General features: G+C 43.8%; 3 protein-coding genes and 1 pseudogene across 9 annotated transcripts in view; 1 reads left to right on the top strand and 3 right to left on the bottom strand.

The window, feature by feature from the left end:
- The window catches only part of LOC106609646 (hepatocyte growth factor), a 40,445-nt gene extending 20,721 nt beyond the window's left edge, over window positions 1–19,724 (bottom strand). Inside the window, exons 1-9 of the mRNA XM_045722232.1 lie at window positions 19,435–19,724; window positions 15,357–15,510; window positions 14,900–15,012; window positions 14,175–14,289; window positions 9,097–9,239; window positions 8,333–8,453; window positions 7,613–7,731; window positions 2,859–3,024; window positions 2,563–2,696 (exon numbers count right to left, since the gene is read on the bottom strand). Of these exons, the coding sequence (XP_045578188.1) occupies window positions 2,563–2,696; window positions 2,859–3,024; window positions 7,613–7,731; window positions 8,333–8,453; window positions 9,097–9,239; window positions 14,175–14,289; window positions 14,900–15,012; window positions 15,357–15,510; window positions 19,435–19,495 (1,126 nt within the window). The 5' untranslated portion in view covers window positions 19,496–19,724. The remainder of the gene's footprint in view (window positions 1–2,562; window positions 2,697–2,858; window positions 3,025–7,612; window positions 7,732–8,332; window positions 8,454–9,096; window positions 9,240–14,174; window positions 14,290–14,899; window positions 15,013–15,356; window positions 15,511–19,434) is intronic.
- Window positions 19,725–44,654: 24,930 nt separating this feature from the next.
- On the bottom strand, window positions 44,655–220,750 carry LOC106595617 (voltage-dependent calcium channel subunit alpha-2/delta-1). Of its 3 annotated transcripts, XM_045722233.1 has the most exons (40): window positions 220,328–220,750; window positions 192,942–193,023; window positions 191,031–191,147; window positions 144,134–144,193; window positions 139,530–139,565; window positions 138,559–138,691; window positions 103,232–103,363; window positions 100,496–100,565; window positions 100,071–100,121; window positions 97,024–97,123; window positions 91,612–91,770; window positions 90,362–90,472; window positions 89,689–89,767; window positions 89,357–89,406; window positions 89,011–89,100; window positions 84,644–84,724; window positions 83,305–83,388; window positions 83,098–83,172; window positions 79,121–79,192; window positions 78,938–79,009; window positions 78,781–78,842; window positions 76,801–76,877; window positions 74,368–74,376; window positions 71,925–71,933; window positions 71,110–71,170; window positions 70,412–70,509; window positions 67,646–67,727; window positions 67,333–67,395; window positions 66,622–66,737; window positions 66,345–66,416; window positions 65,975–66,042; window positions 65,854–65,892; window positions 65,594–65,665; window positions 63,429–63,584; window positions 58,050–58,102; window positions 57,583–57,638; window positions 57,018–57,141; window positions 53,299–53,411; window positions 50,100–50,182; window positions 44,655–48,636 (listed from the first exon to the last, which is right to left on the bottom strand). In XM_045722233.1, exons 1-40 carry the CDS (start codon window positions 220,414–220,416, stop codon window positions 48,514–48,516), a joined length of 3,279 nt encoding a protein of 1,092 aa, XP_045578189.1. In that variant the 5' UTR covers window positions 220,417–220,750; the 3' UTR covers window positions 44,655–48,513. The 3 variants fall into 3 exon arrangements, with proteins under 3 accessions (XP_045578189.1, XP_045578190.1, XP_045578191.1); XM_045722234.1 differs by lacking the exon at window positions 71,925–71,933; XM_045722235.1 differs by lacking the exons at window positions 71,925–71,933; window positions 74,368–74,376.
- On the top strand, window positions 108,587–111,562 carry LOC123723812 (pyrin-like; annotated as a pseudogene).
- A 30,301-nt stretch (window positions 220,751–251,051) lies between the features above and the next one.
- The window catches only part of LOC106597326 (protein piccolo), a 74,318-nt gene continuing 37,011 nt past the window's right edge, over window positions 251,052–288,358 (bottom strand). For 2 of the 5 annotated variants that reach the window (XM_045722240.1, XM_045722236.1), the window contains exons 5-26: window positions 285,910–288,358; window positions 283,938–285,502; window positions 278,846–280,970; window positions 277,169–277,237; window positions 276,223–276,311; window positions 275,875–275,950; window positions 275,187–275,312; window positions 271,187–271,295; window positions 270,529–270,596; window positions 270,058–270,296; window positions 269,742–269,792; window positions 269,485–269,615; window positions 267,811–267,837; window positions 267,060–267,153; window positions 266,838–266,909; window positions 266,359–266,659; window positions 265,378–265,590; window positions 260,158–260,296; window positions 259,998–260,059; window positions 257,985–258,119; window positions 257,627–257,772; window positions 251,052–254,957 (exon numbers count right to left, since the gene is read on the bottom strand). The exon at window positions 285,910–288,358 is cut by the window's right edge and continues 1,731 nt beyond it. In XM_045722240.1, coding sequence (XP_045578196.1) covers window positions 254,814–254,957; window positions 257,627–257,772; window positions 257,985–258,119; window positions 259,998–260,059; window positions 260,158–260,296; window positions 265,378–265,590; window positions 266,359–266,659; window positions 266,838–266,909; window positions 267,060–267,153; window positions 267,811–267,837; window positions 269,485–269,615; window positions 269,742–269,792; window positions 270,058–270,296; window positions 270,529–270,596; window positions 271,187–271,295; window positions 275,187–275,312; window positions 275,875–275,950; window positions 276,223–276,311; window positions 277,169–277,237; window positions 278,846–280,970; window positions 283,938–285,502; window positions 285,910–288,358 — 8,430 coding nt within the window. In that variant the 3' untranslated portion in view covers window positions 251,052–254,813. The remainder of the gene's footprint in view (window positions 254,958–257,626; window positions 257,773–257,984; window positions 258,120–259,997; window positions 260,060–260,157; window positions 260,297–265,377; window positions 265,591–266,358; window positions 266,660–266,837; window positions 266,910–267,059; window positions 267,154–267,810; window positions 267,838–269,484; window positions 269,616–269,741; window positions 269,793–270,057; window positions 270,297–270,528; window positions 270,597–271,186; window positions 271,296–275,186; window positions 275,313–275,874; window positions 275,951–276,222; window positions 276,312–277,168; window positions 277,238–278,845; window positions 280,971–283,937; window positions 285,503–285,909) is intronic. The other 3 variants (XM_045722238.1, XM_045722237.1, XM_045722239.1) reach the window with 3 other exon arrangements.

The following is a 288,358-nucleotide window of genomic DNA, read 5'->3' on the forward strand; positions in this document are numbered from 1 at the left end:
CACAGCTATAGCCACAGTGTAGAACAAAATATGTTGATTCACCGTAAAATTGTTAGGCTATCAGCTGCAATAGCATTGTTAGTTTGTTCAACAGAAATGTTGTTGAGCAAAACTCACAATCCTATTACAGCTGGTTGCCTTACAATTGTACATTGAATCAACATGTTTGTGTGCGTAGGTCCACTGAGAGACAACATTCTGATATTGATGCCATCGTAAAAAAGGCACGTTGAAACTGGGCTCGATTTGTGGTTTGGATCAATTTAACATGTTGGGCCAATCTATAGTTGGTGGTTCCCAAATGGAATAAAAGAGCCAGGAAGATTTCTCCCCCATATCGGCTGTTGCTAAGCAGAACCAGAGGTACCTATAGTGACCAAAGCACTCTCTTCCTCCAGAAAGCTCTTTTGAAATGAAAAGCATAGACATGTATGAGTGAGAGAGAGAATTCCAGGAAACGTTGAATTGCTGTCTGACCATTTGTTGTTTCTTTTTGTAATTTGAGGAAAATGAATTTGTAGGGCAACCAAACCAAAACCAATCATGCCCAGAAGAATGCCAGTAGTCTGATTCAGTAAGCGACCACAGCTCATTCTCAATATATTGCAGCTGAAGTTTAGAGGTCAATTGCAAATACAGTACATAGCAAGCCATACACCCGATTACACCACATATGTAGTCATTCATATAGCATACAGTATATTGTTTAAACATCCGTACCATGCATATACAGTTGAAGTCAGAAGTTTACATACACTTAGGTTGGAGTCATTACAACTCGTTTTTCAACCACTCCACAAATTTCTTGTTAACAAACTATAGTTTTGGCAAGTCGGTTAGGACATCTACTTTGTGCATGACACAAGTACTTTTTCCAACAATTGTTTACAGACAGATTATTTCACTTATAATTCACTCTATCACAATTGTAGTGGGTCAGAAGTTTGACTGTGTCTAAACAGCTTGAAAAATTCCAGAAAATGATGTAATGGCTTTAGAAGCTTCTCATAGGCTAATTGACATCATTTGAGTCAATTGGAGGTGTACCTGTGGATGTATTTCAAGGCCTACCTTCAAACTCAGTGCCTCTTTGCTTGACATAATGGAAAATCAAAAGAAATCAGCCAAGACCTCAGAAAAAATTGTAGACCTCCTCAAGTCTGGTTCATCCTTGGAAGCAATTTCCAAACGCCTGAAGGTATCACGCTCCTAGAGATGAACGTTCTTTGGTGCGAAAAGTGCAAATCAATCCCTGAACAGCAGCAAAGGACCTTGTGAAGATGCTGGAGGAAACATAGGACTCGTTTTACTGTGGATATAGATACTTTTGTACCTATCGACATAACCTGAAAGGCCACTCAACAAGGAAGAAGCCACTGCTCCAAAACCGCCATAAAAAAGCCAGACTACGGTTTGCAACTGCACATGGGGACAAAAATCGTACTTTTTGGAGAAATGTCCTCTGGTCTGATGAAACAAAACTAGAACTGTTTGGCCATGATGACCATCGTTATGTTAGAGGAAAAAGGGGGAGGCTTGCAAGCCAAAGAACACCATCCCAACCGTGAAGCACGGGGGTGGCAGCATCATGTTGTGGGGGTGCTTTGCTGCAGGAGGGACTGATGCACTTCACAAAATAGATGTTATCATGAGGAAGGAAAATTAGGTGGATATATTGAAGCAACATCTCAAGACATCAGTCAGGAAGTTAAAGCTTGGTTGCAAATGGGTCTTCCAAATGGACAATGACCTCAAGCATACTTCCAAAGTTGTGGCAAAATGGCTTAAGGACAACAAAGTCAAGGTATTGGAGTGGCCATCACAAAGCCCTGACCTCAATCCCATAAAACATTTGTGGGCAGAACTGAAAAAGTGTGTGCGAGCAAGGAGGCCTACAAACCTGACTCAGTTACACCAGCCCTGTCAGGAGAAATGGGCCAAAATGCACCCAACTTATTGTGGGAAGCTTGTGGAAGGCTACCAGAAACGTTTGACCCAAGTTAAACAATTTAAAGGCAATGCTACCAAATACTAATTGAGTAGGTAAACTTCTGACCCACTGGGAATGTGATGAAAGAAATAAAGCTGAAATAAATCATTCTCTCTAATATTATTCTGACATTTCACATTCTTAAAATAAAGTGGTGATCCTAACTGACCTAAGACAGGGACATTTTACTAGGATTTTTACTAGGAGTTTAAATGTATTTGGGTAAGGTATATGTAAACTTCCGACTTCAAATGTATATATATATTTTGCTGATTAATGTGTACATATCGCATGTGGATTTTTGTAAATTCAATATTATTATTCATGTAAATGATGCTGTCTATTCAGTCTGTTTACTGTGGGAGAACCATAACACAACATGTAATTCTGGGTGTACTAAGTGAATAAAGGTGGTGGTGATTCTGATGTTTTGTATGGGGCTAGTGTGCTGTGTGCTGTTGTGTCTCAGTAGAATCAATAATTGGCATGCTCAACACAATAGTCCTTCCATCAAAGTCTTTGGGTGCAGAGTTGAAGGATCATGTCAACTGGAAAACAAAACTGTGTCTCACCTTCTGTGTCGATGTTCTCTGTCTCACACCGGGGTATATTGGTGCAGAAGGCTAGTCTCTGGTTAGGATCTGTAGTGAAGCACCATGGGATCTCTGCACCATCTGGGTTCCGACAGTAGTTCTCTCTCAGGTCTCTGTGATGTAAGAGAGAGATAAGTACACACCAGTTAAATAGGTGCTTCCCAAGTGGACATACGTAATAATATGACTGTATGTGTCCGTTTCCCTATATTTCTCGTACCAGTGACAGAAACAAAAGAAAACCCATGTGGGTAATGAATGACATCATCACTCACTTGCACTTGTAGTTCTGCGGGCTGTAGGTGTGGTTATGGGGGAACTGGGAGTCCCAGCGTTGACATGTGACGCCCGACGGGGTGACGCTCACAGTACCGTGGTAACTCTGTCCCTGCTCGCTGAAACACGACGATGTAGCGTCCACATCAGAGCCATTACCTGGGTCTGAGACAGAGAGGTTGAGAAGAAGAAGGAAGTTGAGAGAGAGAGGGATGAAAACATAGAGAGGGGGGTGGGTATAGGGACGAGAGAGAGAGAGAGAAAGAGGATTTAGGATGAGAGATGAGTGATAGATAAGATGAGGGGAGATGATAGACAGAAAGAAGAATGTAAAGAGGTTGACAGGGGAGAAACCAGACAGAGAAGGCAGGAGGGAGAGAGAGAAACCAGACAGAGAAGACAGGAGGGAGAGAGAGAAACCAGACAGAGAAGACAGGAGGGAGAGAGAGAGAAACCAGACAGAGAAGACAGGAGGGAGAGAGAGAGAGAAACCAGACAGAGAAGACAGGAGGGAGAGAGAGAGAGAAACCAGACAGAGAAGACAGGAGGGAGAGAGAGAGAGAAACCAGACAGAGAAGACAGGAGGGAGAGAGAGAAACCAGACAGAGAAGGCAGGAGGGAGAGATAGTGAGAAACCAGACAGAGAAGGCATGAGGGAGAGAGAGAAACCAGACAGAGAAGACAGGAGGGAGAGAGAGAAACCAGACAGAGAAGGCAGGAGGGAGAGAGAGAGAGAGAAACCAGACAGAGAAGACAGGAGGGAGAGAGAGAAACCAGACAGAGAAGGCAGGAGGGAGAGAGAGAGAGAGAAACCAGACAGAGAAGACAGGATGGAGAGAGAGAAACCAGACAGTGAGGGCAGGAGGGAGAGAGAGAAACCAGACAGAGAAGGCAGGAGGGAGAGAGAGAGAGAGAAACCAGACAGAGAAGACAGGAGGGAGAGAGAGAGAGAGAGAGAGAAACCAGACAGAGAAGACAGGAGAGAGAGAGAGAAACCAGACAGAGAAGGCATGAGGGAGAGAGAGAAACCAGACAGAGAAGACAGGAGGGAGAGAGAGAGAGAAACCAGACAGAGAAGGCAGGAGGGAGAGAGAGAAACCAGACAGAGAAGGCAGGAGGGAGAGAGAGAAACCAGACAGTGAGGGCAGGAGGGAGAGAGAGAGAGAAACCAGACAGTGAAGGCAGGAGGGAGAGAGAGAGAAACCAGACAGAGAAGACAGGAGGGAGAGAGAGAGAAACCAGACAGAGAAGACAGGAGGGAGAGAGAGAAACCAGACAGTGAAGGCAGGAGGGAGAGAGAGAGAAACCAGACAGAGAAGGCAGGAGGGAGAGATAGAGAGAAACCAGACAGAGAAGACAGGAGGGAGAGATAGAGAGAAACCAGACAGAGAAGACAGGAGGGAGAGAGAGAGAGAAACCAGACAGAGAAGACAGGAGGGAGAGAGAGAGAGAAACCAGACAGAGAAGACAGGAGGGAGAGAGAGAAACCAGACAGAGAAGGCAGGAGGGAGAGATAGTGAGAAACCAGACAGAGAAGGCATGAGGGAGAGAGAGAGAGAAACCAGACAGAGAAGACAGGAGGGAGAGAGAGAAACCAGACAGAGAAGGCATGAGGGAGAGAGAGAAACCAGACAGAGAAGGCATGAGGGAGAGAGATAGAGAAACCAGACAGAGAAGGCATGAGGGAGAGAGAGAGAGAAACCAGACAGAGAAGGCATGAGGGAGAGAGAGAGAGAAACCAGACAGAGAAGGCAGGAGGGAGAGAGAGAGAGAGAAACCAGACAGAGAAGGCATGAGGGAGAGAGAGAGAGAAACCAGACAGAGAAGGCATGAGGGAGAGAGAGAGAGAAACCAGACAGAGAAGGCAGGAGGGAGAGAGAGAGAGAAACCAGACAGAGAAGGCATGAGGGAGAGAGAGAGAGAAACCAGACAGAGAAGGCATGAGGGAGAGAGAGAGAGAAACCAGACAGAGAAGACCGGAGGGAGAGAGAGAATCCAGACAGAGAAGGCAGGAGGGAGAGAGAGAGAGAATCCAGACAGAGAAGGCAGGAGGGAGAGAGAGAGGCAGGAAGGAGGGAGAAAGAAAAGAGGGAGAGAGGGAAAAGAAAGATGAATCTCACAGAGAATGGGTCATGTTTAGCCTAGAGACAAATGATCCTAAACAGTCAGTACAGATGTAGGATCTTAATTTTACCAGCATTATCGAAGCAAAATAATCCTGTTCAGTCCATAATGTTGCTTGATCGGTGGTTAGGCTATTAGCTGGATAAAAGTTGGCTAGATGAAAAGTGCAATACTGTTAATATACCGTGTGTACGAGTTTTCATTGAACTTATGTAAATCACAAACCTCTGCATTTTCCACAGTGCAGGAAAATTCTCAGCAAAATAAGAGTGATCAAATTAACATCCTATATCTGTAGTACTGTATGGTCTATAATCTGTCTATTTATCCAAAACAGTGGTGCCCCACCACGAGACATACCGAAACCAACACTACAACAGACTTACATTATGAGACTAATGGGAATGGGCTGTAGCCAACTCTTCTATCTCTGTCATTCCATTCAATAAACGAACACAGAGAGTAGTAGGCTAATTGCACAAACAGACTGGACAGCCAGGGTAGGTTATAGGGTATTGGGTATCACATATCTGAGTGTCAGGACAAAGTGGGTATATAAACAGATGAAGAGTATCTGAAAATCTGAGTTTCTGATATCCAACAGATTTTTTGGGGAGTTTAGACAGGTTTAGTTTGGGTATCTGATATCTTTATCTGTTAAGTACTTTTCAAACATAGATCTCAAAGCTCTACAAAAGGCTACAAAATGGAATCTCTACTATCTAGCATCTGCGAATCCCCTCTATCCTATACTGGCCTCATTCATGGTGTACAGTGTACCATACCAGGTTTTGGCAGGAAGAACGTGCATGTGTGGGTTGAGCCTAGCTAGATCCCCATTGCTTGGGTAGCTACTATAACGAAGGCCTGATGGATGTGGTACTCACTGCCAAGCCAAACAACCCTGCATTCAGCCCGCTTAACAAGGCTTCCTGGCCCTCCGGCCTCCAAAAAACGATCCCGAAAAATCTCTGAACTCCGCTTTTTCATGTTACAGTGTACAGGGGCGGATTTGTTGGAATTTCTGCAACCCCTCCGGATTTGTGCTTCTATACTGTTTGATAAATGAGCCGCGGACAGAAAAAAAAGGAAGGGACTGTTTGGAGAGGAGGACAGAAGGAGGATGTTCTTTTGGCTTGATGTAATGCATGCCGGCATCTAACGTCGGGTCACCTTTGTTATCTACAGGTTAGGCAGTGCAGAATCCATCTGGACAAATTATTTTTTACTCCCCGGTTGTAAATCACTGTCCTCAGCCGGGCGGGGCCGTGGGCTCAAGGTCAGTGTTGAACATCCCTTTGGATGAAGAATATCAAACTGTCTAAAAATGGTTTCTATCCTCTTTTTCGTCTCACACACACACACACACACACACACACACACACACACACACACACACACACACACACACACACACACACACACACACACACACACACACACACACACACACACACACAGGATGTCATATCACGCGCATGCACGTATGCAGGCACACACACAAACAGCGAACCCCATGAATAAGGATAAGTTTACACAAGCAACCCAATTGTGATCTTTTGCCCAATTATTGGCAAAAGGAGCTGATCTGATTAGTGAAAATACCAATTAGTGGAAAAAGATCAGAATTAAGCTGCCTGTGTAAACCCAGCCTTAGTAAAAATTTGAAGTGGAAGTTAGGATTTGACCAATAATAAAAGTTTCATAGTGCTTTGTTGTGTTTGAGTGGTCTGAATTAAGTGTTTTAAACCATCAAACTCTCCCTCCCAAACAGCCTACTTGTCCTCACTGAGGTAAATAGCTTTCAGCTTAGAGCCACATGAAACACTAAATATCCCAAACGAAGCCTCTCCCTGTCTCCTTTGGAAGGCTCCAATACTTATCTCGTTATCCCCAAAACCACCATTGTGGCCCCTCAACCAAAAAACACTTTGGCACTCCCAAAACCACCACTTCAATCACAGTGGTTGCCCTCGCAAAATAGGTTTCTAACGTCAAGGCTGTTTCCTGGTTAAATAAAGTTAGAAAGCCCTGCTACAGACTCAGTGTGGTCCACTCTCTTCCCCTCTGATCACAGTAGAATCCCCATACCGATAAATACATTGAAATATTGAAGGGTTCTATTGAATTCTGTGGGAGTCTCGTATTCTATTCCGCTGCTATGGACTATTGGGGAGATTATGGTTTGTTTAGTGAAGTTGTATGGGCATATATAGTTTATTGAAAGGGAATAGGGAATGTGTGTGAGAGAATGGTAAAGTATTGGGAGGGACAGGGGGCCCCTCTCTCATAGAGGGAGCTGTGACATCGCATTAATGAGGATCCCGACGAGGTGTGTGTAGAAAAATGTGTACCATCCATTATTCTTCTTTACTATGTGAGTGCTTCCTGCTCCACCTCGACCCAACACAACAGAACACAGCACAACCCAACAGAACACAGCACAACACAGCACAACCCAACAGAACAGAACACAACCCAACAGAACAGAACACAACCCAACAGAACAGAACACTGAGAACACAGTGTCCTTCCACACTCTCAGCGTTGGTATGCCATACCAGTACCATTAGACAGTTTTCACTGTTTGGGATAAAGAGGAAGACCGTAGGAAAGTGCACACACTCACCACACACACTGATGTTGCAGTACTCCCAGGGTGTTTGTGGGTCCATGGTGTAACACCACGGACGCACACGGTTGTCTGGATTCCGACAGTAGTTGTCATTCAGCCCTTTATCAGGGTACCTGTGAAGAAAGACAGGAAAAAAGATGAAAAAGACAGACAGAGAGAGACAGAGAGAGAGAGAGAGAGAGAGTTATGCTACATGTGTTCATTTCCTGTGTATTAGGATAGAGGGAGTGTTTGTGCAGCTGTGTAGGCTGTGTAAGGTGTGTGTGTGTGTAGGGTGTGTGTGTGTGTAGGGTGTGTGTGTGTGTGTGTGTGTGTGTGTGTGTGTGTGTGTGTGTGTGTGTGTGTGTGTGTGTGTGTGTGTGTGTGTGTGTGTGTGTGTGTGTGTGTGTGTGTAGAACTTGATGAGGGACTGCAGTGTGGTTGGTCTGACTATACATATACACGTCAATGGGGGAGAGTCACTCATGCTTTCATCCACATTCACTGCATACAATAAGGTTTAACTAACAGCAGTGGTTTAACTAACAGCAGTGGTTTAACTAACAGCAGTGGTTTAACTAACAGCAGTGGTTTAACTAACAGCAGTGGGCTAATCCACAGATCACAAACAATTGACTTTGAAGTAATAAAAAGGAATAATTCATTTAAAAGTAAGTAACGTTAGCCATAACTTACTGTGCTATAAATACATAGGTTATGGGTTTCCTCACTCACTTTTTAGGTTGGTAGGGGTGTCTGTGGGGCTTGGATGAATCCCATCTCTGACACTCCTTCCCACTCTCTGTGTGATCCATCGGCCCTTTGTAGTCTTCCCCGTTACACCTCATACACTCCACTGCAAACGCAAAAACAACGTTAGCACAACCTTCCCACAATGGCATAGAACATATTTTCGACACTATATTAAAGAGGGAAACACGATTAAAGATGACTAAACAGTCTGACTTTTATCTTATTGTAAAGTTGATCACTTTAATAATGCTAGCAACATGCTTATCTCTCAATCTTTGTACAATATTCAATGAGAACTAAGATACTGGCATACTAAACATTTCTTGACACGGTAGTGAATTGGGATTCCCTGGTGCATCAAAAACAACATTCTTGTTCGGCTACAAGAGCACAAGATATGTTTTTCTAGGTTGTTATCGGGATAACAGAGGGTTGTTATCAGACTGTAGTGGTACACTATTAGCAAGCAGAGTTCAGTTGAAAAAAACTTCCAAAAACATGGCTGCTTTTTGCCAACAAATCAGCTTCACTCCAGTAAATGACATATCAATGTGGACCACCTCATACATTTCAAAGATGTCTATGTTGGGCAAACCAAAGGGCCAGTTTTCAGAGCACAGATTAAGCCTAGTCCTAGACTAAAAATAATCTCCATTGAAAGTGCTCTTAAATCCAGCACTAGGCTTAACCTGTGTCTGGGAAACTGGCCCCAACATGTAATTGGACTCTGCTGGTTGTGGTGTTACCTTGGGAGCACTGAGGCAGGCCACACTCTTGGTGCCTGACCTCTGGGTCTGTAGTGAAACACCAGGGCCCACTGCTCTCATTCTTGGGGTTACGGCAGAAGTTCCCGTTCAGGTCCTTCTTGCCTAGTCTCGCCGGCTGGAAGCTGAGGGAAAGTGTGGAGAAAAACACTACTAAGCATAATGTGGGAATGACCAAATGTGTGTGACAGGCACGATAGGAGTTGGTGTTTTAGGACTCATAAAGTTGTAGAACTTCATTTTGTTTAAGATGGGATTTCTGTAGGTTTCTCTTAGATATTGACGCGAATTGGGGGCCCTTAGCTCCGAAGGCTAGCACGCTAAAAATGTAGCCAAAAACAAAGACAGTTGGTAGAGTCGCAACATGCTAACTTAGCTACATCGCTACATTATCTTGGACCATGGTAATATAGACAAAGTGTAATAAAAATGTATGGAAAATAGAAAATATTACCTTCTAGTATATCATCCCTTCACATCTCACTATATTACCAGGGTTCCTTATTCCATTCATTCCATGCCCTCAGGCCAATCCACCAGTAAATGCTTCCAGTCTGACCTGTAAGTCAGCCAGTTACTGCTACACATGCACAGAGTCTCACAACAGGGATTTCACCACACAACTACGAATCAGAAACAGCAGCTCAAACATTTCTTGTTTTCGCCAACTTCACAAATTCAAACATAATCTATTTCTTCTGCTTTGTACATTAGTTCAGCGGAAGGGTCAGGGGAGACACACATGGACACACACACACACCTTTTGGGAGTAAAAGCACCATGTGAAGCATATAGCCTGTAACAATGGGGCCATGCCAGATAAATGTACACTAATATTCATCTACTGAAAAGCGTGGATGATGAAAAGCTGGCTTTTCAACACCTCCGTATTCAGCCCTACCACAGACCCTGTCTTCCCACCAACTGAGAGAGAGGGGGAAGGAGAGAGAGAGAGAGAGAGAGAGAGGGGGAAGGAGAGAGAGAGAGCGAGGGGGAAGGAGAGAGAGAGAGAGGGGGGGGAGAGAAAAAAATAGAGAGAAACAGAGGGATAATGGAGGGAGAGAAAGAGAGTGAAACAGATGATGGAGAAATAAAAATACCAAAAAAGAGATGCTGGAGACATGGAAAGAGAGCAACAGAAGAGATGCTGGAGACATGGAAAGAGAGTAACAGAGGAGATGCTGCAGACATGGAAAGAGAGCAACAGAAGAGATGCTGCAGACATGGAAAGAGAGTAACAGAAGAGATGCTGAGACATGGAAAGAGAGTAACAGAGGAGATGCTGCAGACATGGAAAGAGAGCAACAGAAGAGATGCTGAGACATGGAAAGAGAGTAACAGAGGAGATGCTGCAGACATGGATAGAGAGTAACAGAGGAGATGCTGCAGACATGGAAAGAGAGCAACAGAAGAGATGCTGAGACATGGAAAGAGAGCAACAGAAGAGATGCTGATACTTGGAAAGAGAGCAACAGAAGAGATGCTGAGACATGGAAAGAGAGCAACAGAAGAGATGCTGATACTTGGAAAGAGAGCAACAGAAGAGATGCTGAGAGATGGAGAATAAAAAAATGAAGAGAAAGAAAAACAGAGGGACCTTCCTATCAGCAGCTCGGCTCAGCCCTCAACCCCAACGGCAGGGCCCTTTCTTGGGGGAGAGCCGGCTCGGCACTCCCCCCTGTGCCCTTCGGTCTCCATAGAACTCCACTAATGCACAACATCACTCATTCCATTGCCAGAGGAATCGCAGAGATCTAACTTAGACCATGAGAGAGTCTTCAGCAAAATAGTGGGAGTCCAGTCTGCTATGAACCAAAACCCTTCCATCCATGTGGTAGTCCAATGCCCAGTCCAGAGACAACCACAAGCACCCTAGACACTAGTGTAGATCTGACCATATTACTTGCACCTATACCATTAAGTTGCAACTACATGTTGTACCAAGGAGCTAGGAGCTTATTTTGGACAGGGACAAACTTCGACTTGGACCTGACCGACTGCCTGCCTGCTTTCCAACAGCCAAACAAACCATGAGTTGAGTCCTACTCATTAACATATCGACACGTTCCTTTAACGTCATAAAAGTCTATCAGAATGTCATTTTAAAAAAATACAGGATTTCACTTTAAGGCTTTTTAAAGGCTTTATCTGGTGAGCTGCACCCCCAGCTCCACATGAGGAGAGATAGGAGCCAGTAAGAAGATTTATTGCCTGCCTGTCTGCCTGCCTGTCTGCCTGTCTGTATGTACAGTATAGAGGGGGAAAGAAAGTAATGATGTTGGGCTAACAGATGTTAGCCAACTATTCATCTCCTTGTCGAGGAGGGGTCCCTATGGTGTTGCAGGCAGACACTATGCACATAGGTCTGGCTCTCTCTTTGGACCTCTCCCTCTTTCATCACTGTGTCTCTCTCACTGTGTCTCTCTCACTGTGTCTCGCTATGTCTCTCTCACTGTGTGTCTCTCACTGTGTCTCGCTGTGTCTCTCTCTCTCTGTGTCTCGCTACGTCTCTCTCACTGTGTCTCTCGCACTGTGTCTCTCTCTCTCTCTGTGTCTCACTGTGTCTCTCTCACTGTGTCTCGCTATGTCTCTCTCACTGTGTGTCTCTCACTGTGTCTCGCTGTGTCTCTCTCTCTCTGTGTCTCGCTACGTCTCTCTCACTGTGTCTCTCGCACTGTGTCTCTCTCTCTCTCTGTGTCTCACTGTGTCTCTCTCTCTCTGTGTCTCGCTACGTCTCTCTCACTGTGTGTCTCTCACTGTGTCTCACTGTGTCTCTCTCACTGTGTCTCGCTGTGTCTCTCTCATTGTGTCTCTCTCTCTCTCTCTCTGTGTCTCGCTGTGTCTCTCTCACTCTGTCTCTCTCTCTCTGTGTCTCGCTACGTCTCTCTCACTGTGTCTCTCTCACTGTGTCTCACTGTGTCTCTCTCACTGTGTCTCTCTCTCTGTCTCGCTGTGTCTCTCTCTCTCTGTGTTTTGCTGTGTCCACCTCACTGTGTCTCTCTCACTGTGTCTTTCTCACTGTGTCTCGCTGTGTCTCTCTCTCTCTCTTTGTCTCTCTCTGTGTCTCTCTCTCATGTGTCTTTCTCTCTCTCGATGTCTCTCACTCTCTCTCTCTCTGTGTGTGCGTCTCTCTCTCTCTCTGTGTGTGTGTGTGTGTGTCTTTCTCTCCCCATCTCTCTCTGGACGAGGATAAACACACCAGCTTGTCTTTAGATTTAGCCCCAGTAAACTGGAAGACTGCATGCTGAAGTGACAGCATTATGATCCAGGAGGAAATGATACAACAAGTTCAAAATGTTACAATGAAGAACTCTACCAGAATATCAACATTGACCTCTACGTTACAGCAACCTGCATTGGGGATAAAAACTCAAACATCTTCAAAATACATCAGGAAACCTGGAACCAGATAAAAACACTAGAGCCCTCAAACTCAACTCTGGACCTCTTTTTTCCATTGTTCCCCTCTAATCAGGGACTGATTTATACCTGGGACACCAGGTGTGTGATTCCCCTCTAATCAGGGACTGATTTATACTTGGGACACCAGGGGTGTGCAATTAATGATCCGGTAGAAGAGAAAAGCAGCAGGCTCTGTGATCAGTGATCAGTCAAGCATTACAATAATAGTTACATGAAACCCAACTGATGCATGCTTCATTATGTGTAATCCTCACACATTGGGACAGTCTCACGCTAGCCAACTGCAACTCTCACCCCTTAAGGAGAGGGGAACAGACTTGTGTTGTGGTTAAACTGGAGGGTGCTACGATGAATTTGGTTACTCGTCAGAAAAGGTCGCTGAACTATGCTGTATATCAAATGCAGGAATATTTAGAGGTCTACAGTGGAAAGGGGGGGAATGCAATAGTGTGTGTGTGTGTGTGTGTGTGTGTCAGAGAGAGAGAGAAAGAGAGAGAGTGTAGATAGAGAGTGTAGATAGAGAGTGTAGATAGAGAGAGAGAAAGAGGGAGAGAGAGAGAGAGGTGTCTGTACATCTGTCCATTTGTGTGGGGGTCTGTATGCATATCCATCTCCCTATCTGTCTGTGCATATGTGATTCATTCAATCAGTCAGACAGTTCGCATGAATAATCTGCCGGCTGATCAAGGGGGGAGGGGAGGAGGGGGCGGAGGGGGAGAGTCAAGGTGTCCTGGGGGAAGTGAGAGTGGGCCCTGTATTTTCATCTGGGTCGGAGGCTCGCATTTTTCTCATGTCGGTGGCTTAGTGAGCTCAGCTGGAGAGCACATAGAACATGACCTCAGTCTATACATCTCTACTCTCTCTCTCTATCTCTCTGCACTCTCTTTCTTTACTCTCTCTCTACTCTCTATCTCTGCACTCTCTATCTCTACACTCTCTTTCTCTCTCTATATCTACTCTCTCTCTACTCTCTCTACTCTCTCTCCTTCCTTATGTTTCTTTCTTTTCCTCTCTCTATCCATCTCTCTCTCTATCTCCCCCTTTCCCTGCCTGCTTTCTCTCTTTCATTCACATCCCTCCCTCTTTCTCTCTCCACTCTTCTTTAATTTAATCTCCCTTATCTCCTCTCTCGGCCTCTCTCTCTCTTTCCTCTCCGACCCCAAACATTGCTGTTAAAATGTCTTGTGGCTAACGAGCAGTGCTAACAAGAACCTGGCTCCAAACCATCATTAGATATTCACTGGTCTCGCTTAGCTTAACCTGAGAGCTTTTCCTGCTGTACCTACTGTACTTGATGACCTTTCCTCTTTCCTTTCTGCCAGCCCTCCCTCCCTCTCTGACAATTTGGTCATTGTTTAACTAGAGCCATGTAAGACGGGATAGGTCCAGGGGGGTAGGATGTGGGTGGGTGTGTATGTGTGTCATAACGCTACAGTGTTAACGTGATGTATAAGTGTCTCAAAGAGTTTTACACAGACGTAGCTCAACTCATTAACCAGAGTATATCACCCAATAATCCCACTTTAGCCTAGAATGCCCAACTCTCTAACAAAACCATAGAAAAACCACAGACTGACAAATCTGTGAACCCCACAGAAAAATAACATTTAAAAATTAAGTAAAATAGAGAAAATTACGTGTGTTCGTGAGGGAAGGATTCAGTCCATGACTGACAAGGAATGTTGGCCTTGGTTACCGCCCTCCTGCCTTTGTAGTTCACCCCGGAACCGATGATACACTCCCTCACATAATCTAAAAATGCCAAGACGAGAGAGAAAGAGAGAGACACAAACATTCATGTCAGAGTTAGCAAAACACTGTCATTATTCGCATGGAAGATATAGCTCCCTAAAGTTAATTAAATGTCACTTTGGGGCGTTTCATCAATTCTCAAGCGCGAGACTCCACAGCTTAAACAATCCCTTGCGTCCAAACTGTAAACAGCGGCCATGTTGTTTATGCTCTGGTTGGTTCACCGCGTGTTTGTGTGCACATCTCTGTCCACTGGAGCTACATAACTAGAGCGGGAAGGCAGTTGTTGTGTCAACAGACATCGAGAGCTCTTAAACCTTAGAAAGTCAAGCTCGGAGGATCCGTCACACCACAAGAACCATCACTCTAAACAAACAACATATCTGCATTGCTATAAACTTCTATAAACTTTCCACTGACATTTCAGAACGTTTCGGAGAAAATAGAGAGAGTGTAAAATGCCATGTTTGAGGCAGATCTCGCTAAGTCAACATTAACGGTTATACAGCGTTTTTTCCCAAGACAACCTTTTATGAAGCTTTGGAGGGGGAAAAGTGACAGTGTAAGGCTAAAATGTAATGTTTGAGCTAAAGTCAACAGTTTAATTTACCTTTTTTCTCATAAAGGTCAAAGTTCACCCTGTGTTCCCTGTGAGCACCGTCCATGAAGCGGTCAAAGGGAAGCAAGTGGCATTTCCTGTTTTGATGGTCAAAGTAGAATGCCCTGTAAGAACAGACAGGAAGTAGTTGAGAGATAAGCACTGGGTGATAAGAAATATGAAGGGAGGAGGGGGAAAGAGGGAAAATGTAGGTCACTGGAGAGAGAAAGATGGAGAAACAGTGAGTGAGTGAGTGAGTGAGTGAGTGAGTGAGTGAGTGAGTGAGTGAGTGAGTGAGTGAGTGAGTGAGTGAGTGAGTGAGTGAGTGAGTGAGTGAGTGAGTGAGTGAGTGAGTGAGTGAGTGAGTGAGTGAGTGAGTGAGTGAGAGAAACGTGTGTGAAACAGTTGTGCATTTTGTTTTGCATGCATCTGTCTCTATGACCATATTCTTTGTTTGTGTGAGATGCACCTGCAGGTGAAGGTTTTCTTGTTCTTGCTGCACTTGCGAGCACAGTGCTCCAGCGAGCGGCTGTTCTTGACCATGGAGGGCTGGGGGCAGTCTGGACACAGCAGCCTGGTGTCCTCACTCTTCTGGTACTGCTGTAACGACTGCTTCCTGCACTCTGAAACAGAACAGAGACGGTACTGCTGTAACGACTGCTTCCTGCACTCTGAAACAGAACAGAGACGGTACTGCTGTAACGACTGCTTCCTGCACTCTGAAACAGAACAGAGACGGTACTGCTGTAACGACTGCTTCCTGCACTCTGAAACAGGACAGAGACTGTACTGCTGTAACGACTGCTTCCTGCACTCTGAAACAGGACAGAGACTGTACTGCTGTAACGACTGCTTCCTGCACTCTGAAACAGGACAGAGACTGTACTGCTGTAACGACTGCTTCCTGCACTCTGAAACAGGACAGAGATGGTACTGCTGTAACGACTGCTTCCTGCACTCTGAAACAGGACAGAGACGGTACTGCTGTAACGACTGCTTCCTGCACTCTGAAACAGGACAGAGACGGTACTGCTGTAACGACTGCTTCCTGCACTCTGAAACAGAACAGAGACGGTACTGCTGTAACGACTGCTTCCTGCACTCTGAAACAGAACAGAGACGGTACTGCTGTAACGACTGCTTCCTGCACTCTGAAACAGAACAGAGACGGTACTGCTGTAACGACTGCTTCCTGCACTCTGAAACAGGACAGAGACTGTACTGCTGTAACGACTGCTTCCTGCACTCTGAAACAGAACAGAGACGGTACTGCTGTAACGACTGCTTCCTGCACTCTGAAACAGAACAGAGACGGTACTGCTGTAACGACTGCTTCCTGCACTCTGAAACAGAACAGAGACGGTACTGCTGTAACGACTGCTTCCTGCACTCTGAAACAGAACAGAGACGGTACTGCTGTAACGACTGCTTCCTGCACTCTGAAACAGAACAGAGACGGTACTGCTGTAACGACTGCTTCCTGCACTCTGAAACAGAACAGAGACGGTACTGCTGTAACGACTGCTTCCTGCACTCTGAAACAGAACAGAGACGGTACTGCTGTAACGACTGCTTCCTGCACTCTGAAACAGAACAGAGACGGTACTGCTGTAACGACTGCTTCCTGCACTCTGAAACAGGACAGAGACGGTACTGCTGTAACGACTGCTTCCTGCACTCTGAAACAGGACAGAGACGGTACTGCTGTAACGACTGCTTCCTGCACTCTGAAACAGGACAGAGAACAGACCATGAAAGAGAGTAGACAGACAGACATGTACACACAGAATCTCGGCTATCAATCACACACACACACACACACACACACACACACACACACACACACACACACACACACACACACACACACACACACACACACACACACACACACACACACACACACACACACACACACACACACACACAACTAACTCCGCTTCCCTCAATCAATTTGTATGAAGCCGAGAGCTGCCCCATCATTTAACATTAAAGCAGTGAAGTCAGCAGGTTATAGGCAAGAACCAATGAACCATCATCCCTCCAATGTATTTGACTCCACTGCTGAGTTCACTAAGTTTTTTGGGATCATCGACCTTCTCAATGTCTCCTCAATTTCTCTCTCACACACACCCTCCAGGCGTCCGCACCCTGAGCTTTCTTATATCTCTTAGATGTATGGCAGACACTTCAAAACCTTATTCCCTATGATTTATTTTTGGACTGTTTGTTTTGCCATTTATGAATGTGTTATTCAATGTGTTTCTATGGGCTATAGTAGTAGAGGCCAAATTAAATATTTGAATATATGTTTTTGATACCTACAGGGGTCCTAAAATTGTAACTCAAATAGCTAAATGATCCATGGTATGACCATCTTAGAACAATTCCATATGTTAGCTTAGTAGACCTCCCCAACGGCTTAGACCTTTAAGGGTTGATAATGTCCCCTGGCAGATATGAAGTTACATATCAGAAAGCCACAGGGACCTCAACTGAACATGTGAGAAGTTACAACTAGACATACTTTTGGTGTGAATTGTTTTATAGGACTGACGATAATAAACTTGTTATCACATGGTCTCTCAGAGTTCTCATTATTGAGAATCCATAAATAAAGTATTTAAAGAGCATATACTTAAGTGATGTAGTCTTTCCTTCATCATTTGTGGCCAGAGTGAAATATTCTCAATTGAAAAGTGCTTAGGAGTTTTGAATTTAAGAAACCACATCAGAGACAATTCGTTGTGTCTGTACTCTGCAGCTCACTGTGCTGTCTGTGGGACTCCCCGCGGTCGGAATGGGTTCTGGGAGGACACAATGCCTGGGCAGCATTAGTACTAGATCTGGAACTCATCACGCTGTTGTTCTAACATGCATCCCTCCTCACGCCGCGCAATTACACTTCACTTAGACTCTTCCTCTCCCTCAGACAGAGAGAAAGAGACATTCCGTTATCTCACCGACGCAATATTAGATTGAGTCGTATTAGTTTTTTTAATTGACCAACGTTGGTCAGATATAGTACGAGTTTTCTTTTTGGAGTGATGCCAAAAGACAAACTTCGGGTTGGTATTATCGGATTAGGTTTTACTCCACTATCTTGGCATTAACGTTAAACATGTCAATGTCGGATGAGGGGTTCCGTTCCTTTTTCCAAAGTGGAGAGGACCTGTATCCAATAAAACGCACCTCCTCTTTAAACAGCAAAGGAACCGTTTAAAGGTGCGTCTCGGTATCGAATTTGCATACGCATTAAATCTGTGTAAGTGAAAATGTGCGAGGGTGTTAATGGAACTCGGCTCTGCGTCCAGATGTGGCTAGAGTGCAGCTCACCTCTGCGCGCACACGCGGGATTCCCAATCTTACTATTCGGGCATGCGCACAACATCCACTGGGTTTAACCAATGCAATTAAATGTATCTTGACTCAGCTCAGGAATTAAACTTAAGTTCATTTGTCATTTTCTCTGAGCAGTTAGTTAAAGGTCTATTTAGGTGTTTTCAGTCTAGCTTGATTAGATCAACATATCAGTTGCGTGGATAGCTGCACTAAATTATTTCAGTAGCTATGCAGTTATCGTTCCAGGGACAGTAAAGAGCCTATTACATAAATGACCATGACCTATGACAAAATGTTAATGACAAAGCAGTTATAGCGCCAGCAGACGCACTTCAAAAACGTGCCTGCAGCGCAGAGGGTCTAACTCTTTGATGTGTAGTATAGTTACCTTTACGCAGATGGCCGCGCATAACGCATGCATTAGACCTACATACATTAGGTATTTATGACAGTGAAAACATAAAGTCATTTCTCACTGATATGCACATTTTCTTACGAGTCAATTGAACCACTCGGCCCATTTCATTAATATAGCCTAACACTGATATAGGCAACGATCAATATAGGCCTCTTTTTTTTAAAGAAAATCTTTGAAACTGAGAATATCTGTTGCATTTTGACCAAAAATCAGTGTTGCACAAATGATCCTCTCTACTAAGCAGCATCATCGTGTTACCTTAGCCTACATGCCAAAGCGCAAGGCGCATTCCCTGCAGCACCAGCCAGCTAATGCACACATAGGGTCAAACCAAAGACATGGCCACCTCGACACATTCCAATTACTATATCATCCAGTATCAAATTCCTCCAAATAATTCAGACCGTTGATTACCACTGTGGATTTTGATAGATGTTGCAGCGTATCAATGTATCAACCACTAATTCAATAATGTTTTACGTTTAGGCTACCAGTACAAAATAAACATTTTAGTCTTCATGACATATGCAATATTTCTGCGCAAAAGTAAAAGTCTGCAGGCCAGTTAAACGTAGGTTATAAATGATTGGTCTGTGGAAGTGCTAGACTTCAATCCATTTCACTTACAAGTCTTCTGATCTGTGTGATATATTTAGAGAACTCGTTCCCTTTCATGCCTATGAAAATGATATAGCCTATATGCACAGCCGCTAAACCGAATATTAATGACGGCCTATGTAGGCTATACATAGTTTACCGTTAGGTCATATTGCCTAGTAAGATTTACCTGAATTCACAGCGAGCACAAAACACAAGAAAAGTTTGTAAATCCAGATATCTGCCTTCATCTTTGATGGAGTAAAGTGTATTATCCTAATCCAAGGTTTACGGCGGGGATTGATTGAACGTCCTCTCCGCGTTATACCTGTTTATATGGTCCGATCTGGGATTAACAGGAAGAGCCCACAGTGCAGCCAGCGATGCCCCCCTTTAATGGAAAGAAGCCGTCCTTGGTTCAACCCCCCAGTCCGCTTTATCAAACCGGTTCCCCTCCCCCAGCTGCGCGGCAATTAACCAGCACTTTAACCGCACTCTCGTCCCTTCTTCAGCCAGTTTCCACAGCCACACGCAAAGTGCGTTTGTCAACTTGTTTATCTTAAACAGCTGGAGGTGATACCAAACCGGATACATGTCATTTCCCTTGTAATAGACTGAGAGCTAATATGTAGAAGTTTATGCATTTTGGTTTCATATGGCACATTTGAATACAGCTGGACAGAATGCGTACGGGTCCAATGATTCAGCGGGACTGGGTTGATGATAAAATATGAAAAAATGTTTGAGAAGTAGGCTTGATCTCCCCCCACACACTTTTCCGATTTTTGGCTGAAGTTGCAGATTAAACTGGGATGATTTGCACATGCATGTATAAACTTTATGCAGCGCATTGATTAAGGCCCCTAATGACCTAAGTGCTGGCAAAATGCGCAAAAAAACGCCTTGCACCTAAACGCATGGGGATTAGTCTAGGTAACTCCTGTGACCCATAACAAAGACAGTGGATTTTTGTTTTTATTCCTGAACACATGGATTAAGTTATCTTCCCCAAAATGAAATAGAGAATTTGTGGAATGCAAGTTCCAAGTAGTTGGCTATAGTTTATGTTAAAATAACGTACCCAGTGAGCAAAACTGGTTGAAATATGTACTTTCAAAGTATTTTTAACGACGTAACCTATTTTCAACGTTTTTTAAAAAGTCTGTGCTCATAGGGTAGGCTCATGAGTGGTATAGATGAGTGATAATTCCAAAACGAGAGAAACAAAATATAGGCCTACTGGAGAATATTGCAGCGAATGCCGCAGATGCCACGAGACAAATGCATATATATTTTGTTTTTATATGTCCAAGCAAAAGCAATATTTTAGATAAAATATGATTGGGGTAAAATAATCATTTAGTTTATTTGCTTACATTCTAAATCGCAGCATGTACTAAGATAATCATCAGAAATGCCCCAAAATACGAAATAAACTGAACATAGTAAGGACTGAGAAGTTGAGAACGCAGGAATGTTGGAGGCAGGCCGCCTTTAACTTGGAACGCTGCCCCAAAGCAATGGCTTGCCATCAGATTTCTGGGACAGTAATAAAATGCCATGCCAGTAATTTCAGTCCCAGACCCACATCATAACGACGTATAAAGAGCTGATAGACAGTAGCTTCAGGCTGCCTTTCGGGTTTCATGGCGGCATCCCATCGGGAGCGCTTTTGGGTGACAGTGACAGTCCTACAGTATGGCGTTTTGCTCTTGGTGTGGCGAGTGAGCGGGAGGGGGACAAACACAGCTGGAAACCATCCCATTTTAGGTACCAGCCAGCCGGGCTTTTTGTTTAACCAGTATGTTTTCCTGCGTTTTGGACACGAAACAAACCCGTGGACACTTCAACCGTTAATGGGCAGCCGGTAAGAAAGAGCTCTAGAGAGAGAAAGAGCTCTAGAGAGAGAAGGAGAGAGGCAGTGGCAACCCCTCATTCAGGGCACCTGTTTTGAGCACCACCTGTTTAGCCCCGCCAGTTTAGCCTGTTATTTTGGCATTAATATGTGTCACGTATCAGTTTGCAAACAATGTAAAAAAAAATATATATATATATATATATATATATATATATATATATATATATATAAAATCATCATTGCATTAATAAAGCCACACACAAACTTTATCTATTTTTTTGCTTTCTTGAATAAGGCAGCTCCAAAATACAGGTGTTTCACCCTAGCTCAGTGCTTTCTGTGGTGGTGGGGCGGCTACTTCTTATGGCTTGAATCCCGTTAGTGGGATCGATATGACAACAGCCAGTGAAAGTGCAGGGTGCCAAATTCAAAACAACAAAAATCTCATAAATTCCTCAAACATACAAGTATTATACACCATTTTAAAGCTTTACTTCTTGTTAATCCAGCCACAGTGTCTGATTTCAAAAAGGCTTTACGGCGAAAGCAAACCATATGATTATGTTAGGTCAGCGCCTATAAACAAAAAAACACAGCCATTTTCCAGCCAAAGAGAGGAGTCACAATAAGCAGAAAAATAGATAAAATTAATCACTAACCTTTGATGATCTTCATCAGATGACACTCATAGGACTTCATGTTGCACAATACATGTATGTTTTGTTCGATAAAGTTCATATTTATATCCAAAAATCTCAGTTTACATTGGCGTGTTATGTTCAGTAATGTTTTGCCTCCAAAACACCCGGTGATTTTGCAGAGAGCCACATCAATTTACGGAAATACTCATCATAAATGTTCATGAAAATACAAGTGTTATACATGGAACTTTAGATAAACTTCTCCTTAATGCAACCGCTGTGTCAGATTTCAAAAAAGCTTTACCGAAAAAGCAATAATCTGAGTACGGCGCTCAGACACAAAAACATGCCACACAATATATCCGCCATGTTGGAGTCAACAATAGTCAGAAATAGCATTATAAATATTCACTTACCTTTGATGATCTTCATCAGAATGCACTCCCAGGAATCCCAGTTCAACAATAAATGTTTGTTTTGTTTGATAAAGTCCATCCTTTATGTCCAAATAGCTTCTTTTTGTACACGCCTTCAGTTCACAAATCCAAATTCATGATGCGCAGGTCAGACGAAAACTCAAAAAATCCCATTACAGTTCGTAGAAACATGTCAAACGATGTATAGAATCAATCTTTAGGATGTTTTTATCGTAAATATGCAATAAAGTTTCAACCGGAGAAATCCTTTGTCTTCAGAAATGCAATGGAACTGAGCTACCTCCCACGTGAGTGCGCATGGCTGAGCCTCATGCCCTACTGGCAGTCATCTGACTCCAGGAGATCTTATTCATCCTCACTTCACAGTAGAAGCCTCAAACAAGGTTCTAAAGACTGTTGACATCTAGTGGAAGCCTTAGGAAGTGCAAAATTACCCCACAGACACTGTAGTTTGGATTGGCAATCACTTGAAAAACTACAAACCACTTCCTGTTTGGATTTTTTCTCAGGTTTTTGCCTGCCATATGAGTTTTGTTATACTCACAGACATCATTCAAACAGTTTTAGAAACTTCAGAGTGTTTTCTATCCAAATCTACTAATAATATGCATATCTTCGTTTCTGGGAGTGAGTAGCAGGCAGTTTACTCTGGGCACGTCAGTCATCCAAGCTACTCAATACTGCCACCATCCATAAGAAGCTCTAGCAGAAAATATAGAGCATGGAGTTGGTAATGTTCTCTGGTTGCGCTGGGATTGTCTCAGTGTTCTGTCACCAATGGGATCACTATGTCACCACAAAACAACAAGGTGAGTCAAAAAATGTCTTGCATGCTGCTGCATAAATGATATGTATACGCCAGGTAATATGCCAGGGAGATATGTATACTTTAGCTAAGAAAGTAATACTAAGTGTATGTTGTGTAGTAAGCTGTTAGCTGTTGGTGGTGCACATGTAGCCTATAGCCTGTTTTCTAGAAGCTCTCAACCTGCTCCACTGCTTCCCCTGCAATGAGAATCGGGGCGTGCTCGGTCCTCTTTTTCCTGTAGTCCACAATCATCTCCTTTGTCTTGATCACGTTGAGGTAGTGGTTGTTGTCCTGGCACCACACGGTCTCTGACCTCCTCCCTATAGGCTGTCTCGTCATTGTCGGTGATCAGGCCTACCACTGTTGTGTCATCTGCAAACTTTTATTTTTATTTATCCTTTATTTAAGTAGGCAAGTCAGTTAAGAACACATTCTTATTTACAATGACTGCCTAGGAACAGTGGGTTAACTGCCTTGTTCAGGGGTAGAATGACAGATTTTTTTACCGGGGATTCGATCTAGAAACTTTTTGGTTACTGGCCCAACGCTCTAACCACTAAGCTACCTGCCGCCCCAACTTAATGATGGTGTTGGAGTCATGCCTGACCGTGCAGTCATGAGTGAACAGGGAGTACAGGAGGGGACTGAGCACACATCCCTGAGGGGCCCCTGTGTTGAGGATCAGCGTGGTGAATGTGTTGTTACCTACCCTTAACACCTGGGGGCGGCCCGTCAGGAAGTCCAGGATCCAGTTGCAGAGGGAGATGTTTAGTCCCAGGGTCCTTAGCTTAGTGATGAGATTTGAGGGCACTATGGTGCTGAACGCTGAGCTGTAGTCAATGAATAGCATTCTCACATAGGTGTTCCTTTTGTCCAGGTGGGAAAGGGCAGTGGGGAGTGCAACGGAGATTGCATCATCTGTGGATCTGTTGGGGCAGTATGCAAATTGGAGTGGGTCTAGGGTTTCTGGGATGATGGTGTTGATGTGAGCCATGACCAGCCTTTCAAAGGACTTCATGGCTACAAACATGAGTGCTACGGGTCGGTAGTCATTTAAGCAGGTTACCTTAGTGTTCATGGGCACAGGCACTATGGTGGTCTGCTTAAAACATGTTGGTATTACAGACCGGGACAGGGAGAGGTTGAAAATGTCAGTGAAGACACTTGCCAGTTGTCAGCAAAAGCATCTACCTCAGGCGAACAATTGCTTGAGACTTCCTTAGATATCGTGCACCAGCTGTTATTTACAAAAATACATAGTCTACCTCCCCTTGTCTTACCAGACACCGCTGTTCTATCCGGTACAGCGTATAACCAGCCAGCTGTATGTTGATAGTGTTGTCGTTCAGCCACGACTCCTTGAAGCATAAGATATTACAGTTTTGAATGTCCCGTTGGTAGTTTAATCTTGAGGTTAGGTCATCGATTTTATTCTCCAAAGATTGCACGTTTGCTAGCAGAACGGAAGGAAGTGGGGAGAGAGTGAGAGAGAGAAGGATTAAAGGGCTTAGGTAAAAGCCAGAAGCCTGGTCTGCTCCCATTAAGTCATGTGCAGGTTGATTATTTTTTGGGGTCCCATTTCTTGGGGCCTGTACACTTACTGTATGCGTTTGTTTAATGCAGCGCTGAAAAGCGCCAGCAGGTTTGTGTGTGTTTGTGTGTGTGCCTTAGCCAGGGGGATCTGGGGAGGCCAGGAGTGGAGGTGTGCCTTTAAGGGCACGTGTCACACTGGCAAGGTCAATCAATGTCAGAGAAAGGAGAAATCCAGATTCCTGACCTGCTCTGAAAACATGCCAGGGAGCAAATTACTGTAGGTTGGTACATTTGAAGCACTGGCAGCCTTGTCCCCAATGATTTCATACACTTTACCTCAAATTCGTTTTGACATTTCATTATGGGTGGAGGCAGGTGAGGTTGCAAGTCAAACTCTTCTTTCACTCAGCCTGCTCATTTTCCCAAAACACATTTTAAACACTTTAGGTCTATCATTACTATAGTATGTTCCAGTATCCACTTCTGTAGGCTATCTACTCCAGATAAATTGGAATAGGGCCGGGATTCGGAATCACATCAACGACTGAAAACAAAGCATCATTCCCCACCCTATTTCCATAAATTGGGATGACCTCACGGTTAGATGCGGCCTCCTGGCTATGAAACACTACGGTTCATTTGGCGGGAAGAGCTGGACCGGGACCATGTGTGTGATCTCCTTCCAGCTCGTGAGATGGGGTTCTGTTATATACCACCCCATTAAAACCCCATCAGTCAGTCCTTCACTCCCCTCCCATAGCTAACTCTCTCAGCCCCAGAGCCAAAGCTCTCCCTGCTATAGGCCCACTGTCACGTCCTGGCCAGTATATAAGGTTAATTGTTTTGTAGTTTGGTCAGGGCGTGGCAGGGGGTATTTGTTTTATGTGGTTCGGGGTGGTGTGTTTGTGTAAAGGGTGTTTGATTTAGTATTTCCGGGTTTTGGTTTATGTTTAGTTAATTCTATGGTTAGTCTAGGTTGTGTGTTTCTATGTTTGGTTGATTGGGGTTGGGACTCTCAGCTGAAGGCAGGTGTTGTCTATCTGCCTTTGATTGAGAGTCCCATATATTAGGGTGTGTTTGTATGTGTGATTTGTGGGTGATTATTCTGTGTATAGCCTTGTGCCTTACCAGACTGTTTATTTGTCGAGTGTTCGTTTTTCGTGTTTTGTTATTTTGTATGTTCATTTTTGAGAGTAATTAAAAATCAAGATGAGCATTCACGTACCTGCTGCGTTTTGGTCCTCATTCACCGACAACAACCGTGACACCCACCTACCACTGCCTAGGCTCACTCTCTCCTCATCAGGACATAGTCAGTGACAGTCCCTGTGTGTTCTAGGCCTCTCTAACAAAGAGAGGGAGGCTAAAAGCTCAAAACATTAAAATGCAATACAACATAATGAGTGGACCTGTCAAATGAGAAATGGAGACAGGACAGACTGTAGCCTTTTGGGGGCACTAAGAGAGATTTGTTTGAGGGCCCCCCCACCTCACAGAAAAACATTTTAGTGGCCGCCTCTTGATGGTGGAGAGAAAAATGTAAATTTGAAAGTGAATTTTCTGCAATTCTACAAATTTTGCCATGGGGCAATTTTTGTTTATTTTTGACCATTTGAATTGAAAACATTCTGTTACCCAGAAATGATTTGATATTAAGATAATTAAAAAAAACGGCTTCATTGATCCTTTAAAGCAAGTTTTCTGCAATTCTACACATTTTGGCATAGGGCGGAGAGAAAACTGCATTTTTATGGGGCAGAGATATTTTTTTGTTGTTGCAGTTTTACAGATAATTTCATGCCATTCTACACATTTTGTAGTAACTTATGCCATGAAATTATGATATCTGAGTGAGGAAGACTAATAAAATCAATGGGGCCCCCTGGAGGTCAGGGCCCCTGGGAACACGCTCTGCATGCCCAATCGGTATTCAGCCATGATTACTACGAGTATAGATAGTCTAGCCAGTTAACTACCAATCAAAACATTGTTAGCCGACATGGCTAATTGAGTGACTGTCATAGGAAAAACACTGTGGATGCAAATTGCATCTAGTGTATTCTACTATTCTTACTCTCAACACTAAGTTGAGACCATGACTGAGTTCCGAAAAATAATTATAACAATGTTTTCACCTAGACATTGAACTGACGTCTGTGCCCAGTGGGTTGTCTGGCTGGAAAACAACTTCTGTCAATATTTCTCTCATTCTACCCACATCTGCTCACCTTTCGCTCCGATTCTCTCCGATTCTCTCCACATCTTCCCCTTTCTCTCTCTCTCTCTCCCCCTCCATCTTCCCTTTCCACCTCCTTCCTTTCTCTTTCTGGCAACACTGTCTATATCCTTCCTGCTGCTCTCTCTTTCACTCCCTTTCTCTCTCTATTCTTCTCCCCCTCACTCTCTGACATGCACCAACACACACAGTGCCCATTGGACAGGACTGCTGAGCTAAGCAGAGAGGTGTGGACAGGAGAGGTGAGGAGAGGAGGAAGGGAGAGAGCCGGAGGGATGGGTGGTGTTCCTCACCAGGAGGATAAAAGGAGGGTGGACCTTGGACTCCACAAGGACAGACCTTGTCAGCACCAGCCAGACAAAGCCATTGATCACGTGACCCCATTCATTCCTATGTGATGACTCAATAGAGCATTGAAGCCAAATGGAGTTGGTTAAGATGGCGTCTCATGGAGACAACATGATCAATTTGAGCTATTCCAGGAAGTGATGTTGCAGGCTAGCTCAGTGCTGCCTCCTCTCATTGTGTAACTCAAGTTGAAGGCCGACCGGGGTACTGCAGGATGCCATGAGCAAATACAGTAAATTATCCTAATACCTAATCCTAACTTCTTCTTTGTCAGATTTTTTTAATAGTCGCTTCAAGGAGGTATATCTGGTGTATTAGAATAAATGATTGGTAAAAAGATTGCAATTTTTCCAGTCATTATAATGGGGATCCTGTTTTCTGCCTTGAACATCTGTGGCTTCAATACGAGGGAGCAGTCATTCTCCCCTGAAATGAACAAATACAGTACCAGTCAAAAGTTTGTACACACCTACTCATTCCAGGGTTCTTATTTATTTGTACTATTTCTACATTGTAGAATAATAGGGAAGACATCAAAACTATGAAATAACACATATGGAATCATGTAGTAACCAAAAAAAGTGTTAAACAATTTTAGATTCACAAAGTAGCCACCCTTTGTCTTTATGACAGCTTGGCATTCTCTCAATCAGCATCATGAGGAATACTTTTACAACAGTCTTTAAGGAGTTTCCCCATATGCTGAGCTCTTGTTGGCTTTTTTTCCTTCACTCTGCAGTCCAACTCATCCCAAACCATCTCAATTGGGTTGAGGTCGGGTGATTGTGGAGGCCAGGTTATCTGATGCAGTACCATCATTCTCCTTCTTGGTCAAATATCCCTTACACAGCCTGGAGGTGTGTTTTGGGTCATTGTCCTCTTGAAAAACAAATGATAGTCCCACTTAGGGCAAACCAGATGGGACGGCGTATCTCCATGATGGTTAATTGTGCCTTGAATTCTAAATAAATCACTGAGTGTCACCAGCAAAGCCCCCCCACACCATCAAATCTCCTCCATTGTTCACGGTGGGATCCACACATGCAGAGATCATCCGTTCACCTACTCTGCGTCTCACAAAGACATGGTGGTCGGAACCAAACATCTCATATTTGGACTCATTAGACCAAAGGACAGATTTCCACCGGTCTAATCTCCATTGCTCATGTTTATTGGCCCAATCAAGTCTCTTCTTCTTATTGGTGTCCTTTAGTAGTGGTTTCTTTGCAGCAATTCGACCATGAAGGCCTGATTCATGCAGTCTCCTCTGAACAGTTGATGTTGAGATGTGTCTGTTACTTGAACTCTGTGGAACATTTATTTGGGCTGCAATATGAGGTGCAGTTAACTCGAATGAACTTATCCTCTGCAGCAGAGGTAACTCTGGGTCTTCCGGTCCTGTGGCGGTCCTCATGAGACCCAGTTTCATCATAGAGCTTGACAGTTTTTGCGACTGCACTTGAAGAAACATTCAAAGGTCTTAACATTTTCCGGATTGACTGAACTTCATGTCTTAAAGTAATGAAGGACTGTCATTTCTCTTTGCTTATTTGAGCTGTTCTTACCATAATATGGACCTGGTCTTTTACCAAATAGGGATATCTTCTGTATACCACCCCTACCTTGTCACAACTCAATGGATTGGCTCAAATGCATTAAGAAGGAATGAAATACCACAAATGAACTTTTAAGAAGGCACACCTGATAATTGAAATGTATTCCAGGTGACTACCTCATGAAGCTGGTTGAGAGAATGCCAAGAGTGTACAAAGCTGTCATCAAGGCAAAGGGTGGCTATCTGAAGAATCTCAAATATAAAATATATTTTGATTTGTTTAACACTTTTTTGGTTACTACATGATTCCATATGTGTTATTTCATGGTTTTGATGTCTTCACTATTATTCTACAATGTAGAAAATAGTAAAAATAAAGAAAAACCCTGAAATGACTAGGTGTCCAAACTTTTGACTGGTACTGTACGTGCTTATGCATTTACTCACACACAGTCATATACAGTATATATGTTGTATGTGAACTTGTATGCGCCTATTGTACATAAATATGTTTGGAAATACACACATGAGCACACGCATGGGCAAACACACACACACACACACACACACACACACACACACACACACACACACACACACACACACACACACACACACACACACACACACACACACACACACACACACACACACACACACACACACACACACACACACACACACAACCAGCTAGGCCACCTGGGTAATATAGCCATACCCATCCCACCCCTTTACACCTCATTTACCCTCACCCTATCCCACTCCCCACCCCACCCCACCCCTCACCTAATCCCACTTCCCTCACCTCATCCCACCACCCTCACCCCATTCCTCCACTCACACCCCAGAGGGGGGCTAATTGGTCTGTGTGATCTCCTTTTTTTCACCTCTGACCCCCTGATGCTAGAATAACAATCCTCCTCCACCCCTAACAACCCCCTCCACCCCCAACGCTTCGCCCCAATTAGGTGGGTCCTGTTTCCCCTCTCCAGTTACAGATGAGAGGTCACGGGGGTTGGAGGACCCACATGTTAGTTTTCCCTCTCTGGGTCCAGTGAAGCATGGAAAGTAGCTGGACAACATAAACAGCTTTAGCGGTGAGGATATCACAGGTTAAACAGAAAGTAGTGTTAACTTAACAGAGAAAGTAGTGTTGACTTAACATAGAAAGTAGTATCGACTTAAAATAGAAAGTAGTGTTGACTTAACATAGAAAGTAGTATTGACTTTGAGGAAAATAGTGACAGGTGGAGAAGCAGGAAGGGGAGGGGAGAAAGAATACATTCCAGAGAGAGAGGTACAGAAATGTAGGGAAACAGCAAAAGGGCAAAAGGAATGATGAGAATGTGTTAGAGAACTAGAAAGGGAGAACAGTGAGGAAGAGAGAGAGAGAGAGAGAGAGAGAGAGAGAGAAAGAGAGAGAGAGAGAGAGAGAAAGAGAGGATGCAGCTTAAGCCCCACCCTCCTTAACAGATATATCAACAAATTGGCGAGGGCACTAGAACAGTCTGCAGCACCATACCTCACCCTACGAGAATCTGAATGTCAAATGTCTACTGTTTGCTGATGATCTGGTGCTTCTGTCACCAACCAAGGAGGGCCTACAGCAGCATCTAGATCTTCTGCACAGATTCTGTCAGACCTGGGCCCTGACAGTAAATCTCAGTAAAACAAAAATAATGGTGTTTCAAAAAAGGTCCAGTTGCCAGGATCACAAATACAAATTCCATCTAGACACCATTGCCCTAGAGCACACAAAAAACTATACATACCTCAGCCTAAACATCAGCGCCACTGGTAACTTCCACAACGTTGTGACCTATCTGAGACAAGGCAAGAAGTGCCTTCTATGCCATCAAAAGGAACATCAAATTTGACATAACAATTAGGATCTGTCTAAAAATACTTGAATCAGTTATAGAACCCATTGCCCTTTATGGTTGTGAGGTCTGGGGTCCGCTCACCAACCAATAATTCACAAAATGGGACAAAGAACAAATTGAGACTCTGCATACAGAATTCTGCAAAAATATCCCCCGTGTACAACATAAAACACCAAATAATGCATGCAGAGCAGAATTAGGCCGATACCCGCTAATTATCAAAATCCAGAAAGGAGCCGTTCAATTCTACAACGACCTAAAAGGAAGCGATTCCTAAACCTTCCATAACAAAGCCATCATCTACAGAGAGATGAACCTGGAGAAGAGTCCCCTAAGCAAGCTGGTCCTGGGGCTCTGTTCACAAACAGACCCAGCAGAGCCCCAGGACAGCAACACAATTAGACCCAACCAAATCATGAGAAAACAAAAAGACACATTGGAAAGAATTAACAAAAAAACTGAGCAAACTAGAATGCTTTTTGCCCCTAAACAGAGAGTACACAATGGCAGAATACCTGACCACCGTGACTGACCCAAATTTAAGGAAAACTTTGATTATGTACAGACTCAGTGAGCATAGTCTTGCTATTGAGAAGGCAGACCTGGCTCTCAAGAGAAGACAGGCTATGTGCACACTGCCCACAAAATGAGGTGGAAACTGAGCTGCACTTCCTAACCTCCTGCCCAATGTATGACCATATTAGAGCCAACTATTTCCCTCAGATTACACAGATCCACAAATAATTTGAAAACAAACCCAATTTTGATAAACTCCCATATTTACTGGGTGAAATATCACAGTGTGCCATCACAGCAGCAAGATTTGTGACCTGTTGCCACAAGAAAAGGTCAACCAGTGAAGAACAAACACCATTGTAAATACAACCCATATTTATGTTTATTTATTTCCCTTTTGTTCGTTAACTATTTGCACATCGTTACCACACTGTATATAGACATAATATGACTTTTGAAATGTCTTTATTCTTTTGGAACTTCTGTGAGTGTAATGTTTACTGTTCATTTTTATTGTTTATTTCACTTTTGTTTATGATGTTAACCCCCTATAATTGAATTGAATTGAGAGGGAGATAGACAAAGAGAGAGAGAGAGAGAGAGAGAGAGAGAGAGAGAGAGAGAGAAAGAGAAAGAGAGAGCGATATAGCTTTGTGCTCACTGAGTTGAAACCAATGGGACACACAGATGAAGAGTGACATGATGGAGAGTTTTAGAAGGAGGGACCACTGTTCATTTGGCACAGCTAGAGAGCACTAGACAGACAGGAGGAGAGCTTACAGACAGAAAACGATAAAGCTTTGCTCACTGAGATGAAACCAAGTCTTTCCCTAACCTCCCCATAATAAAATCACAATCTCAGTCTTAACCCAGTGAATCAAGGTGTTAGGGGCTCTCCTCTCCTTATGGTGGTGTGTTTCATCAACTAGCTAATGGAGAGCAGATGTGGAGGTATTTCACAAGTGCGGCTTCGGAAAACATTCCTGCACATAAATCCAATTAACTTGAAAACTGGACGCAGGCAGGCGACCGCCCGCTCCAAATCCAATTGACTTAGGTAATGTAGTTAGAAGGATGAACAACAGAGGATGGAGAGATATAGACAGTCTGCGTTGTGCCTACGTCAAGGCTAAAGGCTAATTGATTTAGCACGCTGAAGCTGAGGTAAGCTAAAGTAAACTGCCGTGGTTATTCACACGAGTCACTGTTTTGGTTTATCTGGAAGTTGTCAAAGCATGAGACAGACACATTTGTAGCTGGTGGTCACTTGAGTTGCAAAACCCAGGGTGTTAAACACATGCTGGCTGACTAAACGAGGGTGAGCGTCCTTTTCTCTGGGGGCAGCAGAAAGTCTGGGTGAGGATCCAATACTTTACCTCTAATCACAGATCTAGGATCAGATCACCCAAACCCTAACACCTATACTGAACACAAACATCTGACTCTGGACCAGTAGTTATGGGCAACTTCTACCAACAGTGCAACGGCTAAGCTGGGAGACCATCACGGGGATATAAAAGCTCTTAGTTGGTGTGGCCGCAGCTGCAAGTTTGTCTGGCACCTCATTCACTGCTAACTGGCTCCACGTGTGTAGGGGGACAAGCCTAAATAAATTAGCCTCCCCTTCCCCCCCTGCCACCATAGACCCCCATCCACGCCTGCCCTTGGCGCAAGGCCCTTTTAGTGGCACAGCGGGACTGCTGTGGTCTTGTGTGGCTTTATTAACTGGGTTGGGGCGTGGAGAGGTGAGATTGGGGGAGGGGGACAGGGAGGAGAGAGTCCCACCAGGTGCTAATAGATTTCCTGCAGTTTTGAAACGTTTGTTTGTGTGGGACCCCTGGAATGGCGTAGGGTTTCATCTGTGGCAAATTACCTGGACCGGGGTTTGACCTCCCTGCAACACTCCTGGCCCAGACACACACTCCTGGACAGATGTGAATACACACACCCAGAAATACGCGCCTACACACCTTTCCGTCATTCCTTAACTCCACCCACTCTCAGCCACCCACCCTCAAAGACATACACTAAAAAAATGCAACTCTCTTCACACGCATGTCTGTACACCTCCTGCTAACCAAACAAACACATTAACACCTGATGTGCAAACAGTCACATTTCAAAACTAGCCAACCTTTTGAGAGCTGCTGTGAGGGAGGCAGACTTGCATGTGTTTGTTTCCCTCCCCTCATGTGTGTGTGAGTCTGTGTCTGTAAGTCTTTGTGTGTGTCTGTGTGTGTGAGTCTATGGGGTTTATGGTTGTGTGAGTGGTCCAGGCAGGGGGGGGGGGTCTGGCATCGGGACTGTGTGTATGAGTCAGAGCAGTAAGTGACCTAAAGCAGGGGAGACAGTGTGTGTGTTGCATCTTCTCTCCAAAACAAGCAGCTGTGGGCCCTCTCTGGGAGTCACACACACAAACATGGTATACAGGGCTATCGTGTCAGAAGATGTTTATCTGAACGAGCAGGCAGCTCCCTGTGTGCCCCAGTCTCTGCCTCTTAATCACAGGCCCGTTATTACATTCTACGCCCCAGAACTGCTGCCTCTCAGCCCAAATCACAGTCACACACACCTGGCCCTCACAGCTGAGGAAATAACTCACTCTGCTTGATCACAAAGATGTCTGGATGTCTGCTTTTTGTCTGCATGTGTTATGTCAGTGTCTAAGTTCTAGATTCATTCAGATCAAGCGTTAACCTGCGATAGCCGGCACCTGGTGTTTTGGCGGTGTACAAGCTGTAACTGCGTTAGAACGGTCAAATCGGTGAGAAGCTGCTCTTGGGATTATTGTCAAGAAGCCACACCCGTCCCACTCGTGTTAGAAGATCAGAACCAGAAAGTGTAGGCTATATAGAAATAATGACACTCAAATTGAAAATCATTAAACAAAAAATGATTCTATCAGCCTAATGGAGCTGTAATCACATCTCACATTCCAGTGGTTCAACTTGTAAACAAGGCTGCATGGAAATTCTCTTAATGCGACTCTGTGCAGCCAATGGCTGTGTCCGTTTTAGGTATAATGCCAGGTATTATGTAATATATACTGTATATAATCTGTCTGTCTGTCTTTTTTATTATGCTCGTCAGTCCATCTGTCTTTTGTATTGGTCTTGTTTGTCTTCTGCCTGTATGATTGTCCATCCATCCTTCAATCCCTAAATCCACCCACCCACCCACCCACCCACCCACCCACCCACCCACCCACCCACCCACCCGTGGAGGCTGTTGAGGGGAGAACGTCTCATAATAATGGCCGGAACAGAGCAAATGGAACGGCATCAAACACATGGAAATCATGTGTTTGATGTATTGGATATCATTCCACTGATCCCGCTCCAGTCATTACCAACAGCCTGTTCTACCCAATGAAGGTTCCACCAACCTCCTGTGCCACCCACCCATCCATCTCTCTCTGTTAACCCATCCACATAGTAAAGACATATGATTGTGTCTTGCTGTTTATCAGTGGTTCAGCAGTTTAACACACATACCAGACTCTTTCACAACACAATGGGCATTTCCCTTTTCCTTTCCGTCTGTACACAAACCACTTCTTTCCTTGTCTCTATGACCGTCTGGCCTCCAGTCATTATTCCAGCTAAGAGAGTTGACGTGCGAGCGCCAGTCACGCAGGTGATTTTTGTCAGTGTAATGAGAACCACATCAAACTATCAGCACTGGTCATGCTGCTCAATGAGGCGGGACTCGGCCAGGCTGGACCACATCTGCCTGGGGGTACGATACATTAGGGAGGGCGATTCACTTTCACAACGGCCAGAACATGAAAGGAACATGAAAAGGGAGCGCTACCAGACTGCAGCAATTTACAGCCAAGAGTGTGCTGAAACAACCAGCAGACGAGTCACCCAGCGAGAGTTAGTGACAGCTGAAGGTAGAGCTACTTCAGTGCAGAGATTGGGGAGTGGTTGCATAGGTGGAGGGGAGTTTGGAATGGAAGTCATATTGGAGGGAAGGTGGGGGGCTGCACCAAGGGGGACGGGGGGCAAGTGGTTACCACCAAACACACACCGCACGCCATAAAACGTATAAATACTAACTAAAGCACATGGCCCTTGGCAGGTTACCTACTGTGGCAGGTGGCCCAAAATAAGGGGCTGCTACAAAGCATCTGTGCCCTATAGCTTAATACATGACTTGTAATTATTATAGGTAAATGTAACTGGTCTCCAAATCTGTGGATAACTCGAAGAGGCCCACTTCCATAAACAGAAGTATTCTGGCATGGATATGATCAAATCAAATCAAAGTTTATTTGTCACATGCGCTGAATACAACAGTGAAATGCTTACTTACAGGCTCTAACCAATAGTGCAAAAAAGGTATTAGGTGAACAATAGGTAGGTAAAGAAATAAACAACAGTACAAAGACAGGCTATATACAGTAGCGAGGCTATAAAAGTAGCAAGGCTATATACAGACACCGGTTAGTCAGGCTGATTGAGGTAGTATGTACATGTAGATATGGCTAAAGTGGCTATGCATATATGATGAACAGAGAGTAGCAGTAGCGTAAAAGAGGGGTTGGCTGGTGGTGGGTGGGACACAATGCAGATAACCCGGTTAGCCAATGTGCGGGAGCACTAGTTGGTCGGGCCAATTGAGGTAGTATGTACATAAATGTATAGTTAAAGTGACTATGCATATATGATAAACAGAGAGTATCAGCAGCGTAAAAAGAGGGGTTGGGGGGGGCACACAATGCAAATTGTCCGGGTAGCCATTTGATTACCTGTTCAGGAGTCTTATGGCTTGGGGGTAAAAACTGTTGAGAAGCCTTTTTGTCCTAGACTTGGCACTCCGGTACCGCTTGCCATGCGGTAGTAGAGAGAACAGTCTATGACAGGGGTGGCTGGGGTCTTTGACAATTTTTGGGCCTACCTCTGACACCGCCTGGTGTAGAGGTCCTCGATGGCAGGGAGCTTCGCCCAAGTGATGTACTGGGCCGTACGCATTACTCTCTGTAGTGCCTTGCGGTCGGAGTCCGAGCAGTTGCCATACCAGGCAGTGAGGCAACCAGTCAGGATGCTCTCAATATTGCAGCTGTGGAACCTTTTGAGTATCTGAGGACCCATGCCAAATATTTTTAGTTTCCTGAGGGGGAATAGGCTTTGTCGTGCTCTCATCACGGCTGTCTTGGTGTGTTTGGACCATGTTAGTTTGTTGGTGATGTGGACACCAATGAACTTGAAGCTCTCAACCTGCTCAACTACAGCCCCGACGATGAGAATGGGGGCGTGCTTGGTCCCCCTTTTTCTGTAGTCCACAATGATCTCCTTTGTCTTGGTTACGTTGAGGGAGAGGTTGTTATTCTGGCACCACCAGGCCAGGTCTTTGACCTCCTCCCTATAGGCTGTCGTCGTTGTCGGTGATCAGGCCTGCCACTGTTGGGTTGTCTGCAAACTTAATGATGGTGTTGGAGTCGTGCCTAGCCACGCAGTCGTGGGTGAACCCCTGAGGGGTTCCAGTGTTGAGGATCAGTGAGGCAGATGTGTTGCTACCTACCCTCACCACCTGGGGGCGGCCCATCAGGAAGTCCAGGATCCAGTTGCAGAGGGAGGTGTTTAGTCCCAGGATCCTTAGCTTAGTGATGAACTTTGAGGGCACTATGGTGTTGAATGCTGAGCTGTAGTCAATGAATAGCATTCACACGTAGGTGTTCCTTTTGTCCAGGTGGAAAGGGCAGTGTGGAGTGCAATAGAGATTGCATCATCTGTGGATCTGTTTGGGCGGTATGCAAATTGGAGTGGGTCTAGGGTTTCTGGGATAATGGTGTTGATGTGAGCCATTACCAGCCTTTCAAAGCACTTCATGGCTACGGACATGAGTGCTACGGGTCTGTAGTCATTTGGGAAGGTTGCCTTAATGATCTTGAGCACAGGGACTATGGTGGTCTGCTTGAAACATGTTAGTATTACAGACTCAGTCAGGGACATGTTGAAAATGTCCGTCTGGCCCCGTGGCCTTGTGAATGTTGACCTGTTTAAAGGTCTAACGTCGGCTACGGAGAGCATGATCACACAGTTGTCCAGAACAGCTGATGCTCTCATGCATGCCTCAGTGTTGCTTGCCTCGAAGCGAGCATAGAAGTGATTTAGCTAGTCTGGTAGGCTTGTGTCACTGGGCAGCTCGCGGCTTTGCTTCCCTTTGTAGTCTGTAATAGTTTGAAGCCCTGCCACATAAGACGAGCGTCGGAGCCGGTGTAGTATGATTCAATCTTAGCCCTGTATTGGTGCTTTGCCTGTTTGATGGTTCGTCGGAGGGCATAGCAGGATTTCTTATAAGCTTCCCGGTTAGAGTCTTGAAAGTGGCAGCTCTACCCGTTTAGCTCAGTGAGGATGCTGCCAGTAATCCATGGCTTTTGGTTGGGGTATGTACGTACAGTCACTGTGGGGACGATGCACTTATTGATAAAGCCAGTGACTGATGTGGTGTACTCCTCAGTGCAATTGGAAGAATCCAGGAACATGTTCCAGTCTGCGATAGCAAAACAGTCCTGTAGCTTAGCATCTGCTTTATTTGACCACTTTTTTATAGACCGAGTCACTGGTGCTTCCTGCTTTATTTTTTGCTTGTAAGCAGGAATCAGGAGGATTTACAGAATTTACCAAATGGAGGGCGAGGGAGAGCTTTGTACGCATCTCTGTGTGTGGAGTACAGGTGATCTAGAATTTTTTTCCCTCTGGTTGCGCATTTAACATGTTGATAGAGATTAGGTTAAACTGATTTAAGTTTCCCTGCATTAATTTTTGCGGCCACTAGGAGCGCCGCCTCTGGTTGAGCGGTTTCCTGTTTGCTTATTTCCTTATACAGTTGACTGAGTTCGGTCTTAGTGCCAGCATCTGTCTGGCACTAAGACTGTGGTGGTAAATAAACAGCCACGAAAAGTATAGATGAAAACATTCTTGGCAAAAAGTGTGGTCTACAGTTTATTATAAGATACTCAACTTCAGGTGAGAAAAATCTAGAGACTTCCTTAGATTTCGTCCACCACCTGTTGTTTACATATATGCATAGCCCGCCAAAAATCACAGACTGACAAAATTTCATGACCGCCACAGCCCTAGCTGGTATCTCTTTAAATCGGAGGACAGGCTCAATGGATGGAATGGAATAAATGGAATGGTATTAATACCATTTCAGCCATTCCATTCCAGTCATTTCTATGAGCCTTCCACCTCTTACCAGCCTCCACTGTATTCAGTAGGCAGTGCCTGTTTTAAAAAGGCTGCCTGGCCCCTGTATGCTATCCCGATGGGCCCCCTGACGCAGGAACCCTGTGTAAACGTTTACTGTAATCTTCTCTCTTTTACATGTCATCTAATCTCTAATGATGACTGGAAGAGTGAGCTGGGGACCTGCGAGCTGGGGACCAAGGACCTTGAGGTCATTGGCCAGCTATCGTACATGAGAGTGGTGCTGCACAAACAGACCTACGGAAAAGCAAACACAATCTAAATATAAACGTCTCAGTTGTCCTAAATTGGGGTCCCAATCCTATTCCCGTTCAAATCTCATAGGATTAAGATGTTGAACACCGTCAAAAGACCGTAATGGCCATCCCGACAAAGGCAAGTGAAACCTGCTTACGAGGCCTTTAGAAAAGGAAATTCAAAGCTATGTCAAACCAGGAGATCTGCAAACAAACACGGTTCTATAGAAACACAATGGACTTCAATTGGGATGTTGATAATGCCTTGAAGTTGCACTGAGAAGCCTGGAGACTCAGAGTTTTGAAACGGGCTCAACCAAAACCTCATCAAAGTCTAGGTGGTCTGATCTTCTCTGTCTTTTGTTGGTTGAGGTTTAGAATGTTGCTTTTTCTGCAGCTCTTAACAGCTTCCCACAAAGCTGTTCTCTCATCATCTATCCCCACAACTACTACACTGGACCACATGTATCTTTCGGTATCTCTGTCAGTTTTGGGGGGCTCAGTAGGATTTCACTGTGGGTACTTACGTCTTTGGATGTCTCCATTTCATCACCATCAACACATATAGTTTAACACATTTCTCAATTATAGACATATTTCAAATGACAGTCTTAAACGATTGACCATATCCCCATAAGCCAGTGTTACATTTGTTAAGAGTGAATGTTAAGGTGAATGCATTAGCTCATTCTAAAGGGATTACGTAACAGCCTATCAGCATGTAAATATTGTGCCAACATTCCTTCCCACCAGTGAAGTGCAAGTAATAGACTCCATTTAAACAGTGCATTAGGGTTAACTCACCTAAACCACCACCAATGTGCAGTTCCACCATCTCTGTGATGCTTGGCGCCCATTTTGCATCTGTATTTCTGTTCACTAGTAATGAAATACATTTCTTTATGCGAACATATCGTGGGGCATCCAGTGACTGCAGTTCCCATCAGATATGGATCAACACAAAGCTGAAACGCCGAAACTCAGATAACAATCAAAAACACAACATGACCGAGCCAGAACATAAACTGGAGGGGCCATCTTGGAAACCAGACACAGAAAGCAGAGCCTCTGGCACCGAGTACTTAGTGTCATGTCGAGGTGACCAGAGGTGTCATGGCCATATATTTTTGTTGTTGTTGTTGTTGTTTCCCTCTGATATTACTAGCCACATAGCAATTTTATGAAGTTTGCTTTAGTTACCCCATATAGGTACCCAATCTCCCAAACTCATAACTAGCTACCAAGATGCCATTTCAGGCTATCAATCAAGTTAGAGTAGCTAGCTTGTCTAACTACAGGTAACTGCCAAAATAAAAGAAACACCAACATAAAGTGTCTTAATAGGGCATTGGGCCACCATGAGCCAGAACAGCTTCAATGTGCCTTGGCATAGATTCTACTAGTGTCTGGAACTCTATTGGAGGGATGCGACACTATTCTTCAACGAGAAATTCCATTGTTTAGTGTTTTGTTGATTCGTTGTGGAAAACACTGTCTCAGGCACCGCTCCAGAATCTCCCATAAGTGTTCCATTGAGTTGAGCTCTGGTGACTGAGACGGCCATGGCATATGGTTTACATCGTTTTCATGCTCATCAAACCATTCAGTGACCACTCGTGCCCTGTGGATGGTAGCCAAAATGATGGCCTGCCCAGTATTTTTTATACATGACCGTATGCATAATGATTTGTTAATTGCTTAATTAACTTTCAATATACTTTGTATCCCACATTTACTCAAGCATTTCCATTATTTTGGTAGTTACCTGTATTTTAGCTGGCCTGCCTGCTGGCAAGGTTGGTAGACTTTATAAAAGCAAGCAAGGGTCTGCTTTCTGTGTCTGGTTTCCAAGATGGCCCCTCCAGTTTATGTTCTGGCTCGGTCATGTTGTGTTTTTGATTGTTATCTGAGTTTCGGCGTTTCAGCTTTGTGTTGATCCATATCTGATGGGAACTGGACCATGCCTCAGGACTACCTGGTATGATGACTCCTTGCTGTCCCCAGTCCACCTGGCCGTGCTGCTGCTCCAGTTTCAACTGTTCTGCCTGCGGCTATGGAACCCTGACCTGTTCACCGGACGTGCTTGTTGCACCCTCGACAACTACTATGATTATTATTATTTGACCATGCTGGTCATTTATGAACATTAACATTTTAACATTTTGACCATGTTCTGTTATAATATCCACCCTGCACAGCCAGAAGAGGACTGGCCACCCCTCATAGCCTGGTTCCTCTCTAGGTTTCTTCCTAGGTTTTTGGCCTTTCTAGGGAGTTTTTCCTAGGGAGTTTTTCCTAGCCACCGTGCTTCTTTCACATGCTTTGCTTGCTGTTTGGGGTTTTAGGCTGGGTTTCTGTACAGCACTTTGAGAATATCAGCTGATGTACGAAGGGCTATATAAAAATAAATTTGATTTGATTTGATTTTGATTCAATAACTAAATGTACTGAATAAGACTCACATTCCTTTCATACCCAGGTCTTAGCAGAGAAGCATTTTATTATGTTTCTTTAAAAAAAGAACCACCGGCAGGAGGATACAGACAGCTCAAGAGGTGTGATTAGATATGCAGAAACATTCATTTTTTACATAGAATTAAGTATACTGATTATGGCTCTTGATTGCATGAAAAAAGCTGTTTCAGGTGTTTGAAAAATCCCAAATTCTCCAACTACCGGACAGGGGGACTAGCCCCCCCTTCCACCCCTCAGCCATCCTCATGTACTTTGTGCCCCCTCAGATTTTTGTGGTGCATGATGCCCCCGGGGGTGGCCACTCATCCATATCTGGCATAAAAAAACACTTTCTGAAGAAACTCTACCCGTGAATTGGAGTCCAAATAGAAAACCCATGACATGCAGATGTAGCATACCCAGAAGCAAGTTTTGGTAACACTTACCCATCCAGATATACTGCTTTATAACTTTGTATAAGCACATGTGAACCTTGTCTTATAACAAGGCTTATAATATGTTAGGTCTCTCTATATCGGGAGTCGGTAATAGGCTGCCCGCAGGCCAAAACCGGCCAGCTGGGTTTAGTTTTGGGTCAAAAAAGACTAAAATCACCAGGAATTCAGCTAAACATTTGTTTAATTTAGATAATGTATTCGCATATATTCCCACTTAAGAGACATATGTGATCGTGTCTCAATGTAATCCAGGCATGAAATGATTGTTATTTTCAAATATAACCTTTTTTGGGGCTTAGTTGTGGTCAATTTGCAGTGTACAAATTAGTATAATTATGTTCTGACTCCCCGACCATCTGCTCTGACAAAAATGGGCTGGGTCTATATCTATTTGCCTACCCCTGCACTATACGTTACATTTTCAACGGACTTAAACTGACATTATAAAAGGGCTCATACATGCTCATGACAAGTCCTACAATGCATTATAACTGGATTATTTAGGTAAAGTGTTACCCATTTTTTTAGCAAGGTACACAAGCATCTATTTACTAAAACATATTCCAATGAAAGAGTAGAGGCTGCAGACTGAGCATGCAGTCTAGTTTGAAATATAGGTCAAGGGATTGGATGTGTCATGTGCCAAAAGGTCAGCCAAAATGTGAAGTGATATGTCCAATGAACGTTTGCCAACTAACGTTATGGGACTCTGCTCAGCTCTGCCATTTGCTGCTGAAAGCTATGGCATTTCACTGCTGAGTTTGACCTTCACTACGCCCTACTACAGACTCCATACAATGTTTATGGTTTATCTTTATAGTTTATGATATTATTACAACTTCTTACAAAGAGACAGTGAGGGAACGACTGAGCCGTTCCATAGTGCTTTGGTCGTAATTGTTATGGTCAATTTCCTGCTCGGGGTCTGTAAAATATGTAATTTCATATTATTGCTCTCTGCTTAGTCATTTCCACAGCTGTGCTACCAGTAATAAAGACTGTTTTATTAATCATAAATACTAAAGGCATTGTAATTGGACTCATTAAAATGTCCCTTAGCACCAGAGAGACTTATGCGTTCCTTCTTGGTGCCTGCAGTATATCATACAGTATACGGGACAATTTTAACGTTGATCATAAGGGGTAAAATGAGCATGTAGTCTGTCTTTGGGGGGCTGTGAGGGAGTATGTGGCTATGGAGGTAGACTTGACAGCAGTTGGTTTCAGGTTCAAGTCTGAGAAGGATCTCTGCTACCGACTAAGCCAATTTACATTTGATAAACATACTGTCGGAGAAGGGGGATTACACTGTACATGAAAAAGCTGGCGCTCTCAAATCTTCATACAGTTGAAGTCGGAAGTTTACATACACTTATGTTGGAGTCATTAAAACTCGCTTTCAACCAGTCCACACATTTCTTGTTAACAAACTACAGTTTTGGCAAGTCGATTAGGACATCTACTTTGTGCATGACACAAGTACTTTTTCCAAAAATTGTTTACAGATTATTTCACTTATAATTCACTGTATCACAATTCCAGTGGGTCAGAAGTTTACATGAACTAAGTTGACTGTGCATTTAAACAGCTTGGAAAATGACAGAAAATTATGTAATGGCTTTAGAAGCTTCTGATAGGCTAATTGACATAATTTGAGTCAATTGGAGGTGTACCTGTGGATGTATTTCAAGGCCTACCTTCAAAGTCAGTGCCTCTTTACTTGACATCATGGGAAAAATCTAAAGAAATCAGCCAAGACCTCAGAAAAATAATTGTAGACCTCCACAAGTCTGGTTCATCCTTGGGAGCAATTTCCAAATGCCTGAAGGTACCACGTTCATTTGTACAAACAATAGTACGCAAGTATAAACACCATGGGACCACGCAGCCGTCATACCGCTCAGGAAGGAGACGCATTCTGTCTCCTAGAGATGAACGTACTTTGGTGCGAAAAGTGCAAATCAATTCCAGAAAAACAGCAAAAGGACCTTGTGAAGATGCTGGAGGAAACGGGTACAAAAGTATCTATATCCACAGTAAAACGAGTCCTATATCGACATAACCTGAAAGGTCGCTCAGCAAGGAAGAAGCCACTGCTCCAAAACTGCCTTAAAAAAAACCAGAAAAAAGTTTGCAACTGCACATGGGGACAAAGATCGTACTTTTTGGAGAAATGTCCTCTGGTCTGATGAAACAAAAATAGAACTGTTTGGCCATAATGACCATCGTTATGTTTGGAGGAAAAAGGGGGAGGCTTGCAAGCCGAAGAACACTATCCCAACCGTGACGCACGGGGGTGGCAGCGTCATGTTGTGGTGTGCTTTTCTGCAGGAGGGACTGGTGCACTTCACAAAATAGATGTTATCATGAGGAAGGAAAATTATGTGGATATATTGAAGCAACATCTCAAGACATCAGTCAGGAAGTTAAAGTTTGGTAGCAAATGGGTCTTCCAAATGGACAGTGACCCCAAGCATACTTCCAAAGTTGTGGCAAAATGGCTTAAGGACAGTGGCCATCACAAAGCCCTGACCTCAATCCCATAGAGAATTTGTGGGCAGAACTGAAAAAACATGTGCGAGCAAGGAGGCCTACAAACCTGACTCAGTTACACCAGCTCTGTTCAAGAGGAAGGGGCCAAAATTCACGCAATTTATTGTGGAAACCTTGTGGAAGGTTTGACCCAAGTTAAACAATTTAAAGGCAATGCTACCAAATACTAATTCCGTGTATTGTAACCTTCTGACAAACTGGGAATGTGATGAATGAAATTAAAGCTGAAACAAAATCACTCTCTACTATTATTCTGACATTTCAGATTCTTAAAATGAAGTGGCGATCCTAACTGATCTAATTCAGGGAATTTTTACTAGGATTAAATGTCAGGAATTGTGAAAAACTGAATTTAAATGTGTTTGGCTGAGGTGTAAGTAAACTTCCAACTTCAACTGTAAATGTGTCCGCTAAGCAAATTCAATGTCATAACCACAGAGAGATATAGATATTCTTCACTTTCACTTCCTGGATGTTGTTGTTGGCCCGGCCTCAATTCTCATCCCTGATTGGCCGGTGGGAGTCCCTGGGGGACACTGGGATAGCAGACTGCAGCTTATTTCAGTATCTCACACACATTGTGGGGAAAACTGGGAAATATGTTTTGGCAACATTACAGTAACAGTAAGTCAATCTGGGTTGGGGAGGAAAGGGCCCAGAACTGCAAGAGGACGCCATTCAATAGCTAATGAGAAAGTTTTATTCTGAATATACTGTATTTGCACATGAATAAACATTTTCCAGGATTATAAACATTACTATTTTCTTTCTTTCGTCCGAGAATAATAACAGTATCGTACAAATTTATACATAACTGATTCAGGCGAATCAAGTTCCACAAAAGTGTAACATCTTAAAAGCACAATCAAGGGAGATTGACGGGGAGGCCCACCAATAGCCTGTCAAAAGGGAGGCTGACAAGGGGAGATTAGTGGATAGGTCCACCAATGGTCTGCCATGAAAACGCTGGCAGAGAAAGATTGGGGGGCGGTCCCACCAATAGCCTGACATAGTGTGGCAGGCATGGGACACTCCCCTTAAAACACACACTGAGCGTTCTTGAGAAGAAAAAAAAAAGAGTCCAGAAAAAGCATAACCCACACAATCCACACAGAGCACCACAGCATCGAAAAACACTTCCAATCACTCTGCTAATATGTTATTCCTGAGGTGACAGCATCTGATTTTAGCCCTTAGAGTGGCATGAAATAACCAGACACCATTTCCCAAGGGTCTCGTCTGGTCTTGAATGTGACAATCTGTGACAGAGGAAAAAATATGTATTGTCACATACACCGGAGAGGTGCAGTGAATTGTGTTGTTTTACAGGGTCAGCATAGTAGTACGGTGGACCTGGAGCAAATTAGGGTTAAGTGCCTTGCTCAAGGGCAAATTGAACGATTTTTCACCTTGTCGGCTCGTGCATTCGAACCAGTGACATCTCGGTTACTGGCCCAACGCTCTAACCGCTAGGCCACTGCGCTCACTCAGACCAGGGCGGTACCAAATGCTGTCTCCTCAAGAGAAAGGCAGTAGAAGCTGTATCGTTATCATATCATAAACAAACACCCAACAAACCCACGGTATTATGCTTCCCATCCCAACGTTACACACCAAAGCAGGAGAAGAAAGAGGATACTTTATCTCATTGCCTGCCACTGATACAGTATCATGGCATTATCATGCAACACAGGGAAAATAGATGAGATTTGCATTTATTCAATCCTAAACGTTGCATAAACGTTAGTAATAGGTTTCTCGGTAAACAGAGAAAGAGAGTCCTATGGCACTTGATATTCTTGAATGTTCTTAGATATTGAGGGTCTTAAATACCAGTATGTTAGTTAGTTTCCCCACAGAACATTGAAACAACCAATATGGGACCCTAAATGTCACCTCAGACCACTCGTATAGTTTTGGACATGACAGCAGTCCGCCTTTGGTGATGGTGCTCGAGTTTCACCACATAACATATTGGCAAATAATCATAGCTTAAGACTGGGATCATAACAAAAGTCCCCTTCCTCTTCAGTGTTTCAGAGAAATGGAAAAAGCCCAGATGGATTTTATTCTGGGTGACGTAAGAACGCTTTTGTAATTATAATTTAAGCAATGATAATGAGGTGAGGGAGAAGTATTTGAATGGCACTAGAGACCACACAGCGTAATCATGTAGTTTCCCAACTCTACACTGAATTGACTATGTGGTTTCCGGAGTCCATATGCCATATGTTTTCAAAGGAAACAATGCGTGAATGTTTCTGACATTACCCCAAGGTTCCTTTAAAGTCCCTGTTTTGGCAGTTGTTTGCATTTTCATTTACAGCAATTAATTCAATGAAGTATTACTAATACTAGTCTTAAGCAAGTTATCGGAAACTATGATTGTCAATTGTTATCGAATCGATTGTCTGAAATGATCTTTTTTAGTGCTTAAGAGGTCAATTCAGTGCCAGGAACTCCTCTATATTTGCTCTACAACAGATCAGTAACACTAATCGACCATCAGATCACGTCCCAGTCGAATTAGCTGAATTGCATCACAAAGAAAAAACATTTTTTTAAAGCACAGCATATCTACCATGTCCCTCTTTTGAACCATGTTCAAATATTAAACGAATACAATCAATTTAGAGGAATTGTTGATATTCTGACGTGATAATAAAACCGTTTTTTAATAAAAACGTTTTTCTACAACGTTGAATAAAGAAACTTAACCTTATGTCTCTTTCACTCAAAAGTTATTCCACTGCATAATCATTTGGCTAGACTGATTGACGGGTCCAGATTTGGTCCTGAATAAAATGAGGCACATTTCTGTTATTTCTTATGTAGTATTTTGGCAGCTGTTCTTGTGGAGAAATGAGTTAGCAGGTGTATACCATAGTATAGTACACTCAGAAAGACAGTATCCTATTGTCAATCTGTCTTGAATCTCTAATTCATAAAGTTAAAGTACCAGAACCACAAGGCACACAAAAACTAAGAAAGTACAACAGGACTGATATCCACACTGATATGAATGAATTTAGATTGTATTGTATCGATAGACATTCTCAAGAGGTCTTAAAGCAATTTCCGTTTTAAGGGGGATATTCACTTTGCAACGAGGTGCAATTGTTTTTGATTTGGGGAAATGTTCTCTTCAATAGCGGGCAGAACATTGTGAGAAAGACAGATTCTTGTAGTTGCAAGTCACATATTCAACTATACTCAAATCAAGAAGTGATACATAAGCAAGCACAAATAAACTGTCATGTACCAAAGTCTACATTTCATACATCCCTCCTACTCTCTCTTCATTTTATATCCATTGTATTGACGCATTGAAATCAATCAAAAAAGAATGGCATTAAAGCCAACATAACACAGTAGCATGCAGCTATGCCCTTCATCCTAATAAAAAACAAAAACAAACTTAAATATTCAAATGAATACCAAACACATCAAGTTTCCTTCAGGTCAGTAGCCACACAGTCAAATAAATAAAGCTAAAGGGTTTGTCTGACTAAGAATCAACATGGCACTAGAGATTAGACCAATGAGCGCACTAGAGGCCAGCCGGGGTGCCCTGATTGGTCAACTGCAATTTGGCAATGATGGTTAGTTCAAAGGGACCAGATACCAAGACGGTAGGACCTGACATTGACCATTTGTGGTCAGGGTTGAGGGAGAAGTGGTTGACCGCAAACAGAAAGAGATCCATCACTTCAAACAGGTGATAGTGAGTGGGGGCAAAAGGGTTCATATGTGACCACGTACTGTATATGAATGAATATGATGGTCGTACACCACATCTGTACAAGAGGACAACAGCGTGAATGTAAATGTGTTGCTACTTTTAAATGGCAGTTGAAACAAACAGAATAATGCCAAAAAATTTAAAATATAAAATACTGATTTCTGACTTTCTATTAAACAACTTATTGCAACTTCAACAAAACAAACAAACATTTCAATACTGAGTAACAAGCCACTGCAAAACGCTTTGAAGTAAATAAATAACTTTGTGACAAACACAACGGGATGGTTGCGAAGTGCAGCACTGTTTCTGGCAGTGTTGAATAAAAATCTACGGGGATCTCTTTTAGAACATCACAAAAACCTCAAAAACCTAAAAGGAACCCAAAAGGAAGAGGCAGTCCTTTCACTTTCCCCCTGGCACTGTAAGGCAGTCCAACCTGTAGCATTCGCAGGGTTGTCATCATCGAGCCAAACAAAGGTCAAAGTTCACCACTCAATCACCTCGATCTCCCTAAGCTCAGATGGCTGGAAGCTCAGACGGCTGGAGGGGAAAAGTCAGGGGTCAGGGATGAAAGTTCTCGCTTAGAATTTTTTTTACATCCCGCCAACGTTAACTTTCCTCCCTTTCTCCCACCCCTGGGTGAAGAAATGTAACGAAACCCTTGAAAAACACAAATATCCCAAAAGAAGATCTGTCAGGATGTGGTTTCAGATGTTTTTTTTGTTTTAGCGTTCGTCGTTTTGAGGCAGCGTTGCATGCCGGTTGCCGGGGGCAACCGGGGTCTTCAGAGGTCACGAGGGAATGGCGTGATGAGTTGAGCCGGCCAGAAGCCAGAGCAGGGCCAGCTGCAGCGCCACCATGGCCAACAGGGACGGGCTCAGAGCGGACGCCCCACCACAGTCAAAGTCCTCCTCCTGTGACCACGGCAACAAGGGGGGGAGGAGGAAGGTGGCAGGGGGACATGTTAGTGACAGACACAACCAAGTTGATGACCTTCTGATCCTGCTGACTAAAAGATAATGGGTTGAGTAGGGGTACAACAGCCCAGTATGTCTTACATATTCATAAAGCTATGTTTGATGACATAATAGCAAGGTATAATGGTACTAGACTGCATATCCACACTGAATAGAGAATGGGGTATGTATGGAATAATTGTAATCTGAGTATGGAATAATCCATGTCGGATAATCTGATGTCTGATAATCTGTACAGCTCTAGAGTGGAACGTAATAACAAAACATTTTCAGACATATATAATTTGCTACATGATAAAATAAATAATAATTTGTTAGAGTTAAATTAGGAAGCAAGGGCCTGCGTTAGCTAGCATCTAGATTAGTAAACACATGTCAGTAGACAAACAGACAGATAAAGAGAGATGGACAGAAATACATAGTATGATACTAAGAAAAAGGGATAGAGAGAGAAAGAAAGAAAGAAAGAAAGAAAGAAAGAAAGAAAGAAAGAAAGAAAGAAAGAGAGAGAGAGAGGGAAAGAGCTTGATGGGACTGACCCGAGACAGCACATGAACAGTGGCAGCAGTAACATGAGCAGAGAGGAGGCCAATGGAGAGCCTGCGCTCGTCGGGCACATGTGCTCATCCTAACCATCAACAGCCAATCAAAGAGCAGGAAAGAAACAGAGAGAAAGAGAAAGTCATGCAGCAAACATTCCACAGTTAGCAGTTAGAAAGTCCATGTGCAAAGTGAATGGGCAGAAGAACAGAGAAAACAAAACACTTTGTGGAAAGGAGAAGAGAGAGAAACAGAGAGAAGCATCTAAATAGAAGGAAGGTGTGTGTGTGTCTACGTCTGTGTGTGTCTACATATGTATGTGTGTGTGAGTGAGTGAGTGAGTGAGTGAGTGAGTGAGTGAGTGAGTGAGTGAGTGAGTGAGTGAGTGAGTGAGTGAGTGAGAGTGTGTAATTGAGTGTGTGTGTAAGAGAAAGAGTGCAAGCATAAGAAGTTAACTCCATCATGAAACTTTGAGAAACCAAAAGGTTCGCCACTGAGATAAGACCAGTCTGAAAAACAAACCAAAGCATTCAAGTGCAGAGATTTCACACAAAGGATTTTAGTCATATACACTAAATATTTGCTTACTCTTGAACCACAGTGCAGTATGTCAATAACTGCCAATAACTTGTATTTGTGTGGGAAATCTCTGCACATATAGTAATCCAAAGACAAGAGTAGAGAAAGAGGCAGCCATTTTGAGTAAAAGATGGAACATTAACGAGAGAATTATGCACAAAGAGAAAAGCACATGCATTGTGAAAACATATTAGTGTATTGTGAGTATTGACATTGTGACGTTAAATTTGACGGTTGCCATTTTTAAACACAGAGGATGACGAAATAATGACGTGACCTACCCTCTCGTTGTTGTCGAAACAGGCATCTGGACCTTTTCGGAACCTTGGTTTCTCAGCCATTTCACATGGGTCTGGTCCCTCAGCTACATCAAGCCATTTAGGAAATAAACCATTGGTTCTGGTAGCTCAATTGGCTAGAATATATCTACTGAACAAAAATAGACACGCAACATGTGAAAATTATTGGTCCCATGTTTCATGAGCTGAAATAAGTTATCCCAGAAATGTTCCATACATACAAAAAGCGTATTTCTCTCAAACTTTGTGCACAAATTTGTTTACACCCCTGTTAGTGAGCATTTCTCCTCTGCCAAGATAATCTATTAATCTGAAAGGTGTGCCATATCAAGAAGCTGACTAAACAGCATGATCATTACACAGGTGCACTTTGTGCGGGGGACAAGTTTTGAGGGAGAGTGCAACTGTCATGATGACTGCAGGAATGTCCACCAGAGCTGTTTTCAGAGAATTTAATGTTCATTAATCTACAATGAGCCGCCTCAAACTTCGTTTTAGAGAATTTGGCAGTACGTCCAACCGGCCTCACAATCGCAGACCACATGTAACCACCACGCCAAGCCTAGGACCTCCACATCCGGCTTCTTCCCCTGCGGGATCGTCTGAATTCAGCCACCCGGACAGCTGATGAAACTGTGGGTTTGCATAAGCGAAGAATTTCTGCACAAACTATCAGAAACCGTCTCAGGGAAGCTCATCTGCGTGCTTGGTCGTCCTCACCAGGGTCTTGACCTGACTACAGTTCAGCTTCATAACTGACTTCAGTGGGCAAATGCTCACCTTCGATGGTCACTGGCACGCTGGAGAAGTGTGCTCTTCACAGATGAATACCGGTTTCAACTGTACCGGACAGATAGCAGACTGATGTTTGATGATGTCAACGCTGTGAACAGAGTGCCCAATAGTGGAGGTGGGGTTATGGTATGGGCAGGCTCAAGCTATGGACAACGAGCACAATTGCATTTTATCGATGGCAATTTGAATACACAGAGATACCGTGACGAGATCCTGAAGCCCATTGTCGTGCCATTTATCACCCGCCATCACTTCATGTTACAGCATAATAATGCATGGCCCCATGTCACAAGGACCTGTACACAATTCCTGGAAGCTGAAAATGTCCAAGTTCTTCCATGGCCTGCATATTCACCCTACATGTCACCCATTGAGCATGTTTGGGATGCTCTGGATCAACGTGTACGACAGTGTGTTACAGTTTCTGCCAATATCCAGCAACTTTGCACAGTCATTGAAGAGGAGTGGGACAACATCCACTGGCCACAATCAACAGCCTGATCAACACTATGTGAAGGAGATGTGTGGTGCTGCATGAGGCAAACAGTGGTCACACCAGATACTGAGTGGTTTTCTGATCCCCGCCCCTACTTTTTTTTTTTTAAAGGTATCTGAGACCAACAGATGCATATCTGTATTCCCAGTCATGTGAAATCCATAGATTAAGGCCCTTATGAATTAATTTCAATTGACTGATTTCCTGATATGAACTAACTCAGTAAAATCTTTTAAATGTTTGCATGTTGCGTTTATATTTTTGTTCAGTGTAATTCTTGCATCAGATATTGTGGGCACAGAATTAAATGGAACACTATTACATTGTATCTCTATGGCTGTGTGTTTCCCACATTGTGGCCACACATACCCAATCGATATCACTATCCACTTTGGATAGACGTGGATGAAAGCAACTAGTAAATTACAATATCAAATTAAATATCAAGCCATAACATTAATCTAAATGTGAAAGAACAATCGGAACAGATGCTTTCAGAAAGACATGGAAAAACCACGTCATTTTTGGAGCAAATCAAATAGCCTCCTCTGAAACCCTTTTGGCTGCCATTTTGAATTTATGTGAATTTTCATTAGGCTCCTTGCATAATTGGCTACAGCCCTGGTGTGTTGGATATAATCGATTTGTTTGTAAGCCTTTCAGAGTGGATTAGCCTTCGCTATCATCTGCCACAGAGAGATAGAGGAGACAGTCAGTACAGGTCTGAGTTTGGTTCATCTGCCACACAGACAGACAGACAGACAGACAGACAGACAGACAGACAGACAGACAGACAGACAGACAGACAGACAGACAGACAGACAGACAGACAGACAGACAGACAGACAGACAGACAGACAGACAGACAGACAGACAGACAGACAGACAGACAGACAGACAGACAGACAGACAGACAGACAGACAGACAGACAGACAGACAGACAGACAGAGAGAGAGAGAGAGAGAGAGAGAGAGAGAGAGAGAGAACAGGTCTGGTTTGGTACATCAGCCACAGAAAGAGAGAGGAGACAGTCAGTACAGGTCTGGTTTGGTACATCAGCCACAGAAAGAGAGAGAGAGAGGAGACAGTCGGTACAGGTCTGGTTTGGTTCATCTGCCACAGAGAGAGAGAGAGAGAGAGAGAGAGAGAGAGAGAGAGAGAGAGAGAGAGAGAGAGAGAGAGAGAGAGAGAGGAGACAGTCAGTACAGGTCTGGTTTGGTACATCAGCCACAGAAAGAGAGAGAGAGAGGAGACAGTCAGTACAGGTCTGGTTTGGTACATCAGCCACAGAAAGAGAGAGAGAGAGGAGACAGTCAGTACAGGTCTGGTTTGGTACATCAGCCACAGAAAGAGAGAGAGAGAGGAGACAGTCAGTACAGGTCTGGTTTGGTACATCAGCCACAGAAAGAGAGAGAGAGAAGAGACAGTCAGTACAGGTCTGGTTTGGTACATCAGCCACAGAAAGAGAGAGAGAGAGGAGACAGTCAGTACAGGTCTGGTTTGGTACATCTGCAACAGAGAGCGAGAGAGAGAGAAGCCAGTCAGTACAGGTCTGAGTTTCACTTAGCCATAGAGGAAGTTCTGATCCATTGAGGAATATTAAACATATTGTACTCTGCTTGTAAAAGTAAAGAATATAGGGACCAGTAGGATAAAAGAAAAAACCTGTACAACTTACTTTTACAACTGTACACCATTTAATAATTAAACAAATAATAATCTAGTTATATGTGATTATTTTAAGAAGAGTCACTGTATATACAAAGACCAGTAAACTAGAACTAACAGACTGTAAGTAGTATAGATGAACTACACAACTACATTAGACATGAATATATTACTACTATATTAAACGTTAGTGCTCTATTGACTGTATGTTTAAAGGATACAAGGCTGCTCGGCCTGTATTAAGGGCTTGTGGTCACATGACATGCAGGTGAGCTTGGCGTCAGCGATGACGAACACCAGGTTGGTCTTCCACAGCTTTTCAGCATGGAACATCCTGGATCAAGACAGAAACGAGACAAAGAGGAGATGCCATGAGACAGTCATGTTTTCCAGAAATCCCGGTTGGAAGAATCCCGGAAACTAATTATATTTCATATTTCAAGTGAAATACCCTTATGTTCCAATGAAAACATAATTGGCTGAATGAGTTGAGTCTACCTACCAAACATAAGCTGCATCCAACCTTGAAGGGTCGGTGTGAGGGCAACACTGTCTGCTTATATATGGTCCAAGCCCTAGTCTTAAATTACACCGGCCTCAGACCATAGCAGACCATAGCGGAAACACGGGCCGGCAGTTTTGAGTTTAGACAAAAATTGACCTTCTTTATGGTGGTTGTTAACTGGCGACGTATGCGAAGCTAATGCACAGCAACACAGTGCGGCAGGCACCCCATTAGACAGCACGAGGGAGCCTTGAAACAGCAAACGCACCGCCAAGATTGTGGTCTGCCTTGCAGCATACTAAATCTACCTCACCTTTAAGGCATGTGGAGTTTACTACCTCCTCGGCCCAGGGAACTCCACTTTGTCATTAGAGTGTCGGGTTTATTCGGTTGAGTGCAATTCCACTGGCAGCACTAGCAGACTACTAGCAGCCCACTAGCAGCCCACTAGCAGAGTACTAGCAGCCCACTAGCAGCCCACTAGCAGAGCACTAGCAGCCCACTAGCAGCCCACTGGCAGTCCACTGGCAGACCACTAGCAGAGCACTGGCAGCCCACTAGTAGAGCACTGGCAGAGCACTAGCAGCCCACTAGCAGCCCACTAGCAGAGCACTAGCAGCCCACTAGCAGCCCACTGGCAGTCCACTGGCAGACCACTAGTAGAGCACTGGCAGCCCACTAGTAGAGCACTGGCAGCCCACTAGTAGAGCACTGGCAGCCCACTAGCAGAACACTGGCAGACCACAAGCAGAGCACTAGGACCACTAGCAGCCCACTGGCAGCCCACTAGTAGAGCACTGGCAGCCCACTAGTAGAGCACTGGCAGCCCACTAGCAGCCCACTGGCAGCCCACTAGTAGAGCACTGGCAGCCCACTAGCAGCCCACTAGCAGCCCACTGGCAGACCACTGGCAGACCACTAGCAGACCACTAGCAGCCCACTGGCAGCCCACTAGCAGAGCACTGGCAGCCCACTAGCAGCCCACTAGTAGAGCACTGGCAGCCCACTAGCAGCCCACTAGTAGAGCACTAGCAGACCACTAGCAGACCACTGGCAGACCACTGGCAGACCACTGGCAGAGCACTAGCAGAGCACTGGCAGAGCACTAGCAGAGCACTGGCAGACCACTGGCAGACCACTAGCAGAGCACTAGCAGAGCACTGGCAGAGCACTAGCAGAGCACTGGCAGAGCACTAGCAGCACTAGCAGAGCACTGGCAGAGCACTAGCAGAGCACTGGCAGACCACTAGCAGTACTAGCAGACCACTAGCAGACCACTGGCAGACTACTATCAGACCACTAGCAGACCACTAGCACTACTAGCAGACCACTGGCACTACTAGCAGACCACTAGCAGAGCACTAGCAGACCACTAGCGCAGCACTAGCAGACCACTAGCGCAGCACTAGAAGACCACTAGCAGAGCACTAGCAGCACTAGCAGAGCACTGGCAGAGCACTAGCAGAGCACTGGCAGACCACTAGCAGTACTAGCAGACCACTAGCAGACCACTGGCAGACTACTATCAGACCACTAGCAGACCACTGGCAGACTACTAGCAGAGCACTAGCACTACTAGCAGACCACTAGCAGAGCACTAGCACTACTAGCGCAGCACTAGCAGACCACTAGCGCAGCACTAGAAGACCACTAGCAGAGCACTAGCAGACCACTAGCAGACCACTAGCAGAGCACTAGCAGACCACTAGCAGACCACTAGCAGAGCACTAGCAGAGCACTAGCAGACCACTAACAGACCACTTGCAGAGCACTAGCAGACCACTAGCAGAGCGCTAGCAGAGCACTAGCAGACCACTAACAGACCACTAGCAGACCACTAGCAGACCACTAGCAGAGCACTAGCAGAGCACTAGCAGACCACTAGCAGAGCACACCAAGACTATATGACAAAAGTACTTTAGAATGAAATCGCACACAACCTGTGTGAAGAAGTTGTTTGTAGTCTCAGTGATTTAGCTATGTGGTGGGGTGGAGGGAATGAAGGTGCTTGTATTCAATTGAGAGGCTCCAATTCCCAAGATTCTTTGCGTCCAACATTCAACCCATTGTGCCTTCCAGCCTGGCCAAAAGTAGTGTACTACCACATTGCCATTTCAGATGTATCCACAGTCATTAGAACCAATTGTATGGCAGCACCATCTTTAGATAGGATCATGTGCCCTATTATTGGAACTAAACTGTCAGAGGTAATATGGGTCAAGCACATTCCACTGTCTTGAATCTGCACAGCTGGTTTAGAGCAGACCTGATCGCAATCAGCCAGTACCTTTTCCCCACTGAGCCACAAAAAATTATTCCTTCCATTGAGGTAGAGTTGTACTTGGCTCTTGGTGGGTTCATATATAATAAGTGTGATGAGCAATGATCCCTCTAATTTCTTTCGGCACTGAGCAAATTTCAGGTCTGCTGAGCGCAAACGTTCGGTGCAACTTCTGGTGTGTTTACTGTGAACACTGAGGCTGTACCTGCTTTAAGTTACAACAGTGGCCAACTAGGCTATTTTGGCTATTTGATCATAATGTAGGCCTATCAGAGTGGTCTACCATCAAAAACAATGGAGAAAATGAATCTCAAAACATTTGAACATGGAAATAGCTGTTCTATCATTCAGCCTACAGTAGCAGCCAATGTGTGGTCTTTATTTAGGCCTACATTCCATGAGACTTTTAGAAAAAAACATGCCGGACTTGACCTTAACCTGTTTATCCACTTGTCCTTCAGACAAGGTGACTGAAATGTGTTGTTTGATGCAAGAAACCACTTAACAAAATAAAATGCATTATTATTCCCATACCATTATTACACAGAATCAGACAAATGATGCTTTGATCTCAAAACAAGCGTATCTACTCCCAACCTCTCATGCTGTAAGCACAGTCCAGTTGAAAGTGAACGGCACAGATCCATATATGGCAATGGTCTATTTGCATATACGCCTACTGCAGTTCTGATTGGTTATGCCGCACCATAGAATAGAGTGTGGAGTATGGACCTGAGTCATGCCTGTCAATGCAATAGAATCCTACTCCAATGCGCTCCTCCTACAAGAAAATCTCTTGCATAGTTCTTTTTGTTTCAGTATGTTACATTGAAAGTGGCTAATATTGCATTGATGTGATCACAATTTCCACATTAAAGGGAAATGTTGATAGTATTAACTAAAGGAGAGAACTAGAATGTTGAGTGAAGTTCCATCTCGTGCTCTGCGTGGCAGTCCCAGAGGATTGTTGATGAGGTTTTACCAAGGTTATGTTCAGTTGGGTACGCCATACCAAAACGTTTTGCAATGGAAAATGGAATTCTATGTTGTTATTGGACAAGTTTAGGTAGTGCCTACCCATTTAAAAAAGAATCTCCCTACTGCGAAGGAACCTGGAGTGTGTAAAATAGGTTGCAGTGACTGACAGCTCTCACCTGGAGCAGTTTTCACAGTCTAGCGTTCCTCTGAAGGACTTTTCCTCGTTGTCATAGAAGTATTGAGTCTGCTCCGTGATACAGCTCTCCTTGGACATGTCAGGTATTTCGTCATCAGTGTCCGCTGTGGAACACACAGCACGCACACACAAATGCAGCACACACGCACGCGCACAACACACACGCACGCACACAAACAAACAAATTGTCAAGGATCCAGCAAAGTATGGGTTATGTACATAGAACACACCGTGTACATTCTCAAGTTCTGAGAAGACAAATTACTGTTCAGTTGCTCTGGTAGCCAAAACATACAGAAATCCATCTACTTTTGAACAATGTTATTTCTCAAATAATATTCCTGGCATAGCTCATCATTGCTTGATGAATAACTTGCCCTGCTCTGAGAATTCCGTCATTGCTTTCATAACAACAGCGTCAATATTTTTATTAAGGGCCCGTCATGCTAAATAGAAAAGGGCATTTTATTACAACGTCATTTTTAATGAGATCATACTTAACAACCTAATTTAAAAAAATGTTTTAGAAGAGTCGGAAATCTCACCTGCGTGCAAGAAATTAGGGAACGCTATGCTAACCAACAACTGCTGTAGTATCGACCTGTAGGGAATCAAAGTACACGAATGATTACCTCTTGATAGAACATCCAACAAATCTTCTGTCCATGACAGGATAAATACTCACATACTGTTTAATCACAACCCACATTTCTTACAGATTTTCATTCAGACGGCGAGTTTATTGGCTTTTAGCGAAGGAACCACAAATGTCATAATCAAAAAGCCTTTGTGTGGAAAAATATGACAATGTGTTAGCCTCCCTGTAAACAAATCTAATTTTATTAGACATATTGTAAGACACACAGCTAATGAAATCAGGACAGAATGCGAGCTAGTGTAAACAAAGTGCTCTGGGACCTGTCGAATGCTTACACAGATTGCCCACAGACTGCCTCTGTATCTTTACATCTGCACTGGGAACAGTGTTAAAGAATAAAGAGTTGGGTCTCACCAGGCTGCTGCTGATGCTAACCATCCAACGTTCAAAATGTCTGCTATGGTGGGCTGCAAGGGACAAAAAGGTTGGCTATTACAAAACACATTACAAAACATATTTTCACAAGCGTAACTTCAGGTAATCGAAACAACTCCCAATAACTAAACATTCCATGTAAAACAGCACATTTTAAACTTGGGCTTAAAACTTTTCTAAACATCCTGATTGTGCAGGCAAAGCGAGTCTCGAGCCGAGGCATTTGCCAAGTGTGCGGACACCAACTCAGACAAGCCAGACAAGATTTTGGAAGGGAATTAGCACAGAGCCCACCACAACAGATGCTAGTGTAAATCTACAAAGTGAAAAGGAACAACAAGTAGGTTCCTGTTTGCCTGAAAGAACAGCCATGTTGTTTTGATTATGATTAGCATGCAATGCTCTGATCTAGTGACTCAGGCCTGTGTCCTTTCTTTCCAGGTTGATAGAGTTTAGTCATCAAGGGGAGCTAACTAACCATGTTAAAAGTCATATCAAATTCCTAACAAAAGCTATTATCTACATCTTTGATCTAAATTTGTAGTCAAAATCTATTAGTGCGTAACGATGAAAATGTAGATCAAAGTCTACAAAGATTCTGTATGTTAATTGATACAAATGTATGATAAAAATCTAGAACCAACATTGTCCTGAATAATTCTGAAAATAACTTTAAATTAAAGTGATAGATCACTCCAAAAGTGTGTCAGAAGACTACAGACCACAAAAGTTGGTTGTGAAGATCCAACTTTAGATGTGCTATCTTAATTTGATCAATATTTTGTTGCAGAGAATTTTCCATTGCAGTAGGAAATTATGTAGGTTTAAAAAGGCTTCTAAAGTTTGTAATTTTAAAGTAGACTTGATTTGCCCTAACAAAAAATGTATCAACCACTACAAAAATGTCCATTAATTATAATCCACATTTCCTGTTTGTCACATCCTGACCAGTAAGGGGTCATTTTGTTATGATAGTTTGGTCAGGGCGTGGCAGGGGGTGTTGGTTTTGTGTGTTTTGGGTTTTTTGGGTTGATCTATGTTATTCTATTTCTATGTTTAAATATCTAGTTTTTCTGTTTCTATGTTGGAATTGTTTGGGGTTGGTCTCTAATTGGAGGCAGCTGAATCTCATTGCCTCTGATTAGAGACCATATTCATGTAGGGGTTTTCTCATTGTGTTTTGTGGGTGGTTAATTTCTGTTTTGTATTACTTACCTGACAGAACTGCTTGGCTGTCGTTTTTTGTTTCGTTGTTTCAGTGTTCAGATACATGATGAGCACTAACCACGCTGCGCCTTGGTCTACTCCATTTGACAGTCTTTACACTGTTGCTGCAGGATTAACAAATAAACTCTCCTTCCAGACTCACATTAAGCATCTCCAATCCAAAATTAAATCTAGAATCGGCTTCCTATTTCGCAACAAAGCATCCTTCACTCATGCTGCCAAACATACCCTCGTAAAACTGACCATCCTACCGATCCTCGACTTCGGCGATGTCATTTACAAAATAACCTCCAACACTCTACTCAACAAATTGGATGCAATCTATCACAGTGCCATCCGTTTTGTCACCAAAGTCCCATATACTACCCACCACTGCGACCTGTATGCTCTCGTTGGCTGGCCCTCGCTTCATACTCGTCGCCAAACCCACTGGCTCCAGGTCATCTACAAGTCTCTGCTAGCTAAAGCCCGCCTTATCTCAGCTCACTGGTCACCATGGCAGCACCTACCCATAGCACGCACTCCAGCAGGTATATCTCACTGGTCATCCCCAAAGCCAATTATTCCTTAGGCCACCTCTCCTTCCAGTTCTCTGCTGCCAATGACTGGAACAAACTGCAAAAATCACTGAAGCTGGAGACTCATATCTCCCTCACTAGCCTTAAGCACCAGCTGTCAGAGCAGCTCACAGATCACTGCACCTGTACATAGCCCATCTGTAAATAGCCCATCCAACTACCTCATCCCCATACTGTATTTATTTATTTATCTTGCTCCTTTGCACCCTAGTATCTCTACACTGCGTGCACAATTATTAGGCAAGTGAGTATTCTGATCTTATCATTGTTTCTATTCACATTTTCGAACTCCAAACCATAAAAACTTGAATGCTTATTGGATTTAACCATTTTCAGGTGATATGTATTTGTGTAATGAGGGAGGGTGTGGCGAAAGTGAATAACACCTTATATCAAGGTGTGCATAATTATTAGGCAGCCTCATTACCTCAGGTAAAATGGCCCCAAAAAGAAATTTAACTGACACTGAAAAAAAAAATTATGTAAAATGCCTTTCAGACGGATGCGACACTCTTTAAATAGCTAAACTATTGAGGTGTGACCACTTCACATTCAAACGTTTTGTTGTGAATAGTCAACTGGGACGCAAAAAACGCATGGGGAAGAAAAGGCGCAAATTAACTGCAAAAGACTTGAGAAAAATTAAACGTTAAACAACCAGGAACCCATTATCCTCCAGTGTCACCGTATTCCAGAACTGCAACCTACCTGGAGTGTTCAGAAGTACAAGGTGTCAAGTGCTCAGAGACATGGCCAAGGTCAAGAAGACTGAAACAAGACCACCACTGAATAAGATTCACAAGTTGAAGCGTCAAGATTGGGCAAAGAAATACCTGAAGACAGATTTTTCAAAGGTTTTATGGACAGATGAAATGAAAGTGACTCTTGATGGACCAAATGGATGGGCCCGTGGCTGGATCAGTAATGGACACAGGGCACCACTTTGAGTCAGGTGCCAGCAAAGTGAAGGAGGGGTACTGGTATGGGCTGCTATCATTGAGGATGAGGTAGTTGGACCTTTTCAGGTTGAAGATGGACTGAAACTCAACTCCCAAACCTACTGCCAGTTTCTGGAAGATTATTTCGTCAAACAGTGGAACAGGAAGAAGTCCTCAGCATTCTAGAAGGCCATGATCTTTATGCAGGACAATGCTCCATCACATGCATCCAAGTACTCCACTGCTTGGCTAGCCAGCAAGGGCCTCAAAGATGCCTGAATAATGACCTGGCCCCCTTCCTCACCTGACTTAAATCCTATTGAGAACTTGTGGGCCCTTCTCAAACGTGAGATTTACAGTGATGGAAGACAATACACCTTTTTGAACAGCATTTGGGAGGCAGTGGTTGCTGCTTCAGCGAAAGTTGATCGTGAACAGATCAAGAAGCTGACAGACACCATGGATGGAAGGCTCATGGCAGTTAATGGCTATATTGGTCACTGAATATTTTTGAAAGGCCAAAAATGTTATATAATTGTCATTTTTTGTTACTTATCTGCTACACTTACTCTAAAAATTGAGAATAAACAAGTGAGTTGAAAGAAATTATTTTTGTAATTTAGTTGCCTAATAATTGTGCACACTTATATATTTCCCTGAGAAAGACAAAACTCACTTTTCCTTTGTTAAACATTCAGGTTTGAGGTTCAATAACATTTTGGATGACTGAGAGCATTGTTTGTTCAACAGTAAAATGAATCCTGAGGAATACAATTTGGCTTATAATTGTGCACACAGTGTACTTGAACATTCATATTCTGCACATTTACCATTCCAGTGTTTAATTGTATTATTGTAATTACTTCGCCACCATGGCCTATCTATTGCCTTATCTCCCTTATCCTACCTCATTTGCACATACTGTATATATACTTTTCTACTGTATGTTTGTTTATTCCATGTGTAACTCTGTGTTGTTGCATGTGTCGAACTGCTTTGCTTTATCTTGGCCAGGTCGCAGTTGCAAATGAGAACTTGTTCTCAACTAGCCTACCTGGTTAAAAATAAAGGTGAAATATACAAAATACATGTTTTTTCCTGCTGCAAGAAACTGGCCAAATTAAGATAGTACATGTGTATATACCTTAAATTATATTGCCTCAAACGAATGGGAAAGACGTGCACAAATAGCCAGATCTACACAACAAATGGCTCGAGACATGGACTTATCACCTCATCAAAGAGCCAGATCTACACAACAAATGGCTTGAGACATGGACTTATCACCTTATCAAATAGCCAGATCTACACAACAAATGGCTCGAGACATGGACTTATCACCTCATCAAATAGCCAGATCTACACAACAAATGGCTTGAGACATGGACTTATCACCTTATCAAATAGCCAGATCTACACAACAAATGGCTTTAAACATGGACTTATCACCTTATCAAATAGCCAGATCTACACAACAAATGGCTTGAGACATGGACTTATCACCTTATCAAATAGCCAGATCTACACAACAAATGGCTCGAGACATGGACTTATCACCTCATCAAATAGTCTGATCTACACAACAAATGGCTTTGAACATAGACTTATCACCTCATCAAATAGTCTAATCTACATAACAAATGGCTTTAACATGGTCTTATCACCTTATCAAATAGTCTGATCTACACAACAAATGGCTTGAGACATGGACTTATCACCTCATCAAATAGCCAGATCTACACAACAAATGGCTTGAGACATGGACTTATCACCTTATCAAATAGCCAGATCTACACAACAAATGGCTCGAGACATGGACTTATCACCTCATCAAATAGTCTGATCTACACAACAAATGGCTTTAAACATAGACTTATCACCTCATCAAATAGTCTAATCTACATAACAAATGGCTTTAACATGGTCTTATCACCTTATCAAATAGTCTGATCTACACAACAAATGGCTTGAGACATGGACTTATCACCTCATCAAATAGTCTGATCTACACAACAAATGGCTTTAACATGGTCTTATCACCTTATCAAATAGTCTGATCTACACAACAAATGGCTTGAGACATGGACTTATCACCTCATCAAATAGTCTGATCTACACAACAAATGGCTTGAGACATGGACTTATCACCTCATCAAATAGTCTGATCTACACAACAAATGGCTTGAGACATGGACTTATCACCTCATCAAATAGTCTGATCTACACAACAAATGGCTTGAGACATATCACCTTGATCTTAGACTACGTTTGACATCTAAAAACATCTGACTTTAGAGTGAACCATCACTTTAAACTACAATTCTATGGCTTGTTATTGAAAATGTTCACTACCTCTTTAAGATCCCATATTACAACAGCTTCAAAATAGTCTTAGAGCAACCTAACACTCAGTCCACTCCAAGTGTTACCCAAAGACATTACTCTGACTAATCCATTCTTTTCAGGAGGCCTTTAACTGCTCAAACGGCTCTTACTCGTTACCCCGCATTTCCCCTGGTGTCCGTCTAATCTGTATTTATGGTTATTTATGGTCCTCTGGTGACGGTGTGTGTGTATGTGTGTATGTGTGTGTGTCTCTGGCTTATGTAACTCACCACGTAGACTGAGCGCAGGCCCGCCGCGGATCCCTTGCTCTCCCTCTTGGGGTCGCAGACCGACTGGTAGTCGTACGTCTTGTTGAGCGTGAACAGAGACATGTTAACCAGGTTGACCATGAGGATAGGGTCGATCATCCCGAAGAACTGGCCGATCTGTAGGGGGGGGGGGGGGGAGGAAGGAGATGTGCAAGCGCATTGCACATGTAAGTGCCCATGGACGCAGAACAGACACTTATACACATGAACACACACAGATTGACGCAGATACATTGGACGTACACACACACACACACACACACACACCACACATCTGCGACCACCTGTGACTTCCCAGTGCCCATATAAACATTTATGAAAATAAATACAAATAAAACAGATAGGTTCAGTGAATTGTGTTGTTCTAAAGGGTCGGCCATAGTAGTACGGCGCCCCTGGAGAAATTAGGGTTCAGTGCTTTGCTCAAGGGCACATCGACAGGTTTTTCACCTTATTGGTTCAGGTATTTCAACCAGCCACCTTTCGGTTACTGGCCCAAAGCTCTAACCACCAGGCTACCTGCCACTCTTTATAATTGACGGAGATACACTGAGTGTGCAAAACATTAAGAGCAACTTCCTAATATTGAATTGCATCTCCTTTTGCCCTCAGAACAGCCTCAATTCGTCGGGGCATGAACTATAAGGTGCCGAATGCGTTCCACAGGGATGCTGGCCCATGTTGACGCCAATGCTTCCCACAGTTGTGTCAAGTGGGCTGGATGTCCTTTGGGTGTTGCACCATCATTGTTGATACACACGGGACACTCAAATCGGTGCGTCTGGCACCTACTACCATACCCCATTCAAAGGCACTTAAATATTTTGACTTGCCCATTCAGCCTCTGAATGGCACACATTTAACCTGTCTCCTCCCCTTCATCTACACTGATTGAAGTGGATTTAACAGGTGACATCAATAAGGGATCATAGCTTTCACCTGGATTCACCTGGTCTCTCTATGTCATGGAAAGAGCAGGTCTTCCTAATGTTTTATACACTCAGAGTATAACCCAGGTGATTTGAGTAAAAATCCTGTCCAGGACTGACCAGTCCAGAAATGACCCCCTCTGATAGGCTAGTGTGGCTCACCATTTCAAAAAGGATTTCCTTAGCATTTTCTTGTTTTGTTGAGGAGATAAAAACCCAAAAGCTTTAATCTTGGTGAAGTCATCTCAGCTCTCATGAGCACTCGGACACACACACACATTTTTAAAACACACGCACACATGAATGTGCTCTCACACACACACACTCCCGCACATGTACTCCCGCGCACGCACACAATCACACACAGTCAGTAAATCCCCCCTGGCTCACCCAGCTGATATGTAGCAGTGGGATTCAGTTTAATCAAATTAACACAGTATACCAGGAAGCCTAAATGAACATGGAGGAAGTGGTCACGGCACGTCTAGACATCCCTTCGGTGTGTGTGTGCGCGTGTATATGTGCGTACGTCAGAGCAAGTGTACGTGATAGTGTGTGTGTGTGTGTGTGTGTGTGTACGCGAGAAGAAAAAAAACGCCCTCCTCTTCCGCTGGGGACCCTGCAACCCCAAGATTCTGAGAAACAGTTGGTTGTGGCTCACCACGTCTGTCATAAGGAAATATAAATCAATGCTTCTATAAAAACCTGTCTCCCCTTTCCCTGTGGAATAACACAAATAATGAATTAACAGTCACAGATCTGTCGGCTGGGACCCGCCAGGACCCCCTGGAGAGGGAGAGCCGTACCTCCTTTAGGAAACATGATTTAGGGTCGAGCGGCCTTCTCCAAACAAGGAACCCTAGTTTTTTAGTGCTCCTGCCAAACATCTGAAGGGGACTGATTTATCCAGCGCACACCCTGATTGGGGCCTGCAGCCTGAAAAACATTTATTCAAGTGGTAGGGTGAGGGGCCCACACTGGGTGTAGTGTGTGTGTGTGTGTGTGTGTGTGTGGGGGGGGGGTATGGTGAAGTTAGGTTCAGATAGGGTTTGAGTGGGTTGAAGTGCACATGGGGTTAGGGACATGTTGGGTAAACTTAGTCAGGATCAGGTTAATTTGAGCCAGTGTTGACTGTGGGTTGAGTAGGGCTGAACAAGGTAATATCAATGGAATAAGTGTTGGATGAGAGTGACTCACTTGACCGATGTATTCATCCCGATTGGCCATGACTAGGAATCCCCCATCATCCAGGATGACACAGTCCACATGCTGGAATCATATAGAGATAATGGGATAAACCATAATCATATAGGGGAGGTAGAATTGTATAATTCTCAATCATTATTTGCATGCTTAAACAAGTCATCTTAATTTAATAGTTGTATTTGTCTTAAAATTCTATCGCCAATCAAATAATCGTATTTAATATAATTGTATAATCAATCAAATTATCTTACCTCATCATTCCTCTGACAACCACAGATCTCGTCCTTACACTGTAGGAGACAGGAAACGGTTTTAATTTCAGACACAAAGAGTTCATTAAGAGTCATTATGAAATAATGTCAATCTACTTACGTTCATCTTCAGAGTAGCATTGATGAAGTTGGTCATCCAGGTACTGATGTCCAGTTTCACTCCCACAACTGCAATCAACCACCACAACCACACAACCAGCACAACATTACAGTTCCACTATGGTCTGAACTAAACAACCAGCACAACATTACAGTTCCCCTATAGTCTGAACTAAACAACCACCACAACATTACAGTTCCAATATAGTCTGAACTAAACAACCACCACAACCTTTTCTGCTCTGGACAGAAACAAGTCACTGAAGGGGGACTACATGGACATTATTTTGATGTTTTCTGTTGCAAATGTTTAAAAAAAATATACGGTTGTGTGCCCAATTAAACATGACCCTGGTGTGTAGAGTCCTTACCTGCTGGTTTGAGTCTGACTCCATCAATGTCCAGGTTCACTGCTCTGCTCACCAGGACTGAGTCCTCAGTCACTGAGACAAGAGAGGGAACAGAAGGGGTCAGTTCAGACAGACAGACAGACAGACAGACAGACAGACAGACAGACAGACAGACAGAGACACACACACACACACACACACACACACACACACACACACACACACACACACACACACACACACACACACACACACACACACACACACACACACACACACACACACACCATTGACTTACTGTTGGTGTCCTCCTGGTAGGGTGTTGGTGTGAAGATGTAGATGTCATTGTCCAGACTCCTCTTATAGAAGCTTGACTCGTACGTCTCTGGGTCCTCTGTCCAGTCTAGTCCAGCACTGAAAAACACACATACTCAGCTGCATCAACATTAATACTACAGATTTATCAAGTGAGAAAACATTCCTACAGAACATAACATACTGAATGTAAATTACTGATCAAGTTGAACTGCTCTACATGAAGCTTTATAGGTAGTTATCATCATTAGAACAATGGATAGAGAGAGAGAGAGAGCTGAGAGAGCTGAGAGAGAGAGAGAGCTGAGCGAGACAGAGCTAAGAGAGAGAGAGCACAGAGAGAGAGAGAGCTGAGAGAGACGAGAGAGAGAGCTAAGAGAGACAAGAAAGATACCTGAGAGAGACAGAGAAAGAGAGAGAGAGAGAGAGAGAGAGAGAGAGAGAGAGAGAGAGAGGAAGAGAGCTGAGAGAGAGAGAGGAAAGAGAGCTGAGGGAGAGAGAGAGAGAGAGAGAGGGAGAGAGAGAGAGGGAGAGGAAGAGAGCTGAGAGAGAGAGGAAAGAGAGCTGAGGGAGAGAGAGAGGAAAGAGAGCTGAGGGAGAGAGAGGGAGAGAGAGAGAGAGCGAGGGAGAGAGAGAGGGAGAGAGGGAGAGGGAGAAAAGGAGATAAAACATCACATATCAACTTGAGGAATACCTTTTGGGATAAATGCGAGTGATTCCTCCATCAGTGGCCACAAACCTGGCCAGGACTCCATTTCTGAAAGGAATAGGAACATTCAATGACAAAAGTATCCAGTCCTTCAGTGCATCATGTTACAACACAAAAATCTATGGTTAAATCATGCAAGCTGACAATGTGTATCTGTTTTTCCTTGTTTGTGTTCATAGCTAGGTGGAAAAAACTTTCACAAACCACAACCTTTTAGTTAAATCTACTTGATTAAAACAAGAATTATGCATTTGTGTGTGGATTGTGTGCTTTCGTGCGCATAGTTTGGTTGACTCACGGCATCTGATCTCTCCACTGCTTGACGAGGTCTGACGTGATGCCAGCGTCCAGCAACAATCTGTTCACCAGATCCACGTTGCCTGAAAGACAAGGAACCAACATCACTTGGGCTTGATTCAATAATAACAGAAGGCTGAAACCCATTGACCTGCCTGCTGAGTGATCAGTATCTGATCTTTGTCGGTATAGAGGATTTTCCTTCTTTTTCAATTCAATTTAGCTTTATTCTTTGACCTTCAGACAGTGGCCACGAAACTGAGTCATCTTAATAAGAGCAGTGTGTTTGGTCTGCAGGTTGGAATTTATTGTCATGAATCTTGACCTGGAGGCATCTCTGCAGAGTGGTCATTAGCTGTCACAGCCACAGAGTCAGCAAATCTGATTTTAAACCTAACCCTAACCACACTGCTAACCTTAATGCCTACTCCTAACCTTAAAGTTTTTTTAAAAAATCACACATTTTGACTTTGCAGCTGGCCCAGATAGTGGATATTGCTCAGTTCTGCCTTCAGGGCAAGACTCGTGACAATAAACGTCAACCTGCCTTTGGTTTTTGAGACGCTGACCAAGAGGCCTACCGTGAGTCAGAGAGCCACAGACACAAGCTGTGACTCAATCTATATAATAGTAGGAGGGGGATGGAAGGAAGAAAGAGGAAGGGACAGAGAGATAGAGAGGAGGAGTTGGAAGAGAGGGAGAGACCAAGAGAAAGAGAGAGAGCGAGGGAGGTAAAGATGAGAGAGAGGTAGAGCGAGATGGTGACAGAGAGAGTAATGTGAGAGAGAAAGAGAGAGAGAGGGATAAAATAAAGAGATGGATCAGACGATGTATCAGATGATGGATAGAAAGAGTAGAATGGGAAAACACATTCCCATCTTGTTTTCCAAGTTGTGTGTGAGGTCCTGCACTCCAATGCTGTTATCCAGTGCTGTCATGATAGCAGAACAAGCACAGTCTCTGCATCTTCTGTAATGTGAGCCTGTAACATGAGCCACCATATTATTATGAGGTAAAGTCATTAACTAGTACTTAATAAAGAAATGCACTTGGAGTGGTTTTGGGGGAATGTACCAAGTAATTTCAGAGACGTCCGACATGACCAATACTCAACTGAACACAGAATAGTACGCGATCAAAGGGGGACCGTTTTTTTTCTGTCACGAGTCGCACTTTGAACCCGTTGCCTTCGCTGCTCCAGTCCATTAACGTTGAGACTTGGTAACCCTCCATTTACAACACACCACACACACATCAGAGAAAACAGCTGGTGTAACACTTTATCCCCGTTCCCTCCACCTGCCCCAGTGGTTTTCATTAGGGGCCTCTGATTGAAGGCAGGCCAGGAATTCTAATGTACTTCACCGCCACTGCAGTGGCTTAAACAAGTAAACCATGTAATGTCCCACTCCCCACCCATGCCAAACATCCCACAAGGTCTGTATACACAGCAGTCTATAGTCCTGCAGAAAACGCCCATCAATCTCCCAAGCAGAAATGGACAATTAAGGAAACTAATATCCTAATTACGGGAACTAATATACCAATTGGGGGACTTGGTTAAAAAAAATGTATTACAGGGGTATTTCCAATTGATTGTTTCAAGTGACTTTTTCAAACCTAAAAATCTGACTAGACTACACATCAAGCATATAAACGTTACTTTTGAGAGACATCGCTGCATTTCTAGGACAAACTTGAAAGAGAAAAAAGGACTGAGTATCTTTCCAATTGAGATGGCTGAGTACTACTTTTCAAACCAACACATCAGACCAATAAACATGAGCTTTGAGTGACATTGCTACATTTCATAAAAACACTTGAGAGGGAAAAGAAAGGAATGAGGCGAGTAATTAACCTCTACTATTATATCAGAGAGTGATGTACTGCTAATGCATTGGTCAGATGTCGGAGACTCAGTCTCCATTGGTCTGAAAGCTCCGGCGCACAGGCCTGATTTGTCCCTTTTTATTGCTCCGCTCGCACTCTCACCTCGACGGGGTTCTGGTCTTTCTCACAAACACACAGTAATTGGACCAGTAGGTGGGGTATGTGGGGGTATATAACTTGGTGGAGTGTGTGTGTGTTTGTGTGTGTGTGTGTTGCGGCAAAGCCGAGGCATCTAACACATGTGCCCTGAGGCGTATGATGGTCAGACTTTTAGAGTTAGGATCAAACAGGCCAACACAAGGAGGGAGGGGTTCTACAGACAGAGAGACCTGACTGTCTTTCTTCTGTATACAGTATACTGCATAGCACCTAGCAGTCACTCCAGACATCCAGACCTATGGTTCACTATAGGCACCCCAGGGAACATGCTCAGTTGGCCCTCCTATGAAGACATCAATACTGTCCAAGACCCATGTTGTTCTAGTGCCCACTGAACAACGGTCTAACAACCAACATTTTTCACGTAACTTGTTGAGCCTAAATTATCATTATTAAAGGATCATTATAAAATGTATTCCAGAGTGCTTCATTACATGTAATGTATATGTTAAAAAATAATAATGTAAAAATGTAACTGATTTCTCAATCTATTCACCACCAGTTCTGAGCAGTGAGTGTTAAACCATGGATGGTGGTTGGTTAGTGGCTGGAAGAGGGAACATAGGAAAGGTTTCTGATTTTCCCTGGTATTAGCTACTCTTTGTTGGAAGGGTTAAACCCAGGGAAGGTGTCTGATTGTCCCTGGTCTTAGCTACTATTTGTTGGAAGGGAGAAACCCAGGGAAGGTGTTTGGTTGTCCCTGGTCTTAGCTACTCACACAGTGGGTTGTTGGGAGTCTTCCTGTCGATGTACTCGTTGAAGTCCATCAGGAACTCTGTGTTGTTTTTAGACGGCTTCAGATCCTTACAGTACTCCCTATGGGATGAAAAAAAAAAAAACTCAAATCCTATACATTTATATGTACAAGTAACTGCCAAAATAAAGGAAACACCAACATAGTGTCTTAATAGGGCATTGGGCCACCACAAGCCAGAACAGCTTCAATGCACCTTGGCATAGATTCTACAAGTGTCTGGAACTCTATTGGAGGGATGTGACACTATTCTTGCACAAGAAATTCCACCATTTGGTGTTTTGTTGATGGAGGTAAAAGCTGTCTCAGGCACCGCTCTAAAATCTCCCATGTGTTCAATTAGGTTGAGATCTGGTGACTGAGACAGCAATGGAATATGGTTTTCATGCTCAACAAACCATCCAGTGACCACTCGTGCCCTGTGGATGGGGACATTGTCATCCTATGTGGTGTAGCCATGGTAGCTAAAATAATGGCCTGCCCAGCATTTTTTATACATGACCCTAAGCATGATGGGATGTTAATTAACTCAGGAACCACACTTGTGTGGAAGAACCTGCTTTCAATATACTTTGTTATCCCTCATTTACTCAGGCGTTTCCTTTATTTTGTCAGTTACCTGTATATAAACCTTTCTAAAAAATAACAGTCAATCTTCTTACCTTGGTGCAATGAGAGTGTATCCATACTCCTCAAACTTGTCTTCCTGCAGGCTTTCAGAGACTGTAGAAGAGCAGAAAGCTGTGAGCCCTACAAACATCTCTGTGCCATTCATATACACAGACCTTGGAACCGGAAGAAGGGTATCACACATAACTCATGTCAAGTTAACATGATGACCATTGATTGATACAGATGCTGATGAGATTCATGGCTGATGGATCAAATGACTTCTGTTGACTGTAATAGTAGACTGTCAACTGATGGGCCATGGTGATTCAGACATCATGAAGACAATCCCCAGTCCTAGACGGTCCACAGTTTGTATAGACACATGACTCCACGTCTGATAGAGAGATACAGCTTTGATGAATGTAAGTTAAGTGTTGTCTGTCAACTCCTCATTTTAAAGCATGGTGGGGGTATACATTCCTCTGTCCATCGTCACAGGGTGACCGTACCACCCCCACCCAGGGAGCTTGGCTCTTAGAAGTTTGTATCTTAAAGGTGGTAAATACTATGGCAAAGATTAGGTTTGGTAGCATAGAAGACAATACAGGAAATACACTCTATGTAAAGGGTTTATACTTAGTTGACTGTGACTAGAACTAGGTCTAGAAAAATCTACGGATAGCAGTGCACAGCAGAGAAAAAGAAAGTATGAGACAATCTCTAATGAACAGATGTAAATCAGGTCGTGTGGGTGACATGGAACCTTGGCGTGGGAATGACTTCCCTATGCATGCTGGGAAAAACAGCAGACAGACACGACTCTTAGAACAGGAGGAGAGAGACAAGAGGAGAAAAAAATACTTGCCCTCATCCCCTGGAGAGGACAAAATCCCAGCAGAGAGAATATGTGAAAGCGAGATGCGTCCCCATGGGTGAACGAGGGAAGGAAGGAGGGAAGGAAAGTAGAAAAAAACAGGGTAAAACACAAGGGTCAAAAGTCAACAATATATTTTATTCACAGAGCGAGGCCTTGAATAAAAATATTGCACTCCCATCAAAAGGTTTCTTCTCAAAATGTAAATGTTGACTGATCAAGCAACAAGGGTCACACAACGAGAGGGTTTACAATGAGCATTCTAGCGATAACATTGCATTGCTTTCAATGCATTGATTTCAAGTACCATTATCATCATATTTTCTGTACTGTAATACAGTGGTAATGATGAATCCATGGGGTTACTAGTGTTGAGTAATGTCTTCATATGACAATGCCATGGAAAGGAATAGAAGAGACATTCATCATGGTAACATGGAACATAATCCTGTTGTATTGCTTGGATATTACTTTGATATTGTTTAAAATATGGTGCTTGTTATTATTATATTGTGGTGCGGTATTCGTCATGACCTCATGGGCTAGACTTCAGACTAGTACATGAGGTCTTTGGTAGTAATTGTTGGAAAATAATGATGTCCATGTGTAGATTCTTGGTACATCGTCAATACTTCAATTACATGAAGTCTAATTTAAAAGACATTAATGACAGCCCCATGTTTATTTTGTCCCTTTTTTTAAAATCATAGATTGCCTCCACCTACAGTGTCTTTAAGAATGTGAATGAATGTATACAAACACAAAAGACACACACAGATACACAGATTTTTGATGAACCAGAGACATGTTTTAGGGAACTCCACTGAAAGATGTGGATACCATGTTGAAAGCAAACATTCCATGGCAATCACATACACTTAGAATGTAAACATGCAACCTAGAGTGATATTCAATTGTACGGTATTTGTACAATTAGGGGTGAAAGGTGAAAGGTTGGAGAGTTTAGTTACAGGGCTGGGCAAGCCGATACCATTACAATACAGTCAAACCAGGAAGTGAATTGAAATCACAAATCGAATCAGCGTCATTATTGTCAATAAGGATTTTTCGATTCTTGAATTGGAATTTCAAATCACTTCCGGTTCTGGCTGAATTTAAATGGAACCTACCCCAACCAAATGTGTTTTGGATGGCCACTCTCTCAATAAAAGAAGACTGTTAGTCTGTTATGTGACTCAGCGACCACATGAGACACACACCCACACACTGGGGAGACAATAGCAAAGGATACTGGTGTACACAAAAGGAGAGAGAGACAGAGAGAGACAGAGAGAGACCGAGAGAGACAGAGAGAGAGAGACAGCGAGAGAGAGAGAGAGAGAGAGAGACAGCGAGAGAGACAGCGAGAGAGAGAGAGAGAGAGAGAGAGAGAGAGAGAGACAGCGAGAGAGAGAGAGAGAGAGAGAGAGAGAGAGGTGGTGCTCTGTGGGGACGAGGTGGTTTCTGTCTTTCATTAAGACTATTTTACGAGCTTGTAAACCTCTGAATGATTAAAAAAGAGAAACTAAAAAAGGGAGAAACCGTCCAGTCATGTTTTGGGCAAACACTCATCGCTTTCTCTTTTATGGGTTCACCTTAAAATAATGCAAACATCCTCCCCTCTGTCCTTCCTGTTAGCAGACTCTAGAGGGTTAGTGCCAAAGCCACATCTGAGTGCCATTGGGGCAGGTGGGATAAACAACATGCATACAGAGGCTTGTGAAAATACACACTCATACATACACTCACTATTGGGCAGCAGCATCGCATGCAAGGCTCTCCTTGTGTGTGGTCAGATTAGGGACTGAATCAGTGTGATCAAACACTATCTAAATCAGTTATAAGACCCCTATCTACATGACTCAGATTATTGTACGTCACAACATCATTACACTACTATGGACCTCTTTACACTACACTACTTTGATGACACAATCTAGATCCAGGAGAGATACTGAAGTGTAAAGAGACAGATCTAGATTTTCTCTTTAGGAGATGTCTCCCACACTGCCTCTGGAGGAAGTGAGGGAGGCAACTACATGACATACCCCCCTTCCACACCACATGTCCCTGCAAGAATTACTTTCATTACCCTAATACCAGCAGACAGCATTTTGTTTGCCTATATACTTCAGTACTTACGGTATGCTAATAGCTGCACTTACACAGGAAGCAGGAATGTGGCTTTGGCCACACCACATCAAGGTTAGTGTAAACAGAAAAGTTGCAAATCTAGTGTTGAAGAGAGATAGACAGTGTGGCTAGAGGAAGGGTGTTGTATTGGTAAGGAGATGGGACACAATTATGTTAGTTCCAGGAACGTCTTCACTAAGATAAAACAGAGCATTATGGGTACTGTTGTTCATCATGCTACAGGTGTGAGAGCAGGAGGACAGGGAAGGTGTGAGGTAAGGTACAGGAGGAGAATACTTGCCCAATTCCACTGAGGGGGTTCCAACACACGGAGAAGACAGGGGTGAGAAGGTCAGCAGGAGAGGAGAGGAAGGAGGGAAGGGGGAGCGGGAAAGAGAAGGGGACAGGAAAGAAGCAAACAGGGGTACACAATATTTTATTCCTCTTAGTGTTGAATAAAAACATTGCAGCTTGAACAGGATGTATGAGAAATGGGCTTCCCATTTTACTGCAGAAGACAGATGATCAACTCAGGGACCGTCCCAATCAGCTAAGGGACTGAGTGGTAGGAAAGTAAGACGGATTGTGTGTCTGTGTGTGTGTGTGTGTGTGCGCTTGGGGGACCGAACAGACCCACAGGAGGTACCCAGACAAACTGAACTTCCCAGGAAGACCTGTGTGTGTGTGTGTATATGTGCATGTATGTGTGTGTGTATGTGTATCCCAGTGGTAAGGGACAGTGGAGTGTGGAGAGGGGAATAAAACAGACCCACAGGCCCACAACCAGACCATGAAGACCGAAACACAGACCTTCCTATGGAAGACCCATCATCCTAACACAATGACTGACTAACAACACACAATGATTTGACTATTGGGAATCTCACAGCTTGACGGGGACATGAGAGGGGAGTTTGAACACATGTGGAAATAAGTGTAGTGTGAGAGAGAGCGAATGAGAGAGATGGAGTGTGTTTGTGTGTGCTCACAGACAAGCTGAAACCTGAGGCTTCCCTTAACCCCTATGTGGTATTCATTTAAATGCCATTGTCATCTGACAAATGTGTTTTGTCATTCTGTCTACAGTCGTGGCCAAAAGTTTTGAGAATGACACAAATATAAATTTTCGCAAAGTCTGCTGCCTCAGTGTCTTCAGATATTTTTGTCAGATGTTACTATGGAATACTGAAGTATAATTACAGGCATTTCATAAGTGTCAAAGGCTTTTATTGACAATTACATGAAGTTGATGCAAAGAGTCAATATTTGCCGTGTTGACCCTTCTTTTTCAAGACCTCTGCAATCCGCCCTGGCATGCCGTCAATTAACTTCTGGGCCACATCCTGACTGATGGCAGCCCATTCTTGCATAATCAATGCTTGGCGTTTGTCAGAATTTGTGGGTTTTTGTTTGTCCACCCGCCTCTTGAGGATTGACCACAAGTTCTCAATGGGATTAAGGTCTGGGGAGTTTCCTGGCCATGGACCCAAAGTATCAATGTTTTGTTCCCCGAGCCACTTAGTTATCCCTTTTGCCTCATGGCAAGGTGCTCCATCATGCTGGAAAAGGCATTGTTCATCACCAAACTGTTCCTGGATGTTTGGGAGAAGTTGCTCTCGGAGGATGTGTTGGTACCATTCTTTATTCCTGGCTGTGTTCTTAGGCAAAATTGTGAGTGAGCCCATTCCCTTGGCAGAGAAACAATCCCACACATGAATGGACTCAGGATGCTTTACTGTTGGCATGACACAAGACTGATGGTAGCGCTCACCTTGTCTTCTCCGGACAAGCTTTTTTACGGATGCCCCAAACAATCGGAAAGGGGATTCATCAGAGAAAATGACTTTACCCCAGTCCTCAGCAGTCCAATCCCTGTACCTTTGGCAGAATATCAGTCTGTCCCTGAAGTTTTTCCTGGAGAGAAGTGGCTTCTTTGCTGCTCTTCTTGACACCAGGCCATCCTCCAAAAGTCTTTGACCACACTGTGCGTGCAGATGCACTCACACCTGCCTGCTGCCATTCCTGAGCAAGCTCTGTACTGGTGGTGCCCCAATCCCACAGCTGAATCAACTTTAGGAGACGGTCCCGGCGCTTGCTGGACTTTCTTGGGCGCCCTGAAGCCTTCTTCACAACAATTGAACCGCTCTCCTTGAAGTTCTAGATGATCCGATAAATGGTTGATTTAGGTGCAATCTTACTGGCAGCAATACCCTTGCCTGTGAAGCCCTTTTTGTGCAAAGCAATGATGACGGCACGTGTTTCCTTGCAGGTAACCATGTTGACAGAGGAAGAACAATGATTCCAAGCACCACCCTCCTTTTGAAGCTTCCAGTCTGTTATTCAAACTCAATCAACATGACAGAGTGATCTCCAGCCTTGTCCTCGTCAACACTCACACCTGTGTTAACGAGAGAATCACTGACATGATGTCAGCTGGTCCTTTTGTGGCAGGGCTGAAATGCAGTGGAAATGTTTTGGGGGAATTCAGTTCATTTGCATGGCAAAGAGGGACTTTGCAATTAATTGCAATTCATCTGATCACTCTTCATAACATTCTGGAGTATATGCAAATTGCCATCATACAAACTGAGGCAGCAGACTTTGTGAAAAGTAATATTTGTGTCATTCTCAAAACTTTTGGCCACGACTGTATATGCAAAGGAAATGTTTACTGCGTAAAAGGTCATGCCTTGATATAGGTCAGGAGGTTAAAGTGATTTAGAATTCTACTTACATTTGGCCTGGGTGATGGTGTCTCCGATAGTAGTGTGGATGTAATGCAGGCTGTACACTGGAAGGACCAAGGCTAGACTGGGAACACACACACACACACACACACACACACACACACACACACACACACACACACACACACACACACACACACACACACACACACACAGATATGAATAGGTGCACACACACTTACATGCCACACACACACCACAACATTTTCATATTTTGCAGAGTTCTAACAAAGAACACATTTGCAAGAATCACAGATCAGATCACCACACAAACTTAAAAGTTGATCCACACATCAAAACAAAAATGTCTTAAAAACTTGTCATCACTGAAGCTAAAACTTTCACACAGACATATTCTGCTGAGCTTTGTAACTTATTTTTTACAAGTACATTTATCATTTGAACAGTAAAAGTCATCATTCCCCATTCAAATACAATATTTCTTATTTTGCTCCAGATATCTGCATGCTCCAGTTTAGTGCACACATTCAGGACAGTCTCAAAAGGGTTTGGACTATGTGGTACACAAACATTTAGGACAGTCTCAAGAGGGTTTTGACTAGGTGGTACACACATTTAGGACAGTCTCAAGAGGGTTTTGACTAGGTGGTACACACACATTTAGGACAGTCTCAAGAGGGTTTTGACTAGGTGGTACACACACATTTAGGACAGGCTCGAGAGGGTTTTGACTAGGTGGTACACAGCTACAACCAGTAGTGACTTTGTTTGTAGCAGGTTAGGAGAACTTACGCAGCAGGTTAGGAGAATTCACTTAACAGGTTAGGAGAATTGGGTTAAGGTTAGGATTAGTTAAAACGTTCTCCTAACTTGCTACGAAAAGTCAATTCCGGGCGTATCAGTACTCCGTCTAGTCACAACCATAGAGATAGATAGAGGACTCATCTTTGTATCTGTGCCATTATTGCGTCTGTTACAGCACGGACAGCGTCATTGAGGCAATCTCCATTTTGAAGTAGTACATTTTCTTCTTCACAATTGGCTGATTCCTCCTGATGACCCGGTTGGACATGACTCCAACAGGGTCACCAGGAAGGATCAGCCAATGAAGTTGGATGTCCACCCAGTTGACTACATTAAAATCTGAGATTTGCATAACTAATCCAAGATAGACCACAGACTGTCGTTTCCAATGGGAGCAAATTCATTATAGTGGGCAGAACAAGCAAGGAGGTGGACAGAGACAAGCACAAGCTAGCGAGATCCTATTGGCGTGTTCTAGCATGTATTTGCATATTTCCCTTAGGGAACGCATACTCTGAAGTGTGCATGTGCAATAGCTCAATTCGCCCTTGCACCCCTTCTAAACAACGAAACATTTTGAAACTTTGGCAAAGGGTAAAGTCTACAAAACATAGTCCACTCTGTAAAATATTCTAGTCTTGGGGACAGAAAACTGTATCAAATGCTTAAAAATCTATGAGAACTTAGCAGAATGTGGGCCAAAATCCATCCAGCTGCATCTTCTCCCACTTGCCTGCCACTGGGCTTCCTCTCATCACCATTTTTGGTGGCGAGTGGAAATGCCACCAGGAAGCTTGAAATGTACACTTCCGGTGAAACATCTGGTTCATTGTTCTATCTGCGATAAAATGTTGGAAGCCCTCAATGGCGCTACCTGTGCTAAAACTGCCTTTTGGCCACTAGAAGCCCCTATTATTCTCTATGGCCACGACCTTTCAAGCGGTTGCATTGATCAGGTGTCAGTGCACTACTAGTAGTCATAAGAGATGAAAACAGTGACCCCTATTGTTCTTCTAGATAGGGCCCTGAGTTTTTATGGAACCTAGTTATATGCCTTGACCAGGTAAAACTCCAGACTCTTGACCCATGAGAGTTTTCTTGGTCAAGTCACGTGGTCAGAATAAAAACTCAAGGCCCTAAAAAGGAATACTGTACATGGTATACTCAGGTAGGGGTACAAATACAGTACATGTAGCTGTTACCTGTAATCTGTACCCTTTACAGGGGCATATGTGTACGATCTTTCGCTTCGGTCTATGTACCGCTGTGGAGCAGAACACACATTTGTCATCAAAGGGACAGCTCACCCCGAAATAGTCTAAAAATGTGTTTTTGTTTTTCCATCATGTTTTACTTTACCTCATCCTGGGATTTCACTAGTGTGTGTACCGTGCGGTGGCCGGTTTCTCCATTAATCATGTTCGTTCTTATCTGAGGACAAAAAACACTTAGCTCTTAGGAGCAAGTTCAACCCACAACAGGATAGAATGTGGACACAAAGGTGGAAGTATAAAAGAAGACCGTCAGTGGTCTCCATCTTACCTCTACTTTAATCTCATCCTCCAGCTCAGCGTCCAGGAAGTCCAGAGTTACAGGCTCCTGAAATTTAGGATTCTAGAGTGCGAGACAGAGAGCGAGAGACAGAGAGCGAGAAAGAAAGTGCGAGAGAAAGTGCGAGCGAGAAAGTGCGAGACAGAGTGAGAGAGAGACAGAGAGTGCACGCATGCGCGAGAGAGAGATTTAATACAACATTTACTGTTTTATAGATTGAATCAACCCAGATAAGAGTTCACCCAGGAATTATTTAAGACAGTCTATGTGAAATTACCTTTAAGGGTGACATTCGTCATGCAAAAGAGAACAGACCTGTGAAAAAAAACAGCCTACCTGTCTATGTTAAATATTATCATTATTTTGCTTACTGCCAATTAGTCATGCAAAAATTACCCTATGTCCAGATTAAAATGATTTCCAGTCAGGATTTGTCTCAATCTTTGTCCATGAACCCTTCATCATGAGCCTAGACAGATACAGCACCAGAACTCCAAAACAAACTTTATGAAATAGGAGTTGAGATATTAACAGGAGCTAAACAAAACCATTTAAGACACATAAGGTACAAATACAAACATACAAAGATATGCTATGTGCCAACTTTACCTCTACCTACATTTACATATTACCTCAACTAAATTGTGCCACCACACATTGACTCTGTACCGGTACCCCTTGTATACATCCTCACTACTGTTATTTTATTGTTGCTCTTTATTTGTTATTTTTCTATTTTATTCTTTTTTCATTTTGTTTTTATACATTTTTTACTTCAGTTTATTTTAGTATACACTTTCTTAACACTTATTTTTCTTAAAACTGCATTGTTGGTTAAGGGCTTGTAAGTAAGCATTTCACTGTAAGGTCTGGCTCATGTTGTATTCGGTGCATGTGACAAATACAATTTGATATCTACCTCAGGTACCTTATTATTATCTATCCTGATGCCTAGTCACTTTACCCTGCCTTCATGTACATATCTACCTCAAATACCTTATTATTATCTATCCTGATGCCTAGTCACTTTACCCTGCCTTCATGTACATATCTACCTCAAGTACCTTATTATTATCTATCCTGATGCCTAGTCACTTTACCCTGGCTTCATGTACATATCTACCTCAAATACCTTATTATTATCTATCCTGATGCCAAGTCACTTTACCCTGCCTTCATGTACATATCTACCTCAAATACCTTATTATTATCTATCCTGATGCCTAGTCACTTTACCCTGCCTTCATGTACATATCTACCTTAAATACCTTATTATTATCTATCCTGATGCCTAGTCACTTTACCCTGCCTTCATGTACATATCTACCTCAGGTACCTTATTATTATCTATCCTGATGCCTAGTCACTTTACCCTGCCTTTATGTACATATCTACCTCAAATACCTTATTATTATCTATCCTGATGCCTAGTCATTTACCCTGCCTTCATGTACATATCTACCTTAAATACCTTATTATTATCTATCCTGATGCCTAGTCACTTTACCCTGCCTTCATGTACATATCTACCTCAAACACCTTATTATTATCTATCCTGATGCCTAGTCACTTTACCCTGAGTTCATGTACATATCTACCTCAGGTACCTTATTATTATCTATCCTGATGCCTAGTCACTTTACCCTGCCTTCATGTACATATCTACCTCAAGTACCTTATTATTATCTATCCTGATGCCTAGTCACTTTACCCTGCCTTCATGTACATATCTACCTCAAATACCTCGTACCTCTGCACATTGATCTGGTACTGGTACTCCCTGTATATAGCTCCACATTGATCTGGTACTGGTACTCCCTGTATATAGCTCCACATTGATCTGGTACTGGTACTCCCTGTATATAGCTCTACATTGATCTGGTACTGGTACTCCCTGTATATAGCTCCACATTGATCTGGTACTCCCTGTATATAGCTCCACATTGATCTGGTACTGGTACTCCCTGTATATAGCTCCACATTGATCTGGTACTGGTACTCCCTGTATATAGCTCCACATTGATCTGGTACTGGTACGTCCTGTATATAGCTCCACATTGATCTGGTACTGGTACTCCCTGTATATAGCTCCACATTGATCTGGTACTGGTACTCCCTGTATATAGCTCCACATTGATCTGGTACTGGTACGTCCTGTATATAGCTCCACATTGATCTGGTACTCCCTGTATATAGCTCCACATTGATCTGGTACTCCCTGTATATAGCTCCACATTGATCTGGTACTGGTCCTCCCTGTATATAGCTCCACATTGATCTGGTACTGGTACTCCCTGTATATAGCTCCACATTGATCTGGTACTGGTACTCCCTGTATATAGCTCCACATTGATCTGGTACTGGTACTCCCTGTATATAGCTCAACATTGATCTGGTACTGGTACTCCCTATATATAGGGTGGCAGGTAGCCTAGTGGTTAGAGTATTGGGCCAGTAACAGAAAGGTTGCTAGATCGAAACACAGAGCTGACAAGGTAAAAATCCGTTCTGCCCCTGAACAAGGCAGTTAACCCACTGTTCCTAAGCTGTCATTGTAAATAAGAATTTGATCTTAAAGTGACTTGGATTGGATTGAAAGATTGTTGGGAAAACCACAAGTTTTCACCTTCAAAAATCAAATCAAATTGTATTCATCACATGTGCCGAAAACAACTTGTGTAGACTTTACAGTGAAATGCTTGCTAACGAACATTTCTCAATGATGCAGAGTTAAAAAAATTGTAATATAAAATATTAACTAACACGAGGAATAAAACAAAATGCACAAGAATGGAGCTACATACAGGGAGTACCAGATCAATGTGGAGCTATATACAGGGAGTACCAGTACCAGATCAATGTGGAGCTATATACAGGGAGTACCAGTACCAGATCAATGTGGAGCTATATACAGGGAGTACCAGTACCAGATCAATGTAGAGCTATATACAGGGAGTACCAGTACCAGATCAATGTGGAGCTATATACAGGGAGTACCAGATCAATGTGGAGCTATATACAGGGAGTACCAGTACCAGATCAATGTGGAGCTATATACAGGGAGTACCAGTACCAGATCAATGTGGAGCTATATACAGGGAGTACCAGATCAATGTGGAGCTATATACAGGGAGTACCAGTACCAGATCAATGTGGAGCTATATACAGGGAGTACCAGTACCAGATCAATGTGGAGCTATATACAGGGAGTACCAGTCCAGATCAATGTGGAGCTATATACAGGGAGTACCAGTCCAGATCAATGTGGAGCTATATACAGGGAGTACCAGTACCAGATCAATGTGCAGCTATATACAGGGAGTACCAGTACCAGATCAATGTGCAGCTATATACAGGGAGTACCAGTACCAGATCAATGTAGAGCTATATACAGGGAGTGTATGTAGAGCTATATAATATCACCAAACCACAGCAATTATCTGAAGTCTTTACCCATACTTGTGTATTTATTTAATGCACAGTAATGATGTTTTGATACAAGAACACCAGTGACATATTTCCTCAGGGCAGTTTACGGGAAAGCTGTGAGGCGGACCTTAAACTAAAGACTGATGTGAAACACATGGCTACGTGGGCGTAAGCTCCATGTTCTCCCTGTGTTTGTTGTGTGGAAATCATGAAGTGTCCCTCGCAAACCTTCTCTACACAAACCCATATGGTGACCTTTTCCGAGATAGTACTAGGGGAAGCTAGCCAAACAAAGCTAAGTGTGGCTAGGCTACGCTAGGGTAATGCTAAGCTATGCTAGCCTAACGGTAGGCTAACGCCAGGCTGCTAAATCTCCCATGCCTTGCTAACAGGTATATTGGGGCTTTGCTTAACATGGTTGTGCAGCATACTGTGATTAAAGGAACAGATGAGTGTTGTAGTTTTGTGTGTGTGTGTGTGTGTGTGTGTGTGTGTGTGTGTGTGTGTGTGTGTGTGTGTGTGTGTGTGTGTTACTGTACCTTTGGGCAGAGGTTGGGATGCAGCAAGACATAACCGTTGGGGTCAATGGCAAAGTAATAGCCATTTGGTCCAAACTACAAGAGGTAGAAAGAGACGGGATAGTTAGTGTGTGTGTCGATGGTATTGATGGTGTTCTGGATGCTTAACATAGGCTATGTGGGTATGTGTTAGTGTGTGTGTGTAGCACACATGCGAGTGTGTCTTACTGTAAATCTTGGCGTTAGTCTTTTGATGTCGTCCAGAGACACATCGATAGCCATCACTCCCAGGATTAGCTGGTTTTGGGGCCTCTGGGAGAAAAAACAGTCAAGGAAAAGTGGAATGAGACCAAAACAAAGCATTATATAGTACCTCACTCAGAGGGACCCCTAGTGCTTCACACACACAGTAGTATATCACTCAGAGGGACCCCTAGTGCTTCACACACACAGGCATTCACAAAAACAATTTTACTCCGATGACTCAAGTCCCTTGGCGACTTTAAAAACATTTCCAAAGTAAAGAGCACCGTGGAGATAAAAAAATGTCCTTTAGAAATCCTTGTTGTTACTGTGACTCATTAACGAGTCATTCTCAGCCTGGCTTTAGTCATTACAGGTCCATCAAACACCATCCATGTATTGATACGTAGGCTGTGTGTGCTGTTTTTAAATGTATGTAGTTCTGTTCTTGAGCTGTTCTTGTCTACTAATTGTCTGTATGTTTTGTGTGGATCCCAGCAAGAGTAGCTGCGGCTTTCACAACAACTAATGAGGATCCTAATAAAATACCAAATTACCAAATAGCATCATCTTGAAGCAGTTAGCTACTGTTATCAGATGTCGTTGCTTCCTGTGGCACAGAGTGGGCAGGCTTTGAAGAGTGAAACTATATCAGCAAAATGGCTGACAAGTACCTCAACAAGGAGATAGTAGAGGAAGAAAGGACCCACATCGTAATCGACTGCCGAGCTGACAAGGTAAAAATCTGTCGTTCTGCCCCTGAGCAAGGCAGTTAACCCACTGTTCCCAGTCCTGTGGTGTGACCCAGTGTTCAGTTCTGGAGGTGAACCTGGCTGAGAGGTCATCAACTCCCTGCTTCTGGGACATACTGCTGTGCAAATCAAACACACTTCTGAAAGCTCATTGCGGGAATGCAAGTAAACGAGTAAGTAAGCAAGTAAGCAGTCAGCTAACCAGTCAGATAGCAGTCAGTCAACCAGCCAGCCAGCCAGTTAGTCAACCAGCCAGCCAGTCAGTCAACCAGCCAGCCAGTCAGTCAGTCAGTCAACCAGCCAGTCACCCAGCCAGTCAGTCAGTCATACAGCCAGTCAACCAGCCAGTCACCCAGCCAGTCAGTCAGTCAACCAGTCAGTCAGTCAGTCAGTCAGTCAACCAGCCAGCCAGCCAGCCAGCCAGTCAACCAGTCAACCAGCCAGCCAGTCAGTCAGTCAACCAGCCAGCCAGTCAATCAATCAGCCAGCCAGCCAGCCAGCCAGCCAGCCAATCAGTCAGTCAGTCTGCCTGCCTGCCTGCCAGCCAGCCAGCCAGCCAGTCAGCGCTGTACCTGTAGTCCCCTCTCTTTGTCAGCTTTGGTGTTGGTCTTGTTGAAGACTGGAAGTGTTCCTGTGATCACCAGACCCAGCTCCTGTAAACCAGATCACATGTATTTTCCTTTAGAACAGCACCCCTACTGGTCTTATCAGACTGATAACAACAGGTATAATATGCACCAGTTGAGGCTGGTGGGGGGGAGCTATAGGAGGATGGGCTCATTGTAATGGCTGGAATGGAACCAATGGAATGGAGACAAACATGTGGTTTCAATGTTTGATGTGTTTAATACCGTTCCATTGAATCCATTCCAGCCATTACAATGAGCCTGTCCTCCTATAGCTCCTCCCACCAGCCTCCTCTGCTATGCATTCTCTATGCACCTGTATACTGGTGTAGGTTGTGTCCATGTACTATAGTCTATAGGTAAGAATACTACTTGTAATGAAATAGTAGCCTGGTCCCATATCTGTTTGTGTTGTAAACTCAAGCACAAGCAGATATGGGAACAGGCTAATGTACTAGCCCTGTGGAGCAAGACAGATTATTAGTGAGAGTCCATCATAATAACTTTCCATTGGTGTCAGACAGGGCAATTAATGACGCAAATACACTTTCCAATACAAACACCAGCTATCTAGTTGTAAATAAAAACAGCAGAAATAATGGGAAGCTGTGCAGGGTAGTATTTACAGGGTGAATTTGGGGACAACAAGGCATACACAGGGTGTCAGGCTGTTGACTATGGTAAGTGTAGATACTGTATTATAAACTTGCTATGTGTGTCCGAGTGCAACTAGTGATGCAAACACCCTTCTAATACAAACACCAGCTGTCTAGTTCTAAAAGTAGCTCATATCAAGGTCAAGTTGCGTCCTGACTTAAACAGTGGATAAGGGATGAAAGTGCACCTGATAGAGAAAACGTCACGTTTCCATGTTCAATCACATAACATTGTTTACTATGGAACGATCCGGAAAAAAACTAGAAAGAAATCTGTCCCTAAATTAATGGACTCAAAATGACACGTCTTTGCAGGTAACCAGACACAGGGCCATGTGGTGTGTGTGTGTGTGTGTGTGTGTGTGTGTGTGTGTGTGTGTGTGTGTGTGTGTGTGTGTGTGTGTGTGTGTGTGTGTGTGTGTGTGTGTGTGTGTGTGTGTGTGTGTGTGTGTGTGCCGGTTTGCTTGTGTGTGTGTGTGAGAACACACAGTGGGCCGCTATTGTGACGTGTGGCTGGAGAAGCATCTGTTTCCAGTAATGAGGTGGACAGCCTCCATCACCACAACAGGGAAGACACCATCTCTCTAGTGCGTCTGGATGGTCTTCATGGTGTTGTGTGTGCTTACTGGAAATGTGCGATGACCTCTGAATCTGTCATGGTGCAATCTGTAATCAGATTTCCTTATTGCACTGAGACTGTGTCATGCCGTTAGATTTGACACTATACATCCATCTTGCTATGTCTCCAACTTCACGTTATATACAAAAAAATATAAACGCAACATGGAAGGTTTTGGTGTCATTTTTCACGAGCTGAAATAAAAGATCCCAGAAATTTTACATTGGCACAAAAAGCTTATTTCTCTCAGATTTTGTACACACATTTGTTTACATCCCTGTTACTGAGCGTTTCTCCTTTGCCATCCAGCTGACAGGTGTGGCATATCAAGAAGCTGATTAAACAGCATGATCATTACATGGGTGCACATTGCGCTGGAGACAATAAAAAGCCATTCTAAAATGTGCGGTTTTGTCACACAACACAATGCCACAGATGGCATGCTGACTGCAGGAATGTCCACCAGAGCTGTTGCCAGATAATTTGATGTTCATTTATCTACCATAAGCCGCCTCCAAAGTCATTTTAGAGAATGTCCAACCGGCCTCACAACCGCAGACCACGTGTATGGTGTTGTGTGGGCGAGCGGTTTGCTGATGTCAACGTTGTGTGAACAGAGTGCCCCATGGTGGCGGTGGGTTTACGGTATGACCAGGCATAAGCTACGGACTACAAACACAATTGCATTTTATCGATGGCAATTTGTATGCACAGAGATACCGTGACGAGATCCTAAGGCCCATTATCGTGCCATTCATCCGCCACCATCACCTCATGTTTCAGCATGATAATGCACAGCCCCATGTTGCAAAGATCTATGCACAATTCCTGGAAGCTGAACATTTCCCAGTTCTTCCATGGCCTGCATACTTACCATGTCTGGGATGCTCTGGATTGACGTGTACGATAACGTGTTCCAGTTCCCGCCAATATCCAGAAGCTTCGCACAGCCATTGAAGAGGAGTGGGACAACATTCCACAGCCCACAATCCACAGCCTGATCAACTCTATGTGAAGGAGATGTGTCACTCTGCATGAGGCAGATGGTGGTCACACCAGATACTGACTGGTTTCTGATCCACGCCCCTACCTTTTTTTAAGGTACAGTATCTGTGACCAACATATGCATATCTGTATTCCCAGTCATGTGAAATCCATAGACTAGGGCCGAGTCATTTTAAAAAATCGATTGATTTCCTTATATGAACTGTAACTTGTTGCATGTTGCGTTTATATTTTTGTTCAGTATAAATATTGTTCTGAAGCCAACGTCCCACTGTGTGTGCTGGGTTGTTTCTGACTTGGCTCCAATGCTGTTCAATAGAATATCAATACTGGTTGATTTATATTACACGTATATTTGGACAGCTTGTTTCAGTGCACTCGGTCCGGGCCTTATCCGCTGTTGAAGTTCATACACAACTTGAACTTGATATGAGCTATTTCTAGAACCAGAAAGTGTGTGTTCATGTAAAATATGAACTTGATACGTGATATTTTTAGAACTAGATAGCTGGTGTTTGTATTGGAAAATTGTATTTGCGTCACTAGTTGGACTCTCGGACACCCTTAGTAAGTTTATATACAGTATGTGCATTAACCTTAGTCAACAGTGTCTTGGCTGGTGGTACTGTAGTATTGGGAAGTACATTTGCTTCACTATTTGAAGCCTTTGACACCCAAGTTTGTATTAGTTCTACCCTCTAGGGTTGGGGTAAAGTTGTACAAATATTGAATTGCAATTAAATTCCAAAAGATTAAATGTTTTTACATTTCCAATTACAATCAAAAAGTAAAAATATCCTAATTCCAATTAAATAACAATTCCAAATTTATTTCAACATAAATTCTCCACGAGTGAATTCAAGAATTGAATTGGAATTTCAGTTTAAATTGAAAATGACCCCAATCCTGCTACAGTTTAATGTAAACTTGATCCCAACCCTGGTACACTTTAATGTAAACTTGACCCCAACCCTGGTACACTTTAATGTAAACTTGACCCCAACCCTGCTACACTTTAATGTAAACTTGACCCCAACCCTGCTACACTTTAATGTAAACTTGACCCCAACCCTGGTACACTTTAATGTAAACTTGACCCCAACCCTGCTACACTTTAATGTAAACTTGACCCCAACCCTGCTACACTTTAATGTAAACTTGATCCCAACCCTGGTACACTTTAATGTAAACTTGACCCCAACCCTGGTACACTTTAATGTAAACTGGATCCCAACCCTGGTACACTTTAATGTAAACTTGATCCCAACCCTGGTACACTTTAATGTAAACTGGACCCCAACCCTGGTACACTTTAATGTAAACTTGATCCCAACCCTGGTACACTTTAATGTAAACTTGATCCCAACCCTGGTACACTTTAATGTAAACTGGATCCCAACCCTGGTACACTTTAATGTAAACTTGATCCCAACCCTGGTACACTTTAATGTAAACTTGACCCCAACCCTGCTACACTTTAAAAACCCAATAATGTTGTGGGTCCATCAGACAAATGTTGTGGGTCCATCAATAACAAAAACATGAACACCACACAAGGGTTAATGGAATTATTAGTATAAAAGTGTACTGTAGGATTTGTTTTGAACCATTTCATCCTGTATTCCTATATTTCCTGTATAGCTAGGCTGTCTGAACAGTGACATGATCAGCCTGAAAGTCTGAGGGAATTGAATTCGAGTTGGAATTTGTGGAATTGTTGGGGATAATATTGAATTAGGGAATTGACTTCTTGGAATTTGGAATTGAGAGGAATTGAATTATCTCTGAATTCAAAGACTGACCTGTATTTTGAATTTAATTCAATGGAATTTATAGGGAGAGAGAGAATTGAACTAGAATTGCATTTATGGAATTATCTCCAACCCTGAAGTGTACACACTTCACCTATCCTCACTGTAACCATTCAGAATACAACTTCACACTATTTCTGATACTGTGCTGTAACTATATTCACACCACTGCTGTTCATATTTCATCCCCTGTTCAATATTGTGTCAGTTGGTGTAACGTACCAGTGCGTCCTGGTAAACGTTGGTCCATTGAACCTGCTTGGCCTTGTTGTTTGCTTTGACCATGGGCCTTCCCAGTACATCCAGGTACTCCTGTTGTGTGTGAGAGAGGAATCAGACCAAACCAATCAAACAATCACTACTGTACATTGAATAGCGTGACTATATAGAGAGGTGTATCATATGTCCACAAGAGGGCATCAGACACAAACTCTAAAGAACTGTAGAAACGCTGCACAGCATTATTACTACAGGCCAGATTTACTGACCATTTGCACCAAAGCAAGATCTGCATCTTATAGTTGAGTTTAGACTTCAGTGTTTTAAGATCTATTTGATCACTGTTTACCTGAGTGTTGATCCTGATAGCACCGATGGAGGGGATTTCATAATAGTACCCTGGAACACAAGTATTTCACCTTTACACGTCATCATCTACAATATAACATACCAGGACACAGCATGGTAGACTTTGGCTCTGATTGAATTCCATGACAATGCATCCTTCCTTGTTCTCTTCCTGGAAGTAGTCACTTATCTGACATGGTCTGGTCCTACTGTAAAAGCATTAGTGTGGACACATTGCTTTTCCTAATCTAATCATATCAAATAGGGAGGAAGGACGTAGTATTCAGGCAGGGCCATGACGTATGTGTGTTTGCGTGCGCGTGTGTTCTGTACCTTTGTTGGTGCAGGCCATCCACTGGATTGGTCCTTTGTCATAGTTGTGTTGGCCCACTGAGAACGTGAATATCCGCACCTAAAGGGTCAACATAGGGTTAAGGGTCAATAGATGTAACATGTATGTATCTGTGTACAGTATGTTTCAGTGTATGCATATGACTTGTATATCTCTACAGTATGTATATGTTGGTGTGTATTATCTAGCAAGAGATGGGAACACTAGTCCACCCGTTGCCCTGGGATTTCTACACTCTGCTTACCAAACACATTTACACAGTATACGGCCGATTATGAACAAATATACACACCTCAGGAGGCTGGTGAGGGGAGGACGGCTCATAACAATGACTGGAATGGAGTGACTGGAATGGTATCAGACACTAGGAAAATATGTATTTGATGTGTTCGAATACCATTCCATGGATTCTGTTGCAGCCATTACCATGAGTCCGTCCTCCCCAATTAAGGTGCAACCAGCCCCCTGTGATACACACATCTGTATCATTGAGTAATTGAAGCGCTTTGATTTATGCACAACAGAATGCATTCTGTAGCAGCAACTCCTCTGATGGAGATCTTCCCCAGGATCATGTAAACTACCCACAGAACCTCCTCTTCCTGAGGGTTCCTTATGTCTGTGTGTAGGAGACGTCTCTATCTCGCAACCAACCTTTTTGTCAGCGTTGTACTTCTGGAAGATCTCCTGGGCCCTCTCCTCTCCTCCGTCAGTGAACAGCATGATGATCTTGTTACACAACGCCCTGCCCTGGGTCACGTTCAACTAGAGAGATAGAGAGGGGAATGACGGAGGGGGGATAGAAAGAGTGGGGAGAGGAGGGGGGGAGTGGGGACACAGCACAGAGAGAGAACGAGAGAGGACGAGTAGGGACACAGAGACGAGGAGGGTTGGGGGGTGAGAGAAAACAACACAACATACATTTTATGTAATTTAAATGACTAAAGCACAGTGATTAGGTTTACGATGCACTGTGTATTTACAAACCATCAGAAAATAAATCAGTTATTGAAAGATCATTTTTTGCGTCTTCAACCAATATTTCCCCAGGTCTTGTATTTGTTGTACTCAAACTAAATGACTTTTAGGATGGGACAATGAAGATTTATTGAATTGAAGAGGTCAGACCTGGACAAAACACTGCCAATTAAATCCACTTATTTTCCTTTCAATAAACTTCATTCTAAGAGTGCTGACCTTCCTTTTTACAAACATTTAATTTCATTTATGAAAGTGGGCACCCCATCAAAATAAGGTTTGATGGAAAAAGGTTTAATGTTTCGCCATCAGGGTCCTATTTATTAGGAACCAAATGGAGGAAAACGGACTGAAACAGGGAGAGAGACTACCTGAATTTGTCCAATAACAAACGTTTTGCTACGGTGTGCCCAAATGAATTACGACCCAAGTGATTGAAACAAATAGAAGAGTGAAATGGCCAAAATCGCCAGCAGATGGCGATAAGTGACAACAATAACAGGTGGTCTCCTCTGGGGCGACTACTAGTACAATAGCTTGTTTCCATTGTTATTCTCATCATTCAAGCTAATCTAATGTCTCAGTTTCATCGAGTTACATCAACCACGTGGGCTAATGAAAAACAGGGAAAACCCAGGCGACACAAAGTCTGAAGAGTTGGAATGGAAAAATACAAGGGATATGTTTAATGTTTTGTAGACACACTGGTCATGCCTCTCTCCCTCCCTCTTCTCTCCCTCGCACTTTCTCGCTCACTCTCTTGAACGCACTCACACACGCCACACCACAGTCCCTCCTAACTGGCACTCACACACGCCACACCACAGTCCCTCCTAACTGGCACTCAACCTCATGCACACACGCATGTACGTGCATACATTCAAACAGTAAACTATAGCACGCACACACACTCTCTCATCCCCTACCGATGAGAGCTGCTCGAAGGCCAACTCGAAGCCGCCTTTGTAGTTGGTGATGCCCTTGGCTGAGATGTTCCGCACAGCATCCTTCAGGAACCTCTTGTTCCTCACGTTGGCCTGGACCAGGTTCTGAAAGCACGCCGCCTTCACCGCTTTATCATTGAACTGTAGCAGACAGATAGACAGAGGGAGGGGGAGGGAGAGAGAGAGGAGGGATGAGTTGTTAAATTATCATCGAACTGAATGAGAGACAGAAAGAGAAATAGAAAAGTCACCCGCTGAGACAGAGGATGAGCCATACACATACATTCCTACACACCCACACACATGACAGGGATTTTAAGGCTCTGTGTTTTAAGGCATTGATGTTTGGTACAGTCTGTGGTTAGAAATACTAATATTAGTCATTTGAAAGGAGCACTGATATCATTCTGTCCACATTTACATACACAAGAAAAGATCACTGCTACACACACTCCAGTTACAGAGATCACTGCTACACACACTCCAGTTACAGAGATCACTGCTACACACACTCCAGTTACAGAGATCACTGCTACAGACACTCCAGTTACAGAGATCACTGCTACAGACACTCCAGTTACAGAGATCACTGCTACAGACACTCCAGTTACAGAAATCACTGCTACAGACACTCCAGTTACAGAGATCACTGCTACAGACACTCCAATTACAGAGATCACTGCTACAGACACTCCAATTACAGAGATCACTGCTACAGACACTCCAATTACAGAGATCACTGCTACAGACACTCCAATTACAGAGATCACTGCTACAGACACTCCAATTACAGAGATCACTGCTACAGACACTCCAGTTACAGAAACCACTGCTACAGACACTCCAATTACAGAGATCACTGCTACAGACACTCCAGTTACAGAGATCACTGCTACAGACACTCCAGTTACAGAGATCACTGCTACAGACACTCCAGTTACAGAAATCACTGCTACAGACACTCCAATTACAGAAATCACTGCTACAGACACTCCAGTTACAGAGATCACTGCTACAGACACTCCAATTACAGAGATCACTGCTACAGACACTCCAGTTACAGAGATCACTGCTACACACACTCCAGATACAGAGATCACTGCTACAGACACTCCAGTTACAGAGATCACTGCTACACACACTCCAGTTACAGAGATCACTGCTACAGACACTCCAGTTACAGAGATCACTGCTACAGACACTCCAGTTACAGAGATCACTGCTACAGACACTCCAGTTACAGAGATCACTGCTACACACACTCCAGATACAGAGATCACTGCTACAGACACTCCAGTTACATAAATCACTGCTACACACACTCCAGTTACAGAGATCACTGCTACACACACTCCAGATACAGAGATCACTGCTACAGACACTCCAGATACGGAGATCACTGCTACAGACACTCCAGTTACAGAAATCACTGCTACACACACTCCAGATACAGAGATCACTGCTACAGACACTCCAGTTACAGAGATCACTACTACACACACCCCAGATACAGAAATCACTGCTACACACACTCCAGTTACAGAGATCACTGCTACAGACACTCCAGTTACAGAGATCACTGCTACAGACACTCCAGTTACAGAGATCACTGCTACAGACACTCCAGTAACAGAGATCACTGCTACAGACACTCCAGTTACAGAAATCACTGCTACAGACACTCCAGTTACAGAGATCACTGCTACACACACTCCAGTTACAGAGATGACTGCTACAGACACTCCAGTTACAGAGATCACTGCTACAGACACTCCAGTTACAGAGATCACTGCTACAGACACTCCAATTACAGAGATCACTGCTACAGACACTCCAATTACAGAGATCACTGCTACAGACACTCCAATTACAGAGATCACTGCTACAGACACTCCAATTACAGAGATAACTGCTACAGACACTCCAATTACTGAGATCACTGCTACAGACACTCCAATTACAGAGATCATAGCTACAGACACTCCAATTACAGAAATCACTGCTACAGACACTCCAATTACAGAGATCACTGCTACAGACACTGCAATTACAGAGATAACTGCTACAGACACTCCAATTACAGAGATCACTGCTACAGACACTCCAGATACAGAAATCACTGCTACAGACACTCCAATTACAGAAATCACTGCTACAGACACTCCAGTTACAGAGATCACTGCTACAGACACTCCAGTTAGAGATCACTGCTACAGACACTCCAGAAACAGAAATCACTGCTACAGACACTCCAGATACAGAAATCACTGCTACAGACACTCCAGTTACAGAGATCACTGCTACAGACACTCCAATTACAGAGATCACTGCTACAGACACTCCAATTACAGAGATCACTGCTACAGACACTCCAATTACAGAGACCACTGCTACATACACTCCAGTTACAGAGATCACTGCTACAGACACTCCAATTACAGAGATCACTGCTACAGACACTCCAATTACAGAGATCACTGCTACAGACACTCCAATTACAGAGATCACTGCTACAGACACTCCAATTACAGAGATCACTGCTACATACACTCCAGTTACAGAGATCACTGCTACATACACTCCAGTTACAGAGATCACTGCTACACACACTCCAGTTACAGAAATCACTGCTACAGACACTCCAGTTACAGAGATCACTGCTACACACACTCCAGTTACAGAGATCACTGCTACACACACTCCAGATACAGAGATCACTGCTACAGACACTCCAGTTACAGAGATCACTACTACACACACCCCAGATACAGAAATCACTGCTACACACACTCCAGTTACAGAGATCACTGCTACAGACACTCCAGTTACAGAGATCACTGCTACAGACACTCCAATCACAGAGATCACTGCTACAGACACTCCAGTTACAGAACTCACTGCTACAGACACTCCAGTTACAGAGATCACTGCTACAGACACTCCAGTTACAGAGATCACTGCTACACACACTCCAGTTACAGAGATCACTGCTACAGACACTCCAGTTACAGAGATCACTGCTACAGACACTCCAGTTACAGAGATCACTGCTACAGACACTCCAGTTACAGAGATCACTGCTACACACACTCCAGTTACAGAGATCACTGCTACACACACTCCAGTTACAGAGATCACTGCTACACACACTCCAATTACAGAGATCACTGCTACAGACACTCCAGTTACAGAGATCACTGCTACACACACTCCAGTTACAGAGATCACTGCTACAGACACTCCAGTTACAGAGATCACTGCTACACACACTCCAGTTACAGAGATCACTGCTACACACACTCCAGTTACAGAGATCACTGCTACACACACTCCAGTTACAGAGATCACTGCTACACACACTCCAGTTACAGAGATCACTGCTACAGACACTCCAATTACAGAGATCACTGCTACATACACTCCAGTTACAGAGATCACTGCTACAGACACTCCAGTTACAGAGATCACTGCTACACACACTCCAGATACAGAGATCACTGCTACACACACTCCAGTTACAGAGATCACTGCTACACACACTCCAATTACAGAGATCACTGCTACAGACACTCCAGATACAGAAATCACTGCTACACAGACTCCAGTTACAGAGATCACTGCTACACACACTCCAGTTACAGAGATCACTGCTACACACACTCCAGTTACAGAGATCACTGCTACAGACTCTCCAGTTACAGAGATCACTGCTACAGACACTACAGTTATAGAGATCAATGCTACACACACTCCAGATACAGAGATCACTACTACAGACATTCCAGTTACAGAGATCACTGCTACAAACACTCCAGTTACAGAGATCACTGCTACAGACACTCCAGTTACAGAGATCACTACTACACACACTCCAGATACAGAAATCACTGCTACACACACTCCAGTTACAGAGATCACTGCTACACACACTCCAGTTACAGAGATCACTGCTACACACACTCCAATTACAGAGATCACTGCTACAGACACTCCAGTTACAGAGATCACTGCTACACACACTCCAGTTACAGAGATCACTGCTACAGACACTCCAGTTACAGAGATCACTGCTACAGACACTCCAGTTACAGAGATCACTGCTACAGACACTCCAGATACAGAAATCACTGCTACAGACACTCCAGTTACAGAGATCACTGCTACAGACACTCCAGTTACAGAGATCACTGCTACAGACACTCCAGTTACAGAGATCACTGCTACACACTCCAATTACAGAGATCACTGCTACACACTCCTCAGTGCACAAATGTGTCTACTTCTCTGTGTGTGTGTGTGTGTGTGTGTGTGTGTGTGTGTGTGTGTGTGTGTGTGTGTGTGTGTGTGAGAGTGAGAGAGAGAGAGAGACTTACATTCTCACACACACACACACACACACACACACACAAACACTCTTCAGAAAACGTTCCCCTCCATAACCTAATGAGTTGGAAGGGTGTGGAGACATAAGAACTGGGGGGATTGATGGAACGTTGTCAGATATCACCACAGGGGGACTTGTGTTTCTGCAGATCCAAATAAAGACTAACATGCTGGGGCAGAAGCAGAGAAATATTGGTTTGTAAATAATTATGGATGGAGATGTCCCCCGTCCCCAGCCCCTTAACTCCCAGGAAATCCACTTTCTCACAGAATTACCAATCATTGCAGGGACTTCTCTATTCATCTCCTTCATTTTAAATTCGGGAACTGGATAGTCGCATCTGTATTTCATCATTCCTCACCATTCTCATATCGTCTTGTCTAGCTGGCGCTCACATGGGCTGCCGTTGAGTTGGTTACACATGCTCCGGATTTAAGCTCTGATACACTTGACTCTGCTGAACACAGATAATTGTATATGGGCACACTGAACACACAGAACTATAGGCGCACACACACACACACACACACACACACACACACACACACACACACACACACACACACACACACACACACACACACACACACACAGTACATTCATGTGTAGGAAAAACTCCCTAGAAAGGCAGGAACCTAGGAAGAAACCTAGAGAGGAAGCAGGCTCTGAGGGGTGGCCAGTCCTCTTCTGGCTGTGCCAGGTGGAGATTATAAGAGTACATGGCCATTAAGGCCAGATCGTTCTTCAAGATGATCAAACGTTCATAGATGACCAGCAGGGTCAAATAATAATCACAGTGGTTATAGAGGGTGCAACAGGTCAGCACCTCAAGAGTAAATGTCAGTTGGCTTTTCATTCCAAGAACCCATTCCTCAAACACAATAACGACTAGCACAAAGTCATTGCATTGGTCCTATAATTATAATGGGTAAAGACCACAGTCATTCCATTCGTCCTATAAATGGCCTGCGTGTAAAGACCATGTTCTGCCAACTGCCTTGGATACTCACATAGACCACATTGACGTAGTCATCGTCAGACAGCGTCTCCAGCATCTCGTTGACAGAGGTGTGGATGAGCTTCAGGGTGAGGCCAGAGACACTGCCGCTCCTACGGACAGACGTTATAACCTGTTATTACATATCTATGACAGGGTTATTACGTGCCTATTACTACAGTGTAATGGGAGAATAACCATGAAAAACAGTCATTGTCTGGTTTGGAGGAGTGGATCAGTTTGAGCGTTAACTCAGACACCTACAGGAAGGAGAGAAAGGGTATTAGATACCACAGGAACAGGTTATTACCAGATGTTACACATCTATGACTGTGTTCTCCAGACAAATATGTGCTTGTTTGATCTGGATTTAACTTGAACTGGATTGCTTCCTTCAGCCAAGAGCTAAAATAGTCTGTTGTTGTATTTCTCTTGTTTGTGTGGAGGAATTTCAATTGAATATCTCTTAGATGAACACATCTATATCCGCAGCAGAGTAATGAGCAAGGGGAATCAGACCACATAAACAACAAATGTATCTGACTCAACCAACACCACCATACTGTAATTCATATTTAGCACTAGGCCTAAGTGTGGTGCCGCCATTACATATGCAATAAGACCACTAACTAGCCTGTTAGCATTCAGGGGCCCAGAAAGACATTGCTCTTTAAATTTGCCACGGCTGAAGCTATAAAACTAATATTGAGTGTGATGAAGTGGGAGACATGGGTCGTGTGCTAAATGGCACCCAATTCCCTATACAGTGCACTACTTTTGACTAGCGCCTTATGGGACTCTGGTCAAAAGTAGTGCACTATAGGGAATAGGGTGCCATTTGGGACAGGCAGAGACAAAGAGGCATTAAAACAACCACAGGCCGCGTGACTACTAGGCTTTTAGCTAACACTAATAGGCTCTCTAGATATAGGCCTATCAGGATAAACATGTGAGGGGAAGTGGCTAGCGTCATTAGGCTAACCCAGCAGTGGACTTAAAGTGCTATCACCATGCCTCCTCTAGCCGACGCTAACGCTACATGAAAGGCTAACATTAGCATAGAGTGAGTCACTTTAACTCTGACATTTCATGTTGTCGTAGCGGCGCCGAGGATTGGACATTTAATGATATAGGCCTACTCTTGAACATAGCACCACTCAAGTTAAAATTGGATGTGAGAGAAGTTGAGAGCAGATGGTCTATATATAAATACATGCTTTAATTAGTTGCAGGTAAAGACAAAATGCACAGAACGGAAAAAGGAGGAGTGAAGGGTTGTTTCTTTTATATTCCTTCTGCTCGGGCATCACCACGACGGCAGCAGCACAGCTTTGATGTTGAAATAGCCTGTCAATTGAGCCCGCCAATTATCTACCTCGCGTCAAGAGCTAAGGGGGGCGAAATGGATTTTTCATATACATTTTTTATTGTTCTCATTTAGGTGCTGGCGCGGTGCCAGCCTTTCCATTCCAGGCACAGCCGATTAATCAGGGTGTGTCGCGGTGGCAAGGGCTTTACCCATCTAAGATAAACGATTTGTCTAAGTTCCATGACAACAAAAAAACTTCCTAGAGGAAATTCTCATTAGCACATAATAAGATGATAGTGTTATGTATGTTATGTACAGTATACAGCAGGGATTTGCTGATGGACTTGATATACATGACATTGATAGCCTAGTGTGTAGTTGATACAATAGCATATAGTGGTTTGATTAAAGATGCACTATGCAAAAATCGCTCCGCCCTTTCCTGGTTGTTAAAATTCTAATAGTTTGCCTAATTTCTATTTAGGTGACAAAACAAGCAAGTATAGTGTAGAGAATCATTGTACCATCTAAACCGCTGTGAAATATCTTTTACATAACCCAAAATATTGTATTTTCAGCTTTTTGAAGTTGGTGTACCACTTCTTAGACTTGCTTTCAATGAGAATGACAGATCAATAACTCTATGTGAATTTGGGTTGGGTCCCCCAAAAAAGTTACAGCTTGCAGCTTTAAGACAAAATAGTCTGGCTGTCTTGCTCTACTTTTCCAAGTTTCCAAGTGATTTCTGATGTACTTTACATGAAATAGCCATATACCCAGGGAGTATTGTGGGAGCTTGTTCCGATGTTGTTACATTTCTTTTAACATTTTTATTTAACCTTTATTTAACTAGGCAAGTCAGTTAAGAACAAATTCTTAGTTTTCAACGACGGCCTACCCCGGCCAAACCCGGATGATGCTGGGCCAATTGTGTGCTGCCCTATGGAACTCCCAATCACGGCTGGTTGTGATAAAGCCTGGAATCGAACCAGGGTCTGTAGTGATGCCTCTAGCACAGTGCCTTAGACCTTAGACCACTGTGCCACTCGGGAGCCCCTATGTGTAAGGTCTGTGTAATACTAACCACTCTCAGAACAAGAATAGACTGACGAGTTTCAGAAGAAAGTTCTATGTTTCTGGCCATTTTGAGCCTGTAAACAAACCCACAAATGCTGATGCTTCAGATACTCAACCTGTCTAAAGAAGGCCAGTTTTTTTGCATGTTTAATCAGCACAACAGTTTTCAGCTATACTAACATAATTGCAAAAGGGTTTTCTAATGATCATTTAGCCTTTTAAAATGATAAACTTGGATTAGCTAACACAACGTGCCGTTGGAACACAGTAGTGATGGTTGCTGATAATGGGCCTCTCTATGCCTATGTAGATATTCCATTTAAAAAAATCTAAACATTAAAAAAAAATTACAACATTAACAATGTCTACATTCCGTTTCTGATCAATTTGATGTTAATTTAATTGACCAAAAATTTTTTTTCTTTCAAAAACAAGGACATTTATAAGTGACCCCAAACGTTTGAACGGTAGTGTACACTCACAGCAAAACAAATTATGGTTTCGCTATAGTTCATGACGAATTCTATTTCCTCAGTCTCTCCAAGTCATGAGATGATGCAGCTCTAAGCTCAGCATTATAGGCTGGTGGTGGGGGGAAGTCAGACTTGTTTTTATGACTGGTCATGAAATGGATTCTGACTGTAAATATGAATCACAAAAAGAGAGTCACTCACGCATCCACTAGGATCAGCATGTCCTTAGGAGACGCTGCCCCCTGGATGTACCTGGTAAACAAACAAGCAAATAAATACAGCGGTGAAAAAACACTTGAAACTTTTACCTTATGTCTAATGATTCCAACAAATAGACCAACATAAAAAAACCATTGTCAAAAGCAGTCTGACTTTTAATTGTCAATTGTAAAGTAACAGGGTTATGCATCTTTGTGTGTGTGTGTGTGTGTGTGTGTGTGTGTGTGTGTGTGTGTGTGTGTGTGTGTGTGTGTGTGTGTGTATACACTGTGTGTGTGTTTCTCAAACAGTGTTTAATATGATGACCAAAAATCTAGGTTTAAGCAGGGCAGGCAATGTTCATTCTGAGAAACACTTGGAGAGATAGAGGACGAGGAGACAGGCGGTGACTCAATGTCTCCACTCACCACGGTCGCCGCCGGACGTCGTAGAGGTCAATCTTATTGGGCGTTTTTCGTGAGTCCATCCAAGGGGATGCTGGGTACAAAGACAATTTAAATCAAATCAAACTTTATTTAAAGTGCATTTGAAAAGACAACACACTTCACAGTAAAAGCATAATGCTTAATTTGAGTCCAGACAGAGACTACTAACCAGCTGAATGTTACATACATCATAACAGTTTGACTTTAAACACTGCATTTTAAATTCACCTTACCTTGATTCTAAATGTGGTTTTACAGTAGTGTTGAATATGTTTTATTTCCCTCATTAAAATGCAAATCAATTTATGACATTTTTGACATGCGTTTTTCTGGATTTTTGTTGTTGTTATTCTGTCTCTCACTGTTCAAATAGACCTACTATTAAAATGATAGACTGATCATTTCTTTGTCAGTGGTTAAACGTACAAAATCAGCAGGGGATCAAATACTTTTTTCCCTCACTGTATCTACACGTATGCTACGGTCACAAGACGCAGGCCTCCTAACTGTCCCTAGAATTTCTAAGCAAACAGCTGGAGGCAGGGCTTTCTCCTATAGAGCTCCATTTTTATGGAATGGTCTGCCTACCCATGTGAGAGACGCAGACTCGGTCTCAACCTTTAAGTCTTTATTGAAGACTCATCTCTTCAGTAGGTCCTATGATTGAGTGTAGTCTGGCCCAGGAGTGTGAAGGTGAACGAAAAGGCACTGGAGCAACGAACCGCCCTTGCTGTCTCTGCCTGGACGGTTCCCCTCTCTCCACTGGGATTCTCTGCCTCTAACCCTATTGCAGGGGCTGAGTCACTGGCTTACTGGTGCTCTTCCATGCCGTCCCTAGGAGGGGTGCCTCACTTGAGTGGGTTGAGTCTCTGACATGATCTTCCTGTCCTGGTTGGCGCGCCCCTTGGGTTCGAGCCATAGGGGAGAACTTCGTGGGCTATACTTGGCCTTGTCTCAGGATAGTAAGTTGATAGTAAGATATCCCTCTAGTGGTGTGGGGGGCTGTGCTTTGGCAAAGTGGGTGGGGCTATATCCTGCCAGGTTGGCCCTGTCCGGGGTATAGTCGGACGAGGCCACAGTGTATCCCGACCCCTCCTGTCTCAGCCTCCAGTAATTATGCTGCAATAGTTTATGTGTCGGGGGGGCTAGGGTCAGTCTTTTATATCTGGAGTATTTCTCCTGTCTTATCCGGTGTCCTGTGTGAATTTAAGTAAGCTCTCTCTCTCTCTCTCTCTCTCTCTCTCTCTCTCTCTCAGGACCATGCCTCGGGACTACCTGGCCTGATGATTGCTTGCTGTCCCCAATCCACCTGGTCGTGCTGACCTGTTGCACCCTCGACAACCACTGTGATTATTATTACTTGACCCTGCTGGTCATATATGAACGTTTGAACATCTTGGCTATGTACTGTTATAATCTCCACCCCGGCACAGCCAGAAGAGGACTGGCCACCCCTCAGAGCCTGGTTCCTCTCTAAGTTTCTTCCTAGATTCCTGCCTTTCTAGGGAGTTTTTCCTAGCCACCGTGCTTCTACATCTGCATTGCTTGCTGTTTGGGGTTTTAGGCTGGTTTCTGTATAGCACTTTGTGACACCAGCTGATGTAAAAATGGCTTTATAAATACATTTGATGGATTGATTGATCTCTGCATGTGTGGTTCCCACAGTGAAGCATAGAGGAGGAGGTGTGATGGTGCTTTGCTGGTGACACTGTCTGTGATTTATTTAGAATTCAAGGCACACTTAACCAGCATGGCTACAACAGTATTCTGCAGTGATATGCCATCCCATCTGGTTTGCGCTTAGTGGGACAATCATTTGTTTTTCAACAGGACAATGACCCAACACACCTCCAGGCTGTGTAAGGGCTATTTGACCAAGGAGAGTGATGTAGTGCTGCATCAAATTACCTGGCCTCCACAATCCCCCAACCTCAACCCAATTGAGAAGGTTTGGGATGAGTTGGACCACAGAGTGAAGGAAAAGCAGCCAACAAGTGCTCAGCATATGTGGGAACTCCTTCAAGATGGTTGGAAAAGCATTCCTTATGAAGCTGGTTGAGAGAATGCCAAGAGTGTGCAAAGCTGTCATCAAGGCAAAGACTGGCTTTTTTATTTTATTTGTTTAACACTTTTTTGGTTACGACATGATTCCATGTGTTATTTCATAGTTTTGATGTCTTCACTATTATTCTACAATGTAGAAAATAGTAAAAATAAAGAAAAACTCTTGAATGAGTAGGAGTCCAAACTTTTGACTGGTACTGTATATTTAAAAAAACCTTTCTACATCAACAAATTTCACAAAGTGCTTTTCAGGTCGGTCATGTCAGAGGTACGGCATAAGGAGGCAATTGATGGCTGTCCCTGTGTCCTTGTCCCCATCTCTGTCCCCGTCCCCGTCCCTGTGTGTGTGTCAACAAGCCCACAGCTACCCAGGCCTTGGTGACAAACACAGGGATTGCCATGACTCACTGTTTTCCCAACCTCCGCGTGTGTGTGAGAGAGAGCTCTAGTGTGTGTGTGTGTGTGTGTGTGTGTGAGAGAGAGCGAGAGAGAGAGAGAGTGATCTTTCTCTCTCTTTCTGTGTGTTTTTTCAGTGTGTGTGAGTGCTGAGTAAATACAACGTGACAAAGTGGCCCAGGGCATTACGTCTCCATTAATAGCCACTTTAAGGTCATGGGCTGAGGGCGTAAGCCGATTGGCTGGCTGGCTACTCACCTGGGAAGTAGCGAGCCAATCCAGTGGCACTGCCGAACACCTGCCACAGTAGAGTAGGATCCTCTTCCTTGTTCTTCCTAAACACGGCCTCTAATGCGTCTGTCCAGTTCAGCTCATTCAGCACAATGGTGGCTGTGGGATAGACAAACACATACGCATACACATACATTAGTATTCATATAACAGAGTTAAAGGCCCACTCTGTGATATTTACAACTGTTTATGATAATTTGAATTAAACAACTCCTTTTCTGAGGGGACTTCCTTTGAGGTGACGGATTGGTATACAAGACACATAACAACATGATATAACTCAAAAACATGTACAGAAATGCTATTGAAGCAATAGATGAGTATTCACAGAGAGAGAGAGCCGAAGTGAGAGGTTTCACTCCCGTCAAAATCTGTCCACGTGGGAAAACAGTGATTATGGCTTAACCCCCTAAGGTCAATGTCTGCGCCCCCACTGAAATCTAATTAGCATAATATAAAAATCTCCATTAAAATCTGTCAGTTTAAGCTAGAGATATCGGTTGTATTGCATTGGATGAGTCTCAATCCACTACATGTGGATGTCGCACTTCCGCATCTGCAGTGAAAGCTGACAGAGCTAGAGCGGTGTTTGTCAGATCATGAAACAACCTGAAAATCAGTCCAAAAATCGTTTTGGCCTACAAACTATTATGACCCCTCTGTGGAAAGGTTAGGCTCTTACCAACAAGTACATGTAAAGCTCCCCGAGTGGCGCAGCGGTCTAAGGCACTGCATTGCAGTCCTTGAGGTGTCACTACAGACCCGGGTTCCATCCCAGGCTGTGTCACAACCAGCCATGACCGGGTGTCCTATAGGGTGGTGCACAATTGACCCAGTGTCGTCCGGGTAAGGGGAGGGTTTGGCCAGGGGGGCTTTACTTGGCTTTAATTGCGCTCTAGCCACTCCTTGTGGCGGGCCGGGTGCCTGCACGTTGACTTCGGTTGGCAGTTGAACAGTGTTTCCTCTGACACATTGGTGCGGCTGGCTTCCGGGTTAACTTCTTATGGCTGGGTGGCAGTATTGAGTAGCTTGGATGAATAAGGTGCCCAGAGTAAACTGCCTGCTACTCAGGCCAAGAAGCTAAGATATGCATATTATTAGTAGATTTGGATGGACACTCTGAAGTAAACACTCTGAAGTTTCTAAAACTGTTTGAATGATGTCTGTGAGTATAACAGACCTCATATGGCTGGCAAAAACCTGAGAAAAAATCCAACCAGGAAGTGGGAAATCTGAGGTTTGTAGTTTTTCAAGTCTTGGCCTATCCAATATACAGTGTCTGTGGGGTCATATTGCACTTCCTAAGGCTTCCACTAGATGTCAACAGTCTTTAGAACCTTGTTTGAGGCTTCTACTGTGAAGTGGGAGAGAATAAGAGCTGATTGAGTGAGAGGTCTGCCAGAAGGGCATGAGCTTCAGTCATGCGCGCGCCCATGAGAGGTAGCCGAGTTCCATTGCATTTCTAAAGACAAAGGAATTCTACGGTTGAAACCTTATTGAAGATTTATGATAAAATCATCCTAAAGATTGATTCTATACATCGTTTGACATGTTTCTACGAACTGTAATGGAATTGTTTGAGTTTTTGTCTGGCCTGCGCGTCGTGAATTTGGATTTGTGAACAGAAGGCGTGAACAAAAGGAGGTATTTGGACATAAAGGATGGACTTTATTGAACAAAACAAACATTTATTGTGGAACTGGGATTCCTGGGAGTGCATTCTGATGAAGATCATCGAAGGTAATTGAATATTTATAATGCTATTTCTGACTTCTGTTGACTCCAACATGGCGGATATATGTATGGCTACTGAGTACGTCTGAGCGCCGTACTCAGATTATTGCATGGTGTGCTTTTTCGGTAAAGCTTTTTTGAAATCTGACACAGCGGTTCCATTAAGGAGAAATTTATCTAATGTTCCATGTATAACACTTGTATTTTCATCAACATTTATGATGAGTATTTCTGTAAATTGATGTGGCTCTCTGCAAAACCACCGGATGTTTTAGAAGCAAAACATTACTGTACATAACGTGCCAATCTAAACTGAGATTTTTGGATATAAATATGAACTTTATCGAACAAAACATACATGTATTGTGTAACATGAAGTCCTATGAGTGTCATCTGATGAAGATCATCAAAGGTTAGTGATTAATTTTATCTCTATTTCTGCTTTTTGTGACTCCTCTCTTTGGCTGGAAAAATGGCTGTGTTTTTCTGTGACTAGTTGCTGACCTAACATAATCGTTTGGTGTGCTTTCGTAGCAAAGCCTTTTTGAAATCGGACACTGTGTTGGGATTAACAACAAGTGTATCTTTAAAATGGTGTAAAATACTTGTATGTTTTAGGAATTTTAATTATGAGATTTCTGTTGTTTGAATTTGGCGCCCTGCACTTTCACTGGCTGTTGTCATATTGATCCCGTTACTGGGATTCCAGCCATAAGAAGTTAAGTGGGCGGGTGTTAAGGAGTGTGTTTTGGTGGGTCATGTTTCAGAGGACGCATGAATTGACTTTCACCTCTCCTGCGCCAGTCGACACTTGGCGTTGCGCATGGTGATCTAAGGCTTGTCTGCGGCTGCTCGGGCATGGAAACCCATTTCATGAAGCTCCCGACGAACAGTTCTTGTGCTGACGTTGCTTCCAGGGGTAGTTTGGAACCCGGCGGTCCTGTTCTGTGAGCTTGTGTGGCCTACCACTTCGTGGCTGAGCCGTTGTTGCTCCTAGACCTTTCCACTTCACAATAACAGCACTTACAGTTGACCAGGGCAGCTCTAGCAGGGCAGAAATTTGACAAACTGACTAGTTGGAAATGTGGCATCCTATGACAGTGCTACGTTGAAAGTCACTGAGGTATGTCCTGCCGTACATACCTACACGTACGCTATGGTCACAAGACGCAGGCCTACTAACTGTCCCTAGAATTTCTAAGCAAACAGCTGGAGGCAGGGCTTTCTCCTATAGAGCTCGAATGCTGGCGGTATATAAATATATACACACACACTTTTTTGATACTTCAGGGGTCATAAAATTAAAAATGAAATAGCTAAATGATTCTTGGTATGACCTTCGTTAAATTCCATATAGCTTAGTAGAATATGATACATATGACAGTGGACAGTCACACAGACACCTCCATTTCAATAATGTATCTGAATCTTGAATTCAATCTAAATAAATATATCCATGCTATAAAAACAAATCTCTACAGACAATGGTATGCTGGTACCTGAGAGAATTCAGGCATGTAAGGGGTTAACTGCTCCAGGAAGAACAAGGTGCATAGCTGTATTGGGTGAGGAGAAGCTGATCACACACTGAGGACTATCTTTATTTCCTCCAGAGCTTCCCATCCCTGTGCAGCCCTCCACTCACCAAGGACTGGTCTGAGATCAGTGTTCACAGTGATGACTTTGAGGAGAGTGGCGTGTCAGTTGGAGGAGACACTGAATAAAGAGATTGAGAAGCTGCCTGACATCAAACTGAAGAGGATTCAGCAGTATGCAGTGGATGTGACTCTGGACCCTGATACAGCACAACGTGAACTCATCCTGTCTGAGGATGGGAAACAAGTAAGATATGGAGACACAACAGAATCTCCCTAATAACCCAAAGAGGTTTGATCCTGTCCTTATTGTCTTGGGAAAGGAGGGATTCTCCTCAGGGAGATTTTACTATGAGGTGACTGTTACAGGGAAGACTGGATGGAGTTTAGGAGTGGCCAGAGACTCCATAAACAGGAAGGGCAATATCACACTGGCCCCCAATAGTGGATGCTGGGCTGTGGTCCTGACAGATAGGAGTAAGTACGCAGCTTGTGCCCCCATCTTTACCCCCCTCTACTTGAGAGAGAAGCCCTAGAAGGTGGGGGTATTTGTGGATTATGAGGAGGGGCAGGTCTCCTGTTATGATGTGGAGGCCAGGTCTCATATCTACTCTTTCACTGGCTACACCTTCACTGAGAAACGATATCCATGCTTCAACCCTAGTGTTAATCATGATGGTAAAAACTCTGCCCCTCTGATTTCCCCTGTCAATCACACAGACTGAGTTTGAACCTGAAAGTAAGTGACCTGTAAAATAAGTACCTCCATTAGAGTTGTCTTTTATGAAACTCCAGGGAGAATATTTCACTGTAGAGTATTACTGATATGCTTGTTATTTGTTATAATCAGTAGTCCATCTGTCAGTCTGTTAGACATGATGAGTGCAGAATGCAGCAGCAATGTAACATAGTCTACCTGTATTACCATATCTCTTAGGCTCACAACAAGTTATTACTTCATATCTGGGAGAGATTTCAGGGGATGTTCTGATTATTTTTTATCAGATAATATCACCACTACATGTTTGTTTTACCTACACTCTTAGAAAAAAAGTGCTAAGTAGAGCCATACAGGTGTTTTCTGTTTGTAACCATAGGGCAACCCTTTTTGGTGCTGGGTAGAACCCTTTGCACATTATGCTGGCTTGCAAAGTGATGTGTAATTCATAAATCCAGCCAGTGATAGGCTATCTAACAATTGGAATTGTTAATCACACCCAACCTGCATTTAGAATGACTGCAGGGTAGGAAAGATTGAATACTGAGACAACGTCAATCATTTAAACTGGAACAACTATCTCAGTAACGGGTGCAATGAATCCAATTACAAACCAATTGGATTAGTTTAGATATTATCTTTGTGTAGCATACAATTAATCAACCATTCAATGTACATGCAAAAACACAGATATTACAGTAAAACAAACAATTCTGAAAATCTTCCTGCAATAGAGCATGCTGGGAAATATTATATATGGCTCTATGTAGAACCCTTTTTGCCTTCCAAAGAATCATCAAGAACCCTTGTCTTCCAAAAAGGGTTCTTCTGATCAAAACAGTTCTTGGTAGAGCCCTATCCCTTCGTAAAGAAACTTTTTGGAATAATTTTTTCTAAGAGTGTAGATATTATGCACACTGTATATCTCTGTTGATCCTCATTAGCTGTAATTAACACTTAGTAACATTCAGGATTTTTCAAATCCAGTTGAAAAGTGATCAAATTGGTATTGGGTCTAGTACAGTCCCAGAGCTTTAGAATAGTGATGGCTATTTATGACATCAGTTTGGAATAGTAGACTTATGCCACTGTGGGGAAATATATATGATATTGGGTTGTGTGTAATGAATGGTGTGTTTCTGACTCATCATTGTATATAATTCTCAAATATTTTTTTACTAAAAAATAAATGTACATGTTATCGCACCTTGTCTGTCTGCCTTTCTGAACTGATAATAACATGAATAACACTCATTGTGAAAATAAAGGCAAAGAATTAGTGAGTGAATGATGAAAACAATCAAGAGAAACATGAGGGTGGACAGTCACACAGGCAGCTTAACTTAAATAATGTACTATTGACTTAAATCTATATAAAAAATATCCATACTATAAAATTCATAATCTACAGACAATGGAAAACTGGCATCTGAGCGAGTTCAGCCATGTAAGGAGTTAACTGTTCCAGGGAGAGGGGAGGACCATTTCAAGATCACTTTGCTGAAGTGGATTGGGAGGAGCATTACAATGTCACTTTGCTGAAATGAAACTTAAGTATACAGTGTACTGAGTATGGAATAAACTCTCCCCAGCTCTTCAGAAATATCTATTAAATACACAGTCTACTATCTCACAGAAAATACAAAGATATTACCCACAAACACATGCAGGTGAGTAGAGAGATTAACATGGACAGATAAATTAAGTTAAATTAAGATTAAGTTCAACCATGTTTGATGTGTGTAAATCCTTTCTAGTTTCCAACAGTATATTTAAACTCTTTATTCTTTGGTTTTAGTACTATTTTCTATGTTATATGGTAACGCGTGTCTAGATTGGCTAGTATCCCTCCATAATGCAATGTTGGAAACTCTAAAGCTTGAACAACAATTTAGTTGGCTGATTCTAGATTATGTATTTTTTACGGTTTGACTTTTCTTTCTCTGTCTAGATATGCCCACCTCCAGTAGTCTCCTGTATGAAGAGCAATTCCTGTGCTCTATCTGTCTGAATGTACTGCAGTCACCGAGGAAGGCTGAAGGGCTCATTAAAGAGCTGGAGCAGGAAACCACTGAGCTAAAGAGAAGAAGCACTGAGCTGGAGCAGCTCTCACACACTGAGGACGACCTAAACCTCCTCCAGAGCTTCCCATCCCTGTGCAGCCCTCCACTCACCAAGGACAGTGATCTGTGTGTAGGGACTGTGAGGAGAGCTGTGTCTCAGCTAGAAGAGACAGTCATGAGTGAGATGAAGAGGCTGTTTGATGATGAGCTGAAGAGGATTCAGCAGTATGCAGTGGATGTTATTCTGGACCCTGATACAGCAAGCCCCTGGCTCATTCTGTCTAAGAATGGGAAAGAAGTGAGAACTGGAGAGAAAAAAACACAAGCTCCCTGATAACCCAAAGAGGTTTGATTCTGCCGTTAATGTCTTGTGAAAGAAAGGCTTCTCCTCAGGGAGATTCTACTATGAGGTAACTGTTACAGGGAAGACTGAGTGGAATTTAGGAGTGGCCAGAGAGTCTATCAACAGAAAAGGGACTGTTACATTAAGCCCTGATAATGGACGCTGGGCAGTGATCCTGAGGGATGGGAGTAAGTACATAGCTTGTGCACCGAAACGTGTCCACCTCTACCTGAGAGAGAAGCCCCAGAAGGTGGGGGTGTTTGTGGATTATGAGGAGGGTCAGGTCTCATTTTATGATGTGGAGACCAGGTCTCATATCTACTCTTTCACTGGCTACACCTTCACTGAGAAACTATATCCATACTTCAGCCCTTTGCTCAATGATGGTGGTAAAAACTCTACTCCTCTAATCATCTCTCCTGTCAATCACACAGACTGAGTTTGAACCTGAAATTAACTGACCTGTAAAATTAGTACCTCAATTAGAGTTCACTCTTTCATCAAACACCAGGGAGAATATTTCACTGTAGTTTATTATCTGATGTTTGTTATTATTATTATTTGACTTCTAAAAGAACAATCCTTTATCTGATCTTAACGGAGCACTGAGCCGGCCACTCTTAAATATCACCTGGGCCAGCACAGGTGAAACACCTTCCCACTAATGAGATGACAAACCAGCACAGGTGTAACACATACTGAGTAACGAGGGAACACTAATCAATGCGCACCATGTGCCAATGTCCAACCTCTAAATATAAATGGAAAAACCAAAGTCTATAAAAAACATTGTTAGTCTGTTAGACATGATGAGTTCAGAATGCAGCAACAATGTAACATAGTCTACCTGTATTACCAATATCGCCAAGGCTCACAACAAGGTATGACTTCATATCTGGGAGAGAGAATTCAGAGGTTGTTCTGATTATTGTTCCCCATGATGAAATCGGGGAGGGGACTTTGGCTCTGTCTCTGTCCGATAGCACGTTTGTATGTTTGTCACATGCGATATCTCAGACTGGATGGCCTGTTTTTGATGAAACTTGGTTGTATGATGTGTCTTGCTGTAGAGATCTGGCATGTTCTAAATGACACAGCCTGGCCAGGTGGAGGCACTATATCAAGCAATTGAAAATGCATATTTTGAAAGGTCACGCCCCTCACCCAGTTTGTCCAAAAGTCATGAAATTCAGTACATCGGTCCTCCTCTTCACAAGGAACAAATTTGCAGCAGGGATCCATAAGGTCCACCATGATGGATATTACGCCATTTAGTATTTTGTGAATAACACTTAAAATGCTACACCTCTGGCACTGAATGACCGATCTGCAAGAAACTTGACATGCAGCACGTATGGCCAAACGTCTCTCAACGCAATATATTCCAGACTAGTACCTAAAACAACATGGTCGTAATGGCCAATAAACGTTCATGTGGTCCGACACATAAATCAGTCACAGATATTTGTATTGTAACACATTTGGTACACATGTTGAAAACACTGTCAACAAGACCCAACATATGCAAGAACATTCATAGCGACCACAAGGTGGCACTATAACGGGCACATGTTTTGTTAATATCAGCATTGTCTAGTTTGAATTTGCCGGGGGAAGGGGGGGTATCGTTGAGGAGGACAAAATGTTTAATGTTGCATTGTTTTAATTCTGATAATATCGGCACTATATGTTTGTTTTACTTAGATATATACAATGCATATACTCTGTTGATCCTCAATAGCTTTAATGGACACTGAGTAACATTCAGGATGTCTGGATAATTACATTCAGTTGAATAGTGATACAATTGGTATTCAGTCTAGCACAGCACCAGAGCTTTAGAATAGTGATGGGTATTTATGACATCAGCTGTATTCTATGAAATATGATTGAATTGGATGTCATTTTTTTTTGTGGGGGGGGGGGTATATTATATGGGGGTGTTTAATCGTCTGTTTCTATGGTTTTGATGACTCATTGTCACTGCATTTCAACATCACCTTGTCGAAATAAAACTAAAGTATACAGTGTATTGTGTACGGTACCAAACTCTCTCCAGCTCTTCAGAAATATCTATTCACTACCTATACACTGTGTCTACTTTCTCACAGAAAGAACAGAGATATTATCCACAAACAAGCAGATGAGTAGAGAGATTAACATGGACAGACAAATTGAAAGGTAAGCTTTAGTGTGTTTACTACCTCTTACTTTTTTTGTTTTTAGTGTGCAAATCCTTTTTTCTTTTCAACTGTATGTTTAATCTCTTTATCCTTGGGTTAGACTATTTTCAATGCTATATGGTAACACATTGTATCAAGGTTGGCTAGTATCCACCCATAATGCAATGCTGGAAACTCTAAAGCTAAAACTACAACTGAATTGACTGATTCTACACTTTTAGAAAAACAGGTGCTAAGAAGAACCATACAGGGTTCTTTGGTTTGTCCCCATTGGGCAACCCTTTTTGGTGCTGGGTAGAACCCTTTGTAGGTTCTATCTAAAACCCTTCATGTTGGGTTCTTCAAAGAACCCCCTGTATATGGTTCTACCTAGAAGCCTCTATGAAGGGTTCTACCAATAACCATTTTATCAGCTAAAGTTTCTTCCTAGAACCGTCTATGAAGGGTTCTATTGAGAATCCTCTTATCTTCGGAGAGTTTTTCCTGGAACCCTGTATGAACCAGTGGAACCCACCAGCCTTATTAGCCTTTCAAATAAAATTATGACAATACATTACATGTATCTTATACAATGGGTGGGTCTAATCCTGAATGGTGATTGGTTATAACCACATTCCAGCTGGTGTCTATTCCACAAGTTACCACCGGCTAAATCTATGACGTTAAAATGCCTATTTACTCTGTTCCATCTGACTGCGCAATCCACTGTCTCATCAGCCCAGCCAGGCAATTTATCAACTAGATCTCCACTATAAAAAGCATCTACAACAGTAGAGATTTGAATACAATTTAGTCGGTCTCCGCCATTTGCAACATTGTTTCAATATTCAAATTCCTTCTCCAGCTGTCCCATAGCAGCGAACGTGTCGGGAGTCAGGAGGCGGGACGAGACAGGCAGGCAGGCAGCTTTTCTCAGCCAGTCGAAATCATGAATCAGCATCATTTTTATGGATATATACAAAGAACTATCAATAGAAAACAGGTCAAACGAAACAAAGTGCAGCTAGTTTGCAGTCTTCCCAGCTTCAGTTTGAAGTGATTGTATTAGCTGTGTTGTTGGCTAGCTCCTCTGAACAACAGTGTCCTGAGGAGAGAGCACATTTTCTATGCCAGGTGAAATTGCACATCATTAGCTCATTGTTATGGATGTATCCAAATAAATGTCACTAGAAAACACCTAAAACAAATGCAGCTACTTTGTTGTTATTCTGGCTGCACTGTTTGACGTGACTAAGTTATCCATAGTTGTCTAACTAGCAAGCAAGGGATAAGAACGTTGCCAGAATGTATGGCAATAGAACATTTAGAACGAACGACTGGGTCCCGTCTCAGACAACCGAACCAATAGACCAGCCGGCTTGGGTAGCAACCCAAGATTTGTGTAGGGACTATATCTTGTGTAAGGATTAAATAGTATGAATAAATGAATTCAAACGTTTAATGAAAATATGTAAATCATTATTTGAATATGTTGGTAACCCATTGTTTGAAAGTGATAAAGCCCTCAAAGCCGGTGTTTGTCTTGGGCCTAACAACACCCGTGCCAATATATCCTCCAAACACGCGCTTCTTGTGCATTACCACTTAAATAAGGCCTTTCTTTGAGGGCCTAGTTACAGTGGGGCGGCAGCGTAGCCTAGTGGCTAGAGCGTTGGACTAGTAACCGAAAGGTTTCAAGATTGACTCCCCGAGCTGACAAGGTACAAATCTGTCGTTCTGCCCCTGAACAAGGCAGTTAACACACTGTTCCGAGGCCGTCATTGAAAATAAGAATTTGTTCTTAACTGACTTGCCTAGTAAAATAAAAAAATACCCTATCACAGTTTTGTTAATCATTTCCTGGTTTACAGGCAACATCAGGCCTGCAAGTCACATTATCATGGCTTGAAAAGTGATGTGTAATTCAATATTGGAATCAAGCCAGAGTTAGGATATCCAACAAGTGGAATTCTTAAATCACCCGCAACCTGCATTCAGAATGACTGCCAGGGTAGGGAATACTGAATACTGAGACTACCTCGATCATCTAAACTGGAACAACCAAAATTACTAACAGATTGGATTAGTTTATTTATCTCTGTGTAGCATAAAATGTATTAACCAATAAATGTACAGATATTACAGTAAAATAAACAATTCTAAAAATATCTCTGCAACAGAGCATGCTGTGAAATAATATACACTGCTCAAAAAAATAAAGGGAACACTTAAACAACACAATGTAACTCCAAGTCAATCACACTTCTGTGAAATCAAACTGTCCACTTAGGAAGCAACACTGATTGACAATACATTTCACATGCTGTTGTACAAATGGAATAGACAACAGGTGGAAATTATAGGCAATTAGCAAGACACCCCCAATAAAGGAGTGGTTCTGCAGGTGGGGACCACAGACCACTTCTCAGTTCCTATGCTTCCTGGCTGATGTTTTGGTCACTTTTGAATGCTGGCGGTGCTTTCACTCTAGTGGTAGCATGCGACGGAGTCTACAACCCACACAAGTGGCTCAGGTAGTGCAGCTCATCCAGGATGGCACATCAATGTGAGCTGTGGCAAGAAGGTTTGCTGTGTCTGTCAGCGTAGTGTCCAGAGCATGGAGGCGCTACCAGGAGACAGGCCAGTACATCAGGAGACGTGGAGGAGGCCGTAGGAGGGCAACAACCCAGCAGCAGGACCGCTACCTCCGCCTTTGTGCAAGGAGGAGCAGGAGAAGCACTGCCAGAGCCCTGCAAAATGACCTCCAGCAGGCCACAAATGTGCATGTGTCTGCTCAAATGGTCAGAAACAGACTCCATGAGGGTGGTATGAGGGCCCGATGTTCACAGGTGGGGGTTGTGCTTACAGCCCAACACCGTGCAGGATGTTTGGCATTTGCCAGAGTACACCAAGATTGGCAAATTCGCCACTGGCGCCCTGTGCTCTTCACAGATGAAAGCAGGTTCACACTGAGCACGTGACAGACGTGACAGAGTCTGGAGACGCCGTGGAGAACGTTCTGCTGCCTGCAACATCCTCCAGCATGACCGGTTTGGCGGTGGGTCAGTCATGGTGTGGGGTGGCATTTATTTGGGGGGCCGCACAGCCCTCCATGTGCTCGCCAGAGGTAGCCTGACTGCCATTAGGTACCGAGATGAGATCCTCAGACCCCTTGTGAGACCATATGCTGGTGCGGTTGGCCCTGGGTTCCTCCTAATGCAAGACAATGCTAGACCTCATGTGGCTGGAGTGTGTCAGCAGTTCCTGCAAGAGGAAGGCATTGATGCTATGGACTGGCCCGCTCGTTCCCCAGACCTGAATCCAATTGAGCACATCTGGGACATCATGTCTCGCTCCATCCACCAACGCCACGTTGCACCACAGACTGTCCAAGAGTTGGCGGATGCTTTAGTCCAGGTCTGGGAGGAGATCCCTCAGGAGACCATCTGCCACCTCATCAGGAGCATGCCCAGGCGTTGTAGGGAGGTCATACAGGCATGTGGAGGCCACACACACTACTGAGCCTCATTTTGACTTGTTTTAAGGACATTACATCAAAGTTGGATCAGCCTGTAGTGTGGTTTTCCACTTTAATTTTGAGTGTGACTCCAAATCCAGACCTCCATGGGTTGATAAATTGGATTTCCATTGATTATTTTTGTGTGATTTTGTTGTCAGCACATTCAACTATGGAAATAAAAAAGTATTTAATAAGATTATTTCTTTCATTCAGATCTAGGATGTGTTGTTTAAGCGTTCCCTTTATTTTTTTGAGCAGTATATAAGGTTCTATGTAGAACCCTTCCAAAGAATCATCAAAAAACTCTTTCTTCCAAAAACGCTTTAGGATGGTAAAGGGTCTAGGTGGGACAGCAGGTAGCCTAGTGGTTAGAGTATTGGACTTGTAACTGAAATGTTGCAAGATCAAATCCCCGAGCTGACAAGGTAAAAAGTTGTCATTCTGAACAAGGCAGTTAACCCACTGCCTTGAACCCTTTGACTTACAATATTCTTCCAAAAAGCATTCCTGGTAGAACCCTATCCCTCTGCAAAGAACCCTTTTTTTGGGGGAGACATTTTATGTTAAACTCGCATTTTGATCACTCGAAGACAAAGAAGAAACATCGGAGAAAAGTCCTGCTTCATCTCCATCTAGATAAGGCGTCCTCCAGCAGTGTCGTGTCTGAAGAGCAGGTCCTGTGCTCAGTCTGTCTGGATGTGTTCACTGAGCCGGTCTCTATTCAATGTGGACACAACTTCTGCATGACCTGTATCAGGATGTATTGGGATAGCAGTGACATGTGCCAGTGTCCCATCTGTAAAAATACATTTGATAAGAGACTAGATCTCTTTGTTAATGCTTTGATTCCTGAGATCGCCATTCAGTTCAGGAAGTCAGTCCAGTGAAAGCTACCAGCAGCCCAAACCAATGCCCTGTCAAACCTGGAGAAGTGTCCTCTTCTCCTTGAGAGAGAAGCCCCAGAAGGTATACTCCTGTTGTAAAGAGAAGCAATATGCTTAATATTAGGAAAGTTAATAAATATAGTTGGCCTAGCCTATAGAAAGCTGATGCGATCCTTCTGTTTCTAATAGAGGCCATCACTCTATTTTTTCAGGCAATTGCATAGCCTATAGAAATGTTGTGCAACATGAGCTCATGGGCTCTAATGAAGAGTTTGATTAGATTTCCGATAACATTTGCATTACATTTGCATTAGAGTGATTAGAGGGACAATAGAGTGCTGAGTACCAGGCAGTTAGCAAGTTTGCTAGGCTACTGATGACCATCAGCAGCATCAGAGCTTGGAGAAGCCTAATTACTGTGACTAAACAGTCACGTGGAATTTTACTGCCGTCGTGATTCGTGACTGCCGGTAATACGGTCACCATAACTGCCCTACTCATCATCACGGTATATAATTATCGACGATACATTTTCACAAAAAACTAAATCACATGTTATGGTACCTTGTTTGTCTGTCTGAACTTATAATAACTTGAATGACACTCATTGTTAAAGAATTAGTGAGTGAATGAGTTATTGAAAGACAAAAGAGATTGAGAGAAATATGACAGTGGTCAGTCACACAGACACCTCGACTTAAATAACGTACTCTTGACATTAATCTAAATAAGTATATCCACACCCTACAGACAATAGTAAGCTTGCATCAAAGAGTTTAGGCAAAGGGGTTAACCTTTACAGGAAGAACAAAGTGCATAGTAGTATTGGGTGGGGAGGACCATTTAAACTTAACTTTGCTGATATGAAACTTAAGTATACAGTATGCTGTGTATGAGATTAGATTCTCTCCAGCTCTTCAGAAATATAGCTACACGCCGAGTCTACTGCCTCACAGAAAGGACAGAGATATTATCCACAAACACATGCAGGTGAGTAAAGAGTTTAAAATGGACAGTTAAGTTGCAGATAACCTTTACCGTATTTAATGTGCAAATCCTTTTTATTTTTCAACGGTAGGTTTAAACTATTCTTTGGTTATAAGACTATTTATGTTATAAGGTATGTGACCCGATTCTGGAGACTAGGCGCATGTCACAAGTCACGACTTCACAGGAGAGCGGTTTGAACGTAAAAAGACTGTCACAACATCCACAGAAGGTGGCGCCTCTCCTCGGTCGAGCGGCGCTCGGTGGTCGTCGTCGCCGGCCTACTAGCTGCCACCGATCTGTGTTTCAGTGTCTATTAGTTATGTCTGTTTTTTGATTGCACCTGTTTTGTGTTTGTCATTAGTGGGGGGGTATTTAGTCTGTCTGTGTTTAGCTAGGATTTGTGCGGGATTGTTCGTTGTTACGTGTGGTGTTACTTCTATTATATGGGCATTAGGGTTGCCGGGCTGCGCCCCGTCTGCCTTTTGAGCGGAGCTTCTTTTAGTCATTTTTTCTGACCGTTATGCTCCCAGCTGTATATGAATCTTGCCCGTGGATTTATTAAATTAAGTTTTGTTCCAACGGACCTCAGTCTCCTGCGCTTGACTCACTCCTTAAACTGTTCATTCCGCTCGTGACAAAGACAGCACATAAAAACACAGCAACCTTCCCACTAGCCATGATTGGCTGAGATAATGAGTGGGCTGGACATGCCGAGAGATGAGTTCGGATTGGTATAGAAGGCTTTTGTCTATTTGAGCTGGTCAGTCTGTGTTGGTAATCCTGTCGAACGCGGCTTTTTAAAAATGTAGCTGCATAAGTGTTGCTCTCCACTTTCTGGAGGATCGAGTTTTGAAATCAGTGGAATTAGCTAAAGAGATGGGAAAACACCTGCTTCCGGATTACGTCTTCAATCTAAGGCCATTTGTGGCATGGATCCATGACAGGGAGACACGTCCACCATGTATGATGATGTATGTAAGATAGTCTAGCAAGCTACATTTTCAGATATTACACGTCTCTAATTTTGACAGAAAGTTGATTAATTTCAAGCTAAAGTGTACTGTTAGCTAGCGTTAGCTGGCTGGCTCCCTAGCTAACGTTAGGTGGTGTGACGTGATGTGTGTGATCTTACATGTTGTTTACCAGGCTAGGTTAATTGTTTACCTAGGTAGCTAGCTACATGTCTTAAGGCAAAGTGTACAACATCCGTTGAATTTGGTCGGTGTCAGTAAACGTTGGTAAAAAAAGCACAATGAAATTGTTGCCAGCAGGGCTGGTTAGGCTGCTTTCATGTTATCCAGAGGTAAACAAATCATCCGTGGATCTGTTGGGGCGATATGAAAATTGTAGTTGGTCAAGGGTGTCGGGTAAGGTGGAGGTGAAATTATCCATAACTAGCCTCTCAAAGCACTTTATTATTACAGAAGTGAGTGCTACGGTCCAATTTAGTGATTTAGTTCAGTTTCCTTTGCCCTCTTGGGTACAGGAACAAATGGTGGACATCTTGAAGCAAGTGGGGACAACAAACTGGGATAGTGAGAGATTCAATATGTCCGTTAACACTTCAGGCAGCTGGTCTGCAGATGCTCTGAGGACGCGGCTTCGGATGTCGCCTTGGCCAGCAGCCTTTCGACAGTTAACACGCTTAAATGTCTTACGTCGGTGGCTATGTGTTTTGCTCAAACAGGGCGAAGAAGGTGTTTATCTTGTCCGGGAGTGCAGCGTCGGTGTCCGCAATGTGGCTGGCTTTCCCTTTATAATCCGAGATTGTCTGGAGTCCCTGCCACATACGTCTCATGTCTGAGCCATTGAATTGGGACTCCACTTTGTCCCTGTACTGTCATTTTGCCTCTTTGATTGCCTTACAGAGGGCATAGCTGTTCTGTTTGTACATGTCCATGTTCCCAGTCGCCTTGCCGTGGTTTAATGTGGTGGTCTGTGCTTTCAGTTTTGCCATCTATCCTCGGTTTTTGGTTTGGATCAGTTCTAATCATCACAGTGGGAACAGCATCCTCTATGCACTTCCAGATGAACTTAGTCACCTAGTCAGTGTCAATATTGTTCTGAGGCAATGCAGAACATTTCCTAGTCTTGAAGCATAGATTCCGATTGGTCAGACCAACGTTCAAGAGTCATTACCATGGGTACTTCCTGTTTAAGTTTCTACTTATAGGAGGGGAGGCATGACCTGATTTTCCAAAAGGGAGGGCGGGGGAGTGCCTTGTCGAAGGGGGAGAGCTCGATCCGCGAGTAGCACAGGAGATGTGTTGAGAAAAGTTTGGTAATGTTTTCCTCAGATTGAATTTATTATAGTCCCCAGCCATAATAAATTGGGCCTGAGGATATGCGTAGTTCCTATAGAGCCGTCGTAGGGTCGGCTTCGGGGGGAAATACACGGCCGTGACAATGACAGAAGAAAATTATCTCGGGATGTAATGCGATCGGCAATTGATGGTGAGGTATTCCAGATCGGGAGAACAAATGGACTTGAGTTCCTGTACTTTACCACAATCACACCATGAGTAGTTAACTTCTCTAGGGTAGGGGGCAGTATTTTGACGTCCAGATGAAAGGCGTGCCCAAAACTGCCTGCTACTCAGGCTCAGAAGGTAGGATATGCATATTATTAGTATATTTGGATAGAAAACACTCTGAAGTTTCTAAAACTGTTTGACTGATGTCTGTGAGTATAACAGAACTCATATGGCAGGCAAAAACCTGAGTAAAATCCAACCAGGAAGTGTGGAAATCTGAGGGTTGTAGTTTTTCAAGTGATTCCCTATCCAGTGTACAGTGACTTAGGGTTCATTTTGCACTTCCTAAGGCTTCCACTAGATGTCTACAGTCTTTAGAACGTTGTTTCATGCTTCTACTGTGAATATGGAGCGAACAAGAGGGCCTGGAGTCAGATGACTGAGAAAATGACATGAGCTCAGAGGTGAGCGCTCACGTGAGAGTTAGCTGTGTTCCTTTTCTTTTCTGAAGACATTGGAATTGTCCGGTTGGAATATTACTGAAGATTTATGTTAAAAACGTCCTAAAGATTGATGCTATACATCGTTTGACATATTTCTACGAACGTAAATATAACTTTTTTTGACTTTTCGTCGTGACATTTGCGCACGCTTCCTGCATTTGGAGTAGTGGACTGAACGCGCGGACAAAAGGAGGTATTTGGACATAAATTATGGACTTTATCGAACAATACGAACATTTATTGTGGACCTGGGATTCCTGGGAGTGCATTCTGATGCACTTGTCAAGGTGATGTCCTAACATAATCTAATGCTATGCTTTCGCCGTAAAGCCTTTTTGAAATCGGACAATGTGGTTGGATTAACGAGAAGATTATCTTTAAAATGGGAAATAATAGTTGTATGTTTGAGAAATTTGAATTATGAGATTTCTGTGCGTCCCACATACCCCAGAGAGGTTAACTACAAAACATACACCTCCACTTTTCTTTTTCCCTGAGAGTTCTTTCTTCCTGTCTGTGCGATGGACGGCTGAATCCCCATCCCTCACCTTTATAACAAACCAAGTGGCGGGGCTGCAAACTGGGGCTGCCACTTTTTGTCTTTACAGAATAAAACAATGGAAGACACAAATAAAAGGGTAAAAACGAATAGGACTCCACTGATTAAATCACATTTAGTGACATAAAGAGCAAGTCTGAAAATGGATGTTGGGATCGTTAATGTAACTCTGGGGGAAGAGTTGTCACATCAGAGAACTACTGGAACACTGATTGCTGAGTTAGTAGTCACTAACTCTCTCTCTCACACACACACACACACACACACACACACACACACACACACACACACAGTAAAACATTGTTGCATTTCAACTTTAGATCACCAGTTAGTGTGATAAATGTGATAAAATAGATTTGGAATGGGAAGTAATAGCTGGTTTGTTCATTTCATTTTGGACATGAAATGGTTGCGCTTTTGTATTGTTCTGATTTCATGTTGCCATTGTTTACAGATGGCTCGATGCGGAAGCTATTCGGTTTCACCAAAATAACATTTCCAGTCAGAGGCATATTCAGTTCCTCTAGGAACAATACTTACGACTCCACGTGTTGAATGTGTACTTCGCTATCAAATAAGTGTTTAAAACACGTTTTTAACCAGGGTCTCCCATTTTTCTGCCTGTGGGCTGCCATTGTAATCCATTCTAGACCACACAGTCATGCTAGAGCTACAACGCAATCTCCCACTTCTACAGGCAAGAATGGTGATGCTATGTTTTCAGTTATTTTCTGGATTTATGAGTTTGATAGGGCCAAACATCTTCCAATATGCTCTATAGTCACGGTTCGCCACTGGACACACACGTACACAGCCAAAGATAACAGCTATAACATTGATTTTCAAGGGTTAGAGGTTAAACTGTGGTGATAGGGAGGGCGTCAACTACAAGACCACCTCATGGCTACATAGATAACAGCACAGTAACACACAGCACATCTTTTTAACCATAATTGACAATGACAAGTATCCAATAGCAGCAGTCTATTGCTAAAACGGATTCAGTGGCTCAGATCTGGAGAAAAAAAACTACAAAGAAAAATAACTAAAACATTAAAATAGCCAAATGTTCTCTTCCCAGGTAGGATTACTTTAATAAAATGAGTTTACAATAAGCATGCTGTTTTACTGAGGGAGAGAGAGCACACTGACTCTAAAAGGAGAACTGTAGAGAGGGAGCTAACAAGAAAGGGAAAGAGAGAGACAACCGAGAGGGAGAGAGAGAGACAACCGAGAGAGAGAGAGACGACCGAGAGGGAGGGAGAGAGAGAGACGACTGAGAGGGAGGGAGAGAGAGAGACGACCGAGAGAGAGAGAGAGAGACGAGAGAGAGAGAGACGACCGAGAGAGAGAGACGACCGAGAGAGAGACAGACGACCGAGAGAGAGAGAGAGAGAGACGACCGAGAGAGAGAGAGAGACGACCGAGCGAGAGAGAGAGAGACGACCGAGAGAGAGAGAGAGAGACGACCGAGAGGGAGGGAGAGAGAGAGAGAGAGACGACCGAGAGGGAGGGAGCGAGAGAGAGGGACGACCGAGAGAGAGAGAGAGACGACCGAGAGGGAGGGAGAGAGAGAGAGGGACGACCGAGAGGGAGGGAGAGAGAGAGAGGGAGAGAGAGAGAGAGAGAGAGAGACGACCGAGAGGGAGGGAGGGAGGGAGGGAGGGAGGGAGGGAGGGAGGGAGGGAGGGAGGGAGGGAGGGAGGGAGGGAGGGAGGGAGGGAGGGAGGGAGGGAGGGAGAAAGAGAGAGAGAGAGACACAACTGGAGAGAGAGAGAGAGACACAACCGGAGAGAGAGAGAAAGAGAGACAACCGGAGTGAGAGAAAGAGAGACAACTGGAGAGAGAGAAAGAGAGACAACTGGAGAGAGAGAAAGAGAGAGAGACAACAGGAGAGAGAGAAAGAGAGAGACAACAGGAGAGAGACAACTGGAGAGAGAGAAAGAGAGAGACAACAGGAGAGAGAGAAAGAGAGAGAGACAACAGGAGAGAGACAACTGGAGAGAGAGAAAGAGAGACAACTGGGGAGAGAGAAAGAGAGACAACAGGAGAGAGACAACAGGAGAGAGACAACAGGAGAGAGAGAAAGAGAGAGAGACAACAGATACAAAGAGAGCCAGAGAGTTAAAGCAGATTTTTTTTATAGTAGCTAGTAATGCTATTTGGCTAATACACCCTGTATCTAATTAGGTTGAACAATGCAGTGTTTCCCCCAAAAGAGTGGCACAGGGATGGCAGCATGTCAAGCTGATGTTACCCATGACTCACAGCCCAAAGCAGCAGCAAACCAACATAGCTACGCTCAGAGAGGAGGGGAGGGGAGGGAGAGTAGGGGAGGGGAGAGAAAGGGAAGAGGGGTGCTAGTGGGGGGAGAGATGAGAGAGAGGTGGAGCGAGAAAGAGGTGGGGGGAGAGAGAGAGAGAGAGGAGAACATGTGAGAAAAGAGGGGAGAGAGGACAAGAAAAGAGAGATGTGGTAATGCAGCTGCCTCATAGCATAGGTGAGAGAGAGACAGAACGAGAATGGACAAATGAGAGAGGAAGGGAAAAAGATGAGAAAGACTAAAAAACAACCCACTTCATCTATACAGCAAATGGGCCACATGTCAGATCTCATGGAGTCAACACTAGCACAGCTGTGTGATCTACCGGTGTTGTGAAATATACACACTGATGCAGCTGACACACAGTGCACTGTACCAACACAGACACAGAGGACATAGTGCTTTGAACATGGTAGTAACATGGAGATTATAGAACATAAAACCAGGTAGAGAGATGGGAAAGAGACAGAGAGAGACAGAGAAAGAGAGAGTGCGAGTGTGAGGAGAGGAAGAGAGAAGGATAGGAAGACAGGAAGAAGAAAAAGAGTAATGGGGAGACAGAAGAGAGAGTTAGGCCGGGGACCATTGATCAGCCTCAACACACGCATCAGGGGTGGGGCCTAGAGCCCTAATGAAACCCAAACGCCTAGAACAAATCACAGCTTCGTGTAAACAAATCCATCTCCACGGCAATGTGTCTGTCACCACAGCGATGGTCGAGGTCGCCGTGATGGAGACAGAGGAGTGGGACGGATCACCACGGTAACACAAGCCCTGGTCAGGTCTAGTTTCGGGGAAGTGTGTGTGTGTCTATCCATGTCTATGTGTGTGTGCATTTGTGTGTGTCTGCATGCTTGTGTGTGTGTGGCAGAGTGGTGTTAAATCACTAATGGCCGCCACGCATCCCAATCGACCAGGGTCACAGCACAACAACAGTGTTGCCGCGGGGACACATCAATCAACCTGGACTTTACGCTTTCTCTCTCTCTCTGTCTCTCAACACAGCCCGGCTACAACAGACAGAGGACAGCCTGGTCATAATCACCAGAAAATAAAGAGCAGAGAACATGAAAAAAGAGGAGGAAGGGAAGGAGGAGGATGATCAAAAGAGATAAAGGGATAAATAAAAAGAGAGGAAGAGGTGACATAAAAGGAGGAGAGAACAAGGGATGGGTGAAAGGAGGATAGAACAAGGGATGGGACCCTTAGGGAAAAACCACATTAATTACACATGAACACTTGTGAAGTGTTCAAAAAATACATGTTTTCATGTGATCACGTGATCTTGTGTGAAGTTAATGTGATAACATGTGACAACATGTGAAACTACACGTGAAAATCTGATCACATCTGAAGTGTTCCAAAAACCTGTTTTCACATATAAAAATTAATGGGAAATCATGTGATTTTCCACACGTGAAATCATGTGTTTTTTTTTTAAATGGGTGAATGGAGTGACTCATAGGAGGGTCGGGAGGAGAGAGGGAGAGGGCATAGGAGGGTCAGGAGGAGAGAGGGAGCGGGCATAGGAGGGTCAGGAGGAGAGAGGGATGAGGGGAGCGGACAGACAGAGAGGACGTGAAAACGACCAAGTGGAGGAGAGAAGAGTTGACGGAGGAGTGTCCTGAGACTGGAGTGAATGGAGAAGGACAAAAGGATGAACTGATGATGAGAAAAGAGGAGAAGAAGAAACCATCAGAAAACTGGGACTATCACAGAGATGACATGACACAGTCATTCTGTGTCTTGGCCAGCTGCCGTGGTCCTATCAGCACTGTAATTACTCCACTTGGCTGTGATTACAGTATCAGAAAGGGGCTGTGGTGAAAGCCTGCAATCATCCTATCAGAGAGAGCCTTTCACTCAACGATACTCACCATTCACTACTACTGCACTCCCTGGGCCCTGTTCCAGCACTTCCCTCCTTTTCGCCTCATTTCCATGAGATTTGCAAGCGCATTTGGTTTTTGCTTCAATCTTGCATTGAAGTCAATGGGAGATTTGTGTAGAGATTTTAATGAAGATGTCATGTTAGGATTTGGCCCACTAGCTTAGCCTAAAGCTATTTTCACACAAGCAACAGGTTCTCAAGATGACCAATTCTGTATATTCGCCTTGAGCCTTCCTCGGCCCAAACGAGAGCCCAAATTTTGTCTCAGGCTTCGGGCTCTGCCAGAAGGGTATGATGAGGGTGAGAGTTTTCCAGGAAGTTTGTCACTGAGTGGAGAGTTGTATGTGAGTAGCGGTGTTTGTGAGTAGCGGTGTGTGTGTGTAGCGGTGTGTGTGTGTAGCGGTGTGTGTGTGTGTATGTCTGCTCTCACCTGGGCTATTCTCTGAATAATTGCAGCTCGAGGGTAAGAGACACCCACACACACACAAAGGTTAGGGCTTTGGGATGATTCAAACACCCCTTTGCCTCGTGTGTGTGTTTGTGCATGTGTGTTCATGTGTGTGTGAGAGAATTAATGAGTTATTGTGTGTTTGTGTCACAGTCCTATGATTGTGTGGTTCCTCCCTGTGTGATATGTTCACACTGTTATTAAAGCTACTTCCTTCACTCTGGGATATGTTCACACTGTTATTCAAAGTGTTTTCTTTCCAATGGTACCACTTATATGCATATCCTGGCTTCAGGGCCTGAGTAACAGGCAGTTTACTTTGGGCACGTCAGTCAGGCGGAAATTCAGAAAAAAGGACCCTAGCCCTAAGAGGTTTTAAAGCTACTTCATTCACTCTGGGATGTGTTCACACTTATTAAAGCTACAGTGGCTTGCAAAAGTATTCACCCCTTGGGATTTTTCCTATTTTGCTGCCTTACAATCTAGAATTAAAATGGATTTTGGGGGGGGGGGGTTGTATTATTTGATTTACACAACATGCCTACCACTTTGAAGATGCAAAATATTTCTTTCAGAACAGGCGTATATATACTGAGATCATGTGACACTTACATTGCACACAGGTGGACATTATTTAACAAATGATGTGACTTCTGAAGGTAATTGGTTGCACCATATCTTATTTAGGGGCTTCATAGCAAATGTGGTGAAAACAAATGCACGCACGACTTTTCCTTTTTTAAATTTTTAATTTTAAGTTATATTTTTCTTTTAACTTCACCAATTTGGACTATTTTGTGTATGTCCATAACATGAAATCAAAAATAAATATCCATTTAAATTACAGGTTGTAATGAACAAAATAGGAAAAACGCCCAGGGGGATGAATACTTTTGCAAGGCACTGAACTTCATTCACTCTGGGATGTGTTCACACTATTATTAAAGCTACTTCATTCACTCTGGGATATAGTCACACTATTATTAAAGCTACTTCATTCACTCTGGGATATAGTCACACTGTTATTAATATCTACTTCATTCACTCTGGGATATAGTCACACTGTTATTAAAGCTACTTCATTCACTCTGGGATGTAGTCACACTGTTATTAAAGCTACTTCATTCACTCTGGGATATAGTCACACTGTTATTAAAGCTACTTCATTCACTCTGGGATGTGTTCACACTGTTATTAAAGCTACTTCATTCACTCTGGGATATAGTCACAGTTATTAAAGCTACTTCATTCAATCTGGGATGTATTAACACTGTTATTAAAGCTACTTCATTCACTCTGGGATATAGTCACACTGTTATTAAAGCTACTTCATTCACTCTGGGATGTATTAACACTGTTAGTAAAGCTACTTCATTCACTCTGGGATATAGTCACACTGTTATTAAAGCTACTTCATTCACTCTGGGATATAGTCACACTGTTATTAATATCTACTTCATTCACTCTGGGATGTATTAACACTGTTATTAAAGCTACTTCATTCACTCTGGGATATAGTCACACTGTTATTAATATCTACTTCATTCACTCTGGGATGTATTAACACTGTTATTAAAGCTACTTCATTCACTCTGGGATATAGTCACACTGTTATTAATATCTACTTCATTCACTCTGGGATATAGTCACACTGTTATTAAAGCTACTTCATTCACTCTGGGATATAGTCACACTGTTATTAAAGCTACTTCATTCACTCTGGGATATAGTCACACTGTTATTAATATCTACTTCATTCACTCTGGGATATAGTCACACTGTTATTAAAGCTACTTCATTCACTCTGGGATATAGTCACACTGTTATTAAAGCTACTTCATTCACTCTGGGATGTATTAACACTGTTATTAAAGCTACTTCATTCACTCTGGGATGTATTAACACTGTTATTAAAGCTACTTCATTCACTCTGGGATGTGTTCACACTTATTAAAGCTACTTCATTCACTCTGGGATATAGTCACACTGTTATTAAAGCTACTTCATTCACTCTGGGATGTATTAACACTGTTATTAAAGCTACTTCATTCACTCTGGGATGTGTTCACACTGTTATTAAAGCTACTTCATTCACTCTGGGATGTATTAACACTGTTATTAAAGCTACTTCATTCACTCTGGGATATAGTCACACTGTTATTAATATCTACTTCATTCATCCTGGGCATCTCTGCCCAAGGCACCGTCTGTCAAAGTCCACTCTGAGACTGGGTCTCGTGCCACCAACACACAGACACACATACTGTACACACCACCTGACGGGCTGACCAACCAGGACCCAATGCCACACTAAGGACCAATGTGCTTCTGTAAGGAGGGTAAATAAGGGAAACCCACACGTAACGAAGGCTGGCCCATAGAATGACATCAGAGCCATGTATGGAGAGAGTTGGGCCATTGTGGTTTCTGCACTATGATGCATTTATATGACACTACATGGCTTTGAATTACATCTAGAATTTAATAGGATCTCTGTGAGATGACCATTGTTGCCCAAACATAATAATAGATCACATCAAATTAGTACTCGGGCCTTTCTGGTGCTGCTTACCGGTCTAACTAAATAACTACACTCACAGACACACACCAAAAGGTGTCCAAAATAAGGATGTTCAGTAAGTCAGAGGGCCAATTGTGTCAAAGATGGAGAAATACAGAGAAGGGAGGGAGAGATATGGAGAGATACAGAGAAGGGAAAGAGAGATATGGAGAAATACAGAGAAGGGAAAGAGAGATATGGAGAAGAGAGGGAGAGATATGGAGAGATACAGAGAAGGGAAAGAGAGATATGGAGAGATACAGAGAAGGGAAAGAGAGATATGGAGAAGAGAGGGAGAGATATGGAGAGATACAGAGAAGGGAAAGAGAGATATGGAGAAATACAGAGAAGGGAAAGAGAGATATGGAGAAGAGAGGGAGAGATATGGAGAGATACAGAGAAGGGAAAGAGAGATATGGAGAGATACAGAGAAGGGAAAGAGAGATATGGAGAAGAGAGGGAGAGATATGGAGAGATACAGAGAAGGGAAAGAGAGATATGGAGAGATACAGAGAAGGGAAAGAGAGATATGGAGAAATACAGAGAAGGGAAAGAGAGATATGGAGAAGAGAGGGAGAGATATGGAGAGATACAGAGAAGGGAAAGAGAGATATGGAGAGATACAGAGAAGGGAAAGAGAGATATGGAGAGATACAGAGAAGGGAAAGAGAGATATGGAGAAGAGAGGGAGAGATATGGAGAGATACAGAGAAGGGAAAGAGAGATATGGAAAGATACAGAGAAGGGAAAGAGAGATATGGAGAAGAGAGGGAGAGATATGGAGAAGAGAGGGAGAGATATGGAGAAGAGAGGGAGAGATATGGAGAGAAACAGAGAAGGAAGGGGGGAGAGATATGGAGAGAAAGAGAAGGGTGGGAGAGATATGGAGAAGAGAGGGAGAGATATGGAGAAGAGAGGGAGAGATATGGAGAGATACAAAGAAGGGAAAGAGAGATATAGAGAAGAGAGGGAGAGATATGGAGAGATACAGAGAAGGGAAAGAGAGATATGGAGAAATACAGAGAAGGGAAAGAGAGATATGGAGAAGAGAGGGAGAGATATGGAGAGATACAGAGAAGGGAAAGAGAGATATGGAAAGATACAGAGAAGGGAAAGAGAGATATGGAGAAGAGAGGGAGAGATATGGAGAAGAGAGGGAGAGATATGGAGAGAAACAGAGAAGGAAGGGGGGAGAGATATGGAGAGAAAGAGAAGGGTGGGAGAGATATGGAGAAGAGAGGGAGAGATATGGAGAAGAGAGGGAGAGATATGGAGAGATACAAAGAAGGGAAAGAGAGATATAGAGAAGAGAGGGAGAGATACAGAGAAGGGTGGGAGAGATATGGAGATAAACAGAGAAGGGTGGGAGAGATACGGAGAAGAGAGGGAGAGATATGGAGAGATACAGAGAAGAGAGGGAGAGATATGGAGATAAACAGAGAAGGGTGGGAGAGATATGGAGACGAGATGGAGAGATATGGATAGATAGAGAGAAGAGGGAGAGATACAGAGAAGGGTGGGAGAGATATGGAGATAAACAGAGAAGGGTGGGAGAGATATGGAGAAGAGAGGGAGAGAGACAGAGAAGGGAGGGTGAGATATGGAGAGAAGCAGAGAAGGGAGGGTGAGATATGTCGAGAAGGGAGGGAGAGATATGGAGAGATACAGAGAAGGGAGGGAGAGATATGGAGATAAACAGAGAAGGGAGGGAGAGATATGGAGAGATACAGAGAAGGGAGGGAGAGAGACAGAGAAGGGACGGAGAGATATGGAGAGAAGCAGAGAAGGGAGGGTGAGATATGGAGAGAAGGGAGGGAGAGATATGGAGAGATACAGAGAACGGAGGGTGAGATATGGAGAGAAGGGAGGGAGAGATATGGAGAGATACAGAGAAGGGAGGGAGAGATATGGAGAGAAACAGAGAAGGGAGGGAGCGATATTAGATAAACAGAGGAGGGAGAGAGAGATAAACAGAAGGGAGAGATATGGAGAGAAAGAAAGTGATAAAGAAATGTGTTCTTCTCAGCTTTAACAGACGACAGGACCAACGTATCGAGCAGAGCAAACGAGAAAAAAAGAATGTTTGTACGCTATGAGCTTTGTCACAGGGACAGTGACATCACCACAGACAGATTACACACATTTTTTTGTTGCATCCTCATACACACACCCTAATAAACACACACACCCTCAGAGTATCTGAGCTCGTCTGGGCCAGTGTATGTATGGAGTTGACAGGTGACACACAGGGTTGAGGCTAACGGGCATCAGGCGAGTCAGAGTTCCATTTCCAAACTGAGCCTCCAACACTCATACTACACACACCAATCCTCTTAATGAGTGAGATCACACACACACACACACACACACACACACACACACACACACACACACACACACACACACACACACACACTTGCATGATGCAAATGCACACACATACAATATTTCAATCTCGTGCACACTAACACTCATTTTCAATCTCAAACCCATACCAATAGGCCCGCGCACACGCACACACACACGTCCCTATTCCCCACCCACACCAAATCAGCAGGGAGAAAGGCTCCAATCAGCAGGCCCCACTGTGGAGGAGTGACAGTCTCTACACCCTGCTATTATTAGACTGAACTGGAGAGCAGAGAGAGAGAGCAGGAAGAGAGGGAGAGAGAAGAAGGATGGGAGAGAGGGAAGAAATGGAGATAGGGGAGATGGAGAAGAGATGGAGAGAGGGGGGGACATGGGGAAAAGACGAAGAGACAGAGGGGGGAGATGGAGAAGAGACAGAGAGAGAGGAGGAGATGGAGAGAGTGATGGATAGAGTGAACAAACCAAAACAAAGAGAGAAAGGAGAGGAGTGTGAAAGTCAAAGGAGGAAAATATGGGTAAAAAGATACATTAGAATTGAGAATGTGAGAGAAAGAGAGATTGAAAGAGAGAGGGAGGGTGGGACACCTCATCAAACCTTGATTCAGCCATCAAACCCACAAGGACACTTGGCCTAGTCTAGACAATGTCCTGTAATAAACTTACCACCCTGCATATCCACACACACACACACACACACACACACACACACACACACACACACACACACACAACCACCCAGCCCACTCTGGCGCCCACACACACACACCTCCATGGCAACGCTGACAGCACCAGCCGGCTGAAGTAGCATTGATGTGGCAGCCCATCCTAGGAGAGAGAGAGGGATAGAGGAATGTAGGGAGAGGTAGAGGGATAGAGGAATGTAGGGAAAGGTAGAGGGATATAGGAATGTAGGGAAAGGTAGAGGGATATAGGAATGTAGGGAGAGGTAGAGGGATAGAGGAATGTAGGGAGAGGTAGAGGGATAGAGGAATGTAGGGAGAGGTAGAGGGATAGAGGAATGTAGGGAGAGGTAGAGGGATAGAGGAATGTAGGGAGAGGTAGAGGGATATAGGCATGTAGGGAGAGGTGGCGGGATAGAGGAATGTAGGGAGAGGTAGAGGGATAGAGGAATGTAGGGAGAGGTAGAGGGATATAGGCATGTAGGGAGAGGTAGAGGGATAGAGGAATGTAGGGAGAGGTAGAGGGATAGAGGAATGTAGGGAGAGGTAGAGGGATAGAGGAATGTAGGGAGAGGTAGAGGGATAGAGGAATGTAGGGAGAGGTAGAGGGATAGAGGAATGTAGGGAGAGGTAGAGGGATAGAGGAATGTAGGGAGAGGTAGAGGGATAGAGGAATGTAGGGAGAGGTAGAGGGATAGAGGAATGTAGGGAGAGGTAGAGGGATAGAGGAATGTAGGGAGAGGTAGAGGGATAGAGGAATGTAGGGAGAGGTAGAGGGATATAGGAATGTAGGGAGACGTGGCGGGATAGAGGAATGTAGGGAGAGGTAGAGGGATAGAGGAATGTAGGGAGAGGTAGAGGGATAGAGGAATGTAGGGAGAGGTAGAGGGATAGAGGAATGTAGGGAAAGGTAGAGGGATATAGGAATGTAGGGAGACGTGGCGGGATAGAGGAATGTAGGGAGAGGTAGAGGGATAGAGGAATGTAGGGAGAGGTAGAGGGATAGAGGAATGTAGGGAGAGGTAGAGGGATAGAGGAATGTAGGGAGAGGTAGAGGGATAGAGGAATGTAGGGAAAGGTAGAGGGATATAGGAATGTAGGGAGACGTGGCGGGATAGAGGAATGTAGGGAGAGGTAGAGGGATATAGGAATGTAGGGAGACGTGGCGGGATAGAGGGATGAGTAACACAGAAGCTCGCCGCCATAAACAATCGGATGAAAAGAGGAAGGGACAGACATGCTGTGACTGTGGGGTGCGTCACTAAATCTCCTATTAGCCACTCAGAGCCACAGTGAGAGAAAAATAGAGAGATAGAGTGAGAAAATGTGTGCGTGAGTGAAAAGGAGAGAAAGAGAGAGCGAGAGAAGGGAGAAAGCGAAAAAAGAGGGGACAAAGAAAGAGAGAGAATGAGACCACCACAGTGAGAGGAAACGAGAGGGATGAATCATTCCTGGACCCACTCCCCCTCCCTGTCCTACCCACTACCTCCTTCCCATCCCCCCCTCTTCATCATTGCTCATTCCCACTCGTAAAAATATCTGGACGCACTCGTCCATCCATCCGTCCTGTGCATGATAATGATCAACATGTCTGTAGATGGACGGACAGACCTAAAGACTCATCAATACCTCTATCATATGCAGGATTATACAGTGGTATTATACAGTGGTATTATACAGTGGTTTTATACAGTGGTATTATACAGTGGTTTTATACAGTGGTATTATACAGTCGTATTATACAAAGGTATTGGAACAGTGACACATTTTTGGTTATTTTGGCTCTGTACTCTAGCAATTTGGATTTGAAATGATAACCTTAATAATACTTCAAAATTTGATGTTTGCAACAACTTCGAAATTTGAGGGTTAAGAAACATGGATGAAAGTCTAATTCTGACGTAAGACTAAGACGTGGTAGCTTTTTGTACATAGTCCCCCCCCTTTTAGGGGACCAACAATATTGTGACAAATTCACTTATATGTGTAATAAAGTAGCAAATACTTAAGTTTTTACTACTTTAATACACAAGTGAATTTGTCCCAGTACTTTTGGTTCCCTAAAATTGGGGGACTATGAACAAAAAGTGCTGTAATTTCTAAAACGGATCACCCGATATGGATGAAAATACCCCCAAAATTTAAACTGCAGTCTGCACTTTAATCCTCATAGCCATTGTATAATTTCGAATCCAAAATGCTGGAGTAAAGAGCCAAAACAACGAAAAGTGTGTCACTATCCCAATACTTTTGAAGCTCACTGTACAGTCGTGGCCAAAAGTTTTGAGAATGACACAAATATTAATTTCCACAAAGATTGCTGCTTCAGTGTCTTCAGATATTTTTGTCAGATGTTACTAGGGAATACTTAAGTATAATTACAAGCACTTCATAAGTGTCAAAGGCTTTTATTGACAATTACATGAAGTTGATGCAAAGAGTCAATATTTGCAGTGTTGACCCTTCTTTTTCAAGACCTCTGCAATCCGCCCTGGCATGCTGTCAATTAACTTCTGGGCCACATCCTGACTGATGGCAGCCCATTCTTGCATAATCAATGATTGGAGTTTGTCAGAATTTGTGGGTTTTTGTTTGTCCACCCGCCTCTTGAGGATTGACCACAAGTTCTCAATGGGATTAAGGTCTGGGGAGTTACCTGACCATGGACCCAAAGTATCAATGTTTTGTTCCCCGAGCCCCTTAGTTATCACTTTTACCTTATGGCAAGGTGCTCCATCATGCTGGAAAAGGCATTGTTCGTCACCAAACTGTTCCTGGATGGTTGGGACAAGTTGCTCTCGGAGATGTGTTGGTACCATTCTTTATTCCTGGCTGTGTTCTTAGGCAAAATTGTGAGTGAGCCCACTCCCTTGGCTGAGAAGCAACCCAACACATGAAAGGTCTCAAGATGCTTTACTGTTGGCATGACACAGGACTGACGGTAGCGCTTACCTTGTCTTCTCCGGACAAGCTTTTTTCGAGATGCCCCAAACAATTGGAAAGAGGATTCATCAGAGAAAATTACTTTACCCCAGTCCTCAGCAGTCCAAACCCTGTACCTTTTGCAGAATATCAGTCTGTCCCTGATGTTTTTCCTGGAGAGAAGTGGCTTCTTTGCTGCCCTTCTTGACACAAGGCCATCCTCCAAAAGTCTTCGCCTCACTGTGCGTGCAGATGCACTCACACCTGCCTGCTGCCATTCCTGAGCAAGCTTTGTACTTGTGGTGCCCCGATCCCGCAGCTGAATCAACTTTAGGAGACGGTCCTGATGCTTGCTGGACTTTCTTGGGCGCCCTGAAGCCTTCTTCAAAACATTTGAACCGCTCTCCTTGAAGTTCTAGATGATCCGATAAATGGTTGATTTAGGTGCAATCTTACTGGCAGCAATACCCTTGCCTGTGAAGCCCTTTTTATGCAAAGCAATGATGGCGGCACGTGTTTCCTTGCAGGTAACCAGTGTTGACAGAGGAAGAACAATGATTCCAAGCACCACCATCCTTTTGAAGCTTCCAGTCTGTTATTCGAACTCAATCAGCATGACAGAGTAATATCCAGCCTTGTCCTCGTCAACACTCACAGCTGTGTTAACGAGAGAATCACCAACATGATGTCAGCTGGTCCTTTTGTGGCAGGGCTGAAATGCAGTGGAATTTTTTTGGGGGGGATTCAGTTGATTTGCATGGCAAAGAGAGACTTTGCAATTAATTGCAATTCATCTGATCACTCTTCATAACATTCTGGAGTATATGCAAATTGCCATCATACAAACTGAGGCAGCAGACTGTGAAAATGAATATTTGTCTCATTCTCAAAACTTTTGGCCACGACTGAATACTGGCCCACTCACTACACACTATCTCAGCCAGTAACTAAATTACGAATAAATAAATCCATAACCTCAGGTATGAATACTTGTGTGTGTGTGTGTGTGTGTGTGTGTGTGTGTGTGTGTGTGTGTGTGTGTGTGTGTGTGTGTGTGTGTGTGTGTGTCCATACATGCGCAGGGTGCCCTGTGTCCTCAGTGTGCCCATGCTAAAAGAGGCCCCTGGCCCCGGGGGTACAGGGTCACTGAGAGCCTCTCTATCATCCCTGTACTCACCCAGCTGTACACTACTACCCCCATTCTAGTCATTCAGAGCAACACAATACACAGCAGCCTCCCTGCACTATTACCAACACACTGATGGAGCGCACACACACACAGAACCATGTGCACAAACACACAGCTCACAAACTGAATACACAAATGTGTGAGCTGACGGAACAATAGCCTAGCGTTTTCCTCCCTGAGTGACAGTGGCTTGTAGATCTGAAGGAAGGTGATGTCTAATGCTCACTAGCTATGTCACATATGCTACACACATGCACACACACAACCCCCCCCCTCCAACCCACCGCTAAAACCAGGCCATCTAAATCACCTCAATCAACACCATCATAATTCCCACAAATCACACCTTCTGTTCATTTTCACACCACGACCCTGTTGGAACTGAAACTGAGTCTGGATCATGAGTGTTCTGACATCCAGTCTTCTCTAAATAAAGCCTACAGAAATAGCCCTGGTCTGGGAACAGATCATGATAGATCACACTGTTCCCTGTTTGGAGTGGTTTTCACTGTTGTCCCCTATGAAAAATAAAAAATAAATAGGCACCTAGTGACGTTCACCTAGTGATAAGAGGAGGGAATCAACACATATCCCTAGAATAGGCCTTAGCCTAGAGTGAGCTCAGTGTGAAGACATGGAGAACAGCATAATGAACATGGACACCTAGTGGCATAATGAACATGGACACCTAGTGGCATAATGAACATGGACACCTTGTGGCATAATGAACATGGACACCTAGTGGCATAATGAACATGGACACCTAGTGGCATAATGCACATAGACACCTAGTGGCATAATGAACATGGACACCTAGTGGCATAATGCAAATGGACACCTAGTGGCATAATGAACATGGACACCTAGTGGCATAATGAACATGGACACCTAGTGGCATAATGAACATAGACACCTAGTGGCATAATGAACATGGACACCTAGTGGCATAATGAACATGGACACCTAGTGGCATAATGAACATGGACACCTAGTGGCATAATGAACATGGACACCTAGTGGCATAATGAACATGGACACCTAGTGGCATAATGCACATAGACACCTGGTGGCATAATGAACATGGACACCTAGTGGCATAATGAACATGGACACCTAGTGGCATAATGCACATGGACACCTAGTGGCATAATGAACATGGACACCTAGTGGCATAATGAACATGGACACCTAGTGGCATAATGAACATGGACACCTAGTGGCATAATGAACATGGACACCTAGTGGCATAATGAACATGGACACCTAGTGGCATAATGCACATGGACACCTAGTGGCATAATGAACATGGACACCTAGTGGCATAATGAACATGGACACCTAGTGGCATAATGAACATGGACACCTAGTGGCATAATGAACATGGACACCTAGTGGCATAATGAACATGGACACCTAGTGGCATAATGAACATGGACACCTAGTGGCATAATGAACATAGGCCTCGGAGGTGTCTAAGCAAAAAAAAGCAAGAATGTGGTGCACGCCCACACCACCACCAAATGAAACAGTGATATAGGAGAGTGGAAGGGACGACACCATTTAGATGGAACGAGCCGGTGACAATACTACAGGCTGATTATCAGTACAAAATGTCATCACTGAGATAGCAGGCTCTACATCTCAAGCAAAAAACAACATCAGCAATGCACTCACCAGCTTCCGTTGTTTATGTGACACGGACATGCTACAGCATTCAGGGACTGTACCGTGGCTATGGTGCACACGGAGCAAGGAGACACTGCCTGGAATCTGTCTGTTGATGAGTTGGAAGTGCTCATTTCAATCCTGTATGTCCGTGGAGCATTCGGTGGAAAGAGCGTGTGTATGGAGAGCTTCTGGTCAGACATGTATGAGATACTTTTCTTTGGAGAAACCATGTCATGGGATCGCTTCAGAGAGATCATGCTTTACCTCCATTTTGATGACAAAGAAACAGAAATTCCCCTTGGTATCCAACGTATAAATAATTGACTATTTTTTACTGCTGTCTTATCGACATTTATATTCATTATAATGCCATTATTGCTTTTTGCTGATTTTCACTGTTTCTCATGCACACCTATCACTTATAATGATGTTTAGGATACTGATGCTTCTATCATTTGACCTCGTGTCTTTCTGTCCATGCGCCTTGGTGAATGTGGTATTTTGGGGTATTTTTTTGGTCGTTATAAAAAGAAGCTGTTACCGTGTTCCAACACATACGCCTTCTGTTTCATAATTGTAGCAAAGGCACTCCATAAAATAAAATACATTGAACATTTTAATGTTGTGTTTTTAATGTTTTTACATATAGCCTAGTCACAAACTAATGAAATAAAAAGTACCTTAGACCTTCATAAACACAACCAAACTATTATTTTAGCAATAGCATATATCAAATGTATTAATTACACTGTTAGAATGTTGTAGTCAAAATGACTGCTCATTAGCTTGAAGGGGGTTCCCTCAAGGCCCAGCTGTTCTAGTGTAAAAGAGAATGAGATTAAGGCAGAAAGAGGAGAGAACGAGTGAGAGGAGGCAGACAAGCAATGAAAGAGAATATGTTAAATTGTGAGTGTTAAAGAAAAAGTGGCAGACAGAGCCGAGGCCGATAACAGGAGTGACAGACAGAGCCGAGGGCGATAAGAGGAGTGACAGACAGAGCCGAGGGCGATAAGAGGAGTGACAGACAGAGCCGAGGGCGATAAGAGGAGTGACAGACACAGCCGAGGGCGATAAGAGGAGTGACAGACAGAGCCGAGGGCGATAAGAGGAGTGACAGACAGAGCCGAGGGCGATAAGAGGAGTGACAGACAGAGCCGAGGGCGATAAGAGGAGTGACAGACAGAGCCGAGGGCGATAAGAGGAGTGACAGACAGAGCCGAGGGCGATAAGAGGAGTGACAGACAGAGCCGAGGGCGATAAGAGGAGTGACAGACAGAGCCGAGGGCGATAAAGGCAGTGACAGACAGAGCCGAGGGTGGATCAGACAAGCATTAAAGAAGAGCATGATAGAGCAAGATTAAGACTAGAGAAAGACATGGAAGCAGAAAGACTGAGAAAGACCCAGAAAGTATCCACACAAGCTTCACACAAGAAAAAAAAACATGGCAGTTTTATTGACATTCAGTGTGATTCTCTCATGAGGTTGTGGGTGGGAGAGCGAGGAGCAGCTGGTGACCGGGGTGACTCGGAGGCCAGGTCTTCTGCCCATTGGTTGGGCTGGGCAGGGCTAAATTTAGACTACAAGCATTCGCCGGACCATCAGCTGACTACTACACACATTCTGAGAAACTGACTGACCAAAATGTCATGGAAACATGCTATAAATACTGTACAATGTGTGTGTGTGGGTGTACTCACAGCCCTCGTATATGTCCGTGGGTATGTGGACTGCCGTGGTGTTGTAGGAGATGAGGCGTCTAAATTGCTCGTCTTCCTTAAACTCTGGATAAAGCCGGTTTGGCTTCTTGACCTCTGTATCATTTGAGTCCAGCTATAAGGGAAAAATACCAAAGGAATGAGATATTATTGACGCAAATTGGAGGTCAATGGAGAGTATACTGCATGGATTTAGTGAATACAAAGTATTGTGTGTGTGTGTGTGTGTGTGTGTGTGTGTGTGTGTGTGTGTGTGTGTGTGTGTGTCTGTCACTTTGCATTATGGTGCGCTGTATGATAACACATGCGTGTGTCTGTGTGGCGCTTGCTCCATCTCCTGTGGCTGTGAATAATATTGGTGTGTATTCAGATGCCTGACAGTACTGATCTCCTGTGTCTTGGCCCGTCAAAGCCAGAATGACATCAGTTGTTCAGGAGAGGTGTGTGCCTGCCTGCATGTGTTCTATCACCACATCCCCTGTGGAATTACTATCTGATCCCCAGTATCAAATCAGACACATGACTTCAGAGGCCAAGGGATGCAGACGATATCACAGGCACAGATACGTGTTCTTGAGATAATCCCTCACACGCACACATGCACACGCACACATGCACACACGCACACACACACACTAGACATAACATGCATGCACGCTCATTTGAATATGCACGCATACACGCACATGCAAACAAAAACACACACTAACCCTAGCGTACTGTAGCAACTTTTAAGTGTCTTTTCAGGGCTCTAGAGCCTGGGCCACAGCTGGGGGATGTGGGGGATCCTTTAAGGTTATCAATACGCTTTACAACAGGTTTAGTAACCATGGCTACAAAGACAGAGGGTGCAGGTGGGATTTTGTTGAATATACAGACTCAATATGACTCAGATCAAATCTCTTCACAACACATGTTATACATGGGGGAAGTAACAGTAGAAATGTACTCACGTTTTCTTTGGCATAGTAGTAATGGATGTCATCCGGCTATGGAGAAAGAGCGGGAGGGAAGAGAGAGAGAGAGAGAAATAGAAAGATGTGAAAAACACAGATTTATAAACACAGCAGGTCTTTGGTAGGGGTTTAAATCAATGTGCATTGTAAAGTTTTCAGACGGTGTTGTGTGGAAACTGTGTTCCTATTTCATGTTGTTTTCCATTCTTCAGTGTGGTTGTATTATTTTTTAATTTTCTGAATTCAAGCACTTCTTCACTCTCTGCGTATGTCTATGTGTGTCTCACATGCAAAAGTGTGTGTACTCCCCTAATACAGTATGTGTGTGTGTACTCCCCTAATACAGTGTGTGTGTGTGCTCGACACAAAAGCATCAGTAGTGTTGTAACCAACTCTCTCTTTCATCCGCTGTGCGAGCTTCCTGTCAGAGCACGAGTAAGTCAGGCGCTAACGAGCTAGCCTATCCAGCCTAGCTGACAGATGGACGCCTTGGGGACATGGAGCCGGTTCACTGGTTAGCACCACCTGCCTGCCACCCCCGGCGCTGCAACATGGGGCTAACGCTACATAAAACACAGGCCGGTTCCCCCACCTGTGATCTGCTGGTGGTGTGAGGCTCGATAGTTAGCGCCAGGCCATTAGCGATGAGCTAGGTGTTAGCGATAGACAGTTCTGACAGCGGTGCTCCAGCATCTGCTCACCTCCCGAGAGACAGGCTGCAGTCCTTGCAGAGCTTACACACAAGCTCGCACACATATACACACACTCTGTCTGTCTATCTTAGTTTCTACTGTATCTCTCATATACTCAGATCCCTGGGGGGTGAGACAGTGTGACCTTAGTGTGAGTGTCGCTTCACAAGGTTCTCCACAACATTAAGATGGCCTGACAGCCATCATGAGGAGGTCTCTTCATGTTAGCTTTGAAGCGCTGTGGCTACACTCCCCACCTCCTTAAGTGTGTGTGTTTGTGTGTGTGTGTTCTACGTGCATGGATGTGAACGTGTGTTAAGGTGGTTTCACACACACAGAGGCTTGTAGAGTACTGGGGTAAATGTTTTTATGTGATGTAACTCCTGAGGGAGGGAGGACGTCTTCTGGGCTTTCATACAGAAATGAGGCGTGTGTGCAGGGATATTTGATCTCCTACACCAGGTTGTGTACGCACACACACACACACACAAACACCCTCGGGTGCAGCAAGGACATGGGCCGGTTCACGGAGGACTACGCTGTAACCGCGATGTTGGCCGGACGGATTAAGAAGAAGGAGTGAGGAAGAGGGTGTCTGGAGACAGACTGGACCACGGAGCTCTCCTCCTAACGCTTTCACTGAGCGCGTGCAAGAGCCACATGGAGCCAAGACACTCCTCACGACACGCAACATTGCCTGAGAAAGTCAGCGGTTTAAGAAACTGAAATGAATAGAGAAAACTACATTCAGCCTCGTTTGTCGTTGCCTGGTTGACACGCACCCGCACACACACACTTGGGATCAATTAGCTAGCTCAACATAAACAGTCTGAAAAAGCCAACCTCCGAGTCCTTTCATCGGTGCAGGCTTAATTGGCTAAGACTAACATGTGCGCTAATATTTGCTTGTTAGTTACAGAAAACGCTGGACGTTCACACTAATGACTCTTCGCCAAGGGATAATTATCCAAGCTAGCCAAGCATCTCCATCCAGTCACACATCCCAAGCCTCAAAGAAGTAGACCACGGCAGCATAAAGGAGATACTACTTTGTCCCACACACATGCATGTGCACAGGCACGTACACAGATGGAGCACACACACACACACACACACACACACACACACACACACACACACACACACACACACACACACACTTCCCGTGAGCATGTAGGAATCAGACTGATAAGAATCTTTTAATGGAGAAGAGTCATTAAAAGGAGTATCGGAGGCGTTTATAATGACACTGTCCAGGTTAGTTTGAAGCTAATAGACTAATAGGAGGCAATGGAGTTCTCCCACATAGAGGCAGTAAAAACAAAATATATATATATAACAGGTAATTTGTCATTTCAATATGGCTGCCGAAAGTGAGTGGCTTTCGCATTACTTAAGAGAAGTAAATTAACAATTTGAATTCATTACAAAAACATTGTGGCTCGGACAAAGAACGATTGGACATGGGGAGTTGAGGAACTGCATCATAATTCATGATGAGGCCTACTAATCAAGTTCAGAGACAGGCTGCTCAGTAGAGAAATGTGTCCGATGGGGAGTGAGTTCATCTAGAAGAAAAGATTATTGGAATCGTGTTCATAAACAGTGCATTCGTAAAGTATTCAGACCCCTTGGCTTTTTCCACATTTTGTTACGTTACAGCCTTATTCTAAAAAATATATATATTTTTATCTCATTAATCTACACACAATAACCCATAATGACAAAGCGAAAACAGGTTTAGAGAAATGTTTGCACATTTATAAATAATTTCAAAAATCGGAAATATTACATTGACATAAGCATTCAGACCTTTTACTCATTACTTTTTTGAAGCACCTTTGGCAGCAACTACAGCCTCGAGTCTTCTTGGGTATGGAGCTACAAGCTTGGCATACATGTATTTGGGGAGTTTCTCCCATTCCTCTCTGCAGATCCACTCAAGCTCTGTCAGGTTGGATGGGGAGCGTCGCAGCACAGATATTTTCAGGTCTCTCCAGAGATGTTCGATTGGGTTCAAGTCCGGGCTCTGGCTGGGCCACTCAAGGACATTTAGAGACTTGTCCCGAAGCCACTCCTGCGTTGTCTTGGCTGTGTGCTTAGGGTTGTTGTCCTGTTGGAAGGTGAACCTTTGCCCAATTCTGAGATCCTGAGTGCTAAGGAGCAGGTTTTCATCAAGGATCTCTCTGTACTTTGCTCCGTTCATCTTTCCCTCGATCCTGACTAGTCTCCCAGTCCCTGCCGCTGAAAAACATCCCCACAGCATGATGATGTCACCACCATGCTTCACCGTAGGGAGGGTGCCAGGTTTCCTCCAGATGTGACAAATTCAGGCCAAAGAGTTCAATCATGGTTTCATCAGAACAGAGAATATTGTTTCTCACGGTCTGCGAGTCCTTTAGTGGGCGGTCATGTGGCTTTTACTGAGGAGTGGCTTCCTTCTGGCCACTCTACCATAAAACCCTGATAAGTGGAGTGCTGCAGAGATTGTTGTCCTTCTGGAAGGTTCTCCCATCTCCACAGAAGAACTCTGGAGCTCTGTCAGACTGACCATCAGGTTCTTAGTCACCTCCCTGACCAAGGCCCTTCTCCCTCGATTGCTCAGTTTGGCCGGGCGGTCAGCTCTAGGAAGTGTCTTGGTGGTTCCAAACTATTTCCATTTAAGAATGATGGAGACCACTGTGTTCTTGGGGACCTTCAACGCTGCGGAAATGTTTTGGTACCCTTCTCCAGATCTGTGCATCGACACAATCCTGTCTCGGAGCTCTACGGACAATTCCTTTGACCTCATGGCTTGGTTTTTGCTCTGACATGTACTGTCAACTGTGGGACCTTATATAGACAGGTGTCCTGTCCAGACCATGTCCAATCAATTGAATTTACTACAGATGGACTCCAATTAAGTTATAGAAACATCTCAAGGATGATCAATGGAAACAGGATGCACCTGAGCTCAATTTCGAGTCTCATAGCAAAAGGTCTGAATACTTATGTAAATAAGGTATTTATGTGTTTTATTTTTAATTCATTTGCAAACATTTCTAAAAACCTGTTTTCACTTTGTCATTATGGGGTATTGTGTGTAGATTGATGACTAAAAACATGTATTTAATCCATTTTAGAACAAGACTAATGTGGAATGTGGAAAAAGGGAAGGGGTCTGAATACTTTCCGAATGCACTGTATACTGGCTTAATGGGAATTTGAGAGAGTAAGACCCAGTGTGTGCATGGCTCTGAATGTGTCCCAATGCAATCTAATTGAATTCTACTTAATTGAAGGATATTAAAACTCTATTGTCAACCTAATGAGATTTTATACAAAAATGACCATCCAATGTTTTTCTTCTACCAGGTAAGTTGACTGAGAACACATTGTCATTTACAGCAACAACCTGGGGAATAATCACAGGGGGAGATGGGGGTGAATGAGCCAATTGGAAGATAGGGATGATTGGGTGGCCATGATGGTATGAGGGCCAGATTGGGAATTTAGCCAGGTTTAACACCCCTACTCTTACAATAAGTGACCACAGAGAGTCAGGACACCCGTTTAACGTCCCATCCAAAAGAAGGCACCCTACACAGGGCAATATCCCCAATCACTGGCCCTGGGGCATTGGGATATTGTTTTTTAGAACCGAGGAAAGAATGCCTTCTACTGGCCCTCCAACACCACTTTCAGCAGCATCTGGTCTCCCACCCAGGAACTGACCAGGACCAACCCTGCTTAGCTTCAGAGGCAAGCCAACAGTGGGATGCATGGCGGTAAGCTGCTGGCAATTACAACATTCATATATGATCGTGAATCAAATCAATCTCTTCTTATAGAGTTCAAGGCTTCTATAGGTAATGCATCCAGAGATAATGAGGACATTAATAATGTTGATCTACACAACCACTCACTCACCTCAGGATCATTCTTCCACCGATGCCACATCTGAAAATCCTCTGCAGCGGATGCCAGTGTCTGGACAAAAAAACAGAGAAATAGAGTGGGAATTGTAACACATATTTCCTTTCAATTAAGGAGTTGACACAGTGCTTGTGGCAAGCAGAGAGAGAAAGAGAGAGAGAGAGAGAGAGAGAGAGAGAGAGAGAGAGAGAGAGAGAGAGAGAGAGAGAATGGTACTAATGTTCATTAACATTGATCACGGACATGAAAGTGTTAAGAACATAAAAGTCACCATACTCCTCCACCGTACACAACATATACTGAGGGTACATTACACACCTCAGCTCACCTTATCATGGCTAATTCAAACAACTGGCTCACCTTATCATGGCTAATTCAAACAACTGGCTCACCTTATCATGGCTAATTCAAACAACTGGCTCACCTTATCATGGCTAATTCAAACAACTGGCTCACCTTATCATGGCTAATTCAAACAACTGGCTCACCTTATCATGGCTAATTCAAACAACTGGCTCACCTTATCATGGCTAATTCAAACATCTGGCTCACCTTATCATGGCTAATTCAAACAACTGGCTCACCTTATCATTTCTAATTCAAACAACTGGCTCACATTATCATGGCTAATTAAAACAACTGGCTCACTTAATCATGGCTAATTCAAACAATTGGCTCTACTTCTACAACCACTAGTAATGCTGTCAACACAGAAAGTTATTTTACACATTTTCACTCGACACCCCCAGGTGTGAAACGAGCATGGGGGTGTCACAGTATAAGACGTCATTGTGCTCAAATTAGATCCCTCCCCCCACTCCATGTTGGCCCAGATCTGGCCCTAATGACTAGGTTAATGGGTTTCTAATGAGGATCATCTTTTCATCTCAAACTGGTCTAGAAACACACTGTAACACTCATTTCCCCTGGGGAAATATGGAATCTAATTCCAGTCACTAGCTACTAGTACTGCAGAAAGGGAGTTATTCACGTCACCCATAAATGTTATAAGTTAAATTAATTGAACAAAGGCGAAGCGGGGGGTTAGTGAGATGAGATAGTAACAAGAAAATCAAACAAAGAAGAACAAAACAATGAGCTTCCTTTGAGGATGAATCACAGGGTGCAGAGATCTTACAATCTTCACAATGGCAGTTTGTGTTTAAGTGCTGTATCTATCAGAACTCGGCTCTGCAGGCCAAGTGTCCCCTTTTCTTTGGCTCAGAAAACCACACAACCTGGATCCTAGCATCCTAAAGACAAATGCACTGAGCTTATGCGATCTTTCTTTGCCATGCTATCGCTGCAGGCTGGGTGAGCTGCATGATGCTACCACACGCTTACGCTAAGTCTCTCCATTTGGCTTCAATGAGAGCTGTGTTAGCATTACATCATCTCCTCTACACAATGATATCACAAGTGCATAATTACAGTAATTATGCCTAATCAAAGCCAATGGACCCTCAATGCATACTGCCTGCCAGAGTGCTTTGCAAGCACCTTCTTTTTTCTGTCCATCGCTGAATAAATTGAAGCGGCTAACACTATTCTAAAGCTAATGTGTTTAGCGCTGCTAGCGTTATTGGCTTGCATCTTCCCCTGGGCTTCTTGTAGCTTTGTGGGCCTGCTGACCCTATCAAAGCTAAGACTGATGGACAAAAATGAACAGTGTACTGACAGAGATGGAGTATAGAGGGAGGGGTAATATTTTTAGGGTGAAGTGCAATGTTCCCTACATTTTTGGGAGGCACTGAGCAAATGTTTGATCTTGTGAGCGGAAACTTGAACATTGTGAGAAATTTGTGCAACTTCCAGCACATGTTTACAGTGAACACTGAGGCTGTTCCCTTACAGTTTTAGACATTAGCCAATAGGCTATTGTGGCTATTTGAGCATAATGTGGGCCTACCAACAAAACCAATGGAGCAAATCCCATACCATTTTCACATGGAAATAGCTTTTGATTTCTATGATATATTTATTTATTTGTAATTTATTTGTAATTTCACCTTTATTTAACCAGGTAGGCAGGTTGAGAACAAGTTCTCATTTACAATTGAGACCTGGCCAAGATAAAGCAAAGCATTTTGACACATACAACAACACAGAGTTACACATGGAGTAAAACAAACATACAGTCAATAATATAGTAGAAAAATAAGTCTATATACAAAGTGAGCAAATGAGGTGAGATAAGGGAGGTAAAGGCAAAAAAGACCATGGTGGCGAGGTAAATACAATATAGCAAGTAAAACACTGGAATGGTAGATTTGCAGTGGAAGAAAGTGCAAAGTAGAAATAGAAATAATGGGGTGCAAAGGAGCAAAATAAATAAATAAATACAGTAGGGGAAGAGGTAGTTGTTTGGGCTAAATTATAGATGGGCTATGTACAGGTGCAGTAATCTGTGAGCTGCTCTGACAGCTGGTGCTTAAAGCTAGTGAGGGAGATAAGTGTTTCCAGTTTTAGAGATTTTTGTAGTTTGTTCCAGTCATGGCAGCAGAGAACTGGAAGGAGAGGCGGCCGAAGGAGGAATTGGCTTTGGGGGTGACCAGAGAGATATACCTGCTGGAGTGCATGCTACAGGTGGGTGCTGCTATGGTGATCAGCGAGCTGAGATAAGGGGGAACTTTACCTAGCAGGGTCTTGTAGATGACCTGGAGCCAGTGGGTTTGGCGACGAGTATGAAGCGAGGGCCAGCCAACGAGAGCTAACAGGTCGCAGTGGTGGGTAGTATATGAGGCTTTGGTGACAAAACGGATGGCACTGTGATAGACTGCATCCAATTTATTGAGTAGGGTATTGGAGGCTATTTTGTAAATGACATCGCCGAAGTCAAGGATCGGCTGGATGGTCAGTTATACGAGGGTATGTTTGGCAGCATGAGTGAAAGATGCTTTGTTACGAAATAGGAAGCCAATTCTAGATTTAACTTTGGATTGGAGATGTTTGATGTGAGTCTGGACGGAGAGTTTACAGTCTAACCAGACACCTAGGTATTTGTAGTTGTCCACATATTCTAAGTCAGAACCGTCCAGAGTAGTGATGCGGGACGGGCGGGCAGGTGCAGGCAGCGATCGGTTGAAGAGCATGCATTTAGTTTTACTTGTATTTAAGAGCAATTGGAGGCCATGGAAGGAGAGTTGTATGGCATTGAAGCTCGTCTGGAGGGTAGTTAACACAGTGTCCAAAGAAGGGTCAGAAGTATACAGAATGGTGTCATCTGCGTAGAGGTGGATCAGAGACTCACCAGCAGCAAGAGCGACATCATTGATGTATACAGAGAAAAGAGTCGACCCAAGAATTGAACCCTGTGGCACCCCCATAGAGAATGCCAGAGGCCCGGACAACAGGGCCTCCTATTTGACACACTGAACTCTATCAGAGAAGTAGTTGGTGAACCAGGGAAGGCAATAATTTGAGAAACCAAGGCTGTATATCCTACAGTAGGATTGAAAAGGGGTTGATATCATGTTGATTCGATCACAGAAAAAACGTTATCTATATCGTGAAAACTAATGGGGCGTACTCAGTGAAGTTTACTCTCTTGCGTCTCTGCGCCGCAGTCCTGGAGGAGGTGCGCAGTGTAGAGGAAACATTGGTTTAGTGTTTGAATCACGAAGTAAAACCAACCGACAGCGCTAAACCTAAGATTGATTCTAAAGTGCTGCCCTGCTAATGGCTAACCTGGTTCAGCTGTGCCACAGGTATTTCTTGTTTTTGAGGTGACTTTTTTATTTGGTGCCTGGAAGACCAAGCAGGACGAATTAGGGCCAATCACTGATATTGAACAATTACAGTGCCTTGCAAAAGTATTCGGCCCCCTTGAACTTTGACCTTTTGCCACATTTCAGGCTTCAAACATAAAGATATAAAACTGTAATTTTTTGTGAAGAATCAACAACAAGTGGGACACAATCATGAAGTGGAACAACATTTTTTAACAAATAAAAAACTGAAAAATTAGGCGTGCAAAATTATTCAGCCCCCTTAAGTTAATACTTTGTAGCGCCACCTTTTGCTGCAATTACAGCTGTAAGTCGCTTGGGGTATGTCTCTATCAGTTTTGCACATCGAGAGACTGAAATTTTTGCCCATTCCTCCTTGCAAAACAGCTCGAGCTCAGTGAGGTTGGATGGAGAGCGTTTGTGAACAGCAGTTTTCAGTTCTTTCCACAGATTCTCGATTGGATTCAGGTCTGGACTTTGACTTGGCCATTCTAACACCTGGATATGTTTATTTGTGAACCATTCCATTGTAGATTTTGCTTTATGTTTTGGATCATTGTCTTGTTGGAAGACAAATCTCCGTCCCAGTCTCAGGTCTTTTGCAGACTCCATCAGGTTTTCTTCCAGAATGGTCCTGTATTTGGCTCCATCCATCTTCCCATCAATTTTAACCATCTTCCCTGCCCCTGCTGAAGAAAAGCAGGCCCAAACCATGATGCTGCCACCACCATGTTTGACAGTGGGGATGGTGTGTTCAGGGTGATGAGCTGTGTTGCTTTTACGCCAAACATAACGTTTTGCATTGTTGCCAAAAAGTTTGATTTTGGTTTCATCTGACCAGAGCACCTTCTTCCACATGTTTGGTGTGTCTCCCAGGTGGCTAGTGGCAAACTTTAAACAACACTTTTTATGGATATCTTTAAGAAATTGCTTTCTTCTTGCCACTCTTCCATAAAGGCCAGATTTGTGCAGTATACGACTGATTGTTGTCCTATGGACAGAGTCTCCCACCTCAGCTGTAGATCTCTGCAGTTCATCCAGAGTGATCATGGGCCTCTTGGCTGCATCACTGATCAGTCTTCTCCTTGTATGAGCTGAAAGTTTAGAGGGACGGCCGGGTCTTCGTAGATTTGCAGTGGTCTGATACTCCTTCCATTTCAATATTATCGCTTGCACAGTGCTCCTTGGGATGTTTAAAGCTTGGGAAATCTTTTTGTATCCAAATCCGGCTTTAAACTTCTCCACAACAGTATCTCGGACCTGCCTGGTGTGTTCCTTGTTCTTCATGATGCTCTCTGCGCTTTAAACGGACCTCTGAGACTATCACAGAGCAGGTGCATTTATACGGAGACTTGATTACACACAGGTGGATTCTATTTATCATCATTAGTCATTTAGGTCAACATTGGATCATTCAGAGATCCTCACTGAACTTCTGGAGAGAGTTTGCTGCACTGAAAGTAAAGGGGCTGAATAATTTTGCACGGCCAATTTTTCAGTTTTTTATTTGTTAAAAAAGTTTGAAATATCCAATAAATTTCGTTCCACTTCATAATTGTGTCCCACTTGTTGTTGATTCTTCACAAAAAATTACAGTTTTATATCTTTATGTTTGAAGCCTGAAATGTGGCAAACGGTCGAAAAGTTCAAGGGGGCCGAATACTTTCGCAAGGCACTGTAGCTCAGTTGGTGAGGTAATTAGAATACATATAGTGCCTGGTTGGAACTAAACCCTGCAGAAGTCATAATTTCTCAGAAGATTAAATTATTTTTTAGCTTTGACCTTCCTTTAGAACATAATGCAATTTGCCACATTATTATTATTAATATTATTAACTAAATGTTTTATACAATAAAACATCCACATGCAAACGATAACATACAGATGCTCACCCAGATCCACAACATCACCCCTGCCCCAGCATCACTCTGCACCACATGGCCTCAAACTTTGGCTGTCTATTATATAAGTAATATATATAACTTTGGGGCGTGTTCCCTAGGTCTGCAGGGGAGGCACGGGAACTCAGTCCCGCTTTAAACTGATAAAGAAAGGATCAGTCTATAATTTTAATGGTAGGTTTATTTGAACAGTGAGAGACAGAAAACAACAAAAAATATCCAGAAAAACGCATGTCAAAAATGTTATACATTGATTTGCATTTTAATGAGGGAAATAAGTATTTGACCTCCTCTCAATCAGAAAGATTTCTGGCTCCCAGGTGTCTTTTATACAGGTAACGAGCTGAGATTAGGAGCACACTCTTAAAGGGAGTGCTCCTAACCGCAGCTTGTTACCTGTAAAAAAGACACCTGTCCACAGAAGCAATCAATCAATCAGATTCCAAACTCTCCACCATGGCCAAGACCAAAGAGCTCTCCAAGGATGTCAGGGACAAGATAGACCTACACAAGGCTTGAATGGGCTACAAGACCATCGCCAAGCAGCTTGGTGAGAAGGTGACAACATTTGGTGCGATTATTCGCAAATGGAAGAAACACAAAAGAACTGTCAATATCCCTCGGCCTGGGGCTCCATGCAGATCTCACCTCGTGGGGTTGCAATGACCATGAGAACGGCGAGGAATCAGCCCAGAACTACAGAGGAGGATCTTGTCAATGATCTCAAGGCAGCTGGGACCATAGTCACCAAGAAAACAATGGGTAACACACTACGCCGTAAAGGACTGAAATCCTGCAGCGCCCGCAAGGTCCCCCTGCTCAAGAATACATATACATGCCCGTCTGAAGTTTGCCAATGAACATCTGAATGATTCAGAGGACATCTGGTGAAATTGTTGTGGTCAGATGAGACCAAAATGGAGCTCTTTGGCATCAACTCAACTTGCCGTGTTTGGAGGAGGAGGAATGCTGCCTATGACCCCAAGAACACCATCCCCACCGTCAAACATGGAGGTGGAAACATTATACTTTGGGGGTGTTTTTCTGCTAAGGGGACAGGCAACTTCACCGCATCCAAGGGACGATGGACGGGGCCATGTACCATCAAATCTTGGGTGAGAACCTCCTTCCCTCAGCCAGGGTATTGAAAATGGGTCGTGGATGGGTATTCCAGCATGACAATGACCCAAAACACACGGCCAAGGCAACAAAGGAGTGGCTCAAGAAGAAGCACATTAAGGTCCTGGAGTGGCCTAGCCAGTCTCCAGACCTTAATCCCATAGAAAATCTGTGGAGGGAGCTGAAGGTTCGAGTTGCCAAACGTCAGCCTCAAAACCTTAAGACTTGGAGAAGATCTGCAAAGAGGAGTGGGACAAAATCCCTCCTGAGATGTGTGCAAACCTGGTGGCCAACTACAAGAAACGTCTGACCTCTGATTGCCAACAAGGGTTTTGCCACCAAGTACTAAGTCATGTTTTGCAGAGGGGTCAAATACTTATTTCCCTCATTAAAATGCAAATCATTTTATAAAATTTTTGACATGCGTTTTTCTGGATTTTTTGGTTGTTATTCTGTCTCTCACTGTTCAAATAAACCTACCATTAAAATTATAGACTGATAATTTCTTTGTAAGTGGGCAAACGTACAAAATCAGCAGGGGATCAAATACTTTTTTCCCCCACTGTATTTATGACTTGTCAGAAATGTCTAGATCAACTAGCCCACGTCAGCTAATGTTTTTTTTATTAGTTTTTTTTAGCCTATAGATATTGTTGTCATTTTTTTGTCACTCAAATATAACATTAATACACATTAGACATGGCTAAATTTATAGAATTGCTAGAAAATCTGCTTTAAAACTGCTAAATTATCTTCACCAACAAGAGGGGTGTGAACAGTTTGTGTCATGAACAGCGCTTGTGCCCATAGAACTAGACGTTGCGCGAACACAGGCGGGATGTTCCGCAATGCTGGAAGGGTGGCCCTGAGTGGAAAAGTTGGGAACCCCTGTATTATATCACCCTGTCACAGGCCTTCCCAGTTAACACCACCTCATAAGATTGCCTGCTGCAGTTGTTCAAGAGATGTCCAGTTTGCAGCCGAACATGCAGCATAGAGAAGACAAGGTGTTCCTAATGTTTGGTATAGTCAGTGTATACTGTATAATTAGCCTGTATGTATTTTTAGATATAGGCCTATTGTAAATGTGTATAATTGCAGCGTCACCATCTTTATAGTAAAATAAATACAAATACACACATGACTTTAAGCTACATATTCATTTGACAGAGGTAATGAGGTTTGCAAAACAAGTGTTTCTGAGCTTGTCAATATTACACAGGTAAGCTAACGGTTATATAGATCAGGAATGGAAACAGGCTCTATAGACCTCTATATATGAGTGTCTGTGTCCAACACACAACCACCTGTTGTTATGTTGGACACCTACTGACCAAAGAAAGTGATATGTATTGCTAAAATAAAGGTTTAAGGAAATACAGGCAGGCACCACATTACTGCAAGACAAAACAGCTCACTCAATCAAGCATGATGGTCTTGTAAGTATAAAAGCAAAGCTTGTTTTCATATCATTTTGTTTTAAAAAGCATGAAAATGGAATGGAATGGTATTAGTGTGATGTGTGAAGAATCCAATAATTTAACTTGAATGTGGTACAAATCACATTATTGTGGAAGCACCTCCTCTAAGAGTCTGAATTAGGCTGTTTGAATCCTATTGGGCTGACCAGTATGGGGCAGATCTGGCAACACATAACATGATCTCTCATGATGAGTTCCTTACTGTACATATATCAGTGGAAACCCACTGTGATAACTGTGACACTCATTTCTCTCAGTGCAGACACATTCAAACCTCTCTCTGATCCTTCCTGAAGAGCCAACACCCGAACAACGTTCGCCTCTCATGCAGAATGAAAGACAATCTGTATTTGGAGCTTAGCTCCTTCTCTCTCAGTTTCTTCCTAATGAACTGGTGTGTTGCAATGTTTATGTAAAGTTTTGATAATGAAATCCATTACTGCGGTTTCTTTTCAGACAGCTAATTATACTGAGTGACTTGAGACTTGTGCGCACACTGAAGCAAGCGTGAGCTCGCCGTTTGACGTGTGGTTGCCATGGCGATGTCCATAGTTTGAGTTTATTTGTTTATTTTTACAGGGACGGTGCATATTAATCAACGTTTCAATAAAAGTGCCGGTTTAGCCAGCCGGCAAATTTTCAACCGCTGTCCCTGGGCAGCTTATTAAAACAATTACAATACAGACAAACAATGAGCAGTGAGCACATGCAGAGCAACATAGAACAAGCAACACGTAGCACGCAGACAGAACAACATAACACAAAAAGCAACAAGACAAAATATATATAAAAGCAACCGTGTTTCCACACCTCACAAGCTACAGACAACATGGAAAGCGACAATACACAGCTAGGGATTATGTTCACAAGTCTGATTGGCCTTTAGCCATGTCTATGTTTTTTTGTGAAGATGTCATAGGTGGTGCAGTTGTGTGTCTGATGGCAGTGTGTTCCAGACATGGGAAGCTCTCACAGAGAAAGCAGATGGACTAAAGTTGCTTTTCATTAAGGGAACTATACAGTCACCTCTAATGGCAGACCTTGTGGATCTGCTGCCATGGGTTTGGGTTTTCTGTTTAACAAAAGTATCTGCCTTGTTATCTGAGCGACGGTTGTCAGGCAGGCTGGACCCCGTTTTCTGAGTGGCGAGGGGGAAGAGGTGAATTTGATTGTGTCATGAGGACGTGCTATATGATATGCAATGAGAGGAAAATGTGAAACAGGCTTTAGGTGTGTGTCTTAGTTGTTGGTGCTGTGAGGACAAAAACTTGAGGAGGAAGAATGGACCGAGTTAGTGAGGATTAACACAAATGCCAACAAAACGGTGCCTATTGGACCCCAACACACACACACACACACACACACACACACACTCAAAAGGTCAGTCATCCACAGCATGATCACAACCCCTTGGGTTACGTTGTTAAATAAATTCAGACTGTGTTAAACGCTCTAGCAAAGCGCTTGAATTCTGAATGAGGACTAAATGCTTTGAGCCACAGTTTAAATTCAGGCTGGTAAATTATTTACAACTCTCACACAGGAGCTCTGAAGATTCAGCATCCCTCCAAACAAGTCGACCTGACAACTATGTCTGTATCCAGTCCATATTTGATTAGATTATGGATCTGGGTTGAATCTCCTATGTGTGCCAAATAAATATTGGAGCAAAATTTTGATCAATTCAATCAGTTCTGAATTCAATTGAGGAAACAGACTTAACTAATTATCTGAAAAATATCTATGTTGACAAGATCTGAAGTGAAGTGAATTTAAACACATAAATCCCATGGGATGCCATCTTTCTTTGTGTTCCCCTCTCTGCCTCTCCAGCCTCTCCCCTCCTCTGAGACAGTAAATCCAGACTACTAGTTTCCCCTCCGTTTAGCGCTCATATCCATCCCTTCATCCATTATTTAGACAGGAGAAGCATGTAGACACGGAGAGGAAGATGTTTCTCAGTCTTTATCACTGAGGAGGATTCCAGATACATTCCCCAATCACGGAAAGGAGACAGACAGAGAGAGAGAGAGTGAGCAAGAGAGAGGGGGGGTTAAAGGAGGTGTTAATGTTTAGTGAGAGAGAGAGAGAGAGAGAGAGAGAGAGAGAGAGAGAGAGAGGAGAATAAAGAGGGGTTCAGTAAGGAAGCTATGCCCCAAAATATGATCATTGTTTAAATTCATATTTGATGCATGATCAAAGAGAAGAGATGATGATCAGTGGAACAATCAAATGTGCTGAACTAAAATATAAACGAAAAAAGCAACAATTTCAAAGATATTATTCAGTCAATTGAAATATAAAGAACTAAAATATAAACACAACATGTAAAGTGTTGGTTCCATGTTTCATAAGCTGAAATAAAAGATCCCAGACATTTTTCAATCGTGCAAAAAGCTTACTTCTCTCAGATTTTGTGAACAAATCTGTTTAAATCCCTGTTAGTGAGCATTTCTCCTTTGCCAAAATAATCCATCCACCTGACAGGTGTGGCATATCAAGAAGCTGATTAAACAGCATGATCATTACACAGGTGCACTTTGTGCTGGGGACAATGAAAGGCTACTCTAAAATGTGCAATTTTGTCACACAACACAATGCCACAGATGTCTCAAGTTTTAAGGAAGCATGCAATTGGCCTGCTGACAGCAGGAATGTCCACCAGAGCTGTTGTCAGATAACTGAATGTTCATTTCTCTACCATAAGGTGCGTCCAACTTCGTTTGGCAGTATGTCCAACCGGCATCACAACCGCAGACCATGTGTAACCACGTCAGCCCAGGACCTCCACATCCGGATTGCGGGATGGTCTCAGACCAGCCACCAAGACAGCTGATGAAACTGAGGAGTATTTCTGTCTGTAATAAAGCCTAATTGTGGGGAAAAACTCATTCTGATTGGCTGGGCAGCGAAATTCATAGATTAGAACCTAATTTATTTCAATTGATTGATTTCCTTATATGAACTGTAAGTCAGTAAAATTGTTGCATGTCACATTTATATTTTTGTTCAGTACATATACATATAGATTGATATTTTTTCACTGACTCTCTTGTACTGGCTCTATGCACACTCACTAGACTCTACTCACACACACACATTCCATGCTGTGGAGAATTATTCTCCACTCTGCTGTAGAGTATTTTTCTCCACTCATACAGGAGTAATAAAGGCGTAGTGTATTCATTTGGTGGGATTTTATATATATAGTTGAAGTCAGAAGTTTACATACACTTAGGTTGGAGTCATTAAAACTCGTTTTTCAAACACACACATTTCTTGTTAACAAACTATAGTTTTGGCAAGTCGGTTAGGACATCTACTTTGTGCATGACACAAGTAATTTTTCCAACAATTGTTTACAGACAGATTATTTCTCTTATAATTCACTGTATCACAATTCCAGTGGGTCAGAAGTTTATATACACTAAGTTGACTGTGCCTTTAAACAGCTTGGAAAATTCCAGAAAATGATGACATGGCTTTCGAAGCTTCTGATAAGCTAATTGACATCATTCGGGTCAATTGGAGGTGTACCTGTGGATGTATTTCAAGGCCTACCTTCAAACTCGGTGCCTGTTTGCTTGACATAATGGAAAATCAAAAGAAATCAGCCAAGACCTCCGAAAAAAAATTGTAGACCTCCACAAGTCTGGTTCATCCTTGGGAGCAATTTCCAAACGCCTGAAGGTACCACGTTCATCTGTATAAACAATAGTACGCAAGTATAAACACCATGGGACCACGTAGCCATTATACCGCTCAGGAAGGAGACGCCTGTCTCCTAGAGATGAACGTACTTTGGTGCGAAAGGTGCAAATCAATCCCAGAACAACAGCAAAAGGACCTTATGAAGATGCTGGAGGAAACAGGTACAAAAGTATATATTTCCACAGTAAAACAAGTCCTATATCGACATAACCTGAAAAGCCGCTCAACAAGGAAGAATCCACTGCTCCAAAACTGCAATAAAAAAGACAGATTACGGTTTGCAACTGCAGCATCATGTTGTGGGGGTGCTTTGTTGCAGGAGGGACTGGTGCACTTCACAAAATACACTGCTCAAAAAAATAAAGGGAACACTTAAACAACACAATGTAACTCCAAGTCAATCACACTTCTGTGAAATCAAACTGTCCACTTAGGAAGCAACACTGATTGACAATAACTGCTGTTGTGCAAATGGAATAGACAACAGGTGGAAATTATAGGCAATTAGCAAGACACCCCCAATAAAGGAGTGGTTCTGCAGGTGGGGACCACAGACCACTTCTCAGTTCCTATGCTTCCTGGCTGATGTTTTGGTCACTTTTGAATGCTGGCGGTGCTTTCACTCTAGTGGTAGCATGAGACGGAGTCTACAACCCACACAAGTGGCTCAGATAGTGCAGCTCATCCAGGATGGCACATCAATGCGAGCTGTGGCAAGAAGGTTTGCTGTGTCTGTCAGCGTAGTGTCCAGAGCATGGAGGCGCTACCAGGAGACAGGCCAGTACATCAGGAGACGTGGAGGAGGTCGTAGGAGGGCAACAACCCAGCAGCAGGACTGCTACCTCCACCTTTGTGCAAGGAGGAGCAGGAGGAGCACTGCCAGAGCCCTGCAAAATGACCTTCAGCAGGCCACAAATGTGCATGTGTCTGCTCAAACGGTCAGAAACAGACTCCATGAGGGTGGTATGAGGGCCCGACGTCCACAGGTGGGGGTTGTGCTTACAGCCCAACACCGTGCAGGACGTTTGGCATTTGCCAGAGAACACCAAGATTGGCAATTTCGCCACTGGCGCCCTGTGCTCTTCACAGATGAAAGCAGGTTCACACTGAGCACCTGACAGACGTGACAGAGTCAGGAGACGCCGTGGAGAACGTTCTGCTGCCTGCAACATCCTCCAGCATGACCGGTTCGGCGGTGGGTCAGTCATGGTGTGAGGTGGCATTTCTTTGGGGGGCCACACAGCCCTCCATGTGCTCGCCAGAAGTAGCCTGACTGCCATTAGGTACCGAGATGAGATCCTCAGACCCCTTGTGAGACCATATGCTGGTGCGGTTGGCCCTGGGTTCCTCCTAATGCAAGACAATGCTAGACCTCATGTGGCTGGAGTGTGTCAGCAGTTCCTGCAAGAGGAAGGCATTGATGCTATGGACTGGCCCGCCCGTTCCCCAGACCTGAATCCAATTGAGCACATCTGGGACATCATGTCTCGCTCCATCCACCAACGCCACGTTGCACCACAGACTGTCCAGGAGTTGGCGGATGCTTTAGTACAGGTCTGGGAGGAGATCCCTCAGGAGACCATCCGTCACCTCACCAGGAGCATGGCCAGGCGTTGTAGGGAGGTCATACAGGCACGTGGAGGCCACACACACTACTGAGCCTCATTTTGACTTGTTTTAAGGACATTACATCAAAGTTGGATCAGCCTGTAGTGTGATTTTCCACTTTAATTTTGAGTGTGACTCCAAATCCATACCTCCATGGGTTGATAAATTGGATTTCCATTGATTATTTTTGTGTGATTTTGTTGTCAGCACATTCAACTATGTAAAGAAAAAAGTATTTAATAAGATTATTTCTTTCATTCAGATCTAGGATGTGTTGTTTAAGTGTTCCCTTAATTTTTTTGAGTAGTATAGATGGCATCATGAGAGAGGAAAATTACGTGAATATATTGAAGCAACATCTCAAGACATCAGTCAGGAAGTTACATTTTGGTCGCAAATGGGTCTTCCAAATGGACAATGACCCCAAGCATACTTCCAAAGTTGTGGCAAAATGGCTTAAGGACAACAAAGTCAAGGTATTGGAGTGTCCATCACAAAGCCCTGACCTCAATCCTATAGAAAATGTATATATATATATATATATTTATTGTATTTATCAGGGAGTGCTGCAGCCCTTCAGCACCCCTACCCCCGTGGCTATGACTGGTACTCTTTGTATATTGCTTCGTTATTGGTATTTTATTGTGTTACTATGTCCTTTTTTAATTTAGCAAATATTTGTCTTACTTTTAGACTCCGCATTGTTGGGAATGGGCTCGAAAGTAAGCACCTCACGGTAAAGTCTACACCTGTTGTATTCGGGGCATGTGATGAATACAATTCGATTTGATTAAACCTAATGTCTTTGGCTGAGAGAATATAGGGGTCTTTGGGTTTATGGTGTACTCTGTATATTCGCCTTAATAGGACTTTAGTGATCGCTCTCTACCTTGGGTCCCATCAATCACAACTGTCTTTACACACTGCCAACAGCTATGGCGGAACAAGTGGGCGCAAGGGTGGGTACACGAACACACGAATGTGACCGACCGGCTCCGTTCAGTCATGTCTAAAATTTGAAATGGTGTTTTTTTTACATTGGATCAAAGTAGAGACTCAGAGCCATAAATCGGTATATCGTACACTACAGTTGAGGAACAAAGGGAAAGTAATTCTGCTTTGAAGGTTTATAAACGTGTAACCTCACTTTTGAGAAAATGGCATTTGAATGTTTTAGTACCTACTGGAGAGCTCTTCTTTGTCTACACCCATTCAGCATTGTTCACACCCTCTCAAGCTTTAGCCCCACCCATCTCTTTAAGGTTTGATCCGAGTGTTCTGTCCTAACAACAGCCATCAAGGACCCAAGCTAACTGGCTAACTTTGGCTAGCTACTTTCAGATACAAATGAGTGAACAGCTCATTCTGACCATTTCACTCGCCCTAGCAGTGCTGGTTATGCTGTTTTTATGTCATCCAGAGCATTGGTGACTGCAACTGTGCTGCTGGCAACAATTTCATTATGCTTTTTTTGCCAACGTTTGCAGAAAACGGCCATATTAAAACGGGTATTGAGTGTTCGTAAATTCGTCAGTTATTCTTCGCTCTGGCACACTCAGACGAGAGTGCTCTGAAATCGGAGTAGATAGCTAGAACGAATTTACCAGCTACGTCTATCAACAGCTATCGTTTCACAGTGACATCCTGAACATTCTGTTGAAGTGGATACCTGCAGAGTGGAGTCTATGGTTAAGCCGTAGCTAGCTAGCTAAACACCAAACCATAATCCAAACTCATGCATGAATCTGCAGGTAACTAACAAACTAGGTTCAACGTTAGCTAGCTAACATTAGGCTATAACTAGCAAAGCAAATGACTCTGAGATACAAATAATATTACTACACAGATCATACAGCTAGTGAGCTAACAGTACACTTTAACTTGAAATGAAAACACTTTCTGACACAATTAGAAACGTGTAATATATGAAAATGTAGCTAGCTAGACAATTTTACCCATATACATGGCTGGAGAATTCTCCCTCTCTGTCACGGATGCCAAGGTTGCCCTTAGTTTGAAGATGTAATCCGGAGACAGGTGTTTCTCCATCTCCTTACCTATCATACTCCAATTCCACTGATTTAAAAACTCGGTCCTCCAGAAAGTGGGAACACTTATGCGGTTCTACTACGCAATATATATTTTTTTAACCTGTTAGGGCTAGGGGGCAGCATTTGCACGTCTGGATAAAAAAAATGTACCCGATTTAATCTGGTTACTAATCCTACCCAGTAACTAGAATATGCATATACTTATTATATATGGATAGAAAACACTCTAAAGTTTCTAAAACTGTTTGAATGGTGTCTGTGAGTATAACAGAACTCATTTGGCAGGCAAAACCCTGAGACATTTTCTGACAGGAAGTGGATACCTGATGTGTTGTATTGACTTTAAACCTATCCCATTGAAAAACACAGGGGTTTAGGAATATTTTGGCACTTCCTATTGCTTCCACTAGATGTCACCAGCCTTTACAAAGTGTTTTGAGTCTTCTGGAGGGAGATCTGACCGAACAAGAGCCATGGAACGATGATGTCCCATTAGACACCTGGCGCGCGAGTTCATGTTGGGTACCCTCGTTCCAATACGTTATAAAAGAGTATGCATTCGTCCACCTTGAATATTATTCATGTTCTGGTTAAAAAAGGCCCTAATGATTTATGCTATACAACGTTTGACATGTTTGAACGAACGGAAATATATTTTTTCCCCTCGTTCATGACGAGAAGTCCGGCTGGCTTAGATCATGTGCGAACAAGACGGAGATTTTTGGACATAAATGATGAGCTTTTTTGAACAAAACTACATTCGTTATGGACCTGTGATACCTGGAAGTGACATCTGATGAAGAGAATCAAAGGTAATGGATTATTTACATAGTATTTTCGATTTTAGATCTCCCCAACATGACGTCTAGTCTGTATCGCAACGCGTATTTTTCTGGGCGCAGTGCTCAGATTATTGCAAAGTGTGATTTCCCAGTAAGGTTATTTTTAAATCTGGCAAGTTGATTGCGTTCAAGAGATGTAAATCTATAATTCTTTAAATGACAATATAATATTTTACCAATGTTTTCTAATTTTAATTATTTAATTTGTGACGCTGACTTGACTGCCGGTTATTGGAGGGAAACGATTTCCTCAACATCAATGCCATAGTAAAACGCTGTTTTTGGATATAAATATGAACTTGATAGAACTAAAAATGCATGCATTGTCTAACATTATGTCCTAGGAGTGTCATCTGATGGAGATTGTAAAAGGTTAGTGCATCATTTTAGCTGGTTTTATGGTTTTGGTGACCCTGTCTTTGACTTGACAAAACATTACACACAACTCTTGTAAATGTACTGTCCTAACATACTCTAAATTTATGCTTTCGCCGTAAAACCTTTTTGAAATCGTAAAACGTGGTTAGATTAAGGAGATGTTTATCTTTCAAATGGTGTAAAATAGTTGTATTTTTGAAAAATTAGAATTTTGACATTTATTTGGATTCAAATTTGCCGCTCTTGAAATGCACCTGCTGTTGATGGAGTGCACCACGGGTGGCACGCTAGCGTCCCACCTAGCCCATAGAGGTTAAAGCCACGTTAGACAGGATTACCATCACATACTGACCAGCTCAAATAGACAGAAGAGTGGCAGACCAATCTGAACTCATCTCTCGGCATACCCAGCCCACTCATCGCAGCCAATCATAGCTAGCGGGAAGGATGCTGTCTTTTTCTGTGGCTAAACCAACTCGGCTCTTAATTTAACAATTGTATTCATATTTACAGCTGGAATATGAGTTTGTTATTACGGCACATGAAAGTTCACATGTTCCAGAAGGCATTTCTGCCCAAAAACACATTTTGATTTGAAAAAAAAGTTTATGTTCAAATGGCTCTCCTGTGAAGTAGTGGCACGCGACATATGCCTAGTCTCCTGAAACAAGTCACAAATACACACACAATTTACATTTACATTTTAGCAATTTTCTGTTGCAGATGCTCTTATCCAGAGCGACTTATAGTTAGTGCATTCACAACTCATGCAAGCATGTACACTACCATTCAAAAGTTTGGGGTCACTTGGAAAAGTCCTTGTTTTTGAAAGAAAAGCACATTTTTTGTCCATTAAAATAACATCAAATTGATCAGAAATACAGTGTAGACATTGTTAATGTTGTAAATGACTATTGTAGCTGGAAATGGCTTTTTTACATAGGCGTACAGAGGCCCATTATCAGCAACCATCACTCCGGTGTTCCAATGGCACGTTGTGTTAGCTAATCCAAGTTTATCATTTTAAAAGGCTAATTGATCTTTAGAAAACCCTTTTGCAAATATGTTAGCACAGTTGAAAACTGTTGTCTGATTAAAGAAGCAATAAAACTGGGCTTTAGACTAGTTGAGTATTTGGAGCATCAGCATTTGTGGGTTTGATTACAGGCTAAAAATGTCCAGAAACAAAGTACTTTCTTCTGAAACTCGTCAGTCTATTCTTGTTCTGATAAATGAAGGCTATTCCATGCGAGAAAAGGCCAAGAAACTTAAGATCCCGTACAACGCTGTGTACTACTCCTTTCACAGAACAGCGCAAACTGTCTCTAACCAGAATAGAAAAAGGAGTGGGAGGCCTCGGTGCACAACTGAGCAAGAGGACAAGTATATTAGATTGTCTAGTTTTAGAAATAGACGCCTCACAAGTCCTCAACTGGCAGCTTCATTATATAGTACCCGCAAAACACCAGTCTCAACGTCAACAGTGAAGAGGCGACTCCGGGATGCTGGCCTTCTAGGCAGAGTTGCAAAGAAAAAGACATATCTCAGGACTGGCCAATAAAAATAAAATATTAAGATGGGCAAAAGAACACAGAAACTGGACAGAGGAAGATTGGAAAAAAGTGTTATGGACAGACAAATCTAAGTTTGAGGTATTTGGATCACAAAGAAGAACATTTGTGAGACGCAGAAAAATAGAAAATATGCTGGAGGAGTGCTTGACACCATCTGTCAAGCATGGTGGAGGCAATGTGATGGTCTGGGGGTGCTTTGGTGGTGGTAAAGTTGGAGATTTGTACAGGGTAAAAAAGGGATCTTGAAGAAGGAAAGCTATCACTCCATTTTGCAACGCCATGCCTTACTCAGTGGACGGTGCTTAATTGGAGCCAATTTCCTCCTACAACAGGAAAATGACCCAAAGCACAGCTCAAAACTATGCAATAACTATTTTGGGAAGAAGCAGTCAGCTGGTCTTCTGTCTATAATGGAGTGGCCAGCACAGTCACCGGATCTCAACCCTACTGAGCTGTCAAGCCAATCCAACTTGTGGGAGGTGCTTCAGGAAGCATGGGATGAAATCTCTTCAGATTACCTCACCAAATTGACAACTAGAATGCCAAAGGTCTGCAAGGCTGTAATTGCAAATGGAGGATTCTTTGATGAAAGCAAAGTTTGAAGAACACAATTATTATTTCAACAAAAAATCATTATTTATAACCTTGTCAACGTCTTGACCATATTTCCTATTCGTTTTGCAACTGATTTCATGTATGTTTTCATGAAAAACAAGGACATTTCTCAGTGAGCCCAAACTTTTTAATGGCAGTGTGTGTGCACTCACACGCACACGCACACACGAACACACAAGTTCATTACTGGAATCCTCCTCAGGGGGTTAAGGAGGAAGTACCACTAGGGGTCAAATTGGGTCAGGGGTCAAAGGTCAGCAGGTACTTTGGCACGTCAGCAGGTGCTTTGACTCTCCCTCACCTGTTCTCCATCTGCCCCTCCAGGTCCTTCCCAGTGTTATTCAAACACACAGCGCCACAGGCTAACTAACGAGGGATGGTAAACAGGCACGCTAATGAGCAACACTGAGCTAATAGGGAACAGGCTAGCTAACGAGCTATTACAGTGTATAACAGGCAGCGAATGAGCTAAAGCAACATTACCCAGGAGGAGGGCAGCTAAATTAGCATATTTCAAAGTCCTGGCACAACGAACACTGCGTGGGTGGAGGTTGGATAAACCCTAACCTGTAGGGACCTCATTTATCAATCATGCGTAAGCACAAATCTGTGCGTAATCCATGAGTGGGATCATTTCCATGCAGTGTGAGATTCATCAACATGAACATTTGCATGAGAGTGTGCATAAATTTGGACATTAAACCGGTGGAAATCTGACCTTTGCTCTGATGTTTTGGTCCAACCGCTGTGTCTTTGTGAGACGCAGAGTAGGTGAAAGGATGATCACCGTATGTGTGGTTCTCACCGTGAAGCAAGGAGGAAGAGGTGTGATGGTGTGGGGGTTCTTTGCTGGTGACACTGTCAGTGATTTATTTAGAATTCAAGGCACACTTTACCAGCATGGCTACCACAGCATTCTGCAGCGTTACGCCATCCCATCTGGTTTGCGCTTAGTGGGACTATCATTTGTTTTTCAACAGGACAATGACCCAACACACCTCCAGGCAGTGTAAGGGCTATTTGACCAAGAAGGAGACTGATGGAGTGCTGCATCAGATGACCTGGCCTCCACAATCACCCAACCTCCACCCAGCTGAGATGGTTTGGGATGAGTTGGACCGCAGAGTGAAGGAAAAGCAGCCAACAAGTGCTTAGCATATGTAGGACGTCCTTCAAGACTGTTGGAAAAGCATTCCAGGTGAAGCTGTTTGAGAGAATGCCAAGTGTGTGCAAAGCTGCCATCAAGGCAAAGGGTGGCTACTTTGAAGAATCTCAAATATCTTTTGATTTGTTTAACACTTGTAGGCTTACTACATGATTCCATATGTGTCACGACTTCTGCCGAAGTCGGTCCCTCTCCTTGTTCGGGCGGCGTTCGGCGGTCGACGTCACCGGTCTTCTAGCCATCGCTGATCCACCTTTCATTTTCCATTGGTTTTGTCTTTGTTTTCTACACACCTGGTTTTCATTCTCCAATTACATGTTCATGTATTTAACCCTCTGTTTCCCTCTGCAAAAGGTGGCTCTACTCTGAATAGTTAAGCACGCTCAAGTGCTCTTTTTTTTTTTTGTATTACTTGTTTTTTCACAATAAAAAAAGTGGTAGGCATGTTGTGTAAATCAAATTATACAAACCCCCCAAAAATGTATTTTAATTCTATGTTGTAAGGCAACAAAATAGGAAAAATGCCAAGGGGGGAATACTTTCGCAAGCCACTGTATGTGTGGTTGGGGGGGGCGGGGGTTATGTGTGTGTGTGTGTGTGTGTGTGTGTGTGTGTCACTCTGATTCCATGGACCCTGACACTATGCACTACTGCTCTCTGTTTCTCATTCTACCTGCTACACCTCCAACACCATGGTCATTCAACTACAATTCACACCATTGTGGACAACTGTATTACAATCACTTCATCTTTGGCTGCTTTTTGTAGTAATTTAGAGATGGAGAGAAAAATGGAGAGATGAGAGAGATGGAAGGAGAGAGATACAAGGGAGGCATTGAACGAGGTGAATATAAAATAAGTTCAAACAGAAAGAACAGAAAAACACACACACCTTTCTGTCCCTCTTGGTCTCACTCCCAAACACCCCTTGTTCTCTACCTCTCTCTGTCCCACCACTCACACATCCAGCCACACATAGGAGCCTCCTCTACCTCCACTACCTGTCTGCCTGATTACAAGGATATAAGGATTAGTCACGCCTAGAAAGGGAACAAACTCCTGTCGTCTCCTTGATGTGTCCCAAGGCGCCAGGCAGGAGAACATGAGCATCTGCTGTTGTGACTGGCAACACTTTAGTCACATCCTCTCCGCTCTGCTCGCCTGCCTGCCGGGAGGGAGGGAGACAGAGAGAGACGTGGAGATACTGTTAAAGACTTCAGCTATAGTTGCTTTCACACACCTGCATGTGTGTGTTCACACACATACCAGTATATACACACACACACACACGTGACTGAACCCATCTGCACGACTCAAAACTGTGCTGTGCTGTGTACACCTGCACCTGTTGAGCTAAAGCCTAGGCATTAGCTTGGGGACAATGATGATGACAAGGATGATGATGACAGAGATGATGACGAAGATTATGACACACTTTTCGTTAGATTTGAAAGTGCTTTACATTGTGTGTGGGGTAAATCACCCAACACCCCATCCACCACCAATGTGTAGCACCTGCCTGGTTACACCAGCATTTTCCTACAGTCAATTCTCCTACAGTACCATAGTAACTTTACAGAGCCATCCTTGTTAAAGCTGCGTCTCTCTCACTGTATCTATCTACCACTCTGCGCTAGCGAGACAAACAGATGTTCTCTCTCCTCCAGCAACATCAATAATACTCCTATCCCAGCAAGCACTCTGTGTTAGGCTCAATCTGCTGCAAACAACAGCCAATTACGGTTAAATCCAGCCTCAATGCTTCTAAAACGCTCCCCAAACGCTGTGGGGAGGCCTCAGGCATCATCTCAGGCTACCTGCTCCATGGCTGGTTTTCTTTACAAGCCCAGCAGAGTCCTGCTCCTGTTATTAAAGGCCTCCTTTTTTTATTATGTTTTTAGGGAGAGGGAGTCGGCTAAGTCCGAATAGTCACTAGCCATGAGTTAGGCTTATTAGCTACCCAAGCAACTGCACAGTGTCTGGCAGCAGTTTAAAACCGCTGGGCCTCGAGCGACTCCCCCTTCAAGCTAATGAGCAGTCATTTTGATTGCAACATTTTAACAGTGTAATTAATACATTTCATATATGCTATTGCCAAAATAATCATTTTGTTGTGCTTATGAAGGTCTAAGGTAACATTAGAATATGATTACAATTGTAAACAAAATAGCATTTTCATTAATTTATGTTACTGTAGGCTTTATGTAAAAAAAATCTAAAATAAGGTGTTCAATTGATTTTATTCGTGGAGTGCCTTTGTTACAAATATAAAACAGAAAGCGTATGTGTTGGAACAGGTTACCAGCTTCTTTTTATACAAATAAAAAAACACCAAGACGCATGGGCAGTAAGAGGTGAAATTATGAAAACATCAATATCCTAAACATTATTATAACCACCAAGTCACAAATAGCGAAAATCAGCACAAAAGCAATATAATGAATTACAATGAATATAAAAGTGTTGATATGACAGCATTTAAAAATAGTCAATTATTTATACGTTGGATACCAAGGGGAATTTCTGTTTCTTTGTCATCAAAATGGAAGTAAAGCATGATCTCTCTGAAGCGATCCCATGACATGGTTTCTCCAAAGAAAAGTATCTCATACATGTCTGACCAGAAGCTCTCCATACACACGCTCTTTCCACCGAATGCTCCACGGACATACAGGATTGAAATGAGCACTTCCAACTCATCAACAGACAGATTCCAGGCAGTGTCTCCTTGCTCCGTGTGCACCATAGCCACGGTACAGTCCCTGAATGCTGTAGCATGTCCGTGTCACATAAACAACGGAAGCTGGTGAGTGCATTGCTGATGTTGTTTTTTGCTTGAGATGTAGAGCCTGCTATCTCAGTGATGACATTTTGTACTGATAATCAGCCTGTAGTATTGTCACCGGCTCGTTCCATCTAAATGGTGTCGTCCCTTCCACTCTCCTATATCACTGTTTCATTTGGTGGTGGCTCAGGCACCTTCTCAGTGTGCACCGTTCTGGATTTTTTTGAGTTTAGGCCTCGGAGGTGTAGGTTATTCTGGCTGAGGCTCAGAATCAGATGAATAATCAGAGATGTCATGATTAATTTCCTCCCCGCCCTCTGAGTCGTTTTCATTCAGATCTTGTAGCACCGCTAACTTAGCATGTGCATCCATTCGTCTTGGTCTTCTTGCCATTGTAAATTACACAGGCTCTCACTGTGTATTCCAAGTAGACCAGAGTAGACCAATAAGACTGCTTGGATTCGGTGGACTGATATAGAGTACATACCATATACAGTGAGGGAAAAAGTATTTCATCCCCTGCTGATTTTGTACGTTTGCCCACTGACAAAGAAATGATCAGTCTATAATTTTAATGGTAGGTTTATTTGAACAGTGAGAGACAGAATAACAACAACAAAAAATATTGAAAAACGCATGTCAAAAATGTTATAAATTGATTTGCATTTTAATGAGGGAAATAAGTATTTGACCCATTCTCAATCAGAAAGATTTCTGGCTCCCAGGTGTCTTTTATAAAGCTAACAAGCTGAAATTAGAAGCACACTCTTAAAGGGAGTGCTCCTAATCTCAGTTTGTTACCTGTATAAAAGATACCTGTCCACAGAAGCAATCAATCAATCAGATTCCAAACTCTCCACCATGGCCAAGACCAAAGAGCTCTCCAAGGATGTCAGGGACAAGATTGTAGACCTACACAAGGCTGGAATGGGCTACAAGACCATTGCCAAGCAGCTTGGTGAGAAGGTGACAACAGTTGGTGCGATTATTCGCAAATGGAAGAAACACAAAAGAACTGTCAATCTCCCTCGGCCTGGGGCTCCATGCAAGATCTCACCTCGTGGAATTGCAATGATCATGAGAACGGTGAGGAATCAACCCAGAACTACACGGGAGGATCTTGTCAATGATCTCAAGGCAGCTGGGACCATAGTCACCAAGAAAACAATTGGTAACACACTACGCCGTGAAGGACTGAAAACCTGCAGCGCCCGCAAGGTCCCCCTGCTCAAGAAAGCACATATACATGCCCGACTAAAGTTTGCCAATGAACATCTGAATGATTCAGAGGACAACTGGGTGAAAGTGTTGTGGTCAGATGAGAGCAAAATGGAGCTCTTTGGCATCAACTCAACTCGCCGTGTTTGGAGGAGGAGGAATGCTGCCTATGACCCCAAGAACACCATCCCCACCGTCAAACATGGAGGTGGAAACATTATGCTTTGGGGGTGTTTTTCTGCTAAGGGGACAGGACAACTTCACCGCATCAAAGGTACGATGGACGGGGCCATGTACCGTCAAATCTTGGGTGAGAACCTCCTTCCCTCAGCCAGGGCATTGAAAATGGGTCATGGATGGGTATTCCAGCATGACAATGACCCAAAACACACGGCCAAGGCAACAAAAGAGTGGCTCAAGAAGAAGCACATTAAGGTCCTGGAGTGGCCTAGCCAGTCTCCAGACCTTAATCCCATAGAAAATCTGTGGAGGGAGCTGAAGGTTCGAGTTGCCAAAAGTCAGCCTCGAAACCCTAATGACTTGAAGATCTGCAAAGAGGAGTGGGACAAAATCCCTCCTGAGATGTGTGCAAACCTGGTGGCCAACTACAAGAAAAGTCTGACCTCTGTGATTGCCAACAAGGGTTTTGCCACCAAGTACTAAGTCATGTTTTGCAGAGGGGTCAAATACTTATTTCCCTCATTAAAATGCAAATCAATTTATAACATTTTTGACATGCGTTTTTCTGGATTTTTTTGTTGTTATTCTGTCTCTCACTCTTCAAATAAACCTACCATTAAAATGATAGACTGATCATTTATTTGTCAGTGGGCAAACGTACAAAATCAGCAGGGGATCAAATACTTTTTTCCCTCACTGTAGAATAGATTCTTCATTCACAACTGGTGATTACATAATTATCATTATCCTCTTTCCCTCCTCATCAACTCCCCCATTCTCCCCATCCTACTTTACTTCATTTATTTAATCTGCTGTTATATGTGTGAAATTAGTTACGATATAGTTTCGGTTCAGTTTTGAGGCAATTATCGGGGTGATTAGCAACTGGGCACGGCACATTCCAGTGTCGGGAGAAGGAGTGGAGCAGGCCCTACTGTCGGGAGAAGGAGATGCAATGGAGGACAACTGGTTATAACTCCAGTTCTGTTTGTGATGTTAAGATTCTAACAACGACAGTGTGCTTTATAGACTTATTTAGTCAAGGTCAGAGGGGGGCATGACATAAAAAATGGTAGTAATATCTATTTTTTATTAATGAACAGTCAAAATGGCTGTTTTAGCAGTTCTAGTGTTAAATTAGCTAGCCTAGCGACAACACTGTCTGGCTGATATTTAAATGAGCTAGCTAGATAGTGATTTTTTTTCGGCTTCTGTGTGGGTAGGGGAGGATTATCAATGGGTTGACTGGTTGTCAATGGGTTGACTGGTTGTCATTGGGTTGACTGGTTTTCAATGGATTGACTGGTTTTCAATACTCTCATGTTCATAATATCCCTCACAACTCACCTTTAAGTCATGAATGTTAGGATTTACACAACATGCTTAGCCTTATACTATGACATACTCCAGAAAGGTTCAGTATCAGTAAGCATCCTGCTAAACAGTTGTTGACATTTTGACAGTAATATAAACAAAATTGCTAAACAGTAATTTCACCATTTCACATAGACAGCACAGCTGTTGGGGCTGTCTGATCTGAACTGAATAGAAAGCAGAATGATAGAGAGAGAGAGACAGAACACGACAGCTGCGCTGACAAAGGGACCAGGTAGTGGTAAATAATCATGTGAGCTAGATAATGAGTCACTGCTGGGCTGACACACACACACACACACACACACACACACACACACACACACACACACACACACACACACACACACACACACACACACACACACACACACACACACACACAGAAATACAGGCCTGAATCAAACTCTGATTCAACACTTTCAGGAACATTAAAATCATTCAATATTTACCATCTCCCAGAGAGGGAACTGATTTTCCCCCCACTTTAATTTGTTTGCACAATATTGCATCATACTCCATGGTGGGGACAAACAGAGATGGACGAGACATGGAGACTCATTCAAATTTAAATTAGGAAAATCGAGTGCCTAGACATTGCACATATTTTAATATATTTTAAATAGGCAGTCTGCCTTTATATTCTTGTTAACCCAGGCGAGACAGTGGATTGTGGAAAGTATTGAGTGCTTTACGGTCGAACATACTGTAAAAGCGCTAGCGTTTCCACCAATAGGGGAGGGTGTTATTAGAGACGGTCTCGGTCAATATGAGCCTAACCACCTGTGAGATGGGCTCGGTCAATACAAGCCTAACCATCTGTGACACATTTACCATATTCAATCTCTGTTTGACATGATGCAATAATAGCCTCCTCCATCTCTCTTTCTCTACATCCCCCTCTCTCTGTCTTTGCTCTCTTTCTCCCTACTTCTCTCAAATTAATTCAATTTAATTTCAATGGTGCTTTATACACATGTAAATAATGCTAAAACAGAAGGGTTTTTGTTTCGGTCTCTCTCGCTCTCCTCTCTTGTCAAAACACTTCTGTTATTCCGATGAAGGACCTGACACTAGTATGGTAGTTGCGTATGAACAGAGACAGTTGCATAGACATTTACATCCTAATTTGATAGCAGAGCAACATAAACATCTCTAAATAATGTTTGACAGGAAGACGATATCATAAAAATCCAATCTACAGTGTACTTTTAACCTCTTGACGTTACCCTAGGATAGGGGGCGCCACAGCGCATTTTGGAAAAAATTCGTGCCCATTTTCAACGGCCTACCAATCAGACTCAGAAGCTAGGATATGCATATAATTAATACCTGTGGATAGAAAACACCCTAAAGTTTCTAAAACTGTTTGAATGGTGTCTGTGAGTATAACAGAACTCATATGGCAGTCAAAACCCCGAGACCGATTGAACCAGGAAGTGGAATTCTGAATTGTGGACTCAACTTCACGTCGTCGCCTATTATTAACACCGTGAGATATCGTTTATTGAGCACTTCCTATTGCTTCCACAAGATGTCGCCAGTCTTTACAAAGTGTTTTGAGCCTTCTACTGTCGAAACTCAGTGAATGAGACGCGTTGGAAATTGGTCACAGTGGGAGGGCCATCACCATTATGACGCCGGCGGCCCTGTCTACCCCCACCTTTGGAAACGTTTTGAAACACATTGAAATCGTCCCCCTCGAATCTTATTGGCTCTCTTGTTGAAACAGGCCCTGAAGATTTATGTTATACAACGTTTGACATTTTTGAACGAACCGAAATAAGAAAAAAATGCATTTTGTTGACAGAGTAGCCCCGCGCACGTCGGAACTTTTGGTGCAGCGTTCAGAACGCGCTAACAACAACAAGCTAATGGAACATAAAGGATGAACTTTTTCGACCGAAAATACATCTGTTGTGGACCTGGGATTCCTGGAAGTGCTTTCTGATGAAGACATCTAAAGGTAAGGGATTATTGACAATATTATACAACATTAGATGTGATATGCGATTGTTCCAAGATGGCGCCGAGCTGTATTTACTAGCTCATTTTCTGAGTATCGCATCCCCTTTTATCGCTAAGTGTGATTACCCAGTAAAGTTATTTTTAAATCTGGTATGACAGGTGCTTTCAAGAGATATTCATCTATAAATCTTAGAATGACAATAATACATTTTAAACATGTTTTCGAATAGTAATTCAGTAAATTGTAGCACTGTTTCATCGGATGCTTTTGACGGGAAAATAGTTCGTCAACGTCAGACGCCGATGTAAAATGCTGTTTTCATATATAAATATGAACTTTATTGAACAAAAGAATGCATGCATTGTGTAACATGATGTCCTAGGTGTGTCATCTGATGAAGTTTGTAAAAGGTTAGTGCTGCATTTAGCTGTTTTTTGGTTATTTGTGATGCATGTGTTGGTCGGAAAATGGCTATGTTGCTGCTTTTTACGATGGACTCCTCTAACATAATCTAATGATTTGCTTTTCCTGTAAAACCTTTTTGAAATCGGACGACGTGGGTCGATTCAGGAGAGGTGTATCTATAATATATATATATTTTTTTTAATTATTACATTTTGTTATGCTAATGGCGATATGATTTTTCGCTGGATTTTGATCCCACTGACGGGATGAGACGCTGAAGAGGTTTTAATCTATAGTTTTAGCCAATTAGGCTTGGGTGGTATCCAGGTTTTCATATCTTCATACCGTTCTTCTACCATCGCGGGATTTATGTTATTACTGACAAAGCACACAAGGGGGTGCTAGAAATGCAAAAAAACAACATTGGGCTTACCAGAATGCTAACAACATTAGCACAAGTAATAGCAAAATCACATAGATAAATGCTAGCAGAATGCTAACGAGTGAAAATGAACATAAACTAAATGCAAAGACAAGCAAATCCAGCTCATAAAGTTATACAAGCATAGCTAGTAGCTACCGAATATCCTTTTTTTTGAGTGTGGAGATTTACAAGCAAAACTGAATGAGAGAAATTGTGCAAATGAACAAAGTTGTGATGTATGCTTTCATGAAGGAAGAGCAGCATCTGTACACAGAGGGGAGAAGAACAGAGGAGAAACAAAATGCTAGTAGGAAGCACAGGGAAAAAATGGCAGCTGTACAGATAACTCATCCAGAGCTCTTTGACTTCTCAAAGAGATATCTGATAGCAAACCGTTAGTAGTGAATTGGACACAAGAGTAACTTCATCACCTCATATGCAGTGCACAACAGACACTGGACTGACCAGCTCCTGTTTTCTCCTGAGACTGGCTCAACTGTTCTGGGGAACTACGGTAAGCTTTATAATTTAAAATAATGTGACAGGGGAAATGAAGAACGCAAACTGCTTTATTTTTTTTTTAACTAGGCAAGTCAGTTAAGAGCAAATTCTTATTTCCAATGACAACCTACCGGGGAACAGTGGGTTACCTGCTTTGTTCAGGGGCAGAATGACAGATTTTTACCTTGTCAGCTCAGGGATTCAATCCAGCAAACATTCGGTTTCTTGGCCAACGCTCTAACCACTAGGCTACCTGCCGCCCCAAGTACCCCAGTATACTGTATATACGGTATAAGCCTAACATGTAACATTAAGAAGCATTTCAAATTAAGAAACTGAGGCATTGCCGTGGCTACTACATTTCATCCAACCATCTGCTATTACCTCACGGGAAGGCCCCTACACGGCAAAATTAGGCCACGCCATTGGACTAAAGTCACCGCTAAATATGCATCCCAGTCGCCTGGAAAATAAGTATATAATGAGCAGGTAGGTGGCCATGTTGGCTCAAGGCATGGTGACCACATAGTGTTTACACCTGCCCTGGCTCGTCATGCAGGCATGGGGTGAGAGGGAGTGGAGCAGGGCAAGAGCCATTAGTGGATCTGGAGAGGAGCCATTTTGGCTCTGTGTGGCTCAGTGGGGTTGTGCCACCTGTCAACATGCCAAAGCCCAACATAAAGTAACTCCAGATGAAGGATCCCTCAGGCCCCCAGCACTTTAACACACTAATATCTTACACTGAGCTACGTGGGCTCTGGCTTTTGTGTGTAAGTGTGTGTGTGTGTGCTAGCTAAGTAAGATTTAGATGAGAGATGGCGGAAGAGAGAGAGAAAGTAACAGAGGGAAGAGTGGAAGCAAGAGCGTGTGTGTATAATTCTGTGAGTGTCTGGCTAGAGTACAATTTGTCTGATCTCTCTGTCTCTCTCGGATCCATCCCATAATTGCACATTTTGAGCTGCCATAGTAACAGGATAACAGCATTCCTAATTTCCTTTGCCCAGCATGCATTTTAACCATGCTGTAAAATGGAATATATCATCCACGGTAGGCCACTTGCTAGCTAGCCAATATGAATTACACCCTCTGTTCAGATCAATCAGCAGGGTGCTTATTCAATGAGGAAGTTACTCTGAAGTGAACCAGTAATACTCTCCCAAATGCCATCAATATCATTTGCCCTGTTATAATAACCCTGATTTCACATTCTGCATACAAAATCAATCAGGGGATGAATAAATGCATTTTTCGGATGATTTGTGATACTAATGCAATTTATTAGAGCTTGGTCTGGGCTACAAATGCTCCTTGTTTTGATTAATTAAACACAAACACACACACCATATTGTGTGTGTGTGCGTGCATACGCTTAAGTGCGTACATCTATGCATAATGTCAAGACTGAGTGTGTAGCGTGTGATGAGGGTTAAACTCCAGTGTTTAATGACCCACAGTTTGTCACTTCCTCCTCCTATGATAGACCAGGCAGGAATAATGACTGAGTCCCAGACACTGAGTGACTCCATTGTAATTAACCAACACTAGATTACATTACAACGCCTCGTTTCATGGCTGTCTATTGTTACCATTCTCCTTAGCTTAGTCGATGGAGCCAGCGTGATTGTTCATATTTCAGAACTAGTGCTTGGAATGCCAAGACTTATTGTGATGAATGCCAAGATGGCCAAAACATCAAGGATTCTTTACTTCTAAATAAAGGATTTATTTTAACTTGAAGAGTGAAAGCTGCACCTGTATTTCCTTCCAGTGTAAAGACATCCACAAACACATTCAATGTTAAATAGGAAGTACTTAGATGGAAGTTTTTTGGTAGGTTGTTGCGGCATTGGATAGGTAGCTGGGGAAGCTAAGTATAGCACACTGGGAACCAACGCAGCATCTGTTTATGAAGCCGGCGTTGCTTAGCAAACGAGCGTCATGCCAACCGGCAATCCGGTAGCATTCATGGCGCCGAGCTCCATGGCAACGCCTGGGTTCCCATGTGGCAGCAACGGTAACAAGAGCTCAAAAACAATCAGCGTTGCCATCTCCACACTGTGTTAAACTTCACACTCCACCCTAGCCGCAAATAAGGCTTTTACAAGGACCTATGTTCCTTCCTGACACTGATGGACTAACTCATAATTAGGTAACATTTGTTTCTTAGTCCACCAACCTGGAGAGACAAACACTGCACACAGAGAGACAAATCAACTCAACAGACTGTGGCTCAACACAAACTGTGGCTTTGGATCTGGTGCGGAGCCCAAAGGCTTTTAGACATGGAGCCAAAGAGCTAATGTAATCCCACAGGCTAAAATCAACTCACACCCAATCAATATTCAAATGCAGGATGGCTACTCTGTCTTCATATTCTTTCTTTCTGCTCTTCCTCCTCTTTCCCTCTCTTTTGTTCCCTCCCTCTTAGGCTAATCTCTCTTGCTCTTTTGTCACTTTGTCTGGCACTCTCTTTCCCTCTCTCTCTCTATCCATTTACCCATCCATCGATTGCTCTCCTATATCTCTTTCTCTCCTTGTCTGAATTAAGGTGTGCACCACTCAGGGTCAATCTGGTCTGTCTGTCTGTTGTTCCCCTAAGTTGTTGCGCTTTTGTCAACAAGTATCCACCCACAGGTGGATTCAATGTTCCAGAAGATGATCCTTCAATGCATTGAGATGGAATAACCTTCTCTTGCTCCAGCTCTTTTTCTCTTCCTCTAACTTTTGAACATTCTGGAATATTTGGCATGTCCCAGAATGCTTTGCTCCATAGGACCCCATTTAGGTATCAAAGAAATAAAAGATAAGATATTGAATTTGATCTTTACTGCTATAGCCCATAGAAAGACATTGAATAACACATTCATAAATGGCAAAAAATAGTCAAAAAATAAATCATAAGGAATAAGGTTTTGAAGTGTCTGTCCTATATCAAGGAGATATAAGAAAGCTCAGGAAATATATATATATTCTCCTTATTTTTGTTGGCACAAAACTACCTCCATACCTCCATTAATTTGTATGAGTTACCTTTAGACGAGTCCCGTGACACTTGTGGTGAACACTATCTTGTTCGTGAGAGTCTCCCCTTTCTACAGTGGGGTCATATTAGTTTGTAGCCCAAAACGGTTTGGACGCTACAGACTAAAGTTGGCACATCAACGTTACTGACTTCAAAAGAGTCCTTTTCGGATGCTCCAGACGTTTTCGTGAGAAGACTGTTTTTCGGGATGGTCTAAAAACAGCTCTGTAGCTCTGTCACTTTGCACCGCTGATGAGGAAGGGCGACATAAGAGGATGTTGTGGATTGAGACGCAACCCATGCAAAAAACAGATATATCTCTAGCTTAAAATTAAACTGACAGATTTTTACAGGGATTTTTGTATTACATTACTTAGATTGTCAGGTCAATACAATCCCCCCAAGCTGAGTGTCAATGCATATTATCATCTAAAACAATGTAACATACTAGTTAGTATTGTCCATGGACGCTTGGCTGCAGAACATCAGCAGAACCACTATCTGGGATTGTGCACCCATGGTCATTGTAATAACTGGATTATTTCATAGATGGAAGTCTGGCAGTCTGGCACCTATGAACATAACATCACATCTCTACGCAGCTCTGACGGCTTGGACTATTCCTCTTGCAATGGTTGACTACAGGGCCAGTCTAAGAGTGGTGTAAAAAGGGGAATAAATAATGAATGAAGAGACAGAGAGAGAGACAGACAAAGGTGGCCAGGGTATCAAAGACAGCAGGCGTCTGGAGCGATAGCAGTCAAAGAGAGGTCAGATCTATCCAGTAGATACCCATGTAGAATACCACCCACCCACACCCACACACACACACACACACACACACACACACACACACACACACACACACACACACACACACACACACACACACACACACACACACACACACGCAGTAAGCACCAAGCACCTTCAGTCAGTGATATTAACCAGGGACAGCCCTATAAAGCCCTGTAGTGAGAGTGTGTTATTGAGAATGTGTGGGCTCTTCCATTTGTGCTCCGGAGTAATGACAGAGGTAATCTGAGCATACTAAAGCGGGGGAGACTCTGAGTCATAGGAACAGAGAGAGAGACCAGAAAAAGAGAGGAGAGGAAGGGAGCGGAAGAGAAAGAGAGACCAGAGTTTCTCAGAAGCCTATTTATGAAGTGAAATATTTCCTTCTTTTCAACAATGAGTGTTTAGCATCCATTTGCCACTGCCCTGCAGTCACAAATCACGAAGAAACGCCACAGGATATGGAGAAAATATAAATAGAGAGAGACAGAGGAAGAAAAAGAAAGGGAGGGCAAGGAGAGAGCAAGAAGAGAGTGATGGAAAGAAAGATATGAGGGCTAACATGCTGACCACACTGCTCGTATTACATGCGCAAGCATTGCAAAAAAATAAGTAGCCAAGCGCTAAAATAGAACTTGGCTCTATTTTTTACGCTTGACACGCTGCAAGTCCCAGCCTCTCCCATCTCCTCATTGGTTTTTAGGAGCCTATACCCATGTGGGTGATTGAAAGTTGAACTGAGGTCCAGTCCAGTTGGTGGTGGTAACGCACCTTAAAGTTGGTTGCCAACCGCCATATAAAGTCCAAAGAAGAAGAAGAAGTCTGAAGGGGGAGAGATTACTAGAAACTAACTCGGTTTACCCTTTTATTTGTGGATTAATTGTCGGAGGAGAGGACCTTGTGCATTTCAGGTAAAATAACAACCCAATGTTTACATCCCAGGACAAATTAGCTAGCAACAGCAAGCTAGCTAGCTAAATGGACATGAATGTTTCATGCATTTTGACCTGTCCCCAAATTAATATAGAGTTCGTTTTGATATTTCAACCTGCGCGTCCTGATCGCGTCTGGTGTGGATGTACAAAAACGTGGACGCACGCGCCTGCCCGGTCTAGTCAGCATGTGAGAAGAACTGACAAGGGGAAAGAGAAGAGCTGACAGGGGGAAAGAGAAGAGCTGACAGGGGGAAAGAGAAGAGCTGACAGGGGGAAAGAGAAGAGCTGACAGGGGGAAAGAGAAGAGCTGACAGGGGGAAAGAGAAGAGCTGACAGGGGGAAAGAGAAGATCTGACAGGGGGAAAGAGAAGAGCTGACAGGGGGAAAGAGAAGAGCTGACAGGGGGAAAGAGAAGAGCTGACAGGGGGAAAGAGGAGAGCTGACAGGGGGAAAGAGAAGAGCTGACAGGGGGAAAGAGAAGAGCTGACAGGGGGAAAGAGAAGAGCTGACAGGGGGAAAGAGAAGAGCTGACAGGGGGAAAGAGAAGAGCTGACAGGGGGAAAGAGAAGAGCTGACAGGGGGAAAGAGAAGAGCTGACAGGGGGAAAGAGAAGAGCTGACAGGGGGAAAGAGAAGAGCTGACAGGGGGAAAGAGAAGAGCTGACAGGGGGAAAGAGAAGAGCTGACGAGGAAAGAGAAGAGCTGACGAGGAAAGAGAAGAGCTGACAGGGGGAAAGAGAAGAGCTGACAGGGGGAAAGAGAAGAGCTGACAGGGGGAAAGAAGAGCTGACGAGGAAAGAGAAGAGCTGACAGGGGGAAAGAGAAGAACTGACGGGGGAAAAGAGAAGAATTAGAAAGAGGGAAGTTGGAGAATATGAGAGAACAGAAAGAGAGGAGGGGGGAAGGATCGAGGGAAAGAAAGATCAGAGTGGAAACAGGGGGTTTGTGTATATGTGTGTGTCTACAACTTCTTTTTGGGAGAGCTGCTTACAGAAGCACAAATCTAATGACACTAAGAAACATGGCCGACCCACTGACATAACAAAGAAGGTCTCAGAGAAATATAAACAACCTAAGTCAGTTTTGGGGGGGATTTGTTGAATATTGATTTAGGAGAACGTTTTACTGCTTTGATGACAGAATGATTTATGTCATTACATTAGACTAGAATAATGCCCAGGTAACATTCTCATAACGTTATTAGAATGTTCGTTTGGTCAATGACCAGACTCTTGGGGCACTTGGACTTTAGCTAAGGGCAAACCCTTAGTCCTAACTATAAGGGACAGTCTAGGAATGTAAGCTAACACAGAAGTCATTGGGTTTAAGAGCTAAGTTAAGAGCTAAGAGCTAAGTTAAGGGATCAGTGACTAGACACTGCAAATGTGTATGTAAGTTTGGATGCACTGCAAGCTCAAGGCAGAAAGAGATGAGAGACAAGAAGAAAGAGAGAAAGAGAGAGAGAAGACGTGTCTAGACTTGACAGTTCATGCAGCTTTAGTATTTTGATCATAGAGTTCTGATCATGGAATTCATGCATCTACAGTGAGGGAAAAAAGTATTTGATCCCCTGCTGATTTTGTACGTTTGCCCACTGACAAAGAAATGATCAGTCTATAATTTTAATGGTAGGTTTATTTGAACAGTGAGAGACAGAATAACAACAAAAAAATCCAGAAAAACGCATGTCAAAAATGTTATAAATTGATTTGCATTTTAATGAGGGAAATAAGTATTTGACCCCCTCTCAATCAGAAAGATTTCTGGCTCCCAGGTGTCTTTTATACAGCTAACAAGCTGAAATTAGAAGCACACTCTTAAAGGGAGTGCTCCTAATCTCAGTTTGTCACCTGTATAACAGACACCTGTCCACAGAAGCAATCAATCAATCAGATTCCAAACTCTCCACCATGGCCAAGACCAAAGAGCTTTCCAAGGATGTCAGGGACAAGATTGTAGACCTACACAAGGCTGGAATGGACTACAAGATCATCGGCAAGCAGCTTGGTGAGAAGGTGACAACAGTTGGTGCGATTATTCGCAAATGGAAGAAACACAAAATAACTGTTAATCTCCTGGGGCTCCATGCAAGATCTCACCTCGTGGAGTTGCAATGATCATAAGAACGGTGAGGAATCAGCCCAGAACTACACGGGAGGATCTTGTCAATGATCTCAAGGCAGCTGGGACCATAGTCACCAAGAAAACAATTGGTAACACACTACGCCGTGAAGGACTGAAAACCTGCAGCGCCCGCAAGGTCCCCCTGCTCAAGAAAGCACATATACATGCCCGACTGAAGTTTGCCAATGAACATCTGAATGATTCAGAGGACAACTGGGTGAAAGTGTTGTGGTCAGATGAGACCAAAATGGAGCTCTTTGGCATCAACTCAACTCGCCGTGTTTGGAGGAGGAGGAATGCTGCCTATGACCCCAAGAACACCATCCCCACCGTCAAACATGGAGGTGGAAACATTATGCTTTGGGGGTGTTTTTCTGCTAAGGGGACAGGACAACTTCACCGTATCAAAGGTACGATGGACGGGGCCATGTACTGTCAAATCTTGGGTGAGAACCTCCTTCCCTCAGCCAGGGCATTGAAAATTGGTCGTGGATGGGTATTTCAGCATGACAATGACCCAAAACACACGGCCAAGGCAACAAAGGAGTGGCTCAAGAAGAAGCACATTAAGGTCCCGGAATGGCCTAGCCAGTCTCCAGACCTTAATCCCATAGAAAATCTGTGGAGGGAGCTGAAGGTTCAAGTTGCCAAACATCAGCCTCGAAACCTTAATGACTTGGAGAAGATCTGCAAAGAGGAGTGGGACAAAATCCCTCCTGAGATATGTGCAAACCTGGTGGCCAACTACAAGAAACGTCTGACCTCTGTGATTGCCAACAAGGGTTTTGCCACCAAGTACTAAGTCATGTTTTGCAGAGGGGTCAAATACTTATTTCCCTCATTAAAATGCAAATAATTTTATAACATTTTTGACATGTGTTTCTCTGGATTTTTTTGTTGTTATTCTGTCTCTCACTGTTCAAATAAACCTACTATTAAAATTATAGACTGATCATTTATTTGTCAGTGGGCAAACGTACAAAATCAGCTGGGGATCAAATACTTTTTTCCCTCACTGTACTGTACACCTACATTTAAGGTGTACATTTAAGGTGTACACCTACATTTAAGGTGTACATTTAAGGTGTGCACCTAGATACATCTACCTTGTCCACAGTGTGTCCGGATTCCCTTTTCCAACGCTATATTGAAATGCCAGTATGCATTCTATGAACATTGAAATAGGCAAAATATGATAATAACACAACAACAACTGATGGCAGTAGCTAACTAACTGTAGCCAACTAGCCAGCTAAAGTCTGTAGCTAGCCAGCAAGCTTGCAAGCAACGCTAAAAGGATTGCAAACGGGTTAGCATTATTTTTCTAAATATTAGCTAGCTGGCTAGCATTTATTTGGCCAGTAAACACGTTACTCACACGGTAGGAATGTATTTCCACCAGGTGCCTATAGGTCCCAAAACACACGATTTCTGGAGACTTGTGGGATGAGTGCTGATGACATCGCCCACTGTATGTGCTTTTGGTGGCCTGATTGCGCCCAGACTGAGGAGAAAACCCGTACACAATGCATCCCTGACCACCTCCTGAAGTGGTCAGACAGATCGGAACACAATCCCACCACATAGCCACTTTAGTGCATCTAGACCCGTCTTTTCAATGCGATCTTCGTATTCTGACAGCAGAAGTCGCAAGTGTAGACTCGACCAGAGAGAGATAGAGACAGGGAAGAGGGGGATGCGGGAATGAGAAAAAGGGAATGAGAAAAAGAAGGCCCTGCAATATGGGAAAAAATGTGGGCATGACAGAGAGCGAGAGAGAGAGAAAAAGTGAGGAGGAAGACAGAAAGAGGCAAAGAGCCATGAGGTGAGCCCTGCACACGTACAGCTGGTGCTCATGCCTTCAGGGTGCCTGCACAGTCACAGCGGCATCTGGCACACCATCAGATACCCTGCCAATGTCTGCCAAACAAGCAGGCCAGAAAGAGAGAGCTAGAGAGAGCTAGAGAGAGAGAGAGAGAGAGAGAGAGCGCGAAAAAGGAAAGAAGCGGAAACTGAAAAAGGGAGACAGCAGAGAAGGAGAGATAGAGAGGAAGTGAGAATATTCAGCCTCTCTCCACCATACCCTGTCCTCCTTATTATATAGCCCTAATTAAGGATCAGTGATCTCATCTCAGTCTCTCTCTGTGAGAGCAGGGGAAGCAGGGCATGTTTGTGTGTGTGTGCATCTAAAGGTGTCTAAAAGTGTCATAGTATGTACTTTTAAAAGTGTGAGTGTGTATGCGTGTGCATTTGGGTGTGTGTGTGTGTGTGTGTGTGTGTGTGTGTGTGTGTGTGTGTGTGTGTGTGTGTCTCTAAAACAGTTGTTCCATCTTCACTTCCCCCTTACTACAGGGAAGGAAACCCTGTCTATTGCCAACCTCTCCATCTTGACCATCCTCATGCCATCTCCACCATCCTCTCTACCTCCACCATCCTCTGTATCGCACCACAACTGAATCTGTTATCTCCACCATCCTCTCTACCTCCACCATCCTCCCTACCTCCACCATCCTCTGTATCACACCACAACAGACCCTGTTATCTCCACCATCCTCCCTACCTCTACCATCCTCTGTATCACACCACAACAGACTCTGTTATCTCCACCATCCTCCCTACCTCTACCATCCTCTGTATCACACCACAACAGACCCTGTTATCTCCACCATCCTCCCTACCTCTACCATCCTCTGTATCACACCACAACAGACCCTGTTATCTCCACCATCCTCCCTACCTCTACCATCCTCTGTATCACACCACAACAGACCCTGTTATCTCCACCATCCTCCCTACCTCTACCATCCTCTGTATCACACCACAACAGACCCTGTTATCTCCACCATCCTCCCTACCTCTACCATCCTCTGTATCACACCACAACAGACCCTGTTATCTCCACCATCCTCCCTACCTCTACCATCCTCTGTATCACACCACAACAGACCCTGTTATCTCCACCATCATCCCTACCTCTACCATCCTCTGTATCACACCACAACAGACCCTGTTATCTCCACCATCCTCCCTACCTCTACCATCCTCTGTATCACACCACAACAGACCCTGTTATCTCCACCATCCCTCCCTACCTCTACCATCCTCTGCATCACATCACAACAGACCCTGTTATCTCCACCATCCTCCCTACCTCTACCATCCTCTGTATCACACCACAACAGACCCTGTTATCTCCACCATCCTCCCTACCTCTACCATCCTCTGTATCACACCACAACACTCTGTTATCTCCACCATCCTCCCTACCTCTACCATCCTCTGTATCACACCACAACAGACTCTGTTATCTCCACCATCCTCCCTACCTCTACCATCCTCTGTATCACACCACAGACTCTGTTATCTCCACCATCCTCCCTACCTCTACCATCCTCTGTATCACACCACAACAGACCCTGTTACCTCCACCATCCTCCCTACCTCTACCATCCTCTGTATCACACCACAACAGACCCTGTTATCTCCACCATCATCCCTACCTCTACCATCCTCTGTATCACACCACAACAGACCCTGTTATCTCCACCATCCTCTATACCTCCACCATCCTCTCTACCTCCACCCTCCTGTCATCTCCACCATCCTCTCTACCTCCACCCCCCTCTCTACCTCCACCCTCCTGTCATCTCCACCATCCTCTCTACCTCCACCATCCTCTCTACCTCCATCCTCTCTACCTCCACCATCCTCTCTACCTCCACCCCCCTCTCTACCTCCACCCTCCTGTCATCTCCACTATCCTCTCTACCTCCACCCCCTGTCATCTCCACCATCCACTCTGCCTCCACCATCATCTGTATCGCACCACAACAGACCCTGTTACCTTCACCATCCTCTCTACCTCCACCATCCTCTCTACCTCCACCATCCTGTCATCTCCACCATCCTCTCTACCTCCACCATCCTCTCTACCTCCACCCTCCTGTCATCTCCATTATCCTCTCTACCTCCACCCCCCTCTCTACCTCCACCCTCCTGTCATCTCCACTATCCTCTCTACCTCCACCCCCCTGTCATCTCCACCATCCACTCTGCCTCCACCATCCTCTCTGTCTCCACCATCCTCTGTATCGCACCACAACAGACCCTGTTACCTTCACCATCCTCTCTACCTCCACCCCCTCTCTACCTCCACCCTCCTGCCATCTCTACCATCCTCTCTACCTCGACCATCCTCTGTATCGCACCACAACTGAACCTGTTATCTCCACCATCCTCTCTACCTCCACATCCTCTCTACCTCCACCATCCTCTGTATCACACCACAACAGACCCTGTTATCTCCACCATCCTCTCTACCTCCACCATCCTCCCTACCTCCACCATCCTCTGTATCACACCACAACTGAACCTGTTATCTCCACCATCCTCTCTACCTCCACCCCCCTCTCTACCTCCACCCTCATGCCATCTCCACCATCCTCTCTACCTCCACCATCCTCTGTATCGCACCACAACTGAATCTGTTATCTCCACCATCCTCTCTACCTCCACCATCCTCCCTACCTCCACCATCCTCTGTATCACACCACAACTGTATCTGTTATCTCCACCATCTTCTCTACCTCCACCATCCTCCCTACCTCCACCATCCTCTGTATCACACCACAACTGAACCTGTTATCTCCACCATCCTCTCTACCTCCACCATCCTCCCTACCTCCACCATCCTCTGCATCACACCACAACAGACCCTGTCATCTCCCCCATCCTCTCTACCTCCACCATCCTCTGTATCTCCACCATCCTCTCTATATCTCCACCATCTTCTCTATGACACCACAACAGAGCATGAGCATCAAGAGTTGCCACTGAATCAGACTGAAAGAACAGACAGGCATCACATCAACCGGCTCCAAACCCAAGATGGCTGCTTATTAAGTTAATGACAGCAGCCAACATTTTAATTGAATTGTGCCGGCTCGACAATCACATTCGCCCCTCGCGCCTAGCCACTAGAGATGGCTACCATAGTAACAAAAGGGAAATGCCTCTATCAGTTTCTCAGACATCTGGGAAAGGAACAGAATAAATCGGGGGTGCAAAGATGTACAGAACAGGTTGATCTATAGGGCTAGTGGGTACCTAGTCAGTTGCACAACTGAATGCAATCAACTGAAATGTGTCTTCCACATTTAACCCAACCTCTCTGAATCAGGTGCCCGGGGAGAAGTTGTTGTGGGAGTTAACTGCCTTGCTCAAGGGCAGAATAGCAGATTTTTCCACCTTGCCGGCTCGGGGATGTGAACAAGCAACTTTGCGGTTACTGTCCCAACGCTCTAACTGTTAGGCTACCTGCAGCCTAGTGTGACAGAGAAGAAATATGCTACTGTGCATATCGGACTAAGAGGATAATTAAGTGGGGTCTTCCTTCAAGAAAGTTGCCGATAGAAATATAATGAGTAGAGATGACAATATTTCTGATTCTACATGGCAGAGTACAATGTCTGTTCTACATGATGCATTTCTATCTGAACACTCAAAAGTTGCACCTTTCTGTATAAGTTGATAAGTGATAAGAATAGAATCTACATTTTTCCCGAAATGTGGTTATCTGTTATCAGAGGACATTGTTTTAAATTAAATCAGTTGTACCTTGCCACATTGCACACTATTACATCTAATATGACTAGCTAGCATTGTTGCCATGGCAGCATTGCAAAACACGACCTCTCTAAAGAAACAAACCTAAATGTATTAGATGATACAGAATAACAGCTGAAATGAATTCACTTTCCGTTTCTTCTTGACAAGTAACACGGACATCCTGTTTTTTTTCCTATGTTCTGTGGTAGAGTGTGTAGCAGGCCATTGTGTTGCTGGAAGTCTTTGTTACTAGTCTTTCTGCTCTTGAATTGAAGCTTGAGAGAGCTAGCATGTTCATATAGGAGTATTTGAAGGTAGAGAAGGGAGAGAGACTGTTATAGTGAGAGAGCTAGAGAGAGAGAGAGAGAGCTAGAGAGAGAGAGAGAGAGGGCCCTAATAGGAGCCTGGTGTTGTGAGAGGAGAGTGGTCCTGGTTGAATAGTGTAATAGGAGCCTGGTGTTGTGAGAGGAGAGTGGTCCTGGTTGAATAGTGTAATAGGAGCCTGGTGTTGTGAGAGGAGAGTGGTCCTGGTTGAATAGTGTAATAGGGCCTGGTGTTGTGAGAGGAGAGAGGTCCTGGTTGAATAGTGTAATAGGAGCCTGGTGTTGTGAGAGGAGAGTGGTCCTGGTTGAATAGTGTAATAGGAGCCTGGTGTTGTGAGAGGAGAGTGGTCCTGGTTGAATAGTGTAATAGGAGCCTGGTGTTGTGAGAGGAGAGTGGTCCTGGTTGAATAGTGTAATAGGAGCCTGGTGTTGTGAGAGGAGAGTGGTCCTGGTTGAATAGTGTAATAGAGCGTGGTGTTGTGAGAGGAGAGTGGTCCTGGTTGAATAGTGTAATAGGAGCCTGGTGTTGTGAGAGGAGAGTGGTCCTGGTTGAATAGTGTAATAGGAGCCTGGTGTTGTGAGAGGAGAGTGGTCCTGGTTGAATAGTGTAATAGGAGCCTGGTGTTGTGAGAGGAGAGTGGCCCTGGTTGAATAGTGTAATAGGAGCCTGGTGTTGTGAGAGGAGAGTGGCCCTGGTTGAATAGTGTAATAGGAGCCTGGTGTTATGAGAGGAGAGTGGTCCTGGTTGAATAGTGTAATAGAGCGTGGTGTTGTGAGAGTGGTCCTGGTTGAATAGTGTAATAGGAGCCTGGTGTTGTGAGAGGAGAGTGGTCCTGGTTGAATAGTGTAATAGGGCCTGGTGTTGTGAGAGGAGAGAGGTCCTGGTTGAATAGTGTAATAGGAGCCTGGTGTTGTGAGAGGAGAGTGGTCCTGGTTGAATAGTGTAATAGGAGCCTGGTGTTGTGAGAGGAGAGTGGCCCTGGTTGAATAGTGTAATAGGAGCCTGGTGTTGTGAGAGGAGAGTGGTCCTGGTTGAATAGTGTAATAGGAGCCTGGTGTTGTGAGAGGAGAGTGGCCCTGGTTGAATAGTGTAATAGGAGCCTGGTGTTGTGAGAGGAGAGTGGTCCTGGTTGAATAGTGTAATAGGAGCCTGGTGTTGTGAGAGGAGAGTGGTCCTGGTTGAATAGTGTAATAGGGCCTGGTGTTGTGAGAGGAGAGTGGTCCTGGTTGAATAGTGTAATAGGAGCCTGGTATTGTGAGAGGAGAGTGGTCCTGGTTGAATAGTGTAATAGGGCCTGGTGTTGTGAGAGGAGAGTGGTCCTGGTTGAATAGTGTAATAGGGCCTGGTGTTGTGAGAGGAGAGTGGTCCTGGTTGAATAGTGTAATAGGGCCTGGTGTTGTGAGAGGAGAGTGGTCCTGGTTGAATAGTGTAATAGGAGCCTGGTATTGTGAGAGGAGAGTGGTCCTGGTTGAATAGTGTAATAGGGCCTGGTGTTGTGAGAGGAGAGTGGTCCTGGTTGAATAGTGTAATAGGGCCTGGTGTTGTGAGAGGAGAGTGGTCCTGGTTGAATAGTGTAATAGGGCCTGGTGTTGTGAGAGGAGAGTGGTCCTGGTTGAATAGTGTAATAGGAGCCTGGTGTTGTGAGAGGAGAGTGGTCCTGGTTGAATAGTGTAATAGGGCCTGGTGTTGTGAGAGGAGAGTGGTCCTGGTTGAACAGTGTAATAGGGCCTGGTGTTGTGAGAGGAGAGTGGTCCTGGTTGAATAGTGTAATAGGAACCTAGTTTATCTAGTTATCTAGTTTATTTAGTTCTATGTTGTTTTGGTTCTAGTTTCTTTTTTCTATGTTGGGATTTTTGTATGATCCCCAATTAGAGGCAGCTGGTCATCGTTGTCTCTAATTGGGGATCATATTTAAGTAGTTGTTTTTCCGACCTGTGTTTGTGGGAGATTATTTTGAGTTAGTGCATGTTGTACCTCTTCTGTCACGGTTTGTGTTTTGTTTGTAGTTTATTGTTTGTTTTGCAAAGTTTCACATTAAAATAAAAGATGTGGAACGAAACCCACGTTGCGCTTTGGTCTCCTTCCTACGACGAATGTGACACAGGTCTATCTCTCTCTCTATCTACAGTCTGGTCTATCTCTCTCTCTCTCTATCTACAGTCTGGTCTATCTCTCTCTCTCTCTATCTACAGTCTGGTCTATCTCTCTCTCTATCTACAGTCTGGTCTATCTCTCTCTCTCTCTATCTACAGTCTGGTCTATCTCTCTCTCTCTCTATCTACAGTCTGGTCTATCTCTCTCTCTCTATCTACAGTCTGGTCTATCTCTCTCTCTCTCATCTACAGTCTGGTCTATCTCTCTCTCTCTATCTACAGTCTGGTCTATCTCTCTCTCTCTATCTACAGTCTGGTCTATCTCTCTCTCTCTATCTACAGTCTGGTCTATCTCTCTCTACAGTCAGGTCCATCTCTCTCTCTCTCTACAGTCAGGTCCATATCTCTCTCTATCTACAGTCTGGTCTATCTCTCTCTCTATCTACAGTCTGGTCTATCGCTCTCTCTCTATCTACAGTCTGGTCTATCGCTCTCTCTCTCTATCTACAGTCTGGTCTATCTCTCTCTCTCTCTATCTACAGTCTGGTCCATCTCTCTCTACAGTCAGGTCCATCTCTCTCTCTCTCTACAGTCAGGTCCATATCTCTCTCTATCTACAGTCTCTGTCTCTATCTACAGTCTGGTCTCTCTCTCTCTCTCTATCTACAGTCTGGTCTCTCTCTCTCTCTCTCTCTCTCTATCTACAGTCTGGTCCATCTCTCTCTATCTACAGTCTGGTCCATCTCTCTCTACAGTCTGGTCCATCTCTCTCTCTCTATCTACAGTCTGGTCCATCTCTCTCTACAGTCAGGTCCATCTCTCTCTCTCTCTACAGTCAGGTCCATATCTCTCTCTATCTACAGTCTCTCTCTCTATCTACAGTCTGGTCTATCTCTCTCTCTATCTACAGTCTGGTCCATCTCTCTCTCTCTATCTACAGTCTGGTCCATCTCTCTGTCTCTCTCTATCTACAGTCTGGTCCATCTCTCTGTCTCTCTCTATCTACAGTCTGGTCCATCTCTCTGTCTCTCTCTCTCTACAGTCTGGTCTATCTCTCTCTCTACAGTCTGGTCTATCTCTCTCTCTACAGTCTGGTCTATCTCTCTCTCTACAGTCTGGTCTATCTCTCTCTCTACAGTCTGGTCTATCTCTCTCTCTACAGTCTGGTCTATCTCTCTCTCTACAGTCTGGTCTATCTCTCTCTCTACAGTCTGGTCTATCTCTCTCTCTACAGTCTGGTCTATCTCTCTCTCTACAGTCTGGTCTATCTCTCTCTCTACAGTCTGGTCTATCTCTCTCTCTACAGTCTGGTCTATCTCTCTCTCTACAGTCTGGTCTATCTCTCTCTCTACAGTCTGGTCTATCTCTCTCTCTACAGTCTGGTCTATCTCTCTCTCTACAGTCTGGTCTATCTCTCTCTCTACAGTCTGGTCTATCTCTCTCTCTACAGTCTGGTCTATCTCTCTCTCTACAGTCTGGTCTATCTCTCTCTCTACAGTCTGGTCTATCTCTCTCTCTACAGTCTGGTCTATCTCTCTCTCTACAGTCTTGTCTATCTCTCTCTCTACAGTCTGGTCTATCTCTCTCTCTACAGTCTGGTCTATCTCTCTCTCTACAGTCTGGTCTATCTCTCTCTCTACAGTCTGGTCTATCTCTCTCTCTACAGTCAGGTCTATCTCTCTCTCTACAGTCAGGTCTATCTCTCTCTCTACAGTCAGGTCTATCTCTCTCTCTACAGTCAGGTCTATCTCTCTGTTGATCACTATAAGCAGATTCAGTTCCGCCTCATTACCCTGAGGGCCACAGGCAGGTCAGTCTGCTCATTAAGCCTCCATGTTAACACTCCACTGGCTGTTGTTCATTGCCCAACCTGCCCCTCGAAACTTGCCAGGAACATCATTATAAATAAGAATTTGTTCTTAACCGACTCACTTGCTTAAATAGAGGTTAAAAAAATGTAATCAGCTGCATGTGTTTATTAATAATGTCTTCTCGTCAAAGTACCTTCAGCCATCCCCCCTTTCTCTCCCTCCATCCCCCTCTCCTTTTCTCCAACCATCTCTCCCATCCTCCATCCCTCTCTTTCTCCATTCCTCTCTTCTTCTTCCACACATCAGTCTCCCCCTTCTCTCCCCTTCCCTCCCTCAATCCACACGTCCAGCGAAGAGTTAAACATTCAGAACTGAACAGCCTCTGTAACGCGTGCAGGTGAAACCTGACATGGTGTCAGAGCTCAGAACAAATGTTGCATTACATCTCTATCTATCTCCATCTATCTACCCAATTACCTAATCTATCAGCAGTGTGTGTGTGTGTGTGTGTGTGTGTGTGTGTGTGTGTGTGTGTGTGTGTGTGTGTGTGTGTGTGTGTGTCTAACAGTGTGTGTCAGCATTGTATTTTTATCACAATGATAAACAAAGGAAACAACTATCTCGTTAAAACCTGACTGCAATTATTGTGATGTAAGAAAAACAAAGGAGCTGATGACTGACAGGGTAATTAACACCCGCTACCACGGCAACCCACAGACTTAATTGGATTCTGGCCCAAGCCAGATCGATCCTGATTGATCGAGAGACACAATGCCTGGGGACTTTAATTGACTTTACTCAAGTGGTGGTAGGAGAAAGATATCTGGATGGGGATAGGTATTATACAGAGGGCATAAGGACACAGCGAGGACAACTTTGAGTCTGACATTGTCTAGTCATAAAGGAAAAGATGACAGTATGATATTTGTTAACCACAAATGGGATTTGACCCTCTTTCGCCCTAACCCTATCACTAACCTAATTCAACAACAAATAGCTTACATTCTTGGTCATCAATTCCGATATCATCAATTTGCCTTTTCTAACACGGTGTGTGTGTGTGTGTGTGTGTGTGTGTGTGTGTGTGTGTGTGTGTGTGTGTGTGTGTGTGTGTGTGTGTGTGTGTGTAACTGATATGAACTGGTACTCACCTTGAGAGCACGAGAACGGTTGGCCAGGAGATTCTCGATGTTCCCCGCTGCATTAGCCACCAGCTGGCTGGCATCGTTGGACCCCACACTGAAGTACTTCCTGTGGCTCTGGAAGATCTGCACCAATCAGGAGACAGAGGGTCAAAGGTGACAGTGAAGCAATCAAGAGAGAGAATCAAGGGTCAAAGGTGACACTGGACCAACCAGGAGAGAGAGATACTTTGATAAAATATTGACATTGTGTATCTGAGAATTGTACCTATGAGGATAGTCACAAAAAATGTACTTGATTACCTTTATTTGCAGAGACAATGAACACAATAATCCAAATGTATGTAAATGTGTCAGATGTGTCAAATGTGTCAAATCATGACGTCACCGCTGTGTGTACAATGCCAGTGTAAATCAAGCAACATTATGCAACATTGGAGCACAATGGCAAACACCACTTACTGAATGAGGAATAAAACAATAAAACATCTGAAATGCCAAACAGCCAATTATTTAGCAGCCGGAGGGGCTTTCTAGGTCCGACATTAAAACCACAGGCCTGTAGTGTGTGAGTGTATGTGCATGTGCGTGTATGTGTCTAAGTCTGTGTATCGAAGTGTGTGTTTACTTAGCTAACCTCTACGGGGCTGTGCTATGTGTTTCTGCTTGTCCATGAGTAATGATACTGATGGTTATTCTCCACATGCTCTTTCTGCTTACAAGCAAATACAATCCCCTCCCCTGTGTGGTAAACAAAGCAGCCATGCTGCCAGAGGTCTCAATGAAGGAAACCTACATGTATTCTATTGCAACAGGACAAAGGAATGGTACAGTTGACCATTGATATTGTACCACTCTCTATCTATATATAGGCTATAGGGTCCAGATTAGGTCATATAGTCTATCTATTTTCCCTCACCCCATGAGCATCAAATGATGCCTGCGACAGGCATGTTCTCTTTCTTTTAAATGTCTGTGATGGCAGCCCTGACAAGAGGCAGCCCTGATATGGTGTCTGTTATGGGTATTGTCCTGAGAATACTGTGTTGCTCAAGGGAAATCATGCCTGTGTGTTGTCCCTGGGACATGTGTGTGTGTCTGAAAAATGTAATCCAAAAGGAATCTGAAGTACATTGACAATTACTGTGATGATTATTGTGCATTTCATATATCTTAATTATTTTTTTAAATGTTTTCTAGTTATACATTGTTATTGATTATTGCATTGTTGGGCTATAGGTTTGCAAGAAATACATTTTCACTGTACTTGAGCATGTGACACTTAAACTAGACATAATTACAGCGGCTCCATATCAGGCCTGGCTAGGCAAGAGGAGGAGAGGTGTCATAGGGTTATAGCAATCAACACAAGGGACGTGTCCCAAAAGGCACCCTATTCCCCATATAGTGCACTACTTATGACCAGAGCCCCCTATATAGGGAATAGGGTGCCATTTGGGATGCAGACAGAGTAACAGCTCCTCCTAACTGTCCATATCATGTAAGCTTGTTAGGGAAGTGGATAGGGATGTGGTGTTTGGAGTTGACACTGATAGTCCTTGAGTGTGGACATTCCCCTAGCAGAATACTGTAAACAGATGTCCCACACATCACTAATGAGATGGCACTTTGTAAAGTCCAGATCTGTTGTGACAACCGTCATTGTATTGGATGTGACACACATCAAACAGGAGAGGTCAGAAGTATGTGTGCGCATGTGTGTGTGCACATGTGTGTGCCCGTGTGTGTGGGTGTGTGTATATTGATTGTTGAATGGTGGGTCAGAAATCCAGAGTTGTGGATGTGTGACTATGGGGTTGCAAGCATCCTGTGCGTTTGAGAGGAGTGTGATGGTGTGGTATATACACGTTTGTGCACGTCTGTGTTCCTATGTTTACAAGGTGTTCCTGTGTGTCCCACCTGTATAAGGTTCTCCACTCCGCTGGCTGTGTCCGTCAGTGTGACCAACTCCTGCTGCATCTGCTCCACCCATTCCTTTATCCTGAGGAAACAATGAAAGCACCAATCAAAATCATTCAAATGAATTTACTTCCTGTAACTCATCGAATCTGATGCTCAAATTGTTTTACTTATCATCCAATCACATCGATATCTCTAAACTGCTTTTATCAGGATCATATTAAATTGGCACCAAGCAAAAGACGATGGACTGAAACAGGGAGGGAATTACTGAACTGTTCAGTAAGAAACGTTGTTGTTTTTCTGTTGCGAATCATTTTGCTTCAGTGTGCACTAATAAATAAGACCCTGAAGGTGCAGAATGATCCGATAGAAATACATGTCTGTCAAATAGAATAAGGAATCAAGTTAGCTCTATGTTACATTTCTATCTGCAATGCTGTGAATGTTCCGCCTCACTGCATAAATTGTCTTGACTTACTTCGATTCGCCAATCACCTTGCATAGATACCACATGACGACACATTAACAGAGCAGTTGAGTCAGGCAGTAACAGTACTGCTGACTAGAGGTCGACCGATTAATCGGAATGGCCGATTAATTAGGGCCGATTTCAAGTTTTCCTAACAATCGGAAATCGGTATTTTTGGACATCAATTTGGCCATTTTTTTTTTTTTACACCTTTATTTAACTAGGCAAGTCAGTTAAGAACACATTCTTATTTTCAATGACGGCCTAGGAACGGTGGGTTAACTGCCTTGTTCAGGGGCAGAACAAAAGCTTTTTACCTTGTCAGCTCAGGGATTCAATCTTGCAACCTTACGGTTAACTAGTCCAACGTTCTAACCACCTGCTTTACATTGCACTCCACAAGGAGCCTGCCTGTTACGCGAATGCAGTAAGAAGCCAAGGTAAGTTGCTAGCTAGCATTAAACTTATCTTATAAAAAACAATCAATCAATCATAATCACTAGTTAACTACACATGGTTGATGATATTACTAGTTTATCTAGCCTGTCCTGCGTTGCATATAATCACTTAGGTACACTTGCTCCAACGTGTACCTAACCATAAACATCAATGCCTTTCTTAAAACAATACACAAGTATAGATTTTTAAACCTGCATATTTAGTTAATATTGCCAGCTAACATGAATTTATTTTAACAAGGGAAAATGTGTCACCTCTGCAACAGAGACAGGGTATATGCAGCAGTTTGGGCCGCCTGGCTCGTTGCGAACTGTGTGAAGACTATTTCTTCCTAACAAAGACAGCCAACTTCGCCAAATGGGGATGATTTAACAAAAGCGCATTTGCGAAAAAAGCACAATCGTTGCACGAATGTACCTAACCATAAACATCAATGCCTTTCTTAAAATCAATACACAGCAGTATATATTTTTAAACCTGCATATTTAGATAAAAGAAATCCAGGTTAGCAGGCAATATTAACCAGGTGAAATTGTCACTTCTCTTGCGTTCATTGCACGCAGAGTCAGGGTATATGCAACAGTTTGGGCCGCCTGGCTCATTGCGAACTAATTTGCCAGAATTTTACGTAATTATGACATAACATTGAAGGTTGTGTAATGTAACTGGAATATTTAGATTTATGGATGCCACCCGTTAGATAAAATACGGAACGGTTCCGTATTTCACTGAAAAAATAAACGTGATAGTTTCCGGATTCGACCATATTAATGACCTAAGGCTCGTATTTCTGTGTGTTATTATGTTATAATTAAGTCTATGATTTGATAGAGCAGTCTGACTGAGCGATGGTAGACACCAGCAGGCTCGTAAGCTTTCATTCAAACAGCACTTTCGTGCGTTTTGCCAGCAGCTCTTCGCAATGCATTGCACTGTTTATGACTTCAAGCCTATCAACTCCCGAGATTAGGCTGGTGTAACCGATGTGAAATGGCTAGCTAGTTAGCGGGGTGCGCGCTAATAGCGTTTCAAACGTCACTTGCTCTGCATGGGTAACGCTGTTTCGAGGGTGGCTGTCGATGTGTTCCTGGTTCGAGCCCAGGTAGGAGCGAGGAGAGGGACGGAAGCTATACTGTTACACTGGCAATACTAAAGTGCCTATAAGACATCCAATAGTCAAAGGTATATGAAATACAAATCGTATAGAGAGAAATAGTCCTAATAACTACAACCTAAAACTTCTTACCTGGGAATATTGAAGACTCATGTTAAAAAGGAACCACCAGCTTTCATATGTTCTCATGTTCTCACCAAGGAACTTAAACGTTAGCTTTCTTACATGGCACATATTGCACTTTTACTTTCTTCTCCAACACTTTGTTTTTGCATTATTTAAACCAAATTGAACATGTTTCATTATTTATTTGAGGCTAAATTGATTTTATTGATGTATTATATTAAGTTAAAATAAGTGTTCATTCAGTATTGTTGTAAGTGTCATTATTACAAATAAAAAAAAGAAACATTTTTGTCTGATTAATCGGTATCGGCATTTTTGGTCCTCCAATAATCGGTATCGGCATTGAAAAATCATAATCGGTCGACCTCTACTGCTGACGATCACGTTATGCAAAACAAACCTTGCCATGTAGGCTAATATATTCAGCGGTCTATAAAACAGTCATGTTTACCACGAGTATATGTGTTTTGAATCCCCATTAACTGTGCATTAGAGTAGATATAGATATAGAGAGAGTAGATTATATATTCATGGTTGTCAGTGGGTAACAAGGACAGGGGTGAGAATAGTAGGTAATGTATACAGGGATAGTAGAGGGAGAAATTAGTAACAGCACGACTCCATTCTATCATAATGCTTTATCTTGATTGTGTTAATGAGATACAAATAAACTTACTGTATCCTATACAGAAACTGAACAATAGTTAATTGGCTCAATAAACTGTCTGTACCCTATACAGAAACTGAACAATAGTTAACTGGCTCAATAAACTGTCTGTACCCTATACAGAAACTGAACAATAGTTAACTGGCTCAATAAACTGTCTGTACCCTATACAGAAACTGAACAATAGTTAACTGGCTCAATAAACTGTCTGTACCCTATACAGAAACTGAACAATAGTTAACTGGCTCAATAAACTGTCTGTACCCTATACAGAAACTGAACAATAGTTAACTGGCTCAATAAACTGTCTATACCCTATACAGAAACTGAACAATAGTTAATTGGCTCAACGATGTATACAGTATGGATTAAGTAAACACTGAAAGTGTGTCAAGTTCACAGTGAGTGGTTCCTTCATTGTTCTGAAGAGAATAGGTCCATATGAAACCATAAGACCAAAATGTGTTATAAACAAATGGATTGACACACATTGAATAACCAGTATAGCTGCCATTTTGAACACATTTTTGTCCTCTGTTGAAAACGTTTTGCTACAGCGTGCCCTATTGAACACGAATCGGGTCACATACAATAGCGATGAAATCTACGCAAGGTTGACGTGGGGATTGTGGACTGCATTGGTTCATTCATTACACTAGCAGTAGGGAATAGTCTAGATGTGGGTGAATGGTCCATCCACAGGTAAACACAGTGATTGAGTGTGCACATTTCCAAACAGCAGGTAGCGGTGTGTCTTAATCTACTTCAAACACCTAAATGCAGACCCAGAGGAGACATGGGGTGTGTCCAAAATGGCACCCTATTCCCTATATAGTGCACTACTTTAGACCAGAGCCCTATGGGAGCCTTATGGGCCCTGGTCAAACCTAGTGCAATATATAGAGTATAGGGTGCCATTTGGGACTCATCCCTGATTTGAAGGACACCACAGCAGTACATGAACCCTCAACATAGTTAGGGGAGGAAGTATGAATCCATATCCACGAACTCACCAACTGTCAAACACCTAGATGAATCTTATTACTTGACAAGTGAGATGTGGTACAGGCTCATCTTCTAGGGAGAAACACACACACACACACACACACACACACACACACACACACACACACACACACACACACACACACACACACACACACACACACGTGAATAAAAACACGCAGGCAGGCACGCACCTTGCCCCCCCCCCACCTCCCAACACACACAAACGTGTTAAAAATCCTTGTCAATAACCATTAAAAATGCAGGACTGGGAGTCATAAGGGAAATTAACAATTTTCTCCCAGGAGTGTTTTAACCCATTCCACTATACAGAAGTGCATTAGCCCTTGACTTTGGATACGTGTTATGTTATCCTATCTAATAACCCACACTGCAATGTGACTGGGGCTCGTGCTGTAAAACATACAGAAGCAGTCAAATGTTTGGACACACCTACTCATTCAAGGGTTTTTCTTTATTTTTACTATTTTCTACATTGTAAAATAACAGTGAAGACATCAAAACAATGAAATAACACATATAGAATCATTTTGTAACCAAAAAAGTGTAAAATAAATCTAAATATATTTTATAATTGATATTCTTCAAAGTAGCCACCCTTTGCCTTGATGACAGCTTTGTACATTCTTGGCATTCTCTCAACCAGCTTCATGAGGTAGTCACCTGGAACGCATGTTAATTAACAGGTAGGCCTTGTTAAAAGTTAATTTGTGGAATTTCTTTCCTCTTTTAAATTTGTTTGAGCCAATCAGTTGTGTTGTGACAAGGTGTTATTTAATAGTTTTGATGTCTTCACTATTATTCTACAATGTAGAAAATAGTAAAAATAAAGAAAAACCCTGGAATGAGTAGCTGTGTCCAGACTTTTGACTGGTACTGTATATATAGCTCAGAGAAGCAGCTGTCTGGGGGGGCTTGGAGGCAAGACTGGAGTACTATCAGCACATTTCTGATCACACACACACACACACACACACACACACACACACACACACACACACACACACACACACACACACACACACACACACACACACACACACACACACGGCTGCGCACTCATTCACACTCACACACATGCTCATACAAACACACACGCTCACACAACTTTCATCCTAACCCCTCCATGAAGATATCAGTGCATGACATACCCTTGAGCCAGCACCACTGAGCCAGCACCGCTGAGCCAGCACCACTGTGCCAGCACCAGTGAGCCAGCACCACTGAGCCAGCACTACTGAGCCAGCACTACTGACACACCGCTGCTCTCATAGCCCTTAGCTCACAGCAGGAATAGATTCTAGGAAGCACAGTAAGGTAGTAGCCTGTAGAGTCAGCTTTTGTCTGCTATGTCCAACAGAGTGCTCCCTAGAAATGTGTCCCTTGGTCCTATCCAACAGAGTGCTCCCTAGAAATGTGTCCCTTGGTCCTATCCAACAGGCTATGCAGATGCAACAGGTGCAACAGGTGCCCTCAGCAATGAGGTCCTCTGTTAAAATGTAAATGTGTTGCCGCTGCACTTAGAATAGGTGTGCATTTGGACAGGAGATGCAGAGAGAAACAGCTCACATGTAGAACGCAGCATTTATAAAATAATGAATAGACTTCATATTCTCTATGATGAGGCTCTACGACTGAACATATGGGCTGACTATTTGGAATCCTTCCCTGAATACTGACCTTATGTTCTAGCTTTTATGCCGTATTCCCTAAGGTAACCAACAACAGGTGGAAGAGCTTAGTAAATCTGGCCAAAAGCCAACTCTGCTCCGCGATTAAACGATGATTAGTTCTTACAGTATCCAATACCGTATAATAACTACAGACAGACGGTACAGCCTATAGCCAATTTGTTCTGTGTGTGTGTGTGTGTGTGTGTGTGTGTGTGTGTGTGTGTTCAGCCCCATAACTTGTTTGAAACAGGAGAGGCAGCCGGTAATGAGGAGAGGGGAGCAACAATAAACCTTGTCCCATGGAGGGGACCGTTTCTGAGTAAAGATAATGTAACTGTCCTGTAGCCTCTGGCAGCTATGGAGAACCCGTTTCTGAGTAAAGATAATGTAACTGTCCTGTAGCCTCTGGCAGCTATGGAGAACCCGTTTCTGAGTAAAGATAATGTAACTGTCCTGTAGCCTCTGGCAGCTATGGAGGACCCGTTTCTGAGTAAAGATAATGTAACTGTCCTGTAGCCTCTGGCAGCTATGGAGAACCCATTTCTGAGTAAAGATAATGTAACTGTCCTGTAGCCTCTGGCAGCTATGGAGGACCCAGAGGTCAGAGTGTTGGTTAAAGAATGACACCACATTACTATTGGTACACAGTGAACTAACACCTGTGATAAAAGCATTGTGAAAAAGCTTGCTTCATCTAAAGTCAAGGACAAGAAAAGCATTATTATTTATGTCTCTAAACAAATGAGGGTTCTTGTATTGTTTAAAAAGACGAGCTCTACCTCAACACATAATGTAAAAAGTGCGATGTTACCACAAAGGAGGAAAAGCAATGCTTTTCTCTCAAAGACAAACCATGAAGTAATGTCTAAAAATGAGGTTTCAACACTTAAAGAGCTCAACAAAGCCCTCTGAGAGGATGGAAACTTGGAGCGGGTCATGGAAAAATGAGATAACATCGCCCTACCCCTTCCCCCTCTCATCCCTCGCTCTCACTCTCCCTAGCGAAGGGGAAACGGAGGAAGGGGGTGTGGGCTTTGAGGCGGGAAAACCCAAAATGGCTGGTGAGCCAGAGAGAGAGAGAGAGCCAAGCAATACAGCCAGTTGCACACTCCGGGGCTGGGTCTGAGACTGAGTGGAGCCTTGTGAAACTCAGCCAAGTGTAAAGAGAGAGACCCATAACCCCCTAGAGCCTTTTCTCTCGCTGTCTTGCTGCTTGTGTTCTTAACATCCCCCACTTACACAACAGACTGTCCACATTTGGAAAACGGCGGCAGTTTTTCATTTTCTCTTTCTTGCCATCCTCCTCTTGCACAATGTAATGTTTGGGTTTGTTTTGCTCTGTGGAGAGAGCAGAGGGCAGATCACCACGGGTACACTGCCGGATGTGCGCCCGAGGAGAGAGAGGACTGGTTTTTATTTTGGATGAATAAATAATGTGATATGCAGAGGGAGAGCCTCCAGTTTAAAAGAAATGACATGGACCTCCCACAAGGTTTCTTGCCGAGACATTTCAATTTAAATGCGTGTCTGTGAATTCCAAACAGAGAGGTGGTGATTTTTTTATATGACTACATGGGAATAGATGCGGACAGGACAGATGATCACTACTGAATCAGTTAAGACGAGTTGTCCTGCTTCGTGCAGTATGGCATTCAGTTATTTTGTCAAAGACATATGATAACTTTAGTGTTTTTATTCATTTTCACAAAATCAGTAAGCCATCCAAATACACCCCACCACATACAGGTGATTAGACAAAGATATTTAAATTGTTCAGAGAATTCATTGGAGAGTTCCCCACTACTGTCAATGAGGATCTTTTGGTTCATCTTTTGATTCAATCTTTCAATTGGATCTTAGCCTCACAGAATTAGCCTCTCATATATTTAACCTATTAACCTTGTACAGTAGCTGGTGATTAGACAAATATTTTTCTCTCTCTGTAACAGAAGAAGCCTCCCCAGACCAGCTGTCACCTGTGTGTATTGGAAACCATTGAAACCAGAGCACAGGGGCCTTCAGAGGACATAATGGGGTTCAAAGGTGAAGGGGTAAGGTGCCCCTCTTAGCCTAGTCTGTGTGTGTATGTGTGTGCGCGCGTGTGTGTGTGTGGAGTTGAAAGGGTCTGTATTATGTACAGTAACTCATCAACTGAAGTGCTATATCGGGGGTGTGATCAAGCATAAAATAGGACACATTTTTCCCTGAGTGTTCCCCGAGAGTTCCCCGAGAGTTTCCCGAGTGTTCCCCGAGCGTTCCCTGAGTGATCCCCAAGTGATCCCCGAGTGATCCCTGAATGTTAGAGTAGGATCTGACCTCAAGTTCCCTAGAAACATAGTATTTAACAGTACTATCCCCAATCAGGTCACCTCTCTCAAAGACTTGGAAACAACACCATATGTTACAGTACAGCACTAAGAGTAACGAACAATAAAAAAAAAAATATATATATATACTGTATACAGTATATATCATTATTATCACTTAGATGCAGTGAAATGTGTTGTTTTACAGGGTCAGCCATAGTAGTACGGCGCCCCTGGAGCCAATTAGAGTTAAGTGCCTTGCTCAAGGGCCATAGTGAACAAGTTGCCCAAGAATAACGTTTTTAACCAATAACCACGCACAACACAGAGCGGAGCGTCCAATCCCAGAGCCCGTTACAGAAGAGTGGGAAGCCCAGAATAGCTTGTCTGACTCAGAGTGAGAGCATCATTGACTGACCTCTGGCTGGATTAGCCCTCGGGTTACTTTAGACTACTGAGGCCATTTCTGTTCTCTCCTCTCCCTTTCACCCAGCTTCTTTTTCAAAATGATGCAGCCATTTCATCCGGCTTTATGCAGCTACTAACTGAAGAATACAAACCAGAAGGGTCATTGAACCATTGTTCTACACTCTTAGAAAGAAAAGTGCTATCTAGAACCTTTAATGGTTCTTCGGCTGTCCCAGAGAGTTCTACATGGAACCCAAAAGGGATATACCTTGAGCCAAAAAGGGTTCTACATAGAACCAAAATGGGTTCTCCTATGGGGACAGTCGAAGAACCCTTTTAGAACCCTTTTTTCTAAGTGTGTATATGTTTAACATTCCATTTGTACTGCTACAGTGGTAAATCAAAAAATAAAAGCATATTCCAAAAGAAACAAACACCCCCAACTCTGTCATGGCTTAAACTATTTTTTTCCCATGTGGCTGCACTTGACAGTCCCATATTTCAACCCCTTTTCAGGTGTCTCAACTTTTCTTCCTACCTTGCTGACAAAAAGGTCATTTTATCAGCAAGATGCATTAATGAATTCAGGCTATAAGAGTGTAGACCCAATGACAATCTCCAAATGTCTTCACACTTTTTGATGTTTTGTAACAGATGTCTCTTTCCATTGATCAATGGCGCCAGTGCACTATTTGGATGCTAGTTTTGTTGTGGAGTGGACCAACATGCGCAGGTAGCCTACCTTTTCAAGTGATTTGTTTGACAATAAGACTGGTCGTGTTCATACCAAAGGTAAAAGGTGATACATTTATTACCGTTAAATGACATGTCTTTACTATAGGGCCCATCAATTTGTTTTTAATAAATAAATGAAAAAAGAATGGAGACCATCCAAAATAGCAGTTAATAATCGTACTCTGATACACACTTCAGTTAGTGTTACAATGCCCTAATGTATCATAAGGCCTTATAAATGAACTTATGAGGCAATTTGTGTGTGCCTAATAGAATGTGTTAGCTCCATGCTAAGTATGCTAGGCTACTGTAAATATGTTTTGATTAGAAAACTTTAATTTTATTTATCTTAGTTGTAAAGGCATTGTACAATATGCTAACTAGCAGACATCGCTGGGTTCAGCTAGAGCTGGCAAGCAGGCAGCAAAGATGGGAGTTTTCCACCACTGGGCCAATCTTTCTCACAAAAAAGATCCCTGAGAGATTTTTCTGGAAAATCTCCCTTGAAGGATTCCTCTGAACTTAAAATGACTTCCTTCACCTATACCAATAAAGTATTTTTTTCCAACCCTCTCTCTCTCTTTTCTAAAACGTATTCTCCACAGCCACCGTATGCCCTCCACATAGGCCTATCCATTAGCACTTTCTCTCCATGTTTTCTTTTCCATCTGCTCTTCTTTCCTCTGCTTCATTGCTCTGATCTGAATGAACTGACCAGGTGAAATCCAGCCTGATGATGAGCTTCCACCACATGGTTTCCACCTGTAAATTCTTCTCCAATCATTGCAGACAAGGAGAGAACAGATTTCCAGACAAGTGTGAAAGAGCCAAGTCTCGCTTCTACAGAACCCATTTAAACAGCAGAAAGTGATGACTACTCTTCAAGGAGACTTTCTGTTCAGAAGTGTTGTGTCATTGTTGTCAGATACTGTTTCATTTCTATGTCAAGATAGACGTTTAATTCAGGGTTTGGATCTAAAGACGGTAAGACATCTCACGGAATCTCACCTCTCATTTCAACCTTTCATTAGTGATCATCACACTTCTCCTCATTGCCAAGGCAACAGCTCTCAATTAGTACACAGGTAGCCTATAACAGTTACAATGACCCAGAGAAACCACACAGCCACAATGTCAGCGATTTTCTTTTTACAAAAACACTGAAGTGGGCTTCCAACAGCATCAGCATTCAGTCAAGCCTAAAATGTCAAATGTAATGTTTGGACTCCATAGCTGTACTGTTTTTCTATTTGTTTACTTTTGTTACTTCTGTTTGTATCAGGGCAGAACCTGACACCATGTAAACACCACTAGCCAGCAGAGAGCTTCATCGATTGCAAAGTCAAAAGGCCCATCATTCCTGAGCACTATCATAGAGTAGAAACAGATCGACAAAGAGGTCAAGGCCCCATCCTGAAACAACCCTTAGCCCAACCCCTCAGTATTTAATGTAGATCTGAAAGATTTGGATAGGTATGGTAGTAGTTTCATCTTATCCCTGATAGGCTGGGTGTAGATGTTGTCATATAGCTCACACCTATCCAATCTTTTCACATAATCAGATCTAGGGGGTAGGATTTGTTTCTGGACAGGACACATAGTTAGGATTAGCAGTTACCTCTCACATGTAACTGAGATAATCAGTGACCTAACTACCAGCAACCAGTAATTTTCAATGAAAGGAGATGAGACACGAGGACATACACAGCGACTTAACGGTCCCAACGAGAGCTAGCAACCAAAGTTCAACATTACCCAAGTTTATGCTAATTGTAGCGACGCAACTGCGCAGCAGCCAGTTAGACTAAATACACCACTTCCTGATTCTCTCCTCTCCACCACTCCTCTTCTCTTCATTCCACTCTCTACTGTTAACACAGGGCTGTTTTGACACTCACACTTTGTCAGTGGAGCCACACTTGATCTCTAAATACTGTCAAACTGTCAGGGAGAAGAAGCACGGCAGCAGGCAGCAACTCCCTGACAGACAGATGCAGACTGGAACGGGGGTGGTTTTTAACATAACATTAGTTATTTATCGGTCTCATACACTGAGTTAGTCTCTGTCCTCAACCCCTTATTAGTGGTGATTTTTCCTTCTAATCTACTCTTAGAGGGATATACCAGTGACATAGGCATGAGGAGGCGGGAGAGCGAGAGAGAGCTAGAGAGGGAGAGGGAGAGAGAGGCTATAATTTAGCCATCAGGTACCTAATAAAAGCTGGTACTGTGGAGCAGTAGGCTTTAATAACCAACCTGACAGAACAATGGCGAAGACAAACAGCCTCTCTCTCTCTTTGGTATCGCTTTTTCTCACTGTTTACCTTGCTCTTTTTTCTCTGTTGCTTCCTCTCTCCTTGTTTTTCTATCACTCTTTCTCTCCTTTGCTCCCCTTGCTTTCCCTCTCCCTCCCTTTCTCATTTTACCTCTAACCTCCTTTCTCTCCTTCAGTCTGTTTCACTTTAACCATCTATTTTGCTCTCTATCACTCTCTCCCCTCCCCTCCCTCCCTGAGAGGAAAAACAGGCAGTTAAAGGATAATATCCTCTTTATTTATCGAAGTCAATCACACAGTAATTGTAGGCTTTGTAGCTGTCTTCCATCCTCATTATCCTAGGCGGCGAGAGGTTACTGATGTTCTTCTCTCTTTCACTCTTCTCCCCCCATCATTTTCCCGTTAAAAAGTCAGAGTACCGGAACACGGAACCCCTGCTTAGATCTGAGGTGGCTGGTTATGTGGGAACCCATGGCAACCATGCTTGTTGCACTCCAATGGGTACTTATGGTATAAATAACAACAGAGCGAATATGAGGACAGGAGAGACTGTCCACTGTTGTCCAGGCATGTTCATTTCCCATACAGTGGAAATGAAAATGACATCACAAAATAACGATCATACACTAACAAATACCTTAAATATATCTAACTATACCGCAATACAACGATGCCTGACACACACACACACACACACACACACACCTTGTATAACTAACCCTGTGGGGACACACAATTCAGTCCCATTCAAAATCCTATTTTCCATAACCCCTAAACCTTACCCTTACCCTAACCCTAACCCCAAAACCTAACCTTAAACCTAAACCTAACCCTAAAACAAACCCTCATTCCTAAACCTAATTCTAACCCTAACACTAATTCTAACCTTAACTCTAAGTAAGATGGCGACGGAGCAAAAGGCAGACGTTTTACGTGCCCCCAACCGATTGTGTGTTTATCTGCGTTGTTTGTAACTTATTTTTTTTACTCTTTTTGTACATAATGTTGCAGGTACCGTCTCTTATGACCGAAAATAACTTCTAGACATCAGGACTGCGATTACTCACCATGGGCTAGCACAATCCTTTTTCTTCTTTCACGACTCTGACGAGCCCGGGGCGGAGGATATACGGCTCCTTTGGGAACAGTCCGGAGAGCGGGCTGCCTTCTGAGAAGTCGGAGGCGATCGAATAAACCCCCACTTCCCTCAATTCTGCTAGCAAACATGCAATCTTTGGACAATAAAATGGACGATTTACTGGGAAGATTAAATTACCAATGGGACATTAAAAACTGTAACATCTTACGCTTCACGGAGTCGTGGCTGAATGACGACAATATCAACATACAGCTGGCTGGTTATACGATGTACTGGCAGGACAGAACAGCGGCGTCTGGTAAGACAAGGGGTAGTGGTCTATGTATTTTTGTAAACAATAGCTGGTGCACGATATCTAAGGAAGTCTCGAGCTATTGCTCGCCTGAGGTAGAGTTTCTCATGATAAGCTGCAGACCACACTATCTACCGAGAGAGTTTTCATCTATATTCTTTGTAGCTGTTTACATACCACCACAGTCAGAGGCTGGCACTAAGATAGCATTGAATGAGCTGTATTCCGCCATAAGCAAACAAGAAAACACTCACCCAGAGGCGGCACTCCTAGTAGCTGGGGACTTTAATGCAGGGAAACTTAAATCAGTTTTACCAAATTTCTATCAGCATGGTAAATGTGCAACCAGAGGGAAAAGAACTCTGGACCACCTATACTCCACACATACATACATACATACATACATACATACATACATACATACAAACAAAGCTATCCATCGCCCTCCATTTGGCAAATCTGACCATGATTCCATGATTCCTGCTTACAAGCAAAAATTAAAGCAGGAAGCACCAGTGACTGGATCAATAAAAAAGTGGTCAGATGAAGTAGATGCTAAGCTACAGGACTGTTTTGCTAGCACAGACTGGAATATGTTCGGGGATTCCTCCAATGGCATTGAGGAGTACACCACATCTGTCACTGGTTTCATCAATAAGTGCATCGAGGACGTCGTCCCCACAGAGACCGTACGTACATACCCCAACCAGAAGCCATGGATTACAGCCAGCATCCGCACTGAGCTAAAGGCTAGAGCTGCCACTTTCAAGGAGCGGGACTCTAACCCAGATATATATATATATATATATATATATATATATATATATATATATATATATATATATATATTTGTTCTTTTTTACTGCTCCTCTTTAATTACTTGTTACTTTTATCTCTTATTCTGATCTGTATTTTTTGAAACTGCACTGTTGGTTAGGGGCTCGTAAGTAAGCATTTCACTGTAAGGTCTACACCTGTTGTATTCGGCGCATGTGACTAAAACAATTTGATTTGCCCTGAGGTGCGTGTCACCAGTCTGGCGCCACCTGCGCCAGCCCCACGCATCAGGCCTCCAGTGCGCCTGCCCAGTCCAGTGCTTCCAGCGACAGTTCCCAGTCCAGAGCTTCTGGCGACAGTTCCCAGTCCGGAGCTTCCGGCGACGTTTTACAGTCCGGAACCTCCTGAGACCACTGTCCGGAACCTCCAGCGACGGCCCGCAGTCCGGAACCTCCAGCGACGGCCCGCAGTCCGGAACCTCCAGCGACGGCCCGCAGTCCGGAACCTCCAGCGACGGCCCGCAGTCCGGAACCTCCAGCGACGGTCCGCAGTCCGGAGTCTTCAACGACGGTCCGCAGTCCGGAGTCTTCAGCGGCGGTCCGCAGTCCGGAGTCTTCCGTGGCGGTCCGGAGTCTTCAGCGGCGGTCCGCAGTCCAGAGTCTTCAGCGGCGGTCCGTAGTCCAGAGTCTTCAGCGGCGGTCCGTAGTCCAGAACCTCCAGCGGCGGTCTGCAGTCCAGAACCTCCGGTGAAGATCCACGGTCCGGGTCTTTCGGCGACGATCCAGGGTCCGGTGACACAAAAGCGGAGGGATCAGCGGGCGGAAAGGCGGTTACGCCCCGAACCGGAGCCGCCTCCTCTGCTGGAGGATCCGCGGGATGAGAAGGTTCTGTGTACTGCACCAGAGCAGCCATAGACATTAGTCACCCTCCCTAACCCTCCCTTTTTTTTCATCTTTGTTTAGGTGCGTTCGGAATCCGCACCTTTGGGGGGGTGGGTACTGTCACGTCCTGACCATAGAAAGCTGTTATTTTCTATGGTAGAGTAGGGCAGGGCGTGACAGTTTTTTTTCTAGTTTAGTTTTTCTATGTTATGTTCTAGTTTTGTATTTCTATGTTGGGTTTTTGATTGGGATGATCTCCAATTAGAGGCAGCTGGTCATCATTGTCTCTAATTGGAGATCATACTTAAGTAGGTGTTTTTCCCACCTGGGTTTGTGGGAGATTGATTTTGAGTTAGTGTATGTTTCACCTCTGCGTCACGATTTGTTGTTTTCTGTTCTTTAGTTATGTGTATGTATTGCTTAGTTTCACAGTGAAAATAAAATGTGGAACGACACACACGCTGCACTTTGGTCCGCTCCTTCTTACTACGACCGTGACACACACACACACACACACACACACACACACACACACACACACACACACACACACACACACACACACACACACACACACACACACACACACACACACGAGAATAGTGTATAGTTAATTCATGATATGCTAAACAATTCAAGAAGAGCGTCTAGTATGTATTGTAGTGTGTACTGTAGTGTGTACTGTAGTATGTACTGTAGTATGTTCCAACAGACACATTATAAAAATACACCCGGGGGTGTTGTGAAATTTCAGGTTACCATCGAAATGCAGCTTGGAGTGGGTGCTAGTCTATGACCTCATTTCACTTCGGAGAACCTTTTGGTTCCGGACATCTGACAATCATCTGACAAACCGAAACGCCTGCACCGGAGTTCCCACTCCACTGGATCAACCCAGCACTGTAGCAGACCACACCAGCCTTACCCAACCCAACCCATCCATCCCCTCTGCCTCACAAAATACACTATACCCACTTTCATGTGACGTGTTAAAAATAGAAGATTAACCCTCCAGCCAAAATGTCCAATTAACAGCAATCTACCACCCACACAATAAGGCTAAGTGCCTCTTTGCTGGGGTTGTTCAGAGTTGAGGTGTCTCTCTGATGAGTCCACTCTGACCCAACCAGTGTTGTAAACGCCACTTGTATCCACACGACTCCATTACAGACCACAAGCCCCATCGTGTCCTAATCCCTCTGTTATTTATTTTTGACTTTATAAAGTATGGGATTAATGTGTGAACTGGTAGACTAATGGACATGAAGCACTGATGACTGAGCCTCCGTTGTTTTGGGGTATTATAGGATGTGTTAGCAAGTGGTGAATATAGCCAATGAATCAAAGACTCATCGTACATTGCAGTCAGACTATTTCCAAGGTAAAGAAATGATCAATAAATTGTGAATTTTCCCTTTAAAATTTGTTACAAATTCTGTGAGTTTAGAGCAGATTGGTCAAAACTTCATAGAGCTGGAGGTTTTGGTCTAGTTGGCATTCAAGTCAGACTCAAGACTAAGAAGGTTTTTAGTTCAATATATTGAAATAGTGTATCTAAGTTTCTTCAGCTGGGTTTAAATTCAAAGCAAGTTGCTGAGGATAGTTTAGTGATCCTTTAGACAAGGATGTCTTAAACGGCTTTCTCTGTCTCAACAGATAGACATGGTGTTGTAGTCTAATCCCAGATCTCATTTCCTGCTCCGGGATTCCAGAATACTGTACTGCGTTACGTACAGCCGGGGTTCCTGTGGTGGACAGGGCATCGGTCCAAACAGCTGTTCACCATTCCCATTCCCAACGTCTCCCGTGCAACGTCTCGGAACGCAATGGAACATTCTGGGAGGTACCATGTGCCACAGGTGGCAGGGGACGACGTAGCCAAGGTTCATTTAGCTTTAGCGTAGCGCTGGGTGATTACTTCTACTTCCGGTCTTCCTAGTGTACACACACACACATCAGGTCAGGCAAAGTAGTCTGTCATTCCCAGAGGCCTGAACCGGAGGAGGGGGTGGAGGAGACACTAAAACCAGACACTAAAACAACAAACAGGAGGCTGCACATAAAGTGTGGACCCCCAAGCCTTCAGTGGTGGAACGTGGGGGAGATTTATGGGGTATAGGGGGAACAAGTTAGCGCGGTACAAAGATATCCCAGACCAGTACAACCCCCAGGTCTGAGTCAGAGTCAGGACACTCACCCCCTACCCTAGAGGCTAGAGAGATCACCTAAATATAGCCTGTGTGAGAGAGAGAGAGAGAGAGAGAGAGAGAGAGAGAGAGAGCGAGAGACAGAGAGAGAGCAGAGAGACAGAGAGAGAGGGAGAGAGAGAGGGGGGGAGTGAGACCAGAGAGAGAGAAAGAGAGAACAAGAGAGAGAGCAGAGAGAGAGAGAGAGATCAGAGAGAGATCAAAGAGAGAGAGTGCAGCAGAGTTTGCTGTGGGCCCAGACCGAGGCAGCTAGTGTCTGGGTAGCTGGGTAACCGATATAGCCTTTAGCAGCTTACGCAGATGGGCCGTGGGCATTCCTCCTGAAATATACCTGCTAACACCAGCTCTCTCATGGGGAGCGGAGTCATACACAGACATACAACCCGGGTTGGCTTCAAACACCTTTCGAAAATATAATACCGTTAATATGGTCATAAGTAGACTCTTTTTACCTCTGACAGTTGAAAGTTAAAATATTTATGCAGAATAAGAAACCTATGCGGGAAATTAACCCACAACCATGGTGTTGGCTGCTCCACACTCCAACCCACTGAGTCAGTGGAACCTCCTAGTCATTCAACTCAGCCTCTGAAAACACGGTCAACAAACACCATTGTGTTCTAGTTACTATGCACTGACACAGACAGCTTCTTTAGCTCTTTATTACCCATTGCCTCGGTGAGTGCAGAGAGTGCGGGTGGAGTGGCCTTCACATTATGCCAGCAGATCAGGGTGGACAGGGTTGGGAACACGAAAAGGCATATCCATTTAGCTGGTTGAGCATGAAATCTAATTATGAAACGCGGCGAGGAGGGTGATGGGAACCATGGAAATGGAGGAGATGGGAGGAGAGGGAGAGAGAGTGGGACATGGAGGAGAGGAGAGAAGGGAGGAGGGGGGAGAGGGAGAGAGATGGAGGTAGAGAGATGAAGGGAGAGAGAAAGTGGGAGAGGGAAGGGAGTCAAAAGCAAGACGAATGTGATCACAGGCTTAACTGTAACCAGATAGCATGACATGCACCCATCAGGCCAAAATACCATTTATATATAGATAGGGTGAAGCTTTATTTAAACGGGTGTTAAAAAAGTGCTTATAAAGCATTATTTAATAGCTCATTACCCATGAACAATCTGTTTGTAAATAATTCATTGTCATTCATTTGTGTATTTTGTAGGAAATATATTTTCTAATCATGTATTTTGTAGAAAATACATTTCGTAATCATGTAATCAAGTCACTCAAAGGCCTTATACATGCATTTATACATATGTATTGATTAACTGACTGGATGACTAGATGACTTACTGACTGACTGACTAGCTGACCAGCTGACTGACTAGCTGACTGCATGGATGACTGGCTGACTAGCTGACTGACTGACTAGCTGACTGACTGACTGACTAGATGACTAGCTGACTGACTAACTAGCTGACTGACTAACTGACTGACTGACTAACTGACTGACTGACTAGCTGACTGGCTGGATGACTGACTGACTGACTAACTGACTGGGTGACTGACTGACTGACTAGCTGACTGACTAACTGACTGACTAGCTGACTGACTGGATGACTGACTGACTGGAGGACTAACTAACTGACTAAATGACTGACTGGATGACTGAATAGCTGACTGACTAACTGACTGACTGGATGACTTACTAGTTGACTGAGTGACTAGCTGACTGGATGACTGACTACCTGACTGACTTGCTGACTAGCTGACTGACTAACTGACCAACTGAATGACAGGCTGACTAGATGACTGACTGACTAGCTGACTGACTGACTAGCTGACTGACTGACTAGCTGACTGACTGAATGACTAGCTGACTGACTGACTGACTAGCTGACTGACTGACTGACTAGCTGACTAACTGGATGACTGAATGACTAACTGGATGACTGACTGGCTAACTAGATGACTGACTGGCTAGCTGACTGGCTGACTGACTGACTGTATGACTGACCAGATGACTAGCTAAATTACTGACAAGCTGACTGACTGAATGACTGACTGACTGACTGACTAGCTAACTGAATGACTGACTGACTAGCTGACTGACTAGCTGACTGACTGGATGACTGACTGGATGACTGACTGGATGACTAGCTGACTGACTGACTGGAGGACTGACTGGATGACAAGCTGACTGACTGAATGACTGACTGACTAGCTCACTGACCGGATGACTGACTGGATGACTGATAGGATGACTGACTGACTGACTGACTGACTGACTAACTGGATGACTGACTGACTGACTGGATGACTGACTGACTGACTGGATGACTGACTGACTGACTGACTGACTAGATGACTGACTGACTAGCTGACTGACTAGCTGACTGGATGACTGACTGACTGGATGACTGACCGGATGACCAGCTGAATTACTGACTAGCTGACTGACTGGATGACTGACTGACTGACTAGCTCACTGACTGACTAGATGACTGACTGGATGACTGACTGACTGTCTGACTAGCTGACTGACTGACCGACTGACTGACTGACTGACTGGATGACTGACTGACTGGATGACTGACTGACTGGCTGACTGAGTGACTGACTGGCTGACTGACTAACTGATTGGCTGACTGACTGAATGACTGACTAGCTGACTGACTAGCTGACTGACAGGATGATTGACTGACTGGATGACTGACTGACTGGATGACTAGCTGAATTACTGACTGACTGACTGACTGACTGGATGACTGCTGACTGACTGACTGGCTGACTGACTAGCTGACTAACTGGCTAGATGACTGACTGACTAGATGACTGACTGACTAGATGACTGACTGACTGGATGACTGACTGACTGACTAGCTGACTGGATGACTGACTAGCTGACTGCATGACTGACCGAATGACTAGCTGAATTACTGACTAGCTGAATGACTGGATGACTGACTGACTGACCGAATGACTGACTGACTAGCTGACTGACTAGCTGACTGACTGGATGACTGACTGACTGGCTGAGTGACTGAATGACTGACTAGCTGACTGACTGACTGACTGAGATGACTGACTGACTGACTAGCTGACTGACTGAATAGCTGACTGACTGAATAGCTGGCTGACTGACTGGCTGACTGACCGACCGACTGGCTGACTGACTAGCTGGCTGACTGACTGGCTGACTGACTAAATAGCTGACTGGCTGGCTGACTGACTGGATGACTGACTGACTGGATGACTGACTGACTGGATGACTAGCTGAATTACTGACTAGCTGACTGACTGGATGACTGACTGACCAACTGGCTGACTAGTTGGCTGACTGACTGACTAGCTGACTGACTGACTGGATGACTGACTGACTGTATGACTGACCAGATGACTAGCTGAATTACTGACTAGCTGAATGACTGGATGACTGACTGACTGACAATCTCACTGACTGACTAGATGACTGACTGACTGGATGACTGACTGACTAGCTGATTGACTGACTGACTAGCTGATTGACTGACTGACTAGCTGATTGACTGACTAGCTGATTGACTGACTAGCTGACTGACTGGATGACTGACTGACTGACTGACTGAATTGCTGACTGACTGAATGACTGACTAGCTGACTGACTAGCTGACTGACAGGATGATTGACTGACTGGATGACTGACTGACTGGATGACTAGCTGAATTACTGACTGACTGACTGGATGACTAGCTGACTGACTGACTGGATGACTGACTGACTAGATGACTGACTGACTAGATGACTGACTGACTGACTAGCTGACTGGATGACTGACTTACTGGATGACTGACTGACTGGATGACTGACCAAATGACTAGCTGAATTACTGACTAGCTGAATGACTGGATGACTGACTGACTGACTAGCTGAATGACTGACTAGCTGACTGACTGGATGACTGACTGGATAACTGACCGACTGACTAGCTGACTGACAGGATGACTGACTGACAGGATGACTGACTGACTAGCTGAATTACTGACTGACTGACTAGCTGACTGACTAGCTGACTGACTGACTGACCGATTGGCTGACTAGCTGGCTGACTGACTAGCTGACTGCCTGACTAAATAGCTGACTGGCTGGCTGGCTGACTGACTAGCTGACTGACTGACTAGCTGACTGACTGACTCACTAGCTGACTGACTCACTAGCTGACTGACTGGATGACTAACTAGCTGACTGACTGACTGAATTGCTGACTGACTAGCTGACTGACTAGCTGACTGACTAACTAGTAGACTAACTGACTGGATGACTAGCTGAATTACTGACTGACTGGATGACTAGCTGACTGACTGACTGGATCACTGACTGACTAGCTGATTGACTGACTAGCTGACTGACTGACTGACTGGCTGGCTGACTGACTGACTGGCTGACTAGCTGGCTGACTGACTAGCTGACTGACTAAATAACTGACTGGCTGTCTGACTGACTGGATGACTAACTGACTGACAGGATGATTGACTGACTGGATGACTGACTGACTGGATGACTAGCTGAATTACTGACTGACTGACTGGATGACTAGCTGACTGACTGGATGACTGACTGACTAGCTGCCTGACTGACTGACTGAGTAGCTGACTGACTGACTAGCTGACTGACTGACTAGCTGACTGACTGACTGACCGACTGGCTGACTGACTAGCTGACTGACTAAATAGCTGACTGGCTGGCTGACTGACTGACTGCATGACTGACTGACTGAATAACTGACTGGCTGTCTGACTGGCTGGATTACTGGCTGACTGATTGACTAGCTGGCTGGCTGACTGGCTGGCACTGGGCCTCTCTGGGGGCACAATCTGTGACATCAGACTTTGCATTTCAGATTCGATGATGTTAATCATCTGCCTCGAAGCCACGGAGCAGCCTAGGAGACATGTTCCATCTTAAGGAGAGGGAGAGAGAGAGAGAGAGAGAGAGAGAGAGAGAGAGAGAGAGAGAGAGAGAGAGAGAGAGAGAGAGAGAGAGAAGAGTGGCTACAGAACATCTGAGGCAGACAGACACTGGCATGTGAGGTTAGCGCTGGAGCACAGAGATGCAGTCACGCACTGTGACAGAGAGAGGGATAGAAAGATGGAGAGGGAGGAGGGGGAGAGAGATGGGGGCAATATGAAAAGAGATCAAGAGGAAAAGTAAGAGAGAAACAAGCAACAATAAGAGAAAGCAGGAGAAAGAGAGCGAGAGGCAAGGGGAAAGAGAGAGGAGGGAGAAAGAGCGAGAGCAAAGAGAGAGCGAGAGAGAGCGAGAGAGAGAGGAAGGGAAAAAGAGAGAGACATTGGGAGAAAGAGAGAGAGAGGCAGGGAGAAAATGAGAACAGCAGGAAGAGAGATAGAGGCAAGGAGAAAGAGAGAGAGCGCGGCAGAGAGAGGCAGGGAGCGAGAGAGGGGCAGGGAGAAAAAGAGAGAGAAAGAGGCAGGGAGAAAGCGAGAGACAGGGAGAGAGATTGAGAGGCAGGCAGAAAGAGAGAGAGGCAAGGAGAGAGAGAGATAGAGAGAGGCAGGGAGAAAGAGAGAGGCAGGGAGAGAGATAGAGAGAGGCAGGGAGAAAGAGAGGCAGAGAGAAATAAAGATACAGGGAGAGAGAAAGAGGCAGGAAGAAAGAGAGATAGAGAGAAAGGCAGGGAGAAAGAGAGAGACAGGGAGAGAGAGGGGCAGGCAGAAAGAGAGGCAGGCAGAAAGAGAGAGGCATGAAAAAAGATAAATAGAGGTAGGGAGAGTGAGAGAGAGGCAAGGGGAAAGAGAGAGAGAGAGGCAGGGAGAAAGAGAGAGAAAGAGCAAGAGAGAGAGAAAGAGGCAGGGAAATAAGAGAGGTAGGGAGGTAGGGAGAAAGGGAGAGAGAGAGAGAGAAAGAGCAAGAGAGAGAGAAAGAGGCAGGGAAATAAGAGAGGTAGGGAGGTAGGGAGAAAGGGAGAGAGAGGCAGGGAGAAAAAGAGATAGAGGCAGAGAGATAGAGGCAGAGAGAGAGAGATAGAGGCAGAGAGAGAGAGAGAGAGCAAGAGCCAGAGCAAGAGAGAGAGAGGCAAGGAAATAAGAGAGAGCGGTAGGGAGGTAGGCAGAAAGAGAGAGAAGGCAGGGAGAGAGAGAGAGAGGCAGGAAGGCAGAAAGGGGGAGAGGCAGAGTGAGATAAAGAACAAGACAGAAGAAAAATCTCTAAAGCCAAGATGTTAATTGTGTCTTACCCCTGTCTTACAACTATTCCGACAATTCAGACAATTATATTCACAAGTCACCAAATAATTCAAGCCTCACACAGGAAGCGGCGCAGGTCCTAATCCAGGCACTTGTCATCTCCCGTCTGGATTACTGCAACTCGCTGTTGGCTGGGCTCCCTGCCTGTGCCATTAAACCCCTACAACTCATCCAGAACGCCGCAGCCCGTCTGGTGTTCAACCTTCCCAAGTTCTCTCACGTCACCCCGCTCCTCCGCTCTCTCCACTGGCTTCCAGTTGAAGCTCGCATCCGCTACAAGACCATGGTGATTGCCTACGGAGCTGTGAAGGGAACGGCACCTCCATACCTTCAGGCTCTGATCAGGCCCTACACCCAAACAAGGGCACTGCGTTCATCCTCCTCTGGCCTGCTGGCCCCCCTACCTCTGAGGAAGCACAGTTCCCGCTCAGCCCAGTCAAAACTGTTCGCTGCTCTGGCACCCCAATGGTGGAACAAGCTCCCTCACGACGCCAGGACAGCGGAGTCAATCACCACCTTCCGGAGACACCTGAAACCCCACCTCTTTAAGGAATACCTAGGATAGGATAAAGTAATCCTTCTAACCCCCCCCACCTTAAAAGATTTAGATGCACTATTGTAAAGTGGTTGTTCCACTGGATATCATAAGGTGAATGCACCAATTTGTAAGTCGCTCTGGATAAGAGCGTCTGCTAAATGACTTAAATGTAAATGTAAATGTAATTGATTAAAACACACTGTTTTGCAATGAATGTCTACAGTAGCCTCAACATCACGCTGTAGGGTAGCACGATGGTGTAACCAGAGGACAGCTAGCTTCCATCCTCCTCTTGGCACACTGACTTCAATACAAAACCTAGGAGACTCATGGTTCTCACCCCTTCCATAAACTTGCACAGTAATTATGACAACTTCTGGATGATGTCCTCCAACCTATCAGAACGTATGCAGCATGAACTGACATCTTGTCCACCCAATCAAAGGATCAAATAATGAATCTAGTACTGAAAGCATAAGCTACAGCTAGCTAGCACTGCAGTGCATACAATGTGGTGAGTAGTTGACTCAAAGAGAGAGAAAGAGAGAGATTGTAATTTTTTTCACTTTCAGTTTCACTTACTTAGCTAGCAATTGAATACAACGTGGCTGTTTATGCGTGATCAGGGGTGTATTCATTCCACCGATTCTGCTGAAAAATATTTCTTAAATGGAAGCAAATGAAACGGGGATAACATACCTGAATTTGTCCAATAGAAACACTCGTTTGGAACTGTTGGACTAATGATTACACCCTAGATCACCTAGATGCAGGCAAGAGTGTACAAGGCGGGATTGAATGTGTCACTGTCATCTCAACATTTTCTCTCGACCTGTGTGCACCTACATTGTAAACTTTCATTAATAGGCTGGGTTGTAGCAACCTCATGATGGGTATATAGAAAATTTGAGTATCATGTAGTAGCCTAAACCTATCGATGTTACATCGAACTGGGTGATTGGAATATGAATGACAGTCATCCAACATGCTGTAATAGAAATAAGGCCATGCTTATGAAAAAATGTATTGTCCTCCCTCACGTTAAATGGCACTGACCGCCACTGTAGTCAAGTATTATAGCTAGCCGGGTTGCCAGTCTGTTTATGCCAAGGTTAATACAGTCCTGTGGTGGGTAGAAGACCAGGTTTAAATCCAGTCGTTCACACTACTTCCTCAACATCTAAGGAATCAATTGAATACTAGATGCCGGTGCGCGTCAGAAACTCGTCATTCGGCCAGCCCAAAAGGCATTTGAAAGAATTTTGGATTTCTCAATCATTGCCAGTTTAAAAGTCATTTTTCATAGGGAACAATGTGTCAGTCAATCAACATTTTTAGTCTTTAAAACTCCACGACTACCATCAACCACTCAGTGTCTATAAAATCTCTCTCTATAACACTCAGTGTCTATAAATCCTCAATGCCTATGGCTGGACTACTCTGCCAGTATGACATCATCCTCTGGTCGGTGCCATTAGTATGAGAGCCAAATGGATCACTAGATCTCCAGGGGAACAGACCAAGAGAACAGAACATAGTTCAGGCAGTGATGTCACCCTCTCTCACAGGATGCTGCTGAGGGGAGGACGGCTCATTATAATGGATGGAATGGAGTGAATGGAACGCTATTAATGCTATTAAATGAATGCCATTGCTATGAGCCTATCCTACCCAATTTAATGTACCACCGGCCACCTGTGCCCTCCATCCATGAGACCTGGGGTGAGGTGATGAGGTGAAACTTTCAGAACGTTGCAGATAGAAATGTAACACATAGAACCAACAGGATTCCAAACCTATACCTACCTGATAGACAAATATAGGTAATCTAATCTACACAATACATTCCTATCTGAACGTTCTGTAACGTTGCACCCTCCTAAACAGACCCCTGAAGTTAGGCAGAACCAGATCGCCCCGGAGCTGAGTGGGGTGTCATTTGATTACTAGCTGCATTTGAAGTGCAGCTAGTGAGAATAGCAGTGTGGGCATTAATAAACTCATAGACGGGTTGGTTTACTGAACCACTGCACCTGCTAGGCATGTAAAAGTGAATGGGCGTGTCTTCTGTTCTGAGTATGGCAACTAGACATTTGATCAGTTCATCTGTCAGCGATCTAATTATATTTATGAAAATTGCATATAGAACTAGCTTTTGACTTTTTTAGTAGTCACTGTTCCACCAGTACTTGCAAGGTATTCGAGGAAAAAGGCATGGGTGGGTAGGGATGTACTGCCTATCTCATATTAGATAGAAATAAAGAAGCCTATCATTCCTAAAATAATCACAATGCCACCTCATGGCATGTCGCCATTGACAATATGATGCCGACAATGGGGCCTTAGAAAGGGTTGGCGTACTGCTTTTTCAGTATAAAAGGAATTGCGTGTGTAGAGCCATACATGCATTCTACAGTGGGCTGAGACTATTTGGTCATTCATTGCTTTGCCTTGTCACTGCACTGAAAGGAAAGATTCAAGTCGTCCAATTCATTGAGTTGGACATAATTTACCTGAAGTTACGTCAGGGGCGTTGCCAGAAGGGTGCTGAAATATGATTTGTGCCCCCCCATCTGTCAATCTGGCTCAGATAGGAGAAAAAAGATGGTGCGTTTATCTGCCTGTTTAGCGATATTACAGAGCTGGCTTAAGGACCATGCGGACGGCTCAGAGCTGGCGGGAAGGCTGGTTGATTGGCTGACAGGCTTTAGGACTATGGAAGATGGCTCAACATGATCTCAGAGCATTTCATAATGCAATTCGTACAATATGTTACGAATTCGCAAAAAGTATGATATTTTACTAATTCAAATGCATTGTTGCTAACATGACTAGGTCGCTAATGCTAACGTTAGCTAGCAGGCTATGGGTTAGTTGTCAGGGTTAGGAGTTAGGTTAAAGGGTTAGGGGAAGGGTTAGTTAACATGTTAAGTAGTTGCAAAGTAGCTAAAAGTAGTTAGTAGTTGCAAATTTGCTCAAATTGTCTGTGATGAGATTTGAACAGACAACCTTTGGATTGCTAGACGTTCGCGTTATGTTTTTGCGATAAGTAACCTTCTGTTTTATGTAACCATACCAAATGTAACATATCATACTAATTTGAGTGTTCTGGATTTACATGTTCTATGTTACATCTAGTCTATGAGACCAGGCTGGATGGCTAAGTGGCTAGGTAACTGCTGTTTGACTTGACAGGTGCTGAGCTAGTGTGTAGTTGCTAGTGTGTAGCAGCTAATTTCTGTAGGCAATGGCATGTATTTGTTCTAGAATGTTATGCACTTCCCTTATCACCTTAGGTGAATGAAGCTACAGCAGCCAAGTTGATAATGGCTGAAGTCATTTTTGCCTGTTTTTGTTGTTCTTCAAATATAATTTTAGAGCATTTAAATTGTGTAAATGAGGGAAATCAGCTTCCACTTTCAAAAAATTCCTTGGAAGGGGAAAAATATTTATTGGAGGGGGAGTCACCACTGAACATCTATGAGTATCTAACTTGAATATGGATCACTTCAAATATATTTATTTAATAAATTAGGGCAGATACAAATGAACAGTTGAAACAGTTATTCAATACAATGCATCATAGTTTAAAGCAATTTTCAAAGCTATTTGTGATACGATTTGCTGATTTCCCATGGCCACCCAGGACTGGTTCTTGCCCCCCCGCATTTTTTTTAATCACCCCTGAGGTAGCCTATGTAATGACAATAGCCTATTTATTATGACTGATTGATCCGCCACTAAATCAGAGTGTAAAGTGTGTTTAATCAAACGAAGTCGGCTATTAACTATAGGCTAATTTCAGCAAGATCCAGAAGCACAATTCAAACATTGTCACAGTTTTCGAAGACGTTATGCATTTCCATTGAAACACATGACCATAACCCGATGGGTAACCGTTTGCAATGCAATGCAAGTTTTTTTTAAATGTTGTAGGCTATTATTGGGCTATTTGTAATAACAACAACATAGTTAAATAAGCCTATTATAATGATATACTTCTAATATTATAACAATATAAATAACAACTAGCCTACATCATAATAGCCATAAATAGTTTGTATTTTGCTTTAGGTTTAGTATTGGGAAAGCAACCGGCTGTCATTGGAGGACAGCCTGTGTGGTAAGGCTACTTACAGAAGTTGCGATGGGAACTGCACGGTTGACACACTATTTAACGAAGCCAGAAGTAAAAGTAGAGCGGTGAAGGAGCTGTAGGTATCCATGATTGAACGGAGTTCCCAACACACGATAATAAAAACCGACTCAAGTCAGGGAAAGAGATGCGTGAAGCAGTCCAAATCCTGGAACCGTGTGCGTCTTCTTGTGCGTTCCGCGGACCTGTCACACAGCCATCTGGGGACAGTTCGAAAACAAATCTCAGCTGGTTCGTCTCCCCCTGATGAGTTTGTGTTTGTATGTCTTTTTCAGAGAGTGTGTGTCAGATCTCCGGCCGTAATCTTACAAGACGCGACCAGTGTGTTTTTAGGAGAAGAGTGGAGAGGGAGGACGCCCCGCTCGCCAGCACGGAACAGTGTGTGTAGGCAATGTGTGCGAGAGAGCCCTCCCGAGCGGATCGGTTTCCAAGCCCCCCACTCCACTCCACCCCCACCCCTTCCTGAGAACGATCATCATCACGCGTTGCTCTCCATACAAGGCACTCACTCCTCGCTGGGGCTGGGCAACGAACGGCCACCGCCTAGCGAGCACGCAACACCAGCCAGTCAGAATCAAACTCACTGGCAGACAAAAACTGTTTCCCTTTTTTTTTATACATTATATCACATATGTATGATATTGAAGATATTGCTATCGGGATAAAGGAAATTTTGTTCTAAAATTGTAAGGAAACTGTGTTCTAAAATTGTGACTTCATGGCCTATATCAAATATCAGTTAACTAAGTATATGACTTTAAAATGACTATTTACTACGTTCCATCTGACTGCGCAATCCATCAGCCCAGCCAAACAATGTATCAACTAATGCCTATTTACTATGTTCCATCTGACTGTGCAATCCATCAGCCCAGCCAAGCAATTTATCAGCTTGATCTCCACTATAAAAAGCATCTAGACATTATCTCACGTAATCCTTACTGTCCGTCTCTCCGACATTTGCAAAATTGTTTCAATATTCAAATGCTATCTCCAACTGTCCCATAGTAATGAACATGTCAGGAGTTGGGACGAGGCAGGCAGCGTTTCTCAGCCAGTTGAAATCATGTATCAGCTGCCCCTGTGACAACAATTTTGGACCCCCTTGTGGCCCCCCTAAATGTGGAGTATGAAATCATTTTTACATAACTGATTTTTGCTATCTTTATTAGACAGTGGCAACGATGATGATTATGAACATGGTCTTTTGCCTGCTAATGCCTGCAATGCAGTGAAGAAAACGATATGACAACAATAACGTCTAATGTAACTGGCCCCTCTAACAGTACAACTGGCCCCAGCTTGGCCCCCCCAGTTGAAATGGTCTAGAACCGCCACTGCTTGGGTAGCAACCCTAGATTTGTGTCGGGACTATATCTTGTGGAAAGATGAAATAGTATGAACAAATGAATCAAAATAACATTTTTAATGAAAATATGTCAATAATTATTTGTGACTCGTTTCAAGAAAATAAGGGGTATTTTACGAGTCACTACTTCACAGGAGAGCCATTTGAACGTAAACTTTAGCTTTTTATCAAAATGCGTTTTTTTGACAGAAATGTCCTCTGGAACATGTGAACTTTCGTGTTCCTTAATAAAAAACTTGTATGGAATCTGTAAATAAGAATATACAATTAAATTAAATTATGAGCCTAGTTGGTTTAGCCACGGAATATAACATGAGCTGGTCAGTATGTGTAGATAATCCTTTCTAACGCAGCTATTTTGAAAAATATCACATAGTGAAATGCATAAGTGTTGCTCTCCACCTTGTGGAGGACCTGAGTTTTGAAACCAGTGGAATTAGAGTATGATAGCTAAGGAGATGGAGAATATTCTGGTGTTTGATTGCAAATATGCAGAGATAGTTGAAAGAGAACACACAGAAGGCTGGGGTATAAAACACTTGTCTCAGGATTACATCTTCAAACTAAGGGCAACCATGGCATCCATGATAGAGCGGGAGAACTCTTAAAGGGAGTGCTCCTAATCTCAGTTTGTTACCTGTATAAAAGACACCTGTCCACAGAAGCAATCAATCAATCAGATTCCAAACTCTCCACCATGGCCAAGACCAAAGAGCTCTCCAAGAATGTCAGGGACAAGATTGTAGACCTACACAAGGCTGGAATGGGCTACAAGACCATCGCCAAGCAGCTTGGTGAGAAGGTGGCAACAGTTGGTGCGATTATTCGCAAATGGAAGAAACACAAAAGAACTGTCAATCTCCCTCGGCCTGGGGCTCCATGCAAGATCTCACCTCGTGGAGTTGCAATGATCATGAGAACGGTGAGGAATCAGCCCAGAACTACACGGGAGGATCTTGTCAATGATCTCAAGGCAGCTGGGACCATAGTCACCAAGAAAACAATTGGTATCACACTACACCGTGAAGGACTGAAATCCTGCAGCGCCCGCAAGGTCCCCCTGCTCAAGAAAGCACATATACATGCCCGTCTGAAGTTTGCCAATGAACATCTGAATGATTCAGAGGACAACTGGGTGAAAGTGTTGTGGTCAGATGAGACCTAAATGGAGCTCTTTGGCATCAACTCAACTCGCCGTGTTTGGAGGAGGAGGAATGCTGCCTATGGCCCCAAGAACACCATCCCCACCATCAAACATGGAGGTGGAAACATTATGCTTTGGGGGTGTTTTTCTGCTAAGGGGACAGGACAACTTCACCGCAACAAAGGGACGATGGACGGGGCCATGTACCATCAAATCTTGGGTGAGAACCTCCTTCCCTCAGCCAGGGAATTGAAAATGGGTCGTGGATGGGTATTCCAGCATGACAATGACCCAAAACACACGGCCAAGGCAACAAATGAGTGGCTCAAGAAGAAGCACATTAAGGTCCTGGAGTGGCCTTGCCAGTCTCCAGACCTTAATCCCATAGAAAATCTGTGGAGGGAGCTGAAGGTTCGAGTTGCCAAACGTCAGCCTCAAAACCTTAATGACTTGGAGAAGATCTGGAAAGAGGAGTGGGACAAAATCCCTCCTGAGATGTGTGCAAACCTGGTGGCCAACTACAAGAAACGTCTGACCTCTGTGATTGCCAACAAGGGTTTTGCCACCAAGTACTAAGTCATGTTTTGCAGAGGGGTCAAATACTTATTTCCCTCATTAAAATGCAAATCATTTTATAACATTTTCGACATGCGTTTTTTCTGGATTTTTTGTTGTTGTTATTCTGTCTCTCACTGTTCAAATAAACCTACCATTAAAATTATAGGCAAATGTACAAAATCAGCAGGGGATCAAATACCTTTTTCCCTCACTGTATGATCTGTGTAGTAATATTATTTGTATCTCAGAGACATTTGCATTGTTAGTTATAGCCTAATGTTAGCTTGCTATAATTAAACCTGGTTGGTTAGCTACCTGCAGATTCATGCAGGGTAGTAATGTTATGAGTTGGAATTTTGGTTCATTGTTTAGCTAGCTAGCTAGCTACATGTCTAATCAAAAGACTCCACTATGCAAGTAACCATTTCAATAGAATGTTCATGATGTCACTGCAACAACGGTCGATAGACGTAGGAGGTAAATTCGCTATGGCTATCTACTCCGATTTCAGAGCACTCTCGTCTGTGTGCCAGAGTGCAGAATAACTGACAAATTTACGAACGCTCAACACCCGTTGAATATTTCCGGTGTCAGTAGACGTTGGCAAAAGAACGTAACTCAGCTGTTGCTAGCAGCACAGTTGCAGTCACCAACGCTCTGGATAACATGAAAACAGCATAACCAGCCCTGCTAGGTTGAGTAAAATGGTCAGCGTGAGCTGTTTCTCATTTGGAGTCAACATGGGCCAGCATCCCTGTGGAACGCTTTCGACACCTTGTACCGTCCATGCCCTGATGAATTAAGGCAGTTCTGAGGGCAAAAGAGGAGCAACTCAATATTAGGAAGGTTTATGACTAGAGTTTACGAGCCTGTGTGAGTGATATAAACCCAGATGGCTAGTTAATCTATGAATAGCTCATAATTCAAGGCGCATTATCATGATTATTACCCATCATAGCGATCATTCCTGTGCCATCTGTAGGCCTAGATGTGCAATGTTTGCCATACACGGCTGTGGCGGGGAGAGTGGAGCGATCCGAGCGTTTATACCAATCAGAGATATATTACTGTGCAAATAAGTGGCGTGCTCCTCAGCTCTGCAAATATCAGGTTTCACCGGCAGCCATGTTAAATATTAGGGCAAAGAGACCTCTTCCCAGGGTCCTGGTTACATGAGAGTGTTTACCATGCACCACCACCAGACTGTACTGGACATACAGTGACTTTGGAAAGTATTCAGACCCCTTGACTTTTTCCACATTTTGTTACATTACAGCCTTATTCAAAAATGTATTAAATCAAACAATTTCCTCAGGAATCTACACACAATACCCCATAATGACAAAGAGAAAACAGTTTCTTAGAAATGTTTGCAAATGTATTGAAAATAGAAATACCTTATTTACATAAGTATTCAGACCCTTTGCTATCAAAATTGAGCTCAGGTGCATCCTGTTTCCATTTATCATCCTTGAGCTGTTTCTACAAATTGATTAGAGTCCACCTGTGGTAAATTCAATTGATTGGTCATGATTTGGAAAGGCACACACCTGTCTATATAAGGTCCCACAGTTGACAGTGCAACCAAGCCATGAGGTAGAAGGAATTGTCCGTAGAGCTCCGAGACAGGATTGTGTCGAGGCACAGATCTGGGGAAGGGTACTAAAAATGTCTGAAGCTTTGAAGGTCCACAAGAACACAGTGCCTCCATCATTCTTAAATGGAAGAAGTTTGGAACCAGCAAGAGTCATCCTAGAACTGTCCATCTGGCCAAATGAGCAATTGGGAGAGGAGGACCTTGGTCAGAGAGTTGACCAAGAACCTAATGGTCACTTTGACAGAGCTCCAGAGTTCCTCTGTGGAGATGAGAGAACCTTCCAGAAGGACAACCATCTCTGCAGCACTCCACCAATCAGACATTTTATGTTAAGAGTGGCTAGATGGAAGCCACTCCTCAGTAAAAGGCACATGACAGCCCGCTTGGAGTTTGCCAAAAGGCACCTAAAGACTCTCAGACCATGAGAAACAAGATTCTCTGGTCTGATGAAACCAAGATTGAACTCTTTGGCCTGAATGCCAAGCATCATGTCTGGAGGAAACCTACCACCATCCCTACGGTGAAGCATGGTGGTGGCAGCATCATGCTGTGGTGATGTTTTTCAGCGGCAGGGACTGGGAGACTAGTCAGAATCGAGGCAAAGATGAACGGAGCAAAGTACAGAGAGATCCTTGATGAAAACCTGCTCCAGAGCACTCAGGACCTCAGACTGGGGTGAAGGTTCACCTTCCAACAGGACAACGACCCTAAGCACACAGCCAAGACAACACAGGAGTGGTTTCAGGACAAGTCTCTGAATGTCCTTGAGTGGCCCAGCCAGAGCCCGGACTTGAACCCGATCAAACAATTCTGGAGAGACCTGAAAATAGCTGTGCTGCAATGCTCCCCATCCAACCTGACAAAGCTTGAGAGTATCTGCAGAGAAGAATGGGAGAAACTCCCCAAATACAGGTGTTCCAAGCTTGTAGCGTCTTACCCAAGAAGATTTAATGCTGTAATCGCTGCCAAAGGTGCTTCAACTAAGTACTGCGTAAAGGGTCTGAATACTTAATTAAATGTCAAAATTGTTGCTTTGTCATTATGGGGTATTGTGTGTAGATTTACTAGGAAAAAACTATTTAATCCATTTTAGAATAAGACTGTAACGTAACAAAATGTGGAAAAAGTCAAGGGGTCTGAAGACTTTCTGAAGGCACTGTAGTAGAAGGGTAGACACACGAGGGCATGCATGCCTGCCCAAATAAAACCTCATTATAGTCATTAAGAAATTACGTCATAGCATTTCACAGTATCACAAAATGTACAGTCAAGAAGGAATTACTGGAAATGAGTGTCTCACACACACACACACACAAACACACGCACGCACTTGTGCGCGAGCACACACACACAGCTCATTCTTCATGCATTTAGTCTGTTTTAAACCGGAAGGCAAACAGAAGGCCCCTTTAACAGGATTACACTGGATTAAGTCAGGATTATGTGTTATTACTAAAGCCTAAACTCAACAGCAGCCAGCTGAATACCAAAGACATCACATCTGGCAAAGGTACAGCTGATGGATATGAATGTCTTCAATATATTTGAATGATGATATGAGACTGATGATATAATAATTGTTTGATATAAGAATTCCTGCTATCAGTGTCAGCTGATAGCATGAAACCTCGAGAACCACCAAGACCTACAATTTACTATGGCAAAAAATACTTCAGGGAATAAACCTCTAGTACTCATAAACCAGTACACAGGCTACCAGCTCTGAACACGTCTCTGAACATGTCTGTCTCTGTCAGCTTGGAAGAAAACGGTTTGTCTATCATATGGCTATCAAATATCTAGGAGCATAGCAATGTATATATAGAGCACTGGATAGGACCTGCTACTGAGAATGCATGTCTATATTGGTGGATATGCACAGTTGGCCTGTGGCCTTGTCACTAATATAACAGAAAGCCAGCTGAACTCAACCACACTTCTAACTGGTCCCTGGTGGGCGAGGGCGAGCAAGAGAGAGAGAGAGAGAGAGAGAGAAGATTGAGGGAGGATAGTGAAGAGAGAGGAGATGGGAAGAGTGAGAAAGAGGAGAGAGAGAGAGTGGAAGAGTGAGAGGGAGAACTGTTCCGAACTGAATTAGGGGCTGCTGGGTGCAGGTGGGGCCACTCTCTCATGACCAGCCCCCTGTCGCCCTGGGATTCCACCCTAGCAGCCATTGCCTAGCAACGCCACACCGTCTCCTCACAACGAGAGGCTTCTTCCAAACGAGCGCATGGTGAGGAGGGGGGTGTTGCGGCTGAGTGTTGCGGCTGAGTGTGTGTGTGCCAGGTTTTCGAGTGGCACTCACAGCACTTACGATTCCATTACAGGTTATTTAAGGTTAGTGAAAGCTCAGCAGCCCTCATCTTCAGTTCAAGAATAAACAAACGACAAAAAAGTAATGCTTAATACTGTCTAATTTCCCAAACATGTGACAGCTCATTAAAATATATTTGCAGGGCAAAGAGTCTTTGCATTTTATTCAAATGACTTTTGAATGCCTTTGGGTCGAAATCATCCGCTGGCCTTTTTCAGATCACATTAAACGTGTAGTCTAATAAAGCACACACACAGTCTCTTCACTCATCACTGGCTTTGTGGCTTTCATTAGTTAAGCCTATTTAGGGATGTTGACATCGACGACAGTTGGGCAGATTCGTGCATATACAGTACCGTATCCCAAATGAAAACGACATGCGATTTGAAGGTTCAATGCAGCGTTTCTTCTTCTTTTTTTATCTCAATATCTAATCAATACTGGGTCAGAATTAAGTCCCTTACTGTGATGGTTTTCATTTAAAATTGTAAAAAAAGAAGCAAAAATAGTTAATTAGCAAAGAGCAATTTCTCAAGCAACAATTTTGCTGGGACTGTCTCGGGGGATTGGTCTGATATTATTGGCAGAAAGATTTGGAACTCTTTCTTATTGGTCTATTAACTAATTTATGATGTCACCAGGCAGGCCAAACTCCATCCCACCAAAACAGGCTGAAATTCAGGCAATCTTTTCAAACACTTCTTACACAAAAGGGCACTATCATAATTTTCACAATTTCACAGTATTATTCCAAACTCATAGTGTGGAAATATATATAAAACACAGAACTGGGCCTTTAATGCAACTCGGCCCATATTATGGCATTTGGAAACCTCTGCAAAATGGTGCAATACACAAATGTCATCAAATAATCTGTTCAGAATAGTAACTCATGTTTCAATAGCTATATTAATTCATGTTTAAGTTAGCAATGAAATTGTGCATCAGGGCTGTATTCATTTATTTACTTTTTTTATTTAACCTTTATTTAACCTTTATTTAACCTTTATTTAACCTTATTTTACAATGACGGCCTACCCCGGCCAAACCCTCCCCTAACCCGGACGACACTGGGTCAGTTGTGCGCCGCCCTATGGGACTCCCGATCACGGCCGGTTGTGATACAGCCCAGAATCGAACCAGGGTCTGTAGTGACCCCTCTAGCACTGAGAGGCAGTGCCTTAGACCGCCAGGCCACTCGGGAGCCTCATACAGTCTCATACAGAGACTCTGAGAAAGGAGTGCTGATCTAGGATCAGTTTTGCCTTTTAAACCCCCTATGGTCGATGTCCGCACCCCCGTGGAAATCTAATTAGCATAATCAAAAATCCCCATACAAATCTGTCAGTTTAAGCCACAGATAGTGTATCTGTTTTTTGGCTTTGGATGTCTCAATCCACCGCATCCGCCTATGTAACACTTCCGCATCTGCAGTGAAAGGTGACAGAGCTAGAGCAGTGTTTGTCAGAGCATGAGACATCCCGAAAATCAGTCTTCTTACAAAATGATCTGTAGCATCTTAACGGTTTGGCCTAAAAAACTATTATGACCCCCACAAGTGTCTTGGGACTCGTCTGAATTCGGTACAGCCGATCTGCCAACTTCTATCTGTAGCGTCCCAACAGTTTGGACTACACACTAACAGTTTGGACAACACACTAACAGTTTGGGCCACACACTAACAGTTTGGGCCACACACTATCAGTTTGGGCCACACACTAACAGTTTGGGCCACACACTAACAGTTTGGGCCACACACTATCAGTTTGGGCCACACACTAACAGTTTGGACTACACACTAACAGTTTGGGCCACACACTAACAGTTTGGGCCACACACTAACAGTTTGGGCCACACACTAACAGTTTGGACTACACACTAACAGTTTGGGCTACACACTATCAGTTTGGACTACACACTAACAGTTCTAACAGTTTGGGCTACACACTAACAGTTTGGACTACACACTAACAGTTTGGACTACACACTAACAGTTTGGACCACACACTAACAGTTTGGACTACACACTAACAGTTTGGGCCACACACTAACAGTTTGGACTACACACTAACAGTTTGGGTTACACACTAACAGTTTGGACTACACACTAACAGTTTGGGCTACACACTAACAGTTTGTGCTACACACTAACAGTTTGTGCTACACACTAACAGTTTGGGCTACACACTATCAGTTTGGGCTACACACTGTCAGTTTGGGCTACACACTATCAGTTTGGGCTACACACTAACAGTTTGGACCACATACTAACAGTTTGGACCACACACTAACAGTTTGGGCCACACACTAACAGTTTGGACTACACACTAACAGTTTGGGCTACACACTAACAGTTTGGACTACACACTAACAGTTTGGGCCACACACTATCAGTTTGGGCCACAAACTATCAGTTTGGGCTACACACTAACAGTTTGGGCTACACACTAACAGTTTGGGCTACACACTAACAGTTTGGACCACACACTAACAGTTTGTGGCACACACTAACAGTTTGGACTACACACTAACAGTTTGGGCTACACACTAACAGTTTGGACTACACACTAACAGTTTGGGCCACACACTATCAGTTTGGGCCACAAACTAACAGTTTGGACTACACACTAACAGTTTGGGCTACACACTAACAGTTTGGGCTACACACTAACAGTTCGGACTACACACTAACAGTTTGTGGTACACACTAACAGTTTGGGCTACACATTATCAGTTTGGGCTACACACTGTCAGTTTGAGCTACACACTATCAGTTTGGGCTACACAATATCAGTTTGGGCTACACACTGTCAGTTTGGGCTACACAATATCAGTTTGGGCTACACAATATCAGTTTGGGCTACACACTGTCAGTTTGGGCTACACACTGTCAGTTTGGGCTACACACTATCAGTTTGGGCTACACAATATCAGTTTGGGCTACACACTATCAGTTTGGGCTACACAATATCAGTTTGGGCTACACACTGTCAGTTTGGGCTACACACTGTCAGTTTGGGCTACACACTGTCAGTTTGGGCTACACACTGTCAGTTTGGGCTACACACTATCAGTTTGGGCTACACACTATCAGTTTGGGCTACACACTGTCAGTTTGGGCTACACACTATCAGTTTGGGCTACACACTGTCAGTTTGGGCTACACACTGTCAGTTTGGGCTACACACTATCAGTTTGGGCTACACACTGTCAGTTTGGGCTACACACTATCAGTTTGGGCTACACACTGTCAGTTTGGGCTACACACTGTCAGTTTGGGCTACACACCCTCTGTGTAAAGGTAAGACTCTCACGAAAACATACATGTCAGTTGTTTTGTGTGTATATGGAGACTGTTTAGTGACAAAAATAAGGGTTTAAATATATGTAAAAAAAAAAAAAATGTTTCCTGATCTTTCTTATATCTCTCAGATAAAGGATAGATACTTCAGAACAAACTTCCTTTAGATTTTTTTGGGGGGGACTATCTGTTGTTCCGTGTAGTGAATCTGTTATTCACTGTGTTTCTATGGGCTAATAGCAGTAAGGCCAAACAATATTTTTCATCAAATATAAAAAAAAGAAATGATACTTCAAAGGGTTCTTAAAATGCAAAATCAAATGGCAAAATGATCCTTGGTATGACCTTCTTAAAACAATTCCCCCCCGCCAGCTTAGACAGGGCTTAGACTCTTATAGGTTATGACTACAATTATATGGACAGGAGGGACCTAGTCCTAGATCAGCCCTATTATTCTGAGACGTTTTATGAATACGGGTCATGGTTTACCCCTATTTCCCTTTTTTTTATTATTTCATGTTATTCTGGATGACAGCGGAACTCTGGAAACGACACTTATGCAACAAATATATTTTTTTTCATTCTCTTGTGGGCCTGCCAAGTGGAATTTATTTATGAATTAGTCCCGAGTGAGGCAATGTTTCATGGCAATGGTCAATGTTAAATTGGTATCCCCTCCACCCCCTCTCCTCCCGTCTTGGTATATTGACAGTATACCCTCACGTGAGATGACACTGATACATTATAGGGTGTGTGATCTGACAATTTCATTGATATGCACATAGAGACAGAAGGAGACAGAGGGAGGGCATAGAGCCATCTACGATTATCATAAGGGCGTACCCTATGGTGTATCACTGTGATAGTACATAGTCATACTACTTTACTATCATTTGTCCTCCTAGCATTTTGTCTTGTGTTACATCAGGTGGGTCAAACCCGATGAGTGTCAGACCATGCAATCTTTCACCTCCTTTAAAGATACTGAGTGTACAAAACATTAAGAACACCTGCTCTTTCCTTGACATTGACTGACCAGGTGAATCCAGGTGAAAACTATGATCCCTTATTGATGCCACTTGTTAAATCCACTTCAATCAGTATAGATGAAGGGGAGGAGATGGGTTAAAGAAGGACTTTTAAGGCTTGAGACAATTGAGACATGGATTGTGTACGTGTGCCATTCGGAGAGTGAATGGGCAAGACAAAATATTTAAGTGTCTTTGAACAGGGTATGGTAGTAGGTGCCAGGAGCACCGGTTTGTGTCAAGAATTGCAATGCTGGTGAGTTTTTCACGCTCAACAGTTTCCTGTGCGTATCAAGAATGGTGCACCACCCAAAGGACATCCTGCCAACTTCACACAACTGTGGGAAGCATTGAGATAACATGGACCAGCATCCATGTGCAATGCTTTCAAGACCTTGTAGAGTCCATGCCCCAACAAATTGAGGCTAGTCTGAGGTCAAAAGGGGATGCAACTCAATATTAAGAAGGTGTTCCTAATGTTTTGTACACTCAGTGTAGATTCCTAATGATTGAAGCTCATAGATAACAGCAAATCTCTCCAGAAATGTCTCTCACTGTTGCCACCTGTTATAGAGCCCACTCAGCTCTCAGCTGTGCCCTGGACACCATATGTGAATTGATTGCCCCTCATCTATCTTCAGAGTTTGTTCTGTTAGGTGACCTAAACTGGGATATGCTTAACACCCCGACAGTCCTACAATCTAAGCTAGATGCCCTCAATCTAACACAAATTATCAATGAACCCACCAGGTACAACCCCAAATCCGTAAACACGGGCACCCTCATAGATATTATCCTGACCAACTTGCCCTCCAAATACACTTCTGCTCTTTTCAATCAGGATCTCAGCGATCACTGCCTCATTGCCTGCATCCGCTATGGGGCCGGGGTCAAACGACCACCCCTCATCACTATCAAACGCTCCCTAAAACACTGCTGCGAGCAGGCCTTTCTAATCGACCTGGCCCGGGTATCCTGGAAGGATATTGATCTTATCCCGTCAGTCGAGGATACCTGGTCATTCTTTAAAAGTAATTTCCTCACCATCTTAAATAAGCATGCCCCTTTCAAAAAATGTAGAACTAAGAACAGATATAGCCCTTGGTTCACTCATGACCTGACTGCCCTCAACCAGCACAAAAACATCCTGTGGCGGACTGCAATAGCATCGAAAAGTCCCCGCGATATGCATCTGTTCAGGGAAGTCAGGAACCAATACACGCAGTCAGTCAGGAAAGCAAAGGCTAGCTTTTTCAAACAGAAATTTGCATCTGTATCTCTAACTCCAAAAAGTTTTGGGACACTGTAAAGTCAATGGAGAACAAGAGCACCTCCTCCCAGCTGCCCACTGCACCTCCTCCCAGCTGCACTGTCACCACCGATAAATCCACGATAATCAAGATTTTCAATAAGCATTTCTCTACGGCTGGCCATACTTTCCTCCTGGCTACCGCAACGCCGGCCAACAGCTCCGCACCCCCCACAGCTACCTGCCCAAGCCTCCCCAGCTTCTCCTTCACCCAAATCCAGATAGCAGATGTTCTGAAAGAGCTGCAAAACCTGGACCCGTACAAATCAGCTGGGCTAGACAATCTGGACCGTCTCTTTCTAAAATTTTCCGCCGCCATTGTTGCAACCCCTATTACCAGTCTGTTCAACCTCTCTTTCGTATCGTCCGAGATCCCTAAAGATTGGAAAGCTGCCGCGGTCATCCCCCTCTTCAAAGGGGGTGACACTCTAGACCCAAACTGTTATAGACCTATATCCATCCTGCCCTGCCTTTCTAAAGTCTTCAAAAGCCAAGTTAATAAACATATCACTGACCATTTCGAATCCCACCGTACCTTCTCCGCTGTGCAATCCAGTTTCCGAGCTGGTCACGGGTGCACCTCAGCCACGCTCAAGGTACTAAACGATATCATGAACGCCATCAATAAAAGATTGTACTGTGCAGCTGTCTTCATTGACCTGGCCAAGGCTTTCGACTCTGTCAATCACCGTATTCTTATCGGCAGACTCAACAGCCTTGGTTTCTCAGAGGACTGCCTCGCTTGGTTCACCAACTACTTCTCAGACAGAGTTCAGTGTGTCAAATTGGAGGGCCTGTTGTCCAGACCTCTGGCAGTCTCTATGGGGGTACCACAGGGTTAAATTTTTGGGCCGACTCTTTTCTCTGTATATCTCAACGATGTCGCTCTTGCTGCGGGTGATTCCCTGATCCACCTCTACGCAGACGACACCATTCTGTATACATCTGGCCCTTCTTTGGACACTGTGTTAACAAACCTCCAAACGAGCTTCAATGCCATACAACACTCCTCCCGTGGCCTCCAACTGCTCTTAAACGCTAGTAAAACTAAATGCATGCTTTTCAACCGTTCACTGCCCACACCTGCCCGCCCGCCCGACTTGCATCACTACTCTGGACGGTTCTGACTTAGAATATGTGGACAACTACAAATACTTAGGTGTCTGGCTAGACTGTAAACTCGCCTTCCAGACTCATATTCAACATCTCCAATCCAAAATTAAATCTAGAATCGTCTTTCTATTCCGCAACAAAGCCTCCTTCACTCACGCCGCCAAACATACCCTAGTGAAACTGAATATCCTACCGATCCCCGATCCGCGATGTAATTTACAAAATAGCCTCCAACACTCTACTCAGCAAACTGGATGCAGTCTATCACAGTGCCATCCGTTTTGTCACCAAAGCCCCATATACCACCCATCATTGCGACCTGTATGCTCTAATCGGCTGGTCCTCGCTACATATTCATCGCCAGACCCACTGGCTCCAGGTCATCTATAAGTCTTTGCTAGGTAAAGCGCCGTCTTATCTCAGCTCAATGGTCATGATAACAACACCCACCCGTAGCACACGCTCCAGCAAGTATATCTCACTGGTCATCCCCAAAGCCAACACCTCCTTTGGCCGCCTTTCCTTCCAGTTCTCTGTTGCCAATGACTGGAACGAATTGCAAAAATCACTGAAGCTGTAGACTTATATTTCCCTCACTAACTTTAAACATCAGCTATTCGAGCAGCTAACCGATCACTGCAGCTGTACACAGCCCATCTGTAAATAGCCCATCCAATCTACCTACTGTGGTGGTTATGTCTCTACTATCAAATGAGGAGAGACAAACTTATCACACAAGTCAGAGTTATACTTAAACTAAATCTTTAATAATAAGAGCTTTGCAATAGCAATGACTTGTCAACGATTCACCATTTCTAATGATCCTTTGAGAGTGTCAAGACAAAAGTACAAAGGTCTTTTATAGCCAAGATACACCCCTTTCAACCTACATGACGAACAACAGATACATAGAATGTGTCACAAGGTTAAGACTCCAAACTAGAACCATCTCTTCCTGGTACGGTTTAGAACAGAAACATTAACTCATGTTCTCTGGAATGCTCTTTAGGTTTTATCACCCAAAGACATCGTAAATCTCCTCTGTCAGTGCTTTCTCATAGAGGCCAATCCTCAGTAGAACACACACACAATAGTTAACAGAATACTCTATTCTGTTGAATAAAACAACCATTATAATGCAATACAAGCATTATAACATAATCTTGCAATTTCCATGACACTACCTCATCCCCATATTGTTTTTATTTACTTTTCTGCTCTTTTGCACACCAGTATTTCTACTTGCACATCATCATCTGCACATCTATCACTCCAGTGTTAATCTGCTAAATTATAATTACTTGCTACTACGGCCTATTTATTGCCTTACCTCCTCACGCCATTTGCACACACTGTATATAGACTTTCTTTTTTTTCTATTGTGTTATTGACTGTACGCTTGTTTATTCCATGTGTTACTCTGTGTTGTTGTTTGTGTCGCACTGCTTTGCTTTATCTTGGCCAGGTCAGAGTTGTAAATGAGAACTTGTTCTCAACTAGCCTACCTGGTTAAATAAAGGTGGATAAAAAAAAGTATTACTAAATGTATCTGTATAGAATGCTAAACGTATCTATATAGAATGTAGAAAAGTTGTCATAGGCGTCGTAAGGATAGGACCAAGGCGCAGTGGGTAAAGTGTTCATCTTCTTAATTTATTAGAAATAACACTTAAAAAAAGAAACAAACGATGAAACAGTCCCATAAGGTGCACAGACTATACAGGAAATAACCACCCACAAAACACAAGTGAAACAAACCTCAACTAAATATGGCCTCCAATTAGAGACAACGACAACCAGCTGCCTCTAATTGGAGGTCCTACCAAAAACCCAACATAGAAATAGAAAACTAGATTGAAACATAGAAAACATAGAACCTAAACCAAAAACACCAAACTACAATGACAAATAACCCCTTTTACTGGTCAGGACGTGACAAAAGTGAATAGTATAGAGGATATGTTTTGGATATTGAATCAGATCGTGAAATTTCAGGTTGTGCTAATTCATATACATCTGCAATAGTTTAGTCCATTATCTGTTATGATGGTCCACATATTCCAGCATCGTACAATTCTCATAGCTGCCATTAAAATATCATATCCAGGGAGCCATAGCCTCATGGAGGTCACTGCGGCAACCAAATCTATCTCCGTAACCGACCGTCCCAAGTGACAACCGGGATCGGATATGCTTCGCTGGCTCTCTGAGGGGAACGGATGGTGACTGTCTGGGATATGATGTTTGGGGAATACGACAGTGGTGAATGTCGTTCCCCATTTCAAGTGACTGTTGGCATTATCTTTTTGGAAGGCTTTGCTATCGGAGGGGAACTCGAGGAAGGACATATAAGCCTTTTGGGTACCCGGGGAAGATGGTAGGTTAAGGGAAGAAGTCCCACAGAGACAGATGATGGGAAAACAAAGATGCCCATTCTCAAATCAACCCCTAGCTCCTAACCCTTAGACCAGGGCTCTCCAAACCTGTTTCTAGAGAGCTATCTTCCTGTAGGTTTTCCCTCCAACGCTAGTTGTAACTAACCTGATTCCTCTTAGCAACCAGGTAATTATTAGAATCAGGTTTCCTAGATTTGGGTTCAAGTGAAAACCTACCGGACAATAGCTCTTCAGAAACAGGGTTGCAGAGCCCTGCCCTAGACACTGAAAGGTTTGGATAGGTTTAAACAATATGGTGAACATTCATTCTAGTCTATCATAGAGCAAGGTAGCGCTACTCCCCTGTTGTTGACACCTGTCCTATCGTTCCAATCTCGTGTCTAGATCTACATGTAATCGGCTAAGAGAAGGCAGTGTTCACCAATAAGTAATTCCCTCATGGAAGGAAGAGAGGAAGGGACAAATTGGATCATTTTAATCTATTTAATCAATTAAAGATCCCAATTGAATCACCGCCAATGGGCCAAACGGGTGGATCATGGGTGATTCAGCAGTAAACCAGATCAAGTTTGTGCTTCTGTTTCTTGTGTCAGGCCATTAAGAATTACTATACAAGTCATAACTGCCTGGGATGCTGATTAAACTTTAACATTGACCGTTGCCATGGAAACATTGCCTGGCTCTGGAAGAATTATAAAACAAATTCCACTTGGCAGGCCCATAAGAGAATGAAAGAACATTATTTGTTGCACGAATGTAATTTCCAGTATTCCGCTGTCATCCAGAATGTCAGAAGGACATTAAGTAGAAAAAGAGAAATGGGGATAAACCAGGACCCATATGTATTAAGCATCTCAGAACAGTGCTGATCAAGGACCAGGTCCCCCCTGTCCATAGAATCATAGTCATTATAATCTTAAAAGGCTAAACTAATCGTAGATCAGCACTCCTTCTCTGAGTACAGCCCTGATGCACAACTTCATTGCTTATTTAAACATTCATTCATGTTGCTATCCTTATTTGTATACATACATTAATTTAAAATCCAGTCAATCTGAGATCATCACATCATGTAATTAATCTCACGTTGGCTATTTCATGTCTGGGACATTAGTCTCAGGTATAAGTGACAGCTCCTCCCTGGCTATCTGACAGCCGGACCGGATCAGGTGGTTCAGTATAAATATAGTGGCCCAGGAAAAGGGCCAGTCATTAAATTAAAGTCCAGATGGACCCCGCCTCTTTATCCAGCTACCCGGCAGGTCCCCCATGTAATTATATTACCCTGTCTAATGGCTTCTATTATGCCGCTTATCTCAAGTCTGGAGGGAGGGATGGATTGAAGGAGAGATGCAGGGGGAGGGAGAGATGGAGATAGAAGGAATGGAAGAGACAGGAGACGGCATGAGGAGAGAGAGAGAGAGAGAGAGAGAGAGAGCGAGGGAGGGAGAGAGAGAGAGCGAGGGAGGGAGAGAGAGAGAGAGAGCGAGGGAGGGAGAGAGAGAGAGAGAGCGAGGGAGGGAGAGAGAGAGAGCGAGGGAGGGAGAGATGATCCAGAAGGTTATATAACAAGACGGGGGGGGAGCATTTTGATACACCACAGAACCCTCTCTGCACCCATTAACAAGTCAGGGGCCTCAATCTGGCAGCTGTGGTAATATCTGTATGTCCTAACATGGTGGAGAGAACAGAGGATGATTGGTGAAAGCCAAGTTATGACACACTACTGCCCACTGTAACCCATGGCACGACATGCCATTTGGTATTTTCTATTGAGTAGAATGACAATGGTAATAGGTTAGTTCACAGTCACGTCCATGCAATCGTGAAGCCATAGTACCATTCCACTCATACATTGAGTATAATGCCTTTTTATTGAGGAAATTTCTAGTTATGTCACCCTACAGTCCATTGTAACACATGGCCATTTGGCACATACAGTATTTGCTGTTGAATAGAATAACCAAAGGTCGCAATTCTTTTTCAGGTCAGTGCAGATGAAGCACACAAGGCAAACAGAAGATGGCACAACATTAGATAATTGACACATAGCTACAGTAGGTAGATCAAACCCTTCAACTCAGTTTAGGACCAGAAAGTCCTTCACTGTTTACCCTGGCTTCAACCATGTTCGGTCGATGTCCCTAGCCTGAACTTTACAAGAGGATGAACCTCGTCTAGATGGCCTCTCCAGATCACAGTCAGTTTGATCATGCTCAAATCTGAGGCACACAATGACAGTTGAATAACCAGGCTTTGTTGATGTGACTCGTCTTTGAAGGCACAGAGGCACAAACAGATCTTTAGAAGTGCAGGATCTGAGAGACCTGGACGGAGAGAAAAAAGAGAGAGAGAGACAATGTGGATGAAAGAGAGAGCTCAATCAGCGAAGGAAAGACAGCTGTGTGCTAATCAAAGCTGCGGCGTGTTCAAATGGAAACATGTACTAAGTCGGCAAACCAACGTCCTTCAACGCTCGCCCTTCAAAGTCCATTGCCAGCTTCCAGTCTCTACCATGGCTATATGTAGGCTCGGCAAACATGAAACAGTATCAAATAACCAGTATTTAAACTAACTAACTAACTAGTTAGCTAACAAGCTAACTAGCTACTTCTCAAGTTCAGATTTGTAGTTTAAGACCTTACAGTAATTAACTTAAATGACCCTAGTAGCCTATCTCAGCGATGTGAAGGATATCTTCTAGACAAGATTCCCAGAGGGCATTGGCTGCAAAACAAATGTTCTGTGTCAACAAACATGAATTAGTTTGTGTAAGGCAGGGGCTAGCTAGCATTTGATTCACCCTTTTCACTTATGTAACGGCCGACGTAGAGTTGCCCTCTGGCCAGACATGGTGTTAACAAGGGAGAGATCGGACATAGCTGGCTTTCCCTTTCTGGAATGTTCTCTGTCTCACTTCAGGAAAACATCACTCAGGAAAACTAAAACCCTTCCTGTTTATAGTCAAGATTCTCCAATTCTGTCCTCCTCATGGGGTTTTAAGTGGATCCTTGAAGTTAAGACATTCCAGATTTATGGAATGAAAAGGAAATTCGCTTTCATATATTAATCATTAAAAGTCAAACTGCATCACTGCTATGCACCCTCTGTGACCGACCTTAATACTCTAGCCTAGCTAGTTGTGTAGATCTGAAATAAATCCTAGGTTTAGGTTACATATAGCCATATAGGCTATATGGATCAGGGCTAGGGGTTGTTTCTGGACAGGACTCGTTTCTGGACCAGATGGATCAGTTGGATGGAGGATGGCAGAATAAAGGTTGATGGTTCCATTCCCACATGGGCCTATACACTTCACTTCAAGTTCTAGTCAATTTCTATACTGTATAGCCCGTTTCTGTGTGGAAATCTGTCCTCCCAGAACTGACTCCTGTCCTGATCCACTGAGGGAGCAGAGGCAGATGCCTGGAGGCTCCAGCTGCAGAGACGGAATGAACAGGTGGGCTGACTGTAGCTCTGCAGGTGCAGAGAGAGACACCATACATCATCTGCCCAACGTTGGCCTGGTTCCCTACAGTGGGATACATACAGACATCAAAACACACCTACACATGTTCAGTCAGACACACACACACACACACATGCGTGCACACTAATGCATGCACACCCAGAGTTTTCCTTGCCACTGTCAAGTCTAGGTTTGGAGGTGAAGGTCTGAGATTTGTTAATTGCTCTTTGACAAATATGTCAAAAGCATTAGCCATCTACAATTTTGCTTGATTGGTTGATTGAAAAGGACTTGTTCTCAGTTCATAAGAGGTTAGGGTTAGGGCCATGTGGCGAGATAATACTTTCCTGTATATAGTATATTGTGGGCCTTGCACATGGAGATGGAAGAATATCGCCCTCTAGTGATACGCTACTATCATTACTACTACCACTACTTCTGAGAAAGGGTTGCATCCCAACAGTCTGAAGGGGCTTCCTCTCCTTGCCTTTTCTCAATCTGCATGGATCTGAGATCATTGGGAGAATCTCAATTGCATACTTCTCACTTCCTCCTCAAAACCCATTAGAGGAGAAGGTCAGAGGGGAGGGACCTCTGGCTTTCATATCCAATGGGTTTTGAGAGGGAGGCGAGGAGAGAGGATGCGGGGAGTATGCAATTGAGATTCTACCACAGTATAGATGAAAACATTTTGGATGCCTACTGGGCATTTCCCTTCACTTTTTCAGATATTTCAGATCAGCGAAGATTAAAGAGATGAGACAGGGAGAGGAAGCTAACTTATACTATTGACATGCACCCATGGTTTCTATGCAAGCTCCACTAATCAGAAAACCCAATTTACCCTAATGGGCAGCATAAACTGGGTCCAACGTATGAATGATTTGTTTCTGTTTGAGTGAAGGCGAGTATACATGCTCATCTGTTAAATCGTCTAATATAATATTGCTCTGGAGGTGTAATTCATGGGCACTCCCACTCGATAAGCTGATTCATCAAATGATTCACTGGCAGTAGTGTGTGTGTTCTGTATAGGCAGTCACATGATTTCTATATGTCCTCTGAGTATGTGAATGTCAACAGTAGAATGCTGTGTGGGTGTGTGTATTGGCCTGGACACAGGATATGCACAAGCATGCCCGTGAGTTTATATAATGAGTATTTGTGTGAGGGACTCTAAAAGAGAGTGTGTTGGAGCATGTTGGAGAACACACACACACACACACACACACACACACACACACACACACACACACACACACACACACACACACACACACACACACACACACACACACACACACACACACACACACACACACACACACACACACACACACACACGTGCACATTAATTTGTGTGTGTTTGCGCGTGCTTGTGTTAACATTTCCTTTCCTTCACAATGTCAACACTGCCCCTTAGCTAGTATAGTGTCTCCTAACCAGACTAGCCTTTTTCCATACATCCCCATTAGAGTATTAATGAGCATGAGCAGTATCAATGAGCATGAATGGGGTCCAGATTTACTACTGTATCTGAGCACACACGCACACACACACGCTCACACACACACACGCGCACACACGGGTGCGGGGGGAACCACTGAACTTTAAGCGCCTCCACAGTGCATAGGCTCACCTCACACCCATATAGGCTCACCTCACAGCCATATAGGCTCACCTCACACCCATATAGGCTCGCCTCACAGCCATATAGGCTCGCCTCACAGCCATATAGGCTCGCCTCACACCCATATAGGCTCGCCTCACAGCCATATAGGCTCGCCTCACACCCATATAGGCTCGCCTCACACCCATATAGGCTCGCCTCACAGCCATATAGGCTCGCCTCACAGCCATATAGGCTCGCCTCACAGCCATATAGGCTCCCTCACAGCCATATAGGCTCACCTCACAGCCATATAGGCTCACCTCACAGCCATATAGGCTCACCTCACACCCATATAGGCTCACCTCACAGCCATATAGGCTTACCTCACACCCAACAGTCAGAGGTCACCAAGCGCAACATAGCTTCAGCGTGTAAATCAGATAGAAAGATGTGTCGGCATCGAGTAATTGTCTCTGGCCCCCTCCCAGTTAGGGGGAGTGATGAGCTCTACAGCAGAGTCTCACAACTCAATCGCTGGTTGAAAACTGTTTTCTGCCCCTCCCAAAAGATAGAATTTGTAGATAATTGGCCCTCTTTCTGGCCTGGTCTGTTGAGGAGTGATGGACTCCATCCTAGCTGGAGGGGTGCTCTCATCTTATCTACGAACATAGACAGGGATCTAACTCCCCTAGCTTCACAATGAAATAGGGTGCAGGCCAGGCAGCAGGCTGTTAGCAGCCTGCCAGCTTAGTGAAGTCTGCCACTAGCACAGTCAGTGTAGTCAGCACCGGCTATCCCTATTGAGACTGTGTCTGTGCCTCGACCTCGGTTGGGCAAAACTAAACACGGCGGTGTTCGCCTTAGCAAACTCACTAGAATACAGACCTCCTCCATTCCTGCCAATATTGAAAGATATCGTGATACCTCACATCTCAAAATAGGGCTACTTAATGTTAGATCCCTCACTTCCAAGGCAGTTATAATCAATGAACTAATCACTGATCATAATCTTGATGTGATTGGCCGGACTGAAACATGGCTTAAGCCTGATGAATTTACTGTGCTAAATGAGGCCTCACCTTCTGATAACACTAGTGACCATATCCCCTGCGCATCCCGCAAAGGTGGAGGTGTTGCTAACATTTACAATAGCAAATTTCAATTTACAAAAAAAAACCCGACGTTTTCGTCTTTTGAGCTTATAGTCATGAAATCTATGCAGCCTACTCAATCACTTTTTATAGCTACTGTTTACAGGCCTCCTGGGCCATATACAGCGTTCCTCACTGAGTTCCCTGAATTCCTATCGGACCTTGTAGTCATAGCAGATAATATTCAATTTTTTGGTGACTTTAATATTCACCTGGAAAAGTCCACAGACCCACTCCAAAAGGCTTTCGGAGCCATCATCGACTCAGTGGGATTTGTCCAACATGTCTCCGGACCTACTCACTGCCACAGTCATACTCTGGACCTAGTTTTGTCCCATGGAATAAATGTTGTGGATCTTAATGTTTTTCCTCATAATCCTGGACTATCGGACCACCATTTTATTACGTTTGCAATCGCCACAAATAATCTACTCAGACCCCAACCAAGGAGCACCAAAAGTCGTGCTATAAATTCTCAGACAACCCAAAGATTCCTAGATGCCCTTCCAGACTCCCTCTGCCTACCCAAGGACGTCAGAGGACAAAAATCAGTTAACCACCTAACTGAGGAACTCAATTTAACCTTGCGCAATACCCTAGATGCAGTTGCACCCCTAAAAACTGAAAACATTTGTCATAAGAAACTAGCTCCCTGGTATACAGAAAATACCCGAGCTCTGAAGCAAGCTTCCAGAAAATTGGAATGGAAATGGCGCCACACCAAAGTGTGTCTTTGGTGTGTCTTCCGACTAGCTTGGAAAGACAGTACCGTGCAGTATCGAGAGCCCTCACTGCTGCTCAATCATCCTATTTTTCCAACTTAATTGAGGAAAATAAGAACAATCCGAAATTTCATTTTGATACTGTCGCAAAGCTAACTAAAAAGCAACATTCCCCAAGAGAGGATGGCTTTCACTTCAGCAGTAATAAATTCATGAACTTCTTTGAGGAAAAGATCATGATCATTAGATGCAAATTACGGACTCCTCTTTAAATCTGCGTATTCCTCCAAAGCTCAGTTGTCCTGAGTCTGCACAACTCTGCCAGGACCTAGGATCAAGGGAGACACTCAAGTGTTTTAGTACTATATCTCTTGACACAATGATGAAAATAATCATGGCCTCTAAATCTTCAAGCTGCATACTGGACCCTATTCCAACTAAACTACTGAAAGAGCTGCTTCCTGTGCTTGGCCCTCCTTTGTTGAACATAATAAACTGCTCTCTATCCACCGGATGTGTACCAAACTCACTAAAAGTGGCAGTAATAAAGCCTCTCTTGAAAAAGCCAAACCTTGACCCAGAAAATATTAAAAAAAACATCGGCCTATATCGAATCTCCCATTCCTCTCAAAAAAAATTAAAAAGCTGATGCGCAGCAACTCACTGCCTTCCTGAAGAAAACAATGTATACAAAATGCTTCAGTCTGGTTTTAGACCCCATCATAGCACTAAGACTGCACTTGTGAAGGTGGTAAATTACCTTTTAAGTAATGGCATCAGACCGAGGCTCTGCATCTGTCCTCGTGCTCCTAGACCTTAGTGCTGCTTTTGATACCATCGATCACCACAATCTTTTGGAGAGATTAGAAACCCAAATTGGTCTACACGGACAAGTTCTGGCCTGGTTTAGATCTTATCTGTTGGAAAGATATCAGTTTTTCTCTGTGAATGGTTTGTCCTCTGACAAATCAACTGTAAATTTCGGTGTTCCTCAAGGTTCTGTTTAAGGACCACTATATATTTTACCTCTTGGGGATGTCATTCAAAAACATAATGTTAACTTTCACTGCTATGCGGATGACACACAGCTGTACATTTTAATGAAACATGGTGACGCCCCAAAATTGCCCTTGCTGGAAGCCTGTGTTTCAGACATAAAGAAGTGGATGGCTGCAAACGTTGTACTTTTAAACTCGGACAAAACAGAGATGCTTGTTCTAGGTCCCAAGAAACAAAGATATCTTCTGTGTTGAATCTGACAATTAATCTTGATGGTTGTACAGTTGTCTCAAATAAAACTGTGAAGGACCTCGGCGTTACTCTGGACCCTGATCTCTCTTTTGACGAACATATCAAGACTGTTTCAAGGACAGCTTTTTTCCATTTACGTAACATTGCAAAAATCAGACATTTTCTGTCCAAAAATGATGGAGAAAAATGTATCCATGCTTTTGCTACTTCTAGGTTAGACTACTGCAATGCTCTACTTTCTGGCTACCCGGATAAAGCACTAAATAAACTTCAGTTAGTGCTAAACACGGCTGCTAGAATCTTGACTAAAACCGAAAAATGTGATCATATTACTCCAGTGCTAGCCTCTCTACACTGGCTTCCTGTTAAGGCTACGGCTGATTTCAAGGTTTTACTGCTAACCTACAAAGCATTACAAGGGCTTGCTCCTACCTATCTTTCCGATTTGGTCCTGCCATACATACCTAGACGTTTGCTACGGTCACAAGATGCAGGCCTCCTAATTGTCCCTAGAATTTCTAAGCAAACAGCTGGAGGCAGGGTTTCTCCTATAGAGCTCCATTTTTATGGAATGGTCTGCCTACCCATGTGAGAGACGCAGACTCAGTCTCAACCTTTAAGTCTTTATTGAAGACTCATCTCTTCAGTAGGTCCTATGATTGAGTGTAGAATGGCCCAGGAGTGTGAAGGTGAATGGAAAGGCTCTGGAGCAACGAACCGCCCTTGCTGTCTTTGCCTGGCCGGTTCCCCTCTTTCCACTGGGATTCTCTGCCTCTAACCCTATTACAGGGGCTGAGTCACTGGCTTACTGGTGCTCTTCCATGCCGTCCCTAGGAGGGGTGCGTCACTTGAGTGGGTTGAGTCACTGACGTGGTCTTCCTGTCTGGGTTGGCGCCCCCCCCTTGGGTTGCGCCGTGCGGAGATCTTTGTGGGCTATACTCGGCCTTGTCTCAGGATGGTAAGTTGGTGGTTGAAGATATCCCTCTAGTGGTGTGGGGGCTGTGCTTTGGCAAAGTGGGTGGGGTTATATCCTGCCTGTTTGGCCCTGTCCGGGGGTATCATCGGATGGGGCCACAGTGTCTCCTGACCCCTCCTGTCTCAGCCTCCAGTATTTATGCTGCAGCAGTTTATGTGTCGGGGGGCTAGGGTCAGTCTGTTATATCTGGAGCATTTCTCCTGTCTTATCCGGTGTCCTGTGTGAATTTATGTATGCTCTCTCTAATTCTCTCTTTCTTTCTTTCTTTCTTTCTTTCTTTCTTTCTTTCTTTCTTTCTTTCTTTCTTTCTTTCTTTCTTTCTTTCTCTCTCTCTCTCTCGGAGGACCTGAGCCCTAGGACCATGCCTCAGGACTACCTGGAATGATGACTCCTTGTTGTCCCCAGTCCACCTGGCTGTGCTGCTGCTCCAGTTTCAACTGACTGGCTTTCTTGATGTCTATAGTATTTTCTCTGGTATGCAATCTGGTATGCAATTGGTAAGAAGAATACCCCTCTTCCCACAGGTGTGATTACTACCTCTGAGTGTTTAGAGGTAGTCACCTCATACAAGTACTTGGGAGTATGACTAGACGGTACACAGTCCTTCTCTCAGCACATATCAAAGCTGCAGGCTAAAGATAAATCTAGACTTGGTTTCCTCTATCGTAATCGCTCCTCTTTCACCCCAGCTGCCAAACTAACCCTGATTCAGATGACCATCCTACCCATGCTAGATTACGGAGACATCATTTATAGATCGGCAGGTAATGGTGCTCTCGAGTGGCTAGATGTTCTTTACCATTCGGCCATCAGATTTGCCACACATGCTGCTTATAAGACACGTCACTGCACTCTATACTCCTCTGTAAACTGGTAATCTCTGTATACCCGTCGCAAGACCCACTGGTTGATGCTTTTTTATAAAACCCTGTTAGGCCTCACTCCCCTCTATCTGAGATATCTACTGCAGCTCTCATCTTCCACATACAACACCCGTTCTGACAGTCACATTCTGTTAAAGGTCCCCAAAGCACACACATCCCTGGGTCGCTCCTCTTTTCAGTTCGCTGCAGCTAGCGACTGGAACGAGCTGCAACAAACACTCAAACTGGACACTTTAATCTCAATCTCTTCATTCAAAGACTCAATCATAGACACTTACTGACAGTTGTGGCTGCTTTGCGTGATGTATTGTTGTCTCTACCTTTTTGCCCTTTGAGCTGTTGTCTGTGGCCAATAATGTTTGTAACATGTTTTGTGTTGGTACCATGTTGTGTTGCTACCATACTGTGTTGTCATGTGTTGCTGCCTTGCTATGTTGTTGTCTCGGTCTCTCTTGTCGTGATGTGTGTTTTGTCATATATATATATATATATATATATATATATATATATATATATATACTGCTCAAAAAAATAAAGGGAACACTTAAACAACACAATGTAACTCCAAGTCAATCACACTTCTGCGAAATCAAACTGTCCACTTAGGAAGCAACACTGATTGACAATACATTTCACATGCTGTTGTGCAAATGGAATAGACAACAGGTGGAAATTATAGGCAATTAGCAAGACACCCCCAATAAAGGAGTGGATCTGCAGGTGGTAACCACAGACCACTTCTCAGTTCCTATGCTTCCTGGCTGATGTTTTGGTCACTTTTGAATGCTGGCGGTGCTTTCACTCTAGTGGTAGCATGAGACGGAGTCTACAACCCACACAAGTGGCTCAGGTAGTGCAGCTCATCCAGGATGGCACATCAATGCGAGCTGTGGCAAGAAGGTTTGCTGTGTCTGTCAGCGTAGTGTCCAGAGCATGGAGGCGCTACCAGGAGACAGGAGACGTGGAGGAGGCCGTATGAGGGCAACAACCGAGCAGCAGGACCGCTACCTCCGCCTTCTTGCAAGGAGGAGCAGGAGGAGCACTGCCAGAGCCCTGCAAAATGACCTCCAGCAGGCCACAAATGTGCATGTGTCTGCTCAAACGGTCAGAAATAGACTCCATGAGGGTGGTATGAGGGCCCGACGTCCACAGGTGGGGGTTGTGCTTACAGCCCAACACCGTGCAGGACGTTTGGCATTTGCCAGAGAACACCAAGATTGGCAAATTTGTCACTGGCGCCCTGTGCTCTTCACAGATGAAGCAGGTTCACACTGAGCACATGTGACAGACGTGACAGAGTCTGGAGACGCCGTGGAGAACGTTCTGCTGCCTGCAACATCCTCCAGCATGACTGGTTTGGCGATGGGTCAGTCATGGTGTGGGATGGCATTTCTTTGGGGGGCCGCACAGCCCTCCATGTGCTCGCCAGAGGTAGCCTGACTGCCATTAGGTACCGAGATGAGATCCTCAGACCCCTTGTGAGACTATATGCTGGTGCGGTTGGCCCTGGGTTCCGCCTAATGCAAGACAATGCTAGACCTCATGTGGCTGGAGTGTGTCAGCAGTTCCTGCAAGAAGAAGGCATTGATGCTATGGACTGGCCCGCCCGTTCCCCAGACCTGAATCCAATTGAGCACATCTGGGACATCATGTCTCGCTCCATCCACCAACGCCACGTTGCACCACAGACTGTCCAGGAGTTGGCTGATGCTTTAGTCCAGGTCTGGGAGGAGATCCCTGAGGAGACCATCCGCCACCTCATCAGGAGCATGCCCAGGCGTTGTAGGGAGGTCATACAGGCACGTGGAGGCCACACACACTACTAAGCCTCATTTTGACTTGTTTTAAGGACATTACATCAAAGTTGGATCAGCCTGTAGTGTGGTTTTCCACTTTAATTTTGAGTGTGACTCCAAATCCAGACCTCCATGGGTTGATAAATTGGATTTCCATTGATTATTTTTGTGTGATTTTGTTGTCAGCACATTCAACTATGTAAAGAAAAAAGTATTTAATAAGATTATTTCATTCATTCAGATCTAGGATGTGTTATTTTAGTGTTCCCTTTATTTTTTTGAGCAGTGTATATAGATATATATATATATATATATATATTTTATTTTTTTATTTTTTATTATCCCAGCCCCCGTCCCCGCAGGAGGCCTTTTGCCTTTCGGTAGGCCGTCATTGTAAATAAGAATTTGATCTTAACTGACTTGCCTAGTTAAATAAAGGTTAAATAAAAAGGCTCACCTCACACCCATATAGACTCAACTCACACCCATTTGAAACATTAAAAAAATCCCAAAATAAATGTACAAACAGGGTATAAATAAACATCTCAATAACTAGAAATAAATAAAGAGGAGGGTCTAAGCTTCTATCGAAACTTGTGTTTCAACTCTAAACAATGAGTGCAGGAGGAGAGGTAGTTACAATGGAGGTATCACTGATCAGCTGTTTAGAGCAAATCCCCCCTATGTCCCCTATGCTCATTGTGCATGACTCAACACATATTAAAAAGTACAATATGCAATATGTATTGGTGTTCAATTGTTCAACATAAATGGAAGGTTCCCGGGCCCATAAGTAGTTTGGTCGTGACCAGGGTAGACCTGTAGTGCCATCTTGTGGTACTTCATGACCATGCCTCCCTTCACTACCACATATTAGGTCAATTAGACTCACATGCAGACACCCAGCGTAACTTTTCCTATGACTATTCTAAACAATATAGTCATATATAGTTTTAATGTGAGGTTTTCTATGAAGTCATTGGGCGTGTTCCTTTGCCCAGGCGTTGCTGACGCCTGCCAGATCTTAAAACGCTTGAATAGGTATTTTACGTATCAGCTAACCACATCATATGTTATAACAATCTGGTGCCCGACAGCACAGTCGATTACGTGGCACACAACCATTGGTTGATGCAAAGTCTGAGCATGGGAAACCGACCATTGTTTAATTTGAGTAGGCTATTGACAAGGAAAATGATTGATCTTGAGGACTTACCAAACAGAGAGGAGGGTTGCTTGTGAAAGCCTTGACAGTCCTTGGTCCAACTCAAGTGAGCAACTTCTGAATGTGCATTTAGAGTTGGTTGGAGTGAAAAGCCATAGTTTCTGCAACTGAGAATTGAATACTTTCTTGGGGATATTCTCATTAGGGAAAAAGATGGTCCTCTCTTTGACTCCTCCGTCCTCTCTCCTCCATGACCCGGGAAACCGATGAGTGGTCGAGGAGTGTCAATTATTCTTTTTTTTTTGTATTTTATTAGGATCCCCATTAGCTGTTGCAAAAGCAATAACTACTCTTCCAGGGGTCCCCACAAAACATGAAACATGGCATAATACAGAGCATTAATAGACAAGAACAGCTCAAGGACAGAACTATATACATTTCAATTAGTTAGTAGGCGAACGGAGGAGTGTCCTCGCCTCCTCGAAAGCCTCGTCTCGCAGAGGAAGCACAAGAGTATCCTACCTGAGTACATTGCGGAAGAGTTTCTGAGATCCACCACACCCCCCTTTGAAACAGCTGTTGTTTACTCAGAAGAGAAAAGCTTGCACATATTAAAAAACGATATGCTACTTATCCTTTTATCTATGACATGTCTAGTACAACTAGCTAAATCCCTTTTTACTACTACTATACACATTTCATTTGGGATTCCACCCCTGTCCATGTCATGTGCATGATGGCACACTAGTGAAGGAAGTGAGGAGAGTACAGAGGACGGAGGAGTTGAGAAAATGAATTGGGAGAATCTCATTTGCATACTCCTCGTGTTCTCTTCTTGCCTGATAGGACATCCAACTAGTTCAAATTGCTGCCATACAAATTAACAGACAACATATTTCTGGAAAAAAATGAATACTAAACATTTTGAAATACAAAAGAATCAATGCAATTGTGTTGTTTGCATCACTTATTGCCCAATGTTACATATACGGAACAAACTTTTAAGTGACTATACTACACCAAGAATAAATATTTTTCCTAGAAATGTATTGAATTTCAGAAACTCACCTTTTTGACAATTTACAACACAATTCGGAGAAACATAATTCACTTTTTTACCATTGTTGAAGTCCACCATTTTCAGCGCCAATCTCTGAACGTGTAAGTGTCAAGTGTATAATAGGATCTCTTCTTGACGATCGTGGCTTCCTTTTATGTACTGATCGGGTTCAGACACTTTACCAGGTGTTTAAAGACACTGTTACATATATGTAACATTGGGCTTTAAAGGGTTAACAAGGTGATCAACTTTCCCATATTAATTTTCAGTACTTCAGTATTCGTTGCTTGTATGATAATCAGCAGGACAACAAGACGAGTATAAGAGGAATATACTTTTTGGATTTGACAGAACAATAATGATTAAATAAACTGAGATGGCTGTATAATATGCTACACACTTTAGATGATATTATGTTGGAATGCCTTGGTAGATGTATGCATAGCTATCATCACATATCACATACAAAAACATTGTCAGGAAATCAATATACAAAGAAACACCCACCTTGTTTTATTTGTACAGATATTTAATATTTAGACTTGGGGCAACAGCCGTTGTTTTTACAGCACAATTTGCATAATTTATCAATACCTCCTGTGTACAATCACAAAACCATGACATTAGATTTTTCTGTTTACATAGAAGTGGAAAACCAGACGGATTTTACAAGCATAATCTTTGTACAGTCAGCATACATCTTTAAATAATCTGAGAATTATTCTTCAGAATTTCGTTCCCCTCGTAACGTTTGATCTCTCTGTCTATCTTTCTTTTTAAATAGAATTTCTGGACACAAAAATAGTATGAACGAACCACCAACTAAACATGCAACATCCATTGTTGTGAGCACATTTAAATTCTCCTGCAACTACTTGAGTTGATAAGATAAGGTTTGTCTGTGTTTGTATACTCTGGTAAAACTCTGTTGTGTCCGGTGTAAGGACAAGGTTTATAAGGTCTTTACTCCATCTAACTCCTGTAGGTATTCTGCCATGTCAAGAGAGTAACATACTGCTTGTGTTTTCATCCCGTGATCATATGCGTTAATGTCAGATATCAAGGAAATATTTCGGTTTCCTCTTGTAGAAAAAAAATATATGTATTTACAAGGTAGGAAACAAAGAGATGGCATTTCCGTGTGTGTGTGTGTGTGTGTGTGTGTGTGTGTGTGTATATCTTAGCTAGACCACACACATAGGAAAGGGAGGTCACTTTCAGGAGGACTTGGCCATGCATGGTGTGGTATGGAGAAACTACTCACCCACGCTTGTATCAAAAAGGATCCATCTCAGGTGGGTAACCATTTTAGATAGAACATCAAGTCATTACATTGTTCAACTTTTTTTGGTCATTTTTCAAATTACATATATACTGGAAAAATACAAACTATTTAAAAGTGGGGGTGCGTAAAAACTCAGTGAAAAGCTGGAATCTGGTGGGAATGTGTCTCTGGTGTTAAGAAAGTGTATCCTTAGATTCTAGTCTATGTGTAGCTCAGTTGGTAGAGCATGGTGTTTGCAACGCCAGGGTTGTGGGTTCGATTCCCACGGGGGGCCAGCACAGGAAAAAAAAAAAACGTATGAAATGTATGCATTCACTACTGTAAGTCGCTCTGGATAAGAGCGTCTGCTAAATGACTAAAATGTAAATGTAAATGAGTCACTACTGTGTGTGTGTGTGTGTGTGTGTGTGTGTGTGTGTGTGTGTGTGAGAGAGTCTGCTGGGACATTGGGCTGAAGACTGAGATTCTGGGTTGAAATACAAGCACTGGATAATTTTGCTGAAAACAAAATACCTTTCCAATTAGCTATGTACTGTACATCTAACATGTGATGATGTAAAAAACATATGAAAACAACAGCTTATGTGCAATAAATAAAGTTGCATTTAACAGTATGAGAAAGCATACTTATACAAATCAAATCTTAAAAGTTATATGTTCTTATTCATTCCCAAACTTGAAAGCAGTAAAAAAAAATATACATGTGAACAATACACAAACAGAATAACCCATTGTCCCTTAAAATGCATTGCTAACTCAGACTGTAGAATCTAGATTGACTCATATAAGTCAGACACAACACGAAGTCTATGTTGCATAGAATCAGCTGGATAAAACCTGTGGTGTTTGGTCAATGTTTGGCAAAGATCAAAGGTCAAAAGGTCACTATCAAACCAACCAGCCCTCACACACCTTGACCCTAGGCAGGACATCACTCTGAGTGTGTCCTTTCAACTGAAAGCCATGTTACACACCTTCAAACCTCACAGGTCCATAGCTTAGAGATGCACACCAGCCCATAGCAAAATAATGTGTCACCAGGACTATGAAAAAAATACCAAAATGTAATCATTGTAGCATTTCTTAATCAAAGCAACTTTGATTGAACTCACCTACAAACAATAGCCCCAGCTACCAACCTCTCCCCATAGACAAACAGAGAACCCCAATAGGATAGTTTGTACCTAGACATGTGATGGAGATAGACATACCAACAGAAACAGTCCAAAGCATACCGCATCCACTAACTCCCCCACCCCACCCACCCATCCAATGTATAGATAGACAACTGTTTGGAGGGGACCCTGATATATGAACCATGGGACACACTTTACTATACTATATGGTCAACTATATTATATTACTATAATATATGACTATATAATTTATTTAATATATTCATTTGATATACTTATATATATATATATATATATATTTCTCTACGAGTGGGGACATACTGTATATTCATCTATACATTCCATAACTTGACAAAGTGCTAAGTAAAACATGACAGTGTGCATGTGAAGAGATATTTCAAATGTGTGAATGTAAGGAGAAGTCAGAACTACGCTAGTCTTATGCATAGCAGTTCACTGTGTATCTTACTATGAGAAAAAACAGGCTTGAATCACAGCTAAAACCTGTGCCCAATATTTCACATTCCAAAAATAATACATTAAGCCACAATCATCCACAACGGATTGTCTGTGATAAGAATATATCTATTTATCTCTCACAACGACAGTGTACTCAACTATATACAAAGTCAACCTCATAGGCAACAATGCAACTTTTCACTGTCACGTTCATTAGGTCACCCAACCTTAACATTTTGCAACTGAAAACTAAAATGAGCATTTCTTCCTGGACAACAGCAGGTAGTCCCCTCCTTGTTTCAGTCTGTTTTCTTCCATTTGGTGCCTAATAAACATGACCCTGTGCACAAGACTACCCAGTCTGTTTAAACCACACCAATTATACTTAGAACAATGTTTATATAATATATCTGATATATCAGCATCTAAATTTACATCTAGAGAAAGAAGAGAAAGGGAAATATTGTTGTCCCAAAATGTAAAAACATGCTTGTCAAGGGCCAGATGAGGGAGTCATTTCAAATGGACAATTAGAATTAAAGTGAGAGTATGTCACAAAATATACTGTGCGTCCCTGGATTCAAAATTCTTCATTCATCATTCAGTACTTAAACAATTGAGGAGAATAATCAATAAAACTCTAATAATCATAATTATAATACAAAAATAAGAGGTGCAATCTCCATAGAATAAATCTTCAACATTTAATTCCCAAAATGCTTCATAAATGAATTAAATTCTTCTAACAATATAGAATGCCATGAGGGGAATCCACAGGTAGTTATAATTTCATTCATAAATAAAAACATCTTCAGTCAAATAAAGCAATGAGAGAATTTAAACGTGTCCATCCCCTGTATTTATGTGTCAGTCTCTTACGATCATCTTTCTTTGTGGTGTGTTTGAATGTGTTTGTGACTGTGTGTGTGAGCGTGTATGTAATACCTGGTTGATTCTGTTCTTGCTTTGTTGCCTCAATGTCCTCCTCCCTCCCCTGGCTACACTACTTCCTGTAAACACAAGGTAATTTCCTGTAAACACATACCTACTTCCACCCCACGACCCTTATCGCCAAATGCATGTCAAACAAAGGTTCTCTCCCCAATCCCCAGTCACAGCTCAAGCAATTCAAACTCTGACCCCTGACCCTTGACACCAAAACTCAAGATCCACAGGATACGTAAGAGATGTCTAACTCCCGCACTCTAACGGTCCTCGCCCCCACCCCAGTGGTGGACCTGTGAGTATGTCCAGTACGTCCATAAATAGTGGATCAGTGATGGAGACAGTAAACTCGAGCGCCCTAGCCATCCTCGTCTTTCTCTCTGTGAGTTAAGAGCCTATAGAATAGACAAGGTTAATTGTAGGTTCTTTAGGAGTGGATCTGAGCAGAGCTAGCCAGCAGTTTGTGCCAGCTGACCACTCGCTTCCGCACGTCCACCTTATCCAGCCAGATGTAGGCCTCTCCGATCAGGGTCTTCTTAATGAACTTCCCCCCATTGGACACCAGGAAGAGCTGGACAGAGGCGAGAGAAGAGTTAGACAACAGGAAGAACTGGACAGAGGAGAGAGAAGAGTTAGACACCAGGAAGGGCTGGCCAGAGGAGAGAGAAGAGTTAGATACCAGGAAGAGCTGGACAGAGGAGAGAGAAGAGTTAGACACCAGGAAGAGCTGGACAGAAAAGAGTTAGACACCAGGAAGGGCTGGCCAGAGGAGAGAGAAGAGTTAGACACCAGGAAGAGCTGGACAGGAGAGAGAAGAGTTAGATACCAGGAAGAGCTGGACAGAGGAGAGAGAAGAGTTAGACACCAGGAAGAGCTGGACAGAGGAGAGAGAAGAGTTAGACACCAGGAAGGGCTGGCCAGAAAAGAGTTAGACACCAGGAAGGGCTGGCCAGAGGAGAGAGAAGAGTTAGACACCAGGAAGAGCTGGACAGAGAAGAAGAGTTAGACACCAGGAAGAGCTGGACAGAGGAGAGAGAAGAGTTAGACACCAGGAAGAGCTGGACAGAGGAGAGAGAAGAGTTAGACACCAGGAAGAGCTGGACAGAGGAGAGAGAAGAGTTAGACACCAGGAAGAGCTGGCGAGAGGAGAGAGAAGAGTTAGACACCAGGAAGAGCTGGACAGAGGAGAGAGAAGAGTTAGACACCAGGAAGAGCTGGACAGAGAAGAGTTAGACACCAGGAAGAGCAGGAGAGAGGAGAGAGAAGCGTTAGACACCAGGAAGAGCTGGACAGAGAAGAGTTAGACACCAGGAAGAGCTGGACAGAAAAGAGTTAGACACCAGGAAGAGCTGGACAGAGGAGAGAAGAGTTAGACACCAGGAAGAGCTGGACAGAGGAGAGAGAAGAGTTAGACACCAGGAAGAGCTGGACAGACGAGAGAGAAGAGTTAGACACCAGGAAGAGCTGGCCAGAGGAGAGAGAAGAGTTAGACACCAGGAAGAGCTGGACAGAGGAGAGAGAAGAGTTAGACACCAGGAAGAGCTGGACAGAGGAGAGAGAAGAGTTAGACACCAGGAAGAGCTGGACAGAGGAGAGAGAAGAGTTAGACACCAGGAAGAGCTGGACAGAGGAGAGAGAAGAGTTAGACACCAGGAAGAGCTGGACAGAGAAGAGCTGGACAGAGGAGAGAAAAGAGTTAGACACCAGGAAGAGCTAGACAGAGGAGAGAAAAGAGTTAGACACCAGAAAGAGCTGGACAGAGGAGAGAGAAGAGTTAGACACCAGGAAGAGCTGGACAGAAAAGAGTTAGACACCAGGAAGAGCAGGAGAGAGGAGAGAGAAGAGTTAGACACCAGGAAGAGCTGGACAGAGAAGTGTTAGACACCAGGAAGAGCTGGACAGAAAAGAGTTAGACACCAGGAAGAGCAGGAGAGAGGAGAGAGAAGAGTTAGACACCAGGAAGAGCTGGACAGAGGAGAGAGAAGAGTTAGACACCAGGAAGAGCAGGAGAGAGGAGAGAGAAGAGTTAGACACCAGGAAGAGCTGGACAGAGGAGAGAGAAGAGTTAGACACCAGGAAGAGCTGGACAGAGAAGAGTTAGACACCAGGAAGAGCAGGAGAGAGGAGAGAGAAGCGTTAGACACCAGGAAGAGCTGGACAGAGGAGAGAGAAGAGTTAGACACCAGGAAGAGCTGGACAGAGAAGAGTTAGACACCAGGAAGAGCTGGACAGAGGAGAGAGAAGAGTTAGACACCAGGAAGAGCTGGACAGAAAAGAGTTAGACACCAAGAAGAGCTGGACAGAGTACCCGGAGCGCCAAGTCTAGGTCCAAGAAGCTTCTAAATAGCTTCTACCCTCAAGCCATAAGACTCCTGAACAGCTAATCAAATGGCTACCCCGACTATTTGCATTGCCCCCCCCATACGCTGCTGCTACTCGTTGTTATTATCTATGCATAGTCACTTTAATAACTCTACCTACAGTACTGTAGATGTACAATTTACCTCAATTACCTAGACACCGGTGCCACCACACATTAACTCTGTACCGCTACCCCCTTTATATAGCCTCGCTACTGTTATTTACTGCTGCTCTTTAATTATTTGTTATTCTTATCTCTGACTTTTTAATTTTAGGTATTTTTCTTTGTATTTTCTTAGAACTGCATTGTTGGTTAAGGGCTTGTAAGTAAGCATTTCACTGTAAGGTCTACTAGACCTGTTGTATTCTGCGCATGTGATAAATACAATTTGATTTGATTTGAGAGAGAAGAGTCCTGTTTAGAACAGACATCTAGCAGACACTTTGATCCAGAGTATTCTTGGTAACCAGGACCAAACATTGCGTGTGAGCGAGCTGGCCAGCTACTCGATTTATGTAACTTTCTGTCACAAGAGTTCATATCCAGCGTGACACACAGAGCATGTGATATAGGGGGCAGCAGTACAGCACACATACGAGCATCTTACGTATTATACTTTAAATGTCATATAACAGTATCTAAGACAAGAAAAGAGATGCACGAGGTAAATAGACATTCAGACAGACAGACATACAGACAGACAGACAGACAGACAGACAGACAGACAGACAGACAGACAGACAGACAGACAGACAGACAGACAGACAGACAGACAGACAGACAGACAGACAGACAGACAGACAGACAGACAGACAGACAGACAGACAGACAGACAGACAGACAGACAGACAGACAGACAGACAGACAGACAGACAGACCTGCAGAGAGTGGCCGGTGGGGTTCATGCAGAATCTGAAGGTCTCGTTGAAGGAGGGCTCGCGGTCGTGACGACATACCCGGGTCTTCTTCTTGATGATCCTCTTCTGGGTCGCAATGTTCACCACATACAGCTTCACATAGAGGTCTGTAGACACACACACTTGCACTCATATAAACACACACTACATTTGTCACAAAAGAGTTATCTTCTATATGTGTGTGTGTGTACCTGAATTCACATGTATCTGTAGCATTTGAGTGTTTGTTTGTGTGCGAGCGAATGTGCATCGACATGAGTGTGTAAACGTGTGTGTGTGTACATGTTTGTGTGTAATGTACATGTGCATATAGCAGTACCTGGCAGGTGGTCTGGAGACTTGAACTTGTAGGTGATGTTTCTGCACTGGAGGATCTCCAACACCAGCTGGTCTCCCTCTGTCTTCAGCTCCTTCCTCAGAGCTATCTTGATCTCTCCCATTACCTGGGTCTTACCTACACACACACACACACACACACACACACACACACACACACACACACACACACACACACACACACACGTGGAGGTCGGTGCCGTTTTAAGATGAGGGAGGACAACAACATTTTTTACGAGCATGGCCTTATTTCTATTACAGCACATTGGATGACTGTCAGTCATATTCCATTCACCCAATTCAATGTAACAGCAATAGGTTTAGCTACTACATGATACTACAATTTTCCCTGTACCCATCATGAGGTTGCTACAACCTAGTCTGTGAATGCAAGTTTACAATGTAGGTGCACAGGTGGAGGGAAATTTGAGTAATCAAAGTGACAGACATTGACACATTCACTCTTGCCTGCCTCTAGCTGAGCTAGGGTGTAATCATTAGTCCAACAATTGAATATGAGAGTTTTCATTGGACAAATTCAGGTATGTTGATCCCCCGTTTCGTTCCGTTTGCTTCCATTTAAGAAACTTTTTTTTTCAACAGAATCGGCGGAATGAATACACCCGTGATCACATACAAACACAGTTCACTTTGATCCCTTTGATCGTTGTGTAATCCCTTATCACATCTACATGCTCTCCTCCTCTCACCTTTTCCCTTCACTTGTGGATTTCACTGCATTAGCTGCCTGTGACCAGGCAAAACAAACTTTCCAAGCCAAACCTTCATATCATAACTGCTAACTGCTACACACAGCCTACATCGTTGTCACCATATTAACGTCATAGTCAACATAGCCACTAGAACTAATGTGTTAGTAAACCCGCTATAATCATGCAGTGCAGTGTACAGTCAGCAGCAAGCAGTTTAGCAGTTACACCAGCGGGCCCCTGTGGCAATAAATTAATCAAACCAAAAGCTTACCTTGACTTGGAAAAGTTCCAGTGTTGGATAGCCATATCCAGCTAGCTAACATTGCATCCCTCTCTGTTTGAGCCGGTTTGTTTGAGTAGGCTAAACTAGCTAGCTGCATTCGCTAGCTAAGTGAAAGTGAAAAAAATACAACTAAATATATCGCTCTCTCCTTCATTTTTAAAGAAATGAATTTGTTCAAAACTGTTCAACTATTGTCTTCCTCTTTGAGTCAACTACTCACCACATGTTATGCACTGCAGTGCTAGCTAGCTGTAGCTTATGCTTTCAGTACTAGATTCATTATCTGATCCTTTGATTGGGTGGATGACATGTCAGTTCATACTGCAAGAGCTCTGATACGTTGGAGGACGTCCTCTGGAAGTTGTCATAATTACTGTGTAAGTCTATGGAAGGTGCTGAGAACCAATAGCCTCCTAGGTTTTGTATTGAAGTCAATGTACCCAGAAGGGGACGGAAATTAGCTGTGCTCCGGCTACACCATATTGCTATCCTACAGAGTGCTGTTGCGTCTACTGTCGACCTTCATTGCAAAACAGTGTTTTAATAAATGATTTGCTGTCGTGAATATATTTAGTATAGTTTTATCTAAAAGGATAACTTTTTTAATGTTTCACTATTTTAATGAAATTCAATAAAGATGATGGTCCTCCCCTTCCTCCTCTGATCACTAGAGTGTTCCTTCCATGACACGTGTCAGTACTGTATGAAGTATGCTCATAAGGTCAGATGAATGTGACTGGTGCTGTCACTTCTTGATGACTTATGACTTCACACCAATCATAACACTCACACTGGGGTTCAACTAAACCTGCCCTAGAGAGCAGACCAGCTAACCATAGTTATATCTGAGGGAGGTGTTGACACATATTGTACACACTGAAGCTCACAAGGACATACTCACACCTATACACACACATGCATGCACACCATAGAATTACACTTCCACCTCCAGGTGGTATACACACACACACACACACACACACGCACCACTGTGACTTACCCTCAGAGTCCATATTGGACATTGGTGACATCATCACGTCGGTGCCATTTGGAATCTTCCCACTGTCCGGAACAAGATCATATCAAAATACAGAAATATATACACTGAGTGCACAAAACATTAGGATGTAAAATACAGTATATACAATAACCAAACTCACAACCGAGGGACCTGGAAGATGGCACTGTCCACGGCATTAGTCCCACCCTCATCCTCCAATAGGCTGTAAGCACTGCCACTCAGACCGCTGTCCAATGAGGCGGCTGTTACCTGGGCGTCGCCGGACCTGCCGGGCCGTGCTGTATGGAGATTGGACCACACAAGTCATGAAAGAGAGAGGAAGCCCTATATAGGCCTGGTTGAGAATGTACTGCCTTATGTGGGTGCACTATAGCTCTCAATAAAGGCCTGGGTAACTGTCTCCTTTGGTTCCATTTTTTATATAGTATTACACTACCCATGCCTACTGTTACCATATTATATATTATTTAGCACTGAGTGTGATGTATAGCTCTTCCACTTTATGTGACATAACATGGTGTGTGTGTGTGTGTGTGTGTGTGTGTGTGTGTGTGTGTGTGTGTGTGTGTGTGTGTGTGTGTGTGTGTGTGTGTGTGTGTGATCTACAGAATAAGGGAAGCCAACACCTCTCATCCAATACACACCAAATTGAATAGCACCACAATATTATAGAAGACAGACATGAAGCATACATGTATGGGCAGATGTAGTAACATACATACAGAATCATCCCTCACACATAAACAACATTTTCAAACGGCTTCATCATTGGACACACAGAGAGAACACAAGGACATAGACACATAACGATCCAGAGAAACAGTATCAAACATTAAGCAACATAAATATGTTCACAACAGACCAAACAAAAGACCCACAGACCCTATTACACGTTAGTAATCTAAATGTTGGACTACGTGTGTGTCTCTGCTTTGTGGGGCTAACTAATCATCTTACTCTAAAACACATTGACATAAAGTTTCTTATAAGCAATTTTACATTTGTTATGCAATCATCACAATTACATCTTAGTAACTGATCGTAGTTTCAAAACTTGAATTGTTTAAATGCCTATTTATGTGTTTGCTTTGCAAAAGTTACGTATAATAAATGCACTGTTTATATTCACAGCAACTTCTACAGTAAGTAAGTGTGTAACTGACTGGGTTTGACCTGGGTCTTCTTTGTTCCACAAGACTGTGTTAGCCAGACGAGCTAAAGTCTAGGCACTTTGGGTCTGGCAATGTTATACACAAAACCACCTCTGTTACATAAGTGCAGTGGTGAGATAGATATAGAGTATGACTGGTTGGTTGTGAATGGCGTGGCGTGGGATGTGTGAGTCACGTGACATGAACTGGATCTATGCTGACGCTCTTCTCTCTCAGGCCTCTCGACACGACAAGAAAAAATAAATGTTTGCTAATACCATTTAATGACCCAAGGGAAAAACGGAGTAAAAAAGTGTACAGGTACTTTATAAAGTATTATAAACTGCCCTGAATGCTGATTGGCTGAAAGCCGTGTTATATCAGACTGTACACCATGGGTATGACAAAACATTTATATGTACTGATTTAATGACGTTGGTAACCAGTTTATGATAGCAATAAGGCACCTTGGGGGTTTGTGACATATGGCCAATATACCGCGGCTAAGGGTTGTGTCCTAGCATTCCGCATTGCGTCGTGCTTATGAACAGCCCTTAGCCGTGGTATATTGGCCACATACCACACCCCCTCGGGCCTTATTGCTTAATGGTTTTATGGTAATTGCTGTCAAAGCCTGATTTATTGTTAGGGAACAATGCCGGAGCCCTGGATTGATAGTCTATTTCCTGGTATTAGCAAACTGTGTCTCGCTGCATGAATCTCTGGCTGTTTGGCTGGCTGTGTGGCTGGCTGTGCGTTAGCTCTTTCTCTCTTTCTTTCTCTCTCTCTGGTCACAATCTCTCCTAATATCCCTTTCTGTCTGTTGTACCTTGTCAGATCTCTTTCTGTCTGTTGTATTGTGTCAGATCTCTTTCTGTCTGTTGTACCTTGTCAGATCTCTTTCTGTCTGTTGTACCTTGTCAGATCTCTTTCTGTCTGTTGTACCTTGTCAGATCTCTTTCTGTCTGTTGTATTGTGTCAGATCTCTTTCTGTCTGTTGTACCTTGTCAGATCTCTTTCTGTCTGTTGTATTGTGTCCGATCTCTTTCTGTCTGTTGTACCTTGTCAGATCTCTTTCTGTCTGTTGTATTGTGTCAGATCTCTTTCTGTCTGTTGTACCTTGTCAGATCTCTTTCTGTCTGTTGTACCTTGTCAGATCTCTTTCTGTCTGTTGTATTGTGTCCGATCTCTTTCTGTCTGTTGTATTGTGTCAGATCTCTTTCTGTCTGTTGTATTGTGTCAGATCTCTTTCTGTCTGTTGTACCTTGTCAGATCTCTTTCTGTCTGTTGTACCTTGTCAGATCTCTTTCTGTCTGTTGTATTGTGTCAGATCTCTTTCTGTCTGTTGTATTGTGTCAGATCTCTTTCTGTCTGTTGTATTGTGTCAGATCTCTTTCTGTCTGTTGTATTGTGTCCGATCTCTTTCTGTCTGTTGTATTGTGTCAGATCGTTTTCTGTCTGTTGTACCTTGTCAGATCTCTTTCTGTCTGTTGTATTGTGTCAGATCTCTTTCTGTCTGTTGTATTGTGTCAGATCTCTTTCTGTCTGTTGTATTGTGTCAGATCTCTTTCTGTCTGTTGTATTGTGTCCGATCTCTTTCTGTCTGTTGTATTGTGTCAGATCGTTTTCTGTCTGTTGTACCTTGTCAGATCTCTTTCTGTCTGTTGTATTGTGTCAGATCTCTTTCTGTCTGTTGTATTGTGTCAGATCTCTTTCTGTCTGTTGTATTGTGTCAGATCTCTTTCTGTCTGTTGTATTGTGTCAGATCTCTTTCTGTCTGTTGTACCTTGTCCGATCTCTTTCTGTCTGTTGTATTGTGTCCGATCTCTTTCTGTCTGTTGTATTGTGTCCGATCTCTTTCTGTCTGTTGTATTGTGTCAGATCTCTTTCTGTCTGTTGTACCTTGTCCGATCTCTTTCTGTCTGTTGTATTGTGTCCGATCTCTTTCTGTCTGTTGTATTGTGTCCGATCTCTTTGTGTCTGTTGTACCTTGTCCGATCTCTTTCTGTCTGTTGTATTGTGTCCGATCTCTTTCTGTCTGTTGTATTGTGTCAGATCTCTTTCTGTCTGTTGTACCTTGTCAGATCTCTTTCTGTCTGTTGTACCTTGTCCGATCTCTTTCTGTCTGTTGTACCTTGTCCGATCTCTTTCTGTCTGTTGTATTGTGTCAGATCTCTTTCTGTCTGTTGTACCGTGTCAGATCTCTTTCTGTCTGTTGTACCTTGTCCGATCTCTTTCTGTCTGTTGTACCTTGTCAGATCTCTTTCTGTCTGTTGTATTGTGTCCGATCTCTTTCTGTCTGTTGTACCTTGTCAGATCTCTTTCTGTCTGTTGTATTGTGTCAGATCTCTTTCTGTCTGTTGTATTGTGTCAGATCTCTTTCTGTCTGTTGTATTGTGTCAGATCTCTTTCTGTCTGTTGTATTGTGTCAGATCTCTTTCTGTCTGTTGTACCTTGTCAGATCTCTTTCTGTCTGTTGTATTGTGTCAGATCTCTTTCTGTCTGTTGTACCTTGTCAGATCTCTTTCTTTCTGTCTGTTGTATTGTGTCAGATCGCTCTCTTTCTGCAGGTGTGCGTTAGTAGTATCCCAGCCTGTCTCTCTCCGGCTGCAACAATCTTTGCAGTCAGTCACACGACAGAGACGTGCGACTCTCACCTCCTTCCCTCTGTGGCCTCTCTTCAGACATGGCTTTCCTGAAGGTCAGGTGTCTGCCGTCTGCTTGGCTCCCATTGGCCGATGCTGCCGGGCCCGGCGGGGCGGGGAGCGAATCGGATTGGGCTTTCTGAATGGTGAGCACGCCCACTATGGTGTGTCTGTGGTGCCTCAGGGAGAGGCGGCCTCTTTGGGCTGGGGGGTAGGAGACTGGAGGGGGTAAGGGGCGCAGGCGCGGGACAGGGTCACGCCAAGGGGGTAGAGGGCAGAGGTCAAGGCCGGGGGCAGGGGGCGGGCAAGATGGAGACTCAGAAAGCAGGAATATCATCACCATTGAAACCAGCTTTACTGTCAGTCACATGCAGCCACAGTGCGCGGTGCACAGTCGCCCCGGCCCTCCACATCACATAGGGGTGGGCCGTGGGCCGTGGAGCGTGGGGCGTGCAGCGTCTACTGATGTGCATTGTGGTCCAAAAAAAAAAAAAAAGGGTGGGTGGGAGAGGGGCAGTGGACTGCATGCACAGCCATCTCCGAGTAGAGTAGCTTCAGAAAGCCGGCCATTTTGGTATAAAACAGAAACCAAAATAAGTCCAAAACACAGGGAAAAAAAGGGATGAATGAAATTTAAACGGAGGGAGAGGGTTAGGTTGGGAGACTTTCTTCTGAGTTCATCGTTGTAAATGCTTGGATCAGGTAGCTGAAACGATTCAAGTGATATATAAGTGTAATTCCTAGCCTTCCCTCTCTTCGACCATGACACCATGACTAGTCCAAACTGAATAAAATATACTGTGTCTACTAATCTACTGAGTCTACTGTGTGTACCATGGTAGTCATTGACTTGATTAGTCATGTGAGAGCTCTGGCAGTGGTGCTGTGTTCGGACACTGATTGACAATTGGTCCCAAAGTGACTTTTCAAAAGCCCTACTTCTTAGTTTGGAGTCAGTCTTGTTTAAGATCATCGTTGTCATTCTGTGACATTGTGTTAACTGTCTTACGAAATGAATTAATACAAGAACATTTAAAAGAATGTTTGAAACAAACTTGGTTTAAGGGAGGATGATTAAGACTGCAACCTTATCATTTGTTATTTAAACGTTTAGTTCCAATTTATGACATAATTTAACAGAGGGTTTAGTGTCTGTTTTTAGAAACGTTAGTTTAATTGTAGTAATTGTATATTTCCTTTTTATCAAACTTTTAATCAATGAAGTATAAAATGTTTTTAACAGCAATCTTAGTGGCTCTGGAGGTTTGTTGAAACAGGGTAAACTTAGGAGTAAACTTAAGTGTAAACTCTAAAACAAGAAGTGCTAGAATACGGTAAGTGTGATGCTGGATCTACACACCGTGGGAACATACAGAAGAGAAGCAGTGAGAGGGGGGGAGTACGGAAGGCACCAGAAGTAGGAAAAAGAAAAAAAAGGAGGGGAAAAAAATAGAAGGAAAGGGGGAAAAAAGAGAAAACAAAGAAAACAGCTGAAAGTGGACAGAAGGGGAACAGATGAGCGCAAGGCGGCCATGCTGCGGAGGCTTTATTTGCGTCTTTTACTTGGTTGGAGGCGGTGCTGTTGCTGCGAAGCCGGAGCTTCACCCGTTGCTACAGCGACACCGCCGTCGCCATCCTGCTGGTGTTGCCTTGCACTTTTGCGAGGCGCCGCACGTGGAGCCGCACGTGGCGTATGTTGGCTGTGGCCCTCGGACGGGGAAGGCTTCGATGTGCCGGGGCTACTGTGAGATTTCTCAATAGTGGGCACCTGCGTGTCTAGAACAACCAAATTCACCAATTACCATCTATTATTACCATTAAAGCTACCATCTGTTGTTGTGCTCTTCTGTTTTTACATCAGGGCTAGATAGCTACTAAGCTACATGCCACATTCTGTAGCGCCCTGTTTAAATGACCCTTTGGAAGTGGGTATTTTCCAATTGTTTGGGCCACATAAGTTTTCCACTTAAATTTGGGGTTTTCCAATTAAGTTTAGGGTTAAGACTGAGGAGGTGGGGGTTGTTTTCAAGCCTTCCATGGCCATGTTGTGTAAGGACGGGAATGGAGGAAGCTGAGAGTAGGAAAAGTCTGAGCTGAGGGGAGTCATGGCAACAGCAGAAAATAAAAACATGGCAAAGCAAAGAGCATGAATCCAAAGCTGTAATGGGTGAGTCTGAATAGTGAGGGAGAAGTGACAGAGGAGGGATAGAAAAAGAGACAGAGAGAAAGAGAGAGACAGGCAGAGAGATAGATAGGCAGACAGAGAGAGAGACAAAGACAGCTAGAGAAAACAAGAGAGAGAAGTGAGAGACAAAGACAGATAGAGAAAACGAGAGAGAGAGAGAGAGAGAGAGAGAACGAGAGAGAGAGAGAAGAGAGAGAACGAGAGAGAGAGAGAGAGAACGAGAGAGAGAGAGAGAACAAGGGAGAAAGGGAGAAAGGGAGAGAGAACCAGAACAGGTACAGATAGAGAGAAAGGAGTAGGGTAGGCTGTTCATTATGACTAAGAGGTCAGAGGGAAGGGAAAGACAGAACCTCTCCTACCCTTGGCTGGATCAGGGAAGATCCCGTGGCTCCGGCTCTTGATGACCGACGACTTGGGCGAGTCCTGGTTCCCGTGGGCGGGGGTTTTGGGGGAGGCGTGCTGCGAGGGGGGCTTGGGCGAGTCCTGGTTCCCGTGGGCGGGGGTTTTGGGGGAGGCGTGCTGCGAGGGGGGCTTGGGGGAGTGCTGGCGCCCCTGGGCTGAAAGAGAGCGCCGGTGGTGCTCTCCCTCACTCTGTTCCTTCAGAGGGAGCCAGCGTGGGACGTTATCCATGTTAGCTGTGTTGGACAGGTCCATCAACACCTAGAAGAACACCCACACACATCCCCTTTAACATCAAGAACACCCACACACATCCCCTTTAACATCAACCTCACATAGTGGATGGCTGCTACTTATAGGTAACTTACAGCAGCATCACGGTAATGTATGTCACCCTCACAGAAGTGCTATGGACAAAATGCATGTCTCTCTCTCTCACCTCTCCCAGAAAGTCGTTGGAGGAGCACTTGTCGTAGTCCCACACGCTCACCTCCAGCAGCTTCTTCCTCAGCTGAAACACACCGCGCACACACACACACACACACGCACACATTATTATTCCTCGAAACTCACAAATGCAGTTTTCACAGTAACCAACACACGTGAAACACACAGGACATTGTGGTTATTCCAAAAGCAGTTAGTGGTACTGTACCAGTACCTGTTCCAGGTGGATGTTCTTATAGATAACAGTCTGGTTCCACTCTGGGTTCAGACTCTGGCCAGCTTGTTTTGATCTCCTCTTATTCTCAGCACTGGAATCACACACAGACAGAGCAGGCCATTAGCAAGGTATATACACACACACACACACACACACAAAACACAGAAATTCAGAGCACAATAGCACAATGTTAGGGTGCAGGGCACAATGAAAGGAAGTAGCGAGCTATGTTAAGATGTAGGGCACAATGTAAGGGGGTACGGAACAATTTAGGGCACAATTAAAATGGAAGACTATAGGGAACAACACTGGATACAATGGAAACCACAATATCAAGAACAACGTCAGGGTGTGGTACAAAGTAAAACACAATGTTAGAAAAACAATTTAGGGTATTTTATATGTCTGACAGACATGTAGGGAAATGAGTTATGGGAAAGTGGGGAATCATATGTTAGGTCATATCGTAGCGATTAGAGGTAGAGTCTACTGTAGTATGCATATTAGAACACAATCTAAGGAGGTAGGGAACAATATGAGGGCATAGGGCAGAAGTGTACAATGCATGGGAGTGGAAAGGTGTTAGAGTGAGTACACAGTGACTTGCTGGGGTTATACGCTCGTCACCAGCTCCACATGCATTGGGCCCTGAGCCTTCAACTCAATCGTCATCACAATCCAGGTCCAACCTTACTACAACCTAACAGCAACCATCAAAGTCAAAAGTCAGAGTGGGCAAATCACATACCTGGCATTCTGGACAACCATGACCTGACTGAATGGGTCCAGCATGCATTAAATATAAGAACAGCATACAAAAACAAGGGTCAGTGTCAGGGGGAGGGTGTAGGAGTGTGTGTGGGGTGTGTGTGGATGTAGTTTTGGTGGGGGGGGGGGGTTAAGTGAGCAGTGAGGGTTCAGGTGTGTGGTGGGGGGGGGGGGTAGTGTGTGTGTGTGTGTGTGTATTTGGGGAGGTCAGTAACAGGGAAGTGGACATGGGGCACAGGATATGTGTTGGGGCAGTGAGAGAGGAATGTGTGTATTGTGAGTGTGCATTTTCCCCCAGCGTGTGTGTGCTTGTATATGCATGTGTGTAACACTATAAAAGTCCAGTGGTCTCTAAGGACTCCATAGATAAGGGTAGGGTAAGTGGGAGAGCTGATTACAACATGACATAATCACATTGAGCACTGAGATCCAGACGGCTACAGTGTGGATCGTATTACGAGCTATTATGAGTCTTATCGATTTCCCTGCTCTATTCTGCCTAGCAACAAGAGCAAAGGGGAAAACTCAGCAGAACTACATGGCAAAATATAACATCATTTACATCATGTTTAGGGTATTACATGTGTGTCGTTTGACGCTGGTTAGGTGTTAATGACTCACTTCATAAAAACTAGGTATCAAATGTCTACATAGAAACCGTTCCCGAGAATGGTATTTACATTTCATGTCATGTGACAGGCTTGTAACAGGCTTATCATAGTGGCATCATGGAATTGATCTGACATCAGGTGTGGGTGCATAGAACACAAAACATGCCATGGCCAGCTAAAATCAATCGTTAATCGATTTTAAGATGAATGGGAGTTCGTTTTGAGCTTTCCAAAATGGCTTCCTTTTGAAGTGGTCTAGCCATGGTTTTAATGGTCATTTTGGTTCTATGCATTTCTTCCGTATGAATGCGTTTGTCTACATGACCTGAAATTCACAAGGCCTTTTACACACGTGAAACACCCTGAAACTAAACTAATCACCTTTCCAGTGTTTTATATACACTTAACACAATTACAGTAACACTTTACCACACAACCATTCAACACTGCTATCGATAATGCTTCCACTGCGATATGACACAGTTCCTTATTAACTCACAGTGATGCACATCCGATAAGGAGATGCTCTGGTAACATTACAGAGCATAGATACATGGACAGAGCACAGCAACAGAGCAAGGATGAAAAGTGAAAGAGTTACATAATGGCTGCAGTGTGTAGGCTACTATAGGTGATCTGTGAAGTATACTTAACTTCTCTCACCAAAGAGATTGTTCTCTCCTTGACTTGACTTGTTCCAGTGTTTCTGTCCCTACCTCTCTGCTTTAGTCTAGAATCCAAATGGAATACCACTCCTCACTGCAAACTAAACTGTATATACTTTCAATTCAATTAAAAAAAAAGTGATATTCAGTTTGGATTCCAGACTAGCTTTCTTTCTTTGGTAGGGTTGTAGAATTCTGATAAGTTTCCCAAAATTCCCAAGTTTTCCAGAAATCCGGATCGGAGGATTCCGGATAAGCCGCTTATTCTCTCCTGACTCCAAGAATCTTCCAGCCAGGATTTTATTTAGAAACCTGGGAATTTTGTGAAAGTTATCAGAATGTTGTAAACCCTACTGGTAGCGTATCCAACAGACTCACCCCCTCCCCGGTAGGAGGTAGACTTTGACGAAGGGGTCGGAGTAGCCGTTGTTGTCTCGGGGGGCCAGGTTCCTGGCTTGGAGCACGTGAACAATCAGGTTCCCCAGCTGCTTGTCATAGTTGATTTGAAGCTGCAAAATCAAGAGACGGTGGAATCTCAACGAGACAACTGGTCTTAGTAAAACACCTTATGAAGTGCATGGATATACAAGCAGTGGTGAGTCAAGGAATGTCAAAACAAGGCTTGGTCAGCTGACCTGTATCTCTCCAGTAACAGGGTGGGATTGTGTCTTCACTGCGTCCGCAGACTGGAAGATGAGAGAGAAACACATTTAAAAACAGCAAGTGTGTGTGTGTGCATGCAAAGAACTGTCAATGAGTACAGAATTATGCATAAGATTAGTTAGAAACGCTTTCAAACTAAAATGCATACAACATACAGTATGTGCCAATATAGAATTTCCTCTATTGAAAATTAGACAGTTCTTTTGAACATAAAATATGTTCTAGTCATGCAACCAGAAGATGACGCCTGTGTTCAATTTATCTCCACATCATCCTCCACCCGTTCACCTTGCTGCTGTGGCGTTTCTTGCTGACGGAGGGCGACCCCGGCTGGCCCGGACTCTGGATGGCGCTAGAAGTGGCCGAGGCGGCGCCTGAGACGGCAGAGTGGGGTCCTTTCTCTCCCCCCACCGTGGAGGAGGAGGACGTGGCGGTGGTAGGTGGAGGAGCCTGCTGCTGGGACACCTTCTGTAGCTCTGCAGCCAGTTGCTTCGGATCCACCCCCGGAGACCTGGGGGGTCTGTCACCTAGAGCACAGACACACACGTATGGACACAAATTCACAAAGAGAAACACACACACACACGTTTGAAGTTATGGAATCATTCACTGTGGTAGAGGCCATAGTGATTGAAATATTCTAGTTGCAGAACCTTAAGGGATTTTGTACCTTTAGTGAGGAGAGTCAAGAGAGAGAGGGGAAGTTGAGAGAGAAGGGGAAGGACACCCTGGGGTGAAGAGGCTAAGCTCTTAGTCTACCTGGTTTGTTCTGGTCTGGGAGATCAAGGTGCTGAGAGCCCTCAGAGTCAGCCAGCATGTTCAGATCTCTGAGAGAGAGGGAGAGAGAGAGGGAGAAAGTGAGAGAAAGTGAGAGAGAGCAAGAGAGAGTGGGTAAGAGAGAGAGAGAGAGACAGGTTGGGAAGAGAGAAAAGAGAAAAAAAATGTGTCAAAAAGAGAGGACAGAAATGAGTGTGAGAGAGAAGTCACCAGTAAAGTGAGGGAGTGCGAGGCAATGAGATGAATTTAGAGAAGACTGAGATTTTAAAAAGAAATGTATTCTATGTGAATCAGAAACGGCCCACTCTAGAGAACTACTGAAGCTAATGAAGACTGCTCACTTTCAAATATTTGAGGTGGAACCCCCGCAAGGCTCTTACCAGTGAGTGTAGGTGGCTGTGCTCAAATATATCTTAAGGCTTAAATTCCTCCTCCTCTATCAAATCGTGACGAACGATAAAGGGAGAAGAGAGAGAGGAAGGTAGCTGGACAGAGAGAAACTGAGAAGGAGAGGGAGAGACATAGAGAGAATGAGAGTGACAGGAACAGAGAGAGAGAGGTAGCCTAAGACCAATAAGAAAGGGAGAGACAGTCACAGAGAGAAAGTGGGACGAACAGGGCGAGGAAGAAATATGCTCACAGTCTCACGCAGAGTTCTGCCTCGCCACACTGCTGTACCACAAGCCCCTGCACTTCCTCGTAGGTCTTCCCCGTCAGAGGAAGCCCGTTCCACTCCAACACCTGCATTCCTATATTCACACACACACACACACACACACACACACACACAAACATAGTTAGTTTATTATATGAAATGTATCACACCTAATTCTCACACTCAAAAACTGAAACCAATTAGCTAAGTGTAAAGTGTATCACCTCACACACAAACAGAAACACACCACACCATCATCAATAACACACAGTACCAATGAGTCCTGTTTTAACACCACAACACACTGCTGTGCAGCCTCCTATAAACGCTAACTCTTTCTCCAACAACCCCATGCTTCGAAGAAAGTTAAACCACATGACCACAGGGTCAGTAGCAGGGTTTGGATCAATTCCATTTCAATTCAGTCAGTACGAGATCACATTCAAATTCTAGAATTGAAAAGTGTTGCTTTTTCACGTCTTCTACTGAAGTTTTCATTCACTTCCTGAATTGAAATGGAATTGACCCTGGTCAGTGTCAGATCAGGAAAAAGCACCACACACACACACACACACACACACACACACACACACACACACACACACACACACACACACACACACACACACACACACACACACACACACACACACACACACACACACACACACACACACACACACACACACACACACACACACACACACACACACACACACACACACACACACCAGTCCTACAGCACTGCAACGAAAACACACTCTGTGCTGTCCAGCAGCACTCACACAGGTGAAAGCGAGTCTTGACGTAGGCCAGGTAGACTCTCTGACTGCGCCGGTGCTCCTGAGCTGTGTTACCCACATGGAGTTTCACACTAGTTACTCAGTGACACAGTATGGCAGTATGACTCATCACACACACTCGGCCTGAGCCTTCGCACCTGCTAGAATTGACACAATTCTGTATTCACACCGCTCACTGTGAGAAACCATGTTCCAAAGTTTCAGCGGAAGTGTCACCTTACACAGAGACACTTTGTTTGGAACTGACACAGTCATAGCTGCAGCTCTCCATGGTAACGTTTTCGCTGACAAAACGATGAGCTCTGCTAGAGTGAAAGGTAACAGTTTCACTAGGCTACTATCCATCTCCTTCAGGCCTGGATGTTTTAGTCATCGGATAATAAATACTTCTGGTGAATGCAACTTCTTGGGATCATCTTAAATGTGTGTGTTAATGAGGGCATGCAGATATGTGGAGTAAGAAGAACATGTATTTAATTTGAATGAGGATTTGATGATCTGCACTGTTTGGAGATGGACATTTATCAGGGCCGTGTTCAGTAGGGAAAACATCTTGAAACAGAGAGCTACTGGATCTGAATTTGTACAATAAGAAGAACACAGGTGTTCATTATCAGGTGCAAAATGTTTTGCGATGGTGTGCCCTAATGAACACAGCCCAGGTGTTGACTGTATGCAGAAGAGCTTGAAGATGGTGCCTCCACAGCTGACCTATTAGACGAGTGCAGAGGTGAGATCCAACCTGTCACAGCATTGATAAATACACACACAGGTCCAGACCAACCTGTAGTTAAAGATCATTCTCAGACAGCTGATACAGAGGAATAACAGCTGTTATTCAATTTATACAAATGTTATTTAACCTTTATTTAACTAGGCAAGTCAGTTAAGAACAAGTTCTTATTTACAATTCAAGCTCATGATAAATCAGAGAGAGAGGGAGGGAGGGAGGGAGGGAGGGAGGGAGGAGGGAGGAAGGGAGGGAGGAAGGACAAAGATAAATTGAAGGAGGAGAGAGGTCAGGTGCAGGGAAAAAGGGACAGAGATAAGGGAGGGAGGGAGGGAGGGAAAGATGAAGAAAAATGGGGAGAGAGGGCACACACACACCGAATGCATGCACGCAAACACAATAACACAGACACACACACAGTGTGACAGATGGATGGCCCTAGCTCCCACCAGGTGGCTCTGGGCTGTATCTCTTCCCTCTTCTCTTTACAGTCCCCCGACCCACCTCTCATACATCAGGCCCCAGACAGCCCCTACAGAGGCAGGGGCCACAGCCGTGCTAATTCACAACCGTCCAGCATGGACCCTGTACAACCCCCAGACTGAGACAGAGAGAATGAGAGAGAGACCAGAGAGAGAGAGAACGGAGAGAGACCAGAGAGAGAGTGAGAGAGATACCAGAGAGACCAGAGTGAGAAAGAGAGAGACCAGAGAGAGAGAGAACGAAGAGAGACCAGAGAGAGAGTGAGAGAGATACCAGAGAGACCAGAGAGAGAAAGAGAGAGACCAGAGAGAGAGAGACCGGAGCGAGACCAGAGAGAGAGTGAGAGAGATACCAGAGAGAGCAGAGCGAGAAAGAGAGAGACCAGAGAGAGAGAGAACGGAGAGAGACCAGAGAGAGAGTGAGAGAGATACCAGAGAGACCAGAGCGAGAAAGAGAGAGACCAGAGAGAGAGAGAACGAAGAGAGACCAGAGAGAGAGTGAGAGAGATACCAGAGAGACCAGAGTGAGAAAGAGAGAGACCAGAGAGAGAGAGAACGAAGAGAGACCAGAGAGAGAGTGAGAGAGATACCAGAGAGACCAGAGCGAGAAAGAGAGAGACCAGAGAGAGAGAGAGACCGGAGAGAGACCAGAGTGAGAAAGAGAGAGACCAGAGAGAGAGAACGAAGAGAGACCAGAGAGAGAGAGTGAGAGAGATACCAGAGAGACCAGAGCGAGAAAGAGAGAGACCAGAGAGAGAGAGAGACCGGAGAGAGACCAGAGAGAGAGTGAGAGAGATACCAGAGAGACCAGAGCGAGAAAGAGAGAGACCAGAGAGAGAGAGACCGGAGAGAGACCAGAGAGAGAAAGAGAGCGAGAAAGAGAGAGACCAGAGACACAGAAAGAGAGAGTGAGATAGAGAAAGATACACAGCACCACTGGGCGTGGTCTCCCTCCAGTCAAATCAATAAGTCTCATGAAATTCATTTCTGTTAATAGGACACAGCCATCCATCTTCAGATAGTGTTGTATTGACAACTGGCCAGGAGTGAGACTGTCTAGGGATAAATGGACAATGCTTACTGCTTGTTGTGCCTAAGGCACCTTAGTTTGGATTCAGATCTATACCACTCTGGGCCCTAGCCCTACCACTGAGTTTTAGCACATTCCCAGAGATGTAGTAGTGAAATAATATGGGTAAACCCTGACCGAAGGCCAAGATGACAGGAGTAAAGTAACAGAAACTCTAATGTGAACATTGCTAAGTTGGAGTAATAGTTGCTAACTTACAAAGCCATTCCGAAACATACAATGCATTTTGAGCTTTGATTGAAGAAAACCTGTGATATCATTACATTCAGAATTCTGAAAGCGCTTGGGTGAAATCTCTCAAACATTTCGTTCTCTAAAGCTCCCCTCCCCATGGACCATTGCCTGGAGGTGACAAAACAAAATGCAAATTAACTTCTATTTTTGTCATCTCCGTGTCATTCCCCCTCAGTCCTCACATCTCACTCAAGTCAGATTCCTCTCAAACCATCTGTCAACAGTGAGGATAGAGAATGACAGGAGAGAAAGGTAAACAGAGAGAGATACGGACGGATAAACAAATGGATTTAAGGAAACAGACAGATGGAGAAAGACAGATAGAGCTACGATTCCTTCTTCTGATAAGAATCACTCATGTCCAGGCTTGGACTACTTGATTCTTGCAACTGATTGATTCTTAAAGGGGAAGTACATTTCACATATAGAAATGTCTCTCTCAAATGTTTTTTTGAGCAACATAAGCACTTGACTGATATACCCATTTTGCACCATTTCATATTCATTATGGCCACGCAGAAAATGAAAACAAGCATTTCTTATTGGACGAGTTCAGGTATTCCCTTCCTGGTTCAGTCAGTTTGGTGCCTAATGAATACGACCCAGAAGTACAGTATATATCCCAAGATTTGTGAACTTAACTTACCCTCTAGTATCTTCCCAGTCTGTTGGGCAACTCCTCCAGGTAAGACTTTAGCTACGTAGGCTCCGATGTCTCCGTTGGTCCCTGGAACCTCTTTACCTCCCACCACTCTGATACCCAATCCATTCCCTGGAAATGAAGAGGTAGAAACCCACAAATGAGTGAGAAGCATGAACACACACAACTATACACATGCACGTACAGTGGTCAGACACCCAGTAAGAGTATGCATGCACAGGAATATGTATCCAGAGTAGAATGTAGACACACACATTTATGTGCACGCACTCACACACATACATACATACACATGCACACGCCCACATGCAGACACACAGTAGTTTAGAGATCAGTCATTTAAACTAAAGAGTAAATACACGCTTATCACACTGACACAGTCATCCAAATCCCACAGACAAATGGTTCATTTTAGCACTTCTCCACATAAACAAGCACCTTCTTTGTGGCCTGCTGTCTAATTGCAAAAAGCTTATCCGGTGTGTCAATGATACGCCATTTTGAGCCAGGATGGATGACTGATAAGAGTGGAGATGTGCCAAATCAACAGAGCAGCCATGAAATGTCTACCCCATTTTGGGTCAAGACAAACATTAAGACCTGTCACTGTGTTAAGACAGCTGTGTTTATGACAGATTGTGTCCATGTGCAAGGTAAACTGTGTTTCCCTTACCTGATACGCTGCGGTCCTTGGGATCCCTCTGCAGTTTGACTCTGGTGTGAGGAAAGGGGTAGTAAACAACCTTCCCCTGAGAGACACATACAGGAAACTACATAAGTATTTTATAGGCTATTACACCTCAACAGATAGCTGCAGTTACGGATACAAATGCATGCTTGAAAATGTCTCCACAATTATGTAGTCATGAATATGTATGCAATTAGTTTGGGTTATTTCTGCAAGAAAGAATAAACAGTAAAGCATTGTTTAAAAGTCTGTGCATACGGGCATTTCTCAACTTTATGACTTGTGCCGTGGGTGGGTGTGTGCGTCGTGGGTGGGTGGTTGCGTGGGTGTCACCTGTCTCCTGTCCGGCCCTTGTCCGTTCTCTGGTCGTCCCTCGCGTGGTTTGTCAAACCAGTCCGTTGCCTCTCGCTGTAGGTGGTAGGCTTCAGAGACAAATAGGCCATGATCATTAACCCTGTCAATCAGTCCCTTCTAACCTATCAGTGGGGACAAGCTTTCTGATTGGTTGGAAGAGGATTGCATGCTGGAGAGGGGACATGCAGTTGAAACAGGAAGGAAGAGAAAGAGGCCTCCAAGAATGGTAAAAATGTAATAATTTAGGGCATTTTAAGATATAAATGACAAGCAGCTAAATGATAATACTTTCCTGTTGAAATATTTAACGCCAGGGGTAACTTTAACTTATCTTAGCTTATGGCAGATGTAATTTATTGGCATTAATGTTTGGCATGTTTTTGGTGTCATGTTTTTCATACTATCATGCCAACCTGACCAATGCTCTTTTTAGTTACTATGGCACAGTATAGGGTTAGTCCGTTTTCTTTCCATAGTTTATCACAACCAGCACCAGTTACTGTACAGTATGTAACCATGGTAACAGTCTGATGTTTAGGCCAGTGTAGCTCACTTTTAGAGTGCTGGTAAATGTGAAAATAAATGTACGGTTCTGTATCTTTAGATCAGCATTGACAAACTGCAGGTTTGAATTTCTGATTGGTGTAAAGCAACGTCCCTGACTCATCAATAAGGAACAAACGGTACACAGAAGCCAGCTAACATCGACCAACATTGAGTCATATTGGAAATACATGTTGACGTCTGGAATGGTTAAGATGTTGGCTTATGGATGATTGACAGGTAGGGGGCAGGGGAGGAGAATGGAACTAACATGTTTAAGGTTATGGTTAAGGTATTGTCTACATGTTGGCTTATGGATGATTGACAGGTAGTTGGCAGGGGCGGGGCAGGATAATGGAACACCCTAGAACTAATACTCTACCGTTTGGGATATTCTCATGTGATTGTGGGGGATCATCTCTGTTCAGTGCCAGCATGGAGTCACTTAGGGCTGTAACCAAGGGAAATTGATAAACATGGAGTTTTCTGCCCTATATGACATCATGTAGGTCAAAGGGTCAAGTTCTACACACTTATTATGGGATAGGGTCATAGGGACTAGGGTGTTTACTTCCTGTCATGACAAGACCTATTGGCACAGATGTAGATTTTGTTGTTCATATGTATATGAAATCAAGTAAACGGTGTTATGAAGGGGATTGTTTTAAAATAGACAGGGTTGTCAGCAGAATAGAGATGGAGACATAATCGTGAGAGAAAAGAGAACTGTAATGCCTGCATTTTGTTGGAGCATGCGTAAAAGACCCAGATAAAGAGTGACATCACAGAATCAGGAAGAGCTTTGTTCATGCTACAATAAACATTATATTCCCCATGCAACATGTACAACAAAGGTATGACACCCATGCACGTATTCAGACAAACACATGCAAATTAAATGTATTTATTATAGATTAACGGAACATGCATTAACATAACATGCATTGGAAAACCCTTAGAGATGGACATGTGAGAAAGAATTCTAGAAAAGAGAGAAAGGATCCTTCCCATTCATATAGAAATTGTCAAGTGTATATCATCCAAATAAGAAATACTGCACTGATGCAATGATAATACTGTATGTATCTGACTACCACAACAAAATACATTTAAACCTTCCAATAGATCTGTAATAGGCCTATCATTGTCTAAATAGATCATGTATAATGTAACATAACATGCAGTGTTCACACAGATACACATTCCTATGATGTATCATATTTTGTCCTCAATTGAACTACTGAATTTGAAATAAACATCAAATATCTGAAGGACAAAGCAATAAACACATTCCATAACATTTTGCTAGCCAGAGGTACTTTTTCAATTTATCACTTTTGAGAAAGCGAGGCTCTTTTCCCATTTCCCTGCACAATCTGACCTGAGCTTTCAAGTAGAGGGATTATTCTACTCCCAACACCTGGGCATTACATAAACAAGCAAGTTGTGAAATACTACGGAAGTCCTCTAGGACTTAATGTACAAAACCATATTTTCAAGTATGTCAGTTATAGAGCAGAAATGACAACATTTAGCAAACTACACTGCTGATCAGTTTCAGAGAGAGAATGCTATTGGAGGAAGGATACCTTCTACATATATATAAGTGACAGACATTCTAGAGTAACATACATAGAGCTTAAATAGGAAAATATATCTTATATAGTGATTCCAACGCAGACACAATCACATGCATTTAGAGACCAGAAGAGACCCAAATGAGGGATTAAACACCAAAAGACATCAACATAGACAAATACAAAATACAGCAATTACATTCAGTAAAGTCAACTTGTCCTTTGTATTGAGACCAATACATCAAATCAAAGGAAGAGGGAATGAATACATTCAGAATAGACAATAGATGAAGAAACCAGTAAAGACACAGATAAGACATAAAGAAAGTCAAAAGTCATGGGTGGTGCAGGTGGGTGGTTCATTGGGTGGTATATTGGGTGGTATATTGGGTGGTATATTGGATAGTTTATTGGGTGCATACAAGCAGAGTCAGTTTGAAATAGGAAGAAAACAATTCTGAACTGATGCCGTTGTTGTTTACCTTCGCAGTCCGACATGGTGCCCTGGAGGTCGTCCATCAAGACGTAGCCCCGCCCCCTCGTTGGCTCTTCCCTCAGGTGCTGCTGCTGCTGGGAGTCCTGCAGGGAGAGGCACGAACCAAACTGGTCCCGTGAGTCGGCCGAGATGGGTGGCAGGGGCCCCGCCGATGCCCGCGCCATGCCCATAGGCTGGCCCACAGGACTCAACGGGCTCTCCTCCTCAGAGTTCTGCGCCACGATGGGGATGCGCCCCCGGCCGCCCTGCACGATGGGCAGGCTGGTGGGCTTGGCACGCCCTGATGGCATCTGGTAACTATCTGAGGCCGCCTCACCGTCCCCCTTGAGCCTCAAAGAGGAACTGGATAGGTCCCGTTTGAGTGAGAGATCCAGGCCATAGACGGAGTTGGGCCTAGAAGAGGGCCGTGACCGGCTGCCACTGGGGTAAGAAGTCGAGTCCAAGGCCAGGCTCTGGCCGAAGTTGAGCGAGCCAGCCAAGTTGGCACCCAACGTGGAGCCCAGGTACTTCTGCTGCTCTGCAATGTTCTTGCGTAGTCCAAAGGTGATCTCGTCCTGAAGGAGCCGGCTGGATCTGGGAGAGGCACTAACGTTACTGGACCCTAAATAGCTGGTATAGTCTGTCTCCAGACTCCTGCCGTCTTGCATCGAGGAGTACTTGGAGACTTTGGGATCGGTCAGCGGGGCTTTGTGCTTTTGGTACAGCATGGACGCCGGGAGCTGCTTGGCTGCCTGCTTCTCTAGGGTCAGCCGGCTGATGCTGTATTTCTCCGTCTTGGGGTAGTGTCTTTGGGAGTAACTCTGGGAGGAGGAGACACCCGAGCTGGGGGTGCCGTAGTAGTTGTGGGAGAGACCCGTCAGCGGGTCCAGGCTCTCTGTTCCCCCTGTGCTCCTTCGGAACTCCTGCTTCAGCTGCTGCTTGAGGAGCTTCAGCTCGTAGGGGTCATCCATGGAGTCCTCATCGTCTGGGGTCTTTCCATACCCGGAGTGGAGCCTGGAGCTGGAGCCCAGGTAGTCGGTGGAGGTTAAGTCGGCTGCACTTCTTCGCAACAGCCTTTCTGCTTTAGCCAGCTCCTTCTCAGCCTGGGCGTAGCTGGATGAAGCCAGACTCGTGGAGCTCTTGGCCAGCTCTGCCGCATCTTCTAGGAGGACGTAGCTTCGTGGAGTGTGGTGGTGGTGCTCCACGTCTCCATAGAAGGAGTCGGCCGACACGTTGGACATGGGGCTGCCAGCCATACTGCCCCCCACCTCCAGGGCCCGGAGGTCCAAGTGGTTACCGTACTTGTCGTACCTGACCCCTCCCATGTAGGCAGAGGACACGGGGTCGGGCTGTCGGCTGATGACTTCGTACTTTGACGACGCGTCCAACTCTTGGATCAGGGCCGCCTGCCTGGCTGCCTTCTGCTGGAGAAGGAGCATCTGGTGGTAGCTCTGCTGCTGGGAGCTAGACAGGGAGGGGACTGAGGAGTAGATGGACTGAGACTGGTAGGACTGGGGGGACTGGTAAAGTGACTGCTGCTGGTACAGCGTCTGGCTCAGTGGGTACTGGTACTGGGAGTATGTGCCATACTGGGCCTCGTGTGTGGTCTGTGGTGGCACAAAATCATCCAGCTCTGACTGGGGTGCCGTCCTGGGGCGCTCCAGCCCGTGGCTTCCAATCTCTTCATCTTCTCCACTGCCGCGGCCGCTCCGTGTCTCCCGGATGTTGCTGACCTCGCTGTCTGACATGTAGTCACGATCCTCGGCCACGCTCTGCAGGTAGGCCCGCTCCCTCTTCTCCCTCTCCTTGAGGAGGGCGTCTTTCCTGCGGTTGATGCCCATCTCCAGGTAGCGTAGCTTGGCGTCGATCTCCTTCTCTTCTTCGTCCAGCTCCGCCTGCTTGTGGCGGAGCTTGGACGACTCACGCTCCACCATATCCAGCTCACGGTCGATATCCTGCAGGATCTTGGCCCTCGCCATGTTGGTGTTGCGGCACATGCGACGGCGGGCCGAGCCAGTGCTGTAGGCCGTCTGGCCGGCGGCTGTTGCCTCCTCCTCCGAGGGCGGGTTGGGCAGGGTCCTTTTCACCTTCTTGCCGGTGCCAGTTGGGGTGCTGCCCGACGAGCTTTTTCCCTGGCGGAGAAAACCAAAACAAACAAATAGTTATAAAAACGAGAATAAATTGCTTCTTTAATTATTTATACTCAAGCGTCACATTGTGATTTCACACTGAATGGGTACAGCATCTGAATGATGACTTTCTCCAAACCTTTACTACATGGACTAAATTAACTGGAAAGAAGTGTTAAATCTTTCATGATTTCAATTATCTGATTAAATTAATGGATGACTAAAATAGAAGAGCGATCTCTATCCCGGTGTCTCTGTGTCCTGATTACAATCAGGCACGGACAAGAATCTGGTGTCCTCAGAGTGAGGGAAAGCTTATTGAGAAACACAGCATATTGATTGCTGGTGAGTTTCACAGGAAGATACTGTATGTGCCCCTGGCCATAAATGTTACTTACTACCTTAAGAGCAGCCTAAAAATATGTAATTTATTCACATTAAACCCCTATGGATCTGTGGCATATCAATACTTTCCTACAAGCTCAGCTGTTTGTCCACCCCTTGTATGTACAGTATGAGGAGCTCTGTGGTGTGTCACTCAGGCAGAGAACTGATTTATATACCCCGGGAGAGGGCCAGAGGAACAATGAGAGGCTTGATTAAGTATGTATAATGCTTGGCTGGTATACCATATACAGTGCCTTCGGACAGTATTCAGACCTTTTAACTTTTCCCACAATTTTTTTTACGTTACAGCCTTATTCTGAAATGGATTAAATAAATAAAAATCCTCAGCAATCTACACAACCTATATACAGTACCAGTCAAAAGTTTGGACACACCTACTCATTCAAGGGTTTTTCTTTATTTTTACTATTTTATACATTGTAGAATAATAGTGAAGACATCAAAACTATGAAATAACACATATGGACTCATGTAGTAAACCAAAAAGTGTTAAACAAATCTAAATATATATTGTATTTGAGATTCTTCAAAGTAGCCACCTTTTGCCTTGATGACAGCTTCCTAGAGCTGGTCACCCGGCCAAACTGAGTAATCAGGGGAGAAGGGAGGTGACCAAGAACCCGATGGTCACTCTGACAGAGCTCTAGAGTTCCTCTGTGGAGATGGGAGAACCTTCCAGAAGGTCCACCATCGCTGCAGCACTCCACCAATCAGACCTTTATGGTAGAGTGGCCAGACGGAAGCCACTCCTCAGTAAAAGGCACATGGCAGTTTGCCAAAAGACACCTAAAGACTCTCAGATCATGAGAAATAAGATTCTCTGGTCTGATAAAACCAAGATTGAACTCTTTGGCCTGAATGCCAAGGATCACGTCTAGAGGAATCCTGGCACCATCCCTTCGGTGAAACATGGTGGTGGTAGCATCATGCTGTGGGGATGTTTTTCAGCGGCAGGGATTGGGAGACTAGTCAGGATCGAGGCAAAGATGAACAGAGAAAAGTACAGAGAGATCCTTGATGAAAACCTGCTCCAGAGCACTCAGGACCTCAGACTGGGGCATAGGTTCACCTTCCAACAGAACAACGACCCTAAGCACACAGCCAAGACAACGCAGGAGTGGCTTCGGGACAAGTCTCTGAATGTCCTTGAGTGGCCCAGACAGCTCCCAGACTTGAACCCGATTGAACATATCTGGAGAGACCTGAAAATATCTGTGCAGCGACGCTCCCCATCCAACCTGACAGAGTTTGAGAGGATCTGCAGAGAAGAATGGGAGAAACTACCCAAATACAGGTGTGCCAAGCTTGTAGCGTCATACCCAAGAGGACTTGAGGCTGTAATCGCTGCCAAAGGTGCTTCAACAAAGTACTGAGTAAAGGGTCTGAATACTTATGTAAATGTGATATTTCCGTTTTTATTGTAATACATTTTTATGATAAAAAAATTGTTTTTGCTTTGTCGATATGGGGTATTGTGTGTAGATTGATGAGGGATATATTTTTTTTAATCCATTTTAGAATAAGGCTGTTACATAACAACATTTGGAAAAAGTCAAGGGGTCTGAATACTTTCCAAAGGCACTGTCTCTGGATACCGCCCAACTCTAGTATTTATAACCTACTGTAAGTATATATCTTAACTTAATCATCTTCCATTACATTTTGACTATGTCTGAAACCGGTCCCATGGAAACAAGTTGAATGAAAAAAAATGATATGAACACACTTCTATACCTGTGGTGTTTATGAAATTCAAATGTTATGTTTTAATACAACTAGTAGATACTAAACGAATAGCTGTAACCTTTGTACTAAGTCATTTGCAGTATCTCAAATATATCCTGATCTAGTTAGTCTGGTTGGAAAGAAAGAATGTGGAATATCTACCAAGGATACTACCAGTCCCAAATCACATTGAAGAGGCACTGTGCAATGACTCAATGTATGAAATATGAAAAATGGAAACTCTTCTAGAAAATTGCCTCCAGTCTTGCGGGCTTTGCCTTCAAACTAAAATGCCAATATAAATATATCAGCTTTAGTGCAGCAATGCCTTTGAAAGGGCATTCTATGAGAGACTCATATGAATTTAGACAGCAAACTCGCCAAATGAATAGCAAGCTGGGGGCTACATTAGATCTGTATGAGAGAAACGGAACTGCAATAAGACATCATTTTCAGGGCAATAATGGAGTTGCGTTATGACAAGAAGTGCAACCTGGAAATACATCCAAATCTGGTTTCAAAACAGAACAGAAATGCATCCAAATCTGGTTTCAAAACAGAACATTATCCTGGATTATGCTCTACTTTGTTTGTCCAATGTCACAGTATATCATACTTCGAAAAACTCAAACTCTAGTTGTCTTAATATAAAATGACAAAATAAACCCAATTATCTATAAATAATAATATGCATGTGTTAGAGCCCTTTTGTACCGTTTCTCCTTGGGGTGAGAAAACTGACCTTTTATATAAAGCCTGCGTGCCTAAGGGAGAAACTCTATGCCCATTTGAATAGAACACATCACAACTGCAAACATTTATTAAACCAGAACTCACGGAGTAACCGTCGCCATACTGGAAACTGGATGATGCCCTCTCCTCTCCAGTGGGACTCATGGGCTTGGGGTCGGACATGGATCTCTGCATGGCCTTAGGTCCCTTGGGGCTGCCGGTTGGAGAAACTTTGGTCGGATCAGTACTCCCTCTTATTCTCTGTGGGCTTGTATCACCCAATGATTTCTCATAGGACACAAACTCAAGGGATTTGCTCGGGGATATGCAGGGAGATATGGGAGAGTAGAGAACATTGGGGGATTTGGGCGGGGCCTGAAGTGAGGAGGGGTCAGCTCTGAGGTGGCCAGACTGTTCTATCTCCAAGGGCGTGGGCCGTCTCTTGTCTTCCCAATGTGGACTTTCCGAGTCGGAGAGCTCCATCCTGGCGTCCATTCTTACATTCCCCGCAGAGTCTGTCTGTATGGAGATCTCAGAGTGAGCCTGAATGGACATATCGGAAGTCTGTCCGCCTCTGTCCCCCCTTGACGTGCGAGGCCTGCTACGTCTGGCCCGAGCAGGCTCCCACTCCTCCTGGTCCTCATCGTCCGTCTGCACGCAGCTGTCTACGCTCTTCTTGGCCGTGCTTCTCTTCTTCCTCCCCGCCGTGTAGGCTTTATCGACAACACTGTCCTCGTCATCCGTCTGACACCCACTATCCATGATTTTCCGGGCCAGCTCGGTGCCGTCCGGCCCCAGGACGACTGCCTCCTGCTGGCCGTGCCCCAGCAACACCTCCCCCGGGTACATCTTCCGGAACTTCTGCTCCTCCAGTTGTGCCCGGAGCTGCTCCTGGAGCCTCTGGATCTGCTCTAGCTGCTGCTGCTGCTGGGCATAGGTTTCCTTTTGCATCATGAGGTGGGCCTGGCGCTCATCCTCCTGCTGGCACAGGATGGCCTGCTTCATGGACTGCAGCTCTTCCAGCTCCTTCTGCACCAGCATCTGTTCCTGCTCGCGGAAGCGCTGGATCTCCTGACGCTCCCACTCCAGTTCTTCAGCCAACCGCTGCTGTTTGAACTTCTCCATCTCCAGAATCTCACGCTGCATCTGGTACTGGCCCTCCCCTGGCACACAGGGCGAGGACAGGGCCTCCAGCGAGGCGGCGATAGCCTCCAGGGACGCGTCCGTGTACGAGTCCAGCCTTTCCAGGGCCAGGGTGACCGTTTTGGTGGTGAGGGCCGTGGAGGTGGATATGCCATCTTTAGCGAGCTCCAGGTTGAGGGGGACGTCCCCTTGATCATCTGCAGAGGTGGTGGAGATGAAGCTGTTGGACCGAGTCATGGGCTGGTTCTGGAGAGTGGACAGGGATGGCATGGTGTCGCTGGTGTGCATGCCCGCCGACAGGGAGTTGTAAGTGGTGCTAAATATGGACCCAGGTTGTGTGGTGATGGCATAGGGCGATGGGACTGGTACTGAGACTGAAGAGTACACCACCCCATTGGAGGATCTCAGGACACTGCTCGTGCCAAAGTGTGTCCCAACAGCTCCATTGACTCTGGCTTGGGAATATGGGGGGATTATCATTCCTGAATATAACCCTGAGCCTTTGGTGGAGAAGTCCAAAGCTACACCTGTTGGGGAAAATACATCTATTGAGTCCACAAAAACAGGTAGCCTTAGTGGTGAAACATCAGACAGAAAACCATGCTCCATCGAAAGCAATGCTCCATCGAAAGCCATGCTCCATTAAAATAAATAAAAAAGCAACAACAAAAATGGAAAAACCTCCAGTCTTGCCAGATCATGGATGATGTAAAGTCAAAGCAAACAGCATGCAAGCACATGCATCGGTGTACCAAAAAATGATCATAAAGGTAGAATGAAAAAAAAGGTAAAATGTCCATGCAAACAACTCATGAAAAAAAAGAAGTGAACGAAACAACAAAATACACTAAAATGCCACAGGATCAGCCATGAATAAGCAGAGGCATCTCAAAGTGACATTTCAGCGAGAGGTCGGTGATGTCACTGCACAAACCTGCATCAGATGTCTTGGAGGATGTCAGGTCTACTGCACCCTCTGTGGTGCCATGGAAATTGTAACTGTTCTTGCTCTTATAGAGAAAAAGCCCGGCCTCAGCCAGATTGGTGTCGGACATGGAGGGTTTGATGCAACCGAAGCCCCTCATGTTGTAGGGTGAGCGGTCGTATTGGTAGTGGTCGTCTCGGTAGCCGAAGCGGTCTTCGGGCAATGGCGTAGTGGGCTGCTGGGTGGTGCAGCTACCTGTAAATGGCAGCTTGTAGACAACATCACAGCAGACGGCTCTTCTCCCAGCCGTCAGGTCCACGGGTTTCCCATCCTCTTCTATGATCACAGCCGTGACCACTTCTGCGGAGGAAGCGTCGACCGAAACCACGGTGTTGAAGGGTTTGGCTGTGCTAAGGTCCACTGCACCTGCTACTGTCGGCATCCCGCTGCTCAGACCATTAGCCACACACCCTGGGGCAGGGGTAGGGGCGATAGTGACAGGTGTCTGGAATGTCCCTAAGCCTGTACCAGGTCCTACAGAAAGGTTAATCGGGATCTCAGCATTGTTGCTGGTTGTGGGCTGTGCATCTATGGGCCGATAGATGATCTGACAAACAGGCTCGAAGGCTTTGTTTGTGGTTGTAAGCTGAAGGGGCAGAGAAGGGACTTGGGATATGTTGGTATTTTCGTAACTTTGTATGGTGGCAGCACATGTAACTATGGTGATGCTGTCAGTCACTATGGAAACACTGGTCGACTCAGTGCTGAGATTGACCACTGGGGACTGCACTGCACTTGTCTGACGACTGTTGATGTCTGTGGCCAAGGACTGGCGTCTAACATCTGACGAAGACAGATCCACCACTTTCATGGCCGATTCTGAATTCACCTTCATGGTACGAAGGTCTACTACCTCCCCTGGCTGGTAGCCCTGTGGACTCTGTGTCTGTTGTGGTTTAGGTTTCTCCAGTGAGATTGGAACACCGTTCGCTCTTGGGGCTGGAGGTGGGGGCGGCGACCTTTCGTGTCGGACAGACACCATGGTTCTTTGAACTTCTGTCGTCACAAACTGAGTGACCTGCCCTAACCTGACCTCTGGGGGTGGAGCGGATGCTGAAATAGCCTCAATGACATGACAGGAGCTTGACACAACTTTCTCTGGCCCACATATCTCTTGACTTTCCATGGACTCAGTGATGCGAGTGAATGCCAGGGGCACCCTATTTGTGTGTGGTGGAGGTGGCTGTGGTTGTTTCTGGGGTTGAGGATGTGGTTGATACTGTGTTTGAGGTTGAGGTGGAGGTTGGGCATGTCTTGAAGGAGATGCTGGACCTGGACTGGATGGGGCCTGGGTGGTGATCCCTTCCACTGGAGAGCTGGGCTGGGATGGCAGAGTTATAACCACATAAGTTTCGTGTCGATTGCCGTATCGCGGAGAAGTGGGGGATGGGTGACCCGAGGAGTGACCCGAGGAATGACCTGAGAAGTGACCTGGCCTGCTTTCAGCTGTGGGGCTCAGATTCAGGGCTATATCAGCATGGCCTGTGTGGAGGGCAGTGGGTCTTGGACATTGGATGTGGGCAGGAGAGCCATGCTGAGAGACAGGTTTTGGAGCAAGGGGTGGTTTGATGTTTTCCCCTGGCCTGTGGCTGTACCCCATTCCAGCAGGGATGGCTGGCTTTGGAGGAACCGGTGGGGGGACATGAGGCTGTCTTACCGGCGACCCTTGGGCTGTTGTCATGGCAACATGCTCTGACCTGATTATAGCCTGAGATGGCAGCGGAACAGGGGGTTTCCTGGGGTAAACCGATGGCTTTGGCATGGTGGGAGGGGGCAGTGGAGGGGGTTCAGGAATGTCTGCTTTTTCCTGAGACAGAGCCCTGTGCAGGATGGCTGGTTTGGGGGGTACTGGTGGGGTGGTTGACACTACACTGGGGACAGTGGGGGTGTACTGAGGGAGGGTGGGTAAGGGCGATACACTGGCAACAGCAGGGGCTGAGGACTTCATACTAGACAAGTCCATGACATCCTGTTGGGTTATGTCCAGAGGCTGGTCAGCCTGGGAAGTTTCAATGTGGGTCTGTGGTTGGTCTGAAGTTGTTGATGAGGGGACCTTGCAAGCAACTGATTTGGACTCAGTTTCTGCAGCAGCTGTTAAGGGTGTCTGATCAGCTTTAGGAATGTCTGATGAAGTCTTTGGCTTATCTTGACTTTTGGTCTCAGTGGCCTCTTCATCAGCGTCCTCCTCCCCTGAGGAGCACTGTGTAACCCTCAGGTCTGGTATGGGACGCAGAGCCCTTCTGGATTCAGTGCCTTCGAACTCACCACCAGGGGCCGCCCCAGATATATCAGGACCTTGCTGTGTCGGGCTAGTCCCAGGAGTCAGAACTTTCTTCATGAGTTCCTCATACGCAGCCTCAGCATCGAGCAGTGGTTTCCCATCCTTGCCTATAGTAAC

The sequence above is a fragment of the Salmo salar genome, chromosome ssa07, assembly GCF_905237065.1.
Source record: "Salmo salar chromosome ssa07, Ssal_v3.1, whole genome shotgun sequence".
Lineage (NCBI taxonomy): Eukaryota > Metazoa > Chordata > Actinopteri > Salmoniformes > Salmonidae > Salmo > Salmo salar.

Coding starts and splice junctions, on each gene's coding strand:
- LOC106595617 (XM_045722233.1), bottom strand. CDS start 220,416: ATGGATACCTACAGCTCCTTCACCGCTCTACTTTTACTTCTGGCTTCG. Junction 100,122..100,495: donor GACGTCCGGCGGCGACCGTG/GTGAGTGGAGAC, acceptor TTTGTTTACCAG/GTACATCCAGGGGGCAGCGT. Junction 89,768..90,361: donor AGTACAACGCTGACAAAAAG/GTTGGTTGCGAG, acceptor TTGACCCTTTAG/GTGCGGATATTCACGTTCTC.